Here is a 236,132-nt window from a genome sequence, read left to right as displayed (position 1 = left end):
TTCCGCTAGGTGGCGGCTCTAGGGCGTCAGCTCCGGACTCGACACCGCAGCGGTCCAGGAAAGATGGGCTGGTGTGTGCAAAAACCAGGACTGGATCTCAACGCCGGCGCCGAGCCTGGGTCCGCCCATCTGGTCTTTAACGGAGCTTGCACACAGCGGGCGCGCCAAAGGCTGGGATCCCTGCTCTCTGTGGGGTCTGGGTCTAGTGATCTTCCTCACTGAGCTCCACAAAAAAGAAAGCAGGCTTTCATCCTCTGCTCATCTTTCTTCTCATCTTTCTTCCCTGGCGCGGGGAGCCTTGGTGGATAGGAATGGAATCTATCCCCGTCCCTTCCAAATATGAGGTTCTTTGGCTCTCTCTGCTCCCTTTCTTCCAGAATCAAAACTATTTGATCCCAGACAGTGAGAAGGGCCCCATCTCCCAGTGACTTGAGGGCCCTGGAGCTGAACCCTGGGTGTCACTGGGTACCAAGACCTCCATCCACACCCACACTCCTGCACACGTGGCTTCCTCACAAGGAGACCCAATCTTCCTGTCCTACCATGCACCAAACAGGAAGGCAGGAGGGCCAAATCCTCAGGTCTGTGTCTACCTCCTGCCCTGCCCTCTCTGATGAATGCAGTTCACAGGGCAGCCAGCCTTTACAAGAGTGCAGAATTCTGACTCCCACCCCAAGAAATCCATTCAGTTGGCTTTATATTGCACAGTATGCGCCAGCCACACCTCCAGCTTCCCCTAGTGGAGCAGGCAGCCAGCACGCATGGGGAATCTGTCCCACGTCTTTCCGGTCTCAACACGCTCAACAAGGCACATACACACACACACACACGAACACACACATGCACACACACCAATTCCATCCCCTTGAACTTGCTCGGAGCTCCTCCTCCCCCCCCCCCAGCTCACACACATATATTCACCTCCACCCACAGCTTTTCCGGTTGAGAAACAGATAAGGAAATTCCCCCAGCAAGCCTCCGTGAAGCCTGTTCCGGTGAAGACCAGATTTCCTGGGATTACATGTTCTAATTAAAAATGGAAGGAAAAAGAGGCATCTGTAGGTTAAGACCCGCAGTTCCCCAGTAGGCAGAAATGGCAGCCCTCGTGCTCTCCTCAGGGGCCCTTCTGTCCTAGCCCACAGCCCTCCACCCTCACGCAGCCCGCTTTGGGAGCTGGCAGCTGCTGGAGTCCCGCCCCTTCCCTGGGGACGCCAAGGTCTCCAGCCTTGCTTTGTTCCCTGTCCCACCCACACTGCAGATGCTGCACCCTCCCACCCCCACCCAGGCGACCCATGGGCGCTCTGAGAACTTCCCCATCCACCAAGGAAGGATGGCAGAATCCCTGTTCTTCACAACTCATGGAGCTTTCCAGAACTGATGGGCAGGCCATCTGACAGATGACTCAGGCCACCCTGATCAGGGGACAGATGGCGGAGCCCCTCCCTCCAGGAGCAGGACCTGACTCAGGGAGCAAAAGGCCCCAGAGAGGACAGCCCAGGCTGCTGCCGAGAGAACCAGGTCCAGTCCGACTACCCATCTTTACCCGGCATCAGAGGCTTCTCACGCGACTCCCCGTAGCCTGTGCTCCCCTGAGAGTTCCCAGCCAGGCCCTCACTGATAGAAGAAGACTGAGCTCCTGCACTCCCTACAGGCCCGAAACAGCCAAAACTGCAGGTGTTAAGCCTGGGCAGTCTCTCACACGCGGCTAGACAGAGCTGTACAAACTGGGGCTCTGAGAATTGTGGCTATTTATTTTTTAATTTCCTGTCAAAGTCTCCTCCCAAAAAATCTTAAAGATGTCCATTTTCTGTGCCCCAATACTTTGCTTGGAGCATGCAAAGAATAGATGTTTGCAGTTTTGCCCCTTGGATAGGTATTTTCCTGTGGAAGATGCCTCGGGGTCCCAATTTCCACATCTGAGAAACAAGGATGAGAATTACAGAGATTTCTCTGGACCACTGTGATGGTCAACGGATGCTATAACTAAAGCACTCAAAATGAGACTTGGGCCATATCGTTTCTTCCTGATAGATACCAAATGCCATTATGACTGCTGTTTTTTTTAAGATTTATTTATTGTTATTGCAAAGTCAGATATACAGAAAGGAGAGACAGAGAGGAAGATCTTCCATCTGACGATTAACTCCCCAAGTGGCCACAACAGCTGGAGCTTAGTCAATCCAAAGCAGGAGCCCAAAGCCTTTTCTGGGTCTCCCACACGGGTGCAGGATCCTAAAGCTTTGGGCTTTCCTTGACTACTTTCCCAGGCCACAAGCAGGGAACTGGATCAGAAGTGGGGCTGCCGGAATTAGAACTGGTGCCCATATGGCATTCCGGAGTGTGCAAGGCAAGGACTTTAGCCTCTAGGCTATTGTGACTGCCCTGCTGTTTGTTCTTAACACTACGTACATACTCCCCCATTGCCACATTTCACCCCTTAGGGAAGTTCTTCCAGATGTCCCACCTCAAGCCGTCATGCTGTATGTGAAGGTCTTAGCACTTCTACTGGAGTATCAGTGACAGCCAAGGAAACTGTCAGTTCCTGTCTCCTGAGCTCTCAGAGGGGACGGGACAGGAATGAGCAGGTGCTCTGAGAAGGGAAAGCCTGGGCCTCTGGGTTTCTGTTTTGCACCCTCTTCCAGTCCTCAGTGGAGAGTTGCCCAGCGAAGCCTTCTCCTTCCACAATGCACCGGCTCCAGTGTCTGGGCTTCCATGACGTGGCAGGAGATGCTAGCAGCAGCTGGCTCCCTCAGGGGCTGCTATGCGATGTGCTGGGGACTCCTCCAGCCTGTTTCCAAGCTGGCACCGTCATCAAGGCCAGGTGCCCTGGGTCAGCTGCAGGGAGGGATGTTCTGTCCCTCAGGAGCAGACACTGGCCCCTGAGGCCACATGGCTCTGTTGCTAGGCCACGGCTAGGAGGCAGGGCTCCTGGGTCTCCTCCTGGCCTCGGCCTGGCTTGGCCTGGCCTGCACTGCCGCCGGCTCCCCTACCTCTGCGCCCCCACCCCCATCCTGGGCTACGGCTACATTATTAATAAAAATGCTGAGGAAGTGCTTTGTGCAGCTCACGTGATGGAACAAACACACCTCTCTCTCCTTGCCACCATGCAAATGGCCAGAGACTTGGGCTAAATGTCCGCCTGACCCAGGAGGGCCAGGGCTGCGACCAGCAAGAAGGACAGCATCAACACATCCCCATTGCTGGGGCAGGGGCAAGGACTGTCTGTCACCCCCTCCCTGCAGCAGGCAGTTCTCCGGGCCGCTTCTTTCTTCTCTGCAGAGAGTGAGACTGGAGAAGGCTCCTGTGAACAGCTGCCATCTCCCCAGGAAGGACAAGGCAGCAAGCTCCCAGACGGCATTTACAAGCTCCTAGTGTGCATGGACTGCTGAGCTGCCTACCCATTCTGGGCCCAGGGACCACCAGAGGGCGGAGGCCTCCCTGGGGGTCACACGGGCTGGGTTCTACTTTGCAAGGCTGCACTAAGAGAGACAGAGTCTGAACTGCAGCATCAAGGGCAGCATCCGTGGACTTGACTCTGCTCCTGCCTCCATGTGTCTCCCCGGCTGTTTGGACTGGTTCCTTGACAATGTGGCCCTTAGTTTTCTCATCCATGAAAATGGGTTCATAATTGCCCTTCCTGCAGAGCTGTGAGAATATACTCGGACAAGAAGGTCTCTGCTGGCTCTGTGTACTGTCTTGATCACCCAGGCACTGAGGACCCTGCCTTGGGCTGACCTTCCAGAGTCACAGGCCCCCTCAAGGCTTGCTCTGCCCAGACACGTTATCCAGCCAGAACCTGCACCCGAACCATCTGTTCCCCCACATGCTTGTTCCCTGAAGCCCCTCCCCCATTCTGGAGCCTCATAGTGTCTTCCTTCCATGGTCATCCTGACACCCCCACATGCCTGATGCCCCATCAGCCAGGCAAATCCCTACTCCCAAGATGACCCTCAGTGGACCCATGGTGGACCCCTTCTGGAACTGCTCCCAGACTCCCTACTCTGAGATGCTTCCCACCCCTCTGAGACCCCTGAGATGGCTGAGAGCCAAGAGGTGGGCAAGACCTCTCTCATTGAGATACACTGAGGTGGGCCCAGCATGGTAGCCTAGCGCCTAAAACTCTTGCCTCACACATGCCAGGATCCCATATGGGCGCCGGTTCTCATCCTGGCAGCCCCATTTCCAATCCAGTTCCCTGCTTGTGGCTTGGGAAAGTAGTCGAGGAAGGCCCAAAGCTTTAGGATCCTGAACTTTTGTGGGAGACCTGGAAGAGGCTTTGGGCTCCTGTGTTCGGATTGGCTCAGCTTAGCAGACAGAAGATCTTCCTCTCTGTCTCTCTTCCTCTAGGTATATCTGACTTTCCAATAAAAAAAAAATAATAAATCTTTTTTTAAAAAGATTTATTTATTTTTATTACAAAGTCAGATATACAGAGAGGAGGAGAGACAGAGAAAGGAAGATCTTCCGTCCGATGATTCACTCCCCAAGTGACAGCAACGGCCGGTGCTGAGCCGATCCGAAGCCGGGAACCAGGAACTTCCTCCAGGTCTCCCACATGGGTACAGGGACCCAAGGCTTTGGGCCATCCTCAACTGCTTTCCCAGGCCACAAGCAGGGAGCTGGATGGGAAGTGGAGCTGCCAGGACTACAACCGGCAGCCATATGGCATCCGGGCACATTCAAGGCGAGGAATTTAGCCGCTAGGCCACTGTGCCGGGCCCAAAATAAAATAAATCTTTTTTTTTTTTTCCCAGTCAAGTCCAACTACTTATTGGGTAGACCCTCTCTGGTCTGAGGGCAGAGACAACAGAGTATCATCCTGGTCAAATAAAAGCACTAACATACCATCTGCAACAATTAACATCGTTATGGAATTAATTGACATGGTATTGAGCAGTCAACATGTAAAAAATAAATGTGATTTCTTAACCACTTTCTGTGACCCCCCATTCACAGTTCAATTTTAGTTTATATATGACATATGACATAACATCCATAACATAACATGTTATGCTTAACATCATATCATCTTTCTTTTTTTATATTTTTAATGCATTTTTAAATTAATTTATACACTAATTACATTGTATTACGTGACAGTTTCATAGGTACTGGGATTTTCCCCACCCCTCCCCAAACCCTTCCCCCATGGTGGATTCCTCCACCCCGTTGCATAACCACAGCTCAAGTTCATTTGGGATTCCCTCATTGCCAGCATATAACAAACATAGTCCAGCGTCCCATTGTCCAGTCAAGTTCAACACCTTCTCAGGGAGACCCCCTGTGGTCTGAAGGCAGAGCCAGCAGAGTGTCATCCTGATCAATTAGAAGCTCCAACATACCATCAGCAGCAATCCAGGTATGATGAGGCTGGTGCAGAGTACACTGATTGACATAGTCCATCATAGAGTCTCCCCTTGCCCAGTATTTCGCTGTCAACATATAGCTGAGGTGGTTGGTTGATCTACTCCATCTTCCATCTTTTCTTGGTTAATGTTCTGATTCCTCCATTTTGATTGAAGGGATCCCCAAAGAAACTTTGAGGTGTTCCCAGATCAGGTTCCTATATTAGCAAGCACAGTGCTCGACTCAGTCCGTCACCCCATCAGCTGGTGGTTGCAACCACTGGGTTGGTTCTATTCTCAGCCCTGACCTCCACCGGAACCAATGAGTATTGCAGTCCATCCCGGCTCTACCCATCACACACTCGGCCCTCACTTAAACCAGTGGGATGTGTGCTGGTTGGGTGCTGCGTTCCTAACAGGCACAGGCAGCCTCCCCTTTGCATTTTGTGTTGTGTACTGTGTTTATTGCAACCGAACCTGGCCAGACCCCCACACAGCTCCAGCGCTCAGACTTGCCAGTGGATGACGCGAACCGACTCAGCCAGGTCCGCCCTCAACCCGAGCCAGATGTATGCCAGTGGGACACTTTCCATAGCCTCTTCTGGGTTGTTTTCCTCCATGCTTCCTGCGCTTATTTGTAGGGTCAGTGTCCTGTCAGAGGAACTGTTCAGGTTCCTCCATCAGACCCCTCCTGGAGTCATGTTTTGCACATACCAGCAGGTCCATGGGCCAGCACCACTCCTTCCATCTCTTGCCCCAGCACGAGCAGAGGCCTTTCTTAACTGGTCTTCAACCCGTTCTGGTTCCTGCGGTTGGAAGTTTCAGCCCAGCCACGGCTCGTCCATACCCACATATAGCTCATATATGGCTCATTTGGGGTTGAAACCTGGCCGAATCCGTCCCTCATCCACCCTGGTCCTCTGGAGCACCAAACTGTGCTGCGGTCTAACCTGGCATGGTGCGGCTTGTCCCAATCGGCACTTATGCCAAGGGAGATTACAACTGTGACCCGACGAGAACACAGCCCCCTTCCAGCTACTGTGCCCCTTATTGGGAAACTCCACCCAGCCAGGGCCTTCCCCTAGTTCCCCAACCAGGCCAGTTCCCAGCCAGTACTGAGCATGCCAGTGGTTGTTCTGGGTCAGCTTAGCACATCCCACAGCCTGTGGTGTCTCCTGCCTTGTCTCCAACAGCCCTCCTAAGCCATCCAGTGGGGTCAGAGTTCCCACGGGGTTTGGTCCACACATCCCTGACACCTTCTACCACCGGGTATGGTTTTCGAATGCCAGTCAATGTCATGATCCTGCCTACTGTGACCCCTCTGCTGATCTCTCATCCTGTTAGGCAAGGGGGACATCCTGCTGGACAAGTCCAGATTTTGGCTCATGAATGAACTGGTGTTCGATAATCTGCATTATTAAGTGATTACAGGTTCTTCTGAGGATGATCTACTGCAATGGAAAATCTTTAGGACTAGTTCACGCCCCAAAGCACTGTGGGTTCAGGAGGGGGAAAATAAAATAAATCTTAAAAAAAAAAAAAAAAAAAAAAAAAGATACACCGTTTCGGCCCCTCAACCTGAATGGCCTGGGGCAAAACTGTTGAATCCACCTGAGCCTCAGTTTACCAATTTGTACCCTAAAGATAATGCTTTTTTATCTTGATTGGGTCTCAGACCCCTTTGGGGAGCTAACATAACCCCCTAGGTCTCTCCCACAGCACAAATCCTGACACTGTGGCTTACATTGGATGCCTTGATGGGAGGGGTCTGCCACAGGTTTCAGATAAAGACCCTGGCCCACAGGTCTAGAGAGTTGCTTCCTAACAGTCTGAGCCCAGTGCCTGCCCGCCTCACCCTCCCCACAGTGGTTTTGGGGCATTGGGGAGCTGTGTGGCAGGTGATCTAGCCCCACTGTGCTCCCTGTCCCCCCCGCTCCGCCCCAGGAGGTGGCCTGGGTGGAGCCAGTTTGTCAAGCAGCTCAGACTAGCATTTTCAGGCCTTGTTGGAACCCACTGAACCGCTTCACCTGCCTTTCAAGGTATTTAAAGGTTCTTTGACCAAATGCTTTTTGATCCTCAGCTGATGGGAACCAAGCCGAGGCTTTCACCAAATGCCCCCCCTCCCTCAGATATGATGCGTCTCTAAGAGCTCTTTTGATGGTGCAGAAATCTTCTGTGGTTTGTTTAAAGCCCTGGCCCTGCCTCCACCTCCCCCAGAGCCCCAGGCCGGTCAGCTCCAGCCTCCACCAGCCTCAGTGGCCCATCCCCAGCGGTGGCCTAGTTAATGGGGACCTCCCAGGGCCAGACGACTCGCCCTGGAACAGTAGGACCCCGAATCCGAACCCAGCTGGTGGAAGGTCAAGGCCTTCTCCTCCCAGGGAGCCCCTGCTGTGTATGCAGAGGATACAGCAGGGGTGGGGGGCGCCTACACTTCAGCCGGCCACGCCTGGGTCCATGGTGGGGGTGGGGGATAGGCGGTGATTATCCAGTGTCCACGGTCTGCAAAAACGATACTGATCAGTCTGAAGAGGAGACGGGTAAACTGAGGCTCTAGGCAGTCCCAGGATCAGGCTCCAGGGTGCAAGAGAAGGCAGGAGCCAAAACCCACTGCGCCAACACAGACCCCTGCCCGCTATAGCAGCCGCACCCCACCGGCACTAGGCTTTCCTCGCGCTTCGGATCCTCCAGGACCTGGGGCGGGTCCCATCCTGGCTGCAGAAGCCTTGGGGGGTGGGGAGACCGGCTCCCCACAGTGGGGCGTCCACAAACGCCCAGCTCAGGCTCAGGGGCACCACCTGCCGCTTCGCACGTCCTCCAGCGCGGGCGTCCTTAGCTCCAACTTGCAGGGGCCCACCAGCAGCGCCCATACTATGCTGGCCCCGGCAGGGACCGGGGCGGGGACGCGCGTGCGCGGAGGGGGCGCCGCGGAGCCCGCGTGAGCAGGCGAATTACCTTGCACCGGCGCCCGGCCAGCAGGTGCGCGGACAGCGGGATAGAGAGCACCCCTGGGAGATCCCACCCCGCCCCCCGCAGGAGTTCAAGGCCGCAGGGGCCCTAGCAACTTGGGGAGCCGGGCAAACTTAGAACCTGGGGCTGGAGGACTGCTGGACTCCTTCCTCCCTGCGGTGCCGACCGAGATCCAGAACCCCATCTTGGCTAAGTAGTAGTCATCATAGCATCAGTCACCATTTATTGAGCTCTGAAGGCTGGCCAGGCCTAGGTGCCAAATGCAGAATGAGCACTTTACAGGCTCAACAGCCCAAGCAAGAGGGTGCCTTGTGACGCCTTAGGATGGCGAGGAAGCGAAGGGTCCGTGACCCCTTAAGCCCACAAGGGCGGCTCAGCCAGAGGTCGCACTCAGCTCTGACCCCATGCATTCCAACTTCCCCCGCTACTGACAGGCACGAGTCTGCCTCTCAGCCCGGGGTGGCCCAGCTCATGGGGTTGAGGTGGTACAGGCACCTGGAAGCAGTGGAAACAAGAAAGGGAAGATGGGACCCCTGCCTTGACTGGCTTCTGCATTTCCTCCTGCCCCCTTTGCTGCTGCCGCCCTTGCTAACCGTGGGTGGCCCCCAAGGCTCTGTCCTCAGCCTCCGCCTTGTTCTCACCCCACACTTTCTTCCTCTTCGTGATCTCATCCACTCCCACAGCCTCAGCTCTTGCTTCTGCCCAGCTCCCAACCCTGTCTCTGGGGCTCTGACCTCCCTCCCAGCTCTGCCTCTCTGTTCTTAATGAGGCGTCTCCACCCAAAAGCTGGGGAACTCATTCCCCTCCAGGAGCAGCTCACTCCCTGGGATGGCGCCAGGCCTCTGATTCTTCCTGGCCCCAGGCCACACACCCCCAACCCTCTTGATGTGCTTCCCCCGGCTGGGCAGGTGCTTCTCTCCACAGAGCCGATCACACTCCCATCACATACTGCACTGGCCCTCCCTTGGTCAGGCACTCAGGTCTTGCCCGCTCTGCCTCAGTAGCAGCTCTGGGCCTCCTCCTCCTCCAGCCCCTCCCTTTCTCACTGTGGTTTTCAGGGAGACAAGATGTCACGGTCCTGAAGGTTGGGCTCTCAGTGGCTCCTCACTTCCTATGGAGTTAGGTAAGTGACCCTAATGTCCCATGGTGTGACCCACTGCCCACCTGTCTTGCCAATGCCTGCCTTCAGCTGCAGGCTGTTCCTGAGTCTCTGCCTTCCACCCTGCAAAGTTCATCTCAAACGCCACTTCTTCCAATCCCCCACTCCACCAGCTCTCTTCTCTGTAACCCCATAGCATGCCCCAGCTAGTTCTCTGATGGGATTGTCTGATAACATGGATTTCTACAACACTTCTCCATGGCAGCTCTCTGTCTATCTACCTGTCCTTGCTGTGGACTGAGAGCTCTTCCAAGGCAAGGATGGCTCATGATGCCATCCATCCTCATCTACCTTCTGCCACATTGTTATTGATCCAGTCAGCAAACGTGAATTGAGGAGCCGCTATGTGCAAGGCCCTGCGATACAGAGTCTTCCCTGGGGAAATGGGCATAGAGTGGCAAAGGGCACTCATGGAAGAGTGCATAGGGTACAGTCACTGGGAATCCCCCCTGGGCGAGCACTGCTCCAGGTTCCCCAGTGCCAGCCCTTGGCCAAGGTCCTATGCGGAAAGGCAAGTCTGATTAAGACCAAGCCTTGCTGCCCCTGATGCACAAAGTGCAGGTATGAACAAAGCATTCTGGGCCCATAGGAGTCCAAATGATGCCCTTGGTCCTGGGGAGACCCAAAGCTCTCCAAATGCCCAGTTCCTTGCATCAAGAGGGAGCCTTGGCAATCCTCGCAGAAGTTGGTTGTAGGAAGGGAGCCGACTTAGCAGGGACAGAAGGCAGGAGTTTGGTGCAGCTTGGGACGCCCACGTCTCATACTGGAGTGCCTGGGTTTGAGGCCTGGCCCCACTATTTTTTTTTCCAGATCTATTTGTTTTATTTTCCAGATCTATTTGTTTGAAAGTTAGAGTTACAGAATGAGTGAGGGCAGGAGGGAGGGATATATATCAACAGCCAGAGTTGGACCCATCTAAAGTCAGGAGCCAGGAACTGCTTCTGATTCTCCTACATGAGTGGTAGGGGCCCAAACATTCAGACCATCTTCCGCCCCTTTCCCAGGTGCATTAGCAGGGAGCTGGCTTAGAAATGGAACAGCCAGGACTGGAACCAATGCCCATATGGAATGTTGGCATTGTAGGTGGTGACTTTTCCTGTCATGCCACAATGCCGGCCTCCTGACTCCATTTTTTATTCCAGTTTCCTGCTAATATACATCCTGAGTGTACCTTGTGGCACAGCAAGTAATGCACCTGCCATTCACGTGGGAGGCCAGGATGAATTTCTGGGCTTTTGACTTCAACTTGGCCCAGCCTCAGGTATTGCTGGGAGATCTGTCTCTGTCTCGCAAATAAAAATGAATGAGTGAATTAATTTTAAAAATAAAAACTGAAAAAGGAAGGTTATTTGGAGCAGAGAAGTGACAGGGCATTGTCCCAAGAAGTAAGCAGTAGGCCAGCCACCTACCCCAGAGGGAGATCTTGTGGACAAATGAGACCACAGACATGCCATACTTGGAATTCCTGGGAAAAGAGCCACAAGGGTACTTTAAAAAGGTTGTGGGAAGGCCCAGCACTGTGGCCTAGCAGCTAAATTCCTCGCCTTGAATGCGCCAGGATCCCATATTGGCGCCGGTTCTAATCCCTGCAGCCCGGTTTCCCATCCAGCTCCCTGCTTGTGGCTTGGGAAAGCAGTCGAGGATGGCCCAAAGCCTTGGGTCCCTGCACTTTCGTGGGAGACCTGGAAGAGGCTCTGGGCTCCTGGCTTGGGATTGATACAGCACCGGCCGTTGCTGTCACTTGGGGAGTGAATCATCGGACGGAAGATATTTCTCTCTGTCTCTCCTCCTCTACCTATATATCTGACTTCCCAATAAAAATAAATAAATCTTAAAAAAAAAGGCTGTGGGATGGACCAACCCCGTGGTGTAGCAGGCTAAACCTATGATACCAGCATCACATGTGGGTGACAATTTGAGTCCTGTCTGCTTAACTTCTGATCCAGCTCCCTTCTAGTGGCCTGGGAAAGCAGCAGAGGATGGCCCAGGTACTTGGGTCCCTGTGTCCACATGAGAGACTCAGAGGGAACTCCTGCTTCCTGACTTCAACCCAGTTCAGCCCTGGCTCTTGCAGTTGTTTGGGGAGAAGACCAGCAGAGGGAAGATCTGTCTGTGTCTTTCTTTTTCTGCCTTTCAAATAAATAAATACATCTTTATGATTTTTTAAAAAGAAAAAAATGTTAAATATTGTGGGAAGCAGGATTAAAAGATAGTTTATATTGGTGCGAAATTTTTTGAAGATTTTGCATAATACACATCATTTTCATCAACTTTCAGAAGATCTCTAATATGCATGGGTTTCATTTTTTTTTTTTTTGTACTAGCGAAACATATCTTAAAAAATTGGAGAGGCCAGCATTGTGGCATAGCAATTTAAGTCGTGGTCTCCTCTGCCCTCCAGCCATCCTTCAGTGAACTCCTGCTTGCCCTCCGAGCCCTCACAAAGACCCCATTCAGCCCTCAGGTACAAAGGTAGAGAGAGGTGACAGCTTCTAAGGTGGGGGAAGTCGAACACATGACCTGGCTGGAGCCTGGACTGAGCGACCAGATGTATTAAGTGCAGGTGTGATGTGCCAGGCACTGCTCTCACACTGGGGACACAGCACGGCCTAAAGCAGAGGAAGCTGCATCCTGGCAGGTAGATGCAGGCAAAACCAATGCGTATCGCAGCAGCAGCTGATGAGTAAGGTGGGGAAACAAGAGATCTGGGGAGGCTGGCAGCGATCAGGGAGTGTGGGCTGGGGGCAGGCAACATGGAGCAGAGACCTCTGAACAAGCAAGGAAACAGCCAATGTGAGGACCCTGAGGCCTGGTGTGGGGTGAGGAGCTCAAGAAGGTTTGTGGTGCTGGGGTCCTGCAAGAGAGATGGGGAGGGAGGGAGGGAGACATCTTTCCCCATCCGCTGGTTCGCTCTTCAAATAACCACGATGACCCATCTGGAACCAGGAGGCTGGAGCTTCTTCCAGGTCACCCATTGAGTGCAGGAACCCAAGGACTTGAGCCATCCTCTGCTGCTTCCCCAGGTGTGTTAGCAGGGAGCTGGATGGGAAGTAGAACAGCCAGGACTTGAACCAAGGTTCCAATATAAGATGATGGCCTTGCTGTGTCTCTGCTGCACCACAGCACTAGACCACGAGGACATTTCTGATGGGGTGGTGAGAACAAAAACCAAACCCTAGTGAGTTGAAGGGTGAACAGGACAAAGAAGTGATGACAGCAAAGAGAGACACGTCTGGGAGGTGATCCATGATCTGCTGCTGCAGTGGGAAACAGGGATGCAAGTGTTAGCCAGCAAAACAGAGGTAGGTTGGGGGCAGGTTTTGCAGACAGCAGGAGACCTGCACAGACGGGACCAGCGAGGCAGGCTGGGAGCGTTATAGGAGCCCCAAGATGCTGGGTTGGCGGGTGGAGCGTGGGCAGTCCTCTCCCCTGGGCCTTGGAGAGGCAGAGTGTGGGCACAGATGCTGCGGGAGGCGCGCGTGCCTCTGCAGATCCAGCAGTTCTTGTGAGAGACCGACTGTCTTCAGGGAGTGGGAAACAAGGTCACCAGCTGAGGAGACGTGGAAGGTGGGGAAGGCCGTGAGACACAGTCACCCTCCTGGAGAAGAGGGCCGCAGTGAGGGATTGGGAGCCTTGGCCGGGCGTCTGCCTACCTCACCAGGCTCAGGCCTCTCCTGTTGGGCTGAATCTCAGTGTCTTTCCACTCCACTCTTTCTCCCGAAAGTCTCTTTCCTTAACGGCCTGGACTGTGCATTCAAACAGTTACGTTTAAACTCTCTATCACCAGTTTTCTCATCTGTATATGGGGGCAATGATTCACAATCTGTATGATTGTATTTTGCATCTGTTGCCTGACATGGTAGTGGACTTGGTAAACAAATAGCGAGGGGAGTTAGCTCCCAGCCCCTGCAGGCCAAGGAGCTAGGAGGGCAGGTGTCCCGTCTACTACACCCATGCAGATGGAAGATGAGCCCACAGTGTGGCCCAGGACAGTCCCTCGCTCAGTCCAGGACCTGACACACTGGTCACTCGCCCAGCAGTGTGCTGGGATTGGCCTCTCTTCTCCAAGGCACGCCCTCAGGACTTCCACCCCAGCCAGGCCCTTCCTGTTTTCATCCAGGACTCCTGGGGGCCATTTCCTCCCAGGAGTCAAGGTGGGGGTTGCTGTCTCCTCTCTCTCTCCCTGGAACCCAGAGCTGTCTGGACTCAAAGAATCTTCAGATCAGGATCTTTGGGACTGGGGAAGAAGAGCAGAGGGAACTCTGTTGAGTGTATGAGTGCGAGAATGCGACTGTGAGCTTGCAAATATGAGTGTATGAAAGCCTAAGTATGTATGAGTGTTAAGTATGTGCGTGTGTTATAACTGTATGTGTGTGAGTGTATGAGTGTGCATGAGTGTGTAAGTGTGTGTAGCGAGGGGATAGGAGGATTAATGGGGGCGAATGTTGCTTGCAGCCCTCTGCGTGGTTGGGAGGAGCCCAAGCCGAGAGCCTGACCCAGCCCTGAGTTGGGACGAGCTCTGCCTGGCCCGGGGGGCTGCCTGTTCCTGGAACATTACTCTACCCCTGGCTGCTGTGATAAAGCCTCTTTGCAAGGGGCCGGCGAGCAGCCAGAGCTAATGGGTCAGAGTGGGCTCTGTGGTGCTGTGAGAGCTGCCCGGCTCCATACAACAACCACAGGCCTGGGGGGGAAAAGCCGAGAGGCAGCGCTAAGTGCCAGCCTTGGGGGAAGGCATGCAAAGTGCCCTGCCCCTCACCCCCTTAATGAACCAGTTTGGTATTCACCATCAGCTTTGGTCTCGGTGCCCACGCAGATGCCTGGCTGCCGTGTGTCCTGCGATAAGGCTTCCTAATAGGGTGTATGCCCTGGGAAGGCTGCTCTCTTCCCACTCCTGTGCCCAGGCCTGCCCTTCACTCAGTACCCCAAGGTTATCACTGCCAGGCACGGCCATGCTGGCAACGTCGAGGATGAGAATGTGTTGTGTGCCGGGCAGTGTCAGACATTGGGAGTCCATTGGCCAAGAAGATACTGCCTGGGCTCACGCTGGTACCTTAAATCCTTGTAATACCTTATGTGGTAGATGCTGCTAGATCCACTTTCCAGATGGAGAAACTGAATAAGGCATCAGTGAGTGGCAGGGCAAAGATTGAAACCCTGGTGTGTCAGACCCCATGCAGGTCCTGACCCTGGAACCCTTGTGGTTTAGCAGATAGAAACTTGGTCAGGGGCAGACATCCAGGGGTCACTCATGGGTCTGGAATTTGAGACAGCCGTCCCCTCCCTGGACTTCAGCTGCTCCCCTCCCTCATCCTAGATGATCTAGAAGGTTCTGTCCAGCATCTCTGTAATTTTGGAATATGAAGATATTTGGCAATCTGACCACCAGAATAGCCAGGCAAGCCCTTTGCAGGGAGTAATTTACTCAGGCTCTGAGAACCCACTGGTTGAGCAGCCGCCAGCACTGCCTTGCCTTGTCAACCTGCAACAAAGGAACACTGGGCCTGCCCCCAGCTTCCTCTTGCCTCTGTTCCCTTTGCCCCAAGGAGAAGGGAGGTTTGTTTTTTCAGGTAGGGCTAGGTGGTCTGCAGTGCAACGCAGCTGCCAGGTATTGGGAGGACTGTTTCTGTCCTGTCTTTTTTTGTTGTTTTAATCATCATCCAGTGCGGCAGTGAGTGAGGGTGCCAGGGAGAAAGATGCCTGAGATGGAAGCTGGGCCAGTAACACTCAGCCGGGTGGGCACCAGCATTCAGGTCTCCACCCACCCCTTGCTGGGCAAGAGAGCTGCCGGCTGAACCAGCTCTGCTGTCCTCCCAAGCGCTCCTGACATTAGCATGCGGGCTTGAGGGTCCCACCCATTTGAACAATGAGAAGCCAAGAAATGGCTGTTAGATCAGGGGAGCAGACCACCGACCTCCTGGGACCTCCTCCAGCTTCTTCTAGCCGACATAGGAGTTTGCGAAGCTCACCTCCTAATTCTTTATCAAAGGGTGCTCAGGCAACAGGGAGGAACATAGAGGCCCAGCCATGGAGAACCCCAGCCCCCAGCAGGCTTTCTCCACACTGCAGCCCCCTGCCCTGCCTGTTTCTTCCAAGAAACGATTCCCCAACCTAAGTTCTGTTCGTCCTTTAAGTTCCACTTTAGATGTTGTGCTGCCTCCTCCAGAAAGGCCTCCTAGCTTCCCCAGGGCTATTAAGCAGTTCTGCCTGGGTCTGCTTCCTGGGCTTCCTATACCTGGTCTGTGGTATTTTTACTCATCGTACTCGGAGCTCTGAGGGAAAGGCTGTGCCTTATTCACCTGAGAATGTCTGGACCCATAGAGCTGTTTTTTCTCCAGAGCTGTTTTGTTGAATGAATGAGTAGTGACTACATAGAGTTCTATGATCAACTACACGTCAGGCCTGAGTCAGGCAGCGGTCAGTGGAAAGCAAGACCCAGACAAGACCCCTGGAGTACCCACACATTCCGCAGCTCAAGATGTGGCTAGAATGAGTGTGAATGAGGCTGTGGGGGCCTCCTGCAAAGCCATGAAGGGTCTCAATGACAACTCACTTGGGGTAGGGGTTGGGGCCAGGGACCAGGCTAGTGGTCCACAGAGAGGTTGCTTTGTTTTGGGCCCAGGCCGGCACCCAGGAGCAGGCAGATTCCAGACTGTGAGCTGAGTCACTTTATGGGGCTCCGTTTGCAAGGGAGACCAGATGCAGGCTAGAGGTCCTAGCTAAGCAGCAGCAGCTCCTGGTCAGGCCTGGAAGGGGTGGGGCCACCCATGGCTCTGAACACAGCCCCCGGAGGGAGGCGACACTAAAAGCTTGTCAAACAGCTTTTAGCGTAGGAGGTAGCTACACATTTCAGCGGCTAAACAACCTGTAACGTTCACTTGGCTGGGCACGGGCCTCCGAGATGACCTGGCATTGGCTGAGGCACAGAGGCACTCAGTGCACACAGAACTCCACACTGGCAGGTGTGTGCAGGGGTGAGGGAAAAGAGGGTATGTGTGGAAAATGCTAGAATTTCTGGTTGTCTGTCCAGCCAGGTGGTCCTACCTGGCTGTCCCTGGAGGGTGAGGAAGCTTCAGTGTTCCGGTCTTAGGGGCGTCGGAACATGCTGGCACGCACATGGGAGATCCCACGGGCGGGGTGCTCCCCAGCTGACAACTTCTCCCTGAGTCCTTGTGGCTGCTTTGGGAGCTCTGGACCCTTCTCTCCCCTCTCTTCAGGCACAGGAAGAGAAAGGTCCTGAAACAATCCCTACTGCCCTCAGGCCTCATGGGAGAGGGGCTGAGCTCAGGTCATGGCCACTTCTTTCGGAAGACCTCAGGGACGAAGTTCACCTCCAAGGCCACTCCCATGGGGCCTGCCTCCCTGGAACATCTCTCTGGGCTTCTGTTTTCCTGCCTGTCAAGTGGCTGGAATGTGCTGCAAAGCCTGGTCCTTGCACCATGTCTTAGAGAGTTCAGCTAGGCAACTGCTTTGTCTTGTGTTCCTTAGGCACCAATATTTATTTTGTTTGCCACAGTATTCCCAGCCTTGGAGCGATCCACTGGCTGCTGAGCAGGTGTTCAGTAAGTGTTGGGAACTTTGAAACTCCCAGGAGCCCCCCACTCCCCGCTCTTCACTGTGGGTCCCATCCTCCTCCTTCTCCTCCCTCTATCCTGCTAGATTCTATTTGGTCCCCTCCGAGACTGGCTGCATCACAGCCTCCTGTGCACGTGTTGATATACAAATCTGGAATCCTCCCCCTTGTTTCTATTCCACCTTCTCCTTCCCATAGTGGGTGCGTGGGAGCTGTGTCTTCTTTTAGATCCCCCTGGCCCAGCTAGGCAGGGTGCCAGAGCCTGGTGGTACAGCCAGTGCTCGGTGGAGCTGTGTATGGCCTGCTGGTGACAACACAACAGCCCAGAAGGCTCTTCCCCCAGGGAGACCACCGTCTCCAAAGCCCACTGGCCTCATAGCCTTAGCCCCATGGGATTTCAAGGGCCAAGCTGGACCAGGAACAGGAAAGATCTATACTGGTTCAGGCCTAAGGATTCACCCATTTCCAATGCCTCTGGGGGTCTTAGCCTTAAACCCACATCGCTGGAGCTCACTAGGTAATGAAGATGGCAGTAGGTGATGGTGGGGAAGCAAGTGCAACCAAGGGGGCTGTTCATTGGTTAAGCTGGGGCATCCTCTCAGGAAAATGACTTTCCTGGCCAGAGGACTGGCACCTGCCAAGATAGAGAGGCTGTGCTTGGCGCTGAGTTTCTGGCTGCTTGGCTGCAGCCCCTGCGTGGACCCCAGTTTCCTCACTGATAGCGGTGGAGGCGGTGGGCCTCAAGGGAAGGAACGAAGGATAATTCTGGGAGTCCCACAGTGGCCTCTTGAGCTCTGACACCTGCCTTCTGCGTGTGTGAACCTGCAGGACAGGGATTTGGATGACAGGCAGGTCCTGGTGGCTGAGCAGGTAGGACAAACAGGGCTGTCTGTTTAGGCAAGGAGGGGAGTTGGGAATAGGCTGGCACCAGCCAATTAGACTGTCTCTCTAGGTCCCATGTTTGCTGATGGAATAAGGGAGCCGGGTGTGTCAACAGTGAAGAGGAGGTGGCCTGCCTTGCGCACGCAGGGGATCTCCCTGGGGCGGGCCATCTAGTGTGTCAGGCGGGGTGCGGCTGCTGGAGCCCACAGAGCCCAGCGCTCCATTAGGTGCCTGGAAAGCTGGGCTCCAGCTTGTCTCTAGCAATCTTCACCAATCCTAGCTTAACAGCAGGGGCAGTGGTCTGGCCCATCCTGCTCTGGGAGTGGGGAGAGCCCCTTGGCACCTGGGCCTGACCTCACCAGCTGTGCCATCCCAGGATGGTCCCATTGCCCTGAGGGTTCTACTTTTCTTTTGCCACTGACATGATGAGTGACTTCTGTGGACTCCAGTTTTTCTTTCTTTCTTCTTCTTTTTCCTTAGGACTGATTCAAGGGCCTGGCACAGTGGCTCAATTGGCTAACCCTCCCCCTTCAAGTGCTGGCATCCCATCTGGGTGCCAGTTTATGTCCCGGATGCTCCACTTCCCATTCAGCTCTGTGATTGTGCAGGTCTTAGAACCCTGCATCCATATGGAAGACTAGGAGGACACTCCCAGCTCCTGGTTCCTGGCTTTGGATCAGCTCAGCTTTGGCCATTGCAGCTACGTAGGGAGTGAACCAGAAGATGGAAGACCTTTTTGTTTTTTCTTCTGTCTGTAAAGTCTGATCTGCCTTCCCAATTAAAATAAATAAATCTTTTTAAAAATCTGATTTATTTGAAAAGCAGAATTAGAGAGAGAGAAAGGCCTTCCATCCATTGATCTACTCCCCGAAATGTCTACAAAAACATGGAGTTGGGTCAGGCCAAAGGCAGGAACCTGAAACTCTATCCAGGTCTCCCACATAAGTGGCAGAAACCCAAGCACTCAGGCCGTTCTCTGCTACTTTCCTGTGTGCATTAGCAAGGAGTCGGGTGGGAAGTGAAATAGCTGGGACTTGAACACTCATATGGGTTGCTGGCAGCACAGCCGACAGCTTAATCCACTGCAACTCAACTTCACATTTACTGTCTGGAAATGCAAGGCTGGGAGAGAGATGTCCCAGCAACGTGAAGATGGGTCACCAGAACAGTGCTGCTTAAGCAGTTTGCCCAAGGGTGCTTCCCTGCACCCAGAACTCTCTAGGCAGGGCTGAGGTTAGCTGAGCAGCCAGCTACTCCAGCCTCCAGGGCACAGGGCCAGTGTAGCTCTATGACTCTGTGACAAGGTCTGGAGTCACACAAACTGTGACCCACACCCCGGTGATACTCTGTGCCCCTTTGTCCCTCATCTGTGACCTGGCGGTGATGACATCAACCTGGAAGAGTGTTGTGACCAGCAGTGGGATGCCTTCCAATGGCACAGGCAGGTGCTGTTAAGCCTCAGGGATCATGGTGCTCACCAAGGATCCCTGAGGCTCCGCCCACTTCTGGGAAGGAAGGGGCAGCCTTGAGGCAGGAAGGCGTTCGGGGAGCAGATGGTGCAGCCTACATGATGAGCAGCCTCTGCCCCTCACCCTCCTGCCCTGTACCCTGTGCATGCCCCCCATGGAAGTCGACAATTCAGTTGTCTTTCAGTGAGCCCTTTACCCTGACACATGCACACAAGCATGTGCACACACACACACACACATGAGACCCAGGGCTCATATTCAAAAAGCATCTTCCTGCATGAAGTCAGATAGAGGATGGAACTGGGGCAAAGGGGAGGAAGACAAGCAGATGAGAGTCTGAGGCTCAAGCAGCAGGGCCCAGAGAGACCCCAGGCCTCCTGAGCCCCCAGCCCAAACTCTGTCCTGTCTAGGGAAACAGGGCAAGGGGCAGAGCTGTCTGCCCTTACAGCAGGGCTGCCTTGGCTCCACCCATCCTCCTCCCCCCCCCGGGGCCCCCCCCCCCCCGGGCCTCCCTGAGCTCACCCTCTGGAGATTCATTGCCGCAGGGGCAGCAGATGGTGGTGGAGCCTGCCGGGAACGTGCTGTCCTGGAGCCAGCTGTTGCACAGATGTGAGCAGGGAGGGCAGGTAGAGCAGGTCAGGAAGGTAGGGACCTGGGGCCACTCAGGCCTGAGTCACTACCACCCGTCAACTAGGCAAGTGATAATGAGGAGATTAGGGTTATTACGGAGGCATGGTTTGGAGCGCACTTGCTCACCCGAGCAACCGCCAGCGGAAGGCTGAGCACACACGGCTGCCACCCCAGGTCTGCTGTGCCTCTGCCCTCCCATCCACCACAGCAGCCTCCACACACCTCATTAGACCTGCCCAGGCAAACCCACCTCTGCCCTCTGTGAAGGCATCATCCCTCCTGCTCCTGTTCCCCTGTTAGCAGGGCAACACAGAGCCAGGGCGGGCGTTCCTAATCACGGGCACAAGACGCCTCTGCTCACTTGGAACTGAGACAAGGTCAAGTGAAGTGAGGACCCAGCCACCAGAACCAGTCCTTGTCTGTCTGGTCACCTCCCAGGGGAGCACAGAGGTCTAGGGGCCGGGGGTACCTCTGTCAGTGCTGGGTCTCATGTCTTTCCCTCTGCCCCGTCTGTGCGGGAGCACCACCAGCAGGACCCAGCAGCATAGGGCTGAGCATGACTGAGGTTCACCGTGTGTTTCCTAACAGGTGCTGTTCTAAGTGCTTGGCCTCATGTGGCGTTCAGATGCATTAATATCCTCCATTTGATAGAAGTGGTAACTGGGGCCGGGAGGGGTTAAGTAAGTCAGGAGCCAGAGGCAGGCATCCGACTGAGGCATCCTGATGTGGGAGGCTTGGCGGTGATCAATGTGAAGGTCCTGGCACACATCACAGTGTGAAGGCCTGCGCGTGCCTGCTGTGGTGAGGGGAGGGAGACCTGCCTCTCCTTGTGAAGTTGAATGAAGACCCTCCAGGATGGGCAAGGAGGGAAAGCCATCTCTGGGCGCCTTGTCCCTAAGGAGGCATCTGCTTCCCCGCCCCCGCCCCCAGATCCCAGCACGAGCATCCGGGCCAGCAAGGGCCCACTGTACACCAGAACTGGCAGGGAGCCTTCACTCCATCCCCCACCGTGGAGGGGGTGGGTGGCACTCTGCCTCCTCCACATCGCCGCTGCCTCCTGGAGTCAGAATCCAGGGAGACGGTCTCCTGGCAGCCGAGCTCCCGCTGCCCCGCACGGATGTCTGTGACGCTGCCACACTCACCCGGGAGCCCGCACGCGAGCTGGCATGGGGCTGACGCGGTCTTGGGAGGGAGAAGAGGCATCTGGCCAGCTGGAGGTGCCTGCCTGCCCCCCATGGGCAGGTGCCAGCAATCGTGCACCACTCAGGGAGTGTGGGCAGGTGAGACACGCCCTGGCATTGTGAAGGAAAATGCATGGTGCAGGTCCGTAGCAGGTGCACAGTGGTGGGGAGAACTGTCCTTGGATGGGATCCTGAGTGCTTTGGTACCAGCAGGGTCAGCTTACCCAGGGGTGGGGACACTTGACAATGGCTGTGGGGAGGATGCAGAATAGTCCACCTGAGAGACAATACCCCCGCCTGCTCTCCTCTGGTGCCTTCCTCAGCCAGACAGACCTGGGGAAGCACATGGAGAGGACAGCTCTGTCCACTTTGGAGTGGACTCAGGTCCCCTAGCAGTTCTACTCCACTTTCCAGACCCCTGAGGTTTCCTCTGAGGAGGGTCACAAGATGTCATTTCTTCCCCGGAACCATTCAGTTCCAGCCAAACAAAGAAACAAACCAACAACAAACAACAACAAAAACACTTTTCAGGTTCAATGTTGGCCAAAGGGCTTGCATCATAAAGTGGATATTACAAGAATAATGAGGACAAATGGATCAGAAATGATGAACGTGATGTTCTAAATAGAAGAGACACTCCCTTGAATGACAGACACTCAAGGTTAAAGGACAGCTGCCATGCACAGTGGCTACTGAGCTCTGGCCCTGGCTGCCCCATTCTGACAAGAGAGGTCCTTACAGACCTCTGTATAAACTATCGCCCCTCTCTGCCCTGACCCTCGGAGACTGCAGGTGAATGGTCTGGGACCCTGAGATCCAGCCATGTTCAAATCCCTTAAGAAAATAGGCCTTGGGTACTGGCATTTGGTGCAGTGGGTTAAGCCACCTCTTACTGCTGGCTTCCCATATGGGCACTAGTTCGTGTTCTGGTTGCTTCACTTCCAATCCTGTTGCCTACTAATGTGTCTGGGAAAGTAGCAGATGCCCCAAGTGCTTGGGTGCCTGCCATCCACATGGGAAACCCAGATGGAGCTCCTGGCTCCTGGATTTAGCCTGGCCCAGTCCCAGCTATTGCAGCCATTTGGGGAGTGAACCAATGGATGAAAGATCTCTCTTCATATATAAGTACCTTTCAAATAAACAAAGGTTCTTCTTTAATGATGGTCTTGTCGTTGTACATTCCCTTTACGTGTCTTCCTAGGTACTTAAAAAAAAAAGTATCTCTTGCAGGCAGTGGGTTGTGTCTTTTCGGTGTCTACATCCCGTGTGAGTGCTGGTTTGAGTTGTAGCTGTTCCGTGTCCTTACTAATACACCAGACAAAGCCACAGAACAGGGCTCAAGCCTTTGGGCCCTGTACCTACACGGGAGGCTATGATAGACTTCCAGGCTCCTGGCCGTGGCCCGGCTCAACTCTCCCTGGCTGTTGTGGCTATTTGGAAAGTGAAGCAACTGATGCAAGATTCCTCTCTCTCTGTGTGTGTCATCCCCTCTCCCTCAATAATTCTGCCTTTGAAATAAAAATAATAAATAAATAAACCGCCTCTAGATCAAGCGCATTGCAATCATGTTCATGCTGTTTAGGGTTTGCATCGTAAAGTGGATATTATAAGAACAATGAGGAAAAATGGATCAGAAATGATGAACATAATTTTTTTCAAACGTTTCTGGTTTGAGGTTGGCTGAGCCTGTGGATGCGGAGCCCACGTCTGTAGAGTACCCACTGCACTCTTATCTGTCATCCTTTTAAAGCGCACCCACATCCTCTTCTATACCTGGCTTCCTTCTCAGAAAAATATAGCTTGGTTACTGTGTTCTGTCAGTTACAAAACGCCTTCCTCCACCCTAGTTTATGGCTGTACGTGACTTCATTGCATGGAGGGGACCACACGTTCTCCAACTGAGCCGGCACCAACACACACTTCACTTATCTCCAGCCATGGCAATTACAGTAAATGCTGTGGTGGTAGCCTGGGACATCTGTGACTTCCACACAGCAGAAATTCCCACCTGTGGAACAGCTATGCATGTTGGGTCCAGGTGTGGTCACAAAGGATAAAGTTAGGTCATCTTCCCTGGGGGGCTGCACAGGCTGCCCTCCCACCAGCCTCTTGTGCTTTCTCCCTCTCTCCCCCCACTTTGTGGGTACAGTGCATTATTGTAGTCCTCAACCCTGGTGGCTGGTAGTAAAGTTAACGCAACAACTGTCTCCATGTGTGTTCCCTGTGCAGGAAGCACGTCCCAGGCTCATTTGCCACCGGAAGTAATGGCTATGTTTCTGCGGGGGACAGTTGAGGTCCAGAGGGGACAAGTGCTTTCCTAAGGTCCCACAGCCTAGAGGAGCAGTCCGGGGCTGTAAACCCAAATGTTCTGCCTTGAGTGCAGGCTCTCTCCTCATTCCTTCCAAGCTCAGCTGCCGCAGGTGGCCCAGGCCTGGTTGTCACCACAAGCCCAGTGCCCTTGGAGCTGCTTGCTGTTCAGGCATTGGCTGAAGGCCCACACTTGGTCGCCCACAGCCCTGTCCAGGTGGAGGTCTCCCTGAACCTCTGCTAGGCCCACCCAGAAGGGGTTCTGGTGGCACCCCCTTGGCACTCACCCTCTGGGACCCTTGGGAGACCCCCAGGTCCTCCTTACTACCATGGCCTTTCTCTGCTTTTTCCCTCTCCAGGCCCCAGTGACCCTGCATTAACAGCTCTGAACTCTGATGCTGCTCCTCCCAGCACCAGTGGGTGGGGCGGAAGGACCTGCTTAGCTGAAAGTCAGTAGGATTAGAGGGGGACCAGTGCGGTGTCATGTGATATGATGTGAGGGACAGTGGGGGAGGGCTCCCAGGTCAGGGGCTCCTGTGTATGCCTGTGTATCAGAGAGGGAGTGCAGGGGAGAACAAGAGAGAGGGTGAGTGGAGAGGGAGAGAAATGGAGGAGGGAAAGAGATAGTGGGAAAGAGGAGAGAAAAAGAGAGGGGAAGGAATGAGAGGAGAGGAGGGAGAAGTGGAGAGGAGGGGGAGAGGAAAGCAGGGGAGGGGCGAGCAGAGGAGAGGAGAGGAATGGATGAGTAAGTTTGCAAACTTGGGGAGGAAAATGAAGATTGAGTGCCGAGAGGCGTTCTGCCGCAGGAAGCCTTCCGAGGCATCTGTGGACGGTGTCCCCGGGGACTCGGATGGCAGCTCTGTAACTCAGGCGGGGATGAGAGGTGTCAAGCACCCGTGGAGTCTCAAACTCTCCTGAGGGCTGTTGAGGGTAGGTGGGGGCTGGAGGAACCAAAGAAGAAGGAGGGTGACTGTGCTCTGAGGGGTTCTAGATGCACAGTGTCGGGTAGGGGGCGGAGGAGGTGCAAGCAACTAGGAGAGGTCCCTGACCTGTACCCCAGGGCATGTTCCATGAGGCTGAGGCCGAAGAACATCATTGCCAAACCCAGCAGACTGGGCACACGTGTGGTCCTGTGCCTGTGTTGCATGTCCAGAGCCAGTCTTACCCAGCAGAAGAAATGGTGCACCCACAGGCGCAGGCACAAAGGTGTGCATGTGAGATCAGAATGACAAGGTCAAGGAAGTTGCGGGAAGGAGGCAGGAAGGGTAGAGGCTGAGAGAGAGCCAGAGGTCAGCTCTTCCTTTTCTGGGAGCCCCAGCTCCTCCTCTTGGAGGGATGGTCAGAAATGCCTGGCACACTGGAGGGCTCCATGATGCTGCTGCCTCTCCTTCCTCTCAACCCAAGTTCACAGGTAGATGAGTAGATCCCCGTTGAATAGAATCATCCTAGAAAGAACCCGGGCTGTGTAGAGAGAGCAGAGAGAGTGGCTGACTTCCAATGGTTCTTCCCATACAACCCTGGAACCAGCAGAGCTGAGGACATGCATCCCAGGCCGACAGCCTGGGTCCAGCAGGGGGTGAGGCTGCAGCAGAGCTGTCCAGCCCATGCACACAACTGGACCCCTGCCCAGTAGCAATGGGGTGTCCCAAAGCTATCCAGTGCCAAGCAGGGCCTGGGGACATCAGCTGGGCACGCACTGTCCAGGCTGCTGGCTGACATACAGACAGGCAGGCTGGCTGGCTGGCCGGCCAGCGGGCACTCCAGGAGTGTAAATTCCACATTTGCATTGTGGATGTTCCTGGCCCCACGGGCCGTTGACCTTTCCAGCTTCTCCTTCAAGCCTCCAGGTTTAGCTGTGCTGCCCCCTCAGATGCTGGAACCTTAGAAGCAGAGGGAGGGCCAACGAACTGGGGCTGTGTGGGGTAGGGGTCCAGGAGATAGGCCCTGTAGGCCAGGGGTCAGCTTACCCGCCTCCCCATCCCCAGCAGGAGGAGCCCACCATCCTCTGACTCAGCATCAGCTGCTCCCCCAGCCGTGCAGGATCCGTTCCCACTGCGCATCACTGCGTGACGCATGCCTGGGCAGCCTGGCCCCCGGATTAGCAGTGTCACTGACACTTTAGTCGCCCCCGGCTGCCTGTGACATCTCCCCAGGGATTGCCCCGTCTGTGTTGAGTGACAGCAGGCTGAGCTGTCATCTTCTCCAGGTTCCATAGGCAGGCTTGTCCGCACCCTGCCCCACTGAGGGCTGGCACCCCACTTGGTCCCCAGAGGACTTTGGTCCCTGGTGGTTTGCTCAGTCAACTGCCACAGCAAACATCCCAGGATGCATCTAAGTTAGAATGCAGCTTCCGGCCCTCCAGGAGAGCAGGTCCCGGACACTCAGATGGGATGAGCCCTTGAGGGCTGGGTCACGAGAAAGACTGATGAATTTACATCTCAACTCACAGGGGCTGGGGACGTCTTGAGTATTCCCAACCCAGCTGTGTCTTCCCCACCTCCACCCTCACCCCCACAGCACCTCATTTGAAAACAGAACAGTTGCAGCTGTCATAAGGATGAAGTCACATGGCAGCAGGGCGGCTGTGAATCCAACAGGACTGCTGACCTTCAGAGGATGTGTGTGATGAGGCATGCCCCCCCACCCCAGAGTGGAGAGAGGCCTGTGTAGCTCAGACACCCTCAGACTGCAGACTCTGGTCTCCAGGACCATGAACCTGTCAGCTGGGCTGTCCCGGGGGGCAGTATGGGATGTGCTGGTCCTGGACCCGCTGCTGTTCCATGGTAGCAAGGGGGCAGATGGAGGCCCAGGACGCAGGATCATCAAAAAATCACCATTAATGGTGCTGGCCCATATCAGTACTTGTCATCCACTGGCGCCGGTGCGAGTCTTTGCCTGTAGCTCCTTCCAACCCAAATCTGTGAAAGCGGTGCTCTTACCATGCTTAATGATGAGGTCACTGATACAGAAAGATCCAGTACCCTGCCCAAGGTCACAGGCTGGGCTATGCTGGAGAGAACTTGAACACTGGGAAGTTGGACTCCAGGTCCCGAACACATGGCCACCACCCCATGCCTCCAAGGAAGAAGGGAAATGGAGAACAGAGCATGTACATGGGGGTGGGGTGCCATACAGAAAGTGAACTAAGTGGAGACGGTGCTGTGACATAGCGGGTAAATGTGTGTGATGCCAGCATCCCTTGTGGGTGCTGTGGGTGCTGGCTCTAGTCCCGGATGTTCCTCTCCTGATCTAGCTGCCCGCTAATGCTCCTGAGAAAGCAGAAGAGGAGGGCCCCAGCACCCACATGAGAACCGGAAAGACATTCCTGGCTCCTGGCTTTGGGGGTGCTTCACTTTGCCCCACCCAAACTTCAGAGTGCCGGGGACATGGAGTAGGGTGGGGGAGAGGGGAAAGACAGAGGCCCCGAGTGTGGCAGACTCCAGCTCAGCTTCTACCTCTGCCTCACAACTAACTTCTGACCCTCAAACCCTCCACCTGCAAAGTGGGAGTCGGGGAGGACTTTATACCTGCAGGGGGCCTCATGACACCCACAATGAAGGGCACTTGGCCTGCTGCAGGCACCCTCCTGGGTTTTTCTCTGCCCCTCTCTGGCTGCTGGTGCTAAGTCATCCCTGGCGTGCTGGCATCCCCACATCCTAGCTTGCATTCCCTCCAGTTAACAACTCCCCCACCCCTACCTCCCCGTACAGGAGGCTTTTCCCTCCAATTTCTTTTTTTTTTTTTTTTTAAGATTTATTCAGTTTATTACAAAGTCAGATATACAGAGAGGAGGAGAGACAGAGAGGAAGATCTTCCGTCCGATGTCTCACTCCCCAAGTGAGCCGCAACAGCCGGTGCTGTGCCGATCCGAACCTCTTCTGGGTCTCCCACACGGGTGCAGGGTCCCAGTACATTGGGCCGTCCTCGACTGCTTTCCCAGGCCACAAGCAGGGAGCTGGATGGGAAGTGGAGCTGCAGGGATTAGAACCGGCGCCCATATGGGACCCCGGGGCGTTCAAGGCGAGGACTTTAGCCTCTAGGCCACGCCGCCGGGCCCTACCCTCCAATTTCTACCTGAGACTCCCGTGTTCCCCACGCAAGCCTCCCGGCATGCCTCCCAACCAGATTGCTGATTTCCCCACTAAGAGTCAAGGCCCTTGAAGCTTCATACTTGGCTCCTGCCTCAGTTTACCCATCCTGTCTGCTCTGTGGCTCCCAGCATGCCTGTCCACCTGGTCACTCACCTCTCTGTTCAGTGGTGGGGGCCTGCCCCTCCTTCTTCCCGAGTCAGCCTGAGCCCCAACAGGGCATGGGGGAAGGGCTGCCCCCTCTCCGCAGCTGACAGGCAGATTACATGGTTGTCTCTCCCAGAAGAGAGTGGGTGACAAGGGTAATTAGCTGCCTGCCCACTAGCCATCCCAGGAGCCAGCTAGTGACAACAGGGCAGGCCCCTTCTCCTCCAGCTATGGCCTCAAGGTCTCTCTTCCTGCAGCAGGCTTGGGGAGCAGGTGCCTGCAAGTGACACAGCACTGGCCCCTGAAAGTCTTGTACCCAAGGGGTCCTATCGGGGTGCAGGTAGTGGACAGTCCTCTTGGCTGTAGAAGGCTGGGCTCAAGGCCTGGCCCTGCTTTGTTTAGTGACCCCAAGCAAGTCACTGTCCGTCTCTGAGCCCTGGCACGGCCCCACTGCACAGTTGTGCAAATGCTGCTGCTTGTCCCACTCGTGCCACCCTCGTCCTGCCTCCTTGCCAACCACATCCCATTTTACATGAGGGTTCCCAAATCTCCAACTCCACCTTGGTCAGGTCCCAGATGATCCTGTCTTCCTCTTCCCCTGGCTGTAGCTGACCAATGGAGCACACCCAGAAGGCAGTGCTGATGGAATTGTGGAGGGATTGGTGGGGATTAAAGCCAGCAGGAGAGGCAGAACCAACTGCAGCACAGCTAGACCCACCCCCTCCTCAGCTGTGTAGCTCTCTGGGGTCCCTCCAGCGACTAACACAGACGCACCCTGGCCCCGAGGGCCACTGTGCCGGGTGCCATGCTGTTACCACCACAGCTCACTCCCCAGGGTCTGGGACACCCACCGAAGGGGGTCCCCAAGAGGCCACTGCTCGAGCCAGGAGCCAGAGCCTCCTCCCACAGGGCCAGGGTGCTGCTTCCCTGCCCTTCTCCCTAGGCTCTTGCCCCCAAGAGGCACACAGCAGTCCAAAAAACACTTGCAGTGTTGAAACTATTCATGGTGCTCCTATATGTGTATTTGCGCACTCAGATATGACGCACAAAACTTGTTCTCATTCTGTACCTAGCCATGTAACCTTGAACACTGGCACCGCTGGTAGGGTTGTTTTCACAAAAAAAAAAAAAAAAAAAAAAAAAAATTACAAAATCAAAAAAAAAAGTTTTAAAAAAAATCAGAAAAAAATGTTATATTCATTACCACATTTTGCCTATGTGTTGCAGTAAATAATTTGAATTTAAAAACTTTTGAGAACTATTTTTAAATTGATGTACTATCATTTATCTATCTTCTTTCCTTTTAAAGGATTCATTCATTTTTATTTGAAAGGTAGAGTTGCAGAGAGAGAAAGGCAGAAACAGGAAGAGCTCTTCCATCAGTTAGGTCCCCAAACAGTCATAATGACTAGGGCTGGGCCAGTTGGAAGCCAGGAGTTTCTTTGGGGTCTCCCACGTGGGTGCAGGGGTCCTAGCACTTGAGCCGTCTTTTGCTGCTTTCCCAGGTCATTAGCAGGGAGCTGGAGCAGAAGTGGAACAGTTGGGACCCCCAGCAGCTCCCATAAAGGATGCTAAGCCACAACACTGGCCCTATAATCTATATTTCTTTATGAAAATGATTCCTTTTGTATTTCCCTTGTCTTTTTAGCTCACTCCTGTCGCTGGGAACACACATGAGTAATTTTAATGAAATGAAGGCAGCAGCATTTTAAGGCTAACACTGTAATAATTTATGAGTTACGTGTGTCTTTATTTCATCACTTGTCTAAACACAGACGGCCTGTCAACACAATACCCAAATATGCCAACTTTCTAGCGCATAAAAAGCCAGAGCTCTCCGCAAGCATCTCAGTTTTGACACTCTGGCGCTACCTTTGTCAAGGTAGGAGAAGAGGACATATTTTATTCAATGGCTTATTTGCTTGAGTCTCCGAAATGTAGGCAAACAGTATGGAGATCTTTATCTGTGCTCTTGCAAATAGTACAGGAAGATCCTTGTTTTTTTTTTTTTTAAAGGGATTTATTTATTTTTATTGCAAAGTCAGATATGCAGAGAGAAGGAAACAGAGAGGAAGCTCTTCCATCTGCTGATTCACTCCCCAGGTGGCCACAATGGCTGGAGCTGCGCTGATCTAAAGCCAGGAGCTTCTTCTGGGTCTCCCACAGGAGTTCAGGGTCCCAAGGATTTGGGTTTTCCTCAACTGCTTTTGCAGACCACAGGCAGGAAGCTGGATGGGAAGTGGAGCAGCTGGGATATGAACCAGCACTCATATGGGATCCCGGAGCATAGAAGGCAAGGATTTTAGCCACTATGCTACCAGGAAGCTTCATTTTAAAGGTTTATTTGGAAGAAAGTTAGAAATCCCTCATCCATTGATTCACTCTCCACTTGCTTTAAAAACTAGGGCTAGGCCAGGCTGAGCCAGGGACTCGGGAACCCAGTCTGGGTCCCCTGTGTGGGTGACAGGAACCCAGTACCTGAGCCATCACTTGCTGCCCCCCAGGGAGTGTATCAGCAGGAAGCTAAAATGGAAAGCAGAGCTGGGACTTGAAGCCAGACACTCCCATGTGGAACGTGGGTGTTCTGAGCGAGATCTTAGGCGCTGTACCAAATGCCTGGCTTTCAGTTCTTTAAATAACCCTTTTATGAAAGCATAATTTGCATATCATAAAGTTCACACATCTAGAATGAACACCCCAATGGCTTTCTAACATATTCGCAGAGTCTTGCATGGATCACAGCTAACCTCGGCGCACTTGCCTCACCACCTTCAGTTCCAGCCTCCAAAGGTCACTAGTCTAGTTTCTGTTTCTACGGATTTCCTAACTCGGAATTCTTCAGACAGGCTGAATGCTACACTATACTTGCAACCTTTCATGTCTGGCTTTGCCACTTGTGCACGCCATAGCCAGTACCAATGTCTCCTTCCTTTTCATTGCTATATACTATTCCATTGTGTGGTTGTATCCATTCTGTAGTGGTGGACACCCAGGCTCTCACTTACTTCTTTTGCTACTATGTGTTCTATGAACATTCCTGTAAGAGTGTGCTGAGGACATGTTTCCAGTTCTCAGGGGCATATACCTGGGAGAAGAACTGCTGGGCCATATGGTAATTCTTTCACTTTTGGAGGCACCGCCAAAGTGCTTGCCAAACCCTCACACCATTTTACACTCCCTCTGGCAATGCCCAGGGCTTCCAGAATCTGCCTATCCTTGTCAGCACTTGCTGTTGCGTTCTGTAGCTGCAGCCATCACAGGGGCTGGGAAGTGGCTCTCCTGGTGGTTTTGATTTACGTTTCCCTGGTGAGTCCGATGTTGGGCATTGCTTTCTGGATGTTTGTATGTCTTCTTTGGAGAAATACCAACTCACCTCCCTTGCCCATTTTGTAACAGGTGACTCAGGGTCAGTTTTAACAATCCCAGGATAGAGTAACCGACATGAGGGTCTCTACACGGAAGTCCTGTGCCCCGTGGGGTGGGCGAACTTAGCCTTTTGGTCTCTGCAGAGGCTGTGGCATGCACTTGGGGTGCCTGCTCATCTGACCCCTAGGGCAAAGTTGCTCTTAAAGGATAGAAAAGAAAAAGGAACTCCAGAGCCCTCAAGTTGGCTCACACCCTGGCTCCTGAATCTCACCTGGGCAGCTGACTTCCCTGTTGGCAGTGCCAACTCCACCAGGGCTCCCCATGCTTGGTACATTCCCCCTGGGGGCAGAGTGCTGTCCAAGGCCAGGCTGCTGGGTCGCAGCAATTGGTTGGATGCCCTTGGGGTGCTTCCAGGACAACTGTTCTCCACCTGCCCCCAGAGCAACAGAACACCTGTCCCCTGTCCCAGCCTGACGCTGTTCCAATGAGCTCCCCCACTTCCAGCCCAAAGTGTTCATCACCAGCACCTCCCCACGGCCCCTGAGGCACCCATCCCGCTCCCTCCTTCCCAAGCGATGTGTGACTGTTCAGGGGATGTGAGAGGCAGCTGGAAAGTGACACCACACCCCTTAATTACCCTTGTCCTTCTGTGTCCCAGTGCCTAAATTTAGCTTGGGCACTAGGGACTCAGCTCCTCTCTCCCCAAGTCCCCCACCTGGGTGGAGGCAAAAAAAAGGGGGGGCCTTTGTGAGAGGCTGGGGGCTTCCTCCTGACCTGGAGGTGGAGCAGGGACATAGCTGAGAGGCCAAGTGGGGGCTGGGCTCCCTTAGGGTCCCTCCCTGCTGCAGCTGGCAGCTGGGGCTGGTAGGGCAAAGTGCCAGTCCTACCTCTGCCCTTTTGAATGATGTGGAAACCCAAGGGGACAATGCAGGCAATGAGCACAGCATTAGGAACATGGGTTTAGGAAGTCCTCAGGTTCTGCGGGTCACCTGTCTGTTGTGTCACCTGACAAGTCACCCAACCTTTTTGGGGGGGGGGTGCGGGATGCTTCCTTGGTCAGGTGGCTGCATGTTCCCTGTGGAAGGCTGTCTGGGAGTGTGCAGCAGCAAGCAGACAGCCAGGGACCCCACTGCCACGATTACCAAGGCCACTGTGCAGAGTGGACTCAGCCTCTGGGCTGCTATTGGAATGTGTGCACCGCTCAGCCACACTCCACCTCTGCCAGTGGCTCTCTTGTCCCTGTGGAAGATGAAGGCCACTGAGGGCAGACAGAAACCAGCGCCTAGGCTGAGGGCCACCCAGCCAGCTGGTAGCAAGGCTGGAACTCAAACCCAGAGTTGCGTGTGCTTGTGCTGTAGTAGCTATGTCCCTGGAGGCTGTAGCTTTGGCCTCATTCCTTCCAAGCCCATTTCAAGGTCCACCACCCTGAGGAAGCCTTCCTGGAAGACCCCAGCTCCGATCGCCTCTGTGTGCCTCCGGGATCTGGGACAGGCTGGGATGGGGATTGCTGGTTGCCTTTGTGTGGGCTTGAGGATGCAGAACAGTCTGTGCGGCGTGCAAGTCACAGAACTCTGGGGTGCATAGAAAAACAAGGAGGCAGCAGAGGCAGCAGAGAAGTTAGTTGAAGCAGAGTTGGACCTGGAGGGCAAGACACTGGCTGAGGGAAGGCGTGGATAGCACCGAGACAGGGGACAGTGGCTTCTCTCAGAGCAGGAGGCCAGAGATAGCCTGAACAACAGTGAGCGGATCTGAGGCACTCCCCCACTTTGGGGTCTCTGGGCCTCAGTTCTCCATCCGCAGAACGGGGCAGTAACCACCAGACCCCTCGAAGCTGGAGGAAGAGGGACAGAGACAAGTGTCTGAACCCTAGGCTCCACCCTCACCGTCCCCTTGTGCAAGCTGGGGCTGGTGGAAGCCTAGGCCTTCCCTACTCAGGCCAGGCCCTGCTGCCTGGAGGGCACTGCACTGTGGGAGGTGAGGTCCAGCCTTGCCACACACCCCCATCCTGAAGCAAGAGCCTCTTCAAGGCACTAGTAGGGCTGGTCACTGCCCTGGCTTCTGGTCTTCCCACACCGCCCACACCAGGCTATCATCAGACCTTACCAGCTACATATTATCTCATTTAAATATCCCAAATAGAGATTCAGGTAGCGGGGCTCCTGCCATCCTTGTGGAAGACCCATTTTGAGTTCCTGGCTCTCGGCTTCAGCCCGACTCAGCAATAGCTGGGCATTTGGGGAGTGCACCTCCAGACGCAATTCCTCTCTCTCTGTCTCTCTGTCTCTCTCTCTCTCTCTCTCAAAATCTCTGACAGAGGGATGGCATTTGACCTGATAATGGTTGCAACTCCAGTTAGGATGCCCATATTGCATATTGGAGTACCTGGATCCAGGCCTGGCTCTAGGTTCCTGCTAATGCAGGCCTGGGGAAGCAGCAGGTGGTAGCTCAAGAGCTTGGACCCCTGCCATCCACATGGGAAACTCAAACAGAGTTCCTGGCTCCCAGCTTTAGCTTGGCCCTGCCAGGTTGAACTTGGCACATGTGGACTCTATGTGTCTTTGCCTTGCTTCAATAAAAAGTTAAGTAAAACAACACGGGAGGGGGAGGGGAAGCAATTTCTCAGGGTGGCACTTGTATCATCCCATGTCACAAATGGGGAAAGGAGGGTCCAGAGGGTGAGGGAACCTTCTGGAAGGGCATAGCTCAGGTTCTGACCCAAGCAGTCGACCCCCCAGAGTCTGTGCTCAGAACCCCGCCTCCCCTCTGCCTCCATGATCAGGAGGCACCAGTCTGTCCTACTCCAGTTACCACTCAAGGAAGTGCATCCAGAGCCTGCACGGCCCTCATGCAGAGCCCACCCGAGATTTAGAGAGCTAGAGTCATGGGGCACTGCCCAGAGCTGGACATGGACAGCAAACCCTGGCGGCCATCTGGCTCAGGTCATTCATTCATCCAGCACTCACTTCCCCAGGAGCCCACACACTCACCAGACAGCAGCTGAGTGGCAGCCTGGGTAAAGGGAACCAACCTGGCTCTCCAGTCCTGTGACTGCTTGGGACACTCCCTGCAGGGGTCGCCCATCTTGGTGGCCAGGCTCTGGGGACCTCACAAGGTGCCCACTGCTGAGGACAAAGGCTCCCAGGCAGAGACCCAGGCACTTCCCGTGTGTGCCTGTGGTGAGCTGCCCCTGGAGGGTGGTCCCTGGGGAGGGAGCCGCAGCCACTGTGAAGGGGCTATAGCTGCTCTGTCTCCACTGAAAAATGTATTTGACAGAAAGCTAGTCATCTGCTCAGTCCCCAGATGCCAGCGACAGTCACGGCTGGGTCTTGTTGAAGCCAGGAGCCCCGAGTTCACCTTGGGTCCCCTCCTGAGGGCAAGGAGCCATTGCTGCCGCGTCCCAGGATGCACATCGAAAAGAAGCTAGAGTCAGAAGCCAGAGCGGATCCGACCTGGGCACTCCGATGCACCTGGGGTTTTTACTTGTTCCTGTGTCTGTGGACCATTGTCTGTGAGGGTGTTTGAGGGGTTGATCCTGACCTGTCTCTGTATGTGTGTTGAGGGTAGGACACAGAAAACCCCAAAGAAATAATGTGGCAAACAGTCATTTGTTTTTCTCCTGAATAAATGACACGTCTCTAATCCAAAGAGACGGTGTGACAGCTCCACACACAGGAACCCAGTTCGCTTACTCCTTTGTTTCACTCTGAATATGTGGCTTCCACCTCATGACCCAATGTGGCTGCTCCAGCTCCAGCAACCACACGCATATTCCAGCCAACAGAAAGGACGAAGAGGCCAAAAGGGTGCAATTCCTTGCCTTTGAATGATACTCCTGTTTGCATTTTGTGGAAGAACTCAGTCCTATGCTACACCTGACTTCAAGGGAGGCTGGGAAGCGTAGTGGTTTTTTTGTTTTTTGTTTTTTTAAGATTTATTTATTTTTATTACAAAGTCAGATATACAGAGCGAAGGAGACACAGAGAGGAAGATCTTCCGTCCGATAATTCACTCCCCAAGTGAGCCGCAACGGCCGGTGAACCAGGAACCTCTTCCAGGTCTCCCACGCGGGTGCAGGGTCCCAAGGCTTTGGGCCGTCCTCGACTGCTTTCCCAGGCCACAAGCAGGGAGTTGAATGGGAAGTGGAGCTGCCGGGATTAGAACCGGCGCCCATATGGGACCCCGGGGCATTCAAGGTGAGGACTTTAGCCACTAGGCCATGCCGCCGGACCCGCGTAGTGTTGATTTTGGGTGATTTTGTGCACAGCTGAAAGCCAGAGGCTTTGTGGCAGAGAAGGCAGGCGGCACAGGTGCTGGGGACTGGGTCAGAAAAACCAGGCTGTGCCCTTGCTGGCACCACGTGCCAGGTAACCTCAGGTTCTTGCATATTCTTCACCCCCTTTACCCCCAAACTAGGACCACTGAGCAGCAAGACTCAGACCCCAGGACAAAGCTGCCCCCAGCCTTTGGGGCCTTTGGGAGTGGGGCCCCAGCATCTCCCGCCCCTCCCAGCGGCCTTGGCCTCCCCAGGCCCTGGACGCCCAGGCTCCCTTTTCCCCCGGGCTTCGATAGCCTTCCGTCATCTGCTATTTATAGTCAGTCAGGTGCCCCTGGACATGGGAGGGAGCGGCCTCACCCAGGAGAGCCGGTTCTGTGAGCCGCCTGGGCCAGGGTTCAGCTTCCCCAGGACAGCTCCTAGGGCCAGGGCCCAAGGCGGGACAGACCCCCGGGCCCCTGCCTGTGAGATTTCTTGTTCCCCCAGCTTGGCACAGGCTCCTCGGGGCCTCTGCAGCCCTGGATGGGCTGGGCTGGGCTTTGCAGAGGGGGCAGGAGCTAGACACGACTTGGGGACTGCCTTCTCCTTCCCTGGCAGACCCAGCTCCCCCATGGCAGGTGGTGGAGAAGCAACCCCCCTCCCTGCCAGAGCCCAGCGGAGGAGGGGGTCTCTCCCACAGCCCCTCTGAAGTCACAGCAAGCAGAAGGACCCCCACAGCCTCCTCCCTCTGCCCCTACAGGCCCCATGCTTCTAAGTTACAATAACAAGCCTGAGTGACCTGGGGTCTGGAGCCTGCCCCTGTGCCCCGCCCCCACTCACACACCTGCTTACGCCAATACCTGGGATGCTGGCATCAAAGCCAAGGGCCAGCAGTCAGCCGCGGGCCTCCCCCTGTGCTTTTACAAGCCCCACACCCAGCCCCTGACGACAGGGCCGCAGCCCTTGAACCCTGAGGGCCTGCCAGCAAGCCCAGTGTCCGGCACTGTCCTGCCCACCGGGGGGCCAGGTGGCAGGCAGAACCTGTGCACCACCCGCTCCTGCACCATCAGTAGGTATTCAGAACCAGCCTCAGCCGGACATGCGCCCTGCAGAACTCATGGCCCTCTCTGCCCTCTGGTGTCTGCTGCCTCCTGCTTGCTAAGTGGGGCTCCCGAGGGGATCTCTGAGCAGTGGACTGATGGGCCCTCCTGTCCCTGTGGCCTCCAGATGTCCTTCTTCCCCACCCTCGTTGTTACCTTGTCGGGGGCAGGAGGCACGGAGGGAGGGAGGACCAGTGCATCTCCTCACTTTGACCTGGAGCTGGTAGCACCCTTCCCCATAACAGGCTGCCACCCATCCCAGAACCCACTCAAGGAAGACCCCTCTGGCCGAGGGAGGGTGGGGCCGGTGCTGCTCAGGAGAAGCGGTCTATGGCGCCTCCTAGTGGAAACCCAGGGAACATCAGCCTCTGCGTAAGTCAGGTTCCAGGTCCCACTCTCTGCCAGCTGTGACAAAACCTCTACACCACAGCAACCACAAGGCCACACCACAAGACCCCACAAAGGGATGCTCTCTGGATGGAGAAGAGGACCAGGACTCCCCACTCCCAGCTGCCATCTGCCTGTGACCTGGGGTCCTCCCAGGCTGGTCACTTCTCTGCATGGTTCTGCTATGCCAGGGCTGTCACCTGCCTTGCCCCAGGAGCAGGTTTCTGACAGCAGTCAAGGCGCCTCCAAGCCAACCACTATGGGACTGGGACAGGAGTTCTCTCCCAGTCACAGTAGATCTGCCTGGAAGACAGATACCTGCAAAACCACTTGTGCAAGTGTCACCTGTCGGGGCCACACGACGATGGTGGTGATGAATGCGACACTCTGGGTCCTCTGCCTGGCCTGAGTGGATCCGGGTGGGAAAGGGCAAAGGGAAGATGCCCCGTCCCACCCCGCCCCACCTCCAGGTCTGGTGGAGAAGGAGATGCAGGAAGAGCCACACCCCCAGCCCCTGAGGACCCACTTATTTGGTCTGAAAGGCCTGCTGGAGGATTCCCCAGCTGCCAGGTCCCTCGGAGCAGGGGTGCAGATGAGAAAGGGCGCCAGCCCTCCCTGTGCTGTGCCATCCACCTGAGGAACTGGCTGCTGGAGTCACCTCTGGCAGGCCAGTAAGGCTCGAGGGGCTCAGCTGTGGGGCTGAGTGTGAAGGGGACATGTTTGTGAGCCACCTTCCCAGACACACACAGCAGGCGGCAGCCCAGGCCACACATACACACACAGGAACATGGGATGCAGCCGTGCCGGGGCTATGATGCATCAGGGCCCTGGAGGTGGGCAGTAAGCGAGGGCTTGCCACAGATTCTGGGGAGACAGGGGGCTCCTAGGGAACAGGGCTGACCCCCAGCCCAGCCTGGCAGTTCCAACCTGTAGCCCGTCCCACACCAACCCAGGAGTGCACAGGAGGTGGGACATGGAGGACCACCATGGGGATGAGGTGGCTCCAGAGGATGACCTGCAGCCACTCACCTCCCCTCGCGTGCACACACACACACACACACACACACACACACACAAATCCCTGGCCCCAGTTGATCAGGGCTTCCTCTTCTCTGCTCTCCCCTGCCTAGCCTCTCCCCTCTCTCCCCAAGTTCTTGGAGGGACGCCTGCTTCCCCACCTGCACCTCTGCCATAGTCCTCCAGAAATGCACCTGCTGGGTTGGCCTCCCTGTCTGCTTCTCCGGGAGCTCCCCTTCTGGTTCCAACAGCCCTAGGGAGGCCAAGGGCTCCGCCCCAAACACTACATCCTGCGTGCCACTGAATCCCAGATACTGCTCTGCCAAGAGGTTGTATGTGTTTTTCTGTTTTGTGCCAAGCGCCACGGGAGGCAAGGAACACTCTGGAGTTGGAGCAGACTTAGCAGGGAGTGGCAGAGGTGAAGGTGGCAGAGGTAGAAAGACTCCAGGGACACGTTGGGGACAGCCACCCCCAAGCCAGTGGTTCCCAAGCCTTGGACAGGTTCCAGGATCAGAGACTTTTTTTTTTTTACTTGTTTCAAAGGTGGATTGACACAGAGAGAAAAAGAGATCTTCTAACTGCTGATTCACTCTGCAAATGGCTGCAGCAGCCAGGGCTGGGGCAGAGTGAAGCCAGAAAGCCCAGAACGCCATCTGGGTCTCCCCCGTGGTGGCAGGGGCCAAGCACCTGGACCATTATTGGCTGCCTGACCAGGCACATCAGCAGAGAGCTGGGACATGTAGTGGTACTCCAGGGGAGATGCAGGTGACCCTATGGGCAGCTTGACTCACGGCCACAGTACCTGCCTTTCCTGATGAGAATCTAAAATACAGGTTCCCAGGGGTGGGCATGGTGTCATAGTGGTAAAGGTGCCTCGTGGATGCCTACAGCGGAGTGTTGAGAGCAGAATCCTGCTCTATTTCTGCTCCAGCTTCCTGCTAATGCACCAAGCATTTCAGGGCATGAAGCCAAGTCATATTGTTGAGCAGACTAGAAGACTTCCAGAGCTTTCTCATCTTGCAAACCTGACACCCCATGAAACAAGCCCCAGCCCCACACCCCAGCCGGCAGCCACCAAGCTCCTCAGATCTCTGAATTTGTCAGCACCTGCCAAGGAAGTTGTATGTCTGTGGTCCAGAATCTAGATTTTTGTTGTTGTTCTCCGATAGCTATTTCCTCTAAAATAAAGATGTGCCTTATTTAAAAGGCCAGTTACAGAGAGGGAAAGACAAAGGAGAGACAGAGAGATCTTCCATCCCCAGGTGACTGCAGTGGCTGGAGCTGGGTTCGGCCAGAGCCAGAAGCCTGAAGCTCCATCCGGGTCTCCCATGTGGGTGCCAGGGACCAGATGCGTGGGCCATCTTCTGCTGCTTCCAGGTGCGTTGGCAGGGAGTTGGATCAGAAGCAGAGCACCTGGGACTTGAACCCGTACCCACACGGGATGCCAGAGCCATCGGTGGCAGCCCAAGCTGATGCGCCCCGCTGCCGGCCCCAGGGGCACAGCTGGCGTGTGGCCTGGAGTATGGGACTCGCTTGTCCACATTGCTGAAGCTGAAAGACACCTCTCCTTGCATCTTCATATCAGGAGCAAAGCCAGATCCTGGTGACCCCTGAACCCTGAATGAGGCTCTGCCCATGGTGAGCTGGAGTCAGACCAGCTAATAACTCAACATGCTACGTTGTTACTCATTTCCAGGCTTACATGCAGACCCTGTGTTCAGAGGGTGACCCCACATACCTGGTTGTTGAATACAAATACAGATTCTCCGGCTAATGCCTGTTGGAGGAACCCAAATGCACACTTTAGCAGGTTTCCCAGGGAACTTTCACGCACAGCAACAGGGGAGCAAAGCCTGAGGGGTCACAGAGTAGGGGCTGCTGGGCATTGGAGGAAAGCAGCCTGACCCCCAGAGCTCCCCCAGGAGGCAGGGAAGTGACCCAATCTCCTCTCTCCCACTCCCTCCACCACTGTCCCCACACGTGGCTGAAGGTATGGTCTTCTGTCACCTGCCTCACCTCAGGACTGTGCACCCCTAAACCCTGAATTCTTCATGGCTGGGTCTGGTTTCTTCCCCCCCCCCGCCCCGTCCGCATTACAGACACAGGAGCTGAGCAGATGGGAGAAGGCTGTGATTCTAACACCCTTGCTTGCCTCCCTGCCTCTCCCAGGCATCTGCAGTCCCCTAGGTTCCCCTCTGCCATCAGCTCCCAGTGCCTGAATGCTGAGCCCCAGCTGTAGCCCAGCAGGTTCAGGGAGCTCGTACGGAGAGGGAGAAATGGAAGCCGACACCTCTGGGTCCCTCGCCCCTGCTCCCACGCCGGGTAGCAAAGAACACACCTGGGCACAGGAGGTGGCAGAGTGGATCGGGAGCTGACAGCGGTGGGAATGGAAGCTGGCAGCATGAGTGGAGCTGCTTCCACCACCTGGCACTGCTGTGCAGGGGACTGTGGGGGCTGTGGAGCTGCCAGCTGGCGGGGCGAGCGAGGGCAGGTTCTTGGAGGCGTTGGAGGGCGACCGTGCTACATATATGGGTTTAAATAGCAGCCTGAGCCCTCACTGACCCTGTACCTGGAGGCCCATGGCTTCACACACACACACACACACACACACACACACACACACACACACACACATTCTTCCACCCCTCAGCCAGAGCAGGATGACAATAACACCTCTCACACCCCCCAGGGCTCTAGGGTGGGGTGGGAGAAGGGTGTAGGAGTGACACTGTCCACCTTCCCCAACAGGTGAGAATGGGGGTGCTTCTGTGTCCCTTGCTGTAGCACAGCTAGTGCTGGCAATAGCTAGGAGCTGGAGGAAATGATACAGGAATCCTCAGTTAAGTAAAACTATATATTCTCATAGGAGCTAGTAAGACAGACCCCCGATACAAAGTATATTCAGAGAGAAAGAAATAGGAAACAGAGACAGTGGGGCCATTGATCTTGCTGAGGTAATTCGTGACCACTCCCAACACCGAAGCTGAGGAACAAACCCTGTGGAGCTGTGAGCTCAGGGGTGGGGGTGGGGGCGGGCAAGGGGCATGCCTGTGTGTGTGAGTGACATAGGAACGACCCAGGCCCAAACTCTTCACCAGGGGTGCTGAGAGAGGTGGGGCAACCCAGAGAGAATGCAGACTTCAGGACCAGGCTGAAGATGGTTCAAATCTCAGCGGGCACATGGGCCCGGCGGTGTGGCCTAGCGGCTAAAGTCCTCGCCTTGAATGCCATGGGATCCCATATGTGCGCCGGTTCTAATTCCGGCAGCTCCACTTCCCGTCCAGCTCCCTGCTTGTGGCCTGGGAAAGCAGTTGAGGACGGCCCAATGCATTGGGACCCTGCACCCGCGTGGGAGACCCGGAAGAGGTTCCAGGTTCCCGGCTTCGGATCAGCACGCACCGACCATTGCGGCTCACCTGGGGAGTGAAACATCGGACGGAAGATCTTCCTCTCTGTCTCTCCTCTCTGTGTATCTGACTTTGTAATAAAGTAAATAAATCTTTAAAAAAAGAAATCTCAGCGGGCACAGACAGTGAGCACTTAGTAGGTGTTCACTCAGCAGGAAGCACGCCCCTATCTCCTTTACGTGCAGCTTGTCTTAGAGAGTTTGAGAGGCGCAGTGGACAGCGAGGGAGGTCAGGGCCAGGGACTCCTCCAAGGCCAGCAGGTGTGCAGGGACCTCCAGTTTAGCCCTTGGGACATTCAGCGGAGAGTGGAGACCCCTAGTGGCCATCCTGGGCACTGCATCTCCCGTCTTGAAACCATCCCGGACTGGCAGGATGTTTGAGTGTGGCGCTTGGTTCTGTAGACACAGAGAAGCCCACTACTGGGAGAGCCACCCCGTCCCTGCATTCCATCCCTGTGTGAGTCCTCGTGGAAGCTGGTTCAGGGTTCATTGAAGACATCTGGTGAAATCCTGGCTCTTGTGCCTCAAGTCTGCATGGACCTCTTGGGAGTGGTGCGCAGCCATAGAATGAACAGGAGCTCAAACACCTAACGTTCATTAACGGTACCAAAAACTGGGATCAGGGCTGCATCTTTGCTCTTCTCTGACCTGTTGGAAACAGCAAAACATGTGCTTGGGATGAGCCAGGTCCTGGGACAAACCTTCCCTCCTTGCATATGAGCCAGGGTAGGGGGAGGATGCCACACCCAGCGAAGTGCAGGTGACAAAAGTCGGGGCTTGACCCCCAGGTGGACCTGGCCCTGCACCGTGGGCCAGCCCTGGGTGTCCATGCAGGCTTCCTGTGTTGCGGATTACGCAGGCACTGGCTGCACAATGAAGTCCCAGGAACCACGTGATTCCCCAGACATCCTGGGCACTGGGGGTCTTTCAAACTTCCCAAGTGCTTTTCCTGGGTTGAGAAGAGCCCCAAGCAAGCCCTGAAGTTACTTGGCAGAGTATAAGACCTGCAGAGATGTTCCTGGCTCAGCTCGGCCGCTTTTCATTGCGTGTGTATCAGCAAAAACCCACCTCCTTCAAAACGTTCAGTTTGATGGTGTTTAAGATATCTGTCACATGATAGGACATTTTGTTGCCAACAAAAGCCCCTTCCCATTAATGCTTCCTCTGCATCCTCCTCCCACCAGCCCTGGGGGACGCTGATCAACTTCCTGTGTCTGAGGATTTGCCTACCACAGGTGTTTGGTGCAAACAGAATCAGACAATCCGTGACTTTCAGCGTCCGACTTTTCATGCCGTGTCAAGTTTCCACCATCCTCCATGCTGTCACTTGGATCAGTACTTCATGCCTCTTTGTTCCCACACAATGGTCCATTGTGTGGCTGGACCCCATTTTTAAAATGCATTCACCAGTGACAGATGGTCGCAAGGCCTTGACATTCTCTATCAGCTACAGGAGGTGACCCAGTGGACCCAGGGTGTGGAGCCGAGAGAGGCGTCAGGAAGTCTGGATGCTATCCTTGTGCCTGCCGGACTGGAAGAGCAGAGGAAAAGAGGTCGGGGGTGCTCCCAGGGGTCACACCAGAGCCCCCGAGCAGATGGATGCAATGGACCACACTAATCTCACGTCCCTCAGCAAAGACGACCAGGGATGTGGACAGAGCAGCGGCCACAGGGCCACACTGGCTCAGTATTACTGGAAACGCAGTAGTGACCAAGTGTAACAATGGGAATTTACCCAATGGAGCCTAGCAGGTGCACCTGGGGCACGCCTCATGAACAATGCGATGGAGGCGGGTGCCATTCCTGGTACTCGCAGGGCTGGAACCTGTCTGTGCCCTTCTTGGGTGCCAACACACTCAACTGCCACAGGAGCCCTGTGGGGAGATGCACTTAGCAGACCCATTGAACAAGGAGGGAATGAAACCAGGAAGGAGGCAGTGACCGGGCGGTGAGAAAGTTGGAGCACCCGGCTGGGAGTCCAGGTCTGCTCCCTGCCCTCTGAGGGAAGGACAGTAATATTTGTTGACCCGAGGACCGGTTCCCAAGGCGCTGGCTGCGTGAGCCATCTGGGCTGTGGAACACCGACGGCACTGCGGAAGGAGGAGTCCCCTGCATGCGCCCCGCTCATTATGAGCACTCTGCTTTGTGATCGTATTTTCCCATTGAAATATGTATTTCACTGATTTGTGTAAAAGCAAAAGCAGAGAGAGGGGCTGGCGCTGTGGCATACTTGGTGAAGCTGCTGTTTGCCATACTGGCATCCCATATAGGGCTGATTCAAACCCCAGCTGCTCCACTTCCAAACCAGCTCCCTGTTACTCATGCCTAGGAAAGCAGCAGAGGATGACCCAAGTATTTGGGCTCCTGTACGCATGTGGGAGATCCAAAGAAAGCTCCTGACTCCTGGCTTCAGATCAGCCTAGCTTGGATCTCTGTGGCCAGCTGGGGGATGAACGAGCTGATAGAAGATTCTCTTTCTCTCTCTCTCTCTCTAACTCTGCCTTTCAAATAAATAACCAGGGAGCTGGTACAGTGGCACACCAGGTTAATATTCCACTTGTGACACCAGCATCCCATGTGGGTGCCAAATCTAGTCCCAACTGTCCTGCTTCCCATCTAGCCAAATCTGGTCCCAACTGTCCTGCTTCCCATCCAGCTCCATGCTAACAGCCTGGGAAAGCAGTGGGGGATGGTCCAAGGCCTTGGGACTCTGCACCCACATAAGAGATACAAAGGAAACCCCTGGCTCCTGGCCTTGGATCGGCCCAGCTCTGGCCACTGCAAACATTTGGGGAATGAACCAGTGGGTGGAAGATCTCTCTCTCTTTCCCTCTGTAACTCTAACTTTCAGGAAAATAAATAAATCTCTAAAATAAATAAATATATATATGTATATTAAAAGGAAGAAAGAAATAAGAAAAGAAGAAACAACTAAACAAACAAATAGGCCTAGCATGGTGGCTAAAGTCCTCGCCTTGCATGTACCAGGATTCCATACGGGCACTGGTTCGTATCTCAGTAATTCCGCGTCCTATCCAGCTCCCTGCTTGTGGTCTGGGAAAGTAGTCCAGGACGGCCCAAAGCCTTGGGACCCTGCACCCATGTGGGAGACCTGGAAGAAGCTCCTGGCTCCTAGCTTTGGATTAGCTCAGCTCTCGTCATTGTGGCCACTTGGGGAGTAAACCAGCAGATGGAAGATCTTTCTCTCTGTCTCTTCTTTCTGTAAATCTGACTTTCCAATGATAAAAATTATAAACACGTTTGGGGCATTAGACTCAAGCAGTGTACCCTCTCAGTGGGGCCCCACTGCAGTATTTATCAAGGTCACGTGCACTTGCCCTCTGACTCAGCAATCCCAGGCTGTGTCTCACCCTATAGGAGAAGCCCCACGGGCACGGTGGATAGCCTGTTCACTGCAGCACTGTAAGATCACAGCAAAGATTGGGAATGACTTCAGCCAATATCCTCAAGCAGCTGGTTAAACAAACTGGATGGGACAAAGGGCAAGGAAGCTGTCTCTGTGGATAAGGAAACACCAAAGGCCAGATAGCAAAGGGTGTGTTTATGACCTTCCTCGTGCGGGGCCAGGCCCATCTGCCTGCACAGCTGAGTGCTTGCAGACCAGGGTGGAGCTTCTCCCAGTTGCAGAGGCTCAGGCATTGCATGGGCTCTGGCCAGGACCCTCTTCCAGGTTCAACACTCCAGATTTCTCGCCTCCTAAACAAGGCAGGAAGAGGGATAGGGACTTTAGGGTACCTCCCCCATGACCTAATCACTCCAAAGTCCCCCACCTCCTGATGCAGTCACCTCAGGGTTTGGATTTCCACCTACGAATTCCAGGGGACACAGAGCTCCAGCCTGTTGCAGAGGGAGACAGTGCCCACTGCGTGCCAGCTGCTACCAGCTCAGGCACCGGATGGCAGGGTGCTGACTGGAATCCTGAATAGATGTGCAGAGTGGGCAGCCGCCAGCCTCCACCAGCACTGAAGGACAGGTGCCCAACGGTGGACAAAGAGGGTGCCGGGAATGCGTGGAGGACAAACGGTCGTGGGAACGGACTTCTCCATCCCCAATATGTGTCATCTCACTGTTGGGACCAAAGTTGCCAATATCCCGGTTGCCCCATCGAGGAGGCCGGCAAAGCTCAGCAGGAGAGGGCATGTCTGGCTGCCTGAGCCCTGCCTAGCTCAGCAGCCCCTTGGGATTGCACCTGTCAGGCTGTGACTGGTGTGTCAGCTTGGAAGTGAACTACTGGGCACACTGACCACAGGGACAAAGGTGAGGGACAAGCTACTCTTCCCCACCTGCAGACTTCCTGTGGGGACAGGAATGCTTCTGTGACTTGGAACGGTGCCTGCACACAGTAGGCACTTGGTGAGCATGGCACCTGCAGCCAGGAGCAGTTGGTGAAAATCGCACAGCGCGCACACACATCAAGCACTTTTTAAGCATTTGTTGAGTCAATTGCTCCCCTGCTCGCCTGGCTGTTTCACCCTTTGGGGAATAAGCCGCTTAGCCATACAAATCTTCCCAGGTGCCATAAGCCTGCCATTGAGGGCACGAAGGGCCAGATTGCTTTAATCAGATCATCAGATTACTCCCTTTGCATCTGGAAGGATCAGGGCAGCTGCCCAGGGCAGTGCGAGCATACAGCAGGCGTTCTATAGGACAGATGCTATCAGGCCCTGCTGTATACAGGCCGCACGCTATGAGGCGGGGATCTGAGGGGGCTGACACCTCTGGGGCATGGACTCGCAGGAGGACTCGCAGGACGACTCGCAGGACGACTCTCAGGAGGACTCGCAGGAGGACTCGCAGGAGGCCCCAAGTGCAGCGCCTCCTCAGTCCTCACCAGCGCCCTGCAGAGCATGCAGGGACCAGCACCAGCAGCTGGCTCCAGGCTGCAGTAGCAGCTCCGGCGTGAGGCCAGAAGCCTTCCCATAGGGAGGCACTAGGGCTGCTGCTTTGCATCCTGCTGGCCTCCCCGCTGGCCTCCCCGCTGGCCTCCCCGCTGGCCTCCCTGCTGGCCTCCCGCTGGCCTCCCGCTGGCCTCCCCGCTGGCCTCCCGCTGGCCTCCCGCATGGCTGTGGGGTCCTTGCCCACATCCAGCAGCACAGAGGTTGAACTTTCTGGGACAATTCTTTCCCTGCTTTCACCCCAAACCCTGAATGTGACCCACCTCCCGTGCCATAGCCCCAGTCATAAACTAATATTCTCAACCCTGACAGGACACACAGGGAACTTTTGAAACAACACTAATGCTCCCAGGGAACCATGTCAGTCCCACTAAATCAGAAACGTTGTGAGGTCTAGACATCAGCATTTGTAAAATGTTTCCTTGGGGGGGGATCTTGCACCACGCCAGTGGCTTAGTAAGTTAAGCTTCCACCTGTGGTGTCAGCATCCCATATGGGTAACAGTTTATATTCCGGTTGCTCCACTTCTAATGCTGTTCCCTGCTAATGGCCTGGGAAAAGCAATGGAGGATGACCCAAGCCCTTTGACCCCTGCACCCGTGTGGGAGACCTGGAGGAAGCTTTAGGCTGCTGGCTTTGGACAGGCCCAGTCCAGCTTTAGCCATTGTGGCCATTTGGGGAGTGAGCCAGCAGATGGAAGATTTCTCGCCTCTCTCTGTAACTCTGCCTGTCAAATAAAATAAAATAATAATACATCTTTTTTTTCAAGTGCTCCTCTGGGTGACTTGAACACACAGTGGGGGCTCAGGGTTGGCCCCTCAGTGATTGATTAGGGGGCTCAGGTCATCAGGAAACATCACATCTACAGCCCATGACTAGGCCTTACAACCAGAGTACACCAGCAATTAATAATTTTAATAAATCTGTCATTTTCTCATGAACAGCATAATTACATTGCACGGCAATTTGCGTGTGTGTTAAAGCATTAATTTGTTAAATGTAAACACTGTAAGGAGTTATTCCAATATCCTTCCCTGGACCCGGCGCCATTCCTTCTTCCTCACAGCTCATGAAGTTCGCGCCGGCCTAGCTATCCACCAATCGGATGTAACCTGGCTTTCCACCTGAATCCCACCTCCCAATCTTCCAGCCCCCTCCCCAACTCCGCCCACTTGCCAATCATCCCTAGGCATTCACCTGCAGGCGCCAATCCCCTGGGGGCCTGCCCTCAATCCCTCCCAATCCCCACCCCCTACACCTGGCCGACAAAAAGGCTCCCCCAGGTGCGGCCCGCTCTCTTACCTCTCTTTTCCCGGCTCTTACCCCTCTCTTTCCCGGCTCTTATCCCTCCCTCTCTTACCCCGCTCTTCTCTCTCTCTCCCCTTCCCTTTTCTCCTCCGAACTTTCACCGCCTCTACCCGTTCCTGCCCTGTTGGAATAAAACCTCCTAAGATATACCTCGTTGCGTCTGGTGTGTTTCAGCTCACGGTAAAGAACCAGGTTGTGGGAATTAGCTGCGCGTAAAAATATCGTAATATCGTATGAACTAGAACTCTACCATCTTTTTTAAATAACTAACATTTGGTGCCGTGACTGGTCGGTTTCCCCCGGAACTTGGCTGCGTGGCCTTCGGGCCTTCGGCCATTACCGGGACCCGAGCCGTGAGAACTGTGATCTGTGTTCACCACCACCGAGACTCGTCAGCAGCCGTCAGAATCCGTCTCCATCCGCCCGCTGGTTCGTGAATTCATCTCCAACGGCCTGTTCCTGCTTTCGTCTTCGGCCTATTCCCGATTTCGCCTTCTTCGCCTGCCAGTTCCGGAATTCTCTACCTCCACGTGGCCGTTCCTGAGTTCATCTGACCTGACGGTGCTAGCATCTGCCTCCATCCAGCAACGACATATCCCAGACGCGTGCTCCCCGGTACTCCATCTCCACGTGGAGCACACGAGGTATTCCCCATCTTTCCGAATGCTAAGTTGTTGCATGCATACACTGTTATAGGTAGGGTTCCCTCTCAGCCCTTGAAGTTTTGGGTGCGGCTCGGCACATTTGTGCTCCTCTAACCGGGTCTGATTTTCCACTTCTGGGAGTTTTTGGGAGACCGGTTCTGTAAACCCCGGCCGGGTGCCGTGTCTCTTAGCCACTGGGCTGGAAGTCCCCCGACCACTGGGTCACTACGGGGGCCCCCTGTACCTCCGAGTTGGGCCACTGGGCTGGACCACTGGGTCGTTTTTAACAACTTCGGATACAGGCGGTGTTTTGGGACCTGGCTTGTCCCTTACGTAGAGGGTGACGACCTTCTACGAGAGCCATTTTTCTTGACCACTGGGTCGTTTTCACGGACCACCGGGTCCGCTGTGGTAATCATTCCTGAGTCTTAACCATGGGAGCTATTTTTTCATCGCCAGTTCCTCCCAACACTCCCTTGGGCTGTCTTCTAACGAATTTAGAAACCCTTCAATTGGCTCGTTATTTAAAACGTAAAACTCTAATACGCCTCTGTAATGTGGATTGGCCTCAGTATTCCCTAGCTAACTCCTCCAAGTGGCCGGTTAATGGCACTCTGGATCCGGACATTCTTCGGAATCTAGCTGACTAGTGTGTGCATTCGGAAAAATGGGCGGGAGGTCTCATTCCCTCTTCACTCAGCTTTCTGTCTGTCTTTTCCATAGTTTTCTAGCCATGAAGTAGGAAACCCCAGTGCCCTCTTCCAGGGCTCTGGTGCCACGTGCTTTCCCCATCTCTTTTGTTATCTAAGAAACCGCCATCTTATCCTCCATCTGCAGTCAGCCCCACCCTATCCCTCTGTCCGCCATCTTGCCTTTTCTCTCCCTTCCATCCCCCTCTGTCTGAAGGTCTCCGTTTGCTCTCCTCACTGGGTAGCAAAGATTTCCTGTTTAAAACTTTTTTTCTGTTTTAACCTTTGGCCTAACTTAACTTTTGACTTGACCACACCCAGCTACCCTAAGGGCCTAAATTTCTCTAACTTTCCCTCCTACCCCTTAGCTGAGAGGGGTGGAGTAAGAGATAAGTCAATTAATGATTTGTTTTGTTATCTAGACTTCAAGAAAGAGAAACCTTCAAGTGCCAGGCAGTACTTCAGACATCTGATGACTTCTACTTCTACCAGGAACCCCTAAAACCCCCTACTCCTGCAGTTACTCAACAACGCCCCCTTTCAGCTCGAAGAAGTTAGAGCGGTCGTCGTCCTTTATCCCTGTTCACGTAGTCAGGGTCTCTGGTTCCTGGTGAAGCTACCCTGTCTATGCTGACCATTCAGGAGTAATGCAGAATCAAGTACAAGAAGGCCTGGCTAAGAGAAAATCAACTCAAGCCAGCTTTTCAATAAGGACTCTTAGTAACCCTTCCCTCCATTCCCAGCCACTGAAATGTAAAATTTTTCTTAATCAAACCATTAACCAGTTTCTTTTGCAGGACTAGAATTGTCCCTCCGTCTCCAATTCTTCCCACCAGGCTGCAACCACTGCCAAGAGAGACCAGCTCCTAGAAGCCAGAGAATAATGCCCCTCTTCCTTTATATATAACAAAAGGGAGGAATGTAAGGAGTTATTCCAATATCCTTCCCTGGACCCGGCGCCATTCCTTCTTCCTCACAGCTCATGAAGTTCGCGCCGGCCTAGCTATCCACCAATCGGATGTAACCTGGCTTTCCACCTGAATCCCACCTCCCAATCTTCCAGCCCCCTCCCCAACTCCGCCCACTTGCCAATCATCCCTAGGCATTCACCTGCAGGCGCCAATCCCCTGGGGGCCTGCCCTCAATCCCTCCCAATCCCCACCCCCTACACCTGGCCGACAAAAAGGCTCCCCCAGGTGCGGCCCGCTCTCTTACCTCTCTTTTCCCGGCTCTTACCCCTCTCTTTCCCGGCTCTTATCCCTCCCTCTCTTACCCCGCTCTTCTCTCTCTCTCCCCTTCCCTTTTCTCCTCCGAACTTTCACCGCCTCTACCCGTTCCTGCCCTGTTGGAATAAAACCTCCTAAGATATACCTCGTTGCGTCTGGTGTGTTTCAGCTCACGGTAAAGAACCAGGTTGTGGGAATTAGCTGCGCGTAAAAATATCGTAATATCGTATGAACTAGAACTCTACCATCTTTTTTAAATAACTAACAAACACATCTAAAATGTGCTACAATTATTGTAAATCAAATTAGCATATCTTGTTCATTAAAAAAAATAATAAACTGGGAGTTTCCAGAACTGGAAAGAGGCTCAAGAGTCTTTTGGCTTCCAGAGATTCCAAACCTGAGGTGTGGCCACGGGCTGGGTCACCCTGCCCTGGACTCCTCCCTTCTGTAGAAGTCTGAACTCTTTTTCAAAAGTTTTAATTAATTTATTTGAAAGGCAGACAGAGAAAGAGAGGCCCCATCTCTTGATTCATTCCCCAAATGCCAGCAACAGCTGGAACGGGGCCAGCTCAAGGTCACGAGACAGGAAGTTGGTGCAGGTCTCTCACCTGTGGGACCCGAGGACACATCAGCAGGCAGCTGGAGTCAGGACTAGAGCCACGACTTGACCTCAGGCAGGATTTGGAAGGTGGGCATGCCAAGCCCCATCTTCACTGCTGTGCCAGGCCCAATCGGCTCCCAGTCCTTCACTGCCCTGGGATGTCCTTACACCGTGCCCTTGGCTGTGACCTTGTGCTGGGTGGCATAAACTCACTGCTCCTTAGCCTTGGGTTTATCTCATCACTGGCTGTGACCAGTGGGCGGGGGGGGGGGGCGGCTCATGCTGCAGCTCCTGGGAGACCAGCAACCCCTTCTGTCTGAGCTGTGATGGCTACTGGCAGGTGACAACTGGACTAGGCTAAAGGATGCTTGTGGCTGTGCCTGCAAGGGCTGTTTTGGGATTTCCTGAGCCCTGAACCAAGGAAACTAAAAGAAAGGCAGAGGGAGGAAGAAGATCTCCCTTCTAGCCCAGGCTGGACCACGTTTCTAGCACACATTATGGGGTCTGGCCCAATGGTAAATGGAGAGTGTTCCCCTCAAGGACTCAGTAATAGCATCTAGCAGCTGGCTATGGCCCAAGCACAGTGAGGCTTATGCATAAACTTGTGGTTGTTGTGCTGTGTCATCTTGGAGAGGCTGCTTGACTTCTCTGGGCCTCAGGGCCCCTCATCTGCTGAACCAGGGTGATAAGAGTGGGACCTCACAGCCGACCTCTGCATAACATGCACATGGCATTGCCTGGCACACAGCAATCACCATGTCAACACAGGTTCCTCTCCTGTGCGTTAAATTCCATCAGCAAACCAGACAGTCTTATTACTGCTTTGTGGGCTATGGGACTGAAGTTAAAAGAGGTCAAATGACTTGGCCACAGTCACACAACACGTAAGTCATGAAGCCAAGGCATGAAAACAAGTCTGCCTGACTCTAAGCCGAATTTTTCCTCTCTGCATCCCCTTGCCTGTAGTGGGGCTTGGCGTAAGTGAGGTAGCAATAAACGAGTGATAGACAGGGCTCAGTGGACAACAGGCTGAGTTGAGTGAGCTCTTCACCCAGTGCTCTCTGGATCTCTCCTGCCTTTTCACTGGGCTGGGGGTGGACCTTACACAGAGGGGGCTCAGGGGACTGTGGCTCAGGCGGCTTTCATGTTGGGAGGCAGGTCACGTCCTTGGCGGCTGTATTTTGAAGACTCAAACTCAGTTTACTCCTCCCAAGACCCTGGGGGCAGCAAGGTAGCCACAGCCTGGCCACCTTCAGAGCCCCGTAGCCTCCCCTCTGCGGCGTACTAGCACCACTCTGCTTTGCAGAGGGGAGTTGGAGCCCAGCTGAGATGGCAGGTTAGACAACAGCGACCCCCGATCCCAGGCTGTAGCAAAGGCAGGGCCTCCTTGGAGCAGCATGCGCTGGGCTTGACTCACAGTTTGGGCCTGGCAGATGCACCCAGGCCTCCCCTGATGGAGGACAAGGAGGTCCTGCAGCCTGGCACAGGGGAAGGGAAAGAGGTGTTCCAGCCCTGGTTTGGGGGGCGGGGGGACATGGTAACTGGAGCAGCTTAGGCCTGTGCAGAAGTCCTGTGCAAGCAGCAAGGACTGGTGATCTAAAGGGCTGCTCCTGGGAGCTCAGCATCTGTGCCTGTGATGCAAGAACAAGGAACTGCAGGGTCCTCCTGGCCAGGAAGTCCCTGCAAAGCATCCTGTGTCGTATGGATGCCCTGACTCTGGTCCCTTGGCTGCTGCGGTGCTTCAGTCAAAACTGCCGCCGTTCTCACCCTCAAATGGCCCGCTAACCCGGATCTGGTGGTTCCAGCTTTCTGGAAACACAGGAGACAACGACCCAAGAGAAAAGCAAAGAGCCGATCCTGGAGGAGCTTCACAGTCATCGGTACAAAACAGGGATCCGGCTGACCACCAGAGCCTTCTGGGAGTCCATCGAGGGCTGGGCAGCATCTTCTGCTGCAGCCGCACCTGCAGGAGTCAGCGGGAAGGGGGCGATGGAGGGGACCACAGCCGGGATGAGATGAAAGTGACAGCGAGAGGTTGAGATTGCTGAAAGGACAGTACGCCCTCGCTTTGATGAAAAACCAATTGTCCACTCAGAAAAGGACACCTGGGCAGACGGGCAGGAAGACGTTTACGTTGGTAGGAACATGTGCTTTGTTCTCTTACTTCCTTTCAAGATTTTTTTTTTTTAAGCAATGTATATGGTTAACCTTTCTCTTTTTTCTTGTTCTCCCATACAGCTTGCTTGCTTGCTTGCTTGCTTTCTCTTTCTTTATTGGGGGGGGGGGGGAACTATTGTTTCCACATTATTATTATTTTTTTCTGTATCTGGGGTAAGGGGGAAATAAAGGGAGAAGCCTCCCACGCATCCCAGGTCCCCAGTGTGGGGCATGCTCCGAGGGACCTGCTCAAGTGGTTTTGATAGTTCAACAGCTCTGAATTGCTGCCAATCTCACCATTCCAAGCATGATGAAATTGCTGCAGAATCCACTGGCTGACATAGTCCACCCTAGAGTCTCTGGTTGCCCAGATTTTCACTGCCAACACATGGTTGGGGTAGTTGACTGATTTGTTCTGTCCTCCATCTTCTGTTGCCTTTCAAGTTTTATTTATTTATTTGTTCATGAGGGGGAGGGAAGATAGCTTGAGAACCAGGAAAGAGCTCTCATTCATGGGTTCACTCCCCCGGTACCTGCAACAGCTGGGGCTGGGCTGGGCTTGAGCCAGGAGCCTGGAACCCCACCCAGATCTCCGTGTGGGAAAGACAGGTACCTAATCACTTAGGCTGTCACCTACTGCATCCTAGGTCTCCAGAAAAAAGGAGTTAGGAGCTGAGCCCGGAACCAAACCCAGGAAATCATAGGCCGGACGGCTTGTCTGCCATGTCTGCTCCCTGCCGCGTGTAGATTCAGCTCTGATGGTACCACGGCCGATTTCAGATAAGAGCAGCCCTCTGCCTGCTATCCTTCAGCCTCAGCCTCCTCTCCCAGCTCCTGCCTGCTCTGGGGCCACTGTCAGTGCTGGCCCAGGCACTGGCATCTTGGACCAGGTCTCCCCTGCTCCGGTGCTTCCCTGGGGCATGCCATGCACACAGCCACAGCAATGCTCCCAGCCTCTGTCTCTGGGTAGCCTGCTCTCTCCTACCCTGTTCCCGGAGAAGTGACAGAGAGGGTGACCATGTTCACATGGGGCTCCTTGACAAGCCCGGAGGCTTCTGCTGCCAGTCAGTAGCCACTGGTGTCGGGCCAGTGGGGTGAAGGTCAAGTTCAAGAGTGGGAGAGTATCAGACCCATTTGGCAGTCAACCTAAAGTCACAGCCAGAGATAAACCTGTCTCTGACTTCTGAAAGTTATAGCTGGCTCCATACTTGGGGAAGAGAAGCACACTTCACTGGCTTCCCCAAAATACTCAATACCCCACGCCCCCCTCACTAGCCCTGGCAGACACAAGCCAGCTTCCTGGTGGTGGGAATGTCCGGCCTGTTTCTAATGAAGAATTTGGCAGTCCTGGGTGAGGGCAGAGGGCAGAGGGCAGTGAAGGGACCATACCTGGGCATGTTGGATCCAGGAAACAGCAAGGGCAAGGGCAAGGAGGCAAAGTGACAGCATGAGAGGGGAGGAACAGGCCACCAGGAGACTGTGCCTCTAACACGCAGTTGCAGGAACGCCAATGACAGGAGGCACGCGTGGCTGTAGGTTGAGGAATAGTGGGATGCTGAGAACATCCCTGGACCACCTTGAGGAAGACAGGTGGGGGGAGCAGGAACCCAGCAGCACTGCCATCCCAGAACACTTACAGAGCAGGACACAGAGAAAGACAGAGTGACAGAGAGAAAAAGAGAGACACAGAAAGAGAGAAGAGAAAAGAAGCCTTCCAGGCTGCTGGTTCACTCCCTAAGTGACCGCAATAGCAAGGCTGGACCAGGCTGAAGCCAGGAGTCAGCAGCTTTATCCAAATCTCACCCGTGGGTGTCCGGGGCCCAAACACTTGGGCCACCTTCTGCTGCTTTCCCAGGAGTACCAGAAGGGAGTTGGACTGGGAGAGAAATAATAGGATTAGTTATTGGTGCCTGGAAAGAGCTATTTAAAAGAATGAACTGGGACAGACCCTCCACAGACATGCAGGCTGAGCAGTTCATTTCAGGGATGAATCACAGTTGGCTGACGGGCGCTCAGAGTTGGGACAGGTAACCTCCACATCAAGTAAACGAGAGGCCTGGACTGGTGGCTTGTAATCCTGTCCCACCTGTGTCCCCGTGGGATGACAAACATTTGGGATGCCCCCTTCCCAGATGGAAATTAAATTCATAAATAATCTCACCTGCCCTGACTTCAACTGATCAGTACCAGTTGATGGTCTGGAGGACAAGTCACAGGAAAGTAACACAAAGTCAAGCCACGTGGACCTCTGTAGCAGGCTGGAGGCCGGGGCCTCCCCCGGCTCTCAAGGGGGGGGCCCAGGGCCAGACAACGCGGGTGGCCATGAGGGTGACTCAGCCTGCAGGAGCGGCCCTGTTGCTGGCGACATGAAATGGGCAGCCAGCTTTGGCCACACGCCCGAACAGCTAAGGACAATCCTCGCAACGCATGCACAGCCGTCCTTGCCTTCCTGGAAAAGCTGTGTGTCTCAGAAGCATGCAAAAATTACTTTGTGTTTATACATAAACAGGTCTCACACACACACCCGCCTCTATTGTGGCAGAGAAAAATACCCCTGTGACTTCCCAAGCTCTCCCTGACCTCATTGAGCGTGGTGGCCCTGCAGCTGCAGCTACAGGCACGGCAGCTGAGAGCAAGTCACAGCCGCCTTGTGACATCCATTCTGTATCTCCTCCTGGAGCCTGAGATGGGGTGGGAGACAGGAGCGTTGGAACGGAGGATGCTGATCAGACTTCAGGAAACAGCATCAGACCCTGGGCCGGGGGGGGACAGCTGGCTACTGTGACGACAGAATATCCGAAGTAGGTAAGGTCCTGCTTCACTTGTGAGCCTGTCCCGATGCTCGGATGGATTCCACACACCCCATGTCCCCGCTGTCCCCAAATCACCCATAAAAGTCAGCAATACACAATAGGGCGTGGTGTGCTACCAACTCAAGTGACCCTGGACAGAGTCCCTGGTTCAAGATCAAGGGTAGAGGGAGGCCCTGAACCCTGCAGTCTGGCTCCGACAGCTCATGCGTGATCGCGCCACAGAGTGAGGAGCAGGCCTGTGCTCGGGTGAAATATCATAGGAGAGAAGTGGTGGCAGAAGCAGGCAGGGTGCCGGGGCAGCTTGCAGAGGGTTATACTGAAAGGGAGCAGGAAGCTCCTTGGTGATTCAGAAAAACACAGAGGATGCTGGGACATCCTCGTGCCAAGGTCAAGGACCAAGCAGGGTCTTCCAAAGAGGACGCAAAGTATTCTGTGTCAGACAGGCACCTCAGGTGGCCAGGCTGGCCCGCATCCAGGGCCTATCTGACCTCCTTTGTTTTCAGCTCTCTTATATTTCAACAGCTTCACCTCCTTCCATCCCATTTGTGAATAGCAGTATTTTTGACGTATTTGTTGGCTGAGAAAGTACAGCACAAAAGATGACTGTGAATACAGAAAGGCCTGCAGTGAATTTGAATGTTATTAATCACAATGGCACCCACACGCATTTGAGAAACATTACATACGTGGAAGCCAAATGCTTTCCAGCCACACAGCTTGGGTCACCTACAGCCACGCTGGGTAAAAGGCAGAGGCAGGAACTAGCAAAAGACATGGAAGGTGCAGCCCCACAATCCCCGAGCCTGGATTACCCTGCTGGTGGTGGGGAGGGGGCAGCGCCCCGCAACAGACCCGATCCGTGTCATCCAGGGAAAGAATCTGATTGGGTGGTCCTAATGCCACCCAGCAGAGCAGAGACCACTGTGGTTCCTAACTGACTTCCTAGTCAGGCATAGCAGTTGCAATTAACCATAGCAGTGAATGAAGGAAAAAAAAAAAATACTAGCAGGGTTATACCCCTCAAGTGGTGGCTAGGAAGTGGCCAGTGCCACGGAGTAGCAGGTTAGGCCTCTACCTATGGCATCGGCATACTGCATGAGTACTGGTTTGAGTCCCAGTTGCTCCACTTCCCATCCAGCTCTGTGCTAATGACCTGAGAAAGCAATGGAGGATGGCTCGAGTTCTTGGGCCCCCACGCCCACATGGGCAACCCAGAAGAAGCTTCTGGATCCCAAGTTTCGGACAGGCCCAGCTCTGGCTGTTGAAGCCACTTGGGGGAGTACATCATCAGATGGAATCTCTCTCTCTCTGTCTCTCCTCTCTCTCAGTATGTTTGTCTTTCAAATAAAATAGATAAGGGAGAAAAAAGAGAATACAAATTTTAAAAAATCATTTAAAAAGAAATGGCTGGGAGATCAGCTGAAATGGGAAGGAAGTTGCCAGAGTTTGGAACACTTGGAGCTCTCATACAGGACTGGCAAGCAAGGTGGTAAGCTGCCTTGGACACCTGGGAAAGAATGGAGCCGACCAGGAAAATCTATCCCTTGCAAGACACTTAGCAGAGGGCCCAGTGCAGTAGCCTAGTGGCTAAAGCCCTCGCCTTGCACTCGCCGGGATCCCATATCGGAGCTGGTTCTAACCCCAGCGGACCATTACACAGCCCAGCGGGTGCTACATCTAAAGAACAGAGCAGGAATTTAGCAGCTCTGGTTCCAACCCCAAGCTCCCCATGTATCTGTGAAAGTGTAAGACTTTGCCTCTTCAGGATCAACAGCTGTAGTGCAGAGGGTAAGACACTGTGATGCCAGCGTGTTATAGCAGAGCTCCTGTGCCAGTCCTGGCTGCTCCACTTCCCCTCCAGCTCCCTGCCATTGTACCTGAGAAGCTCCTGGCTTCAGCCTGGCCAGGCCTCAGCTGTTGCAGGCATTTGGGGAGCGAACCAGCAGATGGAGATGTCACTCCCTCTCTCTCTTCCTTTCTTTGTTGCTTTGCTTTTCAAATGATAAAGTCTTTAAAGTAAACTTGTTGGAGTAAGACTGGTTACGGTGATGCCCCTGACTGCCAGCTGCCTGGCCTACAATGCCACACCTCAGTGGCCCTCATAGAACTTCTGTTCTTACATGGCAGTTCCTTCTTCATTTCCCTATATCGAGATTGCTGTTCAGTTCCAGGAACATAAGGTGCCTCTCCCTGCCCATATTCACACACAACCAACCTTTAGGACTCCACTTAGTGGAAGTGCAACAACAGGTGACAATATTCACAGGTAGAGAAATTGGAATGGTGGTTTCTTTCAGGGATCCTGACTGAGAGGGGGTCTCTAGGATAGTTCTGGGGTGCTGGAAGCGGATGGATTCCCAACTGCATACATGTGTAAAACATCAATCAAGTTGTATACCTAGGATTAGTCTGTAACTTTGACTCCGATAAAAAAAAATGCTATTTACCAATTGTCAACAAGTATCTGAAAGATGTCCCACACTATCAGTTATTCACGAAACCGCAGGGGAGATACTGCTTCTAAAAATGTTTACTTACTCATTTTCATCCATTTGAAAGATGCAGCAACAGAGAGCGATCAACCTTCCAACCACTGATTCACTCCCCAGGTACTTCGCAACAACCATCCAGGCCAAGGTCAGCAGCCCAGACTCCATCCCAGCTCTCCTACACGGGTGGGGTCCAGCACTGAAACCATCACCTGCTACCTCCTAGAATGCATTAGTAGAAAGCCACATCTGGATATGGAGTCCCCAGAGAACTGAAGCAGAGGCTTGACCAAGTATTTGTAGAATCTGGTTCATGGTTGCCTTATCTAACATAGCTGAAGAGGGGAACAAACAAATGTCCATCATTACATGAAATGTAATGATGCCACGTCTATGATGTGTTTAGAAATCAGATTCGCAGACCCAGAAAGCAGAATCCCATGGTTATGAGGGGCTGGAGGGAAAGAGGATTGGCGTGTTTAATGGACACAGAGTTTCACTTGGGGCCATGGAGAAAGTCCTGGATAGGGCTCATGCTGAGGGTTGTAGGACCACGCAAGTCTACTTAGAGACACTGAACCGCGTATTCCAAATTGCGTCCCATGGGGCGGTGCTGAAGTGCAGCACGCACTGCCAGCATCCCCTGTGAGTGCCGGTTTGAGTCCTGCCCGTTCTGCCTCTGATTCAGCTCCCAGCTAACGCGCCTCCGAAAGCAGCAGAGGATGGTGCGGGAGCGGATGTGCATTGCAGGTCCCTGACTTTGACCTGAGCTGGCCCCAGCCATCGTAGCCATGAAAACGCTGCCAAGAAAGGGCTGACAGGGAATATTCTGTGTTGTGAGTATTTGACCAGGACAAGTTAAAAACTGCTGAGAAGAAGAAGTGGAGACGGAAAGCCTGTCGGAGGACCCTGGGCTCACCTGCTCCCCACCGATCCTTGGTCTTTCCCACTCTGTGAGCTCCACGTCTCCTCAACCTCTTGAGCCCCTCCAGAAAGTAATCGGCACTCAAAGTTTTAACAAGCAGCCCACCTTCAGGCTCATACCTCACGGGCAGCAGGTGGGCAGCTCTGCCTGGTGTATGTCTCTCTTCTGCTAATCAGCTTCTTACCCTGATTAGAATGTCCCCAGGATCCAGGATGAAGACTGGGGCATGGCGGGGGGGTGGGGGGGGAGCAGGCGGAGGTGTTGACAGGAAGGACTTTCCCTGAGAACCTGCTACCTGTGGAGCTCCCTGCCTGGAGGAGGCTGATAGTTAAAAAAAAGAGAGAGAGAGATTTTTCTTTGAAAGGCAAAGTTACAGAGGGAGAAAGTTATTCTGTCGGCTGGTTTACTGCCCAAATGGCTGTAATGGTCAGAGCACGGCCAATCCGAAACAGGGAGCCAGGAGCTTCTTCCAGGTTCCCCATGTGCCAAGGATTTGGGCCATCTTCCACTGCTTTTCCCGAGGTCATAAGCAGGGAGTTGGATGGAAAGTGGAGCGGGCAGGCCTTGAACTGGCACCCACATGGGATGCTAGTATCACAGGTGGAGAATTAACGTGCGATGCCACAGTAACAGCCCCAGGAGAGTGATATTAACAAACCCATTTTCCTGATTCGCAAACAGAGTTTCAAAGGGAATCACAGCATTAGAAGAGGGAGTTTCAGACTCTAGAGCTGGCTCTACTTGGCTCTGGGTCCTGGCTGTGGGCCTTCCTGCCTGCTGGCTGCTGTAGGGAGGAGCAGATTCAGATAAGAGGAGGCAAAGTCCAGCTCTGGCCCAGCTGAGAGGTGTATCAAAATAGAAGTCCAGCTCCCTGCATCCCCAGAGGTGCTGCCTCCTGCAAGGCTTTTGGGCAGAGACCCTGGGTCTCCCACAGTGTCTCTCCTCCTCCCTGTAAGCCTGGTTACCCTGACCCTTATTCCCACAAAAGGAAGTTTTGGGAAGAGTGTGTGTGTGTAGGGATGTGTGTGAGGGGATGTGTGTATGAGTGTGAGTGTGGGTGTGCGTGTAGGGGTATGTAGGTGGGAGTGCAGGTGTGTATAGCTGTAGATCTGAGTGTGGGTGCAGGGTGGGGAGTCCAGGTGTGAGTGTAGGGGTATGTAGGAGTGAGGATAGACATAGATCCGAGTGAGGATACATGTGTTGGTGTGAGTGTAGGTGTGTATCTAGGCGGAGGGCTGTCTGGAGCTATGGGTGGACCGTGTAGGGGTGAAGCCTCCTAGTGGTCCTTAGTGGCAAGGGCTGGGGAGTGGGACTCAGCCTGGAGCCTCCTTAGAGCACCCTTGGTCTCTTGGTGCTTGGTTTTCCTCTTCTGCAGTGCAAGGGGTTGACCGACATCCACAGAAGACACACATGGGAAGTGCGCCCTGCTTCAGCCACAGAGCCAGAATGAGAGACGCCTGTCCCCTGCTTGGGGGAAGACAGACATAACAAGTAAACCTAAAACACTGGGTGCTCTGGGGGAAAAATCAGCGGGTACAACTCCCACAGTTGATGGACCCCACCCAGCACAGCCCTCCCTGGCCTGGGCGTTCCCTTAACCACCACCACCCCATCCTGGGATCAGCATTTCAGGGGCATCATGCTGCAATGGGGGTGGGGGGTTGGAGGAGGGGTCCTGCTTTCCTGATGAGCCTCAAGGGAGCCAAAGTGCCAGTTCTCTAAAACAGAAGCTGCTTAGAACCATCCAGAAGGGGCTGAGGAGAGCTAACGGCAACAAGGACCTGCTGCAGGATGGCCTACCTATGGGAACTAGTGGCGGGAACCGCGGAGACTACGGTTCCCGGGCTCCCCAGGCAAGGGGAGGCAGTGCCAGGATGACGTCAGCGGCTCCTTCCAGCTGGGCGGGGCTCGGCCGGCTGCGAGCTGTGGTCACCTGGGGAGCCATCAGGACAGCCAAGGCCCCATTCTGACCCCAGACCTGCTGCTGGGGGCGTAGAGGGGCGGCTGGCTGGAGTCTGGGCAGGTGACGCCAGTGCCTGCAGCTGAGAACCGGTGGTCTGGCAGGAAGCTGGGGTCTGCGTCAGGGCGGAGGAGGAAGGAGGCAGAGAAGGTCACAGAGTGGCCAGCTGTGTCCAAGGGGAAAACAGGCGGTGTTGTGGTCAGCACGGGCACGCATCTGCAGAAAGTCCTGCTGGACAGGGAGGCAGATCTTGACCCCCTCTTCCCCTTCCCCACACCCGCTCCACCTCGCCTTCCGCCCCCGCCCCTCGCCCCCACCACCTGACAGACTGGAGTTTCAGAACAGCCAGTTCCCGTGTAAGCGCACTCTGGGCCGCCTTGGGGGAATCTACTTACACTAACAACCCGTTTGTTGCTTCTCTGAGATTTGGTTTAATCCTGGGACTTTATTTTCTCTAGCTGGCAGCCGTCCCCCACCGAGCTGTGAGCGCAGGGTCTCCCTTGCAGAACCCCAGTCCTGATTCTAACGTGTCCTTGGCAACCCAGGGCTCCCTCTCTGGGTCTGGGTCACCTCCCTTAGTTCTCATGTCTCTCCTTGCCTCGGGGTGGCGGGGCAGGGGTGGGGGGTTAGTCTGGCGATTTCCCAGGCAGTAAGCGTGAGTGTCAAGGTCCCCAGAAGGACCCAAAATGGGCTGTAAAGGAATCCAGGGCCTTTCTCACTCTGAAATCTGCATTTTGTTCCTCCTGCAGTTGTATGGATGGAATGGCCCTACGGACCTTTCAGTCAGGGATGCTGAAGAACATTGACGCTAAGGACAGAACACAGGACCCCCAGGGTGGCCATGTCTCTCACTCTCTCTCTGCCGGCTTTCTCCCCTTCCTCTCTCTTCCTTCTCCTCTGCTCCCCTCTCTGACACCCCTACCACATTCACACTCAGCTAGTGGCTGTCGTGGGTCACTGTGTACCAGGCACATGGCCTACTTAGAGCAAAGGAAGCCATGGGGGACCCAGCCCTTACCCACCTGGGTCACTGAGCCTCACATGGGAGGTGGGGGACGGGCAAGATTAAGTAATCCCCAAAATGAAGAAGGCAGGGAAAAAACCTTGACAAGCACCCAAGCACCCAGAGAAGAGATGAACAGGCCAGTGAAGCCGATGCCACTCCCTTAAGGAGGGCTCCACCCAGAGTGGAAGGGTGGGGGTGGGAGCCAGCCCGGCTGGAGGATGTACCTACCAAGGAAAGGTGGCTGTGTGGAAGGCAGAGCAGAGAGGGACCCAAAATGAGGGTGCACGCATGGGCAGGGCCGGCCCTGCAAGGGGTCAGGAGACCATGTGTGAAGACCTGGGGTCCTGCTGCTCCAGGCTGCAACCGGGCTGTCCCACTCTTGGTCATCCACGTGCATGAGTTTCCTAGGGCTGCCTAAGAAATGGTCACAAACTCACTGGCTTAAAAAAAAAAATCTGCTCTGAAGGTCAGAAATCCCAAAGGGCTAACATGAAGGGGGCAGTCGCCAGGCTGTGCTCCTTCCAGGGGTTCTGGTTGCTGTTGTTGTAGGAGGCGGCGTTGCGGGCACTTCCTTGCCTTTTGCAGCTCCCAGGAGCTGTCCATGTCCCTGGGCTCATGTTCAAAGCCAGCAATAGTCTCCCACTGCCACCCTCTCCCTGTCTCAGTCTGCCTCCTTCCACTAGGAAGGATCCATCAGGACCAGAGACACATGCGCCAGGAGAATCTGGCCATCTCATAGGCCACATGCCCATGTGCCGTAAGAACCCCAAGGTGGAAAAACCAATATCTACACCAAGAATAGGGTGGACACCAAACCGGCATTTTCGCTAAATGAAATAGTGCATAGCAATACAGAAGAATACATTATGGTTAGGGAGGGATGCACAGAGGCACAGATGGATGGTAAGATGGGTGGGCAGGTGGGTGGGTGAATGGATGATGATCTGCACATGAATGATGGATGATGGAAGTGTCGAGAAGTGGATGGGTTGGTAGGTCAATGAACAGACTGAGCTCATTGATGTAATGTTGAGCAAAGAAAGCCAGATACAAAAAGAGTCTGTATTATATTATTCCATTTATTATGTTTAAAGTTTCAGATATCTGGATTTATTTGATTAGCAGAGACAGACGGAGTGAGCTCCTATCTGCTGGTTTGTTCTCCAAGTGCATATAATAGCCAGGGTTGGGTCAGGCTTAGCCTAGGAGCTCAACCCAGGTAGGTCTCCCATGTAGGCATCAGCACTGCTTCTCGGGTTCTGAGAACCTAGAATTGGGACCACCACCAAGATTTGAACCCTGGTACTCCAATTTGAGATGCAGATATTCCAACCAGTGGTTTATCTACTAGGCCAAATGCCTTCTCCAACGTGGTTCTATTTACAGGAAGTATAGGAACAGATAAAACCAATTTATGGCATAGAATCCTAAAGAGCAGTTACTTCTGGGTGAGAGGGTATTGATTGTAAAGGGCACAGAGAGCTGGAAATGTTTGAATCTCCACCTGGGTGTGGTCACAGGCAAATATACATGCAGACACTCCTTAAGCTGCAAACTAACATCCGTGAGTTACACCTAAGAATAATGGTGACTGTCCTTCATGGGCAAAGGAAAACCACAGCAGGGCTTTAAGCTGTGACATGACATAATCTGATGTTCATTTGCAAAAGGTCACTCCAACTCTTCAGTGGAAAAGAAATGAGCTGTGAGAGCAATTGCCATTGAAGATGGACAAAAGTGCCCTGGGCTTGGGAGATCATGGAGGAAATGAATAACAGTGGATACCTCAAGTGCATTTCAGAGGGAATAGCAACAGGACATGATTTAGTTGGATAGATGGAAGGTGGTATAGGAGGGTTGATGGCGGTATAGGATGGGTAAGTGGGATGGACAGAGGCATAGATGGAAGGTTAGAGGGATGGATGGCAACTGTGTGAGTAGCAGAGTAAAGAAATGAGTGGGAGATTGAGCAGGTAGGTGGGTGAGTAGGCAAATGACTGGATGGGTGAATACCCTTCTGCTCTGGTTGTTGGTGTCCAAAAAGTGCAGTTGAATCACCCCAGTTACCAAGCCTGTGGACTTCCTGCCCCCACCCAACCGCCCAGACTTGTGTGTTTACACTCCCGTGGCTCCCCAGTGCTCCAAGGAGAAAAACTAGTTACTACAATGCCCTTTGGGGAGTCGATACTTACAAACAGGCGCTTAATGAGGCACAAGGATCTCCCCGTCCTCTGGGAATTCTGGGGAAAGTGCTGGTGATACCCAGAAGAAGGGGAGATGAAATCAGAGGATAAAACCCTCTGAGGACACCCGCTTGGAAGCCACCCGCCCTCTCTCTTTCCTATCACCCCGTTGCCAAACCACCACCACCACCATCAGCACCTCCACCTTCCCCTCCCCCCCCCGTTATGATGTTATCGCTTAGATTTATTGAGACTCTGACTTGAAACTGCGCTAACTCAGGTCAAGGGTGTAGGCTTGCAGGCTTGCCTCTGGTGGGAGGGAGCAACACACTTCTCAGACAGCTCTTCAGCACGGCACAGTGGCGGCTGACCTTCTAATCCCTGGCTGCCAGCAGAGCCACGTGGTTCACCCTGCACTTCCAGTCTGTTTGCTCTGTGACCCGTTCCTGTGACTTGAGAGCCCAAGGAAGGACAAAGATGGTCTGGTGGGACAGGGCTGTTCGCGAAGGGAGAACAGCTATTGTCAGAAGCCAGATCCCACCAGGCGTAGCCCCAAGATCCAGAGCTGGCTCCAGGGATCCCAAACCCTAACTCCTGTGCCTTTCCTAGGACCTTACCACTGGCTAATTTCACTCCCTGTGGGAGTTGACAGCTCAGCTTCTAGAACTCTTCTCTCACCTCCCCAGGCAGGCTGAACTTGTGTTATTTGGATAAACAGCATTCCCCTGGGTTGTCACAGGCAGGCTTATTAACGTGGTGGTGCATTGAACAGTTCCTTCCCACCCACCCCATCAAAGGGACAGGGGCGCTGGCCTGGGACCCAGCACCCTACCACATTCAAGGATGGGAGATCTTACATCTGGGGGAGGCAGGAATCTCACATCATTGGTGAGGATCCAGGGCTGCAGAGAGCAAAGTCACGTTCACTGTTGAACTCAAAGGCCTCTCAGGACTTTCTACATCTGGGAACAAACTGGGCTAAAGTCATCATGCCCGGAGCTATGATTTCACGCAGTTATTCTATATCCCGCATTCAGGCCAAAGCAGTCACGGAATCTCTGTTGGCCGTGAGCAGATATTTCATACTTTCAAACCCTGCGTGCTTTGAATTCTCCCCCTCCCCCAGTGTGTACTGCTGGCTCTCCCTCCCTTGGGCTGGGAGGGAAGGCGAGGTTGCTTGCTGGATCTTCTCTACCTCTGTGGGGCAATGCAGTCCGGGGGTGGTGCCCGGCTCAGGAATTCTGCAGTTGTCTTTCCGCAGGCAGCCGTACCCTACTGCAGTCATTGGCCCAGCAACCCCAGTCTGCAGCTGCCAGGAGCTGAGAGCCTTCTGGGGTAGGGTCCAGCTGTGCCAGCTGTGGAAGATTACCCTTGGAAGCTCAGCTATGACCTGCACTCCTGGATAAGGTGGGGCAATGTGCCCAAGTCACACGCTACTGTATTTGGGGTGCCAAGTATCATCTTGGTTTTGTCTTGCAAGACGTTCAGCTTGCAGAGTGTAGGGGCAGACCAGGAAGGAGGCAGGGGGGCGGGGGGAGGAGGCAAGGGGAACGGATCTGTCTCTCCAGCAACTCTGCCTGTCACACACCCTCCATCGCTCCTAATAACAGCACTCAGCATTTAATCAGCCCCTTTGTGGGAACAGCAATGTCACACTCATTAATTAGTTAATCCATACAACCTCTCTGGAAGGAGGAGCCATGTCATTATCACCACTGGGACCCAGGGGGAAACTGAGGCCAGGCTGGGAATTTGGCTCTGAGTGGACAGAGCACAGCCTGGTAGCTGGAACAGGACCAGTCTAGGGCTCGTTGCCCACCAGGAGCCTCACTCTTGCCCTGTGCCGCAGCTCCCGTCTGCTCACAAGCCATCACCATCTCTACAGGGCTCCAAGGGAGAGCCAAGCTGGGTGTTGCAATGAACTGAGCACAGCCTGCTAGCTGCCCAGCCTGGGCCCCCAGGGCGTAGTTGGGCTGCCTCTGCCAACAGAGCTACAGTGACTGGGTGTCTCACCTCATCATCATGAAGTCCGTTTCCTCTGCAGGCAGCTCTGCAGGGTTTTGGCTGTGTGTCTGGTGGTTTTAGGGTTCAAAGGAGGACTGTGGCCACCAGGAGGCACGGTCATGGTTGTGATGAATTGGAAGCGGCTACTTGGCTGGTTGGGCATCTCTCTGTCTCTCTCACACACGAGAGGCATGAGTGGAATCCAGGGAGTACTTCTGTCGTCACCATGCCCAATGATAAACAAAAGTAGACAGCTGCCCAGATGCCTGAGGGCTGAGATCACCAAAGGCTCCAGGATGAAGACTTGAACCCACACTGGCATCTTCTATGAGCACCGGTTCCTGTTCTGTCTGCTCCATCTCCCTGCTAATGCTCCTGAGAAGTCAGCGGAACATGCCCCAAGTGCTTGGAACCCTGCACCCCCGTGGGAGACCTGAAGAAGCTCCTGGCTGCCGGCTGCAGTCACGACCAGTTCCAGATGTTGCAGCCATTTGGGGAATGAAGCAGCAGATAAAAGATCTCTCCCTTTCTCTTTCTATATATATGTCCCCACCTCTTTCTCTCTCTGTAATCCTGCCTTTCAAATAAGTAAATAAATAATACTTTGAGATTGTTTCTTTCCCCTGATACTTATAGCAATGATGCCTCTGAAGTGTAAGGTGTACACCAACAGCCTGGAGACCCTGTGAGCAGGCTGCATCTGCAGATCGGAGATTCTGCATGTTAAGAGTCCCCGAACGGAGCCAAAGCCAGAGGTTGGAGAACTGGGAGCCATGACATGCGCCTTTTCCTTCAGTCGCTACATTCTCCGATGGGATTGCCAGGGAACTTGAGGACTAGTGGTCCTCACCTATAACATCTTGAATGAGAGTAGTCTCTGATGGCATGTCTGGAGGTGGCTGAACACGGGGGACAGGGGAGGAAGGACGCATGGGTGCCCATGTGTGAGTTAGTACATGCATGTGCCGGGGACAATCCTGCAGCAGACAACCTTGGGTCTGCTGAGGTCTCATCTCCCCACCCCATCTCAGCCATCTTTGTTGCAGTCCGTGGGTCAACTTGGCGCTTTTTGCTCTGACCATGGCTGAACTAAAGCTCGAACTTTGAACCCAGAGTTCAAAGTTAGCAGGGTGGTTTTTTTTTTTTTTTTTTTTGAATCTTGCTATTAATTTTATTTTTGATGACATGGTTATCCATATGTATCTACAACACGATATTCCAATGCATGTATAAAACCATGTGACGATCAAATAAGAACAGTTGTGGTCTCACTTCAAATGTATATCATTCCTGTGTGGGGAGAAAACGAAGACTCCTCTCTGGCAGCTGTGTCATCATTTGCTGCCCTTGCCCTACTGTGTAAGAGCACACTTGAACTTGTCCCACTGCCTAACATCCTGTCCAGTGACAACCCTGTCTGCAACTCCAAATCTGCCTAAATGAGGCTGATGCGTCACAGGGACCAGGACCCACCCTTAAACCTCCCCTGGTATCTGTCCCTCCTGAACCTTGAGTCCCAACCTCTGAGGCCCTCCACCTACACCCCATTTTCTGTTTCCCCTAAGCAGGAGTGGCCTTCAAAACAGTCATTGGCGACTGTGCAGCTCATGCCAGGAGCACTTCCCACCTGCCTCAGCCCAGTCCAGGGGAGGGTGCAGGGTCCCAGCCCCCAAGCCCTGGCACACAGCACCTTCCACACCACCTGCCAATCGCCCTGATTTCCAGGGCTCAAGAAGGGTGTTGGAGGCACTGCCCCAGTCTAAAACACCTCTCCAGCGAATTCCCCCCAAGCCCTTGGGATGTGGCAGACTCGCTCTGGCCTCCAGGACGCCCCACTCCCACGGGAGTTCGTCCAGGCTTGCCCATGAGACTCCATTAGCTCAACTCCAATTGCAAACGTCCATTCCCACCTCTGCCTGCCCCTCCCCAGCCCCGTGGATTAACTCCTGGGGTGCAGGGCCCACTCTTTGTGTCTCTCGGGGGGGAGAGGGCACCCCTCCCCTGCTTGACACGAGGCTTATGCACAGTCGTGCCCTCGGTTCCCAGGAGGGTGTGCCGATGACTTACGGCGTGAATGAACCGGGCGTGCGCGCAGGGCAGCGGGTGCGGCGATATTTTCCCTTGGCCAGAAATGCAGACTTTACCCCGTGCCACGTCTGGGTGTCAGGCGGGATCCTGGGCCCTGTGATGGAAGACAAGATGAAGACGTGAGTGCCGGGACTTCTCAGGGAGCGTCCAGTCACACCGCGAGGAGGTGGCTCCCGTCTCTCTCTCCTCCCCCTAAATGATCCAGCTCTCCAGTGAGCTTCCTTGCTTTTTTTTTCCTCTCCCACGCTAAACCCGGTCACGCGGGGCCTGAAGGAGGGGAGGAACCCAGACGGCTCCCTTCGCCGCACCCAGCCCGACCGGCCCAGCCCCTCTCTGTCGCCCACGGAGGCTGGGCAGCACCCGGACCCCGTGCCCACCGCCCCCACGCGCGGGGCCAGCGCCCGCGAAAGGCGGCGCTCGCTCGTCCCCTCCCTGGCGCCAGGGGGCGCTGCCTCCCCACGGCCGTCGCCATGGTCACCGCTGGCGGCGGAGTGGGGTTTACGTAAAGGACGCAGCGTCCCCCGGGGGGCGGAGGCGGCCTTCGCGCCGGCGCCGGCGCCCTGCGGAAGCGGCGTTAGTGAATCGGGGCCTTGGGGAGCCCAGGATGGAGGTGGCGGTCGCGGCGGCGGCGGCGGCGGGCCGAGCCCTGCGACGGGCGGGAGGTAAGCGGGAGGGGGGAGGACCTCGGGCGCCCCGGGCATGGGCGCAGGGCGAGCGGCGTGGCGGGCTGGGCAGTGTCCGGGGCGCGCGGGGGCCGGCCCGACTGGTCTGCAGACAGAGGTGCGGCTGCCACGCGCGCCCGCGCCAGGTGTGAGCTCCAGTGGAGCCCCCGGCACCGGTGTGGGGATGGTGACACCCGAGGCACGGGCGTGGGCAACGCGGCTCCGGCACAGGCAGCGTGGATTTCCAGGCGCGGGAGTCAGAAGACACCTTGGTGTGGTGGTGGCCGCCCAGGTGTAAGGCGGTGCAGCCCCCCTGTGCAGGTAGGTGATGGGTGCAGCAGCGCCCGGGCCGGGTCGGCGTGGTGCTGCCACTGGGCATGGGCGTCAGAAAGTGCTGCCATTGCCTGGGTGCTGGGAAGGTGGCACCAGTGAGAATTGGTGTCCTCTAGATGGCTGGAGTTCCTGCCCTGTCTGTGGGAAATGGGCATGGTGTGGGGCAGTGAGGGGTGCCCTTGGTGGCCCCAGGCCCTGGGGATGGGAAGGCTAACAGCCGGTCTCTTGCCATGGCCACGATGACGGTTATTGCTTCTGTTAGGGTTCCAGGCTGTCTTAGGTACCCTGGCCTGGAGGCAGTGGCAGAGACCAAGAGAAGGTCTGTGTCCTTTGTGATGAATGTGGTAGCTGCTATGAGGTCCTTCTGTCACCAGGGCTTGCCCAGATGGTGACCCAGGAGGAGAACCTGTCCAGACGCTAGCATTGTCCTGGGCTCGTGAATGTGTCCAGTCTGGGGAAGGAGAGAGAGGTGGCGTGTTTCCCCGGCCATGCTTACTGTGCCTGAACAGGTGACCAGTGTCAGCACGTCAGGCATCGTGTAGTCCGCAGCCAGTGGCCCTGGCTGGTGGGACCACTGCAAGAAGCCAGGGGTTTCCCCTCTCTGGTGCTGGGGAGCTTGGGAGGGTGATTCTGCAACCACTGGGACACTGCTGGGAAAGCACCTGTCAGCGTTTGGGAAAGCTTTGGGTGCGGTCTCAGTGTGACATCGTGTTCTGCTTCTCAGAGGGGACAATTGCCAGACCCCCAGAAGAGTCTCAGGGTGTGGGCGAGACAGTCTCAGGACAGCAAGTCTTTGTGGCTGCCTTGGGAAAGCGAGATCAGCGGGAGCAACATAGAAAGGGTGTTGTTGCATGGGTTTGGGGAAGGCGGTTAGGAGTCCAAAGAGATGATGTTGAGCATGTTGGAGACTAGGGTCATGGGTGGCAGCTGGCTTGCCAGGGAAGGTGCTTGGAGATGCTCCTGAGTCCCTGAAAGGTGGAGTAGTGTCCAGTGCACGTGATCCCAGAAAACTTGAATTCCCGTCTTGGCTGAGTGACCTTGACCAGGTGACTGTACCTGTCTGAACCACGTACACTCATGGTGGTCGGTACAGAAAGGTCAAGGTCCTCACAGGAACCTTTTGTCCATAGTGAAAGGCCATGGGTTCTTGGCAGGTTGACAAGGCCAGGGTGGGAGGCAGGAGGAAATGGAGGGGCATGGGATGTGAGTGGGGAGAGAGCGAGCCAGAAGGCCAAGGGCTGGCACCAGGAATTGGTGGACATGCCGGCTTCTGATGGGGAAAGTGGGATCTGTTGACACTGAGTCAGCTCCTGAGCTGGAAGCAGGCCCCGGGTCTCCTGGGGATGGTCCCAAGCATGGTTGCAGCAGTCCTGAAGTCCCTCCGGCAGTGGCCCAAGCAGATGGATGCCCTTGGCTGGGGCCGCAGCCGTGCCTCGTCGCCCAGGTCTGTCATCTGTGACCGCTAAGTGCAGTGTCCCGGTGTGGGAGGGAGACTTGAAAAGTGTGCTTTTTCTCTGGAGCACTTCCCTTGGCTCCAGCGATCCCCTCAGTGTCCTGGGCACTGTTCTGAAAGGCAGTAAAGTGGATCAGAGCAGCTGGGCTGTGTTGCTGGGGAGACTGAGGCTGGATGGCAGGAGCACAGGGCATAGTGCGGGGATGCCCTTGTAGGGGAAGGAAAAGGCTGCTGCGAGTATGGACTGGTGAAACACGGATTCTGGGACTTCTCTTCAGACATGGCTGCACTAAAGGTGGTCCCGGGTGAGGCCATGGGGGTGGGGGTGCGAGTTGCTTTGCTCGTTGTCCCCAGAAGTCTAGTTCCTGACAATGGGCTTCAGAGCACATGGTACAGCACCACCACTGGCAGCCACAGCACTAGAGGGCCAGCTCCCAAGCAATCTAAATGGGTGTCGGCCTTAGCCTTGCTCCCCAAGGCACAGAGTTTTTGCCCTGTGTCCAAGCTGCAACATCAGGCCACTGCCACGTGGGTAGGAGCAGGACTGGCCCCGTCTGGCCATGGGATGTTGAGTCCACATTTCTGTATTGTGACACTTACCTTGTCCCAGCATCTGCTGCCTGGACACTGCCTGGGCTTGGAAGTACTCCTCAGTCACTCCCAGGGTGCTTGGAGGGGGTCTGAGACCGGCTGTGTGTTCCCTGCAGCACCTCTGTAGCTCCCGGGGGAGTTCTTGGCAGTTTGACTTCTCCCTGGAAAGTCAGTGTCCATTAAGGCCACCCTGTTGGATGATTGGCCACTCGTGTCCCCTCAGCTAACCTTCCGCACCTCTGCCTCTTTGCCATTCAGCCTTATGGGTTTGGGCTCCAGGAGAACTGTATGGCTAGCCCCTTGCCATCCACTTGGAAAGCTGCCATCTGGGGAGAGGTGGCACCGATCAGAAGATGCGAGGAAGGGGAAGTTGGCCTCCGTTCCCCAAAAGCAGGGCTGAATTTTCTTCCCAGCCCTTGGGACTTGAGGCAACTGGGAGCCAAGCTAAAAGGGAGTGGCCATTGCCGGTGTTCCTGGGTGCAAGTTTGAGCAGATGCCAGTGGAGGCAGGGGGCTGGTGACATGAGAGTGGACGTCAAGGACAAGTGGTCCTGCGGAGTCAAGGGTTTTTTTCCACACCGGTCCTTGGTCCTATTTCTGTTTTCTTTGTCCATTTTTCTCCCAAAGTTGCTTTCCTCAGCTTCTGGCAACCTCTCCTTTCTCAGCTGCCCCATAAATCACAGTGTCCAGCTGCTTGGCCTGCCGGTGCCGGAGACTCAGGCATCCCTGGCCAGAGCATGCTGGATCGGAGCATGAGCACCGGGCTGGACAGCTGCAACTGACGGCTCGGACTATTAGGAAAGCTGCTCCTCCCCCAGTTCCCTCCCCGGGACCAGAGGGGGACTCCAGTTTAATCACCTGTTGGCTGGCACTCCATCCGAGTTCAATTTCTCACTGGAATAGCTTTACATTACACTCCAGTGGACCAGGCAAGTAGCGCTGGGGGAAATATCAATGAGCGTGTGGTCAGAGGGAGATAAATCTTCTAGAACCACGGAGCCCAGGATAGAGCAGGATGTGGCTATCTCCCCAGCGGGCAGGGCTGAGAGCTGTTGATCTTGATTTTTTTTTCTTTGTGCTACAGACCTGGACTGGGTTTGATCTTTCTGAGGAACCGTGAGGTGTGTGCATGGCAGGTGCAGAGAGTGCCTGATTCTTCTGGAAGCTGCCTAGTTGGTGGGGATTTCTTGTTCATCATGGAAAGAGTCCCAGATGACGTGGCATACTCTGCATGGCTGGAGTTGAAGGGGGGGAATGTTGTCTTCCCAGGGTGTTGGTGAGATGGGTAGGGGCGAGGCTGTTTGCACCACAGGGCAGTGCACGTGTGTGAAGCCACATTTGTCCCCATAAGTGTGCCTATGGGAAATGAGAGCTGAGGGGGTGTGGAGTGCCTGTGGGCTCTGTGTCTGGCTGGCCTGGTGTCAGTGCGTGTGTGGAGCAGTGCGCAACTGGAAAGAACAGTGCAACGGGGTGGGGGAAGTGGCCTGGGAGGGTGGGAGGCGGGTTGGAGACCTCATGCCTCTTGTTGCGGGAGGAGCCCGCCTGGCTGCTCACTCCCGATTCCTTAGAAGGAAGCTGGCTTGGAGGTGTGGCTCCCCAGTGCCCATCTGTGCACTACCTGGGGGCGTCTCACACATCCCTGCTTCTCCCCCTGCCACCTGGAAGTCAACTGGGGACAGAAGACAGGGTGCTGGCTCCTGGGCACCAAACATAACCAGATTTGACTCCTCATCTCCCTCTCTCTGCATCTCAGTTTCCTTGTCTGTAAAATGGAGACAGTGAAAACCTCCGCACGTGGAGGAAGTCTAAGAGTGCTGCCATGTCGTGCCCCGGAGAAAGGTTGTTTGCTCTGGCAAAAGAAGTTTTTTTCCATAGAAAAGTGGTTACATCATGACTTCATATGTTGGCGCCGGGGACAGTGTTCATGGTTCCCATTACTCGGTGTAAGGAAGTCAGCTCCACCCTGGCCTTGGGAGCAAAAGAAGCCTACACATCTGTCCACAGCATCACACGCAGGCGTTGGAGCTCAGCCTCCAGGGAATGTGGGCGCCTGGATTCGGCTGCTGATCCTTTTTGGAGCACCTGCTTTGGGTTGAGCTGTGGAGACAAGTTGGCTAGACCAGAGCCTGTAAGGTGGAGGCTGTCCTTCCCATGATGCCATCTGTTGGGAGAGTAGCGCTGGGTGTCAGAGGAAGGCCAGGGACACAATGCAGGGTCATGAGAGGGCACTCAGATGGTCATGACCTTTACCCCAGGCCCTGATGGCCAGTGGGAGTGACCCTGGCAAGGTGGGCGTAAAAGGGCCAGCAGAGTGGCAGGGGCCATGCCAGCTGCCTCCTCACAGGACGCATGAAGCAGAAGTTAAAAAAAAAAAAAGCAGAGGGTGAAGACATGAGCCGCAGCTGAGCTCCCAAGAACCATCACTGTGGGACTGAGAAACTGGGACGGTCCCTGAAATGCCCTGAGCAAGGGTATGGGGCTGGCACTGATGCCACCCCCAGGCAGCAGTATCTGACAGCAAGTGCCAGGAGTGCTAAGGGATGGGAGCCAGGAGCTATCAGGTGCCAGTGGCCAGCCTGGGGAACTGAAAGGGGAGACCAGGCTTGACGGATTGCTAAGGGAGGCAGAAGGCGTGAGGTTCGTCACTCTGGTGGGCCATGGGCAGGGCCAGATGCCACCCAGAACAGGTCCCAGCCCACGTGTGTTTCCCATACTTAACTGTCCATTGGTGTGACCCCCTCGGTACCAGGAGTGCGAGGGAGAGACTTTAGGGAGCCCAGGTGGCCGTGTGTTGTGCCTGTGAGGCCATTCCCCTCGCTGAGGATGCACTGAGGAACTCTGATGTTCCCAGCACTTATTTCCAGGCATTTGATCATTTTCTCACCAAATTACCCCTTGAAATTTTGCCTGTCTGAGTTCAGCCCAGGAGGTTACTATTCTGGGAAGTTTCATCAAAACCTGTTCAGCATTGGAGCGTTCTGCATGCTGGGGTGGGGACATGGCAGATCCTCCACCTGTGTTCTGGGGGCTGTCCTCAAGAGGCCGTTCCTATATCTGGCGAGGAGCTGGGAAGAGCAGGCCTGGGTTGAGGGAGGTGAGGCAGGATGCTGCTTCCCATGGGGTCTCCAGTAGGCCCCTTGTCACGCTCCCTCGTGGAACATTTAATTAATTTATGATTGATGTTCCTAGACTTACTTGAGGTTAATTTATTATTGATGTCCCTTCATTATGTACAACACACCCTGCACGCCCCCAGCCTCTGGCTCCGCCTGATGGGCAGGTCACCCTGTGGGGGAGGGGGAGCTTCACTGAGTTGCACGTTGGTGGTCCCTGGGGACAGGGCTCTGAGCTTGGCTTTGTCAGATCCTTGCAGACTGAGAGGTGGCTGTGGGTACCAGAAAGTGTTTCTGGGAAGCTTTGCTCAGCTACAAAATAGCAGGAATGCTACCAACAGTTTCCATTTCGTGAGTATAGGTAAGGGGCACAAGCCCAGGCTGTACCGAGGGGAGCTCTTGCTCCTTGCCACTTGGACTCCCTCTACTGCCCCATCCTCAGTCTTCTCTTCCAGGAGGCCCAGAGAGGTTCAGTCACTTGCTCTAGGACACACAGCAAGAAGTGGGAAACCAAGATTGAGCCCAGGATGGATTCATTTGCAGGCCCCTCACTGTGTCCTGCCTTCCTTCAGGCTGCATTCAAGCCCTCCTCCCCCATAAAGCCTTGCTACATGTCCCCACTGAATGCCAGAGCAGTCCCTGGGATGTGTGTGAGCTCACCCTCAGCAGTGCACATCCTCATTGAAGAATTACAGGAATGGCCAAGTAATCCCTTGCTGCCAAGCACATATCCCAGACACCACACTAAGCACTTTTCTGGCCTTACCACCGTTAGTCCTTGTGGCTACCCTGAAAGGCAGGTGCTGCTCCTGCATTTAGCCCACGTTATAGATGAGGTTTAGAAACCTCAGCTGAGAGTCAGGGGTAGCAGAATTTCATTCCAGCAGTCTTGATTCCTAGGATGCTTGTCTGAGTCTTCCTGTAATCCTCTTATCTTTCCTCTATTTCTTTTTATTTTTTTTTTGAAGATCTATTTATTTTTTTTTATTGAAAAGGTAGATTCAAGAAGGAGAGACAGAGAGGAAGATCTTCCATCTGTTGGTTCACTTCCCAAGTGGCTACAATGGCCAGAGCAAGCCAGTTTGGAGCCAGGAGCCAGGAGCTTCTTCCGGGTCTCCCACGCGGTTCCAGGGTCCCAAGGCTGGGCCATCCTCGACTGCTTTCCCAGGTCCAAGCAGGGAGCTGGATGGAAGTGGAGCAGCCGAGACATGAACCAGCACCCCTGTGGCATCCTGGCAGTTGCAAGGCGAGGATTTAGCTGCTAGACTATGTCTGTTTCCTTATCTATCAAATACAGGAGTATTTCAGAAAGTTCATAAAAAACAGAATCAAGGGCTGGCATTTTTGGCACAGTAATTTAAGCCACTGCCTCTGATATTGGTATCCCATATGGGAACAAGTTCAAGTCCCAGCCACTACACTTCTGATCCAACGCCATGCTGATGCTCCCAAGAAAGCAGCGGATGGCCCGAGTTCTTGGGCTCCTGCCAGCCACATGGGAGACCCCAGTAGAGTTCCAGGCCCCTGCTTTGTCCTGGCTCAGCCCCAGCTGTTGCACACGTTTGGGGAATGAACCCACATGTGGAAGTACTTTCACTTGTTCTCCTTTCTCTTTGCAACTTTTAAAAAGAACAAAAAGTAGAATTAGAAGATTAGGGTTTTTTTGGTGCAAAAAAAAGTTTAAGTCTGTGCATGTGAGAGATCTTCGAAAAAAAATCATATTATGTAAATGCATATTATGTAAAAAAGTATGCATAAATTTTATTTATTTATTTTAAAGATTTCTTTATTTTTATTGGAAAGTCAGATATACAAAGAGGAGGAGAGACAGAGAGGAAGATCTTCCATCCGATGGTTCACTCTCCAAGTGGCCGCAATGGCTGGAGCTGAGCCAATCTGAAGCCAGGAGCCTGGAGCTTCTTCCGGCTCTCCCACGTGGGTGCAGGGTCCCAAGGCTTTGGGCCATCCTCTGCTGCTTTCCCAGGCCACAAGCAGGAAGCTGCACGGGAAGTGGGGCTGCCGGGATTAGAACTGGCACCCATAAGGGATCCCGGGCATGCAAGGTGAGGACCTTAACCACTATGCTATCACACCAGGCCCCAAATTTTTAAAAAATTGTAACAAAATAAGCTTATTTTTAAACTCCATTTGCCGGAGACTTTTGGAGGTACCCTTGTGACTGTGTTCTTGCCTCGTCTCCTTGTCCAACCTGGGTCTGGCTTCTACCCTGCCTGGGGGGACCAGGAGTGCCCACTCACCACAGGATGGGTGATTTCAGTGAAACGAGTGCGGAGGCTGCTGGGTCTGGCTGCTGTTCCTGGCCCCACTGGACAGCTTTGGACATGTCTCCTACCTTCTCTGAGCCTCACTGGACCCATGCACATAATAGCAGCAGTGACCTCCCACCTAACTGGCTATCCCCAGGTTCAAAGGCAATGCTGGAGGGGTGGGAACTTTAGGAGAGACACTGTGCCATCTGAGGGTTAGAATTGCTTTTGTTTGAGATTCAGGGGGTTGGCATGCAGGCCAGGAATGCTTAAGGCTGGGCATACAAATGCAGGCCACCCACCATCAGGCACCCCACACAGGCAGATGGATCCCATGGCTTGCCAGCTGCCAGGAATTTGCTGGAGGATCCTGCATGACCAGGAGAGGGGATCCCAGGCCCTGGCCCAGGGTCCTGTGTCTTGGTTGGCCGAGCAGGGCCTGGGGCTCCCACCCTGGCCCCCCTGATGTGTGAAGCCCACCGAGGATGGGCTTTCATCGTCATCTCCCACATGCTTCCTAACTAGGTCAGTCCAGGCTGGGTTTGGTGAGGAAAGTGGCCAGCTCACCAAGCAGCTGCCCGGACCTCCCTCCCTGGCCCTGGAAACAGGCAGAAAGCCTGGTGAAGAGGTGAGCCCTGTGTCTGTTCCGGAAAGCCGTGAGACTGCCAGGCTCTTGTGGCAGGCTTCCCAGGGCGTCGGCACGGAGTCCTCCACGCGCTCCCAGCAGCCAGAAAGGCGACAGTGTGTGCTGCTGGGCTACCCCGGGTCCCAAAGCCCGAGGCAGGGCAGGGCCCTGGGCCCAGCGGATGGGGGCAAAGCAGGCCTGGCAGAGCTCTTTGGAAATCTGTGGCCGGGGCCGCTGCCGTAGGTGCCGTTTGTGTCACTTCCCGAGTTTCCGCCTCCCACAGGCTGTGATTACATCAGGCTCCCCTGGCACGCCCGCTAGCCAACTCCCACTTCATCCAGGCTTCCTCCGCTGTCCTGGGACGGCTGCCTCATTGCAGTTTTTCTGGGCGGCTCCAAGCCTGGCCGACGAGGAGAAGGGCCTGACCTTTGCAGTCTCAGCTGCAAGGCCCAGCAGCTCCCCCGTGCCCTCATCCCACTCAGCGTCTGCCACGCATGGGCTCCTTTGAGGTGCTCTGTTCCTTTCTCTCCTGTCTCCCTGTCTTTAAATTCAGCATCAAAACGTGGGCTTTAGCCTAGAATGGAGCTTCCCATGGGGCCTCTGCCACGTGGGTCCCTGGGCCTCAGTTCCCCATCTCTCCAATGGGAAGGACTGAGCTGCCTGGGAAGGCCTTCGCAGGGCCGGGGACACACACAGCTACTCAGCGCCGACCGCCGCCGCCACCGCTGTGAATTTTTTTCATCCTCGCCCTCTGTTGCTTTGCCAGCCCAGGCCCTCTCCTGGCCCTGGGGCTCCCCCGTAGCCCCCGACTCCCGACAGCATCTGGCCTTCTTCCTACTCTGGTTGTCTCCAAGACCAGCCTGCCAGCCTCCACCCCCCACCTCTTGGTTCCTCTTCTGTTTGATTTCCTTCCCTATGGCACCTCTTCTATCTGCTGCCTTCTCTTTGTCTAACTTTTCCTCTCTTGAGGTGTTCGGTGGCTGGGATGGGGGAGGGGAGGCGCACATGGCTTCTGCCATGGCTGTTCCTCCTTGCTCAAAGCCCCTCCTCGGTCCTGCTGCCGGCACTTGGGCTCTGTGTGTGCAGGCATGGAGGGACTTGCGATCGGCCTCATGGCTGGGAATGCCACAAGCAGTCAGGCAGCCTCGCGAGCCCCGTGTCCTGTGCTGTCACATCCAGCCTGGGTGTCTCCTGCAGGCTGGGGAAGGAGCGAGCCAGGTCTGCAAGCATGGGGAAAGGAGACGTGGGCCTCCAGCAGCTGCAGGAGTGCCTTCCGCCAGGGTGGGCAAGGAATTCTCTCCAGGAGTAGTCTCACGAACCTCAAAATGAACTTGGCTTTCCCCTGACACCTTCCCTGGGACTGGATCCCAGACACTCACCCAGTAAGCACCCACTGCATAGGTGTGCGGCACCCAGTGCCTGCAGCCTGAAGCAGCCATGGCATCCTCAGAGAGCTCCCAGGTCAGGGACATACACACACAGCAGTAGCCTCAGCTACACACACACACACACACACACACACACAGCTCCAAGGTCAGGGACACACACACACACACACACACAGCTCCCAGGTCAGGAACACACACTCCAGCAGCTACTGTAAGGCTTGATACTAGGTGGCCTCTGTCGGACATGGCTTTCAGCGTGGGAGTGCATCTAATACAGGGATGGTTCTGTTCCAAACCCAGGCTGTGGGCTTGGAGTCCTGCAGCAGGTAGGATGAGGACTTCAGCATCAGCAGAGGCCATATCCTTGTGGCTGGCATCTGGCTGGCCCTGCTATCCCACCTGGCACTGGCTTTGAGGGCCTTGGGACCCAGGGAGCAACCAGCTGCTGTTCCAAGAAGGGTTCCCCTTGGCCTCCTCCATGCCAGAAGCCTGTCAGGCCCATGGGCATCCCGTGACGCCCTCCTCAGATCCCGAGACTGGACCTCACAGGCCTGGCCAGGCTGGCAGCTTCCAGGCTTGCCCAGGATGCTTCCTCTCGCCCCACAGCCCCTCTGCCAGGGCTGCTGAGTGGTTCCAGATGGTTCTGCTTGCTGCTGGCTTTGCTGTACCATGCAGTTTAATCAACAGGCTAATGGAGGGCCTGGGCACCTCTGGAGCCGCCTTCTTCATTTCACAGTGCCCCCCAGCTCTCTTCCCCAGGTGAACACTATTCAGTAAGCTTCCGGCCCTAGTAACTAAGCCAGGCGCCCAGCCCACCACCTGCTTAGTACTTTATAAAAGTTTAACCTTAATGGTGTAATGAACTCCCATCATAAAGCAGCTGGAGCAGTGCATCCTGGGATGTATAAATTATAGGAGGCCTCTGAGGTTGTAATTGGAAATGGCAGCTGCTACAAGGTTGAAAGGGGCCGGCCCGGCTGGGCTGAGCACAGCTATTCTCCACTTCTTTTCAAAAGGCACACAGAACCAAGTCTGGCTGTGAAGAAAGAATGTCCTCAGCCCAAACCCAACTCCTGGTTCCTCCGCCCCAGTTCTCACTTCCTGCCCCTCACTGTGTATGCAGAGCCTGCTGGCTTCAGAGGCACCACCCCCCTCCGCCCATCCCGGCTGGCCCCATGCTGCAGTGGCCGCGAGGGAGTGAACAGGCCCTTGGCTCCGCAGTGAGGACAGCCAAGCAGGTGGACAACAGCACCAATTCCAAGGGAGTGTCTCCGACCTGCTGATGGGTGTCCCTGGAGCCCACATCCCTCCCTGGGTTGTGGGGTTGAATGGGAAGTCACAGGACACCTTAGGGTGCCATTCAGATCAGTGGCCTGGCTGCTGGCTGTAGCTGCTGCTGGTGGTGAAGTCCTGTAATCTCAGCTGTAGTTGTGCTCCCCCTGCCCTGCCCTCCATACAATCTGGGGACTCAGGAATATCAGGAAGTGGCACCAGAGGCCACTAGTTACCGTACTCCTTGGAGGGGCACACATGGCACCTGGCGTTTGCTGATGCAGGTTCCTGTTCTGTCTCAGATCTGTCTTGTTATCAAGCTCCTATTCCTACTGCTGCTGGTTCAGAGACCGTGGCACTCTGAGTGTTGGCCCAGTAGCGTGTGCTCTATTAGTGCTTGCTGCAACTAGCCATGCAGGCAAAAGGTGTCCATTGCCCGCACCTGCCCCGGGTCTGCACAGGTGTCCTCAGGGCTTTCATTCAGGGCATGTGAGTATGGCACGGGAGCCAGCAGTAGCCTCAGCACCCTGCCTCCTCTAGCCAGGGCTTCTGGGAGGGGATTCCAGCAAGCTGTGGGAGACAGCCCTAATGTGGCCTCTATCCGCTGCAGCAGGAGCACTTGGTGGGGCTCACCCTGCAGTACAGGTTTCTTCTGAATGTGGGCTGATTAGTGCCAGAATCTCATGGGGCCAGCGGGGAGTGTGCTAAAAATCTAGGTTTCCTGGACCCCACCTTGGACTCTCAGATTGAGAATGGTGGGGTTGGGGGCTAGGAGTCTGTATTATCCATCTCCTGTCTGTGTATCCAAGGTTGAGGGTCCCTGGAAATCACATCCCCCATTCCTGCCAACAGCATCAGGCCAGGAGACAGGAGCCCCAGGCCACCGCCAAGGGCCTGCCAATAAAGCCCAGGAGCCCCGAGCTCTCTGCCTTGGGCCCCGCTGTGGGGGGACAAGGGGAGGGAGACCACCAGTGTCCTAGTGTCGGGCACTGGCTGCGGGTGCTCGGTCTGCCAGGTGCAGGGATGACTCCACAGTGGCAGGGAAGTGTTTGATGAAGAGAGGTGCTCACCTGCGCTGCACTACAGTGAAGTGGAGGATGCAGGGTGATCGCCGGTCTGGACAGGGAAAGGGGCCTCCCTGGAGACATGCAGTAAGCTCCTAGACTAGTTGTGGATGACGTCTGTTTTGGTTTGTTTGTTTGAGGGAGGAGTCTGTTTTCTACAGAGGGGAGACCCATGCCAGGGAAACCCTCCCCTACCTTGTCACCTCTAGAACAAAGTTCAGTTTTCCTGAGGGTGACACCTGACCCCAAATTCCAGAGTCTAGACACACAGGATGTGCCCAGCAAGTAGTGCTTGGACAGGTGAGGCTCGGCACGCAGCCAAGGACAGGATGGAGAGCCACAAGCCGCGTGTCGTTGGGCGGGCCAGCACACCACCCTTGGGCTCAGGATCCTTGGTGGTGAAGTTCTGAGCAATGGGAAGCTTGTACCCTGATTTCTCCAGGCCCCTGCAGCTCTGACCTCCCAGGGCATCCTGGTTTTCTAGGCAGTTTGTTCTGCCAAAGAACGCACCCTGTTGTTGCAGCTGCCCAGGGAGGGTCTATACCCAAGTGGCTGCTTAGGGTCAAGGGCAAGGGCTTGAGGCAGAAGTGGTACCCCCTGTCCACCACAGCCAGGCCCTTATGCTGCAGAGGGCACCAGGTGCCTGTGCACCTGGATCCTCCCTTGGCCTCACAGGACCTCTGTGCTGGCCCCTCTCGCCTCTCTTCAGGTATTGGGGTTTTTTTTAAATCCTCTCCTGGCCAGAGCTGCCTTTATCCAAGCACCCCCCTGCAGGGCTTTGTGTCTGAGACCCCATTTCCATCCATCCCCAGCAGCCTCTTGGGCCTCAGAGCTGCTGCTGTTTTCCATTCAGTGGCACAGTGGGGTGGGAGAAATCCACTCAAACCTTTGTTTCAGAGATGTTGAAGTCAACCCCTGGGCTCGGTGTGGTCACATGCCTCCAGTCTTGTTTGAAAGTAATGGATGGCTCGCAGGATCTCTCCCACCACCCACTTCCCTGCCTGAGAATTGCAGAGGCCCAATCCTCAGGAAGAACCATGCTGAGGGGCTGGAAAATCAAAGCAGGGGTACTGGAGGAACCTCAGCCAAGACTGCCCAGCAACACCAGGCATGTGTGTGTGTCTGCTGCACTCTGGGCAAGTGGCCTCTGCGGGTCCTCTTTCTGCACCCCAAGCATGTTTTTTTCTGGCCCCAGGAGCCTGCAGAAGTGACCTTTGCCAGCACCCAAGTCTGGCATAGGGAGCTTGTGGTGGTGCCCAGCATGGGGCTTGCACAGGCAGACTCTGCTGGCTGCAAGCCAGCCCTGCACAAGGGGCAACCTGCTTGCCTGGCTGGGGCTCCAAGAGCTTTTGTGTATGGGACAGGAGGGGTGGGGAGAGGAGAGCAGAGGAGCCTTACGTTCCCCCTTTTTGCTCTCAGCAGTCAGCCCCTCTGTCTGCCTGGGACTGCCCAGTGGACCACACCCCTCACCCTGGGGTCCCCCTACACTACAGCCCTGCACAGGCCTGTCTTGGGGTCTGTGTTATTCTGTGCCATGAGTTCCTTGAAGATCACAGTCATGTTCCCTAGAAGCTCCTTCTCATGTCCTGCTGAGTGCACCTGACGCTGCCTGCCAGCTCCCAGGCCACGGGTCCACTCCCCTTGCCCCGGTCTTTATGCCACTCAAGGCACTGGACAAGTGTGCACACATCCCCCTCACTTGGAAGGTGGCCCTCTCTGGGCAGGTGTCGGGGAGGAAGGGAATGGAACAACCAGAGAGGGGAACTCCCTCCAGCCACAGCCACAAAAGGCAGCAGTCTGCTGTAGCCCCTCTCCTGCTCCATGGGGCAGCTGGCAGCAAGGAGGCCCTCTGCGAACACCACCCACCAACCGGTCTGGCCGGTCGGTGGAGACCCAGCTTGTGTGTCTCTCAGGGGATGGTCTGTCCTGCTGTGGAGAGCCTTCTACCTCTCCTTCTCTCCTGTCCTGGGCAGCCCAGTTCTCTGGTGACCTTGCTGTTCTCTTTGCCCCCACCTGTGTGTATGTGTATGCTGTGCAGGTGACTGGGGGGTACAGCAAGGAGTCAGGATGCTGAGCTCAGGCAGACCTTGTTGTTCCCAAGGCCCTGGCAAGCAGGAGGCCCACACCTGCGGTGCCAGGCACTAGGCACAGGGCACAGGGCCATTCTCCCTCCTTGTTCCCTACTCATGCACCCAGAAGAGGGCCTCCCTGGCAGGGTTTGTGCCACTGCAAGTCCTCCCTGCCCCCACAGCACCCCTCTCAGGGAGAAGGAAGTGAGGGTGACGGAGCCTGGGTGTTTCTCTCGCCCTCTGCAGGAGGGGCTGGCACCCCCTCTGTAGGTGTCAGCGGAACCATCAGCAGCGGTGGGTGCTGCTGCTGGGATTTCCCTGGCTGACTCAGCTTGGGCCTGGCTATGTCTCTGCCGAGGCAGGATCTGTGAGGGTGTCTGAAGAGTGACAGCAACTCACATGGGGGTACCTGTGCTGGAGACCAGGCCCCCTCCCTGCCCTGGCACTGCTGGCCTCAGGCTTGCTGCAGGCATGACCCCCCACATACACACACACCCTCCTAGGGTTGCCTTCCCCCCCATTCTACAGCAAGCACACCACCCCTACTTCCTCTTGCAGGAAGAAACCCCAGGAATGATCCACCCTACCTCACCATCCCGACTCTTGCCCTATGAGCCAAGAGAAGGAATAGGGGGAGCTGTTGATCCCTCCCCAGGGGAGAGGCCCTGCACACACAAGGGCAGCCACAGTGTCAGCACACAGGTCAGCACAGTGACCCAGCTGGAGCCCAGGACTCCTGGGAGGAAGGGGGAAGCTGCAGGCTCTCCCCACAGGCAAAAACCCACGCAGGAGCCTGCCGGCAGCTTCACAGATGATGCCCTGGAGCGCGTCTTTGGGCCCTCCCCCAAGCAGGCAGCGGCAGGCACAGTCAGTGGGACGGAGGTGTCGCAATTACGGGTATGGGGGGCTGGGGAGGACCGAGCAGACAGCGCCATGGAGTGTTCGGCTTGCAAGCAGGCCTGTGGGGGTGGAGGCAGCAGGGCTGCGTGGGGTGAGCTGGGGGGCTGGGATGGGGAGGGGGTACAATTCTGAGGCATTGGTCCCTGAGTGCCTGCTTTCCTGTACTCACCTCCTCCCATTGTAGGGGGTAGGAATGGGGAGTATCCCCCGTCTCTCTGCCCTAGAATAGTAGGGCACAGCCCCATTCAGAACCCAGCTGCCCAGGCTAAGGGCACTTGGTAGCATCAGGAATCCTAGCTTGGTCTGGCCGTAGTAGGTGGGTTTCTCATCCCTACCTTCCCTCCTGGCATGGGTGAAGGAGGACTCTGTTGGCCAGGTGACCTGGGACAGCTGCAGGATTGTGCTGGGCAGGGTGTCACACTGCCCACAGGCGTGTCTAGTCCATTTGTTATTCTGATTCCTCTGTGGGCAGACACTGGGTAGGGTGGCCTGGGGAAGGAATGTGGCCAGCAGGCCCAGCCCTGCCTTGCCCAGCCCTGCCCTGCCCAGCCTTCTGAGCCCTGGAAGGCAGGACTTGCCCTGCAAGGCTTTCAGCTTGGCCTGCTGCTGTGGTCAAGAGCTCCAAGGCTGAGCTGGCTGTGACTAGAACAGGTGGGCTGCGGAGAAGGCCCCACCCAGAATGGGATGGGCCCACCTGCCTGCCTGCCTGCCTGCTGGGGCCTGCACCTTCTGAGCCCTCTTAAAGATGGCTCTCTTGAGAGCTTGGGGGCAGAATCCCCATGTGGCAGACTGGCTGGTGCTGAAGGCAGGACACAGCCAGCCCTGCCCAGGATTGTGCCAGGTCCCTGGGAACCTGGGCTGCAAGATAGGGTTCAGGTTTTTCCGTCAGCCTGGGTCTCCATATCCTTGACCCTCACATGAACGTGCGGGACTCTGTGGCTTACAGGCTTTATACCAACTGGCTTTGGCCAACATGGAAGGACCCCAGGCACCTTGGAAGGGTGCCTGGGTAACCGGGTGCCTGTGTGATCAGGAGCAGACAAGGCTGGTCCTCTGCTTGCTCCCTTGGTTTCCTGCTGGAAGTTCTCAAGCCTTCTGGCAGGTAACTGGGCTCTCAGGAAGCCATAGCTGGTGTCAGCACCCACATCAGCCTTCTGTTCAGGTTGTTGTGTTCAGAGTTAGCTCCCCAGAGCCCGAGGTACTCCCTGGAAGAGGCAGCACAGCTCGTGTCCTGGGCTGGTCTCCCTGGACTCAGCAAGTTAGACAAGGGCGGCCAGAGGGTCAGGGTATGCCTGAAGAGGGGCTGGTGGGCCTGTGTGTGGGCTCGGCTGAGCCCCCAGATCCCATCTGCAGAGGGGCGGCCCAGCCTTCCCAAGTTGGCTGAGGGGCCTCCGAGTGAGGAGCTCATGTTCTCCAAACATCTTGCTTGCAGCAGATGGCAGCCACAACTGCCTTTCCCCCTGCAGTTCCGGTGCACTTTCCTTCTCTTTGCTCGCCCCCTGTTAACTTTAGTTTCTGCTTTTGGAGCCAGGGAGGCAGCGTGCGAGCCCCCCAGAGCTGTCCCTGATAGTGGGTGAAGCCTGCGCATGCAGCACATGAATAGGATCCCTCGCGCCCCGCCCACTGTGTCAGGGACATGCAGTTTTGCCCCAGTTCCCACATGCCGCCTCCAAGTCTCTCTGGCCAAATGTGCTGGCAGCGTGATCGGAGCGGTGCAAGGGAGCCGGGCCGGGGCCTTGTCTGACATTTCATGAGCAGCTGCTAGGCAGCAGGCACCGTGCTGGGTGCCAAGGACACGGAGCTGCAGAGCGCTGCCTTCCCTGCCCTCCAGCAGTGCCTGACCTAGGGGAAGCCAAAGCCATGGGGGCCCCTGCTCAGGTCTGCCATAGGGGCTTGACGGACCCTGGCAACTTCGTGGAGCAGGTGATGTTCAGGCTAATTCTCAGAACATGGAGAAGCTCCCTGGAGAGCACAGTTGGAGAAAGGTGCTGTGTGCCAAGAGAACAGCCTGCGCAAAGGCACGGAGGCAGAGGGAGTTCTACTTGCAAAGTGCCTGATCATCTGTGGCCAGCAGGGGCAGCAAGGCTGGGTCAGACAGGCCCCTGTCCCCTCTGACTGCTCGCAGAATGCAATCAGCCTGGAACCCAGGATGGGAGCCAGCAGCAGCACAGGCCTTTCTCAGAAAAACGGAGTTGGGGGCTGAAGGGAGCTACCTTGCCATGGCAGACAACTAGATCATCAAGGAGTCTGGTGTTGGCTCCATGTCCTGTGGAGGGTGAGAGGGTAGTGGGGCAAGCTTGCCCTGTGAGGGTATAGCTCCCACACTCCCAGTGTATCACCATTCAGCCTTCCTGAATGTTCTGTGTGGTGGGCATCACAGCCCCAAGGTCCCAAGACTTGGAGTTTCCCAGACAGGATGTGACCCAGCAGCGACCCCCGGTCCAGGTCAGCTTAGCCAGGGAGGCAGCCCCATTCAGAACCCAGCTGGGTTATTCATGGCACATTCCCAGCTGGGTTATTCATGGCAGAGAAACATGGGATTGGGGTGGTCCCTGAAACCCTACTCCAATGACTTGTGCCCTGTCCATCCTTCCCTGTCATCACAAGCAGGACGTTGGTGAAGGGGAGATCAAGTCATCCACCCTGGGGACCCTCCAAATGTGCGGGACCAAGTGCTGGCATGTGTACCTGCAGCTGCCATTGGGAGGGCCAGTGGAGTAGGGTCTTGTAGGGCTGTGGCCCAGCAGGGTGAGACCTCTTGTTTGCCTTTCACAGCACTGCACTTGTGCCCTGTACACATGCCTGTTTGCCCAAGGACTGGGAAGATGGGCAGGATGGGGCTGTGCCAGGGTGGCAGGAAGGTAGCTTCTGGGATCCTAGCTTTTCCCACAGGACTCACATGGCTGGTGAATGTGACGTTGTCCTAGTAGGGCCTGGCCTCGCCCGCGCAGAGCATGTGACCCCGCAGTGCCTGGGCCTGGCATGCCTGGCGTTCCAAGGCAACAGTGGCTGTGGCAGCTGGACTATCAGTAAAGGGGCACAAGAGAACCCCAGAACCTTTGTCACTGGAGCACTGGCCCTGAGATGTGGGGCTGAGGAGCAGTATCAATGGGGCTTTTGTATGGTGAGGGGCAGAGGCACACGCACATGGCCCTGGCCAGGAGGCCCACAAGGACACAGCTGCTCCCTTCTTTTCTGGGCTTCCTGGCACAGCCACAGCTGTGTGCAGGTCCCCACCTCTCCTCTGAGTAGCTGGAGAGCTTGCCCCCATTCCACCAGTCCCTTATGTGACCGTCCCTTCACCCCTCCTTTCAGATGAGTCAGCCCCAGGAACTCCAACTCCTGTGGCCTCCAGACCTGCAAGCCCTGCCCTCCAGTGCGTGATGGCTTCCGGCGTCTTCTCCCTGGGCCACCTGAGTTCATCACAGGTGGCTGCAGGAGGCCGAGGGACTGGGAAGGAGGAACAGGTTTGTCAGTGAGTGGCTGGAAGGGTCTGGCTTCATTGGGAAGACGGAGCCCCTTCTCTCCCACAGCTGGGAATGAGGAGGGTGAGCGAGCCAGGTGTCTCACTGCCTGCAGGGCAGCTTGTGGCCAGAGCAGCCCTGGTTCTGTGAAGACGGGAATCTCAGGGCATGGGGTCTTGGTGTCTCTGCCCTGTTTTTTTTTTCCCCTAATGGCCTTTAGGAAGCCTGCTGCCATGGGCCCGTGCCTCTCAGGATCTGCCATGCCAGCTGTGAAGATGAGCAGGCCGTGACCCAGAGACTGCCTGGTGGCCTCTGTGGGCGAAGAGCTCTGTGAACCCAGAGCAACTGGCAGAGAGGCTTCCCTCCCAGGTGAGCACAGCTGCCAGAGGGTGCCCAGTCACTCACTCGCTGCTTGGCCAGCTCCTGGGGAACCCTGGCATGTGCCAGAGGTATGGCCTGCCTAGGGAGGCTCCTGACCGTGCAGGCTAGGTGACCTCACGATACCTCTCAGCTGGAAAGCAAGACATGGAAACCACAGGGAGTGCTCATCTCCTGTAAAGTAAGCAGCCAAGCTTGCCAGGCCCCCTCTCCTGCTGCTTCAGGGAGAGTCAGAGGGCACCTGGCCCAGCGGAGCACAGCTCCCTCCATCCTGCCCTCATTCGCTCCTCCAGCTGCAGTGGCAACAATGTCTGCCATGTCCTGCTCACATGTGGCTCTACGCCAGCCCCGCCTTTCCTCACCCAGAGGGCGATGTGGCCAGCCAGTTGCCCTTGCAGTGCCCACTCAGCAGGTAGGGAAGTCCCATTTGTCCGGGAGTCAAGGCTCTGAGAGGTTGTGATGCGCCCATGCCTGTTCCGTGGTCTGGCCCAGTTTCCAGCCTGGCTCCCATGAGGCCGAGTCCCATGCATTTCCCTCTCTGCCCCTGCAGTCACCAGAAGTGCTAATAAATAAGCACATCAATACATAATTAATCCTATCCTACCTCCTTTCCCTCTGGCCCTTTCCCTTCAAGTCGTTGGGAGTGCTTCCCAGACGTGATCTCATGCATTCTGCAAAAGCCTCAGCAGGGCTGCTAGGAGGCTCTGAGCTGATGACCATGGAAGGGCTGGGTACCAGGGGCTCTCCAGGACCAGAAATCACACACACACACACACACACACACACACAGGCTGCTAGCCCTGTGTCTCAGGATTGGGAGACTCTAGGATACTCCTCCACCCCTATCTCCTCCATGCCTGGCAGGTGTCCACATGAGGAGGTGGGCCCCAGCATGGTCTAGAATAGGGTCTGCATCCAGCAGGTGTATGGATGGGGCTTTCCTTATTGCTGTCTTTGGAGGCCTCCATTACCACTCACTTGTTCTGACGTCTGTGGGAATTGACAGAGAGCAGATCAAGGTCAAGGAAGGCAGGTGGACCTACTGCCATGTCCGCTTGCGTGATTTCTTCGTCTCTGTCATGTGCATGGGGACCAAGCCTCAGTGATGGGTTAGATTTTGCCCTTAGCTCCAACGGGCTTCTAGTATGGTGAACCCTTACAACCTGGGCCACAGCATGCTAATTTCCAGCCCATGTGCATCCCAGAATGGTGACAGGGTCCGGGGAAAGCAGTACCACATCTTGGCATCTCCCCCAGGATCATTTCCCTGAGCCAGAGGCTGCAGGGCCTTAGAAAGGGGGAAAAGGAGGTGCTGGCATCATGGCATAGTGCATTAAGCCTCTACCTGTGGTGCCAGCATCTCAGATGGGCACTGGTTCGAGTCCCAGCAGCTCCACTTCTGATCCAGCTCCCTGTTACTGAGCCTGGAAAGGCAGGCAAAGGTAGCCCTAGTCCTTATGGCCCTGCATCCATGGGAGATTCAGAAGAAGTTTCAGGCTTCTGGCTTCAGACTGGCCCAACTCTGGCAGCAGTTGCTGCCATGTGGGCAGTGAACCAGCAGATAGAAGATTTCTGTCTCTCCTCTCTGTAATCTTGCCTTTAAAAAAAAGATTTATGTATTTTTATTGAAAAGTTAGATATACAGAGAGAAGAGACAAAGAACATGATCTTCCATCCAATGGTTCACTCCCCAAGTGACCGCACCAGCTGGAGCTGAGCCAATCCGAAGCCAAGAGCCCAGAGCTTGCTCCAGGTCTCCCACGTAGGTGCAGGGTTCCAAGGGTTTGGGCCATCCTGGACCGCTTTCCCAGGTCACAAACAGGGAGTTGGATGGGAAGCGGGGTCGCCAGGATTAGAACCGGCACCCATATGAGATCCCGGGGCATGCAGGACGAGGACTTTAGCCACTATGCTATCATGCCAGGCCCTATAATTCTGCCTATCAAATAAAAATAAAAAGAAATAACTGGAGTGGGAAAGATGACGAATGAGGTGGGAGAATCCCAGGGAAGTGGGTCACCTGGTCAACCCTGCATCTTCCAGGTGAAGCCCTGAGGCTCCAAGAAGGAAACCTGGCTCCCTGGGGCCTCCTGTCTCTTGCTTACAGCCAACCGTGGGCCTCAGAGCCCACCACTGGACCAGGACTCCAGGCCCCTGGCCTCATCCTGCACACTACCCCCCAGCACAGCACAAGCCACGTAGGGAGGTGGGAATGCTGAGATTGCCGTGGGAGGCAGAGGGGTGCTAGGCATGTCTGAGCCAGCTGCATGGGCAACAGGTTCTGTTTACGGTGTTGCCACATGCAGAGTACCCAAATCCCCTTCCCACCACAGTTGCTTCCCCAATCAAATGAAGATGCTGCATTTCCTCCCTGCCTAACCCACAGCATGGCCATTGGATACCAGGGAATCCTGTGCATGGCTGCTGCTATAAGAGGCAGCTCAGGAGCCAGGTCTGGAGCCTGGGCATGGGACAGCCTGGTGTGGAAAGAGCCAGGGACTAGGAGTCAGGGGCCCTGGGTCCTGGGCTCAGTTCTACACAAGCTGCTGCTGGTTCTCTTTGTGTGTCTCCTGGTGCCGTCCTCAGAACTGGTTCCTCCTCCCAAGCAGCAGGGGACTTGGTGAGCTCCTCTTGCCTGCCAGGCCTTTTACTGGCTGTGGGTTCCCTGCCTTGGGGAGCCATGCCCTGGTAAGGGCAGCCAAGTAGAAAGCAAGAGAGTATTGGACACTACTGCAAATCTAACAAGTTGTGGGACAGGGAAGAACCAGAGCTCCCCCAGGTTGGGCAGGTAAGAGACATCTAAGCTAGGAGCCGAGTGAGAAGAAGACCAGTCATGCAAAGATCTTGAGAGTACAGGTAGGGTGAGTTATGGCCAGGCAAGAGGAGATGGGAGGGCAAAGGGGTCAAGACAACATACACTTGGCCTGTTTAGGCCTGTGGGCCTGAGAGGGAGGTGAGCAGGAGGTATGGGAGGAGATGAAAGCAGGCCGGGGTCAGGCTCTGCAGGGCAGGCAACCAGCCTAAGAAGGAGGGTGTTGTGGTGAGCATTGTGGAAGGACTATGGTGAGTTAATGGATGGACAGATGGTTAGGAGGATGCATGGAGAGATGGAAGGAAGGGAAGATGGGTGGATGGGTAGGAGATGGATGGGAGAATGGACCGGCAGAGATATACATGGAATGAAGGAGGAAAAGCAGAGAGATGGGATGGAAGGGATGTTGGTTGGCTGGCTGGTTGGTTGGTTGACTTGAAGCATTCCCCTTCCTGGAGATCTCCACTTGCTTACAGTCAGGATTGAGCTGGACTGAGAGTTCTGGGGGACTGTGCTGGGTTCTGGGCAGGACAGCCAGCCCGGGGTCTCTTCTCTCCAAGTGTTCCTCCTGGGATGAGGTGTTCTGCCTGACCTGCTCCCTCTTCCTTGCCTGCTCATCAGTCTGGGCCACATACTTATGACCACTCGTGTTCCCCAGGCTCAGATCCAGCACCTGGCTTGTCCCCTGCCATTCAGGCTGTGATGGAGCTGCCCCTCTTCTTTCACTGGCTCCGCTCTGGCTTTTATCCGTTGCCACCTTCCATACCCCTGGTACTCAGTAGGGGCTCCTATTATTAGAAGGATGAGTGAAGGACGGTTGTGTGCCTGGATTTAATTTTAACCAAGATGCACCTGTGCTGTTTGCACTACCCAGGGCACACCTGCAGAGCAGTCTCCAGCCTTTTCTGCTCTCAGAGCCTGCCTATGACCCCTTTAGGGTTGTCACTCCATTTCCAGAGAGCAGGGAAACCAATCCTGGCCACCTGTGTGTGTTGGGACCTCAGCTGCCAGCTCTAGGGTCCGCTTCCCAAGATAGTCATGCCCTGGGGTTTGAGGCCTGAGCCTGCCCTGGATCTTCAGAGGTGCTCACTCGGGGGCATACGCATGAAGCTGTCGAGGGTTCATCTGGGCAGCTACTGCCTACTGTCATGGGGCCCCGTCAAAGTAGGGTGTGTCCCAGGTGGCACAATGAAAAAATTTTACAATGAATTTGTAAAACCAGGTCAACTCAGAAGTCATGGAGGAACTATGGGCTTGGGAAGGGGGGCGGTAGCTCCTAGGGGTCACCTGGCTCTGGGGCTTGCAGTCCTGGGCTCTGAAGAGAGCCTGAGGGAGGAGCCCACTACAGGCGCATGAGCAATAGTGGGGCTCAGGCCATCCAGTGTCTCAAGTGCCTTGTCTCTTCCGTCTCTTGGACTGGCCAGGGTTTTGCCCTCCAGGGACCCAGTAGGTTTGGGAAGGCAGTGGGGGAAAATTAAGCTTGTCTCCCTCCATATTGGATTTTCCCATTAATCCAATTAATCCTGTCCGTCTGTAGTCAGGCACGAACTCTCATGCCATGGCGGGCACTGTGGTCAGCCAGGCTCTGTTGGAAATGGACAAGCAGGAGGGGGGACGGGCTTCTAGGAAGCCTCACAAGCCCACGATTCTAGGTCACCTCCTGCAACATCTAGAGACAGGAGTGATATTTATAGCAGCCAGCGGCCACTGGGGGTGGAGAAGTTAGCACGGGCTGTGACGCAGGCTGACCCCCCAGATCCCCCAGCGCTCTCTGGCTCACTCCCTACCCCATCTTCACCCCAGAGCCTCCCTGGATAAGTGAGGAAGGTCTGGACTGCCGAGGAGCAGCCTTTGTCACATTGTCACCCTGAGTCCTGGAGGAGGTGAGGTGTCACTTGTGGCCCGGCAGGAGTCTCAGCCTCTGCCAGGCTCACCGAGACCTTGTCTGGCTGACAGCCCCAGGTGGGCATCCCATTAGCACTCAGCGCCTGCCCCCACTGCTCTTGCCACATAGGCTGCTGTCAGATCCTTTGTTGAATGAGCTGTCCCCGGAGTTCCCAGCAGCTGCACTGCCCTCCCTCCTGCCCCCAGGGGTCATGGAGAAGCCTGCCCTGGCCCATGGCTGCCAGCCCCTGGGCAGGCTGTGGTGAGGCCCTGCCCAACAGCTGTTACTTCCCTGCTGTGTCCTTGCTAAGTGGTGGCAGAGAGCCACTTAGCCTGCCTGAGTGGCAGTGTCTGCCTGTAGTCACCAGGGCTGTGTCAGGCACATGGCTGCCCCTTCTCCGCCTCCTGCCACACCCATAGAGCAAGCCTGGACACGGGACACAGAGGGAAGAGTGTGACAAGGCTGGGGCCCTGGTCTGCTGAAAGCCAGTCTTCAGGGTGGGTATGTGAAGCCAAACTCCAGAGTCAAGGCCAAGTGGGCAGTGCCTGTACCCGGCTGGCTTGCCCTCTTGCCCACCCCCAACCCGGGGCCCAGTGGGAAACCAGCTCAGGCATGGACTGGTGGGAGGCTGTGTCCCCTCCTTGGCTCTCCCCCATTTCTAGCCTCCCAGAGCCTCCTGGCCCATCCCCCACAAGCCAGGAGAGGAGCAGCAGTTTAGGAACTGTTTAGGAAGCTGTAGTGTGATGGAAAAGGCATGGCTGATGCCCCAGAAACTTTGTGGAAAAGTGGGCCACCATTGACCTGAGCTGTCTCAAGCAGATCCGCCAGGGTGGGGGCTGGGCCAGCTGGGGACAGGTGCAGAGAAGACCGCCAAGGCCCCACTGGTGGGGGGCGGGCTCCTGAAGCGAGGAGGGTTGAGCAGGCTGGAACAGAGATGGGAGTGGGGAACGTGTGCCGGGCTGGACGAAGCCAGAAGCTCATGGGGGAGTGGGCTTCACAGCCATGAATGGGGGTTTCACTTTAAGGACACAGAGGGGCTGTCAGGTGCTTTGTGCTGAGGCAACTGCTCCCATGAAAACTGTGCACATAGCTGATGCCACCAAGTCCCCTTCTGTGCCTGAGGCTGTCCCCAGCACTTCTCCACTTCTGCTTTACTGGCCCACCCTGAAGAAAGCACTGCCTTCATCATCATTGTCATCATCATCATCCTTACTAACCCCCATCTTACAGACAAGGACAGTAGTTGTACCATGAAGGTCACGGCTGAGTGGATGCCACAGTGCACAAAGACACTGGGACCAGAGCCAAATCCAGCTCTGTCGCCCGTCCTGCAGCAGAGGGCCTCCCCAGCCCCTTTGCCTTGTTGGAGGCCCTGTGTCATGTGTGCCTGGGGCCATCGTTGTCACCCTCCCCCCAGGGGTGGGGTGGGGGGAAGGTCAGAGGACCAAAGAGTCGCTCATGGTCGCTAGTGCCTGAGCTCCTGAATCAGTGCCCCTGCTTTCCCTCTCCTAGAGCCCCCAGGGAGAGGGTGGTCCGACACACTCAGGCACCCAGGGAAAGCCCCACAGTGCTCTCTACAAGCTAGGGCCTGAATGGACCCCGAAGGTGACATGGCCTTTTGGGGTGCAGATCTGGGACTTGTACAGAGCAGCAGTGGGGAGCAGAGACTGCATATACTGGAACCTTACCTACTAGGAGCATCCCCTATGCCGGGTTCTCTGTGGGGCCCGGAAGCCCACTTGGCAGGGCATGGAGTTGGCTCCATTGCATGCAGTGAGAGGACTGGCCCCGACCGAATGCTGCTGTGGCCGCTGGCTCTGTGCCCCGTGGAATAGGGGCTGGTGGTCCTTCCCTGGTGCACGCTGGAGCTGTGCAGCCCTCCCCCTCACCCCCAGTGGGACCAAGCTTGGGTTACGCAGTCATTCGATCCTGGTCTGTGTCCCCGATGCCCTGGGAATGGTCGAAGTGAAACCCAATAGCCTGAGCAGTGGCCTGTGCCCCAGAAGACCGTGCCACCCAGAGAGGGGCCTTGCGGGCCAGACCTTGAGCAGCATGTGCCCAAGGACCAGCCCCCAGCCCAAGGAGGTGCCTGCCACAGGACCTGGCAGCCCCAGGTATGCTGGGCACAAGGGCGGGGGCTCCTGGCGGGGAGGTGTTGAGCTCCTCATGCCCATTTATCATCTCACTGACAGCCTCATTAGGGGCCCTAATGAAGAGGAAGGCGCTAATTCCTCTCCCAGGTGTTGCCAGCCCCCAGTGAGCCGGCTCTGTGCTTGCTCTCAAGGAAACTCTGAGCGGCAGAGTCCCTGGAGAGAGAGAGAGGCCCTCCGGGGCTGGATAGACTGCTTGGGTGGAGCCCCTCATGCATCTTAGATCCAGGGAGGGTCTACAGGGTGGAGTGCCCTGAGGCTCAAGGCACAAGTCAGCATTCATCCCAGTGTTCTGGAACCCTGAGGCCCACATTGTCCTGTGGTTAATGTTGCCCATCCCACTGGTTTAGGGGTGAAAAGCAATGCCCAAGAAGGCTCGTATGGCCAAAGTAGGGGTTCCTCCAAGAGGCCTCCATTCCTGGCTGAAAAGGGGGGAGCCATAAAAGGTGGGCATAAGCGTGGGTCAGCCAGGCAGAGTAGGGGTGAAGAGAGTGGGGCTTTTCTGTCTGGGAGGCTAGACTTGGCTGCAGGGGCTTGACCCGTGAAGAAAGGGGGAGAGCAGGCTGCTGCCTTGTGGGAGCCAAGTGCTGGGACTCAAGGGTGATGTCATTCATGTCGCCCTGCAAGGTGAAGGCCTTCGTTGTTCCATTTCACAGATGTGGACGCTGGAGCTCAGAGCTGATGGTCTCAGCAGCGAGATGCCAAACGGTCCAGGGCTGACCCTCTGCAGGGCTGGAGTTGGGTCGTGAGGGCCATGCTTCTCCAGACCTCTGCAGTTCCCAGGGGACAGTGGAAGGGGTTTTAGAAGACTCTAGGAGTGTGGAGAAAGAACCTGCACTGGGATGCATGTCTGGGGGCCGCCCACCTCTGCCATTCTCCACAGTCGACCAGTAGCACCCAGTGCGGAGAGAAACTGATCTGAGCCACCCATCCCATCCCAGGCACTGGCACAGCTGGCGCATTGGGTTAGTCTGGGCCATCTGTGGTCACTGGTCTGTCCTGGTTTCTGGCGAATGAAAGAGCTCAGAAACACGAGCTGGCCTGGACAGACTGGGGGCTGCTTCAACTGTGGAGAAAAGTCTGGGAGCCAAGACTGAGGGAAACCTGGCGTCACCCCAGCCCTGGCCAGTTCCAGGGCCCAGCCTGGCGACCAGGGAATGGTCCCACCACCCTCTGGGGTCCTCCCTCCTTGCCCCTCCCCTCTGTCCTAACAGCCAGCAACCCTGCTAGAACAACCGGCGGGAAACTAGAAGCCTCTCTTGGTTCCCAGGGAGTCGGCTGGTGGCCATGGCAGGGCCATTGGCAGATAGCAAATTCCACTCTTGTAGAAGTATGGAGAATAATTAGCGTGAGAAACCAGAGGCTCAGCGGTGCTGATAAACGGAGCCCTGGTGAGGGCTTGGGGTGGGGCATGAGCCTGGGCTTTGCACCAGGAGCCTGGTTCTACCACTAATCAACTCAGTGACATTGATGAGTTCCTTACCCTGGCAGCCTCAGTTTTCTCATCCATAAAATGGGAATAAGAAGAATGTCTGCTTCATAGCCTTATGAAAATGGTGGCATTCAAGGGGGTGGGTTTGCTTCAGTGTCCAGCATATAGTAAGTGTTGTCTAATTTTTAGAAACACAAACACGCAGTTGAGTAAACATAGGAACTATTTCCAGTCTGGCCCTGGGTGGCCAGAAGTAGCCAGGTTGCTCCTTTCCGTCCCCTGGCCTGACTCCATGCCTAACTCCCAGACTGGGTCTTTTGTGGGCAGGAGTCTCTGGCCAGAAAATACCTTGATACTGTAGCCAGAATGTAGCACTTGCCCATTGGGTGATGGGACTGTGGTGAGGACCACTGAGTGGCTGGTGCGTAGTGAGGGTGTGGGAGGTACAGGCAAGGCAGAGGGGACAAGTGGCCGTGGTGTCCCCATCCTGCCCCTGGCTGCCCCAGCTCACACTGAAACCCTGCCCCAGCCCTGGGCAGGCCCAGCTCTGCCTTCTGCTGTGGCACAGCTGTCATGTGAAAAGCAACAGCTTTCAGGCCCCTCGCTTGTGTGGCACACACCCGGGCACAGGCTGGTGGCACATGTGGCCCCCAGCCCACAGAGCTCTGTTTCCTTCCTCCCTCATGTGCCTTCAGAGGCCAGCCTCCCCCCTGCTGCAGAGCTGGGAATGACCAGGGGCCCTCGGGGTCAAGCAGGCCCCTGGGGAGCCAGCAGCCGGGCTTCCAGAGGCTGCTCGGAGCTGTGTCCTGGTCGCCGCCGGCTGCTGGGCGAATCATTTCGCCTTTGAGCTACACACGTGATGATGCTCAGCATGGCCAACCATGTGTTCTCTGTCCCGTGGAACTCCCTCGGCTTAGTTCTCCCCCTCTGGACAACGGGAACAACACAGTTTCATGTACTGCTGCAGTTGAGTCTGGAGCCAGGAGGGGAACTGAATGGTGTCCAGGCTTTGGCCTTCTCTAAGGTAAGGAAGTCACCCTGAGGGCAGTCAGAGGCCAGTTCATGGGCATGGTGGCAGCTGTTCAGTTGACTCCCTCTGCAGGAAGGGCAGCGGCGAGTGGAGGTTAAGGTGTGGGCTCTGGACTGGCTGCTTCTGCTGTCTGGGAGTGTCAGGAGCTGCTTCTCCTGGGGTGGCTTGGCAGAGGCCCCTCCTGCAGGTGCACTGGGCTCTTCCTCCCCCTCCATCCCCACCCTGGGAAGTTACTTGCAGTGATCCTGCCTCCGCCTGCATCCCCTCCCTCTGCCCTCTCGGTAAGGCCACATGGCCTGACCAGCACACAGCGGTTAAGCAGTGACTGCAGCCACAGTCATGCAGATGCCAGGTGAAGGGCCAACATTCAGCTAAACCCTGCATGTGGACTGCTCTCCAGTCTGGTTAGACAAGACCTCTGGGGGAGCCTATCCTGAGGGGGTGGAGCCTCTGCTCTGGGCAGCCTGCAGGGGTGTGGGCGGGGGGACTGGTCTCACTGTCCCCCTTCTCCTCTGCACATACCCAGAGCAGCCTCAGAGCCAGCAGACACACCCAGAATAGAGCAGACCGAGAGGGCAGAGCCGGTGGCCTGCGCAAATCCCAAGAGCCCTGAGCTCCCTGCTCAGGACAGCAAGGCTGAGAACAGCCCTTCCAGCCCAGCCAGTTCCCCTCTTGCTTTGGCCGCCAGGAAGCAACTGTGAGGGCCACAATGACTCACACATGTGCAACTGGTTCATTCCCCCACCTTCTCTTTTGATTTGCTGGGGACCGTGAGTTTCTGTCCTGCCCTTGGGGTAGGACTGGGCCCCATCTCCAGCCTCAGCAAGGAGGGGCAGAATGGGCATCTAGGAATGCTGCCTAGGGCCTGTGAGCCTCCTGTCCTTATCCACACCTGCTACAGAAGTGCTGGGGACCCCACCTGCCTACAGGCACACAAGCCACCTTCTCTGGCTGTCGGAAACAGCCAGCGGCTGACAGATCCATGCAGGCTTATCTCCAGCCAGGAAGTTCCTGTGGATTTGCCGGAGTCTGTGAGGGCTCTGTGCATGAAGAAGGCTCTGGCTCCCTGGATGACACTCTGTGGACAGCACTGTCCCTGGGGAGTTAGAGAAGGGTGTGGGGCTCGTGTAGGGACCCTGGGAGCTGCTTTCCTAACCCATAGAGGGGACTGGCTTGAGACCCCTTCTAACTATCTCTGTATGACAGCATTGCTGAGGTCACATGGGGGGTCCCAGAGGCATTGGCAGGTGTGAGCTTTGGCTGGTGGCACAAGCGATCTGTGGTGCTTGCCTCTTGCCCTGCAGAAGGCCTCCAGGCACAAGCTGAACCTGCATCTCCGCGCTCTGCCATGGATGGAGCAGTCTGTACCTGCTGAGCGCGAGCTGGGAGGCAGGTGCCAGGCTCAGGGCAGGGCTCCTGACACCCTCGTGGGAACTCTTCCTGTCCCTGAAAGTAGACAGAGGTCAGGTGACTTTTTCCCAGTTCCAAAGCGACACAGCCAGACCTCAAAGCAAGTCTGTTGGAGACACGGCTCTTCACGGCCCCCCTGCGCTCTCTGTGGAATGAATGACTTTTGTCACCCGTGTCCCCTCTGTGAGGACTGAAAGTGATGAGTCCAGGACCTGGGACTTCAGAGGTGCTCAGCTCTAGGCAGACATATCCCTGTGGCTCCCAACTGACTGCCATCCCCTCTTTCATGTGCAGTCCCCCAGTCCCAGCCTGGCTCTGGGCCTGAGGCCACCTCTGGCCAGGAAGATCTCATGAGCTGGAGGTGGCATTGGACAGTCCTCCCACATACGCTGGTGGGCGCTCTGGTACCTTGACTATGGCAGGCAGGTAAGGGGGCCTCTGTTCCCATAATTCAGCTCCCTCCTCCCTCCCACCACCTTGGGGGAAGTTCCACTGCTAAGCCCTGTCCCCCAAAGCTTGGCCCTGCTGTGGACCCACTTTAGGATGAAGGTGGGGCAAGTTATGTGGTCAGGGCTTAAAGTCGCGCTGTAGCCCTCGCTGGTCCACAGAGCCAACATGGGCGCCAGAGCGCCTCCCAGGACCCATGCCCTTTCACAAGTCACATAAGACAAGTGCTCAGAGGTCACCAGGCTGAGCTGACCCAGCTGACTCCTTGACTTCAGGACCTGTGCAAAACCCTCCCAGCCATCTTGCAGATGAATGCGTGGAAGCCACAGGCAGCTCAGGGAGTGGCAGTGTCTCCCTAGAGGGAGCCTCACCAAGGCCTGAGGAGGAGAGGGAGCTTCCACCTGAGCCCTTGGAACGGGTCAGGTGTGCTGGGTGGGCTGGGTAGCTGCACAGGTGGATGGAAAGGTAGCTTGGGGTGGGGTGGAGGGTAGAAACCCCACTCTGTGGCTCCCACTGGAAGGGCATGAAGATAACCATGGCAAGGCTTTAACCCCCGAGGCCTCTCAGGAGACCTGGGACAGGGTTCAGTTAAGTGTCTTGGGCAGTGTGGCCAGGGCTACATGGCGACGTGCATTGGATTGTTCCCCGAGAGGAGAGGGTATGGTGGGTGAGGACCATTCTAGGAGAGCTTCAGACAGGAAGTGACTTTAGGTTGGCCTAGAACAACAAGCAGGACTTTACTCGGCAGAGGAAGTGTAGTAACCATAGCCCAGGCACCACCAGTGAGGTGTCTAGGGAGCAAGTTTTGAGGGATGGGAGTGTTGGAAGTGCAGGTGGGCTGTGTGATAAGAGGCTGAAGGGGATTCCGAGCCAGAAGGGAGCAGCCTGCCAAAGGCCAGCTGCGAGCTGGAATCCTTCTGCCCTGAGCCCCAGAGGGTTGGGGCATGTCTGGCTCTTAGAGGAAGAAGGGAATGAGAGAGGGTGAGGCACAGGCCTAAGAATGCACAGGCTAGTGGTGACAGAGCCCTTCTCATCCTACCCTGCAAGCCCCAGGGAGCCAGGGAAGGTGTGTAAAGTAGGGGGCAGATGTACATTTAAAAGTACACACACACAAACACATACAGAGTTTTGCATTTTTAGAAAGAGGAACTCCCAGAATTAGTACTTAACCCGGAGGCCTGAATCACCAGCAGGGAAATTGGGCCATGTGGGTGAGGAAGGAAGAGGCCCCCTAAGGCCCTTGCATCATTCCATCCATGTGAGGAGCTCCTAATCTGGGGACCCATGCTTCCCTGCTGGAGGGTGTGTCAGCCCCATCTCCGCATGGCCTGGGATAGGAGGGGAGGCCGTGCCCACCCCCCGACACTGGAGCTGCTGAGGGCACTGACTGCCGGAGGGGAGGAGACCAAGAGGGGCTGCTTTGTGGCAGCCCAGCCCGGGAAGAAGCCTCTGCCCTCCACTTCTCTAACCCCAGACATTTCCTCCAGATGAACTCACATCCCCAGCAGGCCAGCGAACAGGCCCTCATTGTGATGGGCTGGGGTCCTGAGAGAAAGGGTGCCTTTCAGGCCCCTAAAAATAGCAGCCCTGAGATTTATGAATCTGTAGCCAGAGAGTGGCCTGGCCCCTCCTTCCAAGCCCCATGCAGCCAGACCCTGCCACCCACACCCAAGACCATGCATGACCTGCTGGTGACCCACTGGAGGGTCCACCAGCCCTGAATGGTGGGAAGGGGGAGCGAAGGAGAGCCAGCAGGGGGTTCTCATGCACCCGCTCTGGCCACAGTGGGCTCTGGCATTTGTCCAGCAGGTCTTCCTTCGTGGAGGCCTCACCAGGACTTAAGACACGAGGGTAATCCCATTCTACAGTTGAGAAAACTGAGGCATACCAGGGAGGTGCTCAGTAGGCAGCCTGCCTCCTAAGCCTGGGCTCCTTGCCACTGTGCCTAGAGGTGCTTACAGTGGGTGCCAGCCACCCCCACACTCCCAGGCACAAGCTGTGGTCCTCACCTGGCGTGGCCACTCAGGGCTTAGGTGGGAACTGGTACTGAGCTGGGGTAGGGGTTGCCCTGGCCACCTTGCCCTCTGCAGGGCCCTTCTCCCTGCCTGAGGGCTGGTACGTGACTCCAAGGTTGCTGGGGTGAGCACAAGTGTTGCTGATTCCAGATGCTCTACCAGGTGAAAGCTGGGGTGAGCAGAGTGTTAACCCCCCCCACCAACCACCCTCCCCCAGCCATCCATGGGATCTACCTGGTCATAAGATGTCCTAAGCTGCTGGCAGCGCGGGACAGGTGGCAGATCCCACGGAGGCAGCCCCTATCCCTCCATCTCCTCCCCAGCCCGGCGTGGCTGGGGCAGAGCCTAGAGTTACACTGCACCTGCTAGGAGGCCGCGTGCCCTGCGGGACCCCTCCCACTTCACTGTCTCTTTGAGAAGGGGCTCCTAACTCCCCCCGGCAAGCCCCACCCCCCCAGCCTCCTCAGTAAGCCACGTGGGTGGCCACCTGCCGACAGCCCTGTTTTGTCCCCTCCCAGCCCTGTATTTCCTTTCTGTGTAGGTGCCAGATGCTGCCCTGCCAAAGCCCCCGTCCCCGGCAACCCCACCACCAAGGCTCCCTGGCTTTCCATCCTCCTGGATTCCCAGAATCCGGGCTCCGACTCCTCCTCAGAGAGAGAGGGGGATGATGTCACTTCCTGAGGGTGGGGGAAGGAGTAGGCACGACCCCGCAGCCAGCCCGCCAGCCCGCCCTGCCGGCCGCCGCTCACCCGCCTGCGGCAGGAGCAGCCCTGGCGGGGCTGGATGGAGTGGCTGCACGGGGGCCAGGGACAAGGAGACAGGACGGGCTGGACATGCTGGCCGGCCCCCCGACCCCACGCCCCCCAGCCCCGGCCGCCCCGAGGACAGTGCCTGCTGGCCGGGGAAGATTTGGTCGCTTCCTGCTGGTCTCTGCGGACCCACGGGGAGAGGAAGACCTGCCGCTCGCCCCTGGACCAGGTGCCATGCAAGCCTCTGCCCGCCCAGGGACGGCTGCCCAGCAGCAGGGGTCATCCCACAGGGTTCAGCATGAGGACTGCCCCAGAGCCCCTCCTGGGTGTCCCAGAAACCCCTGCCCACGCTGCCCTGGGATGGGGGAGTCTCCCTGGGTGCCCCTTTCTGAACCAGAGCATGGCTAGTTTGATTACAACTACTTGAGAGTTGGGAACCAATGGAGCAGGGTAGGCTGCTTGGGGCAGGGTAGGCTGTCCTGGTGAACTCACCCACTGCCCTGCCAGCCGGGCGAGTGACACAAGGCTCCCCTAGGCACACTGTTGTCCCTGGGTTCCACCATATCCTCTCCCAAGAGGCAAGGGTGTGGCTGGGAGTTCTGTCCGAAGGGAGCCAGACCAAGTCAGAGAGCTCACATGCAGGTAATGGACCTCCGCTCTGCAGGCACTTTCTGAGCAGCTGTGCCTGATTTGAGGTTCCAGCCACACCCGTCCCGAGTGGGTTTATCCTGCTGGGCTTTGTGCAGAGGGGTGGCTCTGTCTTACTTAGTCTGGGAAGCCCCCACCTCATTCCAAAGGACTGTTGCACTGTGCCAGGTCTCCTTGTAGAAAAGCAGTTAAGGGGGCTGGGGGGCAGGGCTTCCACTGATCCCACATAGGAAGAAGGAAGGGGTGAGCCCAGGACTTTGATGGAGCTGGGCAGTTACTGTGTGGTGACCCAGACCGTGTCAGTCTGGGAGTCCAGGAGAGACTTGGGGGTAAGGCTGGAGCCAGACTTGCACGGTCAAGGTCCTTTGTGCTGGTTTGGGCAGGAGGCGGCTGCTTGTCCGGGGCTGAGTTAGTATTTGCAGTGACCTGGGGATCCCTGGGCCTGGACTTGGGACTTGTGGTGGTCAGTGTCATAGACGCCTGTGCTACTGGTCACCTCTGGGACTGGGATGCTGGAGACCCCCTGCAACTCCAGGACCTGTGCTTCCTTCCAGGAGGTGAGCGCCAGGCCCGCTGAGCCTCCCCGAGCTGCCAGCCATGCCCGGGATCGTGGTGTTCCGGCGGCGCTGGTCTGTGGGCAGCGATGACCTCGTCTTGCCAGCCATCTTCCTCTTCCTCCTTCACACCACCTGGTGAGCCGTCTGGGGGGGTTGGGGCAGGGATGGGAGTGCTGCCTGGCAGGCCTGAGGTTGGGGAGAAAGTCCTGGAAGGAACCTTTGCAGCCGTTGGTTCCCCCTGCCTGGGTGTCATCCTGACCCAATTCCCAAGAGGAAGTGTCCAAAACATCACATCCCTTAGGGCACCACCCAGAGAACCCCCTGGCCGGCTCTGCGCCTGTCCCTGGTGCTGCTGGAGATGCTGCACAGCTGGGTTCTCAGGCACCCCAGCCCAGCCCTGAGCACATCTTCCTGGGGGGTGGGATCTGGTACCAGTGGACAGCGGTCTTGGGGGCAGGCGCACCTGCCAGGCTCGGCCTCACTGGCTGGTGTGCCCACAGGTTTGTGATCCTGTCCGTGGTGCTCTTCGGCCTGGTCTACAACCCGCACGAGGCCTGCTCCCTGAACCTGGTGGACCACGGCCGCGGCTACCTGGGCATCCTGCTGAGCTGCATGATCGCCGAGATGGCCATCATCTGGCTGAGCATGCGTGGGGGCATCCTCTACACAGAGCCACGCGACTCCATGCAGTACGTGCTCTACGTGCGCCTGGGTAAGGGCCGCCCGCCTCGGGTGGGGGGCTGCTCCGGACCCCAACCTGCACGCTCCTCCTGCACTCACCGTCTCCCTGCATAGCTGCCAGTGACGGGTTTGTGCCGTTAGATGGGCACGTGCCTGCAGTGGGTACAGCAGGGAGCTGAGATTGGGGTTGACATCTTGAATGAAAGGCAGGCAGACTGTGGCTTTATAAATAAAGTTTTTTTTGTTGTTGTTAAAGATTTATTTTATTTTTATTACAGAGTCAGATATACAGAGAGGAGGAGAGACAGAGAGGAAGATCTTCCGTCCGATGATTCACTCCCCAAGTAGCCACAACGGGCCGGTGCTGTGCCGATCCAAAGCCAGGAGCCAGGAACTTCTTCTAGGTCTCCCACGTGGGTGCAGGGTCCCAAGGCCTTGGGCCGTCCTTGACTGCTTTCCCAGGCCACAAACGAGGAGCTGGATGGGAAGTGGAGGTGCTGGGATTAGAACCGGCGCTCATATGGGATCCTGCCATTCAAGGCGAGGACTTTAGCTGCTAGGCCACGGCGCCAGGCCCTATAAAGTTTTTTTTTTTTTCCTATTAAGTTTTATTGGAATACATCCATTAATGTATGTATAAAGACACCGCAGGAAGTTCATGGAAAATGGATTTAAGATCTTTATTTTGGTGCAAGAAAGAAAATCCGTGCATAGTTGTTTTTTCCATTGTATGCATTTTCTAAGAACTTTTAAGACTCCATGTTGTACATGGCTTTCAAAAAATTTATTCATTCATTTTTAAAGATTGATTGATTTATTTGAAAAGTAGAATAACAGAGAGATTGGGAGAGAGAATTTGCCTTCTGGTTCACTCCCCAAATGGCTGCAGTGGGCGGTGCAGGGTCAGGCTGAAGCCAGGAGCCAGGAGCTGCTTCTGGGTCTCCCATGTGAGTGGCTAGGGCCCAAGCACTTAGGCCATCCTCTACTGCCTTACCAGGTGCATTAACGGGGAGCTGGATCAGAAGTGGAGTAGCTGGTACTGGAACTGGCACTCACATAGGATATCAGCATCTTAACCCACTTTGCCACAGAGCCAGCCCCCCTGAAATTTCTGAGCAAAAAGAAATGTATGTTTTGGTTCCCATGAGCTTTCTGAGGTTCTCTCTCATTGTCTCTGGCTGCTGTGGCATGGCAACCAGCACAGCTGAACTGCTGCTCCCAAGGCCACAGTACTGGCTGGCTGTCCAGGGCTTGCTCTCGGCCTCCTCCAGTCTGCCAGTTGGCCCCTGTTCTGAATCTCCCAGTCCAGCTGCCCCTCCCTTCTGGGGAAGCCTCCTGCAGGGCCAGCCTGAGCCCCTCCTCCCCACCTTTCCTTGGGACCACGCTTGTTGCTGTGTGCTGGGCTGGCCCCGGCCCTGGTCAGCTCACAGGGAGCAGCAAGCCATCTCCAGCCTGGATTCCTAGAAAGGAACCTGGGGCCCGGCGGACTGATTGTCTGTCTCAGGGTCACACAGCTGGGGCGTGCACATCGAGCTGGGCTCTGGCTCTTGGGTGCTTAGCTGCCCACAGAGCCACGGATTCTAGGTGTGCTTCTCTTAGCCCACCCCAGAGAAATCAGGGCACTCACCCAAAACATGTGAGACTCAGGGTCCATGCGTGACATCCTGGGGTCCCAAAGTACCCCAGCTACTCAGGGAGATGCCACTTCACCTACCCACTGGCTGTCCCAGCCACCTGTTCAGGGAGACGCCAGGGACAAGAGAGTTCACAGGGGACAGACAGGGGCTAGCAGGTGGGAGGGATAACGGAACAGGCAGGGGCAGAGGTGGGGCCTGCAGGAGGAGGGACTGGGCCAGGTGGTAGGGCCCTTCGCTCTCAGCAGACGGCGGCCTTCCTTCAGCCAGCGCCTGCTCTCCTCGCAGCCATCCTGGTGATCGAGTTCATCTACGCCATCGTGGGCATCGTCTGGCTCACGCAGTACTACACCTCCTGCAACGACCTCACCGCCAAGAATGTCACACTTGGTATGTTGGGTATGACTAGCTGGGGGCGGCGGGAGTGGGGAAGCGGCACTGGCAGAGAGGAGGGGGTCCGGCACTATCAGGGGGCACTGGCAGGGCAGGAGTGGGCTGCTTCCTCCCCATCCCCTGGGGGCCTCTGGCCTGGTGTGGGCCGTGGCAGCGGCTGGGCCTCCTCTGTAACCTCTCGGAAGCCCACACAGCTGCCTGCTCTGAGGGCAGGCTTCAGGGTCATGGCTGCCCCAGAGTTGGGCAGTGGGTGGCTGGAAGGCATGGTTTCTGAGCCTCACTCAGGAGGCCTGGTGGCAGTTGGGAGTAACCCCTTTCTTCCGGCCCCTGAGCCCAGGAGGTGACCCCAGCACTCGTGTGTGCATCTGTCACCCTCCCCCACAACCAGGGATGGTCGTGTGCAACTGGGTGGTCATCCTGAGTGTGTGCATCACCGTCCTCTGTGTCTTCGACCCCACGGGCCGCACCTTCGTGAAGCTCAGAGCCACCAAGAGGAGACAGCGCAACTTGCGGACCTACAACCTGCGGTCAGTCAGCCGGGTGGGCGGCCAGGCCAGGTGCAGGGCTCTGCTGATGGTGGGTGGAAGCAGGTTCCTGCTCACTATGGGGCTCCCCGTTGCTCCCCAGCTACGCATCAGCTTCATGGAGCCATGCCTCAGTCTCCTTGTCTCTGAAGTGGGCATACTACCAGCTCCTGCCTGCTGATGTGAGCATGAGACTTCAAGGAGATGCAGTCTGACATTGTCGCAACAGTGGCCATGATAATGCAGGAGACAGCCACAAACCGAGCAAGGCACTGCATGCAGCAAGTTACAACAACTCCAAGAGAAAGCTGCTACCGTCTGCCCTGCGATGCAGATGGGGAAACCAGGCAGAGAGAGGTCGTGGGACTTGGCCTGAGGTTGCACAGCTAGTGAGTGGTGAGGCCTGGGACGAGCTGTTGCCTCTGACACCAGGTGATGCTGCTTCTGGGATTCAGGGGTTGGAGGGGGTTAATCAAGGAGTGCATCCTGGAGGGGGTGTTTATGTGGCATTTTAGAGGGAGAAGGGAGAACACAAGGGCATGGCAAAGAATATGAGAGAGGCCGTTAGGCAGGGTCACAGTCATTCCCTTTTATTGAGAGAGAAAGTTGGGCTTGGGATTGGGGGGCCCCTGGGGGGCTGCTGCCAACACAGCCTCAGCCCGACTTTGCTGCTGTGCCAGGCCCTTCTCATGCTTGGGTGTCTCATGCCGCGGCCAACCCGCAGTGCAGCTCCAAGTCCCATCCTGCAGATGAGGGTCTCCAAGCTCCTGACTTCAGGCCACGTTGGTGGGGCCTGGAAGCACCACCCGGGCCCCAACCCCAGCCCCAGCCTCCTGCCTTTTGGCCCCCAAACACACCTTCCCTGTTCAACTTGGCTCCGTGGCCAGAGCCACACCCGTGCCTGGTCTGGCCGCCCCCCAGCACAAGATGTCAGGCTTGGAGGTGGGGTCCCTCGCAGCCCCTGGCACCACTGTGCTCCCCCGCCTGCCCCGAGCACACATCCTTGCTGGTGCAGGCAGCCAGGGCAGCTGGGGCGAGGGGTCCCTGCAGTAGCCATCCCACAGCACTCCCTTGTGGTCTCCAGGCCCCATGAGGCGAGAGGAGCCGGAGCCGCCCTCTTGTCCATCCTCTGTCCACCTTCATGAGTTCTCAGCCCCTGTCGGGAACTGGGGATCTGGTTCAGTCGGACCACTTCACCTGCCCTCTCTCCCTGCTCTAACATCAATGGTTTTTCTGGAAGGAACATCTGCAAACCAGCACACACACCCTCCCCCCCCCACCCCCCCCCCCGCCGCAGGCTCTGGGTTATTTTGGGTTTGGGACGTCAGGGAGCTGTTGATGTCCTTGCCCTCTTTCCTTTCAGTGAGCTCTGGTCGGGCACTGGTGGAAGAGATTGTGGAAGGCTTTGCTGCCAGCGTTACTCTCTGAGAGCCTTGGCCTTAGGGTTTTCGCCGCAGGAGTGTCTGTGTCTCCATTTGCTTAGGGAGGCACAAGATAGAGGGCTGCTGGACCCGTGGACTTTCTGTCCGGGCTTAGTGTGTGTCCGCATGTCTCATCTCCATAGCGTTATTGATGCACTTGGCTGAAGCGGACACCTTCTCACTGGCCTTCCTGAGGGTATCTGCCCCCTGGTGTGAGTGGAGGGAACTACGATGTGGTGTTGGCATTTCATCTGGCCTGGGGCCCAGCAGGAAGTTGCTTGCCCAGGAGCTGGGATCCAGGTCTGCGATGTGAGGCTGCCGCACATCTTGGAGCAGCAGACCTGTAGCCTTTCCTGGCCTCCTCCTGTAGCTCCTGAAGACCCTGCCACTTGCTCTGTCCCTGCCTGTGGCCACTGACATGTAGAACCAGGCTGTGGGAGTAGGGAACCGGGAAGTTCGAGCCAGGCTCAGCCGGTCACTTCTGATGCGTGTTAAGTGCCTGGACACCTGCGAGGGCCACCACTGCCTTCCTCTCATGACTGCCCCGCATCAGGCTTTTAAGAGGCCAGCATGTGGCACACAGGCCAGCTGACTGCTTGCCTGCTGAGTGAGCTGCACTGCACCTGTGAGATGTGTGGTAGAAACACGTGGACTTCCGAGCACCCTGTGTTGGGAGGCGCCTCTCGGGGCTCTTAGTTGTCACTATGCCTCCAGGCATAGACTGAATATCCTGATTCCCCATGGTAACAGGGAGATCCTCCTTGGGGCTGGGAGTTGGGGTTGGGGGAGGTAGCTATATGGAAGGCTGGGCACCGGTTCTTGCTTCAGTAACAGGTCAGGGAAGGGCAGGCCTCCTTCAGCCCATTCGTTTCTTGGGGTTCAGGGGATGTGCACCTCTTAGCCCTTTCTTGAGGAAAAACAGTCCTTGTCCTGCAGCTCCATTCCAGGGCTTGGGGCAAGACGTTGGAGAGGCCCAGAGCCTGCTTTTGCCTCCTACGCCTTTATTTGGAGCCTTTGAACCCCCAAATTGCCAAGTAGCCCTGTCTGGCCCCTGGCTCAGGAGCCCCCAGGGCATGCCTGTGTTCAGGCTTCCAAATGCTGAGGACTGTGCCACCCTGCCACCCTCACCCCTGGCCAGCAGCTCACCCAGTTAAGCTGGTAGGAATCCCGCCAGGACCACCCCTGCTAGCTGGCAGCCAGGTCACTGGTCACCCAGTTTGGCCAGGCCTGGGTCCTGTTCTCCCCCAGACTCTGGTAGGGTCCTGGGAACAGGTCATCCTGTTTCCAGAAAGTCTGAGCCACAGCCCTTCTGGTCCAACCCTCTGACCTCACACATCGTCACCCCCCCTCTACAGGCACCGCTTAGAGGAGGGTCAGGCCACCAGCTGGTCGCGCCGGCTCAAAGTGTTCCTGTGCTGCACGCGGACCAAGGACTCCCAGTCAGTAAGTACTGGGATGTTGCCTTCCTCTGCTCTCAGCCCACAGGTCGGGGCTGTCTGCCTCCTTTGGCAAAGCCGGACGGGGAAGAGCCATGAAGACTTTGCACAGGGCCCCTCTGCACCTGCGGTCTGCAATGGGACGGGAAAACTGCTGGCGAAGAGCAGCACCAAAGCCGATGGAGACTGACAGGCAGTGCCCGCTGGTGCACAGTGCACAGTCTGCCTTCCACCCCAGGAGCTCTGAGCAGGGGCCAGGGGTTCGCACTTGCTGACCTTTACTGCAAAAGGAAGACGGGGTGGGCTTGGGTGGCCCCGGGGAGAAAAGAGGGGAGGTGGAACCCACAGTGCCAGGCAGGAACCACTCCTTGCGCTACACCTCAGGCAGCTGAGTCCAGATGGACTAACCATGGCTAGCGAGGGCAGGAGACCTCTCCCTCCAGGGCAGGTAGCCCAATTCCACACACACAACCCCTCACTTCCCATGGAAGTCTCCAGGAAGCCTCCAGACACCAAGAGTAAGCACGCATGTGCAAGAATATCCCCCTCCTGCCCTGGTTCCCTTAGTGGGTTTCTCTGGGAGGGTCTCGGGGGCTGTAACCCAGGGCCAGGCCCTAGGCAGGCTGTGCAGGGAGCAATGGCCTGCCACGTGGAGACTGGGTCTGCTAGGACCAGGCCAACAGAGAGCACACCCACCCCTCCAGGTTCCCAAGCCAAGCCTGGCTGTTGTCAGAGCCCGAGGCCCAGCCCCAAGCACATTTGGGTCAGCCTGTGCTGTTTTGCCTTAGGACTCATGTAGGACACCAAATGGGAAACTCCGAGGCCTTCCTAGGACCCATGTGGGTTTCTCCCGGGCCACTCAGCTGGCGCTGGTAGTGGCTGGCTCTGGCCTCATTATGCATCTGTTTGGCCCTTGCTATTGCCTTGTAGGGAGTGTTGGGTACTCTAGCAAGAGAGCCTGCAGGACAGGACCAGGTCCTGCCCGCAAGTCTCCAGACAGGTTAGGGAGGATGCTGCAGACTCGAGTGGGCGTGAGGCACGGAAGTCACCAAGCCCAGCTCTGAGCACAGCCGCCTCCTGCCCCAAGGCCGACAATGGCCATCCCCAGGCTAAGGACCTGGAGGGAGGGCAGTGGGGCCATCACGCCCCTTCTCACCAAGAGGGGTTGCATTGCCCCATGTGACACAGACCTGCCAGGGCCTTGAGGGTCCCAGCTGCACAGGGCCACTGTGGGCTGAAGGGGATTTATGGGCCCCTGCGCCAGCAGCAGCTGCCCCTGGAGACGGGGGGGTTCACACCTGTTTTCTTCCCTCTCCTGCTCCCCCACCCTGAACCTCACAGGATGCCTACTCGGAAATCGCCTACCTCTTCGCCGAGTTTTTCCGGGACCTCGACATCGTGCCATCCGACATCATCGCCGGCCTGGTGCTGCTCCGGCAGCGGCAGCGGGCCAAGCGCAATGCCGTGCTGGACGAGGTGGGGGCCGGGCACCGCCCCTTCCTCCTCTCCCTTCCCCTGGCACATCTCTGCAGCCCTGTGGCAGCAGTCACTGCTGCTGCTGCTAGCGTGGCAGGCCCCTGGCTTCCATCCTGCTGCTCAGTTCCCATGGGCCCTCTTGCGTCCTGGAGGCCACCTGTTTCCACTTGCTTCCAGCCCCTCCTGGCTCACCCCTTCAACAGACATGGCCCCAGCTTCCCTCCAAGCCATGCACGGCCACTCTGGGGCTGCCTCCCACCCCAAGGACTCATAATCACAGGGGTCCCTGGCCTTGCTGCCCCCTTCCAGCCAATGGGCAGCATCTGTTGGTCTCTCTTGGCTTTTCACACAAAATTTCCTCCCCAATCCAGTGGCCCTGTACATGGGACCCTCCAGGTTGTAGAGATCTGGGAACCACAGGCTGCCTCGGGCCCCACAGGCCTTTGGGAAACAGGCGGAGCCTGGCAGCCAGAGCCCGTTCCCGGCCAGAAGCCAGTGCCCATCCTTGCCTACACCTATTTCACAGGCTAACAATGACATCTTGGCCTTCCTCTCTGGGATGCCAGTGACCAGAAACACCAAGTACCTCGACCTGAAGAACTCGGTGAGTTCAGGCTCGCCTCCTTCCTCCCCGCCCAGGTCCTCTCTCTTGTTGAGTAGCGTGAGCAAACCACAGGCCTGCTCACTGTCCTACGATGTGGGCTGCGCTTCTCTGAACCAGGCCCCCTCGGGCTCTCTGGAGAGCCACCCTCTCAGATCATGCCGCCTCCCTCAGAACTCCCTGCATCATGCGGGCTCTGCATATGACACGCAACCGTTGTGTGACGTGCACAGTCCGCCTTCCACCCCGGGAGCTCTGAGCAGGGGTTAGGGGGTCGTGCGTGTTAGTCGGCTTGGGTGGCCTTGGGGGAGAGGCGGAGCGCACAGCACCAGGCAGGGGTCACCCAGCTGAGTCCCAGAAGGGTGCTGGGACTCAGTCAGCACTCTGTAAGCCACTGCTGGTTAGTAGCAAAGCCAGTAAGGGCAAGAGACCTGTCCCTCTAGGGCAGTCAGCCCAGTTCCATCCCCCTCCCATGGAAGCCTCCAATGGCTCTTTCCCACCACGCACCGTGATGAGCCCATGGTGCAAGCAGCACAGACCTTTCCCACCCTTGTTCCCTAGTGGTCAGGGAGCACCCTGTAGGTTCCTCTGGGAGGGTCTCAGGGGCCACAGCCCAGGGCCAGGCCAGGCAGGCTGTGTGGAGGGCAGGGAGCCATCACCTGGCACATGGAGGCTAGGTCTGCTGGGCTAGGCCAAGGAGGGCACACCCAACCCTCCAGGCTCCCAGGCCAAGCCGGGCTGTTGTCGGAACCCCAGTCCCAGCCCAGGGTCCAGGTGGGTGTGCACTTGTTCTACCTTCTGTCACTGTGACCTCAGGCTAGCCCTTCGTCCCTCCAAGCCTGTTCTACTGCCGTAAAATGGCAGCAGGCACTCTTTCCAGCCAGAGCAGGGGTGGGAGGTAACGGGCTAGCTGCAGGCCAGGCTCTGGCACTGTGCAGTGAACAGCACCAAGTGGGACACTGCGTGAAAGCATCCAGCTCCCACGGACATCTCAGTCTGTCCCTGTCCTCTCTGTCCCACCATGTCCACAGTGGGTGCCTGCAAACCAGTCTTCTCTGATTGCTGGGGCCTGCTGTGCCTCACCCTGGCTGGCTCCTGCCACCTGAACCAGGAGCCGGGGCAGAGACAGGCAGAGGTACCAGGGTCTGCACCTGCTACCTGGCAGGGCCGCCTGGGCCCCACCCACCCTGCCCAGCTGCCAGGGAGCTCCCAACACAGACAGGGTAATTACCCCTGCCGTTCCTCAAGAGCAGTCACGGCCAGCCCGGGGCCCTCTCCGCCCCCGTGAGCCCTGATTAAGGACTACCTTTTCCACTTCACAGGGTGACTAATCACCCTCCTTAACTTTTACAAGCTGAGTAATTCCCTCTAAGTGCTGGGGCACCCAGTGCCTGCGGTGAAGGTGGGGAAGCTGACCGGAATGTGGAGCACCTTTCTAGCAGAGAAATCGTTTCCCTGCAGACATTCCCACCCCCAGCCTTGGGGGACTGGGACCCCAAGAGCTAAGCTGCAGTCCCCCCCCCCCACTCCGTTCACAAAGAACCCAAGGGCCCAAGAGCTTGGGCTACTGCTTCCTTGCCTAGCCTTGTCTGCCCCGCTGCCCGAGACCTGGCTACCAACCTCACCTAAACACACCTGTGCCCCGAAGGCCTCAGGTCAAGCTTCCCACCAGCAACGTCCCTCCCCAGGGGCGAGATGAACCGAGTCCATCACCCTTTGCCTTCCCCAGCAAGGCAGGCAAGGAAATTGGTCCAGTGCACGGAGTGATTTTCTGTCCCCAAATCATTAATTCCGAGGTTGGAGCAACAGGATGGGTCCCAGGAGGACACGTGCCCTGGTTGCATGGAGATAATTATGGAAATGCAATTATCTTCTTTGGAAGATTGGAAGAGGAGGAGGAGGGAAGAGCAGTCCCCCCACCGCCCCCAACCCAGTCCTGCTGCTAGGGAAGGGGTGGGTGGCCCTGAGGCTGACGGGGCACGCCCTCCACCTTGTGTCTCCCAGCAAGAGATGCTCCGTTACAAAGAGGTCTGCTACTACATGCTCTTCGCCCTGGCAGCCTACGGCTGGCCCATGTACCTGATGCGGAAGCCAGCCTGCGGCCTCTGCCAGCTGGCCCGGTCCTGCTCGTGAGTACCGAGTCCTGCGCCCCTGGCCATCACAGGGCTGCTGTCCTGCTCCTCCACGTCCACCCGTCCTCCTCCTTCCCCTCGCCCTGCCCATTCTCCTGAGGCCTGTTTTCCTTCTATAACTGTGTCAGACTTCAGCCCACCATCCTGTGTCGTCACCAGGCAGTAAAGCTGTGGGCTTTGCAGTTCACCAAGCTCCAGGGGCAGAACCCTGACCTGGCCATGCGCAGCCTTGGGTTACATGAGCGGTGCCTGTGAGCCTCAGCTATGCCATCTCTAAAATGGGAGTGTTCATTTGTGCGTCCCGGGGCATCTGGGGCGAGGGCTACCTGGGACATCTGGCGGAGCCTATACTGCCGCTCTCTTGCATTAGCTTGTTCTCACTCGTTCTTTCTCTGGCCTGTCAGTCACTCTTTTTTTTTTCTTTATTTTAATTTTTATTTAAAATTTTGAATTTTGTGGTACAATTCTGTAGAGTCTGGGGTTCCCCCTGCCAATTTCCACCCTGTCTGTCTCTCTGTGCTTTGCCTTGCTGGTGGCGAGGCCAGGCCAGGGCAGTCTCTGGAAAGGCCTCAGAAAGCCCTTGCTTTAGTTAAGGACTCCACTGGTACCCTAGGAAGTGGGAGGGGCCTCCGCCCCAAGTCTGGCCTGCAGTCTGGCCCCACTCTCACCCCATCCACTGGACCACACTGGGAGGGAGCTGAGCCCACCCTACTCTCCCAGGTGAGGTGGGCCATGGGATGGGCTGCAGGAAGCACTGCTCCCTCCATGGGGTCTCCATCTCAACCCAGACCAGGCAGAAGGAGGACAGTTCCCTGGGCGTCTGTTCTAGAAAGGCTGCTGTCATGTTGGGAGGTGGCTGCCCAACCTGCCACCCTGGCCTCGGGGTGACAGCAGCCACGCCCCCGACTGCAGCCTCCTTACCCCAGGAGCCTGGTGTTCTCACTGTGCCCATAGCACAGCCACTCTCATCATGCCGCCTTGCTTTATCTACTGCTTGTGTTTGTCTACTGCTTGTGCTGCTGCTTCTCCCTGTATGACCTTGGAAGTCCCAGCCCCGTTGTGGGACCTGGGATCTGGCAGGCCCGGCACCAGTGCCATGCCGACAGTGTGGGGAGCCTTGGAACCAGAGTCTGCCGTGCCCACCAGAGGGTTTTTGGGAATAAGAGGGGGATCATGTGCAGACCAGGCCATGCATGGTATGCTGTGTGCACAGGAAGGTATCAGAGTCCACATTAGTCCAGAGGAAGAGAAGGCAGGGAGTCCTCAGAGCCCAGCAGCCCCCAGGCCAGTCCCTGCCCAAAAGAGCCGGGGGCGGGAAGACACTGCTCTACATCCCAGCCTGGGCACAGCAGCCCTGGCTCCCGTACCGGCTGGAGGAGGGGGCCCGCCTGCCTGGATGGAATCCACGCCTCTTACCTGCCGTAGTTCTCCCACCCTAGGCAGAGTGTGGCCGGCCAAACCTACCCTTGGGAGATTGTACTGGCCTTTGGCCCTGCCCTGGACATGTGGTCCATCTCTGCTCTATGGGAAGAGAGGTGTCCTTGGCTGGGCTGGCTACCAGGTGCCTGTGGCCTCCAGTCTTTCACTGGTTGATCACAGCCTGCTTGGGGACAACTGGGCTACTGGCCATGCTGCCCTGGTGGCTTTGCCTGGCCTTCAGGTCACACTGACTTTTGCAGCCGTCTCTGGAGAGAAGGGCAGCCCACATTTATTAAGCCCCTTCTATGTGCAGGCTTTCTGCATCTTGTTCCTTTGGTCTCATGCCAGCTTGTGAAGTAGCTGTTTGTGCCCCACTCTTACGGAACAGGAGCAACCATGGCTCAGAACAGCCGAATGCCCTCTAGGCCCTCAACAGCCAGGAGGTGAGACCCAGAGCAAGGGTCCAAAGGCATCTCCAGCCACATCCTGTAGATCCCAGGCTCAGCTGAGGTGGGACATGGAAGACCCAGGCCAGCCTCCACCTGAACTGGCCGTGTGTGGGCTGTGGGCTCTCCCTGGGACCTGCAGCCAAGCTGGCCCTGTGGTGGCTTTGGAAACCCTGGGCTTTTTCAGCGAGGCCTTGCCCTGCTGGGAATTAACAACCCCTACACATGCAGCTCCCAGCGAGGACAAACTGGTTGGCATCATTGAAATCCACGAGTCTTCATAAAATCTCAGCTGGGGACCTCAGTCAGGTCCAGGTCACATGATCACCAGGCAACTGCTGCCCCATCTGATGGGGGCTGGCTCCCTCTGGCGGCCTGTAATGCAACTGCATGCCCTCACTGCGTGGCCAGCTTAGCTGCGTGGGCGGGCTGCTGGGCACCTGGCAATGAGCGTCACAGAGCAGGCCCTGGCTGGGGAGTCCAGGCAAGGAGAGAGTGCTGCAGTGCATCACAAGCAAGTTGCCTCATCTGGGAGGGGAGGGTGCTGAGACTGGGTGGCAGCTAGGGTGGACCTCACTGTAACAAAACCTTTGAGCAGAGCCTGGAAGGAGGTGAGGGGCGAGCCGCAGAAGAGCGATTCAGACAGAGAGAGCTGCAGATGCTAGGTCGCTGGGGCAGAAGTGTATCCAACGCTGGGCTGAGGACAGGCAAGAAGGCTGGAGTGAAGCGAGCCGGGGGCGGGCAGGTCAGAGAGGCCAGGGCCACATGGGGCAGGGCTCCTAGGGCACCTGTGTGGTGTGAGAAATGCATGGCTGCAGGGTTTTAAGGGGAAAAGTAGCGTGGCCTGGGTTGCGTCAGAAGAGCCATGTGCAGCTAAGTTGAGAGCACAAGGGTGAGTACAGATGCAGGAGATAGGTCCAGGGTTCAGTGAGGATGGCAGAGGTGAGGCTGGGTGGATGCTGGGTCTGAGTGCCCACCAGAGACCTAACCCACAAAGGGGGTGGCGCCTGCTGCTGCAGGTGGGTACGGAAGGCTCAGCAGTCTGAGGGTGGTATGTGGGCGGAAGCAGCTGGAGACCATAGCAGGATGCAGCTACAGAGCAGGAAGCGGAATGTAGCCCCAGGGGAGAGGCAACCAGGGTGGGTGACCTAGGAGGAGAGTGACAGGCTGGGACCCAGGTCAGACAGAAGGGCCTGGCCAGGCCTGGCTGCGACAGTTAGCTTCACGGAGTACCCCTGGTGGGGACTTAGGCAGGAAGTGGGGTCTAACCCAGCTGGAAGCAGCTCTGTAGAGGAAGGGAGGAGGAACTGTCCTGCTAGGAGTCCCCAGCCCTGAGGCCTCTGCTGCCCCCACCCCCAGGTGCTGCCTGTGCCCTGCGCGGCCCCGGTTCGCCCCCGGGGTCACCATTGAGGAAGACAACTGCTGTGGCTGCAATGCAATAGCCATCCGGCGTCACTTCCTGGATGAGAACATGACTGCAGTGGACATCGTCTACACATCCTGCCACGACGCGGTGAGAGCCAGGGCCAGGGTCAGCAGCAGGCAGCTCAGGCTCTGCAGGGCCAAGGGCGCCCTCTCCTGGCCAACCTTGGTTAACAGTAGTCTCCACACTGCCCTTAAGTAGGCCCCGTCCATACACAGCCCACTCTCTCCCCCCATTCCCCGGGCCCTGTACCGCCTCTGAGACTAGCAACGTTAGCACCCTTGCACCTAGCACTGGAATCAGGCCTCAGGGATGCTTCCCCACCCCACCCTCGGCAGAGAGGGGCAGGGAGGGATGTGGGGAAGGGACCAGATTTCCTACTTAGGTCGATGTCCCCAAGTCTGATGTCATCTTGGGGCCACTCAGGTTAACACAATGCCTACCTCCTAGGTCTATGAGACACCCTTCTACGTTGCAGTGGACCATGACAAGAAGAAGGTGGTGATTAGCATCCGTGGAACTCTGTCCCCCAAGGTACGCTCCTGGCGGGGCCCCTCCCAGTCCCCGGGGGTGCTGCCTCCACCTCCTTTGCCCTTTGGCTGCCTTCACCTACACCCTCTCTCCCCCCAAGGACGCCCTGACGGACCTGACAGGCGATGCTGAGCGCCTCCCTGTGGAGGGGCATCACGGCACCTGGCTGGGTCACAAGGTACCTGCCTCCGGGAGCCCTGTATACCTGTCACCCTCGCCCCACACCCTGCCAACACCCCCTGCTGGAGGGGGGCTCCCGCTCGCTGGGCAGGCAGAGGGTGCAGATTCTCCTGGGAGGCCCAGTGGGGATAAGGCAGCAGGTCACACCTTGTCTGTTAGACCCAACACAGAGGGACAGAAGGACAGAGAGATCTTCCAGCTACTGGTTCATGCTCCCCAGATGCCCACAGCAGCTGAGCTGTGCCAGGCCCAAGTGCGAAGCCAGGAATTCCATCTAGATCTGCCTCCCAGGGTGTGCATGAGCAGGAACGTGGAATGAAGACCTGAGCTGGAACTTGATCCCCCAGTTCCAACGTGCAGTGCTTCCCAGGCAGCAGCCTGCAGAACTGCGAGTCCCCTGCAGTTTGGCTGGTCTCCGGGAAGCCAGCTGTCCACACCCCGCTCTGTCCCTCCTGCCCCAGGGGATGGTCCTGTCTGCCGAGTACATCAAGAAGAAGCTGGAGCAAGAGATGGTGCTGTCCCAGGCCTTCGGGCGAGACCTGGTGAGGTGTTCTCCACGCCCTCCGAGCCCTTGCCACACCCGGCTCTCTCTCCCAGTGGGGCACAAAGAAAAGAAGGTGCCTTCCCTCCCACGCAGGCTCCCACCCCCACTGTGGCCCCGAGTGCCCATCAGCCTCTGCAGGGTGCCCAGCTCAGCCATACCTGCTGAGCACCTGCTCCTTATAGGCACTTGAGGTGCTGACATGATGCAAGCTGGGGACTTCTGGGAAATTATACAGAGAAGCTTGCAATAGGGAATAGAAAGGCAAAGAAAGCAGTTACTGAGCAGGACAGGAGAGATGCCAGTTTGCTGGGAGATGTGTCTGGCCCCACTGCTGCCCCGGAGAGGCTGCCTGCTGCCCTTTCCAAAACAAAGCAGCCCCTGGCCTTTCAGGTGGAGGGATGGGAAGAGTGAAGCCCACAATTCTAACAGAGTGGGAGCACTAAAGTGATGAAAAACTAAATAAGCAGACGGTCCATCCCAGCTACTCAGAGGTGCCTGGGAAAGAGGGAGCCATTCCTAGAGAATCAAGGAGAGCTTCCCTGGGGGAGAACTCAGGGCAAGGCTTTGAAGAATAAGAAGGAGTTTGTTAGAAGAGCATCCTGGCGGGTTCACCCTCTGCCCCTGGCCTCACTGGCATCAGCCCGCGTAGCCCAGCAGGCAGCAGGGCAGGGCTCTCAGGCTCCTCTGACCCCTAGGGTCGCGGCACCAAGCACTACGGCCTGATCGTGGTGGGCCACTCCCTGGGTGCGGGCACCGCTGCCATCCTCTCCTTCCTCCTGCGCCCGCAGTACCCAACCCTCAAGTGCTTTGCCTACTCCCCACCAGGGGGCCTGCTGAGGTGAGTGGCCCAGGGCCTCAGCAAGTGGGAGGGACTGCTTGGGGGTTAAAGGCCACCTGGGGCGGCAGGACAGGGGTGAGAGCCAGCAAGGGCTGGCAGCATCACTGGGCAGGCTGGCTTCTGGTTCCATGGTGGCCTGGGCATGGCCAGGAAAGTGGAGAGTGGTGGTGGGGTGGAGGCTTAGCAAAAGGCCACACATGCTCTTAGATCCACCCTCGCCAGGCACGGTAGGGGGCAGGCAACCAGCCCAATGCCTGCCAGCCCCCGTAGACTTAGAGGTCAGAAGCTGCCCCCAGGAGTGCTGGCCCAGCTCTGCAGCCCCGCGGCCCCCCTCCCTGTTTGCCTGAGCTGCACCCCGGCTTCCCTTGCAGTGAGGACGCCATGGAGTACTCCAAGGAGTTTGTGACTGCTGTGGTTCTGGGCAAAGACCTCGTCCCCAGGTGACTCTCCCTCCCTTTGGGGCTTACCCACCCCCACCCCCAGACCCCACCACCTCCCCCGCAGACTGCCCGCAGGCTGGCCCTCACCCTGCCAGCCCCTCCTCTTCTGGCTCTGCCCTCCTCCCGCATGACCCTGACTGATACTTGACTGGGGGTGGTGGGACCTACCCCTGCTGCCCCCACCCCTGCACCCCACTTCCCTCCCAGCCCCTGGGCTGGCCAGACTGACGCTCCTTCATGGTGCCTCCCCAGGATTGGCCTCTCACAGCTGGAGGGCTTCCGCAGGCAGCTGCTGGACGTCCTACAGCGTAGCACCAAACCCAAGGTGAGCGCAACCAGGTGCGCTGACACCGGGCAGCCTTGTGTGTCCTGTCTGGGCTGGAGTGCTGGAGGTCCAAGCCAAGTGAGGCCAAGGCAGGGCTGGGATTTCAGGGTGTCTCCAGGCTCAATCTGGCCTCTGTCACAAGTACAACTGGGGAAACTGAGGACATGCTTTTGCTCATGTCGAGGTTAAAGCCAAGTGAGACCTGGGAGTGAGGGGCTCCCTTCGCATGGAGCTGCCTGAAGCCAGCGAATGCAGTCCCACGTGCTTTGAAGGTGATGGGAAGGCCACTTCCAGAGCTACTTGAGATGCCCAGGCTCAGGGAGGGATGTAGACGGACCCTCGGGGAAGACATGCAGCTTTTCTGATTCTCCACATAGCTGCTAACCCACAGCAGACCTTTGGAGGACTGGGGCAAACCAGGCAGGTGGGCAGGGATCCTGGGCTCGGGGTCAGACCAAGAGCAGGAGAGAGGCAGATTTGGGCCCACAGGCCTCATGTGTCATGTGCAGTGATCTCCCCATACTCAATCAGCCCCCAGGTGAGCTCAGGCTGGGCTGCTGCCAGTTTGGGGGCCCACAGCCCTCTGATAGGCAGGGTCCAAGGGCAGGTGGCAGGTGCCTGGTCGGGGACAAGGTACTTTTCTTCCTGGAGGAGCCTGGTACCAGAGAAGTAGAAATGCTCCTAGCAGACCCAGGCCTGGACATCTGTCAGGCCCGAGAGGCAGGCGGCTGGGAGCTGATGGAGATGTGGCCAGGCCTGGCAGGTGTAGCTGGCTCAGCTTTCCTCTGACCTGCTGAATGGCCTCATGTAACTCCTGTCCCCTCACTGGGCCTGTCTCCCCATCCCAGCCCCTTGCCAGCCCCGGAAGTCAGCATTGCCATGTCTTCTGTCCTTGGCACCTTAGTGGCCATCTGACCATGTAAATCTCAGGTGGGCACTGACTAATGCTCTAGCCACCATCCTGCCCAGCCCACCTCTGACCTCTCACCCACCCCACCGAGCCCTCCTCCCGAGCCCCCCATCCCTGTCCACCCGGGGTGCTCAGCTCTGTCCCCATCTCCCCTACCCCACCTAGTGGAGAATCATCGTGGGGGCCACCAAATGCATCCCCAAGTCGGAGCTGCCTGAGGAGGTAGAGGTGACCACCCTGGCCAGCACGCGGCTCTGGACCCACCCCAGTGACCTCACCATTGCCCTCTCAGCCAGCACCCCGCTCTACCCGCCTGGCCGCATCATCCACGTGGTCCACAACCACCCTGCCGAGCAGTGCTGGTAGGTGCCACCAGGGTCCTGGGCCCACCCCTGGGGATGTGGGCAGGGGCTAGAGGCAAAGGTCCAGGCCCTTCTCTGGATGGTCCCAGACTCCACCAGGGCGGGCCCTGGGCCATGTCTCCTACAGCACATGTCCTGGAGAGCCACATTAGCTTTGTCACTTTTATGAAGAAGAGAGGTCTGTTGAGCTCCCAGTTTGGGAATTGCTGGTCCAGGATGGAGTGGCCCCATCAGTTTGCTGTCTGGTGAGAGTAACGAGTGACAACTGGCAGGGGTGGAGTGAAGGAGCCAAGGGCCATCCAGGAAGCTGGGCCAAGGAACAGACCTGAAATTAGTTCTTATAAGGAAACCCACCTTCCAAGGGCACGTCCTTAGGCCCTGAGGGCCTCCAATGTGGCCCCACCTCCTAGGTGCCACAGCTAGAATCCATTTCCACCTGCTCAGGGCCCTTAACTGAGGTATGTGTCCTCAGGAATCATATTCAGCCCATAGCAGGGGTCACCCATGGCCTTGAGCAGCTTACACCCCAGCTGAGCCCTGGCATCTCCCAGGCATTCATTGGCCAGCAGCTGAAAGTCAGGATGGGGACTGAGACAGGTGAGAAGGGAAGAGGGTTCTTTGATAGGCTGCTCCCACTTCCTGCTGTGCCGGAGGGGTGTGGGCTCCCTGCCAGCTGTCCCCCAACACACACACACACACACCACCACCACCACTACCACCACCACCACCACAAATGGGAAGTTTGGCTTTGCCCAGGGTGGAGCAGCAAGCAGGCAGGAGGCTGGGTAAGGATCATGGCTGAGGGCCAACAAGGAGCCAGGCCCCCAGGACCGGGCTGGGCAGAGGACCTCCACATCAGGGACGCCAGGGCACAATGCTCAGGCCTCCACCCCCATCCTCACTTGCCCGGTCCGCCTCAGCTGCTGTGAGCAGGAGGAGCCCACGTACTTTGCCATCTGGGGTGACAACAAGGCCTTCAACGAGGTGATCATCTCGCCGGCCATGCTGCATGAGCATCTCCCCTACGTGGTCATGGAGGGGCTCAACAAGGTGAGCTGCGCCCAGCACCTGGGCCTGAGCCTGCGGGAGAGGAGGGTACCCCCCACCCTGTTCCATCACAGCCCAGTCCTCAGCTGGGCCCCAGGGGTGGGGCAGAAGCCCCACATACAGATCCCCCAGTTCTGTCCACATTGTCCCCATGGAGAGGCATTCAGGAGATTCCTAGAAATCTGTTCCCAGGACAAGCTAAGCCAAGCAGCCACAGAGCCCACGTGGCCGTTAACAGGTGCACAGGCAGGAGGCCATGGCTCATTTCATCCCCTGGCTGCCCAACACAGGGAAGGCACATCCAGCCCCACAGGTCCGTATGCAAAGTACCAGGCTTTGGCCTTCAATGAGAAGTGGGGTCTCGAGAAGCGGGGGAGAGGAGGGTAAGCTGAGTGGACTCCAACTGGCCGTATGGAGCTCCTGCCCATGCCATGGCCCCAGGACTGGGCCTGTCTTCCCCAGCCCTGCCCACTTCCCCATCTCCCCCAGGTGCTGGAGAACTACAACAAGGGGAAGACAGCCCTGCTGTCTGCAGCCAAGGTCATGGTGAGTCCTACAGAGGTGGATCTGACCCCGGAGCTCATCTTCCAGCAGCAGCCGCTGCCCACGGGGCCACCCATGCCCACTGGCCTGGCCTTGGAGCTGCCTGCTGCAGGCCATGCCAACAGTAGTGTCAGGTGAGCTCTGGACACTGCCTGGCCCACCCCGGGGGTATGGGGGGGGATGGACCATGAGCGGTTCAGAGGGCACGCATGAGTATGTCCACTTCCTGAGCTCAGCACTCCCACACGGCAACACAAAGTGCCCCCTCTGTCCCAGTAGCCCTCAGCCTTCTGTCCCTGGAGGGGGCTTCCCAGGTAGACCAGGGGAGTCTGGGCCACCCATCCCACATACCCACAGAGATTCACTCAGACCCACTTAGACCCAAACACATGGACATGTTCACGCTGCCATTTATACGCACACATGTGTTTGTACTGGGGCGTCTGTGGGCACATACATATCCACAGATTGCCTCATAGAGACTCACATGTAAACAGGTCACACCAAGACAGGAACAGGGACACACACACAAGGACACATGTAGGAGATATCTGGTCCCCACCCGGTGCACATAAACACCCAGATAATACACAGGTGTGCACCTACACAGGCCACATACATGCCTGAGCCACAGGCCCCCTGAGCAGCAGCCCGGCCAGGGGCCAGCACTCTTGCCCATGATGGGGGATGGTGATGGTTGCCCCCCAGCCCTCGCCTATGACACTCTGGCTGTCGCTCCCTGCCATGCCAGCATCGTCCAAGACAGCTGCCGAGCAGCTTGGAGGAGCCCGGGTCCTTTCTCAGCCACCATCCCTGCTGCTGCCACACACTCCCTACAGGCTGCTGTGTGCAGCGAGGGGCTTTTGCCCCCCATCCAAGGGAGAGGCTGGAGGAAGGCAGGAGTGGAGTCCTGGAGACCCACACAGAGGGAGGTCCTTGGAGGGGGAGCCAAGCTGAGGCAGCTCTGAGCAGGACCCTCTTCCTCCCATCTTGTCTTCTCCTTCTCTTCTGCATCCCTCTGACCCCATCCCGTGAGACTCCTGCTGGGCCTCCCATCAATAATGACCAAGAAGCCAGCGCAGGGACCTGCAGCAGTACTGCCCCAGCCCCCAGGGCACCTAGACCAGTCTTCCGGCTTGGTTGGTTTTTAAATAAGGATTCCCTGCCTGCCAAGCTGAATGAACTGTTGGCACCCTAGTCTGGGAGCTGGCCTGTGGGGAGGGTGCCGGGAGGGGGGACAAGGTCAGCCTCTGCACCTTCAAGGCTCACCTGGCCTCCCTGTGCCCTTTTCCACTGCAGGAGCAAGTCCCAGTCGGAGATGAGCCTGGAGGGTTTCTCCGAGGGGCGGCTGCTGTCCCCTGTGGCCGCTGCGGCAGCCCGCCAGGACCCCGTGGAGCTGCTGCTGCTGTCCACACAGGAGCGGCTGGCGGCGGAGCTGCAGGCCCGGCGGGCGCCGCTGGCCACCATGGAGAGCCTGTCGGACACGGAGTCGCTGTACAGCTTCGACTCGCGCCGCTCCTCTGGCTTCCGCAGCATCCGCGGCTCGCCCAGCCTGCATGCCGTGCTGGAGCGCGACGAGGGCCACCTCTTCTACATTGATCCCGCCATCCCGGAGGAGAATCCATCGCTGAGCTCGCGCACCGAGCTGCTGGCGGCGGACAGCCTGTCCAAGCACTCGCAGGACACGCAGCCGCTCGAGGCGGCCCCGGGCAGCGGGGGCGTCACCCCCGAGCGGCCCCCGAGCGCGGCGGCCAATGAGGAGGAGGTGGAGGCGGGCGGGGACCGCGGCGCACCCGCCCCGCGCAGCGAGCTGGCTCTGCACAACGGGCGCCTGGGGGACTCGCCCAGCCCCCAGGTGCTGGAGTTCGCAGAGTTCATCGACAGCCTGTTCAACCTGGACAGCAAGAGCAGCTCTTTCCAGGACCTCTACTGCATGGTGGTGCCCGAGAGCCCCACCAGCGACTACACCGAGGGCCCCAAGTCCCCCAGCCAGCAAGAGATCCTCCTCAGGGCCCAGTTCGAGCCCAACCTGGTGCCCAAGCCCCCACGGCTTTTTGCCGGCTCGACCGACCCTTCCTCGGGCATCTCCCTCTCGCCCTCCTTCCCGCTCAGCTCCTCCGGGGAGCTCATGGACCTGACGCCCACCGGCCTCAGCAGCCAGGAGTGCCTGGCCACCGACAAGATCCGGACTTCGACCCCCACGGGCCACGGGGCCAGCCCAGTCAAGCAGGATGACCTAGTCATATCGGCACGCTAGCACACCCCCCACCCCACCACCACAGCTGCTTCCAGCCGAGGGGCCCAGGGCAGAGTGGGGGGGCTCCACGTGGGCATGGGGCATCACTGCGCTGAGCTTGGGGGTCCGCATCCCTACCTCAGCCTAGGACCCCCAGAGCCAAGGTGGCTGGAATCTGGTTCCCCATATGAGGAAAGCTGGAGGAGCCCAGGACGACCTGGGGTGACTGGGCCATCCTCAGTCTGACGGCACCTCGTGCCCTGCGTCAGGGCGTAGGACGCTGGCCACCCTCACTGCCCCGGCCTCATTGCCCAGGCCACACCTTAGAGCAGTGCCTGCACACATACTGTCCCCTATTGGGCCAGGTTGGCACCTGCCCTGGGCACCCCCCTCCGCGGGACTCCCTGCCCCACCCCACCAAGGTGGCCCACAGTGCTGTAAGTGTTTACAGAAGCTGCTGGGCAGGCTCAGGTCTGCCCTGGGCTTCTTGCAAGCCCTGTCCCCCATCTCCCTCCCACTGCCACCTGCCTAGAGGCTGCCTCCCTACAGGACCTGGGAAGGCCTGCTGGGGAATGGGGTGAGGATTAGCCCTTCTCTGCCCGTACCCCTTAACACTAACCCCGTGTCTGAGTCCTACACACCCTGGTCTACCCCGCTGCCCCCAGGGCTTCCAGCCTTGCAGAAGGTGGTGGGCGTTGTTGGGGCACCCCTGGCTGCACGGAGCCTCCTGCCTCTGGGAGGCCCCATTCCTTTATGCATCCAAACCCCATACCTAGGCAGCTCTGGGAATCAGGCTTTCTTCCCGCCTACCCCCAGTGGTCCTGTGGACAGGAAGTGGGGCCAAGAGGGAGGGACTGTGGGACTTGGCAAGACACCCTGCAGCCAGGTTAGGGGCCAGGAGGGCCGGGGGCTGCTCTGGTCTGCCCCCAGGCTCCCATGGGGGCTCCTTCCCTGTTGGGTTTGGGAAGCAGTTGGGAAGGTGGATTCCTAGCCTTTCCGAGAGGTGGGCGTGGGGGAGGGCATGCATGCTAGTGTCCGGCATGTGTGTGCATGTGCATGAGGAAGGGACTGCCAGGGGCCGCCCACCTGCCCTGCCCTGCCTGCCTGCTGCCCCTCGCAGCCTGCCAAGCAAACAGTGAGCAGACAGGGCCTGGGAGGCAAGGCCTTAGAACAGGCTCAGTTCCACACACGGCTCACCCCTCCTTGCTCACCTACCGCCCCGACCCTTGGTTTGGAAGACGCCTGTACCACGGAGCAGGCACCCACCGCCTGCTGGTGCCTTCTCCTCCATGGTCCCTCCCGCTCCAGCCTCCCTGGGCTCCCCTCATCCACACCCCATCTCACGATAACTGGGACCTGGAGGCAGAACCCTGATCTTGCCCCCCTCCCACCCCTTACCTGGCTGTCTTAGATGACAGCCCTGGGAGGACCTGCCAACCCCCTGGTGGATGGGGACAGAGCGCCAGGAGCCAGGTGGTCTGCCACCTCTGAGACACCCCATCCCAGCTGAGACATGGCTCCCCAGCCCAGCACAGAACCAGGACGAAACCAAAGGCTCTCAGAGCATAGAAAGAATCTTAAAAGAAACTTCCCAACAAGCACCTAGCCAGTAGCTGCGAGAGACTCAGTGTCTGGCCTTTTAACTCCTCCTGTGCCCGAGTTGTCCTAGGCCCTCTAAGGCAGGCATATCACTTACCTGTGCCCAGGCCTGAGCCATCAGGGACAAACGCCCCAGCCCCAAGGCTGCAGCCAAGCTGCGTCGTCACAGGCTTGAGGCTGGGGCATGCTTGGACTCAGCCCTGGACACCCAGGGCCAGCCCCTCCCCACCAGCCCTAGAAAGATGGGCCTGCTGCACGTTCCCTCCTCCACCCCATGCCACATCTCGGGGGGGTCTGAGCCACCCCCCTCAGCCCAGCTCGGCTCAGCCCGACCCCTACTCCGTCCCCCAGACCCGCAGCACAAGCTCTGCCAGCCACACGCTGGCCTGCCCTCCCGGGGCCTGGGTGACCTCCATATGCAATGGGTAGCGAGCGCCGGGCCCCACACACCTCTTGATGCACTCTATATGTGCCATCTTCCCGTGAGTTTGTTGTTTTTTTTTTTTTACTTAATGTATGAAAGATCCACACTAATATTGCTGTAAAAAGGAGAGACAAATTAATATAGCTTATTCTATAAATATATCTGTATATAATGGTTTCTGTATATTGTATAGAGCTATGTATAAACTGGATGTAGAAGCACATGGCTGCCTCGAGTGACCTCTCTGCCCACCTGGCAAGTGACCGGGACATACCTTACAGGAACCAGGGAACAACTAAGGCGCCTTAAGCTTAAGCCTGTCGGGCTGCAAAGACACAGGTATGTGGCTTAGGTACAGCCCAGTTGGTGGCTGGGTGTTGGGTTAAAACTGCTGCTTGGAATTCACCAGTCACCCCTGTACACCAGGCTCCCATGCAAGGGTGGATATTAACCAGCATTTCCCACCTGCATCCTGGCCCAGCATCATGCTCTGTGTGGGCTGCAGCATAGAGCTGGGACACGCTGAAGCCCCAGGAGACAGGGCCACCCAGTCCTGCCCAGGTGGGAGGGGCCCCAGGGGATTTAGGCTGTATGTCCATGCAGCACCTTTCCCTCTAGGAGGGATCTGAATCCAGAAAGCATACATATGTGCCCAGGACTACAGTGCCAACAACTGGGGTACCACACCAGTATGACTGCATATGCCCTGCTCCTCCCATGGGAGGACTCCCAGTGGGATAGCACTGAAATACAGGCACTACCAGAAGCCTCTGCTGAGCTCCCTCAGGGACACCTCTTCATCTTGGCTCCGGAGAGTGAATCCAGGGGAGTGGATTGAAGGCCCATGGTGGACAGGCAACCAAGGTGTCCAGCCAGCCTGAGGCGGGTCCTGCTCGCTCTGCACAGCAGGGGGCGCTGTTCCTACAGCTTGGCCTACAGAACTTGCCTTCCCAGGCTAGCCAGCCAAGGGACCCAAGCCTGCCACCCCAAGTCCAGGATGACCATGCTTGGTGAGGGGTTGGGATGTCAGATAAATAGGCTTCTCAGCCTTGGGGCCCTCTTCACCTGCAGTCTCTGAACAGGAGACAGACCTCCTAAGGGTCAACACCTGCTCACAGCCCCCCAGTAGGTGGGGGCACACCTAGGACCTGAATCTGGGCCTCCCTGTGCAGAAGCAGAAAAAAGTGGGGGGTCAGAGGGGTTGTGGGCTTGCCCGAGCCACACAGCAGAGCCTGGTGAGAAGCAGTGCCCAGCCTTACTGTCCCCACACACGACATGAAGACAGCCCCTGCTGGAGTATACCTGCAGCTGCCGACTCCCCTGTATGTCATGCCCAGTCACCCAAATCCAGGAAGCCACACCCAGGGCTCATTGACTCACTGGATTAACATTCGCCACCCTGTGGCCTTCCTGTTTCCCCCTTGGTAAATGGGCTACTGCCAGGGCTGTGTGGACCCTGGGTGGCCAGGAGTTCCAGGTGAGGAAGAGCCGCCTTCTACCGGACTGGCTCCTTGGGTATCTGTGGCCTCTCCCGGGCTGGCCTCCTGCTTCTCCTGCCCCTGGGGAATTGGAAAAAGCAAAAGCATCAGGTATCGATCCCTTACCTGGCCCTTTACCGGCTTTAGGAGGTGGGACAACGAGTGTGCCTCCCAAGGGGCCAGAGGGCAGGCCGTGGGGAGCTGGCTGGGCTGGCTCAAGGGAACTGGCGCTTGCTGGGCTGCAGTGGGGGAGGTGGGGACGCAGTTGGTACTCAACACCACGCATAAGCCCCTTCCAGGTCCTGGTTCTCCACCAACCCCAGCTATTACCCCTGCCCAGCCTCAACCCTGCCTGTGCTTGGGTCTTGGCTTGATTATGGAGCTGGGAGTGGCAGCCTTGACTCTTGGCTGAGCCCTTGTCTAGGATGTGTTAGCTCAGAGGTGACAATCTCTGGGCCAGTTGTCCCAACTCTGGCCAGCTCCCATGGGAGTAAGAGGAGGCTTCCTGTTCAACTTCCAGCTATCCCAGAGACTGGACAATCCATCATAATGAAGTAGTGGAGTGTTAAGGGCCAAATAGGCGTCCTGCCCCCCAAACCCCCCACCCCTAGCCCAGAGGAGCAGGGGGATGGCCCTCAGGTCAGGCATTCAGAGGAAAGACTTGGCTGTGCATGGGGGTGATGGGAGGCTGGTTTCTCAGAACAGCCACCCCCCCACCAAGTTTTTAAAGCCCCAGTCTTTTGGGCGGGTGCCTATGTTGTCCACAGCCAGGCCTGGTGGAGGAGGGGGCAGAGTGGAGAATAACAATTGTCTTAAGGGAGTCTGCCAGAGGAGAGAGAGAGAGAGACACCCCTCTGGGGTGGATCAACCAGGAAAGAATAGACATCTCAGTGTGGCCCGCCTCCCCTCCCAGCTCCTGGGGTGGGGGCGGGGCTGCGGGGGGCAGCTCACCCAGCTGGGGCCTCCAGCAGAAGCCCATTCTATATATCTATGAGCAACCGCTCCAGAGCGCGGCCCCCAGAAGGACAAAACCTCATTGTGAAGCACCGGCCAGCCGGGGCACCCCCTCCCCCAGCCCCAGCCCCAGAACTGTCATGGCATTGACCCTCCTCGGCAGGCCACCACGAGCCTGCTGACTGGGCCACATCTGGGGCTCAGGCACCACCACCCCTCCCCCATGGCTGGTCACTGAGGAAGATGAAGTGGAGGAGGAGATGGGAGAGGAGGAGAAAGAGGGAGGCTGGGGGAGACAGTGGGCTTATCCAGCCATCTCCATCCCTCTGGGGTCACTGGCCGGGTGACGCCTTCCTTGGCCAGCAAGGCCCCCTACCCTCTGAGCCACAGTTTGGAGGTTTGTCCAACGATGCTGGTGCTACGTGACATGGGGTTTTCCAGCTCTGACAGCCGGGCCCTTGCAGGCTGGAGTCTAGCTGCTGGACTGGGATGTGCTGCCCTTTCACAAGCAACTACTGTATGCCAGGTAGTGTCGTCTCCATATTGAAGCTACAACGACGACACTATGACATGGGTCCATTGCATTCTAAAGTGAAGGGAAGCATGAGAGGTGAGGAAGGCCCAGGAGGGAAGTAGCACTTGAGTAGGGTCCTCAGAGAGGTGACATGTGGCCTGAGACCCAGCTGTTGGGAAGGGACCAGCTGTGCAAGGCCCAGCATGGTGCTCAACTGGAACAGCATGTGTCAAGGGCCTGCGGCAGCTGGGAGCCCAACATGTTTAAGCAACACCAAGTGTCACAGGAAGTGTCCCATTAAGGCTAGGGCTTCATGGGTGGTGAAAAAAATCCACTAGGAGGCTGGCTGCTGGTATGGTGCAGCCTGGGCTACTGTAGTCATTTCTGGAGTGAACTGCAGATAGAAGACTTCTTTTTCACTTTCTGCCTTTCAAATAAACAATGCATCTTTAAAATTAAAGGAATTCAGCAGAGCACACAGAGCACACCGGGGAAGCAAGCAAGCATGTTGGCTACAAACTGCCAACCACTGCAACGTAGACTGTATTGTGGGGGCCACTCCTGTGTGAAGGTGCATGTTGTCACATGCTTGTATAAGGGGCAGTGCTTGCAACAAGGAGTGCAAGTCCAGAAGCGTTCTGCTCACTGCAGCATTTCTACAGTCAGGGTGAGTCTTCCACAGTCTGAGATGTTTTCCCAGCGTGGAGCTGGGCAGCTTCTCTCCCCTTTCTCTGGGGGCCTCCACCAGGTGGCCTGAGGCCACCCCATGCACCTCCGGCAGGCTCTGGTGGCTTGCCAATGGAGAGAAAGGGAGGGGTTGATGCAGGGAGAGACCCCGCCAGGCCCCAGGGAGCCGGGGCCAGAGGTTCAAGTGCTGTCTCAGAGCCAAGGAAAACCACTGGCTTTAGTGGAGGATCGTCCTTATCGGCTTGATGTCTTAGCAAGAGCAAAGGGGGCGGTCCTGGAGATCCCTGGGTGAGAGGCAGCGGGGCAGGAGAAGCGGGGCAGTGGGGCAGGACAGAGGACAGCACACTTGCAGTTGCAAGAAGGAGCGTAGGGGCAATGGGTTTACCTCACACATGCTTGGGAGTAAAGCCCTCCAGACAGGGCAACTGTGGGTGCCTGGTGGGTTCCCGGGTCAGCCAGGATTTGGCTCTGAGCCCTAGACATTGGAACTCTCACCCTGCACTGCCCAGTACTGTAACCACATGTGACCATTTCAATTTAAAGTAAATGCAATCCAAAAACCAGCTGCTTAAGCCCAACAGCTGCACTGCAGGTGCTCACGGCCTGCAGACCCCCACAGCCAGTTCCCAACCTGTGGAAGCCTTTGTTATCTCCCCTGTAGAATGCACACCATAACAGCACGTGTGTACCTCCTGGAGGGCCACATGAGAACGCACCTGCAGCTTCAGAGGCCACACTGGCTTAGCTTGCAGAGCTGCCACTTGTGGTGCTGGCACCCAATATGGACACGGGTTTGAGTCCTGGTTTCTCCATTTCCGATCCCTGCTCATGCACCTGGGAAAGCAGTGGAGAATAGCCCAATGCCTTGAGCCCCTATACTCTCACAGGAGAACAGAAAGAAGCTCCAGGCTCCTGGCTTTGGACTGGCCCAGTTCCAGCCATTGTGGCCATGTGAGAAGTGAACCGGCAAATGGAAATATTCTTTCTCCTCTTTGTTTCTGTAACTTTGCCTTTCAAATTAAAACAAATATGACTCAAAAACACAAAAAGAAACCAGAAAGTTCCACAACACATGTTCTTAAGCTCGGGCTGTTATAGCTAAGATGCGGTAGCCAAGATTCTGAAAACCTAAGCTTTACACTCCTGGTGTCTTGCCCTGGACAAGCAGAGACGCCCCAGCCCACCGCGACCTGGCCAGCAGCAGCGCCACAAGCGGCTGGGCGCACCGGCAGAGGGCGCAGGGCGCGCCGGCGGGCGGGGCCCTGGGGCGGGCAGGGGCCGGGCCAGGACGGCGCGGGGGGCGAGCGGCGCGGCGGACCCGGCGGCACCGCAGCCGCAGCCGAGCCGCGACGGGAGCGCGGGCCGCGCCGGCGATGCCGCGCCTCCGCGCGGGGCTGTAGCTGGGCCGCGGCTGGAGTGTGCGCCGGGCGGGCCGGACATGGAGGTGGTGGACGAGACGGAGGCGCTGCAGCGCTTCTTCGAAGGTGAGAGCCCGGGGACACGACCCTCTTGTGCTGGCCCCACTAGCTCATCTTCCCCCGGGGGCTGGGATGCCCTCATTGTGTCCCCAGCACTCCAGGAGCCCACTACCCTTAACTCCTCTTCCCTTCAGAGACCCTCCTCCAGGGCTGGCTCCCAGGTCTCTTTGGGGGTCACTACCAACCTCCCTGAAGTCTGGGCTCCCTCTTCCTGCCCCTAGAGCACCTGGCTTCCACAGGGCTGCGTCCCCTCTGCCTTTCAGGGTCTTCATTCCCCCTCAGTTGTAGCCCCCTACCCCCACCGCGAGCCCTCCAAAGGCTACAAATCCTTTGGGGTCCCTGCTGCCTTGCCGTCCTCTCAGGGCCTGCCCTACCTCTTAGCACCGGTTGCCCAGAGCTTAGCCTGCCTCCTAGAGGCAGGGACCCCCTTGGATGCTGTTTGGATTGGCAGCCTGCCCTCTTTGAGGTGCTTCTTGGAGGCCAGGGTCCCCTTTCAGACTGGGACTCCCTTCCACCATGTTGCCTCCACTCCGGGCTGCAGCTCCCCCTGAAGCAGCCACTTTCTTACTTATGACCAGGACCCCCTTACCTAGTAGGCTGCCCTGGCACCCCTGCCCTCTACCCTGGAGCCCCTCCAGATTCCACACACAGCATCCCACCAGCTCCCTGGAACTTCTCAGGCCTGGGTCCCCCACACTTGTCCCTGAAGTATTTCTGATTGTGCCCCAGCCCAGCAGCCTCACCACCTTGCCCAGCCCCCAGGGTCCTCCCAGGGTACCATCTGCACAGGCCCATGCATTTCCTCCTTCCCCACCCTGGAGCTTGGTTTTCCCAGGTCTGATCTGCATCTACCAACTCCCCCTCACCCTCCTTTTCCTGCACGTCCTGCCCCTCCTCCAGGGCTGACAGCCTCCCCCCATCTCCCCCAAGTGCTGGAGGGGTGGGGGTGGGGGAGGTGCTGGCTGATGCCTCCCAGCCCCCTCTGCTTCTCAGAACCATCCTGGAACATCCAGCCAGATTCCCAGCTCCTGCCAACCTGGTGTGGAGGGGTGGGGGCCACCTTGTCCTGATCCCCCTGACGGTCCCTTAGGCATTTCCAGCCTTCTTTTAGCTTGGACTTGCACTCCGCTGTTCTCAGCCCCAGGGTCCAGAAACCTAGGCTGGTTCCCAGCGCTTTTAGGTGCCCAGTAGAGGAGAGGAAGACCTTTCTCTGCCTTTGTTTCTCTGTCTGACTTGGGGTGACAGGACGCTTTGTCCACTCTTGCCTGATGAACAGGCCAGTGAAGGGCATCTCCAAGCTCAGGCCAAGATTGTGGATACCCTGGCTGAGCCAGGGCCCAAGTCAGGCTTGGAGAAGGTTAAATGGTTGATCCTAAGGCAGGCAGCTGGGCCATGTGGGGGGTCCTGGATAGTAGTTTCCCATTAGCCTCAAGGGCTCTCGAGGGACTTTAGGGGAGTTGGAGCCCTCCCAAGGAGGAGACCCTGGTCCTTGTTGGGAGGGGTCCTCTTTGGGGGTACCTGACTGTCCCTGGGCCAGGTCAGAGGAGTGGGTCTGGCTGGCCTGGGCTCCCTGTCTCTAGAGCCAAACCTTCCCTCCTGGCTAGCCGCAGTGGGGGGCAGGGGGGCAGGGCTGACGCCATGGCTCAGCCATGCGGCCGCCTGGCAAGGAGGCACTGCTGCTCCCTCCCCAGAGATAAGAGGAGACTCAAGAATGTCTGTGGGGAGCAGGGCGGGGTGTGCAGCCGCCTGCCTGGAGGCCGGCCTGGAGGAGTCCTCTTGGAGCCTGAGATGGGGGTGGGGATGGGCAGGAGGCTGGGGTCTTCTGGGCTGCTTGGGAGGGGGCTTCCCAGCAGGCAGCAGGGTGGGCAGTGGTATGGGGGTGGGGGTGGCCAGTGTGGCTGCAAAGGGCTGAAAGCTGGACCTTTGCCATATGGATATGGCCTTCCCAAACACGTGCTGTGACTTAGGGCTGGAAACACCTGGTCCTCACCTTGGTTCCCCAGTGGGTAGAGGGCTTTGTGTTTTGGACTGGACAACTGGGAAGGAGTTTTGCCAATGGGGCCGCCTCGCAAGAGGCCTCTCAATACACTGATGTTCGTGTCATATCCTATCCCATGCACTGGTGGGCCGGGGGCAAAGGCGCTTTGGGCCTCGGGTGGGAGGCTGGGACAGGGCGGTCCCCTCGAGGCTGGTACAGCCAGGCCCCCGTGACTGCGCCGCTAATCCCCTAGAGAGAGGCAGCAGCCAACCAGATAGACAGGCACAGGGCCTGTGAAGAGAGGACCTACCAGGCAGGATGCACTGGTTTCCAGCAGGTAACCGGGGTGGTGGTGGCAGCAGGTGCAGTCATCTAGGCCTGAACTCTGAGAGCAAGGCGAGGGCCAGGGGCCTTGCAGCAACGGAGGATCCAGCCAGGACTTTGGAGGGTCTGGTGCGGGCACAGCCTCTGAGACCCATGTGACAGTGTGCAGGGCTCTTGCCCCTACAGGACCCCTTTTGCTCACCTGTGAGATGAAGTGTGTGGCTATCAGCTCCCGGGAACCTCCTGGGAGAGACCCAGATGGGGAGATGCCGGCCCTTGATTTTTGGGCCACATGAGGCTTGAGTGAGCAGCACCCCCAAAAGCAGAGGGTGTCCCCAAGACTGAAGGAAGCCCACTTTCCAGGAGAAATGGCCTTCAGAGTTTGGGGGAAGAGACTAGAACCAGGAGGCCTGAGAATTTGTCATTTTTGGAAGTGAGGGTGGCCTGGTTGGTGACTTCCGCTCCTAGTAGGTGGGTTAGTTGGATCATCCCAGTCTTCCCGTGTGGTTCGTTTTTAGTTATCCAACAACCTCAGCCTCTAGAGGGACAGACACCACAGACAACGCCAGGATCCTGGCTTGGAGGGCTGCTCTCCGCTCTTTTTTGGGATGGGTGAGGGGAAATGGAGGAAGACATCCATTGATCCATTCCCTCCCCCAGAGACAAGGGATTTAGCCAGAGCTGGCCAGAGCTGACACTCGGCCCACAGCTGTCTGCTCTGCTCCCAGGGTCTCGGGTGCGGATGGGGAAAGGGGCACAGGGAAAGGCCAGCGTCTCAGTGTCCTCTGATTGCCCAGCTGGCCGCCTGGGGTTAAGCTGGGGTGTGTGATGGGGCAGCGTTGTGTCTTGGGGCAGCCTGTCTGTGGGGTACACAGAGGCAGTAGGTGGGTGAGAGAGGTGGCAGGCTTGGGTGGTTTGAGTCCTGCCTTGGAGGGAGCTGAGATCCAGTGCCACCTGGTCCACTCAGGCCCACTCCCTGGGGGCCTCCTGATGACTGCCAGTGGGAGGTCTGACTCATCCCCTGGTCCGCACACCCAGGTGCAGGGCCACATGGTGGGGGTGGGGGTGGGGCCGGGGGGAGCAGGAACCATTCTCAGGGTCAAGGGAGGCATGTGGCGGCGGGGGGCACCGAGGTGGCAATGCAAGTGGGGTGCGTCTGAGGAAGGACGGGGCTGTTTGGGAAGACCTGAGGCCAGTGCAGAAGCAGGGTCTCTGGGCCTGTCCTGAAACCAGGGGCCTGGACAGAGTGCCCTCGGGGCCTGCTTCCTCTCTAGGGATCCGGCCCCCACTCCCCAACTCCTAGGCGCTTACAGGGCTGGGGGACCCTGGCAGCAGAGGCTGCGATTGGCTGCTCCCTTTGGACTTTGCCCTCCCGATAAGGGCCTGGAACAGAAATCATTAACTGAATCATTAACTGGGGCGGCCTCGCCCTGCCCAGGCCACCGCCTTCCCTTTTCACCTTCTTCCTTCTCCCACCTAATGCCCTCCTCTGCACCTTCGTTGCTCTCACAATCTGGGGTGTTGGTGGCAGAGCGGGGGCTCTCCCATCTTGCAGTCTCCAGCCCTTTCTGCCATTGGGTGTGGTGGCTCTCAGCCGGGGAGACAGGCTGGGGTGCGAGAAGGTGGGGAGGCTGGACAGGATGACGTAATGGTTTTGTGACTGCCCAGGCGCGAGCAGCTGGGGTCTGTGGTCCACTCTACTGCCTGGCTGCTTGGAGACAGACCCCTGTACCTCACTGTGCCTTGGTTTTCCGCTCTGTGAAATGGGAGTTAGCAGTGGCACTGGTGCCTGCCTTGCCTAGCCTAGGTAACTCAGTAAAGTCAGCTCCGGTCAAGGCGACCACCCATGGGCCTTGCATAGCCCTGCCCCATAGGCCCTGGGTCAGGTGTTGTGTGCCCCATCTGGGAGACCCTGTGTCCACAGAGGAGTCGGAACCCCTTTTTGGGCTGGGGCCCCACGTTTCCAAGCCCTTTCCTCACCCTGTCTGGGTTGCTTCCTCCAGGGATGAGGAAAGCCCTTGACCTTGTTGGGCACATCTTGTGTGCAGATGCCTGTGCCATGGCAGGGCCCAGGGACCAGCCCCCTCTGGTACCCAGGGATTCGGAGCTTGTCCCTGGGCTCCAGGGGGCCACTGGGCTGTGCTGGTAGAGGAGTGGGCGTGTCTCCTTTTTTCTCAGCAGGGAAGGAAGGAGTGCACCAGGCTCACTGCTGGTGGCCATGACACAGCTGGGAGCAATCCTGGATCACCAGTGGGTGCCAGCCTGGGCAGGCAGATATGGAGCCTTTCTTTGCACACCAAGGGGCCCACTACTGATAGCTGTATTAATGATACCATGCAGTCTGCTTGGTCCTCTCCAGAGCTCTAGCCCGATGGCCAAGGTTGTGCAGTGCACACCCCAAGGGTGCGAAGGCTATGAGTGGGCAGTGACCTACGGGGTCCGGGGTATCATGTCTTCCATGGTGGAATTCAGGGAGCCCACTCCTGGGGCCTAGGGAAAGGGCATCCCCATCTCCTGCCCTGAGAGCTTGCAGGGAGTTGTCTGTAGTGGGGGAAGGGGCTGTGACAGAAGTTGACTCAGACCTGGCTCCTGCTGGAATTGTCTATGGAGAGAGGGGTTTAGGGGCGGGAGAAAGAGGGGACTCTCCCTGAGTGGACCTTAACCCATGCAGCTGTGCCCGGGAGGTGTATGTGGCTTGGAGCTGGCCATGGGGTCAGTGAGCACTTGTATGTACCTGCGTTGGGGCATATTAGCTTGTGAGGCCCTGGCGGGTCCCTGCCTCTCAGGGTGTTGTGCTCGCACTGCCGGAATTCCTCTAAAATGCTGTAGACCTCACGGACCTGTTCTTCCTAGAGCAGCAGCACTTATGGGCAGGGGGTTCTGTCTGTCCTGTTCACTGATATATCCCTGACGCTGAGGGCTGTGCTGGACACACAGTGGGCGCCCAGGCAGTCACCATTGAGTGAATGAAGGAGCCAAAGAGCATGTCGGGGTGTGTGTGTGTGTGTGCGCTGTTCCACCGTATGGGTAGATGTATCCTTGTATGCTGGAGTAAGGGACAGGCTGTCAATAGTTGTGCATGCTGGAGTAACTGGCTGGTGGCTGTGCCCAGTAAGTGGACACATGTGCATGTCGTCAGAGTGGGGCTAGTGTGTAAGCACAGATGGGCACAGGTAACCCTGGTGAGCTCTGTCCCCACCCCAAGTTGCAGGATCTCTGCTCTGTGTCTGTGGCTCTGGGTAATCGTGTCAGGGCCACTGGGTGGGATTAAACTCAGCCGTCTGGAGTCAGGGATGTGGCCCCGAGTGGCCCAGAATTTGGAATGGCTGGGAGCTGGGGTGGGGGTACTGTGAACAGGTCGCACCTGTCGCTCTCCATTCTTCTAGAGCTGGCTTGGGAGCGTCTAGGGACTGTATGTTCCATTTGTGCTGACCTGAGGTCAGGGTGGCTGCAGTGGGAGGGCCCTGAGGCTCTGGAGCCAGAGCCCTGGGCGGGGCGGCTGACGAGTCTGGGTCCCCTGTGGGCAGGTGTTTTTGCTAAGAAATGGGATGGAATAAAGGCAGCTGTGGCTTCATTGGGTGTGGCTGTGGGGCCAAAGCTGATGGAGGGTTTGGTGCACAGAAACACAAGGTGGCTTGGGCAATGGCCTGTCTGAATGAGAAGGCTCCGGTCACAAGGTACATCCTGAAGCAGGGACAGCTAACAGTTGCAGATCATATTAATCGAGGTAGAAAGCCCAGATCGAGAGGGAGAGTGTACTCTGCGTTGCTCCCAGTGTGAGCTGGTTTAGAGCATGTTGGTTAGCTCAGTCAACACAGGAGGTGAGCCACAGCCCTGGGGGTGGAGGGTCTTCTGACTGCCTGGGCAGGCAAGGGGGGCAGCCACAGGCTTACCTGCTGGAGTGGGTGAGTGGCTGGGGCCAGGAGGATAAACTGTGTGGTGTGTGTGTGCCAGAATAATCGGATGGGGCTGGTCATGCCTCGCAGGTGCGGGGCTGGCAGGTGCTGTGTGGAGCAGAGATGCGCTGACAGGCAGAGAGACAGGTAGTGGAGTGGTACTGTCTCACAGTGGCCTGGGGCAGCCAGGGAGATGGGAACACAGCAGTAGACCAGTCCCCTGGGGGTCAGCTCCTTGAAGGCTCATGGCCACCCCATGATGCCGGGATTCCTGCTCCAGGGTTGAAGCTGGAAGCTGAGGCCCAGAGAAGGTGGTCCTCTTTCTGAGGGCTGCACAGTGTGAAGTGGGGCGTGTGCACCAACAGGCAGACCTCTCGGACCTGAGGACTAGCTCAGAGCACTGTGGCCTGACCACGACCTTGGCTAGGACCTCACTGTTCCCAGTGGCTGCTAGAACTGGGCCACCCCTTACATTTGGGTGTCTGGGCTGGACACTTATTATTCACTGGGGTGGGGTGCTGAGGGCACAGGCTCGGGTCCTGGCGCTCTGTCCTCTCCAGGTTCCAATCATCCTCAGGCCCTTGGCCCACCCTGCCCACAGCCACGTGGCTGACGGGATTTCCGCCATGTTTGTGGCATGAATTGACAAGTGCACCATTGACGGGGCAGGGAGGGGGTGGGCAGGGCACAAGCCTCCCACTGTGCCGGGTCCCCACCCTCCCCCGTCCCCTAGGACAATGGCCGAGACTCAGCCAGCAGTCACAGCTGGTGGAGGGGGAGTGCACGCCTGAGCAGGAGGAGGGACGGAAGGGAGGGCCACCTGGGCCCCTGCCTGTTCTCAGCCCACACCTGGCTTGGGTATCCTTGGCTCCTCTTCTGCCCAGCTGGGTGGCCTTAAGGGGAAGAGAGGAGGACGCCTTCCCCCAGTCCAGACTCCAGCCTGCTCCAGGAAAAGGGGCCATGTTTGGCTCCTGCTCAAGGCAGGTGATAAAGGGCTAATGAATGAGCAGCCAGGGTGCGTGGCCGCACAGGGCTGTGGCAGCACCTGCAGGTTCCCTCTAGGGCCGGGCCCTGTGCAGCATGGCCTGACTGAGGTCCCGCTTCTCCTTTTCTGGTCGTCTGCTTGCCGCTTAACTCTTTTGGTGATTTGGACACCTACGTCCTGCGGAGATGAAATAAGGGATCATGCAAGGTCCAGCTCCGGCCCCTGGGAGCTGCAGGCAAGGTACCTGTCCTTTCTGAGCCTCCGTTTTCCCATCTGTAAAATGGACACTACCTCACACCTGCTGTGAGAAGATTACATATGGACAAACATGTGAATATAAATCTGAGGTGTGAGGAGTGTGTGCTGAGGGGAAAGCTGAGAACAGAGGCGAGTGGAAGAGCCCCATGAGGAGATGGGGGGGTCTCAGAGATGGCCTGAGTGGGAGATTACATTTAAACTGAAACCTAGAGAGTAGTCAGCTTTCTGGGGGGGAGTGGGGAGGGATGGTCCAGGCAAAGGCCCTGAGGTGTGGAGTGTGTTTGTCCTGCAAGGGCTAGGACCTGGGACAGCTGCATGGAGCAGAGCTGCGGTCAGAGAGCAGGAAGCAGGGTCGGAGCTGGCCCCAGGCAGTGGGAAGCTGTCAAAGGAGACGAGGAGATGGGGAGTGTGGCCGCTGGCTTGTGGCCTCGTGGTGTCACTTCACTGGCCGTGGAGCCGGGTTCAGCTGTCTTTGAGTTCAGCCTCACCCTCGTCCCAGACTGAGATGTGTCCTGCACACTCAGCCTTGGGGCTGACAGGGACCTGTGGTTGGGTTCCAGTGGGGTGCAGCACCCTCAAGAGTGGGCCCAGGGGACCCTGCCCCCTCCTGAGCTCCCCAGGCAGAGCAGGGAGTGGTGGGGCCCTGCTCTGCCTTGGGAATTCCTGTTCTCTGGCAAAGCTCCGCCCTCAGCCCTTGCTCCTGGTATGTTTACTAGAAACCTCTGCGGTGGTTCGAGGGGCAGGCTGAGGGCAGCACAGGGAGAAGATGAAGCTGGCCTCAGAAGCTTCCAGGGAGGAAAAGGTGTGGGGTCTGCGTCTCTCCATCCGCCCACATCTTTGACCCACCCCCACCCTGCCCCATCCACTCCCTCCTCCCTCTTCCGTCCATCCCGTCCCTGGCACGAGAGGGTCCCTCCTCCCCCCGACCACATCTGGTTCTTGTTAGGGTCTCCCAGGATGCCTCTGCCTGAGGCCTCCCCCCATCCCCAGGGAGGTGGGCAGGAGGATTAGGGGTGATTAGAAGTACTGCTGGCCAGGGAAGGAGGAGGAAGAGAGGAGGGGGCTGGGCGTGTTATAAATAGCAGCACAGGACAGCCCAGGCCCATCCTTCACTGTAGATGCCAAGTTCAGCCTCAAAAACCTGCAGCTCCAGCAAGCCAGGGTAAGGGTGATGCCTCAGTGACCCCTTCTCCCTGTCCGCCTCAGGAACCTTCCAGCCTCATTCCCGTTGGAGTCAGGCCCCTGTGCATGAGTCCTTGCTGTGTGGGACTGGACAAGAAACGGGACCTTTCTGAGCAGCAGGGATGTGAGAACAACACTGACTTCCCCGGGGTTGCAGGCACCCAGCCATTGTGAGCCTGTGCCCTGGTCACTGTCCTGGTCCCCATGTGAGTTGAGAATCACTGACAGGCATTAGCAGGAGCTACCGTCATTGTCACTGTGCCTGTGGGTGTCACCAACCCAGTCTGGTATCATTCAGTGACCACGCATGGCAGGTGCCTGCAGAATGCTTTGCACATAAGAAACTCCCGTTTTAAAACATTTATTCATTTATCTATTTGAAAAGCAAAATGGAAAGAGAGGAAAAAACTAGGAACCCAGAGATTCATGTAGGTCTCCCATATGGGTCCAGGGGCTAAACCACTTGGGCTGTCCTCAGCTGCTTTCCCAGGCACATCAGCAGGAAGCTGGATCAGAAGCGGAGCAGCCCTGATACAGGATGTCCGTGTCACAGTTAGCAGCTTAACCCGCTGAGCCCCATGCCCTTGTGTGATGACTGGCGTCCTGGGCTCCAGAAGCTCCTGACACACAGTAGGCGTTCAACAGATGGGAACTGTGATTGCCAAGGGGGCATAGTGCAGGGAGCTGAGCAGAAGCTTAGAGTCCCATTCCTCATACAGACTGGGGAGTTGCTCCTGGCTCCAGAGGCTTCTCTGGCCTTGGCCAGCCAGGGGTGGTGTTCAGTTGGTGTTCCTGGTTCTTGCTGGGTGAGCCAGGGGGTGGGGGGAATGGGGATAAGGGGGTAGGGGTCAGCCCCAGCCTGTCGCAGGCAGCGCGTGACTCCTAGGAGGGCTTAGCCGCTCATTAATCACCTAAGCGGAGCTCAGCATTCTTGAAATGCCGACCGGGGCCAGGAGGACCTGGGCCAGGGGCTCGCGGAGGACCCTAGGGCTCTGGGGCTGGGAAGTAAGGCCAGGGCACTCCGTTTACCAGGCACCCAGCTTTACATACCTCCACAGGTATTAATCACGACAGTCCCGCAGAATGTTAGCTGTCCAGGGCCCGTGTCACTAAATGGGGAAACTGAGACTCAGAGAGGGGAAGTGACCTGCACAAGTGCACACAGCAGGAGCGGCTGCGCCGGCGTTTGTGAACCCATCTTTGCTCTGTTCTCAGTGTTCACTGGGGGAGGGTGTAAGGTGTGGAACCCAAACTTGAAACTCTAGAGTTGGGTACAAGGGGTGCTCCTGCCTCAGTGGACTGGCCAGCCCCCGGTTGGCATTGTGGGTGGGGCTGTCCCAATATCAGACTTGACGCATCTCCCACGTCAGCCCCTTTATCACCCCGCCCTCCAGCTCCCCCTACAAGGTGACCCTGGGCGGGAAGAGGCCAGCGCCTCCCCCTGCTGCCCTCAGGGTGCCCAAGAGCTCTGGGAGTCCCTCCCCTTCCTGGGGCCAGGGCCAGGGCCAGTAGGGCGGGCCAGGAGGGAGGTGGGCAGGTGGAGGGTCGGGGCTGTGACTGCCCTCATTCTCCACTGTGAGGCCAGGGCCAGCCAGCCCTTGTTCCTGAAGGATACTCAGGGAGGCCAGGCAGGGGCTGTGCTAGGCACTGGGCATTCTGAATCCTCCCACCCATGCAGCAAGGGTGCTCCTCCAGCCCCCAAATCCACCCTGCCCCCAGGATGTGAAGTCCCACCCAGCCCCGTGTTCCCTCACAACGGGCTGCCTAGGACCTATCACTGGAGGACAGGGCAGGACAGCGCCCACTGGACACCCACCTCAGCTGTTCCCCCTTGATACCCTATGAGATGACAAACAGCAGCCATGCTCTAGAGATGCCAGGACTGGACCTACCCTGGCCACACGGCTAGACATAGGAGAGTGGGGGAGCACGAGTGGTCTAAGCCCCAGCCCCACGCTCTTTCTTGTTCTCATCTTTCTCAAGGTGGCTTTGTGGGCAAAGCACTGCCCCTGCTCCCACCTGGATACAGATGGGGAGGAGCTGTGGAGGGATGGAGGATTGGGTCCAGCAGTCTAGGAGTGGCCTGGAGGCAACCCCCTGCCCAGCTGACTTCTCGCTCCACCCACTACAGGCCATGACATCAACGGTGCCCTGGAACCCTCCAACATCGACACCAGCATCCTGGAGGAGTACATCGGGAAGGAGGATGCTTCCGACCTGTGAGTGTGAGGGCAAGGCCTGGGGGAACTTGTGATCCCGCTGACTGGAGCCGTCCACACCTGCAGCAGCTGCACAGGTCCCTGGGATAGCGGGCGGCTGCTTCCCTGAGGGTCCTGGAGTCCTGGCTGTGGCTGAATTGCACCCCCACCCCTGCAGCTGCTTCCCAGACATCTCTGCTCCAACCAGCGCCGGCACCTACCCCCATGGGCAGCCAGCAGTACCTGGAGCCAGCGGGGTCCACCACCTGAACCCACCTGGTGGGGGCCTCTCCCCGGGGCGCCATGGGTCCCTGCCACCCCCAAGCTATGGTGCTCCCCTCAACTGTAACAACAACAACGGCATGGGTGCTGGCCCCAAGCCGTTCCTCGGAGGCTCTGCCCCCCCCATCAAGGCAGAGCCCAAGGCTCCCTATGCTCCAGGGTGAGTGAGGGCAGCTGGAGTGGGGCGGGGAGGCGGGGTGCCAAGAGCTGGGGGCCTGGTGGTGGGTTGCTGTGCGGGGAGGTCAGGGCCAGGCCGGGGGTGGGCGCGTGGACTTTGTCCTGAAGCAGAGGGCAGCGTAAGTGCTGAGGGCTGACGTAAGTGCTGGAAAAATCTGAGAGCTGTGTGGAGAGTGGACAGGAGCAGGCGGGACTGGAGGCCACGACTGTTTACATTTGTGGGAGCACCTGCACACACGTGCACACCTGCAGGGCACCTAACACCCCCTTACTGTGCACATGTGGGTTCAGCCTGCATTGACCAGGACCCTGGGAGCTGGCCCATGGCTGGAGGGCGGCCGTCAGGTTCCACCAGTCCCAGCCTAGAACTCATCCTGAGGAGGCCTTGTCCTTCCAGGCCCAGCTCTCTGTTCCCCTGGGAGTCCACACCAGCGGCCTGACCCAGAGCTGGGCCTTAGGCTTGGCTTTGGTCAAGGGGTCCAGATGGCCCCAGCCAAACCAGATTCCGGGGTCCTGCTTGTGGAGAGGAGCTTAGAGAACGTTCCCTGTCTCTGGGTGGGAGAGGAATTTAAGTGTTGGGGCAGGAGCAGGGTCCAGACAGCCTGGCCTCAGTGCTGCCCCATTTCCTGGCCCTCTGTCTGGGCCTCTTTCTTCCTCGGTGAGGTAGGTCTCTGTAGAAGTGCTGGGTGGGCTGTGGCCAGGACTGTAGCTTACCGGACCAGGGGATGCTTGGGATGCCAGGATGAGCCTTTGCTGCAGCAGCAGGTGGTCAGATTGTGGCTCAAAGGTGGTCCCCTAGCCACAGGTGGAAGAGAGGGAGCTGAGAAGGAGGACTGATGTTATTAAGCACCTGCTGACTACTGTGGGTTCATCAGCCTTTTTCAGAAGCCGATGCTGAGGGCACCCACGTGGGGCCTTGGCTGCTGCTCACAGCCTGAAATTGGGGGTCGGGTGGGTGGTGCTGCTTATCTAGAGCCACTCAGGGGCCTGTGGCCAGGCCCCGCTGTAGGTGATACCCAGGCCAGAGTTCCATCTACCGCTGTGGTTTCAGCTGCCTAGCTGTGGAAGATCCTAATCAGTGGCTTCACCAGACAGAGGAATGGCCAGGGAGAGGAAGCCAGCTCCTAGCAACTCAAGCCTTTGATTGTAAGGACTAAAGAGGCTAGGAGACCTTGAGCCAAACTTCAAGAAACCTTGCAAGGCAGCTTTCGGGGAAGTGCAGGAAGTGGGCAGGAGCGGAGCTGGGCTTAAAGCAGGACAGGCCCTAGGCCTCTGTGCGCGACTTTCCCACTGCCTGTCTGTGTTGGCCTCACAAAGTCTGGGGGCTGGCTTAGTGGATCTGTGAATGGGACCATGGAGGCGCCTGCCATGCAGCCTGCCCAGGGATGCATTGTGAGTTTGGAATCAGCCCTGGTCGTGACTGTGACAGTTTGGTGGCCTCTCTGGGATTTCCCTGGATAATCCGTCCAACTATGGGGACCAGGATGGCGAAAAGGGCCTGCCTCGTCCCTGCTCCTGCACCCTCACTGGGCGAGCAAGGGTTCACGCAGGACGTAGGACGTGTTGACCTCTTGGGGTTGAGTTTGTTCTTTTTCTTGAACCGCTGATAAAACAAAACTTGCAAGGAAAAAAATAACCCCAGGCCTGGCAGAACTGGCTCTAGGCCCAGTCCACACCTGCCTGGGGCGGGGCTGCACCCCAGCCCCAGCCCGGGGTCCTGTGTTCCCAGGAAGGTGTAGGGCTTTGGTGGGTGTGGGAGGCTGGCCTTTTGATCTGGGAGGGGGTGGTCCTTGAATCATGTGCTGTCACCCCACCTGGTGACTGATCCCCAAGATCCCAGCAGGTGTAGAGGATCCTGGGTAGCCTCAGTTTGGGCCCAGGCCTCAAGGTGGGACCATCCTCAAGGTGGATGGTTTAGAGGAATGCCCCTTAGAGTAGATGGGAGAGGACCCGTGCCTCAGTGCCAGGGGACCTCAGGGATCCTTCCTGGCAGAAAAGCTGCCAACAGCACCTTCCTTGGCCCCCCAGCACTCTGCCGGACTCTCCCCCAGACTCGGGCTCCGAGGCCTACTCCCCCCAGCAGGTGAATGGTGAGTCCAGCGGGCACCGCCCTCCCCCTCTGGGGTTTGGGCAAGTGGTTGGGGCGGCCTTATCGGTAAGAGGGTGGGAGGGAGGGACGGAGGGAGGGGGCCAGTGGCTGCCCAACGGGCTGAGATTATCGCTGGTCAAATACTCCCCGCGCTGGCTATTGTTTCCCTCCGGGCGGGCGGGTGGCGAGCCTGGCCCTGCCTCTGAGCAAGTGTCCCTGCTGGTGATGCCACCCGCCTGCCCGCCTGCGCCATCATGGACGCGCCCTTCGGCGGTAAGTGGACGGCCGTGGGTGCAGCCCTGCCCACCTCACCTCTGGGGACTGCTTGGGGGGATGCCACAGCCCCCATGTGGTCAAGAGCAGAACACCAGAGTGGCCAGCTCCCCACAGCCCCAACTGGGGTCAGGAGTTGTGTTTATCTTACCAAAAACATGCCTGGAATGCCTCCTGGAGGACAAAGGAAGCCAGGGCCTCCCCCTTTGGGCTGGGGGGCTGGCCCCTGGGAGCCTGGTAGAGGGGCTGCTGGAGGGAGGAGGACTGGCTGGGCTTGGGGTGGCCTAGAGGAGGATCAGGCCTACTTCAAGTTGAGGGGTTGGAGGATGTTAATATTGAGGACCCCACTAGGGAGGCCTGGGGGAAGGAGCCAGCTGGCATGGGGTGAAGGGCCGACCACCTCCCGGACAGAGGCTTGCGTCCCTGCCCAGACCCTCAGGGCCAGCCTCAGCTGCCCAGCCCCATTCCCACCTGGGGAGGGCAGTCCCTGGTTTGGCTCAAGAGAAGTAGAAGCATGAGACCCTGACCCTGTGTTAGGCTGGTTCCTGATGCCCACCCCGTCTCTCCTACAGACCCCCATCTCCTGCGGACGATAACCCCGGAGACCCTGTGCCACGTGGGCGTGCCTTCCCGCCTGGAGCACCCACCCCCACCTCCAGCCCACCTGCCAGGCCCCCCGCCACCCCCGCCACCTCCACCACACTATCCTGTCCTGCAGCGGGACCTGTACATGAAGGCTGAGCCCTCGATGCCCCCCTATGCTGCCATGGGGCAGGGGCTGGTGCCCCCGGATCTCCACCACCCCCAGCAGTCCCAGGTGCTGCACCAGCTGCTGCAGCAGCATGGAGCTGAGTAAGGCCTGGGTGGCCATCACCCACAGCTGGGTGGAGGGGTTGGGAGGCAAGAGATGAAAGGCAGACTCAGGGAGAACCTGGGAAGGGCAGAAGGATCTGCGTGGCGGATGAGGGGAAGGGTTGTGGCGATGGTTAATTATTTGATGGGCACAGTTAGGTAACCTGAGGTTCTGAGAGGGGGAAATGGATTGCTCAGACAGTGGAGCCAGGGAGGAGCAGAGCTGGAGTTAAACTGTGGATGGTCCTTGTAATTCGAACTTGTGGCTTGTGGGCTGTTGTGCCAAGCCCTCCTGCAGGGCCTCCCTGACTCCACCTGCGACCCCCTGTCCCTCTGGCTCCATGCACAGCGGAGTTCAAGCAGAGAGTCTGTCAAAGCATTTTATAAACCAAAAGGCGGCGGAAGGGGCACAGTGCAGCCCCCACTTTTAGGCTGGCCCCATTCGCAGAGGCTCTCCTACCCCTGCCTTGGTTTGTGGCTTGTGTTTGACCTGCCAAAGCTGCTCAGCATAGACTCCCACTATGGGGCAGCAGTGACACCAACACGGCAAGGAAGGGCCCAGCTCAGGTGCTGTACGAATGCCTGCTGGGCCCTTCGCTGGCCTGATGGAGAGGCAGACAGACAGGGCTGGCTCCTGCCCTCCTGGATGCCACAGTCCTGAGGGACAGGGGAGCTGAGGGAAGAGGAGGAGCTCCTAAGAGGCACAAACTGAGCATTCCCCGCAGGACGTGTCCTTGGTGCTGGGTGCAGCCAGCCGCCATGGCACAGAAGGGACGTGGTGGGCTTGGCTCAGGGAAAGCCAGCTCCCCCATGGCGCACACCTGTCTTCCCAGGCTCCCCACCCACCCCTCCAAGAAGAGGAAGCACTCCGAATCACCCCCCAACACCCTCAATGCCCAGATGCTGAATGGGATAATCAAGCAGGAGCCTGGCACCGTGACAGCCCTGCCCCCACACCCTGCAAGAGCCCCATCCCCGCCCTGGCCTCCCCAGGGCCCACTCTCTCCCGGGCCTGGCTCCTTGCCCCTCAGCATTGCCCGGGTTCAGACTCCACCTTGGCACCCACCAGGTGCACCCTCCCCAGGTATATGATCTGGCTAACCCTTGCAGGTGGGGTGTGGAGCCCAGGGCTCGGGTCCACGTGGGTATTCCCTCCCTCCAGGGCTCCTGCAGGACAGTGACAGCCTCAGTGGTTCCTACCTGGACCCCAACTACCAGTCCATCAAGTGGCAGCCGCATCAGCAGAACAAGTGGGCGACACTGTACGATGCCAACTACAAGGAGCTGTGAGTGATGCCTGCCACCACCTGCTCCCCATCCGGAGCCCATTTTACAGAACAAACAGCCAGCCCCAGGCCTTCCTGGGAAGGTGGTGGCTGCTAGGGAGGAGCAGGGAGGAGTGGATGGAGGGGTGTTCTTTGGCTCCTCCTTTCTTCCTCCTCCTACCCCCCTACATTCCAGGAAGGTGGCAGGAAGTTGAATGTGAGCAGGGCCCTTCCAGCAGCCCCCCTCCCTGTGCAAGGGAGGAGGGGCGGGGGAGGACTGGGTTAGAGGCTGCCTGGGCATTCCTAGTCCTCCCTCAACACCCACATGGATTCAGCTTTGCAGGCCACAGGCCAGGAGCCCTGTGGGCACCATCCCCTGCTTCCCGAGAAGCTTGATGGGCGGGTGAAGGGCAACTCCCCTGGATTGTTTGGGACGTTGCCCAGCGTGGGCAAGGTGGCTAGGGCTTGGGCCGTCTCACAGTGGCTGAGTTTGCCCTCCTGCAGTCAGGTGACTCAGGCCCTGTGGGATTCTTAGCCAGCAGCTGAGGTGGAGGAAGGGTCCATGGAGGACATGCCTGTGTGTGGGGCTGGCGCTTGACGGGAAACCCCGCTTCCACCTCTGAACTAAGGCCACTGAGGCCTGCGGTGTGGCCCAGACACTTCCTGGGTGTCTGGCTAGATTGGGCAGGTGGGCTGAGCTGCTTGGGAGGAGTGGGGAGGTAGCAAGCCCAGGCCTTCCTGAAATTGCCAAAGGTCCCTTGTGCAGAGTGCCGTGGGCCAGCATTGTGGTTTGCCTGGGGGCTCTGGAAGAGGGGGGACCCAGCCACAGGCCAGTGGGTGCCACTCTGCTGACCCCTGGAAAGGGGCCAGACTTGGGACATTGTTCCCATCAACAGAAGGGCAAACTGAGGCCATGTCTAGGCAGCAGCAACAGGCCAGGGCTCCCCTCACCCTATGTGGACAGATGGAAGGAGTCAGGATGAAGGTGTCTGGGGGGCCTGAGTGAGCTGGTGGGCAGGAGCTGGGTGTATGGCAGAGCCGGCGCCTGGTTCCACCGTTTCCAAGGTAACTGGCTGTCAGCCACAGTGAGGCTCTGCAGACCCAGTCCCTCTGGCCCCAGCCCGGGACGGAGGGAGGGAGGCATGCTTTTGGGATGGAGCTAAGTGTGGTGAGGGGCCACCCAACCTCCTCCCAGGGAGTTCCCTACTGTCTGGTAGCCTCGAGGGTCTTGCCCTGTGACCCCCATTGCTAGGGCAGAGCAGTGATCACAGGCTTGCAGAGAACAGGATGAGCTGAGCCAGCACCAGTGCTCTGGGGGTCCCGGGGTGGGAGCTTGCTTGGGCTCCAGGCCTGGCTCAGGGGCTGTAGCTGGTGACTGTCCTTATCTGCCGCCCAGGCCTATGCTTACCTACCGTGTGGACGCCGACAAGGGCTTCAACTTTTCGGTGGGGGACGACGCCTTTGTGTGTCAGAAGAAGAACCACTTCCAGGTCACTGTGTACATTGGCATGCTGGGAGAACCCAAGTATGTTAAGACGCCTGAGGGCCTCAAGCCCCTCGACTGTTTCTACCTGAAGCTGCATGGTGTCAAGGCAGGTTTGGGGTTAGGTGGGGCAGGAGGCTGCAGAGCCAGGAGCCAGGGCTGGGTGGACGGGGAGGGAGGCTGGAGGGCCAGGAGCTGGGGCTGGGTGGACAGGGAGGGAGGCTGGAGGGCCAGGAGCCGGGGCTGGGCAGAGGCACTGAAGGACCTCAAGGTGAAATAAGTGTGTCTGCACCCTGGCTACACCTGCCCATCCCGCTGCCTGTTCTTTGTGGGCCTGTGCCCTCAAGCTGGCTCTTGCCTCTGTTCTGTCTCCCTGGTGTCCCCTAAGCCTGTGTTCTCAAGCAAGACCCATCTCTTGACTCTTTGAGTAGCTCCCTGGTTCCCTGGTCCCCTTCTCAGGGAACAGGGTGCCATGTCCTGGTAAACCTGGGTATCCCTGGCTGTTGTCATTTATGTGCTTGGCTGGGCTGTCCCCTCCCTCTCCCCTGGCCCGTGTCATCACCTTACCTGTCTGAATGTCCATTGCAGCTTCCACTCTGGCCCCAGATCCTGCCACCTGAGGCATGGGGTTCAAAGCTCTCTATTCTCCAGTGTAGCCCCTGGTTCCTAAATGAGTCCTTGGGGTCTTGGGGACCAGGCCTTTCACTCCAGCCCTGCTACTTGGTGCTCCCGCTTCTCAGCCCATTCCCTGTCTTCACCTGCCTTCCCTTTCCTGGGGACACCCCATCCATTGTTCTAGTGCACACCCTTTCTTAGAGGTGGCTGGGTCTGTGTGTGTCCGTGTCATGGGCCGGGCCCGATGTGTACTGAGTGCAAGTGGGTGTGCTTGGGGCTAATTTAAGAAGTGGGCAGGAGTGTGTGGGTCAGGGCTTTCAAAGGTGGCCATGTGGTACAGGAGTGTCAGAGTGGTTTGTGTGCACTCCTGGGCGGAAGTTAAGGGGGAGTATGAAACCTGAGCATGTGCTACAGATGCGGGGAGGCTGGCCTGAAGTTTGTGGGAGTGAGGCAGACAGCAAGTGCTGCCCCGCTTCCTCTGTGCTGGGAAGGCGATGGAGGGGGGGACTGGAGGGGCAGAGGAGTCCCCCCGCCTGCCACTGAGGTGTCACTAGGCTTGTCTTTACCAGCTGGAGGCCCTGAATCAGTCCATCAACATTGAACAGTCGCAGTCAGATCGGAGCAAGCGGCCCTTCAACCCTGTCACGTGAGTGTCTAAGACCTGCCTGGTGCTGTCCCTACCCTGCCCCTGTGAGCTAGCATGGGAATTGATGGGGCTCAGGCACACCCAGAGTGTCCTCTGACCCCTGAGCACTGTGCCCCTCTCCTGCAGAGTCACCCTCCCCCCCGAGCAGGTCACGAAGGTGACCGTGGGGCGGCTGCACTTCAGTGAGACCACGGCCAACAACATGCGCAAGAAGGGCAAGCCCAACCCTGACCAAAGGTGAGCGGCCTGGACCCCTGCCGTAGAGACCCTGCACTCTAGGGAAGCAGGCTGGGCACAGGGCTTACGGATGGGCCCATTGCACAGATAAGGGAGCCAAGGGCCAGAGTCCTTGACCAGCTGAAGAATGGGGGTCAGAGCTGTGGCCTTGGTGACTTCTGCCCCCTGCTGGAGGCTCAGGTCCCTGCCCTGTTAATGTCCACCTCCTTGGGGCTGAGATGGCAGCAGGGACCTGTGTGCCTGCTGTTCCTCTGGCCCAGGAAGGGTAACAGGGTGAGGGCCGGTGGGGTAGGCAGTGCAGGCTGCTGGGTGCCTCTGAGAGCTCTGTGTGTCCCAGGTACTTCATGCTGGTGGTGGCCCTCCAGGCTCACGCACAGAACCAGAACTACACGCTGGCTGCCCAGATCTCAGAGCGCATCATCGTACGGGTGAGGACTGCCTTCTTCTCAAGGGTCGAGGGTCCTACCCGGGGTTACAAGAAACAGCACTAGGAGAAATACTGGGGTGCTGGGGTGGGGTCAGGGGCCGGCGTGTAAATCTTGCCGGGCATTGGCCATGACCTTCCCTGGACCACATCATCTTCACACAGAAGGCAGGCAGGTAGACAACGCCTCATTGCCTTCTGGGATCCTGTAAGTGGCTCACAGCTGTCACAGTGGGCAGGACAGCTGAAGAAGGGCAGGGCTGGCTGAGGAATCCTGATCTCCCCAGGGCCCTGTAGGGAGAAGTTCTCCCTTTCCGGGACTAGAGCCACCCCAATTCCTCCAGGCCTCCAACCCAGGACAGTTTGAGAGCGACAGCGACGTGCTGTGGCAGCGGGCCCAGGTGCCCGACACTGTCTTCCACCATGGCCGTGTGGGCATCAACACCGACCGTCCTGACGAGGCGCTGGTTGTGCATGGCAATGTCAAGGTCATGGGCTCCCTCATGCACCCGTCGGACCTGCGCGCCAAGGAGCACGTGCAGGAGGTGGGGGTGGGGCTTGGGGCGGAGAGGCTGGCGGCAGGAGTGGGGCATAAGGGGTTGATGGCTGGATCTCAGTTAGCTTCCCCTGGCAGCAGGGGATCCTCTCTGTAGGCTCAGGGGTCTGGGGTGGGGTGGGGTGCTGTGGGGAGGTTAGGGCCTGCTCTGGCAACCGCAGGAGATCAAGGCTTCAGTCTGGGCCCTGGTTGTCCTGCAGGTGGATACCACCGAGCAGCTCAAGAGGATCTCGCGCATGCGTCTGGTGCACTACAGGTACAAGCCCGAGTTTGCAGCTAGCGCTGGCATTGAGGCCACCACACCTGAGACAGGTAGGTGACTGGCCTGGTGCGGACTCGGGCTGGGGGTGTCTGGGAACCCTATAACCTCAGGTCTCAGTGACCTTGCTCTGTTCCCTGGTGCTCTGGTGCGTTTGTGTCCCTTACCCCTGGAAACCCTCCTCCCAGAACCTCACTTCTCGACTGTTGGAGCTCTGCTCCTGCGATGCTGGGCCTCCCTTGCCCCGGAATCTGACCCTTCGCCCTCCCAGCAGCCCCTCTTCCCTGATCTCCTTGCTTCTGGAATGCTTGGTGCCGGGATGCCCCTGCTGTCTTGGCACTGGAACCCAGATTTCCAGGCCTGCCCCGAGCCTGCCCGTGGTTTGTGCCTCCCCAGGTGTCATCGCCCAGGACGTGAAGGAGATTTTGCCTGAGGCCGTGAAGGACACGGGGGACATGGTGTTTGCCAACGGGAACACCATAGAGAACTTCTTGGTTGTGAATAAGGTCTGTGGAGCAGCACAGCTGTGGGGACCTGGGTTGCAGATGGGGCAGGTCAGCTGGGGCTTCATCTCTCTGGAGTCCCGGGCACTGAAGAGTATAGGCCAGCAGTCCTCCTCGCTGCCTCCAGATGCCCTCCCGCCCCATCCCCCCTCACAGTGGGTGAGTGTCAAGGGCAGGATTTGGCCACTGGAGGCTGTGTGAACCACTGCAGGGGATGAGAGGCATAACAGAAGTGTGAGAGCAGGTGTGAGGGGTTGAGAGCACGGTGTGCTGCGAGGGTGATGGCTGTAGCTTACCTGGCCCCAAGGAGAAGTGTCATGTGTTCTCATGCCGGCTCCTCAGAGGGACAGGTTCTGATTATGACAGGGTGCAGACGTGAGGCTGCAGGAGTGGACACTGGGCTGGAGAGAGAGGGGGGCTCCCTTCCTGCTCCCTGATGGCCTGCAGCCTGGGGCTCCCCGAGGACCGAGCGTTCCCTCAAGGCTGGCCCGTGACTGTGGCAGGAACGCATCTTCATGGAGAACGTAGGTGCCGTGAAGGAGCTATGCAAGCTGACGGACAACCTGGAGACGCGCATCGACGAGCTGGAGCGCTGGAGCCACAAGCTGGCCAAGCTGCGGCGACTGGACAGCCTCAAGTCCACTGGCAGCTCGGGTGCCTTCAGGTGGTGGGGCAGGGAGTGAGGGGCGAGTGGGAGACCCTTTTACCTCAGAGGCAGCCCTAACCCCTGCTCTCTGGCTGCAGCCAAGCAGGGAGCCAGTTCAGCCGGGCAGGCAGTGTCCCCCACAAGAAGAGACATCCCAAAGTGGCCAGCAAGGTGAGGGTGGGGGGCACACTGGACCTGGGTTTTTTCCCCTGCCTCATGGTCCCCCTTGCCAGCTCCCATTTCTCCCGCTGTCCCTCCCCCAGATCTCCCTTTCCCTCTGGCCCAGCCTTGCCCTTAGCACTGCCTCCTCCAGCAGAGCCCATGTGGCCAAGGCCGTGGGCTCCCTGGGTCTGCCTGCCTCTACATTTTCCTCTTTTTCTCTTGGTCCGTAGTCATCATCCATGGTTCCAGACCAGGCCTGCATCAGCCAGCGCTTCCTGCAAGGGACCATCATTGCCCTGGTGGTGGTCATGGCCTTCAGGTGACTTGTACTCCTGGCTCTGAGGTTGCTGCCTGGGAGCTGAACTGTGCCATGGGTGTTAGGTGCCTGTGGACTCAGGCTGGGCGGCCGGGGTTGGAAAGGAAGAGGTGGCATAGGAGAGCAAGGGGCTGAGGTCTTGGGGAAGATGGACTGCCTTTTTCTGTCTTCCTGCAGCTGGGGAGACCCAGGTGTCATTTTGTTTGTTTTTTCTTTCTTTTTTTTAAAAAAATTATTTATTTGAAAAGCAGAATTAGAGAGAGGAAGATAGATCTACTATCTTGTGTTCACTCCCCAAATGGCCACATAGGCTGGGGCTGGGCCGGGCCAGCATCAGGAGCAAGGCGCTTCGTCTGGGTCTGCCATGCGGTACAAGGGCCCACAGACTTGGGCCCATCCTCCACTGCTTTCCCAGACACATAGCTGCGGAAGTGGAGCAGCCAGGACTTGAACTGGCACCCATATAGGATGCTGGTGCTGTAGGCAGTGGTTTAAAGCTCTGTGCCACAGCACTAGCTCCCATGGGAAGACCCATTTACAAGCATCACTGGGAGCCCAGCTCCAGGGGCTAAGAGAAAGGGCAAGGATACTGGACAGTTGCCCCAGCTCTAACCTTGACCCTTCTCTGTGGCTCCCAGCGTGGTATCCATGTCCACACTGTATGTGCTGAGCCTGCGCACCGAAGAGGACCTGGTGGATGCCGATGGGTATGTGGCTGGAGGCCTGGCTGCTGAGCAGGCCAGGCTGCCAGGCCAGGTGGGCTCTGAGGAGGAGCCGTGGAGGCTATATCCTCTGAGGGGCTTTACCTCAGGCTCTCAGGCAATCAGGAGTACGCCGAGGTGGATAGGAGGGGTCTCCTGGGGGGTGGGGAGCTGTTCCCGGTCCCTGACAACACTGGCATCTTTCTGCCCTTGTGCAGTGTTCCTCCTGGTCACTGGGTGGGTCTCTGAGAGTCAGGGCCAGGTTGGAATTGGGGTGGGGAGGGAGAGAGGGCTGGGGCAGGATCTGGGCTGTTTGCCCACTGTCACTCCCATCCTCTGGGGCCATCTCTGACTGTCTTTTCTCTCTCTCTCCTGCCCTGGGCCTGTCTGCCCCTTTGTCTCTCTGCTGCCTTTAGCTCTTTTGCCGTGTCCACTTCCTGTCTCCTGGCCCTGCTCCGGCCCCAGCACTCTGGGGGGAGTGAGGCCATGTGCCCATGGTACGTCTGTCATCTGACCAAACGCCCCGCCCTTGGTTGGCTCCTGCTGCCCTTCTGCCTGCCTCCTTTCCTCCCTCCCTGTCTACCTCTTCCTGCCCCTCCTGCTCCTCTAGGACCCCCTTGGCCCCAGGCCTCCCCCTTGGGAGCCCTTCAGTCTTTCTGAGCTCAGCCCACCCATCCCCAGCAGGTCCAGCCAGAGCTTTGGGACCACTCAGCTCCGACAAACCCCTGTGACTACAGGGCTACCACCAGATGTACCCTCCTTGCTTCTGGGTGAGTGTCTGGGATAGTCTTGAGGGCCCAGGGTGGGGGAGATGCTGTGTTCTGGGTAGGAGGGGGGCTGCTGCTCCTCTCTAGCTCACACAGTCTCTGGATTTCTCAGTCACCACAGGCCTGACCAGCTCCACTCCAGGTCCAGCCATCCGTACCTTGGACCTGTGCTCCAGCCATCCTTGCCCTGTTGTTTGCTGCTCCTCCCCCAGCCCCAGCACTCCCACTCACTCTAGTCTTGGCCCCAGCTTTAACCCCGGCCATGGTCTCAATCCCAGTCCTAGTCCCAGCCCCACCACCAACCGCTCAGGTATGGTTACTTCAGGGCTAGGGTTTGGGATGGGGGAGGGGTAGAGATAAGATGAGACTCCCTGGTGGGAGGATCTCCTGGAGCCCAGAATGAGGCTCTGGGAAAAGACTGGGGAGTTGTGCTAAGGGGGACCAGGATACTGATGGGATTCACTGAATCCAGGGTCCCTGGAGACTGCTGGACAGGAGGCAGCCAGTTTTCCCTCTTCTCAGCCTGTCCCTGCTTCTATCCACAGGCCCCAGCCAAATGGCCCTGCTGCCCTTCACCAACATCAAAGCCAAGTCCTGGGGCCTTTCAGCCAATGGCATTGACCACTCAAAATATCCCAAGAGCCTGGAGCCCATGGCCAGCCCTGCAGTTCCCTTTCCTGGGAGCCAGGGCAAAGCCAAGAACAGCCCGAGTCTTGATTTTCATGGTCGGGCCCGCCGAGGGGCCGTGGAACCCAGCCTGGGTCCTGCCCAGCCCACTCAGGCCCAGGGCCAGCCAGGTACTTGATTTCACACCTGACACTCCCCATCCAACTCGCAAGGCTCACTGGCCAGTTCAGCCCAGTCACATGGCTGCCTGGGTCCACAAGTGCCAGGCAGACGCCTGCAGAGCCTGCAGTGTCAACAGCTGGGCCAGAAGCCCCGTAGAGATGGTATTCTGTTATCTTCACAACTCTGGAGCAAGGACAGTGCCAAGTGAGGGAATGGCAGATTTAGGTGGAGACTTGCCCATCAGTGGTTTCGTGCCAGGTCTGCCTGTCAAGCCTGGCCTCTTCACCATGCCAGGAAAAGAAAGGTGCTGTACAGGGCTCCCCACACTTTTCCCTGTGCTTTTGTGGTTTTTTTATTTAAAACGTGAGGAAATTGTGGAGACAGTCAGGGACAGAATGGGCAGAGAAGGGAAAGGTCGGGAGGAGATGTTCCTGTATTCGTCTTGTGTCTATGGGGAGAAAAAGGGGGCCTCTCCCTGTTGCCTGGCTTCTCTTGCGCCCGGGAAGGGGAGGGTTATAGGATTCCACCCTCCAGACCCAGGGGAAGGGAGTGCAGCCTAAGGAAGTGGTCCTTTGATTGATAAGGAATGCCTTTAACAAGCTGGAGGTTTTCAGCTTCGGCTCTTGCCAGATGTCTGGGTTTGTCCCAGCATCCCAGGAGAGTCTTAAGATTCTGGCTTTGGTCTGGCAGCTCAGCAACTTCCCTGGATGGATTTTGCGGCTTACAGGATAAAGAGTAAGCCCGGAAATGGACATTTCTGAGGCTTGCAAAGATTGAAGTTGCATGTGGAAACCCCACGGGATACTCCCCAGGCAGCCTCTCCATGGGTTGTTGCCATGCCCTGGCTCTGCAGGCACAGAGTGGACAGCCACGCCCCGGGGCCCAGAGAGTCTGCAGAGAGGGAAACAGCCATTGGATGTGGCTCCAGAGGGACAGGTAGACAATTCTGGGCCTGGTCTGGACTCCAGTGGGGAGGTGACTGGGGGAGGATTGCCTGCAGGTAATCTGCAGTCTCAAGGACATCTGAATTTGCCCAGAAAGGAAGTGGGAAGGGCACCTGTCCCTGGTTGCCGGGGTGTTCTGGATCCTGCTGGAGTCCTTGCTTCCCTGCTCTGTGCCTCGGGGCTCGACACCTTCTGCCTTGGTGGAAGGGTCAGGCAGCAGTGATCCTGGAGGTGAACTCAAACGAACAAGAGAGCTCCTCCCTTCCCACTGCCCGGTACACTCCAGTCCCACTCCTTAACCAGGAGCCAGTGAGGTCATCCAGTGTGGGGTACATGTCAAGGTGTGCTGGGCGGTGGCCACTCTGGGACTGGAGAGCCTTCTCTTGTGCTTCCCCCATCCATGGTCCTGAGCAACTGAGGGAAATCGTGAACCCAGAGTTAGGAAGAGGTATGTGGTCAGGGCGGAGGTCTGTGAGTGGCTGCTGCACCCACTGGCAAGGGGTCTGGAAGGTGGGTCCCAGATTCTGTGCGGGAGGAAGACCTCAGGCCTGCGGGAGCTGGGAGCTACTCTGAGGGCTGCTGGGGAAGGACTGTGGCATGATTCTGGCCATTTTGTAAGAATCTGGAAAGGCTGCTGAGAGTTGGTCAAACGAAGGCATGCATGATGCATGTGTAGCAGTGGGGGGGACTGATTGTGCTTCTTGGTGTCTTGTCACCTCCCTGCCCCAACAGCCTTTCTCCTTGCAGACCCAGTGCCCTCCCTGACCTCCATCCAGGTGCTGGAAAATTTGATGCCCATCACCTCCCAATACTGCGCTCAGGCAGATACGTGCAGGTGGGTTGTGCCTTCACCCCCAGGGGCTCCCCTCAGGTGACCCGTGCACAGGTGTCCTGAGCTTGCCCCCTCTGGGGAGGGGCCTCCCACACAAGGCAGGGCAGCCCCTCTCCAAGGCTCTGAAGGATCCCAGGAAGGGGGAGGCTTCCTGAGGGTACAGTGGGGCTGAGATGGCTGTTTGGCTCTTTAGGCCTGGAAACTTCACCTACCACATCCCCATCAGCGGCAGCACCCCGCTGCATCTCAGCCTGACCCTGCAGATGAAGTAAGTGCTGACAGGGGGTGGAAAAGGGGACAGGTGCCATGGAGAAGCCCCCAGAGCTGCAGGACAGCCTGAGGCGTGGGTGGCCCCCACTCTGCGTGGTGAACTGGCTGTGAGGAGCCTAAGGGAGGATGGGCAGGAAGGGCCTGGCCCTCCCTGGACTTGGGGTATTAGGCTTATGTTGGGGGTGGGAGTGGGGTGGAAGAGCGAGGCCGAGGGACTTGCTAACTGTGCCTTTCTCCAGTTCCTCCTCCCCTGTGTCTGTGGTGCTGTGCAGCCTGACGTCAAAGGAGGAGCCCTGTGATGAGGGGGGCTTCCTTCAGAGTCTCCACACACATCAGGATACCCAGGTAGGGGGCTGGAAGGGGTGGGCCAGGCGGGCCCTGGAGCTCTCTTTCTCCCTAGCTCACAAACCAGTGATGGGGGAGCCAGCTGCTGGAGACGTCATCTCAGGGGACACTTGGGGGGGAAAAGGCATACCCACCTGTTTGTTCATTCTACTCCCTACCTAGCACCTCTTGTGTGTGCAGTGGTGGCACCTTGGTGATGAAATGCAGCAAGGATGAACCTGGGATGAGTGTCATAGTGGAGGTGGGAGGGTGCCCTGGAAGCCCGGGGCAGGGGGGCAGCGAGTCAGGGAGGTGGGGTGGTTGGAGCCTGCAGAGGCAGGAAGGGGAGGGGAAGCGGCAGTCAGCTCTCGACTCTCAGAGGAGCTCTTGGGACTCACACCCAGGGGTACGTCCTGGCCTGCAACTGGATGGCCGGGCCCTGTCACCATCCAGCTCCTCCTTGGCTATGCAGACAACCATAAATTGAGGACTCTCCTGGGGCCAGTGGACTAGCCTCTGCCTGAGCTTGAGGCCCTGGGAGAAGACTGGACAAGTGGAGGGAAGAAGTGGTAACTGCTCACCGTTTGTGAGTTTAGTCAACGAGTAGTTCCTGTCTCGGGCCCCGTGTTCCCAGCTGTGGGAGACCCAGGTAGCGTGAACACAGGCTCCCACTTCCCGAAATGCACTCCCTAGCTCAGGAGAAAGGCACTGTCTAATGCCTTGATTCGGGTAGGGAGGAGCCTAGTGCCCCACAGGGGACAGTGTCAAGAGTCGTGTCCCAGCTAGAAGCTTGTGATGGGGGTTCAGGCCAGGGCCCAAAGCGAAGCCTCGGCTCAGTGAGGCCTCTGCTTCCCTTTGAGGGAGACAGCCACACAGGCCTGTGCTTGAACCTTAGCTCTGCCTCTGGGTGAATTTTAAGCATGTGACTCAGTTTGCTCATCTCTAAAGTGAGAATGGGAGCAGCCCCACTTCACTGGATGGTAGTGATGTCAGTGTGCTTGGAACACAGTGGGTAGGAAGCAACACAGGGGGACAAGACAGGCAGCACTGGACTGAGGTGGCTGTGGACTCTAGGGACACTTGTAGCCTGCAGCAGGTGGCTGCCACTGTCCCTCTAAGTATCATGTACTCCCTGCTACCTCTCACTGGAGCCCTCTGCTGCAAACACTGTGGGCCTTTGGGCTGCACTGGCCACTCCACGAGGGATGTTTGGTGGGCTGCGGGTAGAGTGCTGGGTTGACCCTTTTGCCTTCTCCCCTCAGGGCACCTCACACCAATGGCCAGTAACCATCCTGTCCTTCCGCGAATTCACCTACCACTTCCGGGTGGCACTGCTGGTGAGCACGGGTACCCACCACTCTGCATGGCCAGGCACCTCAATCTGATATAGGGGTTCGGGGGAGGGCCAGAGGGTATGGCTGGACTTGGGCACAGTGCCCTGCACTGCCCCAGAGTTGCCTTGCCAATTCCTACTGCCCTTCCTTCCAGGGTCAGGCCAACTGCAGCTCGGAGGCCCTTGTCCAGCCAGCCACGGACTACTACTTCCACTTCTACCGCCTGTGTGACTGAGCTGCCCTCCAGGGCAGTGTCAGGCTGGGGACCAGGGGTCCCTGGCACGCATCCTACACTGGACGCTAGGGTGTTACACTGGAGCCTGCTGCCGGCCAGCTCTCTGCCGCTTACCGGCCCTCCTGGGACTAGTGAAACTGGAAGTCCTCACACTGGAGTTGCTGTTCCTGCTCGCATCCCTCACCTGGCACAGAGGAAGCCAGACTTCTTTTTTTTTTTTTTTTTTTTTTTTTTTAAAGATTTTATTCATTTTATTACAGCCAGATATATACAGAGGAGAGACAGAGAGGAAGATCTTCCGTCCGATGATTCACTCCCCAAGTGAGCCGCAACGGGCCGATGCGCGCCGATCCGAAGCCGGGAACCTGGAACCTCCTCCGGGTCTCCCACGCGGGTGCAGTGTCCCAATGCATTGGGCCGTCCTCAACTGCTTTCCCAGGCCACAAGCAGGGAGCTGGATGGGAAGTGGAGCTGCCGGGATTAGAACCGGCGCCCATATGGGATCCCGGGGCTTTCAAGGCGAGGACTTTAGCCGCTAGGCCACGCCGCCGGGCCCGAAGCCAGACTTCTTGCACCAGGCCAGAACCCAGTTATGTCCCTCCAGATACACTGGTTGGAAGGCTGGCTTTAGCTGTCCCGGAGGCCAGGAGAAGCCTTCCACCCTGATTTGTCTAGAGCCCAGCTTCCCCGGCCTCCCCTTTTGAGATGGGAGTTCACCCCTCTTGGAGAGGACCTGCCTGCCTTTGGGGTCACACTTAGGGATTTGGCCGCACACACCTAAGTGAGTGGAAGCCAGACAGCTCTCAGCTTCAAAGCTGCAATGTGGGGGATGGCTTGGCAGCAGACTTTTGGGGAGTTGTCTGTTACGCTGGACCTGGAGTTCTAAGTTTTAAGGGTGGCCCAGGACGTGTCTTCTTGGGAGAGCCTGTCTCCCAGAATCCCCCAGCAGCCAAGCCCAGCCCAGCCCTGGATGGGTTGGAAACACAGATTTTGTGCCTTAAGTCTACTCAGTGCCTGACAAAGCTGCCCTCAGGTCTGGGCTGCGGACGTCGGTAAGCCAGGTGAGCTGTAGATCCTCGATCCTGGGGTACACTGGAAGGGGAAGTTCCATGTGATCCCCCAGATGGCACACAGACCCATGGCCTGTGCTTCCATGAGCTTCCAGAGACTACACGTCGTCTGAGCAGAGGAGCAGGAATCTGCAGCAGGCTGGGCTTGGCTGGTGGGCAGAAGTTCTTGCTGTTATTATAGTGAAGTAATGACTAAATGCACTTAAGCTAGGGCAGGAAGGAGCGGAAGCCCAGAGTGGGTCCCAGCCCTGGGGTGACACTAGCAGACAGGGCCCAGGTTCAGAGCTCTCCAGGCTGCCTGGCACCTAGTCCACTCCTGGCTGTCACACTGGTCTCCTCCTCCACTCCTGTCCGTGGGTGGCCTTGTCTCCCCAAATCAAAGGCTCACCTGTTGAGTTTGGGCAGCTAAGCTGGAGGGAGCCCTGCTTGGCAGGCCCTGTCTGCCCCTCCCAGGAGTGCAGGGGTAGCCTTCAGTTAGGGAAGCTGTTCTTTCCTCGTGGTGCTGGGGGCACTCTGCGGCCACATTTGAGCTCCCGGGCAGGGTGAGGCAGTCATGTCAACCGTGTCTGCCATGGGTTTGGAAACAGGAAAGGGAACTGCTCTCCTGTCCTCCTCCCAACTCTTGGGGAATCAGGCCCTGCCACCATGGCCACATCTCTCACAGCTCTGCATGGGGTCTGTTCTCAAAGAAACCAATGAACTGCAGGTTGCCTTCTGTCACAGATTGCAAAGCACTTAACCATGGGACAGGGAAACACCAGGGGTGTGTGTTGGGACAGCAGGACTACACTCTGTCAGCACATCCCCCTAAATTTAGCTCACTCCATCATTGAGAGGGATTGTGACCGCCCACTGTGTGGGGGAAGGGGACAGCTCAAGACTCCTGTGCTGTTCCTCTTCCTTCTTATAATGCCTTAAAACTGCCATGTCCTGTCCTTTGTAATAGATTCTGGCTTCCCTCAGTGCAGAGAAGTGGAGTGGGCTCTTGGGCAGCCCCCTGGTTCTTCACTGCAAAGTACCCTTCTGCCCCCTGGAGCCTGCTTGGACGTGGCCTAGTCCCAGTCCTGTCAGCAGCTGGCTCTGTTCTGTGCCTGGGGAGGGGTCCTCAGTGCAGGAGTCGCTGGGGCTCCAAGCTGCTTGAGGGGTCACCTTCGGACCAAAGTTGCCTTCAGCCTAAGGTAAAGGGTCAGGGACAGCTCGCAGGCCACCTGCTGGAGGCTGGCTGCCTGGCCGGCCCTGCCCTGCCAGGGTTCAGCGGCGTCCCTCCCCTCTCTCCTCTTTGGCGTTCATTCCTGTAGCCACTGGGCTAATCTCCCTCTAGCTTCAAGCTGTACATACGGCCTCTCAGTGCAGCCCCCCTAGAAGCCTGCGTGTGCATAGAGCGCCCTCCCGCATAACTCCCGCTCCTCTCCGAGCCCTGACTTGTATTTATCATGCAACCACTCTGACGCTGAGGTGGGCAGAGGCCAGCAGCCCGAGGCCTGCTCGCTTCCTGTCCCCTGACCTGTTTTCTTCTGAAGTAAATATACGTACATAAATAAATGTATAAATGCTGCTTTGTATCTGAGCTTGCCTCCCTGGCTCTGGACCTTGTTCTGGTGGGGAGAGGGAGTTGCTTGTTGAGTTCCCAGCCTGAGCCAGAGGGGTGCTTGGTGCTCCTCAGCCTGCTTACCAGGGCCAGGCAAGGACTCGGCAGTCCCTCCCTTGGCCATACCCCTTCTGCTCACCTGCTGCCGCCACCCACCTGCGGTAAAAAATAGCCACCTAGCCAACAAATGAAACAAAGCCCAGAAGAGGGCATTGGCCTAGGGCAGAAGTGACTGGTGTGGGTCTCTAGGAAGGGCGGATTCAGCCACAACACAAAGGGGCAGACTCCGACCCTTCCGGTCTACAGTGAGCCTTTAGATCCAGTGACGGGATGGCCCTGCCACATGGCCCTAAGCCTCCAGGAGCAACCGCTGCATGACAGGTAGGTAAGAAACAGGAAAGAGTGGGATTGGGAAGTTGGGTAGGTCTTCTCTCACGGCATGGGCACCAAACAAAACCGTCACACATCTGCTTTTATTGTGAGAGCAGGTGGGACACTTCCAGCAATAGTAAAAAACAGAATTCAAAAAACATGAATCTACAAAAGTGGGGACTCCGTGGCTGGTACCTGAAAGGGGAGGAGTATCCACATGAGACCAAAGATCATTCTTTGTACCCCTCCCTCCCCGACACCCTGCATCTGGGGCAGGCCCAAGCACAGCCCTTTGAGGATGAGCCACCAGAGTGGACACCCTGTGACCTGGTAATGGGATCACCTGTACAGATAGGAAGGCCCTGACCCCGATCCCTTCCAGAGCAGCCTCCGAGTCACTGGTATATGGGACCCCAGGAAGCCCATTCCCACCCCAAAGTCAGAATGAGGCCTTGGTGTTGGGCACTGCAGAGAACTCAACAAAGTACACCCCACCTGGCTCAGATCCCCATGCGTGGCAGCAAGCAGACACCTGCCTTTCGTGGTTCTGATCACTGAGGCGGCCTCCATTAGCCTGGGGGTCTGGCCTAATGATCCCACTGGTGTGGCTGTGGGGAGGGATTCCAGGCATCCCGTGCTCTTACAGCTCTTACCCTTGTAGCTCACACGTAGATGCCGACCCAGAGCAGGAGGAAGAGGACCCCAAAGCCCATGAAGAGTGAGGCCACCAAGGAGATGAGCAGCTCTTTGTAGATGTCCCGGGTGTACTTGGTGGAGGTGACTTCGTAGCTGGTTGGAGTCGTTAGGGAGAAGCAGCCGGACTGCAGAAATCAGGGGGCCTGGCCAGTGCTGCTCTGGGGACCAAGCAATGTGTAGAGGGCTCTCTGGGAGGCCTGGTGGGCTCAGTGTGGCGGGCAGGGAGCCCAAGAGATGGCTCTACCGTGGTGCTCCACGTCATTCTCCACGACTCATGGATAGATGAGATCGGTCCCACGTCATACAGCTCCCTCAGGCTTCTGGAGACGAGCACACTCCACCATTCTACCTCTCCGACCTCCACTTCAGTTGAGACCCTCTGCCCATTATCTTGGACATCTTCAGATGCCCATTGAGCCTCCCTGAACCTGGACAATAAGGCCACAGCTGTCCCGGGCATCACTGGACCTATCTTCCCATCTCCAACCTTATGCACAAGACTGGCAGGGTGCAGGTCCCCACTGAGGCTTCTCCCTCACCCACCCAGCTCATAAGGTCTGGCCCACTTGGTAAAAGGATACACGAAGAACCAGGCGGTGAAGAACATGCCGATGGCCAACAGCACCACAGTCAAGTGGGGGAAGACGGCTGGGTTTACCGGGCTGGTGTATCTGCTCATGGCCTCGAGCTCCTGGCGGCGGCAGGGAGGGCGTAGGATCAGAGCCAGCAAGAAGTTCCCGAGCCCAGGGACACATGCCCAAGTCCCTTAGGTAGGATGGCATACTGTCTGCACACAACCTATACGCACATCTTCCTCTACATTCTAAGTCATACTAGATTACTTATAATGCCTAATTCAATGTAAATGCTATGTAAATAGTACCAGGATTCTACTCTGGAATGCTCTACCTTTTTTTTTTTTAATCTGAAAGAGTGACAGAGAAAAAGGAAGAGTGTCTTCCATCTGCTTGCTCACTTTCCAAGTGGCCACAATGGCCACTTCTGAGCCAGTCTGAAGCCAGGAGCCAGGAGCTTCATCTGGGTCTCCTGTGTAGGTAGCAGCGGCCAAAACACTTGAGTCCTTTTCCGAGGCCATTGCCTCGGGAACTGGATCAGAAGTAGAGCAGCTGGGATAGGAACCAGTGACTGAGTGGAAAGTCGAAGTCTGCGGCTGCTGGGACCCTGCCACCTCCATGACTGACCCGGAGTGAAGTTCAGAGCTTCTGGATCTGGCCTGGCCCAGTCCCAGCCATTGTGGATACTGGGAGAGAACCTGTGGATGGTGGAGCTCTGTCTCCTCTCTCTCTCATTACTCTGCCTTTCGAATAAAATAAATCTTAACAAAGCAAAATCCTAAAGTGGCACTTTTCAATATGGTACGAGAGGGTGGCTAAGAGGCCAAGACACAGAAAGTAGCAGGTGGGCTGACCAAGCATCTTTAGCATCTTCTGATGCCAACGGCCCTGACAAAACACAATGCAGTAATGTGGTGAAAGAAACACATTCTCTGCTTGGGGGGAAAAACAAAATCACATACAAGACAAAGTCTGCTTACAGTCTCCAGCGCTTTGTGGACTCGTGCCTACAGACACCCTGCTGCAAGACGCAGATCCTTGGTTGGTGGCCATACCTCGACTTCTAATTCAGTATTTCTCTTACACAATACTTGGGCTCCTCGGGACCCACAAACCAAAGCTATCAGTTCAAACTCAGGCTCCTCTTGGTAAAAACAATAGTCCACAAAAACAGCCATGATGAAAGCTAGTGAGTGTCCCAGGATCCAGTTTAGTGCCACTCAACAGGGGCTTGTTTCCCCTGAGAGCTTGCAGGGGGAAGACAATGAGCTAATGCCTGCGAAATAGGCTGAAGACGTCAAGTTCTGTACAGATGTTCACTGCCATTGTCACCCACCAGGCCACGCTTCTAAAACCCAGAACATAACAACTTGAAGTAAATGGACCCCATTGTTCCAAGAGACACTGGAATCGAATTCCACAAACAATGATACCCCGCTCCCTTCACCCTCCCTACTAAAAAGGAAGACAATTGCGGCCATTGATGGAGCCTGGATCCAGTTGCAGGCCTGTGCTGGGGCGCTGGGAGCACAACGCCTTGCAGACATCAACCCAGAGCTGGAGGTGCGTCAGTGGTGATCACTAGCAAGAAGGGCAGAAGATAAGGTCAAGAAACATGGTGGGCACAGTGCAATTGCCTAGCAGCTAAAGTCTTCGCCTTGCATGCAGCTGGGATCCCATATGGGTGCTGGTTTCCCATCCAGCTCCCTGCTTGTGGCCTGGGAGAGCAATGGAGGATGGCCCAAAGCCTTGGGACCCTGCACCCATGTGGGAGCCCCAGAAGAGGCTCCTGACCCCTGGCTTCGCATTGTCTCAGCTCTTGCCACTTGGGGAGTGAATCAACAGACGGAAGATCTTCCTCCCTATCTCTCCTCCTCTCTGTATATTTGACTTTGCAATAAAAACAAATAGATTTTAAGAAATAAAATGGTGAGAGCGTGCACTGGGGTTGGGGGAGCTCTCCCAAGAGAAGCGGGCCAAGTGCTCCCCCAAGAAATGACCCCTGCCAGGGCCTTTTAGGACACGGACGCACGTCTGGAGAAGAACTTTTGGGTGGAGATGCCACATATCACAGGTCACCGAGATACAAGTCCGCAGGAATTCGAAGCGCACCCCGCACCCTTATGAAATGGAAAGCTCTGAAGCCGGATGAGACGTTCTCGCCTCCCAGCTCAGGCTGGAGCTTCCAGCAGCGTCACAGCCCCTGCTTCCCCGGCTTCCGAAGCCTCCGCGAAGGTCCGCGCTGAGCCTCAGACCCGGAGCCGTCCTCACAGCCCTCCTCCCAGCTCCCCTCGTCCCTCTCACCATTGTGTCGGATACAAGTAGAGCCGCCGCTCCGCCACCGGAAGAACACGTCGGCAGGAGCAGGCGCCGCGTTCAGCCGGAAGAGAACGTGACTCCCGGGAAAGTGGCATTGTGGGATTTGTAGTCCTTTAGTTTCAGGTGTGCCAGGAGCTAGGACCTGTGGAGCCTGATGTGGATAAAGTAGGGACAAGCGATAGGGAGGAGAGGGAAGGCGTGCGGAGAGAGTCCATTCTCTTTAGATAAATTGTTTTCCTTGAAAGCAGGTGTCCTTGAAAGACAGAGCCCGAACTACACTGCCCAGGAGGCTGTGCGCGGCTGGCAGGTCACGTGACGGCAGCGCGGGCTTTGGAAGGCGACGGACCTGAGGAGAGCGGGGCTTCGGACTGTCCTGGGCAACACCTGGAGAAGCGCTGCTTGCCCGGCCTCGCGCCCCGAAGGCCAGGTGAGGCTCCGTGGGAAGCTCCTCTGAGGCCGACTGGGTCCTTTTCGCTCTCCGGGTGCGGAGCCCCGCGCGGGAATCGCTGTCAGGCAACCCCGCCACTTCCTTTCGTGACTTTGGAGCATATCCTGCAGACCCCCACTTGCAGGAGGAGGGTAACTTCCAGTCTCTGTAAGGTCGCGGTGCATTTTGACCAAGACCTTGGCTGTGCAGACGTGTTTGCAACCCTGCCTGCCGAGGCCCCTTTGCCGCCTACCGTGCTCTGTGCACCCGGGGTCACCGTGCAGCCCCGACGAGCGGGTGGGTTCCTCCTGCAGCGCCCGGGTCTTGTCGGAGGGTCTCCCGCCCCGCGCGATGGCTGCCAGCACCTCGGGGAGGCGAGGCAGTGAGAAGGAGATGGACCGTGAAGGAGGGCCGAGTTTGGCGGGAAGAGGTTGCGCGCAAGTTAGCGCTGCTCTCTGCCTCCCCACCCGGTTCCCAGACAGTAGGGATGGCTGTTGGGGGTGGGGGGATTCTTGGTGTGGAACACTTGGCATGGTGCAGTGCAGGAAAACTTGTTAGGTGCCGCTGAAGAAATACCAAGCGGGTGAAAGTTGAAATGTTGGCGAGATCGGGCAACAACTGTGAGGGTGCCTTGGGCAGCACTGCCTTTGGAACACTTTACTATGGGGCCTGTGTCACAGAGGATCGGTCCCTGGCGTCCCGATCCCAGCAGCCTGCCAGTGCAGACCCTGCGGAGGCGGTGATGGTTCAAGTTTTCGGTTTCCTGACTTCCTCTTCTGCTGACCTAGCCACGGCTGTTGCGGGCATCTGGGCTGTGAGCCAGCAGGTGGAAGCTTAAGTAAAAACTATATACATATAATGCAGATTTGCCACAGATGTCTTAAAAGTCCTTGGCGTTTTAAGATTTTTTTCCCACGATATAATCCCATTCCATAGGCTCAGGAAGTTCCCCTTCCACCGTCCTTCTTTTGTTTTATATCCTTATTGGGAAGGCAGATTTACAAAGAGAAGGAGAGAGAGAGAGAGGTCTTCCATCCACTGATTCACTCCCTAAATGGCTGCAGTGGCCAGAGCTGAGCTGGTCTGAAGTCGGGAGCTTCTTCCGTATCTCCCATGTGGGTGCAGGACCCCAAGGACATGGCCTGTCCTGCTGCTTTCCCAGGCCGTAAGGGAGCTGGATGGGAAGTGGAGCAGCCGGGACATAAACCAGCACCCATACGGGGAGGAAGAGTGGCCTGTTGGGCCACCGTGCCACTCCAGACTGCTTTTGCACTGCTCTCTGCGGCAAAAGCTCGTCCTCAGCATAGCAGGGGCGCCTTCCTCCTGTGCTGGAGACTTTTTCGGTCCTTCATCTTTTGTATATCAGGGACCTGCAGTTGGTGTCAGAACCTTTCTTCCCTTTGGGCCTCCCCCTCTAACTTGCCTCCTTGTTTATTAGCCTTCTCCCCTCTGTGTCATCATGGGAATCCAAGGCCTGGCCAAACTCATTGCCGACGTGGCCCCCAGTGCCATCCGAGAGAATGACATCAAGAGCTACTTCGGCCGCAAGGTGGCCATTGATGCGTCCATGAGCATCTACCAGTTCCTGATCGCCGTGCGCCAGGGCGGGGATGTGCTGCAGAACGAGGAGGGTGAGACCACCAGCCACCTGATGGGCATGTTCTACCGCACCATCCGCATGATGGAGAATGGCATCAAGCCCGTGTACGTCTTTGATGGCAAGCCCCCGCAGCTCAAGTCGGGAGAACTGGCCAAGCGCAGTGAGCGCCGGGCCGAGGCCGAGAAGCAGCTGCAGCAGGCTCAGGCTGCCGGGGCCGAGGAGGAGGTAGAGAAATTCACCAAGCGGCTGGTGAAGGTCACCAAACAGCACAACGATGAGTGCAAGCACCTGCTGAGCCTCATGGGCATCCCGTACCTCGATGCCCCCAGTGAGGCGGAGGCCAGCTGCGCAGCCCTGGTGAAGGCGGGCAAGGTCTACGCTGCGGCCACCGAGGACATGGACTGCCTCACCTTCGGCAGCCCCGTGCTCATGCGCCACCTGACGGCCAGCGAGGCCAAGAAGCTGCCCATCCAGGAGTTCCACCTGAGCCGTGTCCTGCAGGAGCTGGGGCTGAACCAGGCGCAGTTTGTGGATCTGTGCATCCTGCTGGGCAGCGACTACTGTGAGAGCATCCGGGGCATCGGGCCCAAGCGAGCTGTGGACCTCATCCAGAAACACAAGAGCATTGAGGAGATCGTGCGACGGCTCGACCCCAACAAGTACCCCGTGCCTGAAAACTGGCTGCACAAGGAGGCCCAGCAGCTCTTCCTGGAGCCCGAGGTGCTGGACCCAGAGTCCGTGGAGCTCAAGTGGAACGAGCCGAACGAAGAGGAGTTGGTCAAGTTCCTGTGCGGTGAGAAGCAGTTCTCGGAGGAGCGCATCCGCAGTGGCGTCAGGCGGCTGAGCAAGAGCCGCCAGGGCAGCACCCAGGGCCGCCTGGATGATTTCTTCAAGGTAACCGGCTCGCTCTCCTCAGCCAAGCGCAAGGAGCCGGAGCCCAAAGGATCCGCCAAGAAGAAGGCAAAGATGGGGGCTGCCGGGAAGTTCAAAAGGGGAAAATAAATTACCTGTTGTTGTGTCTCCTTGACCCCAGAACATTGGCCTTGTTGTATGTACCCTCCGGAACTGCAGCTAGGGGAACCGCTGTGGGGGTGGGGAGGGGATCCCCCATTGCTTTCCCAGGGCCACCCTTCTTGGTAGTTTGTTTTATTTTGTTTTGTTTTTCACTTGATCGCTTGGCAGGAAAACATGAAAGTGTTTTGTTTTTTATTTTTAGCTCAGGAAAATGAGTCAGGCTCGAACCACTTCTCAGGCAGTTTGATGGACACTGGATCCATTATTACACGGAAGTGACAACAGCAAGTTTAGAGAAGGGAGAAGGGGAGAAATGGTGGAGATCAAAGACTATATGGAAATAAATTCCTGGCTGGCTAACTGGCGGCCTATGGGAGGTGATGGTGGGAGCCGACCAGAGCGCTGCTCAGGTTCAGCCTGGACCCTCCCCCGCCCCGAAGCAGGACATCAGGCAGAGCACACCGTGCTCTGCACAGGTGCTGAGCGCACCGGGCGAAGACAGGAAGAGCAGGTGCATTTGGTTACTGGCTTTGTTTTAAGATGGGCAGAAACTTGAACTTGCTATGTGATCTGAATCTTAAAGTTTGTTATTTGCTGAGACAGTCCACAGAGTGGAGACATTGGGGTAAGACACTGGCTTCCATGTCCTGTTTTTGTGTTAGATACAAAGAGGGGAAAACAAAAGTCAATAAAATTATGAAGGTAACCAGAACTTCATGTGCTATGAAAACAATTGGAAATGTACTGATGCATGTTTTGAGTGTGGCCACGAGAGGGCGCCATACTCCATTGAATGGACCCTACAAGCTCAAAGTTCTTAGGGTAGAATTCTAGTACTTTGGGTAGGAAAAACATGTTTATGAATGGATTGGATTCCTAGTCCTTTACCTACCGTGTGTGAGATAAAGGAACTCTCTGGAGAATCGCTATAAGGGAGTTCACAATACCCAGACATTTGCTTTGTTTACAAATCGTCAAGAGTTGCTCTGCAGATAGCTCTTGCCTGTTTGTGACATCAAATAGAGGTTGCTGTTTCTCAAAGAGGTGCGTGTTTTTTGAACCTTAGAGGTTTTAGGATTTTGGCACAGGTTGGTGGGTCTGAAATTAGTATTCCTATCTCTGCTATTAGAAAGTGATCGAGGACAGTGATTTTAAGATTTATTTATTATTGGAAAGTCAGATTTACAGAGAAAAGGAGTGACAGAAAGATCTTGCATATGCTGATTCGTGCCCCAAGTGGCTGCAGTGGCCAGAGCTGAGCTGATCTGAAGCCAGGAGCCTCTTCCAGGTCTCCCACGTGGGTGCAGGGTCCCAAGGCCTTGGGCCGTCCTCTGCTGCTTTGCCAGGCCACAAGCAGGGATGGATGGGGAGTGGAGTAACCTCTAGGCTACCACACCAGCCCAATCAGTGGTTTCCAAATCTTGTAGTGGAGTAGAATGTTTTTTTCTAAAGTAAAAATCTTAGATTGAAGGTTGAACCTTGGTGTTAGCAGGTGGGATAGTCCTGGCCATGGCTTTGCACTGGGGAAAACTGCACCGAACAAAGCTCTTTCCCAGGGCTGATGTGGTACAGCATGGTAAGCCCGTCCTGTGTGTGGCGGCTGGCTGATCCAGCCCTCTGGGAGGTGCTGGGGCTGCTGCCACCCCTTGGGAGTCCTGGCTCAGCCATGGCCATTGTTAACCACCTGGGAAGTGTATCAGTGGATGAGACATCTATGTCACTGGATAAAGCAGAAGGTGCTGGGGCTGGCTTTGCTGTCTTGCAGGTAAAACCTCCGCCTGCGGTGCTAGCATCCCCTGTGGGTGCTGTCCATTGGATCCAGCTCTTTGCTAATGGCCTGGGAAGAGCAGGAGAAGGTGGCTTAAGTGTTTGGGCCCCTGCCACTCAGGCGGGAGACAGGTAAGGTGCCTAGGGTTGACCTGGTCCAGTGCTGGCTGTTATAGCCTTCTGGGGAGTGAACTAGCACATCTTAAAATAAATCAATCTTAGCCAAAAAAAAAAAAAAAATCATTCCCTGGGGTAGAAAGCTTCGTTTTGCTCATCGTCCTTGAGCTGTTGAGGACCGAGGCCTATTTCCCGGACTGGACCAAGCTACCCAGCTTATTTGAGTTCTATTTTCCAATTTCAGGACTACTTTGGGGCTAAGCCTGCAGGCTTGGCGAGAGGGCCTGGGGGCAGGATTTTCAGGAGTGACCGCTGTCCTCTACTCACCTGAATGGCAGGCTTGTCCTGTGGCCGTCAAGTGTGGAGTTTGCTTTCTACAATTGGATCGCCAGGTCTTTTCTAGAAGTTTTGTTCATCAGTTTCGCGTGGCACACGACAGGAAGCTCACTATTGTCAACTGTTGCCACGGTTTTGCCCCGGGGAGGTGTGGGATGGAGGGTTAAAGGCATGGAGCCTGTAATTCCTCCTGACAGGCAGGTGTGAGGACAGGTCCTGGCTCAGGAGCAGGGCACGGCATTTAGGCTGCCAACCTGCAGAGGTGCCCTGGGAACGGCTGGGCTTGGCTTTGCCTTCCCCTGGGGGTTCCCCAGGCTGCCATCCTGATTCAAATTCACAAGCTGAGGTGAGCAGTTGGGGCATCCTGGGTACACGTAGACACCTCACCAACACAAACAGCCTTCATTTGGTCAAAATTAACTTTATTTTCCAGCTTTACTTCATTGGGATGTGGTAACAAACTGGTACACCAAAGAGACTGGTTAAAGAAGGCGCCTTTGGCCAAGTAATAGAGGAGTAACAAAAATAAACAGACACTGGAGTCTTAAAAAACATTGATTCTGTCACAATCTTTTGTGAGAGGTGACTTTTCCTGTGAGCCTGTCTCTGTCAGCACATGTGTACTGAGCTGCTTGTTGCTGACATGTCTGGCCATGTTGGAGAGCACACGGGGACAGGCTTGGGAGAGAGAAGGCCACAGAGGTCCAGGTACTCGGAGGACCTGGGCTTGGCACGGCAGAGCCCCACTGGTGTGCCCAGATCAGGTGGTCTGGAGGCAAAGCCAGCTGGCTTGGCAGTGTGCAAACACGAGTACACCTGGGCAGAAGGAAGAGGATTGGGCTGGGTTCAGCACCTGTCCTGGGGTGAGGAGGTTAACACAGAACTCTGATTCTGCTTCAGGTTTCTAGTTAGTCTGTTGAAGCCAGCTTCTCCAGCTGGGCCCAACTTGTCCTAAAGATCTGGACCCTCCCCTTGTTCTGGCTCTGACAAAGCTCGGAGCGTTCCAGCCAGGACGCTGCAGGCGGCATGCTGAGCCCGAGCCCAGCATCTCCGGGTGCTGATGCCCTGGACCTGCCAGCCCCTCCCTGCGCAGTGCTGTTCTTCCAGTGGCTAGCACAGCTGGCGCGCAGGGTACATGCTGTTGACTGGCAAATCGTCCCCTCACCAGGACCACAAAGCCGGGGTGGAGAGGGAAGGGGGTGACTTCAGATAAGACCTCTGGGCCAGATTCCTATGTTTGTTCTCTGGAGAGACGCAGGAAACTCTTAGGAACCACAAGGTTAGAAAGTTGCTTCCGTGTTAGACTGATGTGTGTTTTGAAGAGTTTATCCTAAATTCCTAACTGCTCTCCAGAGGGGTCAAGACAGCTAAACAAGATCGGACAGCAAGAAGCCTCACTGAGGCAATGATAACACACTCTGTAATCTTCCTATTCTGGATTTAGACCTCTGAAGTGACTCTCCAAGCCACCACGGCTGCCCCAGGCAGTGCTACAGCTCAGCCTGGGTCAGAGGTCCTGCTCTGAGCCCTGCCATTCAGCACTTTGGTCACGCGTGCTAACCACTGTCTTACACTGGACATTGCAAGGGGAACCATGGACATTGCCATGTGTCTCTAGGGAAGAGGAAAGACCAAGCTGTCTCCTCTGCTCACTTGTGGAGCAAGAAATGGACTCCAGGAGTCCTCTTCTTGGGGCAAAGATGAAGAGATTTTTAGTGGCCAGCAGCCCTCTGCCCTGTGCCATCTGGCAAGAGCTAGGGCCTGAGGTTCCCTTCAGACCCTGGGTGGAACATGACTTCACCATCAGCGGTACCGAGAGCCTTCAGGCCACTGTGAAACAAAAATGGCTTTCCCAGCAGCCATGGACGGGGTCCAGCAGGCCGCTGCCCCATGGGTAGTTGCTGGGATGGGCCAGTCAGACGAAGCTCCCCTTTGTCTGAGTGGCATTTTAGTGTTCTATCTCTTCCCCTCTACTCACCTACATTAAACTAGAAAAAAGGAATGAGCCCCACAGCCCTGTCCAGCAGCACCTTCCCCCCCAGCCCCGGGGGGCCTATGTCTTCCCTGACCCATCCGTGGGCCTTTATAACCAAAGACGGAGGGAAGGGTATGAGCCTTTCTGTCCTCAGCCACCCTGCCCCCCCAAATATGAGAACTTAGTGGCACTGTCCCTCAAGCCCCCCAGCTTTGGCTTCAGAGTCCTCTTCCTTGGGGTGGAGCTGGTGTTACTGGTGAAGATAGGCGTCCAGCCAGAGCTGCCCCGACTCCTTCAGAGAGCTGCAGGAGAGAAGGGGCAGGTGGTAGGGCACACAGGGGGAGTGCGCTCTCAAGGGGCAGGTGCTAGGGAGAGGCGGCCCTGGACCACCTGGCCTCGGCTTCCTTCCCCTTGGCCTGCAGAAACGCTTGGGCCTTGGCACCCAGGTGAGCTCCCATGGGTCCGTAGGGCCCCCTGCCCTTGCTATGGTCACCTCCACTTAGGAGGGGGGAACCTTTGGTACCCTGCCCTGTCCCATACAAACAGCAGCAGCTCCCCGCTGGGTCCCAATACTCACTGGACAATGTCGGCAAAGGCTGAGAGCAGGGGCTTGGACTGGTACTTGATGCCATGCTTGGCACACAAGGACTGCACCAGGGGCGCCACCTTGTGGTAGTTGTGCCGGGGCATGGTGGGGAAGAGACTGGAGAGAACGGCAAGGTCAGAGACTCCTGGTGTTTCACCTGCCCTCCCCCCGATCATCTGGCTTCCCAGGCCGTCCCACTCACTGGTGCTCGATCTGGAAGTTGAGGTGCCCACTGAACCAGTCGTTGAAGGCAGATTTGTGGACGTTGCATGTTGCCTGGAGCTGGAGGAGGTCAGAGAACAGTGTCCCTGGGCTCGGCCAGCCCAGCACATGCCCTTTTCAAGGTGGCAGCCAACGAGGCAGTGCCGTCTGGGGGCCCTTCCCGCTCCCCCATCCCTTCTGCTCACTGTGTTAGAGTGACCTTACCTGGGTGGAGACCCAGTCCTTGTTCTGGTCATAGTCGATGTGCATGGGGATGTGGTTCATCTGTGTCACCCACACAAACCAGTTGCTCTCCAGGAACCTGGTGCAGGAGGCACACACCGGAACAGTCCAGAGCCTGGCCTTCGCATCTTCCCAACCCATCTACCCTCCCGCATACCTCCCACCTGCCCCTACTCTCCCAGACCAACACCTGTGCCTCTCCCACCAAGTCCTACCTGACAATGAGGAAGAGGCCCAGAAAGCCCTTCAGCCCCAGCAGGGGCACGTAGCTGAGCGAGATGCGGACATAGAAGGTGATCATCCAGGCCAAGTCCTGCGGCAGGAAAGGCAGAGGGAACAGCTCTTCTGTGCCTGCTGCCCTCGGTGGCCCCACCCTTGGTCTCTAGTGTCACCAGGGACTGGACCCCTCTGGGACCTTCTTCCCCAGCCCTACTGGCTGCCTGTGACTGTGAGCAGCACAGCCCAGTCCAGGCCAGTGCCTTAACCAAGTCCCCATCCCCTCCTCTGTACAAAGAACCAAATGCCTTACTCAGAACAATGTCTGCTGGCCTTACTCCTTAACTCCCAGCCTCTCTGTCCGGCGTGTTCTCCCCTCCCCAAGCTCTGCCTGTCCTCCAAGACCAGCCAGAAAAGCCGGACACAGGCCCCTTTTGGAATGCCCATAACCTTTTGGCTTGTATCTCTTCTGGTATCAACAACATTCAGCTTCATCGAGTTTCTTCAAAATGGGTACATCTCCACTTCCTCCCCATTCTCAGCCTGTCCCCTTCCTAGCTTAATGCCCAGAGCTGGGGTCTCTGGACATTAGGAGCCAGGCTGCCTTCTGGGCCTGCCACCTCATCCTACCTAGTGGTCAGATCTGCACCCGGCTTTACTGCTCAAAGGCCTGGAGCCAGTCTCAGCTTCCCCAGGAAAACCCTCCCCTCCCCAGGCGAATGAAGGTGGGATCCCGGGGCCATGGATACTCACCACCCACTTCTTCCGCTGGAAAACAAAATAGAAAATATACCACTGGAAGTAGAGAGGCAGCAAGGCTGGGGGCCCAACTGGGGAGCAAACAGAGACAGGAGGCCTGAGCAGCGGCTGGTGACAGGGCTGCTCGGTGCTGGGGCACCTGCCCTCTCGTACCCTCCCGCAGCCTCAGTGCTCCTCCAGCCCCTGAACCCGGCAGACAGCGATGGTGGGCGTGCATGGTAGGCCAGGGCTAGCCACACCTCCAAGGATGCCAGGGAGGGCAAGGGGTGGCAGTGGCATTCTTTTCCAGGGGAACAGGGCAGCCAAGGAATATGCTCTGCTCCCATGCCTTTAAAAGGGCACTCCCCTGGCCACTGTGCCCCTGCCATGGGCCCTCCTCTTGGTCCCAAGCCTATCCCTGCTACCATCTGTCCTGTCTCCTGTCTGCTTCACCACGCAGGTGAAGGGACGGGCAGGAAAGTGAGAGTGTGTGTGTATGTTCAGCAGGACCCTGCAGATGCCTCGTAGGCTGGGCCCTATGTCGTTGTACTGTGGAGGTGGGCTTGGGCCACCCCAACCTGCAGCCCTAGAAGGCAGCTGTAAGAATGAACAGTGGGAACTCCTTCAGAACACGACTGGGAGCTGAAGAGGTGGACCTCACTTCCTCGGCTACAGCCAGCTCTAACCTCTTGCAGAGCCCACTGAGGCCCAGGATCCTAAAGTTCCTTCTTCACGAAGTACCCGTTCCACCCTACCCCTTCTTTAGTAGGGGTAGCTGGGAACAGGAAGTTAGAATAAACTTCAGTCTAAACAGCCTCCTTCCCTCTCTGCCTGTAGGAAACTGAAAGCTTACATTTTTAGGCACGAGGGGAGACTTTAGAGCAGTCTTCAGAAGGCACACAAGACAAGCATAGGGTGTCTAGCTCCACCAGCTCCTCCCCCGTACCTTTGCCTTCCTGGGGTGCTGACCCAGGTCTCTGACAAAGATGAAGATTCTGAGGCTTGATCGTGACAGCACCACCTGAGTACTGAGTTTCCTCAGGCAAACTGGGGTGGGCTGCGAGAGACTGGTCTGTCTGCCCACCAGTGCCCTTTAGCCAAACATGAGCCTGCGAGGCAGCCTTGGCTCAGCAGTGATACAAACTGGCCATGCAGTGAGGAACCGAGTTCGGGGGGCAGGGTGCTTTCTCTGCCCTTTTCCTGAACACACTGCAGTCCCTCGGTAAGCTGCTTCCGCCTCACCCCCTCCACACCACAACTCCTGGGTAGGTCAGGACACTCACTCAGGAAGAAGTATTTGTGCTGATGGTTGTACGGCATGTACTTTTTCTTCTGTTTCCCAAGCTGTGAAAAAAGCAAGGAAGTCAGGACCCCCTCGTGACCTCAGCCTTTTCCTGCTCAGAAGGTTAGGCCTGATACAGGAGCTTGAAGTTCCTGGCCGCTTCCAGCAGGCTCGGCCTCACTTGCAGCCATGGCACATGACACTGCGGGCTGCCTTCTGTGGAGCGTGCCAAGGCCTCTAGCTCAGCGTCCCATGTTCACAAAAGGCATGTGCATGACACAGTCTGCAGGTCTCCAAGACTCCTGGGTTCCCCCTGCGACACCTGTCATGACATTTCCCCACTGCCTTTTTCCTTCCGCCCGCATGGCAATTTTCAGACACTGTGGAAAAGTAGTTTCAACCCTAGACAGGAAAGCTTTCCCTCTATGTCTAGCCTCTAACCCTTCCCCTCAAAGCCTTCTAGTCTGTTACCTTCTACATGAGCTTTATAAACATCCTTTGCAAGTTATGCCATGCTTGGCACATACTTGTAGAAATGATACCAAGAACAACTTGGCAACCTGAAGGTTGCTGGCAGTCCACCCCAGCGGTTGGTTGGCTGGTGGTTATTTTGTAAGTGTGGGTGCTAAAGAGATAAGCTGGAGCTGATGTGGAACCCTGGCATGGCTCATGGCAGCAGGGTGGCCTGGCTGCACTGTCTCACCTCGTGCGTCCTTCTGCTTCATCTGCGCTCAGGAGGGAGCCTGGCTCCCAGAGCAGGTGCTAGTCATGGGACATTAAAAAGTATTTATTTGAAAGACAGAGACAGGAAGAAGGTAGAGACAGCAGTGCTGTGACATAAAGTTAAGCCGCTATTTGCGATGCTGGCATCTGATATTGGCACCAGTTTGAGTCGTTGCTTCATTTCTGATCCAGCTTTCTGATAGTGTGCCTTAGAAAGCAGCGGAGGATGGTCCAATTGTTTGTGCCCCTGAACACATGTGGGAGTTTCTGAAAAAGCTCCTGGCTCCGGCCTGGCCTAACTCTGGCCATTGTGGTAATCCGGGGAGTGAACCAGTGGATGGAAGATCTAATTCTGCCTTTCAAAGAAATAAAATAAATTGTAAACAAACTAATAGAAATGTTGAGAGAAAGACCAAGAGGGAGAAGCAAGGAGAGAAAGAAGAGAGGTCCTTCCATCTATTAGTTCACTCCCCACAAGCTAGAACTGAACCAGGCTAATGCCAGAAGTCAGGAACTCGGTCCAGGCCTCCCATGTTGGTGGAAGGAACCATCATCCACCAGCCTTCCCAGGGGCCTCAGCAGAACTCTCTGACAGAACTCTGGTAAAGCACAGGGCAGCTCAACCTGCAGGGCCACAGCACAGGCCCTTGCCTCTCCAGGAAGCATGCCTTTTACATTCATGAGTTCATTCAACAACCACCGAGTACCTGCTACGTGGCAGGCCCTGTTCTGGATGCCAAGGATTTCAAAGATGAACAAAGTTCCTGCCCGCATGGAAGTTATCACCTGAGTGTCTGCAAATAGTAACTTGAAGATTAAAAGCAGGAAAACGGGACAGACAGTGAAAGTGTCGTGGTGAAGGGATCACGTCTGGCCTGCCTTAGATACTGACATCTGGATGTGGGCCTGAATGCTGAGCAAACCAGACAACGTGTGATCTCTGAGAGTCTCAGTCGGGCCCCGCTGAGTATGGGTTCTAACGGGAAGTCACTAGAGTGCTTCCCACATGCTGTACTTTACAAGTTTCGCTCTGGCTGGAGGTGAGAAGGAACAGCAGGGTGCAGGCACAGCTGTAGGGAGACCAGTGAGGACACAGAAGCTAATCCAGACCAGAGATGGACCAGATCCATGGAAGGCTGACAGACTTGGGATCTTTTTGAAGGCAGTGTAAACAAGGCATGCAGATGAGCTGGGTGTAGTGGTGAAAGTGGGTGTAGCGCTTAGGGCTGGGGTGGTGCCACCCCAAGCAACATAACAAGAGGTGGACCCTGGAAGAAGAGCCACCTTCTGGGGTTGAGCGAGACAGACCCTGACTTCCCAGCTTGCAACTGTGAAGGGAAGACGTTCCATCCACTGCCGCCTCCTGTTGAGATCCTTGGTCAGAGGGTTCTGTTTAGGCAAAGTAGTCCTGCTCCCTTCTCGTGCTTCAGCAGCACTGGGAGGCCCTGGGCGGATGCCACTGGCTCCGCACTGGCATCGATGTCAAATCCATCCGCGCCCAGATGAACTGAGCGCAGCCCCAGGCAGCCCGCAATGGGGCATTCACCGACAGGCAGCCTGCTCTCAGCCTCCTAGCTGGGGGAGTCATGGGGAGCGAGAGAACAATGGGCCTTTTTAGATCATTCTCTGCTTTTGCTACCTGAAGACAGGAGTTTCCTAAAAACCTTAAATCAAGAGACAATGAAGGCAGTGGTGTACAAAGGTTCCCTTCCAGCTAGCTTCCTTTAAAAAGGTAACAACAGAAATGCTCCCAAGAGCCCAGTACCATGCCCATCCTGCTGCCCTAGAAACAGCTCCTGCAGCCAGGGGTGGGAGTGGAGTCAAGGATGCCTCCTGGTTAGCATCCTGTTGGCTGTAACAAACTAAAGATGCTCGTGGTTAGGAAGTGAGAAAGCAGGGACCGCACGACCAGATGGGGAACAAGCCTCAAGGTACAAGCTCCTCAAGCCAGGACAGCCAACCCTGGCATCCCAGCGTCCTCATGGCCCGAAGGGGGAGGGGGAGAGAGAAAGAGAGAGATTGATTGAGAGATTGAGGAGAGCCAGGCTACCCTGAATTCATGCCTGGGACTGAAACTTGTTCAACGACAGTTTAATTCCTGGCAGGCTGAAATGTCATAAAGTGGGGGAGGAGGAGCTGGCAGACTCTGGCTGCAGCCTGGAGCCTGGGACAAAAGGGTTTTAAATGAACTCTGCAAAGAACTCGGCCGGCCATTGAGAACCTTCTACTGCCTGGTGCGTATTAAAAACTCACTAAGCCTCTGCCCAGGCACTCTTCTTTCAGAAGGTGCGTCACCATTTCTGCTCACTCACAGCCTCAGAGGACATTTCCAGCCCGATGCTGACTGCCGTGGAAGTCAGCCTGTGACCAGAAGAAAGGTGAGAAGAAGTTGTTCCACAGTATCTATGGAGGACTGGTTCTAGGACACCCACCTTGAAAAATAGCAAAATCTGGGGCTGGCATGATGGCTCAACTGGCTAATCCTCTCCCTCTCTGCAAGTACAGGATCTCATATGGGCACTGGTTCATGTCCCAGCTGCTCCACTTCCCACCAAGCTCCCTGCTGTGCCCTGGGAAAGCAGTAGAGCATGGCCCAAAGTCTTGGGACCCTGCACCCATGTGGGAAACATGAAAGAATATCTTAGCTCCTGGCTTCAGATCAGCTCAGCTCTGGCTGTTGCGGTCATTTGGGGAGTGAACCAGTGGATTTTTCTGTCTCTATTCTCTGTAAATCTGCCTTTTCAATAAAAATAAATAAATCTTACACTGCAGATAAGTCCCCATTCCTCCATACACTTTGCATCACCTGTAGATTCCTTACAATACCCACTAGAGTGTAAGTGCTATACAAATACTTGTTTTACTGTACTGCTCAGGGGAGAGTCTACACATTGGATGCAGATGAACTTTTTGTTCTTATTAACATTTCTGGTGTGCAGAAGGCTCAATTCAGAAGCAGAACCGATAGATATGAAAGACTGATGACTCAATGAATAACTGTCCTAGGTACTGAGGGATTAAAGAACAGCCAGATAATCCAGCTCTGGACGGGGAGACTGGACACAGCAGGACATCCAAGTACAAGAGGCAGAAAGACAAAATGCAAAGGCAGTGACTGCCTGGGACAGGAGAATCACTAAAGCTCTCCCGGCTCCCGTCAAGGCCGACAGGGGCTTGGGCAGTCCATCTCTGGTCCTGCTGCAGCATGGGTACTTCACGCAGTACTTACTGGCTGCTGGGACTCACTCTAGGGAGGACAGGTGAATCTGTACTGGGCAGCCCCCCTTTAACTACCATGCAGCGGGGCACCCAGCCAGCCCATCCTCTGATGTCTGACCGTACCAGCAACATCGTGAGCATTTCTCACCAAGCCCTCTGTGCTGGCTGCCTTCCATTCCCCAAGCCTTTCCAATGACGCCTCTGCTCACCTCCACAGAGAGGATCTTCCCCAGGGCGAAGAAGAAGGGATGCATGTTGATGTCTGGGTCTTTGCGAAAGCAGTTGGGTTTGGCATGGTGCTGAAAGTGCATGTGGTTCCACCAGCTGGCAGGGGCCCCCTGTAGAAAGGAAAGGCAGAGAGAGGAGTTCCAAAAGGTGCTATCTCCCACCTCCCAGGTTCCGAAGGCTCCTCTCCCACATCACTAACCTTTAGGTGGCCAATCACAAAATGATGCAGCAGGTGGTTCCATGTGGAAGTGCTGCAGACAGACAGGTGCCCGAAGTCATGCTGCAGCCAACCAGCCTGGGCCTGGGGGAGAGGTCAGTACTGAGAGCAGTCCACAGGACCACGTCCCCTGCAGCCTCTCTTCCTTCATCCGCTCAGGGCTGAGATAGCCACACCACCCGCCACATCCCCAAACAAGCATATCAAAGAAAGAAAACCAAGAAACCTGGGTCCCAATTCCGGCTCTGCCGCTGACTCACGTGTGAGTTGGGACAAATCATAAGGCCTCTCCCTTCTTCAGTGTACCCATAGTGCCATGACTTAGGACAAACTGACACCAGAGTACGGAAAGGATTCAGAGGTGAGTAGACTTGACACATGACCTCTGAGGGCCAATTATCAGATCCCAATCCCACATCGGGCAGTGCCGGTAGTGGTGGTTGGGGAACCAAAACTGGGTCTTGGTTCTTAGCACCCTCAGGCTGTGGTAGGACCCGAACTTGAAGTTACACAGCAAAAACTCCACAGGAATGGAATCCTGAGAGGAACTGCTGCAGAGGCAGAGAAACGAAGTCATCCATGTGACTGAAGACCAGACAGAAGCCACAGAGAGTGGCATGTATCTTCTTCTGAACTGAGTCGGCCAAGGAACTTTGATCTACTCTCGTCAGAGGACACGGCTTCACGGCCTTCTGCGGGGCCCTAGGAGCCTCCGCCCCGATGATGGGCATGGCTGTGCTCGCACCTGAACCGTGCTGAGCAGCACTGCGCAGAGGAGGAAGGGTACCAAGGATGTCCCGAAGACCCAGAGAGTGAGCCAGGCGGCTACGTCCAGCAGCAGGATGTGCAGCAGGTACAGCAGGAAGAAGACGTGGTTGGTCTTCATGAGTCCCATCCGCTCCACGGTGGCCCGCAGCTCCCGGAACTCATTCGTCAGCTCCGTCTGCAGGGGAGTGGGGAATGGGGAGCAGTGGTTATTCCCAGCAATGCTGGGGCCAAGCGCCTGCTCGGGCCACACAGCCCTAGGCCAAGACACTATGGTGACAAACAAGGGTGACAGGGCAGGTGCTGCGGGATCCTCCAAGTTCCATGGACCTGGTCATGGTCCCTTTCTGCCACTGCTATCTGTGGGATCCTTGGCCTTTGGCTTGGCCGCCTCCAGGAATTTATGGTTGGCATATGCTAAGTGCCCAGGAAATTAAGTCCTGGTGGTGGTGGTAGTGGTGGTGGCAGCCTTGGGCCTGGGATTCCATGAGAGAGAGAGAAGGGGGACCCTGAGTTTCCAGGGAGCTGACTGAGGGCTCCCTTGGGACTCCATCCAGGTTGGTTTTCTGCCTCGTCCCCCTCAACCACCAAGGCTCCCAAGGACAGGCAGGGTCTCACATTCTTAGTGGGCTCAAAGCTGGGCTGCTCCGGAGAGAGTTCTCCAATGAGGAGAGAGTTCATGTACTTCCTCACGAGGCCCTTGTCGATGTGGAATGCCACAAAGGGATCCTGCAAGCAAGGGGAGAAGGCGGGTGAGGGGCCCAGCTCCAGTACCCTGCACTCCTGCAGGGTGCAGGCGTGCCACAGACCGGCCTCCTGCTGGTCAGACAGCAGGCTGAAGATAAACAAAAGACACCGTGCCACCTTCCTCCTGCCAGCTGCCCTGAGAGCGCGAAGACAGATGTCCACAACCACAGCTCACCACCATCTGTGCCCCATTAGCAGTGGTGCCATACCAAGCAGTGCCATAGGTCTCATGGTGAGACCCGCCGGGATGGCCAGGGCTGCTTCTCCCTCCCCCCGGGGGCAAGGGGGTGTTTGGGGACCTTTTGTTCATGATTTACACATGGTTGAAAAACAAGTCTGCATTCTCTGCGCCACAATTCTCTCTAAATCGTGCTGAGGAGGTCTCCTATCCTACTAGGGGACCTCGCCAATCTTTCCCTCTTCCTTCTGCTACCGTTCGGGATAGGACTCGGGATTTTCCCGGGACCCTGACCACCCCACAGTCCCCACAGCGGCTGATTTTGGTTATGTGAGGTGGGGTCTGTTACCAGAACAAGGGTCCCCCACCCCTTTGGGAGGGTTGCAGGGCGGAGCCGGTGGTACCACACATCCCCACCAATCGTCATGCCGGTGTCTCTGGCCCCAAGTCCCCACTGCAGGGGGCAAACCCGGACAGCTGGCTCGCTGTGACCGCACCCGCACATGCTCAAGCCCAGGCCTGCCGGAGGGGTAACCCGTGCAGGCTGCGGCTTGGCCCTCTGGGCGGGCTGCCTGTGAGGGGAGGGGCGGCTCCTCTCCCACAGCGTTTGTGGGAGATGGGAGGAACTCAGGGGTGTTAGGGCCGCTGGGCAGGAGGAAATGCATGAAGCAATGACCCTCCCTCCTAGCCCAGACAGTCTTAGACCGGGGCGGGTCTAGAAAGACAAGTGACAGGACTGGGCTAGGGGTGCGCTTCCCCCTCAGGAAGGCCCAAGGGAGGAGAAGCGCCGTGGCGAGACCTCATCCTGGAACACGAGGGTCTCCCTTTCTGGCGCCCTACCTCGGCCTGCTGCAGAGTGACCCCAGAAGGGCCCGGTCACGGCTGCACGGTCCTGAAGCGCCTGGGGATGCCGGCAGCCCCACCAAGCACACCCTCCGCTGTCTGCACCGTGCAGCGGGGTGCCCGCGTCTGGCCCCTATCCCGGAGCCGGGTCAGCTCCGTGGAGACGAGCGGCAGGCCGGGACTCCGTGTCCCCAAACACTGCCCCTCTCCCTGCGCCCCCCTCGGGAGGCCAGCACGGGAGCTCGGGGTCGTGTTGCTCCGGGAGGAGCCAGCAGCCTCGGGGCCACCGAGGGCATGCTCGGTTGGGCAGCGCAGCCCTTTGTGTGCGTGCATGCACGTTGCCATCTCCATCCCCTCCCCGGGGGGGCTCGTCTTCCAGGCCTCCTTCCCGCCCTCGGTGGCCACCTGCGCCTCGCAAGGGCTCCCCACCACCCGGCCTCCCTCTCTCCCTCCGGATTCGCTGCTGTTGGGCCTAGGATGCCGAACTTCCTGTCCCCCCTCCGGAGCTGCAGCTGGCCCGGGTCCCGCCCCGCCCCGCGCCGAGCCGAGCCGCTCACCGTGGCATCCTGCCCGGCATAGTGGCTGATAACCCGGGAGCCCCCCGGGTGCCGGCGGACGAAGTCGCTGATGTTGTACACCTTCCGGTCGATCACGAGCCACCGCTCCTTCTCGCGGCCGGAGCGCTGGGCCACTTCGTCCCAGGTGAAGTAGCGAGGAGTCTCGGGAGCCATGAGGCACGGCGCCGGGGCCTGCAAGGCGCGCGCTCGGGGGGGACCTCGGCGCAGCGGGAGGCGGCTCGGCTCGGCGCAGCGGGAGGCGGCTCGGCTCGGCGCAGCGGGAGTCGGGCTCGGCTCGGTGCAGCGGGAGGCGGCTCCGCTCGACTCGGCTCGGCTCGGTGCAGCTGGAGGCGCCCGCCGCCCGCGCCCGACTTTTCAGCACCCCGCGGCTTGCGGACCGCCGAGCCCGGCAGCGAGCGCTCCGATTGGCCACGCCGCGTGGCGCGGGGCAGCCGGCCACGCCTCCGCCGCAGACCCCGCGACCTTGGACGGCTGCCGGCCTCTGTTAAAGGGATGGCCTCCGTCCCGCCGTCCGAGCAGAGTCCGCTCGGGTGTCGGGGCGCCGGTCGCCGGCGGGCGGCGCGGGCGGACTAACGGTCCCTGCGGACGCCTCAGGGTGCCTCACGGTGCGGCCGCGCGGCCGGGGGAGGACGACTTGCCCTGGGCTGTGGGAGTGGGGCGGAGCCCTTGAGTGGGTGTGTTCAAAGAGAAAACCCTTTACATGAAACTTCGCAGAACGCATCTGAAAGAAAAAAAAAAAAAGCCTAAAACTCTTGTTGCTCGGGCCACGAAAAGGCTCCTTCCGCGCGCTGCCACCAGCTGGCTGTGCGGGCGGGCTTTGTGGACACAGGGAAGCCGCCTGATTGGCCTGGCCTTTGGCGTTCTCCTTATTTGGAAGTGGCTGAGGAGACCGCAGCCTGTGATTGGCCGCGGTCCTGGGTGTTTTCCTTATTTGGAAGTGGCTGAGCGGTCCGCAGCCTGTGATTGGCTGAGAGCTCGGCCGAGGCGTCGTTAGCCAAGGCGCCACTGCTTGGGCGCTAGAATGCTCTGCACAAACCAAGACGGTTGGTGTGTTCATTTGTTCGCTTCAGTTCTAGAAGGGTAGCGGTTAGGTCAAATCGAACAATGGCACCGTGTCTTTTGTTTTATTTTGTCTTTTTAGATGAAGGTAGATGTATGAGGTACAACGTATTGTGAGTATGCTGGTATAGACCATGTGGAATGGCAAAATCATTTTTACCTCAGATAAGTAGGATGTTCATGGTGTCAGGACTTAACAGCCACTCTTTCTGCTTTCTCGTTTTGGAAGCATACACTGGGCGTCGCTAACTATAGTTCCTTTGCTGTCCAATTCGGCTCTTGAACCCACCTCATGATTATGTCTTCTAATCCTCTTTCCTAACCAGTCCAGTTCCTGAGAGTGAGGATTTAAAAAGGCAGAGTGACAGGGAAAATCAGAGAACTCTTCCGTCTGATGATTCACTCCCAAGTGGTTGCAACAGCTGGATCTAGTTCTAACAGGAGCCGGGAATTCCGTTCCTGGTCCTCCATGTGGGTGGCGGGAGCCCAGGGGCTGTTCCTGTGTCAGGTCAGCAGGGAGCTGGCTCCCAAGCAGAGCAGCCAGGCCGAGCTGGCATCTGCTATGGGATGCTAGCGTCGGAAGCTGTGTCTTGACCCACACAAGTCCCTGTGGGACCAGTTTTTTTTCCTCCCAGTCTACAAATTAGTGAATTCATATGGTGTTTGACCTTCTGTCCAGAGCTAGTTTTCTTAGTGCCCTTCAGTTTTATTTGTGGTGTTGTAAATGACAGGTTTTCATTTTTTTATGGCTCAATACTATTCCATCATGTATATATGCCACATTTTCTTTACCCCTTCATCCATTTGCTTATGGATAGTTAGATATATTCATATCTTGGCTAGTGTGAGTTTTCCCGCATTTCCTTCTAGTGAATTAATAGTTTGGAGTTTTACGTTTTAATCTTTTAATACATTTTACGTTGAATTTGTGTATGAGAGAGAAGGGCTTACTCTCATTCTCCGATTTGCCTGGCACCAACTACTAAAGAGGCTGTCCTCTGGAAAGACTGGCCAAGGCCTTGGGCACTGACACTGCTGTCCTCATCGAAAGGCGCTGCTTTGATCTCAGTGTGCAGTTTATAAATTGCAATGCCAAATTAGTTGGGTAATTCCATGTGCTTTCTTCACGCTTTTATATCTCATGCCGTATCATAAATGAAACTTTTCTTCTTAAAGATTTTTTAATGGTTGCCAACACTGTGGTACGGTAGGCTAGGTCTCTACCTATGGCACTGGCATCCTGTATGGGTACCAGTTAGACTCCTGGTTTCAAACCAGCTCAGCTCCAGCCATTGTGACCATTTGGGGAGTGAACCAGCGCGTGGAAGATATCTATCTCTTCCTCATTCTGTAACTCCCACCTTTCAAATAAAGATTTTTTATTTATTTGAAAGGCACAGTTAAAACAAGAGAAAGATCTTCAGTCCTCTGGATTGCTCCCTAATGGCTGCAACAGAGAGTCTGGAGCTCCATTGCTGTGCCCCACATAGCTGCAGGGCTCCAAGCATTTGAACCACCTTCTACTACATTCTCAGGCTTGTTAGCAGGGAGCTGGATTGGAAGTACAGCAGCCAGGACTTGAACCAGCATTCTTCTTCTTTTTTTTTTAAAGATTTATTTATTTTATTTCTATTGTAAAGGCAGAATTACAGAGAGGAGGAAAGACAGAAAGAAAGAACTTGCATCCAGGGGTCACTCCCCAAGTGACCTCAATGGCTGGAGCTGAGCTGATCCTAAGCCAAGAGCCAGAAGCTTCTTCTGGGTCTCCCCCATGATTGTGGAGTCCCATGGCTTTGGGCCATCCTTGACTGCTTTCCCAGGCCACAAGCAGGGAGCTAGATGGGAAGTGGATCAGCTGGGATACAAACTACCACCCACATGGGTCCCGGTGCATGCAAGGGAAGGGTTTTAGTCACTAGGCTACTATGCAGTGCCCTTGAACTGGTATTCTTACGGGATGCCAGTGTTGCAGGTGGTATGATGTAACCTGACATGCCACAATTCTGGCCCCAAACAACACCTTTTGATAGACAAAGAAAGGCTCCATATGAATAGTTAAAACTCTTGGGGGAATCCAAAACATCAGCGAGTTCATTACATCAGGCAAATACCAAGAGAAAGAGTGCAGTCCTTAACAGAAGTCTCTGCGTTGTGTTGAGCAAAATCGAGGCAAAAAGGTAGTTTAGGGCCTGGTATGACGACTTGACTGGCTAATCCTTTGCCTTGCAGGCGCCAGCATCTCACATGGTGCTGGTTCATGTCTTGGCTGCTCCACTATCCCATCCTGCTGCCTGCTTATAGCCTGGGAAAGCAGCTCATCTCTGGCTGTTGTGGTCACTTGGTGAGTAAACCAGCAGTGGAAGATCTTTCTCTCTGTAAACCTGCCTTTCTGATAAAAATAAATCTTTTAAAAAATAGTTTAACAGGTTTAAATTCCAATCGATCATAGTCTCTCTTTTTTTTTCCCAAGCCATGAGACCAACTAAGGATCAGAGTTTGCTGTGAAATGGTGTGATTTCAAGGGGTACCCACGGGCAGGTGTTTCTGCTTCCAATTCCAGCTTCTGCTCTGAGAGACAATAGTGATGATGTAAGTAGTTGAATCCCTGCCACTTGCATGAGAGACCCAGACCAGAAATTTCTGGTCCCTGACTCTTGCTTTGGCATCCTTCCCTGTCCTTTTATCTATCAACTATTTGTGTATCAGTCTGTTAGCTACTTGCCTATCAAATAGTGCAGGGAGAGAAAGTGCACCGTTGCTTGCTGTCATATTGCATCAACACCTAGGGATAAAGATGGTCAGTCATTTGATGTTGCCTTAGGACCCCCCCCCCCCCAGGGGAAGTTAGCTTGATTGTTCTGAAAAGTTGTTGACTTTGTTATGAGGTCAGGAATTCTATCTAAGGCCTTTTGTCCTTATCTACCTCAGTGTGCCCACAGGCCTAGGTGCTTATTGCAAAATGTAGCCTGGGGTGTTCAGCCTGTCCTTCTTCCCACTTTTGAGGAACTACTTGAAGTCTTCTGTTGACTTACATGAGTTGGCTGTCTTGATTTTCATGTTCATCTGGGTATACTCTCTATTATTGCACAAGGGTAAGTCACTGAGGTGGTCCAGGATTCTGCAACATGTGCTCCAGGATCAGACCACATGACTGTGATTTTCCTTTGTGTCAGGGATTGAGCACAGTGTTCTAGTTGAAGAGCCCTCTAGGAAGCTTCACCTGGGAAGTCCTCACCCTTTGCTCTTATGAGTGCCAGCTGATGTACAATTGGCTCAGTCTGCCCCTTGCTCCAGCAACTGCACGTATAGTGGGTGCAGCTGCCTGATCAGTCCCACCTCCTAGCCTTGGTTCTCATGTGCACAAGAGGGGTACTGCCACATAGCACGAGTATCCTCAAAAATCACCTACCAGGCTTACCCAGCTTTGGTTTTCATGCATACTGGCTACAATCCATGCTAGCGTGGCCCACCCTCAGCCCTGACACCAGCAGATGCTGCAGCCCAGCCTGGCCTGGCTTGTCACTAGTCCCAGCTATTAGCAGTGATTGCTGTGGTCTAGCCTAGTCCAGCCTTTCTTCAGCCCTGGCTTTCATGTGTGCTGGTGGGTGCTGTGATGTAGCTGGGGTGACTTCAAAGAATTCCTGCCAAGATCACCCGCAAACATGGCTCTCACAAGCAACAGTGAGTGCTGCGACCTAGCCTGGTCTGGCTCTTGTGCGCATTGGTGGGTGCTTTGGTCTGACCCAGGGAGGCCCGCTAGATTCCCCCCTAAATAATATAGGCAATTATGCTGGCACACTGGTGTAGTTAACACAGAATTGGCGTTAATCAGGCTCAGAAGGCGCACCAGCTATTGACTGATTTTCTCCCAGCACTGTAACACTTGCAACCTAGGTGGCTGCTTACACCTGGGAAGTAAATAGAAATTTAAAAAATTTTCCTAGTATTCCATGTTTAAAGATATAGCATTTTGAAATTTTCTTAGAAAAAAATTTATAAGTCAAAAATATTCCTTGGAGCTTTATCTGTGATACCAAGAAATGGAAGCAATCTAAGTGCACATCAATAGTGCAGATATTAAAAATAGTGTGATGGCTGCAGAAGCTTGGTGTAGTGTTAAGACATCACTTAGGAGGCCTGTCCTTCATCCTGGCTGCACTTCCAGTTCCAATATTCTGGCAATATACACCCTGGGAAGCAGTAGGTGGTGGCTCAAGTGGGTAGGCCCTTGACAGGTTTGATTGTGTTCCAGGCCTGATGGCTTTGGTCTGGCTCAGACCCAACGAGCATGTGGGGAGGTTCCGACATGGTAGCCTAGTGACTAAAGTCCTTACCTTGCTCGTGCCGGAATCTCGTATGCCAGTTCGTGTTCCGCTGGCTTCACTTTCCAACCAGTTCCCTACTTGTGGCTTGAGAAAGCAGTCAAGGATGGCCAAAGCCTTGGGACCTTGCACCCTCTTGGAAGACCCAGAACAATGTGGGGAATGAATCTGTATCTTTGTTGTGTGTCCCTGTCTCTGCCTTCTAAATAAATTAAAAATCAATTAATTAAAATATTAAGAAATAATGTGATACATTTTTGGAGATAACAGCTCAAAGTAAAGGGGAAGAGAAGAGTAATGATAATTATCTCTGGATGAGTGGATAAAGATAACTTGTGTTTTCTTGAATGCTTTGTGAATTTTCTATAATGAAGGCAGCATATTACTTTTCCAATCAGGAAAATAGCATTTCCCTTTTTTTTTTTACCATACTACTTATAATATTATTCCTTGGTTTACCCAACCTGTCTAAAACCAGCCCTTGTGTTTTATTCAACATTTGTGGAGAGTCTTTGTCAGTTGCTCAGAGAGATGCTGGGACTAGAAGGTCCAACACCTTATGGTCCATGTTCAGTCAAGGCACTGGGGAAGACAGCAAACAAATCACACTGATCAGAGGTCAGTAAGATACAAGTCTGAGTTTTGGTATTTAATAGTGTATGTGACATGAATTTTTAAAAGTTTTATTTATTTTTATTTGAAAATCAGAGTGACTCAGAGATCTGCCACTTGCTGGTTCACTCTCCAATGCCTGCAACATTGAAGGCTGAGCCAGGTGGAAGCCAAGAGCCTGGAACATCATACGAATGTCCCATGTGGGTGGCAGGGACCTCCTCCTTGAGCCATCACCTGTTACCTCCCAGAATGTGCCTTCTCAGGAAGCAGGGTCAGCAAGGAGCTGGGCAAGCGGCAGGCATGCTGATGTGGAGGGGGGCGTTCCAGTCAACGTTTTAACAGCTGTGCCAGATGTCACCCTTGCGCTCTTGTTTCTTGACTTTTTGTGTGTTCTTATGTCAGTGTCATTCTAGTAGCTTCCTTAACTGGGTTAAAATAAAAATGAGTGTTAATTCTGTTGAATACTAACTGATACATAGTATCCCTGTACACAACCTCACATAAACTTGTGAATTAATCCATGGTTTCAAACATGAAAAGGTACAGCTGGGTTAGCACAGAGTCCACAAGGCAAGCTATGTGTTGCCCTTCCCTGTCCCGCTGCCCCCATTCAGATGAGCACACACACAGAAAGAAAACATTCCCTGGCCTGAGTGGGCTCTGCTGACCCCTAAATTCACTTGTCTTTCCCAGAATAAGAATCAGCTATTTGAGTTCAGATGGATACTTCTGAAAACTAGTTGGTTTGCCTAAATTTACTACTCTGGAAGAGAGGAAAATCAGGTTGAAACCTTCATGCTGATTCTAATCCAGTCATATGTGGTTATAAAGACCATTGGAATAATATGGAGAGTAAGTTCAACTTTGGATCTGTTTAGACAAAGGATTGTAAACATAAGAGGTAGATGATGTAGTAAATCCTTTGCAAAGGCAACAAGCTTAGGAGGGATACTGATTGATGGTGACTTTACATCATGAATTGAGGAAGCACCTGACCCTCACCAGGAGCCAAATAGCTGCTGCTACTGAGGACTTCCTAGCCTTCAAGTTTGTAATTTATTTTTTTCAAGATTTAGTTCTTTTGAAAGGAAGAGTTACAGAGATAGAAGGAGAAACAGAGATGTTCCATATTCTGGTTTGCTCCCCAAATGGCCACAGCAGCTGGAACTGAGCTGATCTGAAACCAGGAGCCAGGAACTTACTCTGGATCTCCCAAGTGGGTGCAGGGGTTTCAAGGGCTTGAGCCATCCTCCATTGCTTTCCCAGACATAAGCAGGGAGCTAGATTGGAAGTGGAGCAGCCAGGACATGAACTGGTGCCCATATAGCATGCTGGTGCCAAAGGCATAGGCTTAGCCTATTATACTACAGTGCCAGCCTATAGCCTTCAGATTTTTTTAAAAGATTTGTTTTATTTTTATTGCAAAGTCAGATATACAGAGAGGAAGAGAGACAGACAGGAAGATCTTCTGTCTAATGATTCACTCCCCCAAGGGACCACAATGGCCGGAGCTGAGGCGATCTGAAGCCAGGAGCCTGGAGCGTCTTTCGGGTCATCCACTCAGGTGCAGGGTCCCAAGGCTTTGGGCCATCCTCGACTGCTTTCCCAGGCCACAAGCAGGGAGCTGGATGGGAAGTGGGGCTGCCGGGATTAGAACTGGTGCCCATATGGGATCCTGGCGCATGCGAGGTGAGGACTTTAGCCACTAGGCTACTGTGCTGGGGGGCTCTAGCCTTCAGTTTTTCAGAGAAAGGTCTAATATAAGTTCATAATCTTTACCTTGCTAAATCACTTTAGATTGTGAATCTCTAGATTCTTACCACCAGGCTTAATTTCTCTCAAGCCTCATGGTGACAACACTAGGAGCAGCTCCTGTGAAAATTATGTATTTGGTCCAGACTTCTTTGAGCTTCTGATTATACATCCAGTGCCTTCATGTCACATAGGTAAGGGTGTCCTATGATGTAGAGGAACTAGGTAAGAAGTTGAGTTTGTTGCACAACTTCTATCTGTCAGCCTTGTACTCATTTGGGTTTGGGAAAGAGGAGATGCCATTATGAGCACGTGGAAGTTAAACTCCATGTGGAGGTGCCCTGAAATTGCTAGAAATTCTCCTGCACATTAAACCCCACCAAAATGCCACCCCGTTTGTGCCTGTAGTATTGAGGTACATCCCCGCACCTCACACAGGGAACTGCTGCATGGAGGCCCTTTGGCTTCTTGCCATTGTTGCTGGCCTGCTTGCTCCCATGCCCTCTCTCCTTGCAGGCTGCTCTCTGGGCCTCTTCATGGTGCCTATCCTTGTGGGGTTGCATGAACTCACTCTCTTAAATAAATCTTTTTCTCCTGGATGTACTTGCGTTACACCTCTGCTTTGATTCTTCGCTCAATCGCGGGCAAGAACTAGGAATAAAACCCAGGGAATATACCCCCATAGCATTACCACCATATCCATATCACCATGTCCGAGCCTCAACTTTCGCCTCCCACTTCATCCCCAAACCTGCTGCCTTCCATCGTCTTCCTCATTGTGGTCAACACACTGGTCACTCAAGCAGCCAAAGTCCTTGGAGCCATCTTCATTCCCACTGATTCAACCAAGTCCGCCACAAGCACCAGCCTCCTCACTTGCCCAAACCCCCAGAAGCTCCACTCCCCGCAGAGCTTATTGTCACTATTTTGGACTTCTTCCTTTATCTATATTTGACTCCCTCCTACCTAATCTACATAGAGCAGTCAGAGTGAGCTTTTAATATGTAAGATCACGGGCCTAGCGCGGTAGTCTAGTGGCTAAAGTTCTCACCTTGAATGCGCCAGGATCCCATATGGGCACCAGTTCTAATCCCGGCAGCCCCACTACCCATCCAGCTCTCTGCTTGTGGCCTGGGAAAGCAGTCGAGGATGGCCCAAAGCCTTGGGACCCTGCACCTGAGTGGGAGACCTGGAGGAAATTCCTGGCTCCTGGCTTCGGATCGGTGCAGCTCCAGCCATTGTGGTCCCTTGGGGGAGTGAATCATTAGACAGCAGATCTTCCTGTCTCTCCTCCTCGATGTAAATCTGACTTTGCCTATGAAACTGTCACATAATGCAGTGTAATTAATAAAAATAAATAAATGAATCTTTAAAAAAATCAAGATCATGCTAGTTTCTTGCTTTAAACCTGCCCTGGGTGCTCCCTTTGAACCTGAGATAAAGTGTGTCCCCCCCCATGGTGCTTGCCCACATCCCCCTCTTGCTAGGTGGTATTCTTCCCAGGGGCTGTAATGTTCCTGAAGCATGTTTAACCTCACATGTGGCTATCTCTTTGGTCAGACATATGATCTCCTGCCTGTCCCACCGCTGTGTCCTTCTCAATGATGGTCATGTCCTTTCCTCCATGACCAGCGCTCTTTCTAAGGAAAGTGGTCCCCCTCTGCTGCTGCCTGTGTTTTAAAAAGATGTGTTTGTTGGGCCCGGTGGCGTGGCCTAGCGGCTAAAATCCTCGCCTTGAACGCCCCGAGATCCCATATGGGCGCCAGTTCTAATCCCGGCAGCTCCACTTCCCATCCAGCTCCCTGCTTGTTGCCTGGGAAGGCAGTCGAGGACGGGCCAAGGCTTTGGGACCCTGCACCCGCGTGGGAGACCTGGAAGAGGTTCCCGGTTTCCAGCATCGGATCGGCGCGCACCAGCCCGTTGCAGCTCACCTGGGGAGTGAAACATCGGATGGAAGATCTTCCTCTCTGTATATCCAGCTTTCCAATAATAATACTAAAATCTAAAAAAACAAAAACAAAAACATGTGTTTGTTTATTTGAGAGGCAGAGCCACATAGAGAGAGAGGGATGGAGAAAGAGATCCTCCATCCGCTTGTTCCTTCTGCAAATGGTTGTAAATGCCAGAGCTGAGTCAGGCCAAAGCCAGACGGAAAGCTCCATCCATCCAGGTCTCCCCTGGGGGGTGCAGGGACCCAAGGACTTGAGCCATTCTTGCCAGCTTTCCAGGCACATTAGCAGGGAGCTGGACCAGAGTTGGAGGAAGCATATGGGATAATGGCATTGAAGGCAACAGCGAAATCTCGTATGCCACAACAGCCCCTGTTGCTTGCTTTTGGCTTCTACATCGTCTTTTCTTCTTAGAGGATTTTCGATTGCTTTAATTTTCCTTTGCTTCTATTTTCAACATTAAAAAAAATTTTTTTGAAAGGCTCACGCAGACACACACAGAAAATAGATACAAAGAACACAAAGAGATCTTTCATTCACTCGTTCACTTCCCAAAGACACACAACCTCTAGGTTGTACTAAGATTAGGAACTCCATCTTGGTTTTCCATGCGGGTGTTAGAAACCCTATTACTTGTTTACCAGAGTGCACATTAGCAGGAAACTGAACAAGCAGGAAATGAATTAGACACACTAATAGGATGTGGGTGTCTCAAACTGTTTCTTTTTTCTTTTTTTTATTATATTTTTGACAATCTTTACACAGCTAATTAGGGCAAAAAGGTACAAGGGCTATAGGAAAGTGGGTAAGACTATCATCTCCACATTGTCTCCTTTATATGTCTGAGGTAAAGGGGATGTTGAGGGAGAAGCCCCACCCAGTCTTCCACCCGCCCCAGGTCCCGGATGTGGGGCATACTCTGAGATACTTGCTCAGGTGGTTTCAATAGTTCACCAGTTATGAATCACTGACAATCTCGCCACTCCAAGCATGATGAGGTCATTGAAGAATCCACTGATTGACATAGTCCATCACAGAGTCTCCATTTGCCCAGTATTTCGCTGCCAACATATAGCTGAGGTGGTTGATTGACCTGTTCTGTCTTCTGTCTTTTCTTGGTTAGGGTTCTGAGTCCGCCATTTTGATTGGAGAGATCCCAAAGAAACTTTGTCTGAGGTGTTCCCAGACCAGATTCTTGTATGTTCTAGCAAGTACAGGGCCCGGCACAGTCCATCGCCCGGATCAGCTGGTGGTTGCAATTGCTGGGTTGGTTCTGCTTTCAGCCCTGACTTCCACTGGAACCAATGGGTGTTGCAGTCCAGCCTGGTTCTGCCCAGCACATACTTGGCCCTCACATAAACGAGTGGGAGCTGCAACCCAGTCAAAGCGACCCACAATAACCCACACCAGGCCCGCCCCTACCCTGGTTTGCCAGTATGTGTATCAGACTAGTCCAGTTTGTCTCACATCCCATTTGGCGTTCATACATGTTGATGGGTATTGAACCTTAGTTCTGTCTAACCAGCCCAACTATCCAGCCCTCACGGATGTTGTTGAGTGCCTCTCTGTGTAGCCACCCCAGCCCCTGTCCTAGTTTTTTGTGCCCTCCCATGGGAGTGGTAACCCAAGAGGGAGGAGCCCACTATTTCCCTCCCAGGTCTCTCTTACTCCTGTATTATGCACTCTCCAGGTGGTTCTGTGGTTTGACTTGACAGTATTAGCCCCCCAGTGCCAGCTTCTGTCAGCTGATGCTGTGGCTAAGCCCAAACAACCCTCACGCACTCTAATTTTGTTTGCACCAGTAGGAATAATCCACCCAGCCTGGCTTTTCCCTAATCTTGTCCACATGAGGCGCACAGGTGTTTAGCCCTGTTTAGTCTGGTCTGCCCCCATCCCAGCTCACGCTTTCCAGTGGGAGTAGCTGTCCAGCAAGGGAACCACTCCTTATTCCCCTGCCAGCTCTGCCCCCTCCCTTCCTGGATCTCACGCGTGCTGGATGGGTGCTGCAGTCACATCCGGTACAGGCAACCTCACCCTGGCATTCCGTATTGTGCACTGGTTTTTGTCGCGACTGAACCTGGCCCGACCCACACTCTGTTCTGGTGCTCAGATTTGCCAGTGGATGATGTGAGCTGATTCAGCCTGGTCTGCCCCTGACCCATGCCAAATGTATGCCAGTGGGAAACTTTCCATGGCCTATTCTGGGCTGTTTCCTATCATGCTTCTTGCACTTACCTGCAGGGTCTGTGTCCTGCCAGAGGAGTTGCCCAGGCTCTTCCATCCGAACCCCCCCAAATGCCAGATTTTGCGCATACCAGGGGGTCCATGAGCCAGCCCTACTCAGTTCACCTCCTGTCCTAGTAGGAACAGTGGCTTTTCCTTACTGGCCTTTAACCCAAGCTGGTTCTTGCTGTTGGATGGTTCAGCCCAGCCTTGGCTCGTCCATACCCACATACAGCTCACACATGGTTCAGTAGGGTCAAACTGTTTCTTAACCACTGTGTTGAACACCTGCCCCATTGTCAGCACTTTTTTTTTTAACGACTTCCTTTATTTGTTTGAAAGGCAGAGTTACAGAGAAAAGTTGAGAGATCTTCCATGCACTGGATCACTTTCTAAATGACCTTAGATAGCCAGGGCTGCGCCAGGCCCAAGTCAGGAGCCTGGAACTCCGTCCTGATCTTGCCTATTGGAGCCTGGCCCAAGCACTTGGGCTACACGTCACTGCTCTCCTAGGTGCATCAGCAGGGGATCGGATGGGAAGTGGAGCCTCTGAGGCTTGAATTAGTGCTCATTAGAGAAGTGACAACTTAATTGTTGCACCACAGCACTAGACCTAGTGCTTGCATTAAAAAAAAAAAAAAAGATTATTTGTTGATTCAAAAGGCAGAGTTACAGGGACAGAGGGGAAGATACAAAGAGGAATGTTCCACCCTGCTGGTTCCTTCCTGAACTATGTGCAGTATCCAAGGTTGGGCCAGACTGGAGCCAGCAGCTGGGAACTCCACCCAAGTCTGCTGTGGGTACCTGGAACCAGGTACTTCTGCCATCACTCACTGCCTTCCCAGGTGCATCTGTAGGAAGCGGGATCAAAAGCAGAGCAGTTGGGACTTGAACCAGTGCTCTGGTATGGATGGCTGGATACTGATTCTGAGGCAGCAGCTTAAACCACTGTGCTACAACACTGACCTGCCTAGCATCACATTTATTCTGTCTCCCTAATTGGACTAAAAGTTTCCTGAGAAAGGGGCTTTGTCTTATACCCTAAGTCTGTACTCAGTGCAGTTGGATGAATTAATGAAACCATTAGCATAAAAATAAACAAAAATAAGTAACATTGATAGAAATCTGTAAGAATGAAAAGTATAGATAACAAATAAACAGATGGGTACTTAAAACTCTGTCCCTAATGTTCATATAAAGTGATTATATTGTCACATATCAGACCAGCAAAACTTAAAGGTTTAGGTTTATCTTTGTAAACTTGGCAGCAGTTTCTCCCGTGTGGGAGATCCAGATGCAGTTCTTGCATCCTAACTTTGGCCCGCATAGCCCTGGCCATCCTGGCCATTTGGGGAATGACTATAAGTTTACATACTCTCTCACATATACTGCCTGTCAATTAAATAAATAAATCTTTTTAAAAAATCATGTGGCAATATTTTTTGTCAGTTTCTCTTGCTTCAGTGTACTAATGTTAAAATAAATTTGCCTGAGTTTAGATGATCTTTAAAATGCTTGCCAGAGGTCTGGCGCCGTAGATCGGTGGCTAAATTCTCACCTTGCAAAAGTGCCAGGATACCATATGGGTGCGGGTTTGAACCTAGGCTGCTCCACTTCCCATCCAGCTCCCTGCTTGTGGCCTGGTAAAGTAGTGGAGAACGGCCCAAAGCCTTGAGACCCTGCATCTGCATGGGAGACTCAGAGAATGCACTGGTTCCTTCAGATCAGCTCAGCTTTGGCCATTGTAGCCACTTGGGAGTGAACCAGCAGAAGAAGATTTTTCTTTCTGTCTCTCCTTCTCTGTGTAAATTTGCCTTTCCAAGAAAAAAATAAATCTAAAAAAAAAAGAGCAAAATGCTTTCACACTCTTTAATAATTAATTCACATTGAACTAGTTCAGTCAAATGAATTGCTTTGGGAGTGGTGTGGTCAAAAGAATCAGTTGGTTGACTGACTAGACCCTAGTTTCTGTAGGTAGGTAGGTGTACTAATGGCCGTATTGCTTTTCTTGGCATTGGCTGCTGCTGGGTCATTGCACCGGTTAGCTCAATAAAAGATAAGCACATTTCTTTGTTAGGCGAAATTGGTATCTCCTTTCTCCAGCTGTCATTTGTTCATTAGTTAAAGGTGAGTCACATGTGTATTCTTTGTGTATTCTTGATGAATTTTAAAATACTTATTCAAGGGATCACTGTCATGGTATTATAGGCTTAACCTCTGCTTCTGGTGCTAGCTTGTCATATAGGTGCTGGTTGGTGTCCTGGCTGCTCCACTGCCAGCCTAGCTCCCTGCTAATGGGCTGGGAAAGCAGCAGCAGATGGCCTAAGTGCTAGGATCCCAGCACTCATGTAGGTGACCCGGAAAAATCTCCTGGTTTCTGGCTTTGAACCAGCCCACCTCCGGCTACTGCAGCCATTTGTGGAGTGAACCAACAGATGGGAGATTCTTTTTCTCTCCCCTCTCCTCTCTTTGTTTTAATTCTGCCGTTCAAAATAAAATATATCTTTTTTTAAAAAGCAAATAACTGAATCTCTTTTGAAAATAAAAAAGAACAACCAATTGAGTTTTGGAAAGGAAGATGAAATTGTGGCAGTTAGATCAGGTGATAAGCAGTTCAAGAAGTAATTCAGGTCATGTCCCTGCTGGAATGCGAGAAGGAGGGATTCTTTTACAAGTGTACAAGATGCTGGCTTCTGCCCAGGAGATGCTTTTCGCATGATAAAAATGCCATCCCACCCTTTGAGTTTCTATGCTCACTGAAACTGTCCACATGAAAATTCTTCTTGCGCTTGGGACAAGATCATTTTTTATTGGCGCCAATTTTTCCGTAACAAAATGGCAATTATGATTGGCTGCAAGCTGTCAGTCTCCTGTTCCCCAGCTTGCGAGAAAACATCACGCCTGGACTTTTCCTGGACATACTAGGAACTTTCAAGTTTGAAATCCTTGATAATGCATACTGTTTTGTAAGTGTATTGATTGGATATTTCTTTCTGCCAGCTGAATTGTCTGGGGAACTATTGCAGAGTCAACCACAGACTATCGAAGTGCAGCATATCTATGTAAGAGACCACTGTATAACTTCTTCCACTGTCTGTGAACATAAATGTTACTGAAGAATGTAAGACAGCATAGAAGCCTTGACCTTCCACTGACATGTGTATATGGTCGCAGGGAAAGACAAAGAGCATTTAGCTATATCTATCAAATTATAAAAGGCATATATCTGTAGACCCAGCTATTCCAGATGTACATAAGAATGAAAAGAAATATATCCAGGTGTTTACTGTCACATTGTGTGTGATAGTAAGAATGTGAAATACTAATGGCTAACATTTTTAGTACTCACTGTGTTCCTGGAGCTGTTCTAAGTATTTCCATGCAGTATCTCATGTATTTCATAGAGCAACTGTACGAAATGATGTAATTATGTACCCATTTTTGTCACTCAGAAAAATAGCTGGTAATTTCCCCCAAAGACCCACAGCCAGCAGCAAGCAACAGCTCAGAATTTAACCCATGGTTACTACACTGTCATTTGGAACAACCCAAACATCTATCAATTAAAGGATAAGTTACATCAATATGACATTTTAAATCTACACTGTTTTGACATTCTCAGACAGCTATAAAACTGGACGAAATATATGAATCAACTAGACTTCTGTTTTAGTTATTTGTTGGAAAGGCAGAATTACAGAGGCAGGGAGGGAGAGAGAACAATCTTCCATCCGTTGATTTACTTCCCAGTTGACGAGGGCTGGGCCTGGCAGAAACCAGGAGACAGGGATTCCAGCCTGTACACAGAGAGGGAGATCTTCTGTCTGATGATTCACTCCCCAAGCGGCCTCAATAGTCAGAGCTGCGCTGATCCAAAGCCAGGAGCCTGTTCCGACTCTTTTGGGTCTCCCATGTGCAGGCTTTGGGCCATCCTCGACTGCTTTCCCAGGCCACAAGCAGGGAGCTGGATGGAAAGCGGGGCTGCCGGGATTCGAACTGGTGCCCATATGGGTTCCTGGCACGTTCAAGGTGAGCACTTTAGCCACTAGGCTACCGCATTCGGAGCCACGTTGCTTTTCTGCTGCATTAGGGAGACGAAATCCAAACAGTGCAGCAGAGACCAACGCGTGTACCTAATGAGCTGCTGTGTTTGTGGGTCCCTGTACCAGCAAGGATGGGAATACAGAGAAGGAACGGCAGAGCCCTGCACCACGGCCTCCTTGTATTGTTAACAAAATGCTGAAGACTTAAGTATGTGCAGGCTGAGGCTCCACAGGCCTGTCAGAGAACAGCTACTGGTTCTCACAGTGCTGGGAAACAAAGGAGTTCCTATTAGCTAGAATCAAGAGACCTCATTAAATACTCCAAGCACTCCATTGAGACCCCAGAAAAGCCATTCATTATGAGTAGGGCTGCTCTAGACAATGGGCCACTTTAGGCCTTCCTAATACAGCTTAGAAATAGTCTCATGAGTGGGTATTGGGCTTAGCAGTTAGGATGCTACTTGGGATGCCCAATCCTGTATTGGATGCCTAGATTCAAGTCCTGCTAATGCATGTGTTGGGATGCAGCTCACACATAGGAGACCTGGGCTGAGGTCCAGGCTCCCAGCTTTAGCCTAGCCGCGGACTTGAGTCATTATCCACTGCCCACAAAGGATGTTGGATGGAAAGCAAAGGTGGCACTTGATACCAGGTACTCAGCTATAGGGTGCATGTGTCCCAACCAGCGATTTGTCCTGTTGTGCCAGAACATCCACCTTTATGTAAGGATTTCAAAGCAAAATTGCAGGTAGCACTGTGGCATAATGGATAAAGCTCCCACTCGCAGCAGACAGCATCCCATATGTGCGTCCGTTCATGTCCCAGCTGCTGCACTTCTGATCCAGCTCCCTGCTAATGCACCTGGGAAAGCAGCAGAGGATGGCCCAGGTGCCTGCACCCACTGGGAGACCTGGGAAGAGTCTCCCGGTGGGCCCAGCTCCATCTATTGTAGTCATGTGGGTCATCGGTTGAAAGATCAAACTTTGTCTTTTGTCTCTCCTTCTCTCTCTCTCTCTCTCTCTCTCTCTCTCCTAAAGGATGTATTTATTTTTATCAGAAAGGTGGATTTATAGAGAGAAGAAAATACAGAAAGTTCCTCCATTCACTGGTTCACTCTCCAGGTGGTCACAATACCTGGAACTGAGCTGATCCAAAGCCAGGAACTTCTTAGGGTCTCCCATACGGGTGAAGTGTACTAAGGCTTTAGGCCTGGAACATGAACCAGCACCCTCATCAGATCCCAGTGCATGCAAGGTGAGGAATTTAGCCACTAGGCTACCGTGCTGGGCCGCTCTCCTTGTCTATCACTCTGCCTTTCAAGTAAGAACAATATAAACAACAAGTTCCTTAAAAAAAAGAAAAAAAACAGGGCCTGGCGCAGTGGCCTAGCGGCTAAAGTCCTTGCCTTGAACGTGCCGGGACCCAATATGGGCGCCGGTTCTAATTCTAGCAACCCCGCTTCCCGTCCAGCTCCCTGCTTGTGGTCTGGGAAAGCAGTCGAGGATGGCCCAAAGCCTTGGGACCTTACACCCACATAGGAGACCTGGAAGGAGCTCCTGGCTCTTGGCTTTGGATTGGCTCAACTCGGCCGTTGCGGTCACTTGGGGAGTGAATCTTTGGACAGAAGATCTTCCTCTCTGTCCTCTCCAGCTCTCTGTATATCTGACTTTCCAATAAAAATAAAATAAATCTTTTAAAGCAGCAACAAAAATCAAATGGAAATTCTAAGGTTGAAAAATATAGCATGTGAAATTAAATTTACTGAGTGGAAACTACAGAAGTGATCAATGAACTTAAAGACATAGGAATTTTCCAGAGTGAAATTCACAAGGGGAAACAAAGGCTTAACCATTGGATAACATCAAGTGTTCTGAGAAGTGTATAATTGCGGAAAGAATTAGGAGAAAAAGAGAAGGATAGAAAAAAGTGTGAGGGGCGATTATGGTGGTGTTACAGGCTAATCCTCCACCTGTAGTGCTGGCAACCCATATGGGCACCAGTTTGAATCCCGGTTGCTTCACTTCTAATCCAGCACCCTGCTCATGGCCTGGGAAAGCAGCAGAGGAATGCCCAACGCCTCGGGACCCTGCACCCATGTGGAGGACCCAGGAGAAGCTCCTGGATCCCGACTTCAGACTGGCCCAACTCCAGCTGTTGTGGCTGTCTTGGGAGGGAAGCCACAACTCTGGAACTCTTGGAACTCTGCTTTTCCAATAAAAACAAATTTTTAAAAAAATCAAAAGAAACTGTGGCAAACACTTTTCATAACTTGATGAAAAGTATCAACTCACAAAGCTTAGAAGCTCAGTTTAGCCACGAGGAGGAAAAATATGGAGAAAATCAGTTCTAGGTATGCCATAGTCAAATGGTTGAAAATAAGAAGAAAAGAAGCTTGTGTTTCTTGCCTGGAGAACAGGAGAGCGACAGGGAAGAGCTGTGGTCATCATCGTTGACTTTTCAGCAGGAATAATGCTCGCCGGATGACAATGCAAAGAGAAGGATCTTTAATACGTTAAAAGAGGCTGGGCACTGCCACCTTGGGACTCTCTCCCCGTTGAAGAGACTCGGCCTGTTTATGTGGGAGGGGTCATGGAGTACATGGGAACTCTCTGTACTTTCCACTTAGTTTTGCCGTGAACCTATAACTGTTCTAAGTAATAAAGTCTATTTTTAAAAACGAAAGGAAAACAAAGATATTTTCAGACAAAGAGGCTGAACGAATTCATCACCAGGGAGCTGGCACTGAAAAAATGAAATGTGAACATAGACTTTTCAGGCCCAAGGAGACTAGTGGAAGAAGGAAACTAGAATTTATACAAAGGTTGAAAAAAAGGCGAGAGATGGTGTGTATATGTGAGGAAATTAAATATGCTGTCTTCTCATTTGCTAGATTCTTAAGATAACTGCTGGAAGAAGAAACAATATCCTTTTGTGAGGGTTGTAACATGTAATGTGATTCTTACATTATAGTATATAAAATAGTGCAATATTAACCCGTGGTAGATTGCTGAGTCACGAATACACATTTTATTCCCTAGAGTAACCATTAGAAAGATGTAGCTGATAGAAACAAAACAAAAAAGTAGCTGAAAATCCATGGGATGAGAGAAAAAATGAAACAAAAAAAAATGCAAGAAAGGAGAAATAAAAGAGCAAAATACAGATGAGAAAAGAGAACAAATTGTAAGACTGAAAATAACCATGTCAAGAATTTCAACAGAGCCCAGCGGGGTAGCCTAGCGGCCAAGGTCCTTGCTTTGCATGCGCCAGGATCCCATATGGGTGCTGGTTCTAATCCTGGCAGCCCCGCTTCCCATCCAGCTGCCTGCTTGTGGCCTTGGAAAGCAGTGGAGGACTACCAAAAGCCTTGGAACCCTGCACCTGCATGGGAGACCTGGAAGAGGTTCCTGGCTCCTGGCTTCGACTCAGCTCAGCTCCGGTTGTTGCAGCCACTTGGGGAGTGAATCAACAGAAGATCTTCCTCTCTGTCTCTCCTCCTCTCTGTAAATCTGACTTTCCAATAAAAATAAGATAAATCTTAAAAAAAAAAAAAGAATTGCAATAAATGTAAGTGGATCATCTATTCCACATCGTCAGATTGGATAAAACAGCCAGAGTCTATCACATGCAACTTAAACTGTAAGTATACTGACAGATCAGTGTAGACTAGAAAAAGATGCAGGTACAATTTAAATGCACGGGAAGCTGCAGTGACTATGTTAGTATAAGATAAAATCCATGGGGGCCTGGTGGGATAGTGTAGTGGTTAAAGTCCTCACCTTGCACGTGCCAGGATCCCATGTGGGTGCTGGTTCTAATTCCGGCAGCCCCGCTTCCCATCCAGCTCCCTGCTTGTGGCCTGGGAACGCAGTCGAGGACGGCCCAAAGCCTTGGGACCTTGCACCCACCTGGGAGCCCCGGAAGAGCTCCTGGCTCCTGGCTTCAGATTGCCTTGGCTCCAGCTGTTGTGGCCGCTGGGGGAGTGAATCATCGGAGGAAGGATCTTGCTCTCTGTCTCTCCTCCTCTCCGCCTTTCCAATATCTTTAAAAAAACGATAAAATCCATGGGCCTGGTGTGATGGCTCGCTCAATGGCTAAGTCCTCATCTTTAAAGTGCCAGGATCCCATACGCATACCAGTTTGTATCCTGGTTGCTCCACTTCCCATCCAGCTCCCTGCTTGTGGTCTAGGAAAACAACAGAGGACGGCCCAAAGCTTTGGGATCCTGCACTTATGTGGGAGACACCTCACAAGAGCTCCTGGTTCCTGGCTTCGGACTGGCTCAGCTGTTGCAGTCACTTGTAGAGTGAACCAGCTGATGGAGGATCTTTCTATGTCTCCTCTGTGGATCTAACTTTCCAATAAGAAAATAAGTAAAAATCTTTGAAAAAATTAGAAAATCAAATTAACAGTACATTAAAAAGGACATGAATGAGTTTTATTTCTAGTATGCAAGGCTGGTTCAGAATCCGTAAGTCAGTCCATGTTATTCGCCACATTACCCTACTAAGGGAGAGAAGGCCAGATGATCATTTCACTGTATTTGCAGGCAAAGCATTTAAAAAAAAAAATGTCACAGCCTTGCTAATAGGACTTTCCCAGCCATCTAGGTCTACATCCAAAGGATAATACATTTCTGTGTTTGTGTGGGTTCTGTTTTCCTGCTCTATTCTATTGTAACACTGTCAGAAGGAAAGGATGACCTCTCTGAGACAATGAAATCTGTTTACACTAAGAACTACATGATGACAAGGAGGTGCCAAGCAGGTGCTGGCGTGGTAGCACAGTAAGCTAAACCTCCACCTATGGTTCTGGCATCCCAGGCTGCTCCACTTCTTATCCATCTCCTTGCTAATGGCCTGGAAAATAATGGAGGGTGGTCCAGTTCCTTGGGGCCTTGCACTCATGTGGGAGACCCAGAAGTTCCCAGCTCCTGGCTTTGTATCGGCTCAGCGCTGGCCATTGTGGACATTTGGGGAGTGAGCAAGGGGACAGAAGATTGTTTCTGTCTCTCTGTAACTCTGCCTTTCAAATAACAACAAAAGAAGTCTTGAAGAGCTGCTCAGCTTCGGGCTGTTATGGCTGTTTGGAAAGTAGATGGAAGACCTTTGTCTCTTTCTGTCTCTCTCTAAAATCTACCTTTCCTATAAAAATGAACACATCTTAAAAAAGAGATTGTGCATTTGCATTTATCGACTTCCTTCCATTTCTGTCGCTTCTCTGTCTCACTCACTTCCTTCCTCTCTTCCTGCCCTGCTGCCTTTGCATTCCCCTCTTTCCTTTCTTTGTCTTAATATATTTCTCAGGATTTGTGTTTGTTGCAAGAAAAGTTTGGTGGGTTCTTTCCTCAGCTTAATATAGAAAAAAAAAAAAAGCCGGGAACTGATTGTAGACAGAGAAATTTATTTGCAAAGTGACCAGGTGAGTGGGGAAAGAAGAGGGAAGGCAGAGAACCTCCCGAGAGAGAGCCGGAGGTGGAGAGCCTCCTGAAAGGCGAGAGGGAGAGACGCCAAATGTTTGAGGAAAGGTCTTGGGGTTTTAAGCCTTCCCCGACCCCTCCTTGTTGGGTGGGAACCTACGGGTAAAATATTCCCCATTGGTGGTCTCTTAACCAGCTAGGAAATGGGTGGGCAGTGCTTGTGCCACCCACTTGAAGGTGTGGCCAAGATTTCAGCAGGCTTGAAGGGTCTCAGACTCCCCTCCTGGAATCTCACATCCTACTTCCCATAGGGGCAGAGGGTGAAGATGTCTTCTAGTTACTTGTTGCTGAAATGGGGCGTCATTCACATAAAGGGGCCCCTTGAGGTGTGGGATCTACAGAACGATGGTCTGGGTCATCCAAGTTGCTGTGACAGAAGTTGGTCGTCATACAAGGTAGCATGTGGAGTCTGAAGATCCCCTAATCGGGAAACATTGACCACAAGACAATTCAGAGTACAGGCTCCAAATATAGGAGGCTTGTGAATACCATGTCTGCTCTGGCCAGCAGACACTGTCCTCAGGTGTGAGTGACATTTTTGATTTTAGCCCTGTGATATGCGATTCCTGACCATGGACAACATTTTGGTTTCTAAACTTATTTGGCATATGTTTTTTCTGAAAAGCAGTTGGAAATCTTCCAGTAGTTCACAGGTTGAAAAATCTAGAAAATCTGATTGATTGGGAGTGCTGACATCAGGCTGTAGAGTCGATATCTACATCAGAAGGGAAAACAACCTTGAATATCAGGGGGTAAGACTAAGCCCACCATGACTTTAACCAATACATCTCACCCCAATAAAGGGGAAGGTGTCTCAGGAAAGACAAGAAAGGGGTGGTAGAAGTGGGGATTTCCCAAGTGTAAGCCAATAGTTGGGCCCGATATTGTTCAAGAAGCTGGCCAGAGATGCCCTGTACAGTTACTTTTTGAGAGGATCTTGGTCCAGGAGAAAAAGGCAAGGCATAATTGGGCACCTGTGTCTAAGTAAGAACTTGACCTTCTGAGATCCCACTAACAGGGAGACCCGAGGCTCCTCAGTTTGAACCCAGGCTGTGGGAGCCTGGATAGGAGACCTTGGGGTTGTGCTGACTTCCAGGTCCTGAGACGCCAGGAAAAAGTGAATGTTTGCAGCTTTATAAGTGTGTCCAGGTTGTTCACTGCATGTCTCTTAGGATAACCTATGTTGCTGGGGAAGCTGGGACATAGGTCTTAACAGATGAACTTCAGGGTAATGGCCATTTGTTCCTCTCAGGATTTTGATTCAGACTAGATTGTCACATGGACTTGTCATATGCTAATTTCTAGCGGGCCGTATTATCGCCAAGCTTGATGACCCTGCAGTCCACCAGGACAAGATCCACCGGCATGGGCACTGCCACGATTACCCCTGCCTCACACTTCAAGATCCTGAGTGATCTGACCACTGTGTCCCTCCTGAACCTCATTTCCATTGGTCCCCCTTCAGTCCCCCCTCAGTCCCTGTTATGTCAGCCATACTATCTTCCTTTCTGTGTTGTTCTGTCTTCTTGGAATGCTTTTCTTCTGGATCTTTCTAAGTCTGGCATCTGGTTATCATTTAGTTCTTAGCTTAAATGGATGCCCTTATGTCAAAGAGGTCTTTTCTATTACAGATTGGAGATTAGGAAAATAGAACACAGACACATACCAACACAGACATGCATTTCCTACTCCGAGTTCCTCACTTATGTAACCAGTGACCCAGGGACACAGAGCCCAGCTGCACATGTCTTGGATTTTGCCCTGGCCCCGACTGAACCCTTTGCAACAGGAAGAAGAGTCCTCACAGATTTGAGAAGGAAGCTGAATTACTGCTTTTTAAAACTCTGGCTTACATCCAGTGGGGGAGATGAGTGAGCCTCATGCTTCCACTTAAGGGCAGCTTTATACATCCCAAGTTCTGCTGCTTTTCAACCATATACAGCACCAGAGAGACCATGTCACCTTCCTGGGATGTGAACCACACCTCTTTTGCCACATCTTTCGTCCTCTCCATAACCTGTCTCCCCACAGCATCCCAGCTCTCTCTGCCCTCTCTCGGCATCTCTTAGTTGCCCTACGTTGGTTTCTTCACAGACATTCCTTCTCTGAAAAAACTGCTGTGTCGTCTGTCACTCCCAGGAGCACAAGTGGCTTCTAAGTTTTTCCAAAGCAGGGTAGTGCTTGGCGTATAGCAGATAGTCACGACAATGTTGATGGAGCAAATGATGGGTCTGCTTCCTACTTCAGGCTTACCCCACTCTAACTCCCTCTGCACCTGCAGCTCTCCCACTCTCCTGGCTTCTCACTGACTTCAACAGAAAATGTGATTATTCTTGCTCAGAATTCTCCCTCCTGTTTCCCCACACTTTTGCTTTTTTTGCGTTCTATGCTTACTGAATTTCTTTAGGATCCTCAAAGCTGCCAAAGTCTTCCTGACCTCTCTGCCCTCTCATCTCTCCGCACTCACAGGAGCATGGGTATTATGCCTGCCCTCAGTCTCCTTCCTATACAACCTTCTTGCCACTAGAACCTGCCTCCTTTCCCTGTGACCTCCTCCCTACCCCCTACCTCGCTCCCTGGCCATGATTTATGATTCACTTATTTACAGATGGGAGGATGGGGCGGGGGGCATTTCATCTGTTAGTTCACTCCTAAGCTGCTAACAGGCAAAATGTGGTCCAAAGCTAAAGCCAGGAACCAGGAACATCATCCAGATCTCCCACGTGGGTACAGGTGCCCAAGTGCTTGGCCCGTCTTCTGCTGCCTTCCCAGGTGCCTTGGCGGGGAGCTGGATCAGAAGCAGAGCATTCAGGTCTGGAATCACAGTGGCTTGGACTCCCTGACTGGCACTCTGGTATGGGAGAGTGGTGCTGCAAGGAGAGCTTGCTCTGCTGTGCCCCAGTACCAACCCTGAGAACCTATTTCTTAACATTTAGCCTTTCTTAGAATTGAACTCCCTGCCTCGTGAACGTTATGTGGTGGCTGCTTCCTCTTCAGCCAGAAGCTTCCTGAGACCAGGGGCCAACTCAATTGACTGTATATGTTCACACACCCAGAACTGAGGACTATACATAGCAGTAGAAAAAGCAGTTGTTTCTTGGTGGAAAGGAGAAGCATTTTTAAAATTCATCTGTATTTTCTGATTTTCAAAATGAAACTCTCTTGTTTCTCTTGACAATCTAACTTCAAGAAATACTATAAAGCTATAGTATCCAAGACAAAGCATATTGGTAAGTAGATTGGGGCCAGCATGGTGGTATAGGAAGCTAATCCTACACTTGTGGCACTGGCATCACAAATGAGTGCTTCTGATCCAGCTTCCTGCTAATGGCCTGGGAAAGCAGCAAAGATGACCCAAATCCTTGGACCCCTGAACCCATGAAGAAGCTCCTGGCTCCTGGTTTTGGACCAGCCCACTCTGGCTTTTATGGCCATTTGGGGAGTCAGCCAGCAGAGAGAAGACTGTCTCTTTCTCTCTGTAACCCTCTTTTTAAAAATTACTTTATGGGGCCCAGCGGCGTGGCCTAGCGGCTAAAGTCCTCGCTTTGAACACGCCAGGATCCCATATGGGCGCCGGTTCTAATCCCGGCAGCTCCACTTCCCATCCAGCTCCCTGCTTGTGGCCTGGGAAAGCAGTCGAGGACGGCCCAAAGCTTTGGGACACTGCACCCGCGTGGGAGACCCGGAAGAGGTTCCTGGTTCCTGGCTTCGGATTGGCACACCAGCCCGTTGCGGCTCACTTGGGGAGTGAAACATCGGACGGAAGATCTTCCTCTCTGTCTCTCCTCTTCTCTGTATATCCGGCTTTCCAATAATAATAAAATCTTTAAAAAAAAATAAAAATTACTTTATTTTTAGTATCTACATAGTTGAGAAGGATACATGGCCATGTGGACCTCTGATTAGGGTTGGGAGGGTTGAGATACGGAGGAAGGTGGGTGGGACAAATGGTTGTTTTTTTTCTATTCTGGTCTGCTGGGTGTTGGGGGAAGGAGACTGCTCCTCGCTGTCAAGCTACATCAGCACCCGGGGATGGGAGATAATCAACAGATGATGCCTTAAAGACCCTGATGTAGGCAAGAATATTCCTATGATGTTACTTCAGTGGTTTGGCTAGTTCTGAGATGTTGGCTTTGTTGCACTAGGGCCAAGAAATCTTTCCAAGGTCTATTGGCTGACCAAATCTACCTCAGTGTGGATCCATAGACCCAGACACTTGCTGCAAAGCTTGACCAGGAGAATTGTTCAACATGTTCTGCTTTTCATCCTCTGGCAAAGCACTCAATGTCCTCTGCTGGCCTAAATGAGCTGCTGTCATGTTCCCCATGTGCATCTGGCCTGCACAGGCATCAGTAACTAAGGAGGCCCAGTTCAGCTGCATGCTGTCTAAGGTCGGACCACAGATCTTGTGATTTTCCCTGCAATCTAGTCCCAGAGTTCCCCCAGAAACCTTGCCTGGGGTGACCTCAAACTTGACTTTTTGTGCTCCAGCCAGTTCAGGGTCAGGTGTGGTCTGTCTGCTGCACCAGTCTATACACGTGTTCCCGCCAGCAGAGCCAGTAACGCGGACACCGCGAAGGTCTGCGGATGAGGCACCCACAGCAGACCAGAAATGGTGGAAGTCTCTCCGAAGTCACTCTCTATTGCCCTTTCACCTCTCCTTGTTTACTCTTTCCCCCACAGCCTCATTAGCAGAATATTGGGTACAGCTGAGTCCAATTAGACCAGGTGCTTTTAGCCCCAAGCCCATTCCCTGTAGTGCTCAGCTTAACGAGTGCTAATCAACTCCTTAGCCCACAACACACACATACCAGTGGGTGCAGCTAGCTGGTCAGTTCTACCCCCAGTGCCATCTCTCATGTGAACTGATGGGTGCTGTTGCCTAACCCAGCCCAGCCAAGCCCATCACAAGCCTGGTCTTCTGGCATACCAGTGAGCACTATGACCTAGTTGGGATGATTCCTAGTACCCCTACCAGGCCTGCTCCCAGCCCTGGTTTTTGTGAGTGCCAGCATGTGCTGCAGTCTAGCCCAATCTGTCCTGCATCCCATCTGGCTCTATGCATACCCATGGGTGCTGCAGCTTAGCTCAACCTGCTCCCACCCACCCCCCCAGTCCATTCATTCACCAACAGGTGTTGCCACCTTGACCAGTGTGGCTCGCCCCAGCCCTGACTCTTATGCTCACCAGCAGGAGCTGCAGCCTAGCATGACAGCACACAAGGTTACACTATCAGGCCTGCTGTCAGCCCTGGATCTTGTGCCTGCCAAGGGGTACTGCAGTCCAGGCTGACATGACTTACACCTAGTCCCAGCACTTAACCAGCTGATATTATGGCCTAACCTGGCTGCTCCATACCCTTTCTGGCTCTCTATGGCACCAGTGAATGTGGTACCTTGCCCATCCTGGTCCACCCTCAGATCCAGCCCAAATGCCAGCTGATGTGTGCTGTAGCCCTGCCCAGACCGGTCCACCCCCAGTCCCAGCTCTCATGCTTACCAGTAAGCAGTGGCCCAGCAGCAGAGCCCTCAAGGTCTTTCTACCAGGCCTGCTCCCTGCCCTAGGTCTTATGCGTGGCAACAGATGGCTCACCCCTAGGCTTGGCATTTATCATCAGGTGCTACAGCATGGCTCAGCCCAGCTGCCTTAGCCCCAGTGGTCCCAGTCACCTGCACTGGCAGGTGCAGCAAGCTAACCCAGTCTGGCCTACTCTAAGCCACAACACTCATGTGAAATGACGGGTGTTGCAATCCAATCCAGCCTCACCTGCACACTCCATCCTGGTTCTTGCTTATGCTAATATGTGCTGTGGACTGATTTAAATGAGCCTGCCCCAAGATCCAGCCCACATATTATGCCAACAGGCGCTGCAGCTCAGCCTGGCCTGGCCTACCCCCAGCCCTTGCTCTAGGAGCTGCGACTCAGCAGGGAAATTCCCCAAGTTCCGCTCTCAGGCCGACTCCCAGTCTCAGATCTCCTGAATGGCAGTGGGTGTTGTCGCCCAGCCTGATGTGGCCAGCTCCCAGTCCTGGAACACAGCAATGGGCATTGCAGCTTAGCCTAACTGGCCCACACCATGTTGGCTCTTACTGGTGTGTGCTATAGCCTCGCCTAGACTGGTTCAGCCTCAGATTTGGCTCTCATGTAACCTGGCAGGTACTATACTTAGACCAGCCTGTCCTACACCCATTCTGGCTGTCCTGACTTGACTGCCAATAGGTGCTGGAGTCTGGCCACTCCAGACCCAGCCCACACTCAGCTGATATACTACAGTCTTGTCCTGCCTGGTATACCCACAACCTCAGCTCTTGCACTCACCAGTGGGAGCTGCACTCAAGCAGGAGAGTACCTAATGTTCCCCTACCAGGCCCATTCCCAGCCTTGGATCTTGTGTGTGCTGGTGGATGCTTCAATCCAGCCTAGCATAGCTGCTCTCCCCCATAGTCTCAGTTCTTGCTGGAGGTTGTTGTAGGCTAACCACCCAGGCATGACCCATACCCTGTCCTGGCTCTTGTGTGTGCCAGTGGGTACTCCAGCCTAGTTCATCCTGGCCTGTTCCCAGACCTGGCTTACACAAATGCTGAAGAGTGCTGCAGCCTTGCCTGACCTGGGCTGCTCCCAACCCAGGCTCTTGTGCTCTACAGTGGGATCTGTGGCCTACTAGGATAGTTCCCCAAGTTCCCCTACCTAGCTTCCTCTCAGCCCAAGTTCCCATGAGTGTCAGGTGATTTCCTATCAGGTAAGGTCCATGGTCCAGTTTGGCTTGTCATCCCGAGCTCTCATGCAAACCAACAGGTGCTTCAGTCCTACAGAGGCAAGCCCTCAAGTCCTTTACAGAATCTGCCCCTAGATCCAGTTCTCTCATATTCTGGTGGGTGCTGCAGCACAGCCTGATATGGCATACCCCTACCTTGACACTAGTGGGTGGGTATTGTGGCCTAGGCCTTCCAGGAATGCCCTCCAGCCCCAGCTTTTACATGTGCCAGCAGGTAGTGGGGCAATGCTACTTAGCCCAGCTCTGGTGTACCACATGTGCAGGTACTTTGGCCTGACTCAGACATGCCATCTGGTTTCCCCCTTCTAAACCACCCTGTCTTAGCTTTCTTGCCTACCTTTGAGTACAGTGGCTCAGTTCATGAAAGCCCCCAGAAGTCATTCCTCCCTGGTCAAACATGCCCTCAGCCACTCCCACTCCAATATGTCCCCAGACCCCTTCCCCAGAGAAGTTGTAGCCCCCTGCTGGGGGACTGGGGTCACATGTTCCGGTCTGGCATTTCCCCACCTTCCCCTCATATCAACAACAACAAAAGGATACTGGAAATAAACCCACACAAATATGGACAAGTGACCTTGATGAAACAGCAGAGAGAATACAGTGGAGTAAAGATAAGTCCTTTCAACAAGTGGTGCTGGACAACAGGACATTCACCTTGTAGCCTTCAGAGAAAATAACTTGAAATGGGTCATATAGATACATGTAAAACACAAAACTATAAAATGACAATGATAATGCTATACTGGATGATAACAGAGGAAATCCAGATGATCTTGGGTTTTGCAATGACTTTTTGTAGATCCCTGAAAGAAATTATTGATAAGCTAGACTTCATTAAGATGAAAACTTCCAGCCTGGTGGCGTGGCCTAGCGGCTAAAGTCCTCGCTTTGAACACGCCAGGATCCCATATAGGTGCCGGTTCTAATCCCAGCTGCTCCATTTCCCATCCAGCTCCTGCTTGTGGTCTGGGAAAGCAGTCAAGGACGGCCCAAAGCCTTGGGACCCTGCACCCATGTGGGAGACCCGGAAGAAGCTCCTGGCTCCTGGCTTCAGATCAACTCAGCTCTGGCTGTTGCACTCACTTGGGGAGTGAATCATTGGACGGAAGATCTTCCTCTCTGTCTCTCCTCCTCTCTGTATATCTGACTTTGTAATAAAAATAAATCTTTAAAAAAAATACAAGATGAAAACTTCCATTCTGGGGCCCATATTGTGGTCCAATGGATAACTTGCCACTTGTAATGCTGGCATCCCATAGTGAATGCTGATTCAAGTCCTGGCTCTTCCATTTCTAATCCTTCTCCCTGCTAATGCACCTGGGAGGAGAGTGGGTAATTGCACAAGTCCTGGGGTCCCTGGGATACCTGGCTCCTTGCTTCAGCCTGGCCCAGACCTGGCTGTTGCAGCCATTTGGGAAGTGAAACAGTGGATGAAAGCTCTCCCTCTTTCACCATGCTTTTCAAATAAGCAAATAAATATTTTTTTTTTAAGAAAGAGATCATTCGGTTCTGTGAAATACACTGCCAAAAGAATAAGAGAAGGCACAGACTAGAATATATTTGTGTATTTTTCATATGTCTTTGTCTCTGCCCTGCAGCGACACTAAAAAACGAGGCACACTCTGAGGGTCTGGGAAAAGCCGGAACCGCAACCGGACCCCTCACTGCCGAGAGCGGCCACGTTTAAACCCTTCTCTCCGCTGCCCCTTTCCCCATTGGTCTTAGCTTTCCTCCCCGCCTCTCCAGCCCTCTCTCCGCCACCCTTCTTCCCGGTCCTCTCCTTGTAGGCCTGCATTGCTTTTGTTCCCCTGTCTGCCGCTTTTCTCCGTTCTTGTCCCCGTACGTAGGTCTCACTGCTTCTGTACCGCTTTTGTACCCCTCTCTGCTGCTTTTCCACCCGAAAATCTTAGCCCCTCTTCCCCTCTCTGCTGCCCCATTCTTCCCGTTCCGTCCGTCGTTCTTCTCTCCCTCTTTCTCCTCGTCATCGTCCCTCCTGAGCTTTTACGGGCTGCTTTTATACCATTCTCCACCAATCACTTCTCCCTGTGGGTCCACTTGGTGCTACCTGATAGGCCAGTAGCAATGACATAATCGTAGCGAGGGCATCAGCCTATCCCTGTGACTTCCTGTTTACCTGCTGGGGAGACCAACCCCACCTCCTGGCCCTGGGCCAGCCGCCATTCTGTGACAGCCTTTCCTATTCCGGGTTTCCTATTCCGGGTTTCCTATTCCGGGTTTCCTATTCCGGGGAGCGGCTTCAACACCCAGCTCCCCACATGTCTTATTTGCAAAAGAACATCTGGGGGCAGCGCCATGGTATAGGAGGCTAATCCTCCCCCTTGTGGTGCCAGCATCCCCTCCAGGTACTGGTTTGTGGCCCAGTTGCTCCATCTGCTATCCAGTCCCCTGCTGATGCGTTAGGAAAGCAGTAGGGGTTGGTTCAATTGTTTTGGCCAATGTACCCACGTGGGAGACCAGAAGAAGCTCCTGGATTCAGATTAGCTCAGCTCTGGCCACTGCAGTCACTTGGGGAGTCGGTGAGTGCTGGATATAAGAGCTCTCTCTTGCTCTGTCTTCTCTCTCTCATGCTGCCTTTCAAATAAAAATGCAGTTTTTTTTTCTTTTAAAAAAGACATATCTGATAAAAGACTGACATCCAAAATATACAGACAGCTCAAACTCGAAAAGAAATAAAGGAAGAAAAGAAAAGAAAAAAGATAGAAGGAAGGAAAGAAAGAAGGAAAGAAAGAAAGAAGGAAAGAAAACTAAAAACTCAATTATGAAGTGAGCAAAAATCTTAACGGGTTTCTCACCAAAGAAGACAGAGGAAGTGGATTATGCTGCTGCTAAGAGCGCCTGCAGCCATGTTGGTGCTGGTTCGTGTCCTAGCTTCTCCACTTCTGATAGCAGTCTTGTATCAGACGTGTCTTTACATGAAAGGCAACCCACGATATCTTCAGGAGGTGAATGGGCAGACTGTTGTACATCCTTCTTCAGTGCTCATAAGAAAAGGCTAGCAAGCCACAGACAGGAAGGGAGGAACCTTACATGCATATTGCTAAGTGAAGGAAGCCAGCTGGAAGCCACTGTACAATTCCAACTCATATGACGTTCTGGAAAAGGCCAAACTCCAGAGACAGTGGTTACAGAAGAGAGTGATAGAGCATGGAGGATGTTAGGGCTGTGAAGCTATTCTATAGGGTGCCCTACTGGTAGACACACGACACTGTGGACTTTAGAATGCTGGCGAGCAAACCCTATTGTACTCCATGTGTGAGTGTAGGTTCATCAGTTGAAACAGATGTGCTGTTTTGCTGACTGATACTGCTACTGGCGGAGACTTTGCTTGTGTGGGACAAGGGTATATAGGAATTCTCTGTACTCTGCTGTCATTTGCTGTAAATCTAAATCTATTAAAAGAAAAAAGGAAGGAAGGGAAGAAAGTTCTTAAAAATAGAAAACCACCCATTGGAACAGATCTTCTTCTTCTTCAAGATACATTTATTTATTATTTCAGGAGAGACAGAGAGGAAGATCTTCCATCTGATGATTCACTCCCCAAGTGGCCGCAATGGCCAGAGCTGAGACAAAGCCAGGAGCCTCCTGCGTGTCTCCCATGCGGGTGCAGGATCCCAAGGCTTTGGGTCGTCCTCGACTGCTTTCCCAGGCCACAAGCAGGGAGTTAAATGGAAAGCAGGGCCACTGGGATTAGAACCAGCGCCCATATGGGATCCTGGCATGTTCAAGGCGAGGACTTTAGCCACTAGGCTACCGCGCTGGGCCCCAGATGTCATCATTCTACCTCGAGGTCTTCAATGGAGTCCTGTAAGCGCTCTATGGTTTGGTTATTTTTCTACTCAGAAAAGAAGAGTTGTATTAGATCAGTGGTTCCTGTACTCTTCAATTTTTTTGTGGAGAGATAAAAGAAGAAATCAATGTAGTATTGTCAACTTTTCATGTTGTCAAATGTTTAAAATCTGTACCATTGGGCCCAGCATGATACCGTAGCGGCCTAGTGGCTAAAATCTTCGCCTTGGCCAGTTTTCCATATGAGCGCCGGTTCTAATCCCAGCAGCTCCACTTCCCATCCAGCTCCTGCTTGTGGTGTGGGAAAGCGGGACAGAATTGTCCAAAGCCTTGGGACCCTGCACCCACGTGGGAGACCTGGAACAGGCTCCTGGTTTCAGATCAGCTCAGCTCTGGTTGTTGCAGCCATTTGGGGAGTGGGTGCAGGGTCCCAAGGCTTTGGGCCGTCCTCGACTGCTTTCCCAGGCCACAAGCAGGGAGCTGGATGGGAAGTGGAGCAACCGGGGGATTAGAGCAGTGGGATTAGAACCGGCGCCCATATGGGATCCCGGCGCGTTCAAGGCGAGGACTTTAGCCTCTAGGCCATGCCACCGGACCTGATCATTTCATTATTAAAACCCTCTGGGGGTGGGTCTGTGGCATGGTGGGTTATACTGCAACTTGGAGCACCTGCATCTGATATTGGAGTGCTGGGTGTGTCCTGCTTCTCTGCTTCCAGTCCGGCTCCCTACAGTTGCATCCTGGAGGCAGTGGATGATGACTCAAGTGCTTGAGTCTCTGCCACACTGGAGACCCAGGTGGAGTTTCTGATTCCTGGCCTAGTCCATCCCTCACTGTTACAGGCTTTGGTGGAGTGACAATGGAAGATCTCTCTCCTGCTCTACCACTCTGCCTAGATAAAAATAAACATTTTTAAGATATTTTAGGAGCCCAGCACGATAGCCTAGCAACTGAAGTCCTCGTCTTGCCTGTGCCGGAGTCCCATATGGGCGCCGGTTCGTATCCCAGCAGCTCCACTTCCCATCCAGCTCCCTGCTTGTGGCCTGGGAAAGCAGTTCAGGATGGCCAAAAGCCTTGGGATCTGCACCTGCATGGGAGATCTGAAAGAGGCTCCTGGCTCCTGGCTTTGGATCGGCTCAGCTCTGGCCATTGTGGCCGCTTGGGGAGGAAGATCTTGTGGACTGAAGATCTTCCTCTCTGTCTCTTTATGTCTCTATATATCTGACTTTCCAATAAAAATAAAATGAATCTTTTAAAAACTTTTTATTACAAATAAGTAGGACTTAATTTTCTTAAGATTTATTTTTTATTGAAAAGGCAGAGTTACAGAGAGCGAGAAGGAGATCTAGAGAGAAAAAGAAAGAAAGAGATTTCTGTCTACTGGTTCACTCCACAAATGGTCACAACAGCTAGAGCAGGCCAATCCGAAGCTAGGAGCCAGAAGCATCTTCTGGGTTTCCCGTGCAGGTGCAAGAACCAAGGAATTGGGACATCTTCCTCTGCTTTTCTAGGTGCATTAGCAGGAAGCTGGATCAGACCAGGAGCTGGGACTTGAACTGGTGAGCTGCTGATGCTACAGCCAGAAGCTTAGCTTGCTACACCATAGCACCATCCCCAGGACCTAATTTTAAAATGAAAGACGTTTGAAACTGAATATCCTGGGGCAGTGCAGTGGCTCAACAGGTCAAGCCTCTTATTGCAAGCACCAGCATCCAGTATGGGCACCAGTTTGTGTTCCAGCTGCTCCATCTCCAGTCTAGCTCTCTGCTTATGGCCTGGGAAGGCAGTGTAGGATGGCTCAAGTCCTTGGCCTTGGGAGACCTGGAAGAAACTCCTGGCTCCTGGCTCCTGGCTTTGGATCAGCTCGCTCAGGGACCATTTAGGGAGTGAACCAGTGGATGGAAGATCTTTCTCTCTTCTGTGTAAATCTGCCTTTCCAATAAAAGCAAATAAGCCTTTTTTTTTTTAAAAGATGTATTCAGTTTATTACAAAGTCAGATATACAGAGAGGAGGAGAGACAGAGAGAAAGATCTTCCATCCAATGATTGACTCCCCAAGTGAGTGCAACGGGCCGGTGCTGTGCCGATCCGATGCCAGGAACCAGGAACCTCTTCCGGGTCTCCCACGCGGGTGCAGGGTCCCAATGCATTGGGCCGTCCTCCACTGCTTTCCCAGGCCACAAGCAGGGAGCTGGATGGGAAGTGGAGCTGCCAGGATTAGAACCGGCGCCCATATGTGATCTCGGGGCGTTCAAGGCGAGGACTTTAGCCACTAGGCCACGCCGCTGGGCCCAAAAATAAGCCATTTTTTAAAAAAGCCCTTATAAACTGCATTGTCACTGAAAACTCTGTTTTCTGTGGGGAGTGGGGTGCTAAAGCCTCTCCTGGGACTGGGAGGGGCCGTTGCTCCATGGCGGCTGTCCAGAGGCGGAGCTGGTCTCGCCAGCAGGTAAACAGGATAGGTTAGTTCCCCCACCGTGATTACTGGCCTATCAGTAGTGCCAGGTGGACCCACGGGGAGAAGTGATTGGTGTAGAACTATATAAAAGTAGCTGGTAAAAGCTAGACAAGGACAGATGGGCGGAACAGACAACGACGAAGAAGAAAGATTGGGGGGCGACGAGGAGACAGACTGGGGGGCGACGAGGAGACTGGGGAATGAAGCAGAGTGTAAGGGAAGAAATGTGGGAGGAAGGGTGGCAGAAGAAGCGGGTAGGAAAGCTTAGACCAATGGGGACAGGCGCAGCGGAGAGAAGGTTTTAAACGCAGCCGCTTTTGGCAGTGAGAGGTCCGGTTGTCAGCTTTTCCCGGACCCTCAAGAGTTTGCTGCATCGTTTTAGTATCGCCGCTGCTGCGCGGTGGCGACAGTTTTCTTAATTGTTCCTTTTACTATTGACACCTGTCCCTGACCTGGTACCCAATCTGTGGACAAGCACTTGGGGCTAATCAAGTGATATCTAAGATCTCGTCCATTTCTAATATTCAGGCTCTTCATAGACAGGTAGCTTTTGGTGTTGCAGAAAGGCCTAAGGAAGATCCAGTGGGTTGCAGGAGCTAAGCGAAGTGTACCCCAGAGTGTAGGAGCTGGGGAACATAGCAGGCAGAGAATCTGAAAGGGTTCAGAGTTGAGATTCTTGTTCCAGGAAAGCTTGTGTTGCAACATTTAGCTCGGAGGGGACAGGATCAGCAAAAAACAAGAAAATCTCCGAGCTTTCTGGATCAGACTTGGGAACAGACCATGTCTGAAGATGGGCCTAGCTCCAGCTGAAAGGGCCCCCCCACTTCCCTTTTTCTACACCCCAGACAGTCCCCTGACTCACAGGCCTGGCCAGCTGCTGATTGGAAAGGCAGTTTACTTAGAGAACACTATCTTTCCCTTTGTCCTCTTTACTTGCCATAAGCAAATAAAACTGTGCTCTGAGCAACCCCTGCTCCAGGCTGATTATTCGATGACACCCAAATGAACAGAGTTAACAAAAGAACAAAGAACAGCTGTTCCCGGGAAGCCCCTGGCCACAGGTGTGGGGCTTGCCTGCTACTGTTAGCATTTCAGCTGCTTCCACGCAGCAGGTAATAATAGAGGGGGAAAAACTGGAACTTTGGAAGGATGAAGTCATCTGCCCAAAGTCACAGTGCAGTGGGGCAACACCAGGACACAGACCCAGGCCTGTCTTGCCTCCAGAGTTCCTATTTTTTGTCCCTGTCTTCAGATTCTGGTTTTCTGCCGAGTACTCTGTTCTAGAACCTAACCTCTGCCTCTTCCAAAAATGGGTTCCTCCTTGGCCTCTGCTGGGTTGACCTCCTGGGAGCTCTGCTCGCATCCCTGGCTGTGGCTGAATCATCCATAGTCCTGGGAACTTGATCCAAGACAGGAGTGCCAGCCTGGGTTTTGGGCTCACACCTCCAGTCATTAGAAGGCATCACTTTCCAGTGTGGCAAAGCCAGCTACTGTAAAACTTGGCAGTTGTCAGCCGTCCAGCCAGCAGGAATCAGTCTTCAGGGACAATGAAGGAAGTGACCCCCGAGAGAACCACGGAAGAAGGCACCCTGGCAGCCCCAGGTCTCTAGATGTCCCTGAAGTCCTCTTCATCCTCACCGTTCCCACGGCCTTTCCATGTCTGTAGCCAGGGAACGGAGCCCTCCCATTCTGTCTGCTAGCTCCAGCTTTGCCACATACCACCTTCAGAGCTCAATCCCAAGTGCTGTCACTCTGCTCGTCTGGAAAGGAGGTGGCACTGGAACGTGGAAACAATGTGGACTTTGGAATGGGGCCCTGGCGAGATTGTCAACAGGGCAATGCCTCGTGGGATTAGAGGGCTATTCTGTGTCGCACAGAGGATTAAGCTGCTGCCTGTGACACTGGCATGCCATATGAGCTTGCATCCCAGCTGCTTTGTTTCCCATGCAGTTCCCTGCGCCTGGGAAAACAGCAGATGATGGTCCAAGTGCTTTCAAATAAATAAACTCGTAAAAATAAATGTCAAGCCACTTGAACAAACTATAGAAGACTGGTCTCTCGTCTCCAAGAGGACACTGAGGCCTTGATGGTATTGGAGGATAGAAGTCTTAGGTCCGAGCAAGGAAAACCAACCAGAAATCCATGTGTTTTCATTTTTTCCAGTGACTTTTGCGGTCATAACAAACACAAACCAGAATTGTTCCCACTGATCGTGCCTGGTGACGTTCACGTGTTACAGCTGCATTTGCTTGGCAGAGTGGATTCGTTTATACGGTTCAAGTGCACATGGAGAGGAAGCAGTGACTGCACCCTGTCCTCTCAGCCCCAGGCGCGTTCCCTGCAACCACCAGGCCACCTCCACAGCCAGTGCAGAGGTGCTGTCTTGAGATGCAGACAGGCGCTGGCTGACTCTGTGGGAAAAGCCACTTCAGGATTCAGTGACTTAAAGAAACAAGGAGTTTGTTGTTGTTGTTTTGTTTTGTTTTTTTAAAGACCAAATACAATACCAACGCTATGCAAAAGCAGTTGTCATACTGTATTGCTTAGAGACTGATGACAAGAAATCTGTGTTTAGTATAAGTGCAACTTTGTTTTTCAAATACTTTTTTTCTTAAATATTTTTGAAATCCAAGCAGCTTATTTTTTTTAAGATTTATTTTATTTTTATTACAAAGTCAGATATACCGAGAGGAGGAGAGATAGAGAGGAAGTGGAGCTGCCAGGATTAGAACCAGCGGCCATATGGGATCTAGGCGAGGACCTTAGCCACTAGGCCACACCGCCAAGCCCCTTTTCAAATACTTTTGATCCTTGGTGGTTAGTTGAAGCTGTGGCTGCTGAACCTGCAGGTCCTGGGTATGCATTTATTTCTTTACTATCCATCTCTGCCAACTAGAATTTGACCTATACAGGTCAGGAGCTCTTTCCTTGGCAGCTGGAAGATCTTTGTTGAATGAATGTCATGAAATCACACAGACTAGTGACGGAACATTCTGAGCCCCAGAGACCTCATGTTGAAGATGGGGCTTGTACTCCCTTCCTCCCGGGGATTTTCACAACAAAGGGTGGAGTCATGCTCACACAGCACCTCAAACAATGGGGCACCAACACAGGTCCCTGCCCCCACCTTGTCAGCCACATGGCATGCCCAACAGTCTCCACTGATGGGAAGACACCCATGTTTATAACAGCAAGTCAGATTTCTTGGACCATTTGAATTGTTGTCAATCAAACCTTTGCAGGAGAAGAACCGCCTTTTGTAAGGTGGGTCTAGACTTTCCTCTGTGGGATGAACTGCACGTGTGTTTGTCTTGCAGTACTCATTAAAATCATAAAAAGAGGGCACAGGCCTCATGATGTAGCTGTGAAGATGACCTTGGGACCTCTGACACTTGTGATTCCCATGCCCAATATCACAGTGCCTGGTGGCTCCCAATTCCAACTTCCTGCTAAATGTGCACCCTGGAAGGAAGCAGGGGTGACTCGAGTAGTTGAGTTCCTGCCTCCCATGTGGAGATCCGGACTGAGTTCCAGGCTCCTGTTCAGCCTGGTTCAGCCCTGGCCAGTTGGGAGATAAATGGTAGATCTCTCTGTGGTGGTCTGTCTGTGCTTTCCAAATAAATAAACAAAACATGTTTAAGAATTACGTAAAAGTAAAACAGGGCTAGTATTGTGGCTTACAGGGTTAAGTAGCAGGCAGCAATACTGGCATCCTGAATGGGCGTGGCTCATTTCCCAGCAGCTCCACTTCCGATCTAGCGCTGCTAATGGCCTGGGAAAGGCAGCAGAAGGTGGTCCAAGTGTTTAGGCCCTTGCACCCACGTGGGAGGCCTGGAAGAAACTCCTGGCTCCTGGCTTTGGCCTGGCTCAATCCTGGCCACTGTGGCCACTTGGGGAATGAAGAAACAGGATCTCGCCCTCTCTCCGTAACTCTTTTAAATAAATAGATCGTATGTGTCCACTTGGCTGGCCCTCATTGCCCAGATGCTTGGAATTATACTGGAGGCTGTAGTGATGGTGTTTTGGGGTGGGATTAACTTTGAAATCAGTGAACTTTGAATAAAGTGCATTGCCTTCCAGACAGTCAGGTCTTCGTACCCATTTTCCTGGGCAGGAGGTAACTTTGCAGGTAGACAGGGCTTCAGACTTGGACCCCTGGGTCTCCACTCTGCCCACCTTGCCACACTCCAAAGCATGCAAATCAGCTCTCTCTCCTGGCCTACTTACTGGTGGCAAACAGGGTGACTGCCCATAGCCAGAAGGGGCTATCACGAACTGAGCCGAGATGATGCTTCCACACTCAGGACATGCACATCAAGCTGGAGAATTCTTGCCACAACAGAGATGGGGCTCAAGCACTATGCATATGCCAACGAACTCTAAAGACTGTGAGGAAGAAAAGATGAAATTCATAGTTAATTCTCAAATGTGCAAAATGCTGCCATGGAGAAGAGTGGGTACTGAGAGCCCTGAGAGGAGCATGCTTGGTTGGGAAGTCAGGGAGGACTTCTTGGAGGAAGTGACATTTAACGGAGATCTGAAAGAGGTGTATGAGTCATCTGCAAGTGGCAAGAACTTTCTGGTGGAGGCCCACGGAAGTCCTGCATGACTAGGGTGAAATGGATGGAGTGAGTGAGAGAGCTGAGACGAGGAAGGGTGCAGGAAGGTAGGCAGCCAGCCATAGCTCAAACTGAGGAATATGGCCACTAGTTTAAGGCACGTGGAAGATTACTGAAGGATTGCTATGGAAAGGGAGCCCCTGATCATTTCTTCAAACTTTTTGTTTTCTGTTATCTATTTAGAAGGAACAGTTACAGAAAGAGAGAGAATCTTCCATCTATTGGTTCACTCCCCAAATGGCTACAATGACGGGCTGGGCCAGATCAAAGCTAGGAATGTGGAACTCCATCTGGGGCTTCTACATGGGTGATGAGGGCCCAAGGCCTTGGGCCACCATCCATTGCTTTCCCAGGTGCATTAGCAGGGGCTATTGGAGTCAGCATTCCAACGAGGGATATGGGTATTGCAGGCAGTTGCTTATACTGCTGCACCACAGTACTAAGTCCATGGTCTTCATTTTTTGTTAGTCTTTGTTCTCTGCCTTCTTCCCTGCGGTCATTTTTGGTTATACATCCTCAAGTCCACTAATCCCTTTTCCTGCAGTATCCGCTTGTGCTGTTTATCCCATCCAATGCAGTGTTCATCTCAAACATGATAGTTTTCATCTTTAGAAATCCCATCTGGATCTCCGTATAGCCTTCATCTCCTTCCTCGTATTGTTTCTGTTTTCCTCTCACTACTTGAACATCAGGAATGTGTTTATAGCAGCTTCTCTAATACTCATGTCTGCTAACTCCATCAGCTCTGCCAAAGCTCATCTGCTCTGCTCCTGGAAGAGTCTCCTCCAGTGTTGGGGCCACCTGCGCTGCTCTCTACGTGCCCAGCAACAGCTGGTTGGCTGCCAGATAGCGTCCCTTAATTGTGGATACATGATGGAATGTTGTGTTTGTTTAAGGAGCATTTGTCTTCAGGCTGATGTACCATTAATACCTTGGAGTTGGTTTGATGCCTTGGAGATTTGCTTTTAAACTTTCTCAGGGTGGGTCCATCATGGCTTTTAAGGCCAGGCTGACTCACTCGCATTTCCGAGGCACGGCCCTGCGTGTTGGAAGGCTTTTGGCACTCTGAGACCATTTCCAGTCCTTGCCTGTGTGTGCCCCGGGAGCCATCTGGCTTACGGTTTTCTGCTGGCTCTCCCCCCCGCACCCCCAGTGCTAAGTAGCTCACAAACATTCCCCTCACCACCCAACCAGAGACTTGAGAACGCCCTGACACTGTCGTCTAGGGAGCCAAACTGACTCGGGTCTCTCTTGTGCCTGGGCCAATGTGATGCTCTGAATGTCTGTGTCACCCTCACATTTAGGCTCTGAAATCTCAGCTCCTGACAGTGAGGGCGTTAGCCAGTAGAAATTACAAAAATCCTAAATGGGATGTGCTTTGTCAGCCAGAGAGGGAGAGAGAATCTGCGTCCTTCCCCTGTGTGAGATTACAATGAAAAGACCTCATCTATCTAAGAACCAGGAGGTAGGTCCTCACCAGACACCAAGTCGGTCAGCCCTTTGACCTTGGACTTTCCAGCCTCCAGGCCTGGCAGGAATAAAAGTGCATAATTTCTAAGCCACCCAGTCTACAATGTTCTGTTATAGATAGTTGAACAAAGACCTTCTAGATATGGTGCAGTGGGTTTGAGTCCCAGCTGCTGTTTCTGATCCACCTTCCTGTTAACGTATATGGGAAGGAAGCAGATGGTGGCCTAAGGCCTGGGGCCCCTGCCGCCCACATGGGAGACCTTAATGGAGTGCCTGGCGCTGGGCTTCAGCTTGGTATGTACAGCCTTGGTACATACTCCCCTAACCTTGCGGGGAGATTCTTCTTCCTTCTTTTTTCCCCTCCCACTCTTCCTCCCTCCTTCTTCCTCTTTCCCTCTCTTTTTTTTTCTGTTGTTCTGCCTTTTAAATAACAAATCAATTAATTTTAAAAGAGACCTTTGAGATGAGTTCAGAAGTGGTGGTGTTGAGCCCCGCTCTGGCTCCGAGCCCTGGCACCTGTCACCCATGGTCCTCTGGTCTCTTTGTTACTTCAGCCAAGAAGATGTGGGTTTCTAGAAGGGAGACTGTGGAACTCGTGAGCGTCTTGGCACTGGATTAGTATTGCTTTGGTGAAATGACAGAAAGGAGCTGGGGATCCCTCTATAGTTTGGTTCTGAAATTACCTTTGAATCCACGCTTTTATCTCATTTTTTTTTAACCTGTGGTCATTTGCCTCCATCAATAAGCAATGGGATCTGCTTTCCCGACTTGCCCTGAATAAAATCTGTGAAATTCAGTGATGTGAGCATCCTGTTTTAAAATAACCCTCTCACAGGGGTCTCGTGGTTTTGATGTTTTCCCCATTCTATTGCTTGCCTGTAGTAATGCCGGGGTCAGTGATGTAAACTTGGCCACAGCAGATACTTTGGAGAACTGAGACTCAGGACTGGACATTTCAGGTGGACAGATTAGAAGCTTCTGGAGATGGATTGTTGGGGTGGGGGAGGACAGCAATCTCTTGCTGTCCTAGCGAGTGTCTCAGGGATTTGGCAAAGACAGAAGGGGAGGAGCCGTGATCTGTTAAAGAGAAGCTCCTGCTTTTCATTTATTTCTTCCTTAAGTTGAGCTCCATTCAGGTAACACATAATCAACCGTGTTAAAGTGTACAGTTCTCTGGCATGTAATGCATTCACATGTTGTACGATCAGTACCCCAGATCACGCCCCACAGCAATCACTCCCCAGGCTACCCCAGCCACGGGGGGAGCCCTCTCCGCCCCTTTTCTGCACAAGGATTCTAAGTGCTTGAATTGGTACTAAGCATGTCTTCTTTCGAGATCTTGAGGCATGGAGGAAAGAGCACACGTGAGCTTGAGTGTCCTTCAGGGCTACACTTTTTAGTTTTCTGTGTGGCCCTGGGCTGGCTGCTTCGTTTCCCCAAGCCTCAAGTTCCCCAAGCCTTTAGTAGTCAGGGCAGGGTCTTTCTCAAGAACTGAAATTGAATACAGTGGCTGCCAGCAGTCCGTGGCCAGTGCAAGGCCAATCTTCCTTCTTCAGGTTCTCTCTGCGGGGCTCTGGGAAACATGGACTTGATCCTGATGTTCCTCCCTCTAAACCTTGGGGACTTCGAGTCAAACATGTGTCAGGGCATCAACCTCTATGTTTCTCCGTCTTCAACACTTTGCAGGGTTCATAGACACCCCAGAATAGATGAAGTGAAGAGGCAGTTGTCGAGACTGCGTATTACCCAGTGTTCACCACTGGCATTCCATGGGAACCTTCGACCCCTCAGAAAGTAGACGAGAGGAGATCTGAGGGTTAACAAACAGCGTTTCTCCTTGGAGGTTCTCTCTGAGTCTCTGTGCCTTAGACTCTTCCTCTTAAGTACCATGACAGCAGGAGATGATGGATGAGAACCCTGGGGCGGGGACCAAGTTCATCCTGTGACCTTGTACACTCCCAGGGGTGCTGGCCCCCCAAGCGCAGGAAGCACAGCAGTGAGGTCGTCATTGGGCTCTCCCCCCTCGCCTGCTGCCTCCCGCGCACGTGCTCAGGACGCTTATGGGAATGGTTTGTCATCAGCAGTCAAGAAGGGTTCCAAGCTTTTCTGCAACTCCTGTGAACTTCTGAAATGGATTCTGAAGGTCAAGGGTGATCTGGTTCCACTCCACCATCTCTATCAACTTCAGGATAACAAGGGTTTCAGGGTCTCTGGTAAGTGAGCCACTTTACAAGCAAGTCTTAGCAAACTCAGGGGTCTCAGGGTGAACATGGGATTGGCTATCCTCCAATCCTTTGCTGGGGGGGCGCATGAGCCCCAGGGGAGAGGCTGTGAGCCTTATAAAGTCCTACAAGGGATCCGGCCTGACCTCCTGCATCCAAATGGAAATTTTTTCCCCTCCCAGTGGTCAGTGAGACTTAAGCCGACCTGCGTAAGCAAGTGCTGGAGCAGACTTGGGATGAGCTGGAGCCTGTTTCTGCAATGTTGGTAAAGCCCCAAGAATGTTGTCCTGGAGCGTGGAGAACTCTCAGTGCTCAGGACGAGCTGTGGCATATGCCACAGCCGCGGTGCACTGGGCTTGTTAGGTTCAGGGAGAAGAGGGTCGGTGTCTCAGGGGCCTGGGTGAGGGAGTGAAGAAGGAGGCCTGGTTGAGGCTCCAGCTGCGGGGATAGGCAGTCCCAGAGTGTTTTGGGATTCCCTGTCCATCATCTTGTCCAAATCTTGTTCTGATTCAGTAATGAGCTCCCACTGTTTTCCGACAAGTAGGCCAGCATCACTGATGGCTCCGCAGTCAGAAGCCTGAGTTAAGGCCACTGTAGTCTTCCCAGACGGCGGCACCTCTGCAAACAGAATGAGAAGGTCTGGAGGTGCATGTCGCTAACTGCTCTGGAAGCTCTTGCCAAGCCTGGGGTCGATGTCTCCGTATCTATTTAAAACCAGGTGGTCCCAACTAGAAACCATTATGCTTAGCGAAATGAGTCAATCACAAAAGAATAAATACCATATATTCTCTCTCATATAAGGAAGCCAACATGGAAAGGGGCCTAAGAGTCAGTACACTAAGACTGCTCAGGAAATTGTGAACGTCTGTTACCAGACATTGACTGAGTATGATGAGCACTTGACTCAACTTGAGAAGGATATTTGTATGGCTAACGAAGCAGCTTTGGAGGAAGCAGAATTAGAAAGCCTGGACCCTTTGACTCCTGGGCCCTACACACCTCAGCCTTCTGATTTGTATGATACCAGCACATCCCTCAGTATGTCTCGAGATGCCTCTATATATCAAGATGAGAGCAATATTTCTGTCCTGGATATTCCCACTGCCACTGCAGAAAAGCCAGTAATTTAGGAATCTGAAAATGGAGATGGCGATCTTGCAGATGAAGAGGAGAGAACTGTGCAACACTCTCAAGCCAGTGTCCTATGTGAGGATTTGCTTATGTCTGAAGGAGAAGATGATGAGGAAGAAGCTGGAACTGATGAGGAAGGAGATAATCCTTTCTCTGCTATCCAGCTGAGGGAGAGTGAAAGTGACTCTGATGTGGGATCTGGTGGTGTAAGACCTAAACAATATTTCTTTTTAAGGACATGGCTGTCTTTGGGAGAAGTGAATCAGCAGTGGAGCTGTTATTTACTAACAGTCTGGTAACAGTGGCTGCTGCAGCGGGCAGAGGATGGAATAGAGTAGGGTGGGCAGTAATCTTCCTGGAACATGTTTCTTCCACTCTTAATCTGAGGATTTCTGCTGGTATATCTGTACTGAGAGAAGCTACAGAAACCACAGTCATGTAGCTATAGATAATAGTAAGGAAAGGGTTTGGAGAATGGGAACAGGAACAGATACATGTTCTAAGTGGTGGGTTTTCTGAAGTGTCAAGGCAGCATCTTAATGAAAATAAAGAGCTTTAATGGCATTTGGTTATTGTATTAATGCACTTGGGAAATAGACAACAAGTAGTCTCAGATATTGTTGAACCTTTCAATTAAAGAGAGAAAAAGAATTACATGTAGCATGTTCAAGGTTAGACCTTATGATCCTATTGAATGGTGTAATTTGAATAGCTGTTGTTTATATATATTTGTAATAATATCATCTTGGGTTTCATGTAACAGTGCAATATCATAGTGATTTACAAATGTGACTGTATTAATGGGTAACTTAATTACATATTAGGTAGGAGAACGTGTTTCCCTGGGTGCTCTGAATCATGCTACGAAATAGCTGCTTTCTTGTCATCAGAATGAAGACTCTTCAGGATTTATGATTGCATTTTACTCAGAAGGATCGTTAGTACTATTCAATAACCAGATAACTTTACTAGCAAGAATTAGGACTTTATTAGGTATAAAGTAAATATGGAGAATTTTTGTTTATGTTTATTGTGGTAGTTTGTTTTCAAGAAAATAATTTTTTAAACGAAAAGTAATGTAGCAGTTATGTTGTGTATTGATCTTAAGATGTAGATTGGCAAATGGGAAAAAAAAACCTACCCAACGATGATCCGTATCAGTTGTTTGCTACTACTTCTCACTAACCATTGATCTAGGCATGCATTTTAATAAACAAAAAGAGCTGTGACTAGCTTTTAAATTTCTTTAGAATTCATGTTTCCCACAGTCTCCTGTGTTTTGTGAGAGCTATCCTGACAGTTGGAACTATTGATAATTGCAGGAAGAATTAATTGTTCAAACTCTGAATTTTTCACTGGTAGTTGAATGAATATTTAAATACTGATTTCAGAGTAAACATAAGTGAGATCATTTACTATGTCTGTGCTAGAAATCAAAGCAAAGGGCCTATGCCTTTATGCGCAATTCTAGGTGCTTACCTTTTGTGAGTAAATTGTTATTTGATATTTCTTGTTTGTTGTGAATTGAGGGAAACATCACTTATTTTGTCTGTGAAGAGCAATTAGAAACCTTGCCTGTGGAATTCCAGCATTGCAGGAGATTCAAAGTTTAATGATCCACGTCATCTTCAACTTGCTCCTGGAGCTTTATTTCTAGGGCACATTGTCTCATCACTTGAACAGTAAACATATAAATGATGGGATTGCTTGTTTCAGTTGTCTTTAAGATCTGTATTCTGTGTTGTCCTCTGGGGCTTTTCAAGTTCTCTTTAGTGTATTAAGGAGATTTACAAATAAAGTAAACCACAACCAAAAAAAAAAAAAAAAGATTTTGCAACTAGAGACCATCGCAATATCCTTCAGGATAACAGCAGCCTGGTAGAGGTGAGCGTAGATGGGGTGAGCTGGGGGATGAGGGTGCTGGCAGGAACCAAGAACAAGAGGTCTGGCTGCACGGTGAATGCAGGGCAGGCAACTGAGGAGGTTTCAAGTATGGGAGACCCGAGGCGTCTGTGTGTCTATGAGGAAGGCCCCACTATAGATGGGAGTTCAGCCAATCCAGTGGAGAGTTCTGGGGCATTTTGCTAATGTTCCAATGACAGTACAGCCTTGTATACGCGTCCCCATGAACCTGTCTAGTCATGTCCTTAGAATGAATTTCCAAGAATGGAATTGCTTGGGTAGAAAGTTACACACATTTTTAATTTAGGTATGTATTTTCAGATTACCCTGTACAACTGTTCAGCTAGTTCAAGAGGCTATTATCTATTTATTTCATAAAAATGGCCTCACAACCTTTGAATATTCTCCACTTGTAAGAGATTTGTTGATATGATTGACAAAATATTTCTCACTGGATTTTTTTGAAGATTTGTTTTCAAGACAGAGTAACAGAAGAGGGAGAGAAGGAAGAGAGAGAGAAAGATCTTTTATCCACTCCCCAAATGGCTGCGACAAGTTGAGCTGGACCAGGCTGAAGCCAGGAGCTCAGAATTCCACTGGCTCGCCCATGTGGGTAGCAGGGCCCAGCTACTTGAGCCATCCTCCACTGTTTTGCTGGAAAGCTAAGCTAGAAGTGGAGGAGCGTGGAGGAGCTGGGCTTAGAACTGCACTCTGCTATGAAAGGCTGGCATCCTAATTAGTGGCTTAAACCACTGCACCACATGGCTGTCCCTCTCATGGCGTTGTTTGCATACACCGTAATTCCAGGACACAAGTGTGTTTTTTTCCATCCTTAGCTATAGGATATCAGGAGACTAGGAGGTTAACAACAATAACATACTAAAACAGGAAAGCTACAATACATTGTAAAAAAGATTCTGTAAATGTTGTCTCTCAAAACATCTCACTGTTCTGCATTCGCCCCTCTGGTCATGATGTGGGATGATTCAAGGACTCGTCGTCAGAAAGTTTGCGGGAAGTGCGTGTGGTGAAACAACGAGGCATGGAGTCCAAGTCTATTTTTCTTTTTGCACCAAAATAAACTTATCTTTTCTTTCCATCTGTTTACTAACTTTTCCCAAGTGTCTTGTATAAAGGCTGTGCATTGAGCTGGAGGGAGGTGAGTGACGCAGGTGTTGAGGTGTAAGGCTGAGCCATTGGTTGGATCTGATAGATGAGAGGGCTGCTATGTGACTCACCAGCAGACAGCATTAACTGCGGGCTGCCCCCCGACACAGGCGTGACTCACACCCTGGGCAAGACGTCATAAGATTTCATCACACTACTCAGAAGGCCACAACACAACGTAAAACATGCGAATGGTTTGTTTCTGGAATTTTCCACTTATTGTTTTCTGTCCATAGCTGACTGTGTGCAGCTGGAACTATGGAAAGCAAAGCTGAAGACGGGGTTGGGGGAGGAGACTGTATTACATCTACTTGGTTACTAAATTGAGGACACGCTATTTTGCATGTATTATATGCTATTTTTACTTCTGGAATTATCAATTCATAATTATTGAGCATTTTTTCTCTGTAGGGATGATGGCATTTTTTTCATGATGAGAACTCTACTAAGGATAATTATATATGTATATATATTTAAAGATTTTTTAAAATTTATTTAAAAGGCAGAGCTACAGAGAGAAAATCTTCCATCATTGGCTCACTCCCCAAATGGTCTCTATAGCTGGAGCTGAGCTGAGCTGATCAAAGATCAGGAATCAGGAGCTTCTTCCAGGTCCTTCACGTGGGTGCAGGGGCCCAAGGACTTGGGCCACCCTCTGTTGCTTTTGCAGGTCATAAGTAGGGAGCTGGAAGGGAAGTGGATCAGCCAGGACTAGAACCGGTGCCCGTATGGACTCAATGCCAGTGCTGAAGGCAGTGCCACAGTACCTGTCCCTTTACTAAGGATGTGTTAATTGTATCTCTTTTTCTTTCTTTCTTTTTTTTTTAACCTTGCTGGTTTTGTTACTAGACTTCACCTGGCAGTGTTTTTGGTGTTGAGGTTAAAATTTGTCACCTCTGAGCGTATTCTTTTTTTTTAAGTTTTTTTTTTTTCAAAAATGATGTATTTATTTTTATTGGAAAGGCAGATTTACAGAGGAAGATCTTCTGTCTGCTGGTTCACTCCCTAAGTCGCTGCAATAGCTTAGCCAATCTGAATCCAGGAGCCAGGAGCTTCTCCCAGATCTCCCACACGGGTGCAGGGTTCCAGACTTTGAGCTGTACCCTATTGCATTCCCAGTCCACCAGCAGGAAGCTGGATGGCAAGTGGAGCAGCTGGGACACAAACAGGTGCCCATATGGGATCGTGGTGCATACAAGGTGAGGATTTAGCTCCCTGACCCATCGCACCAGGCCCACAAATAAAATTTTTAAAGATTTATTTTTTTCTAGTTGGAAAGTCAGATTTACAAAGGAGAGACAAAGAGAAAGATCTTCCATTCGCTGGTTCACTCCCCAAGTGGCCACAATGGCAGGTGTTGCGCTGATCTGAAGCCAGGAGCTTCTTCCGCGTCCCCCACATGGATACAAGTGGTCCATCCTCCTCTGTTTTCCCAGGCCACAGGCAGGGAGTTGGAAGGGAGGTGGAGCAGTCAGGATACGAACTGGTGTCCATATGGGATTCTGGCGCATGCAAAGCAAGGACTTTTAAAATTTTAAAATTTTTTAAAAAGACTAATTTTCTTTCAAAAATACTTATTTTGGTGCATAATCTGAAAACCATTTATAGTATTCTCGTAATTCACATTTCCTGCAAGACTTTTGGACACCCCCTTGAGGCAGATTTCCAAATTTTCAGTGCCATTTTCTTGAGCTTTTTGAGGTATCTCCATATTTCTTTTTTTTCTTCTCCTCTTCACCCACATTTCTGTACTTTTCCACTTAAGATGAAAGAACTGAGCCCGTGTACCTCTCCATCTACTCTCCTGCTGGATCACCGAGTCACATGCAGGGTGAGGGTGAGCCGGCGGCCTCGGGGTGCGTCACCCTTGGACTTGACATGGATGACTTCTGCAGGTCAGCCTGACAGGGATCCAGACGTACAGGTACCGGGAGAGGGCTCTGCAGTGACCCGTGTCTACTTCCTGCACCAAAGTTCCCTGAAGTTTCAGCCCGCTCGGCTGCCCCAGGAAGGGCCCTGCACCCCTCCACCTTGCCTTTCACTCTCTCCTTGGCTCCCCCCAGATGGGCACACCAGCCTTCTGTGTTCCTAAGGGGTTGTAGGCAATAGAGTACTGGGGCCATCTGTCCTCTGTTGCCGTAACAGAATAGCTGAAGTGGGCACTTGATGAACACAAAGCGCTCACATAGCTTGGGGTTTCAGAAGCTGCACGCTTAAGTTCTGGCAGCCACCCTGCCTGGACCTTTGGTGAGTGGTCACAGCAGAAACCTCACAATGGTGGGAGTGCCTGCAAAAGACATTTCCCCGGGCGACAGGAAGCCAGGAGGCTATTTCTCTAACAACTGCTCTCAGGAGCAGGTGTCAGGCACCAAGATGCTGCTTGGGTCCAGCTAACATGTAGTATTCAGCATGTGACGGGATAACTCCATTCCTGTTGCTGAGACCTCTGCACATCCCGTATGGGTCCTGCTGTAACGATGTTAGACCAGAGGGGAAAGAAAAAGAAAAGGGATAAGGGGAAAGCTACATAGAAAAACTGAATAGAACTGTAACCTGGATTAAAACACACACACACACACTTGATAGGGGCACCTGCATTCAATATTAAGTGCTTGGTTTGAGCCCCAGCTATGCTTCCAGTAAAGCTAATGCACGCTATGGGGGAAATGGGGGTGATGGCTTAAGTCTCTGCCATCCATGTGGGGTTCCTGGATTGAATTCTGGGCTCCTGGCTTAAACCCGGCCCAGCCTTGGCCAACGTGAGCATTTAGCGAGTGAATCAGTAAGCAAAACTGTCTCTCTCTGTTCAAACTAACTTATAGATAACTAATATCCTGCTCTCATTGGAGCTAACTAGGATCCCTGATGAACCACATTCATGCATGTGTTTTCTGAGGGGTGTCCCTGTGACCCAGTGACCTGTCACTGGTGGCTTAGCCTGCTAAGCCACATGCCGGCCCCTCCTGGGCAAAGTGTGAAGAATAGAAATCTATGTACTTTTGCGCTAAATGGCCACAGCTGGGAGGGCCTGCTTGCCGAGTCACCATCTGGCAGGTGTCTCACGGTGACAGCGCGTGAAGAGAGAGTGTGAGAGAGAGAGCAGGAGGGGCCTGAAGTTGTGTTTGTAACAAGCCTGCTGTTGGGGACATTCCCAAGGGCAGAGCCTGTATGGGCTCACCTGGACAGGCCTGGCCTCTGCACACTGCAGGTGAGGGGAGCAGGTTCCCACAAATCACAGAGGCTTGTATATATGCTTGACTAAGGCGGCCGGAGGTCAGCCTTTGTCTTCAGAGACACTGAGGACTAAGAACTGAAGTCTCTTGTTCAAGGTGGCAAAAATTAAGGGCAGAAGCCATAGCTGGAAGCGAGTCTCCCCGCAAAGCCAAGGGTGGCGGGCAACCCATCCCCCAGCGCTCACCCACATCAGCAGGCCCCTTGGCTTTGGGGAGGCAGGGGCAGGCTGAAGCACCTCCCACAGTGCCCTCAGCTGACCCAGCAAGCCCTGGGAGCTGGCCAAGTCCCTCTCCGGCTGGAGTTTTAGGCTGAGCCCTCCCTAACTGCCTCCCACGCTGGGTGGATTTGGCACAGGATCAGTAATGCTGGCTGAATAGACATTTTGACAAGGGAGAGGGTGGGACGCACAGGAACCGGAAGAGTTTTCCCATTTCAGCACCGAAGTGCACTAGGGGATCAGCAAGCCCAAACTCCTTTTGAGATTAAGGAAACCCAAACCCCAGGAGGGGAAGTGCCCTTTGCCCAGTTCCATGGTGAGCCTGAAGCTTGAGGATAAGATGGCCAGCTGGAGGTCTCGCTCCTTCCCCTGGACTCTGGTCACTTCCCTCGGGGGTGACAGAAGTGGCTTCAAGTCCTCAGCATTCTCACCAGTGAGTACTCCCCCTAAAGTGGGCTGCATGTCCCGAGGGCATGGCAAGTGCTCAGTCTGTCCTGGCCACTTGGATGACGTGGACCCCTGTCCCCTTTCCTAGCATGCTCTCCTGAGATCATTCCAGTCCCCAAAAGTTGTGGTTCCAGTGGACCTGGGAGGTATGTGTCACCCACTTTCTAAAGAGCAGTGTCTTTGAGGGCGATGCAGTGGTATAGCAGGCTAATCCTCCACCTGCAGTACCACCATCCTGTATAGGTCCCTGTTCAAATCCTGCCTGATCCACTTCTGATCCAGCTCCCTGCTCATATGCCTGGGAAAGCATTAAAGGATGGCCCAAGTCCTTGGGCCTCTGCACCCAAGTGGGAGACTGGGAAGAAGCTCCTGGCTCCCAGCTTTGGACCAACTGCTTTTCAAATAAATAAATAACTCTTGAAAAAACAAAGACACATTTGAAAAATGTCTTTTCAATATCAAAGAGATCACTTAAAAAAAAGTTTTATTTGTTTTGCCTGAAAGAGCTACAGAGAGGGAGAGACAGAGAGGTATTCCATTTGTTGGCTCACTCCTCAAGTGGCTGTAATGGCCCAAACTAGGCCAGTCTGAAGCAGCAGCCAGGGGCCTCCTTTAGGTCTCCCACATAGGTACAAGATCTCCAGAAATTGGGCCATCCTCTGCTGTTTCCCCAGGAATGTTAACAGGGAGGTAGATTGGAAGTGGAGCAATTGGGACTCGAACAGATGCCCATATGGATGCCAGTACCACAGGCGATGTCTTTACTTGCAATGCCACAGCACTGACCCCTCTGATATTCATCTTTGCCTCTCTAATTGTATATCTGCATTTGCTACTCCCTCCCCATTTTTGACTTCCTGTGGGCATTTTGTGTGTGAGTTTCCCACATGACCTCATCACTTGATAGAAGGCCTTACCCTTCCAGGTTCCACATCATAGCACAGCTCTGCCATGCTAAACATCAAGCTGCCGACACAGCAGCCCTCAAGGGACAAAGCACATCCAGCTGTGGGGGCCTCAGTGTAAGGACACAGGCTGGAGCTGGAGCTGCAGATGTCACAGGAAGACAATGGAGGAACTTGGAATGACTTTGATTTGGGAGAGAGTTTGCAAATATACAAAACAGCCTAAGCTCTAAAGGGAAA

The 236,132-nt window shown here is 55.0% G+C and overlaps 5 protein-coding genes and 1 long non-coding RNA gene across 10 annotated transcripts; 4 read left to right on the top strand and 2 right to left on the bottom strand.

Annotated features, from left to right (window-relative positions):
• Window positions 1–68,811: 68,811 nt before the first annotated feature.
• DAGLA (diacylglycerol lipase alpha) lies at window positions 68,812–125,502 on the top strand. Of its 4 annotated transcripts, XM_058662946.1 has the most exons (22): window positions 68,822–68,947; window positions 87,337–87,488; window positions 87,706–87,854; window positions 102,996–103,133; window positions 103,499–103,710; window positions 105,602–105,703; window positions 106,095–106,233; window positions 109,007–109,094; window positions 110,429–110,563; window positions 111,090–111,167; window positions 113,169–113,293; window positions 116,521–116,674; window positions 117,035–117,118; window positions 117,216–117,293; window positions 117,757–117,837; window positions 118,535–118,677; window positions 119,049–119,117; window positions 119,370–119,442; window positions 120,518–120,714; window positions 121,635–121,764; window positions 122,251–122,438; window positions 123,604–125,502. In XM_058662946.1, the coding sequence occupies exons 4-22, from the start codon at window positions 103,039–103,041 to the stop codon at window positions 124,559–124,561; spliced, it is 3,129 nt and encodes a 1,042-aa protein (XP_058518929.1). In that variant the 5' UTR covers window positions 68,822–68,947; window positions 87,337–87,488; window positions 87,706–87,854; window positions 102,996–103,038; the 3' UTR covers window positions 124,562–125,502. The 4 variants fall into 4 exon arrangements, with proteins under 4 accessions (XP_004599378.1, XP_058518929.1, XP_058518930.1 ...); XM_004599321.3 differs by lacking the exons at window positions 87,337–87,488; window positions 87,706–87,854 and having other exon boundaries at window positions 68,812–68,947; XM_058662947.1 differs by lacking the exons at window positions 68,822–68,947; window positions 87,337–87,488 and having other exon boundaries at window positions 87,579–87,854.
• A 6,011-nt stretch (window positions 125,503–131,513) lies between these two features.
• MYRF (myelin regulatory factor) lies at window positions 131,514–159,610 on the top strand. 2 transcript variants are annotated; one of them, XM_058662944.1, is made up of 27 exons: window positions 131,514–131,680; window positions 142,429–142,516; window positions 142,674–142,937; window positions 144,983–145,044; window positions 145,889–146,168; window positions 147,002–147,252; window positions 147,331–147,454; window positions 148,830–149,025; window positions 150,101–150,177; window positions 150,304–150,414; window positions 150,752–150,842; window positions 151,183–151,383; window positions 151,595–151,706; window positions 152,050–152,159; window positions 152,660–152,820; window positions 152,901–152,973; window positions 153,195–153,283; window positions 153,919–153,987; window positions 154,398–154,478; window positions 154,666–154,751; window positions 154,861–155,058; window positions 155,294–155,545; window positions 157,214–157,316; window positions 157,507–157,581; window positions 157,823–157,928; window positions 159,170–159,244; window positions 159,396–159,610. In XM_058662944.1, the coding sequence occupies exons 1-27, from the start codon at window positions 131,635–131,637 to the stop codon at window positions 159,474–159,476; spliced, it is 3,462 nt and encodes a 1,153-aa protein (XP_058518927.1). In that variant the 5' UTR covers window positions 131,514–131,634; the 3' UTR covers window positions 159,477–159,610. The 2 variants fall into 2 exon arrangements, with proteins under 2 accessions (XP_058518927.1, XP_058518928.1); XM_058662945.1 differs by lacking the exons at window positions 131,514–131,680; window positions 142,429–142,516; window positions 142,674–142,937; window positions 144,983–145,044; window positions 154,398–154,478 and adding an exon at window positions 145,198–145,316 and having other exon boundaries at window positions 154,663–154,751.
• A 2,978-nt stretch (window positions 159,611–162,588) lies between these two features.
• Window positions 162,589–166,155, bottom strand: TMEM258 (transmembrane protein 258). Its single transcript, XM_004599323.3, has 4 exons — window positions 166,082–166,155; window positions 163,784–163,893; window positions 163,160–163,295; window positions 162,589–162,701 (listed from the first exon to the last, which is right to left on the bottom strand). The coding sequence occupies exons 1-3, from the start codon at window positions 166,082–166,084 to the stop codon at window positions 163,169–163,171; spliced, it is 240 nt and encodes a 79-aa protein (XP_004599380.2). The 5' UTR covers window positions 166,085–166,155; the 3' UTR covers window positions 162,589–162,701; window positions 163,160–163,168.
• Window positions 166,156–166,394: 239 nt separating this feature from the next.
• FEN1 (flap structure-specific endonuclease 1) lies at window positions 166,395–169,158 on the top strand. The gene is made up of 2 exons (XM_004599324.2): window positions 166,395–166,523; window positions 167,962–169,158. The coding sequence occupies exon 2, from the start codon at window positions 167,983–167,985 to the stop codon at window positions 169,123–169,125; it is 1,143 nt and encodes a 380-aa protein (XP_004599381.1). The 5' UTR covers window positions 166,395–166,523; window positions 167,962–167,982; the 3' UTR covers window positions 169,126–169,158.
• Window positions 169,159–173,476: 4,318 nt separating this feature from the next.
• FADS1 (fatty acid desaturase 1) lies at window positions 173,477–184,283 on the bottom strand. The gene is made up of 12 exons (XM_004599340.3): window positions 184,076–184,283; window positions 182,369–182,479; window positions 181,731–181,928; window positions 180,968–181,069; window positions 180,750–180,878; window positions 176,600–176,660; window positions 175,332–175,408; window positions 174,578–174,675; window positions 174,345–174,441; window positions 174,121–174,200; window positions 173,910–174,035; window positions 173,477–173,634 (listed from the first exon to the last, which is right to left on the bottom strand). Exons 1-12 carry the CDS (start codon window positions 184,247–184,249, stop codon window positions 173,583–173,585), a joined length of 1,305 nt encoding a protein of 434 aa, XP_004599397.3. The 5' UTR covers window positions 184,250–184,283; the 3' UTR covers window positions 173,477–173,582.
• Window positions 184,284–189,908: 5,625 nt separating this feature from the next.
• On the top strand, window positions 189,909–190,938 carry LOC131480161 (uncharacterized). Its single transcript, XR_009245275.1, has 2 exons — window positions 189,909–190,095; window positions 190,186–190,938. It is a non-coding gene; the product is annotated as an uncharacterized LOC131480161 (long non-coding RNA).
• Window positions 190,939–236,132: the final 45,194 nt, after the last annotated feature.

Source organism: Ochotona princeps, chromosome 4 (genome assembly GCF_030435755.1).
Source record: "Ochotona princeps isolate mOchPri1 chromosome 4, mOchPri1.hap1, whole genome shotgun sequence".
Taxonomy (NCBI): domain Eukaryota; kingdom Metazoa; phylum Chordata; class Mammalia; order Lagomorpha; family Ochotonidae; genus Ochotona; species Ochotona princeps.
The sequence above is the reverse complement of the archived record's forward strand: the minus strand, read 5'-3'. Positions and strand labels throughout refer to the sequence as shown.

Bases quoted from the DNA above. Each gene is read 5' to 3' on its own strand.
- FADS1 (XM_004599340.3), bottom strand. From the start codon at position 184,249: ATGGCTCCCGAGACTCCTCGCTACTTCACCTGGGACGAAGTGGCCCAG. The intron at 174,442-174,577 runs GTAGGACTTGGT...CTCCTGCACCAG, and splicing joins GGCCTCTTCCTCATTGTCAG to GTTCCTGGAGAGCAACTGGT. The intron at 174,201-174,344 runs GTAAGGTCACTC...GACCTCCTCCAG, and splicing joins AGGACTGGGTCTCCACCCAG to CTCCAGGCAACATGCAACGT.
- TMEM258 (XM_004599323.3), bottom strand. The intron at 163,296-163,783 runs GTATCCTTTTAC...GACTCCAACCAG, and splicing joins TTCACCGCCTGGTTCTTCGT to CTACGAAGTCACCTCCACCA.
- DAGLA (XM_004599321.3), top strand. From the start codon at position 103,039: ATGCCCGGGATCGTGGTGTTCCGGCGGCGCTGGTCTGTGGGCAGCGAT. The intron at 110,564-111,089 runs GTGGGGGCCGGG...CCTATTTCACAG, and splicing joins GCAATGCCGTGCTGGACGAG to GCTAACAATGACATCTTGGC. The intron at 117,838-118,534 runs GTGAGGTGTTCT...TCTGACCCCTAG, and splicing joins AGGCCTTCGGGCGAGACCTG to GGTCGCGGCACCAAGCACTA.
- MYRF (XM_058662944.1), top strand. From the start codon at position 131,635: ATGGAGGTGGTGGACGAGACGGAGGCGCTGCAGCGCTTCTTCGAAG. The intron at 146,169-147,001 runs GTAAGGCCTGGG...CTGTCTTCCCAG, and splicing joins CTGCAGCAGCATGGAGCTGA to GCTCCCCACCCACCCCTCCA. The intron at 155,546-157,213 runs GTACTTGATTTC...CTGCCCCAACAG, and splicing joins TCAGGCCCAGGGCCAGCCAG to CCTTTCTCCTTGCAGACCCA.
- FEN1 (XM_004599324.2), top strand. From the start codon at position 167,983: ATGGGAATCCAAGGCCTGGCCAAACTCATTGCCGACGTGGCCCCCAGT.